This window comes from Neoarius graeffei, chromosome 11 (assembly GCF_027579695.1).
Source record: "Neoarius graeffei isolate fNeoGra1 chromosome 11, fNeoGra1.pri, whole genome shotgun sequence".
NCBI classification, from domain to species: Eukaryota; Metazoa; Chordata; class Actinopteri; order Siluriformes; family Ariidae; genus Neoarius; species Neoarius graeffei.
In genome coordinates, this window is record NC_083579.1 from 5,920,207 (window position 1) to 6,169,151 (window position 248,945).

Here is a 248,945-nt window from a genome sequence, read left to right on the forward strand (position 1 = left end):
TTGCCACCCCTGCTGCCACCCCAGTTGGCAGCGACGAATTCAAAGAAAAATTACGGCCAATTTGACATTTACGTGCGCGAATTTCCAATATCCGACTGCGGCGAATGCAGCACGAGATAACGCCAGAGATTGGTTGTTTCGGAAAATTGAGAGGCGCGAAGCGAGGGATCCAGGAGTCGCGAGGAAAGGAGACACGGGAGGAAAGGGGTAAAAGCTGATTAACTATCTATCAAGAAATGAAATTATAATGAACGAACAGTGCTAGCATAGACTATGACAGAAAAGAGACTATCAAGTTTGGCTGTACTCAGCATTGAATCAAAGCGCACAAAAACATTAGATCTTAATTTGTGAAGCGTTTTGCTGAGCAACATGGAAATCGCCGCATTCAGCTGTTGTAGGCATGACAAGTTCATGTTATGCTCACTGGTGAGCCTTTACAAAGCGTGAGGAAAAAAAACTATAAAATGTGACACTGGTGTAAATGGTTTAAATCATGCTGAACTTGAAGCAGTGTTGTTATTGTTGTTGTTTTTTAGTGTCTGTTCTTTTGCATATACAGTATAAAACTGTCCAGAAACGGTGTAGACCTCATCTGAGAATGTGTGTTCTTCGTGAACAATAAAAGCATGAGATTAAGTTTGTCTGTATGAGTTTGTAAATGGCAGCCCGTGCCCTTTTGTAGTGTGTACATACTATTTGTCATCAAACTGTGATAACTGTGATTAAATTCAGTATATATATATATATATATATATACACACGTCTGTAATACGTTGCCACCCCTCAAAAATTCCTGCCCCCCTCTTGCCACCCCATAAATATTTTTCTAGATCCGCCCCTGCCACAAAACCATGCATCCGTGAAGTTAACACAAACAAATCTCATTTCTTCAAATCTTAAAGGCAAAATTCAGACCTTTACTTGTTAATGCATCATAATACATCTTTTTAAACACATATTGGTACAAGTCTTATTTTGGTAGCAAAAACGACAAGCTTTCGTCTTATAGGCATCCGGTCGCAGAGGAGAAGGCGGAAAATCCTGCGAGGAGAGTTTCACAAGCTGTAATTACAAAGAAGTTGTTCTTTATTATCGTTATTTTACGCACTTCAGGGAACAACTCGTTCAAATACGTTACGCAAAATCCAACCTTGCTCCAGACAGTTTGGAAAAAATTAAAAATAAAATAAATCAGGGTCTCTGAATAGAAGTTTAAATATGCTTTTCATGTCGTTGGTGTCAGTAAGTCAAAGTTAATCCGAGAAGAGATTAGTGTGTGAGTGAAAATCTGTTAAAAAAAAACAAACAAAAAAAAACATAAGACCTCAGTTCCATCAGACTGACATGGAGAATATGGAAACCAAACCACGTGTTAGTGATATAACGTCACATTCCCCTTTCTTTGGTTTAATAGAACCCTAGAACCCTAATAGAAAAGGTCTTAATTCACTTCAAGCGCCTCGGAACCATGTAAAGCACCGACCCGACGTTCACACTAGCAAGCGACAAAGCGGCAGTTCGTTTTCCGTGCATGTTTGCGGCACCGTTGGATTTCAGCCACGTTTGAATCGACGACTTTTTGAGCGATATGACGATACAATACTGCTACTGCGATCTGCTTTACACTACCGTTCAAAAGTTTGGGGTCACTTTGAAATGTCCTTATTTTTGAAAGAAAAGCACTGTTCTTTTCAATGAAGATCACTTTAAACTAATCAGAAATCCACTCTATACATTGCTAATGTGCTAAATGACTATTCTAGCTGCAAATGTGTGGTTTTTGGTGCAATATCTCCATAGGTGTATAGAGGCCCATTTCCAGCAACTCTCACTCCAGTGTTCTAATGGTACAATGTGTTTGCTCATTGCCTCAGAAGGCTAATGGATGATTAGAAAACCCTTGTACAATCATGTTAGCACAGCTGAAAACAGTTGAGCTCTTTAGAGAAGCTATAAAACTGACCTTCCTTTGAGCAGATTGAGTTTCTGGAGCATCACATTTGTGGGGTCGATTAAATGCTCAAAATGGCCAGAAAAATGTCTTGACTAGATTTTCTATTCATTTTACAACTTATGGTGGGAAATAAAAGTGTGACTTTTCATGGAAAACACAAAATTGTCTGGGTGACCCCAAACTTTTGAACGGTAGTGTACGTCTATTTAAATTTTATTTAAAATATATTTAACTGCGAATGGAAAGCATCTGATTTGATGCTGAACTTTTGTACGCAGTCTTTTAAATTTGTACATTTTTACAGAAAATAAATTAAATGCATTTTGTCGATGATGTATAACTGACCAAAGAGTTAAAAAAAAATTGCGAGACTACTGTATTACTGGCAGTTTCCTACCAAATATCGAGTATCGTATCGTCGAAAATTGTGCCACCGTTGTCGTCATCAAGTGTATAGAAAAAAAGAAAAATAAAGCTTGGAAGACGAAGGAAGCTCGCAGGTAGTACAGTCAGCTTGCTAGCTCGTATGAAGTTGCGTACGTCACATACAAATCAACCGATTTTCACGCTGATTAGCATGTTATTAATTTGCGCTAGCGCAAATAGTCACTCTCAGTCAGAATCTTTCTACTTTCTTCTTGTTATTATCATTCTATCATTTTTAGTCATCCCTCAGTTTTCAACCAAATCATCACCAAATTTCACATGAAGAATACCTTACGTTGCTATGACTTTTGGTGCTGATCTGGATCACCGACAAATGGGCTTTTTTCCCCCCATTTTGTAAGAGCTAGCGCAAATCACTGTGACTTTATTAACAGTCTCTATCTAGTTTAATTTCTGTTTAACTAGTTAGCTTAAGCTTCTTATCAGAAATGTATATATTTAAAAAAAAAGTTGTACAGGCCACGCCCATGAGCGACAAGTTACTTGTGCCGCTTCATAGTGTGAACGTAACATAACAGCCGTTCGTTTTTCCATTTTCGACGAGTCATCCATGTGTATTATGGTGTGCAGAAATAAAAATAAACCAAACGAGTTACGATTTTTAGGTAAGAAACGTAGGATTATTACATGTTAGAAAAATGTGACAGTTATTAAGATTTATTTAAAAATCAACAAGAGATACTGACTTATTATAAAGCTTTCTTTTCTTCCCCAACATATTAAATACCCATATGTGGCTCAATTAATTTAATTATATGTATATGAAACATCCGCTAGTGTCGAATAAAACTGTCCATGTTTATTATGGAGTCGGAAATCTGGCCTGCCAGAAATTCCAAGCATTTTTCCTAAATAAAACAAAAAACAACCCACGACTATCAGTTAGCTGTTGGTGGTTTGATCACCATGTGAGGTCAGATCACGCGCTCTCTTTTTGTCTTTTTGGCAAATTGTCATATTTAAAAACGGGGTTGTTCATGGATTCATGGTTTATGAGGGAAAAAAAAGTGAAGAAATATAAATTTCCCTAAATATTTTTGGTAAGAAGGCACATTTCAAGGTCTTCCCAACACCTTGAAATTTTTTTTGGTGATGTCGTGGCAATACAGAAATGACAATGATGGCAAAACACGCAGGTTTTCTTCGCATGGCGTACGATCATACCGTCTCGGTCATCAATTAACGCCACTTTACACGTGAAAGATAAATATGTTGAGTTCCGTCTCTCTTTTGGTTACACCCAAATTATAATCCGGAACTTTAGAACAGAAGTAAGAGCCGAAATATGTGAAGATTTGTCAAATGAAATGTAAAAGATTTCAAGGCGTATAAACTGGAATGAAGAATTTTAAACGGACGGCAGCTAAAGAGGAAAAGAAACCTTTGCGTTAGCGGTGTTACTTCAATTAGCACAGGGTTCACAATATTAAAAAAAGGAAAACAACAACAAGAAGGACTAGACAAGAAAGTTCAGTGGCATTGCAGTGACTTAAATTCCCATGAATAGCCATTTCAAGTAAGTCGTCCATTAAAAGTCCATTTTTGCAGATCCCACACCCACACTGGGAATCAATCGAGCTGCAGTGATCAGATCGTCCAACTCGTCCTTCCATCCCCATTTCCCTTTCTTTCAACGCCATGGTGAGTCTGTAGATCCCGCACGAGGAGAGAAATGCCTCAAACGCACAGGGAAGGACACGGATTGCATCAGCCCATCAAATATCATCATCATCATCGTCTTCGCCATCATCATCCTGAGGAAAAAAAATGAGAAAAGAAGAACAGAGGTGAACAGTGCAGGTCCCTCCTCTAAAGTACAACTCCAAACTCCGGTTTATTTCCAGCTCATAATCATGTACCATGACACTGTTCAGTTCTCATCTGTGATTGGTCAGAAGCTCAACAGTTTCCATAGTAACAGCTCGTTCACAGCGGACGCTCCACATAAACCTTGCTGATGTGGTGAAGTTTTCCCGAAGGAGACGTTTCTTTAGCGTTTACGGAAGGAGTCTCCAGTGTCAGCGCGCTGTAACTAAGTTTTCCGACATCTTCAGGATGGAGGCGTTTACGCTTTGGTGTTTCTCGGGAGCTGTGTAGTTTTTTTTTTTGTCTTATCCGTCTTTAGCTGCTGACACTTTAGCTATAAAAGCATTTATAGCCGCTGCAACGCGAGTAAGAACAGGAACTAACCAGCTTCATGGACGTTCAATACTTTGTTTTGAAATCGATAAAATAAATCACAATCCCACCTTACCTTTGAATAGCTTTCGACCAAAACTTCTTCGTAGCATCTTTAGCTCTTTTAGGAACAGCATTTTCTTTCATCATTTGTAATTCTTCCTCCCTTACAGTGACGAAGCCGTCGGACGCCATTTTGCCAACTCGCTTATCGAGAAATGGTCAGAATCTCTCGACCAATCAGTGTGCGATTTTCTATAACTCACTTGTGAATTTATACTAAAGGAAATTATGACACAGCTTTGTTGAATACTCAGTTCTGATTGGTCAACTAGGTCATTCTACAGTCTGCTATTTCTGTATAACAGGCTGCTGCTAGGAATAACAGACCGTTGCTATGGACCACGTCACATGAAATAATTTTTAAATCAGTATTGTGTGTCAAATTATTGATTTGTTTAGTAAGTAGCCGTGAAACATACAGGATAATATACAGCGAGTCGTAGTAAAGTAGTAGTAGAATTACAAGTAGTCATTGCAGTCTAAGTAGTAGAAGTAAAAGTAGAAGTGTTCGCAGTAACAGTAGAAGTGGTAGAAGTAGTTGTAGACATAGTAGAAGTAATAGTAAAATCAAAAGTAGCGGTCGTAACAGAAGTAGTAAAAGTAGTTGAAGTAGTCGTTATAGTGTAAGTAGCAATAGTAGAAGTAGCAGGAGAAGTATTAGTAGTAGTCGTCGTAATAGTAGAAAAAGTGGTAGTAGTAGTAGAATTCAAAGTAGCTGCTGTAATAAAGTAGTAAAAGTGTTCTTAGTGGTAATAAAAGTAGAAGTAGTAAACAGAAGTATTCGCAGTAACAGTAGAAGTGGTACAAGTAATTGTAGAATTAAAAGTAGTTGCAGACATAGTAGTAGAAGTAATAGTAGAATCAGAAGTAGCAGTTGCAATAGAAGTAGTTAGTCATAAGTAGTAAAAGTAGAAGTATTAGTCGCAGTAGTAGAATTAATAGAAGTTGTAATAGTAGAAAAAGTGGTAGAAGTAGTAGTAGAATTAGAAGTAGTCGTAATAGTAAAAAGTATTTATTGCAGTAGAAGTAGAATTAGAAGTAGCGGTTGTAATAGAAGTAGTAAAAGTAGAATTAGAAGCAGAAGTTATTATTAGTAGTAGTCGTAATAACAGTAGTAGAATTAGAAGTAGCCGCTGTAATAGAAGTAGTAAAAGTAGTCGTTATAGTACAAGTAGTAAAAGTAGAAGTATTTCTAGCAATAGTAGAAGTAGAATTAGAAATAGCAGAAGTATTACTAGTCATAATAGTAGAAAAAGTGGTAGAAGTAGTAGAATTCGAAGTGGTCATTGTAATAGAAATAGTAAAAGTATTCACTGCAGTAGAAGTAGAATTAGAAGTAGTTGTAGACATAGTAGTAGAAGTAATAGGAGAATCAGAAGTAGCAGTTGCAACAGAAGTAGTAAAAGTAGTCGTTATAGTACAAGTAGTAAAAGTATTAGTAGTAGTCGTCGTAATAGTAGAAGTGGTAGAAGTAGCAGTAGAATTAGAAGTAGTCATTGTAATAGAAAAAGTATTCATTGCAGTAGAAGTAGAATTAGAAGTAGCGGTTGTAATAGAAGTAGTAAAAGTAGAAGCAGAAATAGAATTAGAAGTGGTAGCAGTAGTCGTCGTAATAGTAGAAAAACTGGTAGAAGTAGTAGCCGCTGTAATAGAAGTAGTAAAAGTAGAAATGTTCTTAGAAATAATAAAAGTAGAAGTAGTAGTAGAAGCAGTGAAAGTAGAAGTATTAGCAGTAACAGTAGAAGTATTCGTAGACATAGTCGTAGAAATAATAGAATCAGAAGTCGCGGTTGCAATAGAAGTAGTAAAAGTAGAAGTACAGTAGACGACCCCCGCCTATTCACGGTTCAGTATTCGCGAATTCACATATTCGCGGGATTTTATATAGAACATATCTCCTATACATCTGCAGAAATTTCAGCGATTCGCGGTCATTTGCGGCGAACATATCAAACGTTTACGCACTGCTACATTCTCGGAGCCGAATGCTCGCTCGCTATTGGCTGAAGTTTGAATGGCGGGCTGCTGCTCATTGGCTGATACGAATGAGCACATTGTACAGTACAGTCTCGCGGTTCCCGTAGTTCAGACTTGTTCACGTGTTGTGCGTTCTTGGTATTTTTGAATAATTTTTACGCCCTACACTGGCTCCTAAACGCTCTGCATCTTCTAAGGCTCCTGCCAAGGAACCTAAGCGCCAGAAGAAGGTAATGACGCTGCAGGAGAAGGTAGGACTTCTCGATATGCTAAAGGAAGGGAAGAGTTTTGCGGCATCGGCTCGTCACTACGGCATCAACGAGAGTACCGTGTGCTACATAAAGAGCAGTTTTATGGGGGGGGGTGTGGTTACAAGTATTCGCGATTTTGGCTTGTTCGCGGCCATGTTCGGTCCCTAACCCCTGCGAATACTGAGGGCTTACTGTATTAGCAGTAACAGTAGAAGTGGTAGAATTAATCGTAGAATTAGAAGTAGTTATAGACATAGGAGAATCAGAAGTAGCGGTTGCAATAGAAGTAGTAAAAGTAGTCGTTATAGTATAAGTAGTAGAAGTAGAATTAGAAGTAGCAGGAGAAGTATTAGTAGTAGTAGTCGTAATAGTATAAAAAGTGGTAGAAGTAGTAGTAGAATTCGAAGTAGCGGTTGTAATAGAAATAGTAGAAGTATTCGTAGCAGAATAACAACTGCAGCTGATTCTTCACAGTAAACATAAATTGACAAAAACAATCAAGTGCCCCCACTGCTTGAAGGTCCCCTTTCCCCCTCTTTACCTGCATCACACGTCCGACACGGGGATCTGCCACACCATGACTGTGGGCACGTTTTCTTCATGCCGTGCCGCTTTGCTCTTCCGGTTGATTTTTCGGTGACCCGAGCCACCAGACAGCACCAGCACCGAGCTCACGTTCTCCCGCTGCGCCCGCTTGGTGTTCTGGGAGTGCGCCGGGTCACTGAGGAGGTCATAGATGGCGCCGTCCTCTGGGCCGTGCTCCAGGGAGCTGCGGGAGGACGAGAGCGAGTCCTGGCGGATGGGGACGGGCTGGATGCCGTCTCCCTCAGCGAGAAGGGAAGCAGTAGAACCGGGAGCTTCGTCATCTTCTGGAGGAGGAACACGCTGACCGGGCGAGGTGGTGATGGTGGGAAGAGCGTTCCGTACAGGTGACGCCATGATGAGGAACTTCACAGGGCTGTGATGGGCGTGGAAGGACACCATGCCTCGTCCTGAGAGTTAAACACAGCGTTAGTCATGGTGTTCTGGAGCTCTGAAAGCTTTTTCATCAACATAACAGGGATATTTATGATAACACGACAACTCATCTTCATGTCTTTATAGTTTCTTTATTACCAGCTAATGATTGGTTCTTTTTTTAAACAGTTTTTATTTCCCCCTCCCCTGTACATTTTAAACAATGTGTACAATTTACCAGTACGGTTCATCGTTGACGTTAACCTCGAAAATGAGCATCTACACAAGCATTGGATGAAGTTTAGAGATTGGCAAAGAAGCTAATTTAGCTAGAGGTAGCTATTGGCCTTGTGGTTAGCGTGTCTGCCTCTTGATCAGGAGATCGTGAGTTCTACTCGTGGTCGGGTCGTACCAAAGACCATCATAAAAATGACTCCCATCTGGCAAGGCACGCTGCAATACAGATGCAAGTAGGGAAGTCAAACTCTCGCGGTTACCAGAGGACCCGCCCCCGACTGTAACCCTAGCTGTATAGACAAGACACAGAGGGCTTTGGACATCGGCACCGCCCAATGCGCCTTGAGGGCCTGGTTAGTACTGGGACAAGAGACTGCCTGGGAAGACCAGGTCCTGGCGCGGGAAGGACTGTAGACTTTTTAGCTATTAAATAGAACGCTAGTTTGCAAAGTATTTCACAATAGCTAGCTGTAGCTAGCCAACTGTTTGCACAAAGCACAAATCTTGGTATATTAATTTACCTTTTCAATTAAGGGACATTTGTAAACGCTGATATCACTTCCTGGATTTAGGGATTGAGCTAGCCTAACAGGATGTAACGAACAGTTACATAAATGTACGATCTGCCGCTCAGCTAGTAACGTATGCTGTAACATGCGACAAACTTGGAGATTTTCTGATAGTAAAATAATGAACAATGGGGTGTTGTGATGCAAAGCAGATATACCGTTACACCCCCCCCAAAAAAAAAAAAAAAAAAATTGATTATTTTCCAGTAACAGCATGTCTTGAAGGTGTTTTATTCCTCTTACGCCACGGCAATTTTCCAACCTTCATCCATTTATAGCTACATTTAATAACGCGCAAACAAGTTCCTGTTCTCTTACGTTACAGCAGCTATAAAGAGTCGTTCCCTCACCAGCCTCTCTTTACGTGTCTCAAAGTTAATTAAAATAAAAAAAAAAAAAACGCAAACAAATGCAGCTTATCATGTGACAGTGAAACCTTAAAGCGTAAATCATCTGAAGATGATGGAAAACTTGGCTATAAATATTAAATAAACCTCGACTCAATTTATGCAGAGCGTGAACGAGCTTTAATAGGAACTTCTTGTTGTTGTTGATTCCAAGATTCCTGTTCTTGCACTGCAAAAAATGGCCTTTCAAAAATAAGAAATAAAAGATTAAAACAAAGCATATTTGCTTGAATCAGGTGAAAAAAAATCTGCCAACGGAACTAGTCAAATTTGACTTGGTAAGATTTCTTAAAGTAAGATGAAAAATCTAACCTGTTTTTAGATTCCAAAATAAGATTGGGGAACTTATTATGCGAGATCTGATTAACTCAAAATAATCAAAATAGTTCTTATAACAAGATCGTATTTCTTACATTTAGCCATTCAAGTCATTTTTATTTATTTCATTTTAAGGGTGTTTCACTTAAATTCATGACAAAGTCTTAGCAGTAAAAACTGAATTTAAGATAAATATACTAATATTAGGATTGTTAAATTCTACAACTAAGCATTGCTAGCTTAAAATATTCTCCTTTTGTGACCTGTAATTAGTAAAATACTCTAGATATGAGACCAGAGACCATCTTGAATCAAGTTGACGACACGTGTAGCATTGCAACAAGTTTATTTTTTTTCCCATTTCAACATTCAAACATTAAAACATCTCTTAAAGGAACAGTCCACCGTCCTTCCATAATGAAATATGCTCTTCTCTGAATTGAGACGAGCTGCTCCGTACCTCTCCGAGCTTTGCGTGACCTCCCAGTCAGTCAGACGCAGTCAGACGCGCTGTCACTCCTGTTAGCAATGTAGCTAGGCTCAGTATGGTCAATGGTATTTTTTGGGGCTGTAGTTAGATGCGACCAAACTCTTCCACGTTTTTCCTGTTTACATAGGTTTATATGACCAGTGACATGAAACAAGTTCAGTTACACAAATTGAAACGTGGCGATTTTCTATGCTATGGAAAGTCCGCACTATAATGACAGGCGTACTAACACCTTCTGCGCGCTTCGGCAGCACATTGATATCTGAGCTCCGTATCAATGCGCTGCCGAAGCGCGCAGAAGGTGTTAGTACGCCTGTCATTATAGTGAGGACTTTCCATAGCATAGAAAATCGCCACGTTTCAATTTGTGTAACTGAACTTGTTTCATGTCACTGGTCATATAAACCTATGTAAACAGGAAAAACGTGGAAGAGTTTGGTCGCATCTAACTACAGCCCCAAAAAATACCATTGGCCATGCTGAGCCTAGCTACATTGCTAACAGGAGTGACAGCGCGTCTGACTGACTGGGAGGTCGCGCAAAGCTCGGAGAGGTACGGATCAGCTCGTCTCAATTCAGATAAGAGCATATTTCATTATGGAAGTACGGTGGACTGTTCCTTTAAGATTCCACTTCCCCAGGACCTCAGGCACCAAAAAAAAAAAGTCTATGCATTTTGACTTACAGTGCTTACACAACGCCAAAGCAACAGTGCATTTTGGGGGCACTGACTATTCATGTGTACGAGGGGTTTACAAGATCAGGCACAAAAAAAAAAAAAAAAAACCCAACCAACCAACCAAAAAAAAAAAAAAAAAAAAAAACCACTGAACTTAACTCCCAGCATTCCAAAAAGCCGTCACTAAAACGCCCTCCACTCACTCATAGCCTTTTTGAAGGCACTTGTCTGGTCTAGAGTCTGTAGAGCATCTAGAAGGAGCTCACTCTGAATGACTGAGGAAACAGTCGCAGTAAACTTAGGATCTGTAAGGTGGAGTTGAATTGGAATGAAAGAGTCAAAGATTTCAGTAAAGTTCATTTATTCCCAAAACAAGCATACTTTGTTTTTTCTTGAAACAAGATGAACCGCATTTGACAAATGTCCAAAATGTACTTACTTGTTTTAAAAAAAACTTGTTTTATTTTCAAAGGTGCTCCAAATAAGACTTTAAGACATTTTGTCTATACAAGATTTTCAAGATGGACTGTCTAAAAACTAGCCTTTCTAGCTAAATGAGGTTTTGCTTGTTGGGCAATTATGTCTTATAATAAGGGTGGCTAGATGTTTTGACTTGAAAATGGACAAATAAACTTCCTAAGATTTTTATTTTTTGCAGTGTGGCTGCTGAGATGCTTTTCTGCTCACCACGGTTGTAAAGAGTGATTATACTGTAGGAGTTACTATAATCTGTCCTCTGACCTCTCTTATCAACAAGGCGTCCGTTTCCACCCACAGAACTGTCGCTCACTCAACTCACTTGATGTTTTTTGTTTTTCGCACCATTCTATCCATCTGTGTAAACTCGACGGACTGGAGTGTGTGAAAACCCCAGGAGACCCGCAGTTCCTGAAATACTCAAACCAGCACCCAGTGAAAGAAAGAAAGTCACACTTCACTGTGAGATCACAATGTTTCCCATTCTGACGTTAATTAACTTGATTTTGTATCCGTGTGATTTGATGCATCGAGGGATCGGCGGATTAGAGAACCGCATCAAACAGCAGGTGGTTTGCGTGGGTGTTCCGAATAAAGTGGCCAGTGAGTTAGCGAGATAACGATTCATTTAAAATATTCATAGTATTCATCAGTGAATGCGAACAGGAGGCAGGATTTTGTCTCGCTGATCGAAGGGAAATAAAAATGCTTTAAAAAAAAAAATCAGCTCTATAATAAGAACATGATTCAACAACAACAAAAGACTGAGCTGAAGGAACGGCGTGTATTGTGTTTTCATAATAGCATGTTCAGCCTTTTATGAAACACAAATCTCTGGTTCTGCTTCTTCAGTGGTGTCTAGGCAAACACACACACACACACACACACACCAGTATCTGCAACAGCATAATTATACCCATATGACTCAAAAGAACAAGGTCTGGACTGGGGAAGGGAACGGAAGGAAGTTCATCTCTCTTCTCAGAAACTATTTTTACCACCTATTAGATCTCGTTTCGAGATCTCTCCTTAACGTATACATGTACTGCCTCACATTCTTTAGAGAGCAGACATCCTGACAGACAAAACCCGAGTCTAACTCCAGGGTGTGCTCCATTTCTGTCTCATCATCCGGAGTCCTAATTAGAGTGTGTGAAATTACTCCGTTTCAGCAGAAAGTACACAGAAGTAGCCGTAAGCTTTCGGCCACCCCGACGCACCCTGAAGCGTTTAGCGCTATTAACACAGAGTCTCTCAGTGAGAGCAGGAGAGAGGGGGCTGCGTTCAAAAATAACCGAGCTGGAGAGGGCTGAATAATTACAGGATGTGCGCCAGAGACACATTAACCCCCTCAGTGCTGAAGGTCAATGACGTGTTCAGTTAAAAGCTGCAAGATGGAAATTATAACGGAACCCAGCGTCGACCTGTGAGGACGGGAGGTACGGGGTTCAAATGGAAACGTGATCGTTTTGTCGCGCTTTCTGTCCCGAGAAGACGCTTGACGACGATTAGACGAGGCTAGATGACACCATCTGTATTTATTGAAGCGAAACTCATTTTTAAAAGTAGGCGTATCAGGTGAAAATTCAAACGGAGTCCAAATTGCTTGAAACTGCTCTTGTTGAATTCAGAATTGAATGCAGAACAACATACTTTTTTTTTTTACAGAATTAAAATGTTTATCTGTTCTTGAGATATTACAAATCAAAGATTGAAGAAACGGTGTAATTTTTAGAAAACGGACGTAATATTCCGCATGAGGATCGCATGGGCCAAAACGGGCCTCGTTAACCAATGAGATCAAAGGGTTTTTCTTAATAACGTTTCTAGTTTTCAAGATATTTACATGGAAATTGGTAGGAACATAGATCGTTGGATGCTGAACACAAAGTTTGAAACATTAGTGAAAACTAATTATGCAAATTAATATTTAATTAGTATTATGCTACTTGGGCGGCACGGTGGTGTAGTGGTTAGCGCTGTTGCCTCACAGCAAGAAGGTCCTGGGTTCGAGCCCCGGGGCCGGCGAGGGCCTTTCTGTGTGGAGTTTGCATGTTCTCCCCGTGTCCGTGTGGGTTTCCTCCGGGTGCTCCGGTTTCCCCCACAGTCCAAAGACATGCAGGTTAGGTTAACTGGTGACTCTAAATTGAGCGTAGGTGTGAATGTGAGTGTGAATGGTTGTCTGTGTCTATGTGTCAGCCCTGTGATGACCTGGCGACTTGTCCAGGGTGAACCCCGCCTTTCGCCCGTAGTCAGCTGGGATAGGCTCCAGCTTGCCTGCGACCCTGTAGAAGGATAAAGCGGCTAGAGATAATGAGATGAGATTATGCTACTTAGGTAAAAACGTTAAATTGGTACTCTCAATAAAAAAGTAATAAGATTATTTCTAATCCCCTCTTTGTGCTCTGTAGGACTTTGTATTTCTCAAAAGTAGGGTCTACTAGTGTTGATATGAAAGAATATATATATATATATATATATATATATATATACATATACACACACACATACACACACACACACGTTATTTACCAGCTGGGAGGTCCGTATGGTGAAATACCGTGACCGAGGTCTTGAAAGTACTGAGCGAGCCCCTCTGGGTCGAGGTCAGTACTCAAGGCCGAGGTCACAGTATTTCACCATACGGACCGACCTTAAGCTGGTAAATAATATATTTATTTTTTTCTTTACCAAATTCTAACAGAAAACGAGAGCGCCCGAAAGGGAAAACCGAGCCGAGCCGCCATTTTGAATCCTCATTCACGGCTGTAATGCAAATTGCTTCCTCCTCGGTATACAAGTGCACTTCCATGGCAGGAAAAAAACTACATTTTGCCACCTATGTAGTCCCCTATTTATACAAATAGGAGTCATTCAGGATTCAGCCATGTTGTTGCTCGGCGTTAGCAACAGTTACAGGTTTTTAGCTTTCTCCTGAAATGTTTTCTTTTATATCGTCTTCCTCATGGGAGTAAAACTTGCTTTCACTGTGAACACTGTCATTATCGCTATCCATGCTGTAAAATTAACGCTATTCTCCTGAGAAATGCTGGCAAACATTTATAAGATTTTTGATCATCTTATAAATAAATCTTATGAAAAAAAAAATGTGTTGACAAAAATTGCTACTATGTTTGTTGTTCTTGTGAACGAGTGACTCACCAGAGGTCCATAACCGGGGTCCGTACCGTAGGATACGGACCTGCTCGCCAGCCAATCAGAGCGCAGGATTTGGACCGCGAAAAAAATAAAAATGATTATTTCGATTAATATTCACAGCTTTCAAGGCGAACCTCGAAAAAACTGTCTGATCCACATCCAATAAACAATTCACATTAACTCCACTGAAATTGACGCTCACGTTTCTGACTTCCGTTTTTTAAAATCTCATCCCGACCACTAAGATCTCAATATTTTTCATCAAAACAACTCCAGTTATATTCTAAACTAAAATAGTTATTTATTTACATGAATCGGTTTGATTTGAAAAAAATAAGTAGGTAAAGCTACGAAAACTCACTTCAAAGTCTCCCGTGAATCATAACATCAAAACTAGCAGACGGAAAATTTCACCGAATCCTTCATCAGAAACAGTGAGAGCGAGAGAACATCCCTATAAATAAAAGTAATCTGATTGATATTGACGAGTAATCCAGTGGGAAACTGATCAGAAAAGAGAGAGAGAGAGAGAGAGAGAGAGAGAGAGAGAGAGAGCTTTCCCATGACTCAAAAAGAAAAGCACCGGCAGTTTCCTGACGTCCCGCGAGCAGAGTCGCTTACTCTGTTGTACTGACTTCAACCTGCCGTTACTCCCAAAGTACTGAACAGATCTTAAGGAGATACATTTCTTTGGAAAACAGAGATTATAAACTTTTTAATGACCATATTCACGATAGAAAATATTCAAGAGTTAAGCAATGACAGATTTGGAAACTTAGATGAGCATCTGCATGGATAGTTTTCACAGCACCGCCAGCAGTCTGTCTATTAAAAGGGCTTGTGTTGGAGGAATAAGATCAGAAATACCCACCTGTGACCTTGGGGATGCCCTGTAGTCGGGGGACACTCAGAGCTACCGTCACGCCAAGATTCGTCCCCACTAGCAGCAAACCGTGACATACTAGCAGACTGCTCACAGAGACCCTCTGATGACCTGGACAGAGAATTCAACCAGTTTTGGTTCATCTTTGGTAAGATAAAATATGAATTTATAGAAGACTTTCTAAGACTATTTTTTAGCGCATACTGTAGTACAATAGAACAATAACCATTCAAATCAATCACAGTCCGGTTCCTGTCAAGGTTTCTTCTTTATGTCTTCTCAGGGAGCGTTTCCTCACCACCGTGACCTCTGGGTTCTTTATGAGGGATCTGAATCTAAATCCTGATTTCTGTACAGTTGGATATACATTCATTATCTCATTACAATGGCACCTGTCAAGGGGTGGGATACATCAGGCAGCAAGAGTACAGTCAGTTCTTGAAGTTGATGTGTTGGAAGCAGGAAAAATGGGCAAGCGTAAGGATGTGAGCGACTTTCACAAGGGCCAAATTGTGATGGCGAGATGGCTGGGTCTGAGCATCTCCAAAATGGCACATCTTGTGTGTGGGGTGTTCCCGGTATGCAGTGGTTAGTACCGAACAAAAGTGGTCCAAAGATCCAAAGGACAACCGGCAAACGGGTCTCGAAGGCAAGCCTATGGTCCAATCCAGAAGAACAGAAGAGCTACTGTACTGCTGAAAAAGTTAATGCTGGCTAAAACAGCATTCGACGCCCATGACCCTGCCGCTGGTTCACCGGTTGTCCTTTGGATCCTTGGACCACTTTTGTTCGGTACTAACCACTGCATACCGGGAACACCCCGCACACAAGATGTGCCATTTTGGAGATGCTCAGACCCAGTCATCTAGCCATCACAATTTGTCAAAGTCGCTCAGATCCTTACACTTGCCCATTTTTCCTGCTTCCAACACAACTTCAAGAACTGGCCTCTTCTCTTGCTGCCTGATAGATCCCACCCTTTATAATCAGTGTTTTTAATTGTATTACTGATTGGTGTGTGTACATAAAACTGAATCAGACTTCTGGCCAAGATCTCCGAGGGCAGGTTTTCCAAACAGTGTCCCTGGCCTCGAAATGATTTTTGACCTAGACCGTAAAGCAGGTCTTGGAAAGAATGAAGGAAATTAACATTTCTCGAAATGGTATCAGGGATGAAGTTTTAGCTGTGCTGAATAGCGATGATCACTCGAGCCAGGCCGTGTAGGAGGAACTTGGCTCTTGGAGCGTGTGTGGGGAAGTAACTATGGCGATAGATGGTTGGTTTCCAGGGAAACTGTACCCGAGTCTCTCTCGCTCTCTCAGAGAGAAATGAGCAGAGGACTTCTCATTCCTGGCTTTAGTTTAAAAAAAAAAAAAAAAAGAGAACAGTAAATGCAAAACGCTCCCAACTCTCACCCAGATACGTTTATTGAAGTGAATTAAAGTTTCATTATGATGCATGAGGCAACTTTTTGTAACGACAACATTTGCAGTAATGTAGGAAACATTGCAAAGACATCTCCAAGGTTCAGTTTTATAACAAACACGGATGCTTGTTTATTATGGATTTCAATCAGAAGGGTTTCTGAAAAGTCAGAAACTGACAGGAATACGTTGAGCAAATATGCAGATCCGAAACATGTTGAGAAAAATCTGCAAAACTATAATAAAATTACGCAAACGTAGTTCGACTCTCATTGCTTCCTGACTTTTCAGACTCCCAGATTCTGTACATCCAGATTCCTATAAAGTGATCAATTTCCCCCCAGTGTCAAACCAGTAAGAAAAGAATTTGGCTAAAAGTCCAGTGTGACTGCTACCTAATGATAAGAAGCTGAAGTGACCATAGTGCCACCTTCTTATTTTCCATTCAAAGGTCAAAGTTCACTTGGTGAGAATCAAGTAGGAAGCAAATGCATTTTTCACATCCTGTGTCCTTTCCCCTTCTGTGAAATTTTCTCATGTTTGTTCTGAACGCTGCTTTAGCTGCAAAAAGCAGGAAAAGCACAGGTTTCTGGTGTCTCCTGTAGCTTAACGAACTTCATCATATCCATAAGCTTTCTTTGCACAAGGAAATTCTTAGTTTGCAAATTATTAGCTCATCCAGCCGACAGGCGAGGAGTTTATACCATCATGTATTGTTCGTCGTCCGTCCAGCATCGTCCACATTTCATAACAATCGCTTCTTCTCTTGAATTTTCACTGATTTTTATATTCTTTTTGGCAGGAAGGTTGGTCTGCTTGGGGTGCATATGACTTCTACCCAAATTTGCATAACTGCAGTTAATAATGAAGATAAGGAATAATCAATCCCTAACGAGCAGTTTCCGCACAAATCACTTCTTCTCCCTCAATTCTTCACCAATTTTGATTCTTTCTGGCATAAAGGTAGGGGTACCTAGGGTGCATATAACTTCTACCCAGATTTGCTTACTTAGAATTATTAATGAAGTTATGGACTAATTAAGCGTTAATGAGCAGTTCAACAAAAATAATTTCTTCTCGGTGAATTCCTCACCGTTTTGGATTCTTTCTGGCAAATAGGTCGGTATTTCTAGGGTGTATATAGCTTGTATATAGCTTGCAACATTTATTGTGCAAGGTGGCCCACTTTAGATCGTTCCTTCTGGACTAGACAGGGCCGGAGTGAGCTACGCTGTCATTGACGGTCTCGTTACCTTTGCCATCTTTGTTGGCGGAAGTTATGTTTTCACCTCTGTTTGTTCCCAACATAACTCAAAAAGTAGTGAACGGATTTGGATGAAATTTGGTGGAAAGGTGAGCCATGGGCCACGGAACAATTGATTAGATTTTGATGAAAATCTGGACATGTATATATGTGGATCCAGGATTTGTTTGTTTGTTCCCCATGTAACGCAAAAATTTTTGAATGGATTTGGATGAAATTTGGTGTACGGCTTTAGTGTTACGGTATCTGAGGTTCAAGTGGTTTGCTTGATATGTAGCTTGGCTTAGGTATGCACTCTACCGAGTGCCCTTCTAGTTAGGTTATGGAATCTGAAGGAGAAAATACATGGTAAATAATAACTAAAATAACCATGTTTATAAAACCAAGTCATCATAAATTACAAAAAAAAAAATTTTATATATATATATATATATATATATATATATATATATATATATATATATATATATATATATATATATATATGCAGTGAACATAATCTTGGGGCAGCACGGTGGTGTAGTGGTTAGCACTGTCACCTCACAGCAAGAAGGTCCGGGTTCGAGCCCCGTGGCCGGCGAGGGCCTTTCTGTGTGGAGTTTGCATGTTCTCCCCGTGTCCGCGTGGGTTTCCTCCGGGTGCTCCGGTTTCCCCCACAGTCCAAAGGCATGCGGTTCGGATAATTGGTAGCTCGAAATTGAGCGTAGGTGTGAATGTGAATGGTTGTCTCTGTGTGTCAGCCCTGTGATGACCTGTCGACTTGTCCAGGGTGTACCCCGCCTTTCGCCCGTAGTCAGCTGGGATAGGCTCCAGCTTGCCCGCGACCCTGTACAGGATAAAGCGGCTAGAGATAATGGATGGATGGACATACTCTTGGTTATACATGAGTTAATGAGCTACCACCTTAAAATCATACATAGCAAGGGGTCAAAATTCATAAATGCTCCAGTTAAACTGGACGTTGGACTCGGCTTGCGTGATATTTAATCAACCAGACACAATTTAACATTTGGCTATGCTAGTACGCTAAAGTTATCAACATAATGTACACCTAATGAGAAGTCTTATTTTTTTCCATAATAAAACAGATGAGCTAATTGACGTATGAATCTGGAACGGTTTGCATAAATGCTTTAAACTCTTCTATATTACCCGACACATCCTGCAAGCTCCGCCTCTTCCCTTAACTCTGGCACAGTAAATTGGGAATGGTTTCCATTACTGTGAAATAAAATCTGCCAATATATATATATATATATATATATATATATATATCTAACTTGAACAAGATTAACCAACTCCAGTTACTGTAATTTATTACGGTTGAAATCCAAAAAAGGAAAAAAAAAAAAAAGGTTCTTTTGACCAAAATGCTGACCTAAGACGCTTACTACAAATAACGTGAATGGTGATTATAATTAAGGTGATTGATTACATATAATATTTTTCGGCCATGTTGGCATTAGATAACCGATTTATCAAATCAAGAGCAGGGAAAAATCAAATCAAAACCAACATCACACAAGCCTACGTTGGCGACGTTGAACCTCTGTACAAAGAAAAATCATTTGAATTGATGTGGAAGAATCTGGGGGGGGTGTCGTCATGCTATGCTTTCATAACCATCCAGCCCATTGTTGCTTCTGAAACAAACTCCGTAGACCAAACTGGTGTCCACTGGCTAATTTATTCCACGGCTGCTCTGTAGAACACAAAGTCCTCAAAGTGCAAAGCTTAGATGTAACTGTCCACCCACTCCACCCTTCCTTAACCACAAATCAGTCACCAAAGTGCCAGCTGGTTGTGCAACACGGGGACTGTTGGTGGTCAGGATCACAGGACAAACACTTCCACTGTGCTGGCTGGCTCGCTCATTAAAGGAAACTCGGCTTGTGTTTTTCACCATCACACATCACTGGCTTGACCATGGGAACGAAACGACGCTCAAGCCAAAAGAAAATCAGACAATGACGAATGTGATGGCTGATGAAACTTTCTCTATGGAAACATAGAGGGGCTTGAGGCTGTTCTGTATCATTAGCTGTACATTGTATGTTTAAGAAAACCCTGGGACTTTAAATTAAAGTAGCATTGTTCATTCACGTGGAACATGGAGACTGTAGAAAGCAGCTGGCAAGAGAAAGAGATGCCATTCAAGAGAGTGTGCAGTGAAAGGGAAAAGCTAAAAGGACTCTTTCACACACGATATACGTCAAGGCTCACACTTGCAATGCCTTTCACACACACACACACACACACACACAAAAAAAAAAAAAAAAAACACTACGTGACTTGTTCAGATGGTCGAGACCAGGAGTATTCACTTACAACATGGAAAATAAATAAATAAAGTTCCAGTTGCATAAAATTCTCGATTAACATTGGTCTGGAAACTCGATTTAAAAAGTGCAGTGAATAAAAGAAGTCATCTTTATTTGTCACATGTACACTCACTGGCCGCTTTAGTATTATGCTGCTTCGTTTGATGCAGTTCTCTAATCAGCCGATCCCTTGACAGAAGCACGATGTATCAAATCATGCAGATATCAAATCAAGAGCTTCAGTTAAATGTTCAAACATCAGAATGGGAAAACTTGTGATCTCAAAGGTGGACTGGTTTGAGTATTTCAGAAACTTCTGATCTCCTGGGGTTTTCACACACAGTCTCGAGAGTTTACACAGACAGAATGGTGCGAAAAACAAAACAAAAAACAACACTGATACCCCTTTTCCACCAAATCAGTTCCAGTGCTGGCGCTGGTTCACAACTCGTTCAACTTGCGAGCCAGCTGAGAACCAGTTTGCTTTTCCATAGCTCACGGTGCTAAGGGAAGCCACGTCATTACGTCGCTGTATACGTCAGTTACGTCGTTGTACACGTCATTACGTCGCTGTATACAGAGCTGGCCCGTAGCATAGGCAATATAGGCAAATGCTAAGGGCGCTGCGTCCATCCAGGGGCGCAGAAACCGGGGGAGAAAAATTATGACTTCCACTATTCTGAAAACGAGTCAGCATTATAATGTCTTAGCCTAATTTAATTGTACAGCAAAGCATGTAGTCAGGGTGCGATTTGTCAAAAAAGGTGAGGTGGGGTGGGGTGTGGTGGTGGTTGTTAATCATGAAACAATAAGCGCTCAACAGTAGTTCGCCCTGTCTATAGTGTGTCTTCGGGCACGCAAGTCCGCATCCGCGGCTATTCTCTGTTTTGGCCAATTGCCTAGAGCGCAAAGTGTGCCCAGGGGCGCCAAGGGCGACCAAAACCCCACCAAAAAGGAGGGATGGAGTTATTGAATGGAGATGTTACCAAGTGCATCAGTGGTGTACAGTGTTTTCAACCACTGTGCTGCCGAACTCTAGTACCGCGGAACACTAGTGTGCCGTGAGAGATCACCAAGTGTACCGTGGAAAATTATAGAATGACTGTATATTGTAAATATTGGCAACAGCGTTTTAGTTTCAGTCAACATTTTCTATTGGTGATGTGCCTTGAGATTTTTTCATTGAAAAAAGTGCGCCCTGGCTCAAAAAGGTTGAAAAACAAGTGTAGCCTACGCAGTAGTGGTCGGTGATTTCCTGTATACGTCAGTTACGTCGCTACGTTTGCATAAACCTTGGCACGAATATCGAAGCAAAAACAACACGGAAGAAGCAGCAGCAGCAACAACAATAATAATAATAATGGATGACTTCGCGTTTGTACAGCTGCTGCTTCTCGTCGCTTAAAAATGGCGATCTTTCGCGGTCTTGTTATTGTTGTTGGGCTTAACAACTCTGCCCCCCCCCCGCTGATGTAAGCGGTTCTTTCCTCTGGCCCAGCAGAGAGTTGGTGCTAGCCTGGAACCGGTTTTTCTGGCCCCAGAGCCAGTTCTTTGTCAGTGGAAACAGAAAACCCGGTTCCAAACTAAGCACTGGCCCCGAACCAGCCCTGGAACTGCTTTGGTGGAAAAGGGGCATGTGTGAGACATTCGACAGTTCTGTGGATGGAAACAAACGCCTTGCTGATAAAAGAGGTCAGAGGAAAATGGCCAGATTGGTTCGAGCTTTTTTTTTTTTTTTTTGCCAGGAAGGATACAGTAACTCATAGAATCACTCTTTACAACCGTGGTGAGCAGAAAAGCATCTCGGCATGCAACAGGAGAAAGAACAACACATTGGGTTCCAGTCCTGCAGCCAAGAACAGGAATGTTATAAATCAACAACAAGTTCCTATTAAAGTGGCCGGAAAGTGTAAATTACAACACATGGAAATTCTTCACATGCTTGGAAATTTGAGTCAGAGCAGGGTTAAGGGCCTCACAGTGGCAGCTTGGCAGTGCTGGGGCTTGAACCCATGACCTTCTGATCAGTAACCTAAAGCCTTAACCACTAAGCCACATTCTGTTTTTGGGCTTTGCTTTCTTTTTTAAAACAAGCCATATTTTGATCAAAACCAGCAAATAAAACACAACTGTGTGAAAATTCTCCTTTTCTGAGCTAATGTCTAGCCCTGTATTTCGTCTCTGGTCCAAGGAATGCATGTGATTGGATAAAACACAATAGCAGATCTGCTCCAGAAGCCACGCTGATTCATCTTTATAAAACTAGAAATGGCTGAACCATGGCTAGTTTTTCATGTTTTCAAGTTCTCATTTCAGCTCCTTTAAAATATTTTACTGGTCTGGATCCGGACCATACGGTAATTCTCAAGTTGACAAGCCTTGTTTATTTATATTCGGTTGATGCTTTTCCCCAAAGTGACTTACAACTGAGACAGGAAATGTGAAGACAAGCCTTGCTCAAGGGCCCAATGGTGGCAGTTTGGTGGTAGATTGGGGGAACCATGGCCTACTGGCTCGAGAAGCAGCTTTGGGACCAAAAGGTCACTGGTTTGATTCCCTGGACCAGCAGAAAATGGCTGAACAAGGCACCTAACCCCCAACTGCTCCCTAGGTTGCTCTGGGTATGTTGTACGTCGCTCTGGATAAGAGTATCTGCTAAATGCCATTAAATGTAATGCAATGATGCTGGGACTAAACCCCACAACCTTCTGATCAGTAGCCCCAAGTCTTAACCACTGAGACATGACTGGTCTCGTGCTGAATGTAAATTATCTGAATGCAAATTACATACAAGTTTACAAACTATAAAATGTAACATTGCACCAAATAGCACTGTTCTCGCACCGACTCGAACTGCATTTGCTCTTTTTCATGGCAACTGTTTAAACTGGGGAGCAAAACCATACGTTCCATGATGTCCCTGTTTGAGTAGTGTGAAGGTATTAGTAATATACTGCAACCCCACGATAAACTCGTTTTACTACAAACTTTCGCATAAAACAAACTAAGTTTTTGTCCCCGCCTTTTGTGGCAATGAGTCGGAGTCTTCAAAAATAACATCACTGTGTCCCGTCCATGCATGTTGGCACTCGGAACGTGCAGTGCCAGTCGGACTAATTACTATGCACCTGTTCCGGATTAGAGCGCAATCACAGCGCACGCTTATAAACACTCTAAACAAACAGACTTGAAGTAAACGCGCTGTACCGAGTGTCTCACATTACCAAGCCTTGTGTCTGTGTGTTGCCTTTCTGGTCTTGACTTCGTTTTGTGGATTTGGACTCTGTCCTTCTCTTTGTGCCTCGCTTGACCATCGCCCGTTTCACGACCCTGCCTTTGTCTTACGTTTTTTGAACTGTTTACCTGCCGGTTTGTAAACAAACACTCTTCCTGCAATTACATCCATCATTCATCTGCTTACACGACACACTGAGCCATGTGCCAACAGGTTTTTTTTGTTTCTGTTTCCGGTTGAGAGTACGTCGTGCGCATTCTGGCTGCCGCTTCTCACCAGAGCTTTTGTATTTTATTTTCTTTCTTTTTTAAATTTTTTTAAATTTATTTTTTCTGTGTGTTTGTGTAGTTTGATGTTTGAGTGTTTTGTCCGCCGGTTGTGGTGTAGCTCCGGACCCAGTTTTGGGCGTCGGTTCCCTCCAGGCCTTGGTTCGCTGTGGGCGATGCCTGTGCTCCCAGCTATGGACTGCAATGAGCTCGCTGCTCATTTAACATTCGTGGTTGTCCAGCGCTCTGAGCTTTAACGCTTGGCGTGATGTTCCGAGCGATGTTGCTCGGTGGCGTCGCGGCAGCTGTGCAGGCGGTTTGGGACACACCAGCGCTCTGCGTGGCGGAGCTTCTCTGCTCGCTTTGTGGATCCACGGCATGGTGTTCGAGCGATGTGGCTGGCGGCGTCGCGGCGGCTGTGCTGGAGATGTGGGACTCGTTTTCATGTGCCTTTTGGTGGGACTGTGGCTGCTACACCATGGGAATTACATCCTGACCCCTACTTGGTGGACTTTTTATTCATTTATTTTTTATTTTTTTCCCTTTATTTTTTATTTATTTATTTGTCTATTATTGCAAAGCGTCCTTGGGTTTCTTGAAAGGCGCTATATAAATTAAACTTATTATTATTATTATTATTATTATTATGTGATCCTCTTTCCCCGGAGACAAACAATAAGTAATCAAGTCTGCAGTTGAGTTAACAATACATGTTAACACCACAAAACAAAGGCTCAGGCCACGCTTAGGTGTCGATCACTAACAATTATCGAGAACGGTGATCAAAGGATTGATAAAAGGATGAAATGAGGGCTGATACCGCTAAACAACACCTACAGTTGTGGTCAGAAGTTTACATATAGTGACATGAATGTCATCTTGGATATGAATGTCATGGCAATATTTGGGCTTTCAGTCATTTCTTTGAACTGTTCTTTTTCTGTGGGAGAATGACTGTACAGCATACAGCTTTAATTAAAAAAAAAACCCACTAGAATTTGGTGCAAGAGTTTGAATTTTCTTTGGATTTTCTGAAATCAACACAGGGTCAAAATTATACATACAAGGTCAAAAATTTACATACGCTCACTTAGATTATTAATTCAGAGGTGCTGAAACTTCCAAAATGTCTCTTATCTTGCCAAGGTCGAGGTCTGTTAACTTCCTGTTACTGATCATGATTGACTACAGCTAGTAGCTTCTCTGTGCCTTCATGAAAAGGGTTTGTTTACAGCACTCATTGGCTTGATCAACACACAGTAAAATGGGAAAGTCCAAGGAGCTCAGTGCAGATCTGAGAAAGAGGATCGCAGATATACACAACTCTGGAATGTCTCTTGGCGCCATTTCTAAACAACTGCAAATTCCAAGATCAGTTCAAACAACTGTATCCAAGCAACTTTGCTTCAAGAAAACCCAAACCGTCACACTCAGCTGAAAGGAAATTGGTTTGGATGGTCAGGAACAACCTGGGAACCACCATGGCACAGCCCTGCCATGAACTGGAAGCTGATGGATCACTGTCTACAGTTCAGATCACCATGGACTAAGAGGCTGCTATCCAAGAAATAACCCCCTGCTTCAAAACTGACGCCTTCAAGCTTAACTAAAAGTTTGAAGCTGACCACATGGATAAAGAAAAAGCCTTCTGAAGAAGAAACCTTTATTATTCGTCACATGCACACTTCAAGCACAGTGAAATTCATCCTCTGCATTTAACCCATCTGAAGCAGTGAACACACGCACACACCCAGAGCAGTGGACAGCCACATCAGAGTGCCTGGGGAGCAGTCAGGGGTTCGGTACCTTGCTCAAGGGCACCTCAGCCCAAGGACGCCTCACGTCAACCTAACTGCATGTCTTTGTCTTTCTGGAGGAAAGCTGTATGATCAGATGAGACAAAGATTGAGTTGTTTGGCCACAATGACCACCATATACAGAGGGACACTGTACCCACTGGTGGTGGTGGAAGGATCATCATGCTCTGGGGCTGTTTTGCTGCCAGTGGAACTGGCTCATTGCACAAAGTGGATGGAATAATGAAGGAGGACGACTACCTCAGAATTCTTCAGCATAAACCATCAGAAACTTGAACATGACTTGAGAGTTACAACAGGACAATGAACCCAAACACGCATCAGAGCTGGTTGTGGAGGATAAAGCAGGCTAACATTAACCTTAAAACAAGTCCTGACTTCAACCCTATTGAAAATATATGGACCGTGCTTATACACTACCGTTCAAAAGTTTGGGGTCACTTTGAAATGTCCTTATTTTTGAAAGAAAAGCACTGTTCTTTTCAATGAAGATCACTTTAAACTAATCAGAAATCCACTCTATACATTGCTAATGTGGTAAACGACTATTCTAGCTGCAAATGTCTGGTTTTTGGTGCAATATCTCCATAGGTGTATAGAGGCCCATTTCCAGCAACTCTCACTCCAGTGTTCTAATGGTACAATGTGTTTGCTCATTGCCTCAGAAGGCTAATGGATGATTAGAAAACCCTTGTACAATCATGTTAGCACAGCTGAAAACAGTCGAGCTCTTTAGAGAAGCTATAAAACTGACCTTCCTTTGAGCAGATTGAGTTTCTGGAGCATCACATTTGTGTGGTCGATTAAATGCTCAAAATGGCCAGAAAAATGTCTCGACTAGATTTTCTATTCGTTTTACAACTTATGGTGGGAAATAAAAGTGTGACTTTTCATGGAAAACACAAAATTGTCTGGGTGACCCCAAACTTTTGAACAGTAGTGCAAGTCGAATCCATACCAAGAAAAAAAAAAAAATTAATTGAACTCTACCAATTCTACCATGAAGAGTCGTGAAATATCCAACCAGATTTCTGTCAGAAGCTCGTTCATGGTAAACAAAAACGTTTGGTCAAGGTGAGCCTTGCGAAGAGACATTTTACCCAAATATTAGGTGTGCTGTATGTATTTTTGAGCCTGCATGTATAATTTTGACCCTGTGTTAATTTCAGAAAATCCAAAGAAAATTAACTTGTGCACCAAATTCTAGTGTTTTTTTTTTATTCAAAGATGTACATTCTGCCACAGAAAAAGAACAGTTAAAATAAATTACCGAAAGCCCAAATAACGCCATGACATTCATGTCACTGTATGTAAACTTCTGACCACAACTGTAGTTAAAGCGCACTGGTGGTGGTTTTATACCTCGTGACATAAATGACATCATTGGTGAATGAACTGAACGGTGAAGATTTAGAAAATGTAGCAAGTCAGCAGGTGGACGTTGACCAACGATACACCGGTAACCACCGTCATTTCCAGAACAGACGAAGAAATCATGGCCTCAGCTACCGTGATCTTTTAACTCGGTCAGTGAACTGCGACAGTGACTCGGAAGGAGAAATTCGTGATGATGAATTTTAAATGTGACTAAAATTTCGCATACGACGTGAGCGTTTGGTGTAACAAGTGGGTCCGTTTCAGTATCACGAACCATATGGACACCCAAGGAGTTTGTTATTGCGACGTTGCTATGTACTAATACTTGGTTCCTCATTTCACTATCAGTATGGACAGCCTGAAAAAAATGTACATCAACGCATCCTTAATTATTAAATCAAGAACCAGGAACTGTGGGAAAGTGGGAAAATTCCTCACAAGTGGAACCGAATACACAGCTCGGCTTTTCAGCTTTCAGGTTGCAGATACAGTAAATATTTATAACGTCTCTGGCCCGTGCTCCATGCTGGTCCGTTTCCGAGTTGTGACATCCTCTGAAGGCAAAAATAGATTCAGCTTTCGCTTGTGTGTTCATTTTGGGAAGCCACAGAAATACACAGTCTGGTGTGTATCGCATGGAAAGACGGCGCGTAAACGTCCAAGAGTAGACAAGTAGACAACGCTCTTCCTTCATTTCGTGCCTCAAAACGCAACATATAATTGTCGTAAAATAATTATAGTCAGTACTGAAACTACAATCAGGTGCTTCTACGCAGGGTTGCTGTTCATAACATAGTGGATACACATGAAGAATTGAGTTGTTTTGGGATTAAAAGTTCTCCAAGAACAGCTTAGCATGGGGAGTGTGTTCTGTATCTGTACAGTAGCATTTCCAAGCCTTGACACTTTCACACCTCATCAGTTAAAGTCCGATGATTCAACGTAATGTCGTGTGCAAAGGCAGCAGGTATTAAAGCGCCATTTTTTTGGTCCATGACTGGAGAAATATTTGGCTTCTCCTGAGTCAGCAAAAAATCTCCAGAACAACACAAAGAATCTCTGTATCCTGGTCCGTCTTTTTCTCCGCTCCATAATATTTGGATTTCCCGAAGTCTAAAGTAAACTCTGACCAATATCAACATGCCCGGAGTCCGTCTCCAACCCGGCACTCAAAGCTTTGATCTTGCTCATGCTTGGAGTTGGATCAGCGCTGGGTCACGCCATAGGGAGCGGCAGAGTAGAAACAGACCTACATTCTTTATTACAAAAAAAAAAAAAAGAGCCAGAAAGGAATCAGAGATGGGGAACATATTGGGCAAAGATCTAGTCCGGGGTATTCAACTCAAACTTGCGAAGGTGCAATGATCATCAAGTCCATAAACATTCTTCTCACAGATAAGAAAGCAACATGACTGAAGGGTGATAAGACTTATCTTTTAAATACTTAAACATTAACTATTAGATTGATATATATATGGTAGTCCATTGTGTCCGATGATGACTAGGAGGTATTTAGCATTTAGGACCATCACATCACAGCTGCCTAAGTGCGAACCTCCAGCTAGGAACGTCCAGCTTCTCAGGCCCATCACAATCACTGTTGGTTCATCGCCTTAGGTCTTCCTGCACCTCCAATAAATGCCTCTCTGGACTTAAGAATTTGTATTCAGATGGCACAAAAAGATTGTGACGATCGGGAAACTCCAAATCTGCCCCGCAGCGTCCTCTAACTGGACGGTTCTGTTGCTCGTTGACTTTGTAAAACTCAGTTCATCCAAGCACCAAGATGCCTTACTCAACCACTGGACTGCAAGTGTCTCTTTTGCTTGAGTAAGACAGCGCCTCCCTGCTGCCGGAGGTGCTCTATTGTCCGTACCCTGGACAGGGACCCTAGCCCACAGTTGCCACATGCCCCAATACACAATCCTCCTCGGTCTTCTTTTCCTACAGGTTATGACATGGAACAATCCCCAAAGCTCAAAGCATGAATGTACCAATCCATTGGTGTCCGTTTGATCACAAAACAATAAAGGTTCCCCGAATCAACACGTCAGCAACTTCAAATCAATATTAGTGTCTCCTGCTGCCGATTTCCTGAATCAAGCCAAAAAGTTCATCTACTCCACCGGCGTCGCTATGATTGAAAATCACGTGATTGCATTCCTGCGTGCTGACTGGCCAAAGCTTCGTGAAGCTTACTTGCAGTATTGTTTTATCTATAGAATTTGTGTCCTAACTATTTAATTTCCAACCCTTCCATACCGTGATACGGTCTCATTTGGACAATAAGCTTGTACGCATGCGCGGCTTTTCTAGGTCAACTATTTCGGCTATCAAACGAACTACCGAGGCACTGAAGTTACTATAGGAAGACAGGTAGCGGACCGTGAACTTTAAAGCTTTATAGCGATTGGCTTAAAGACCTTAAGAGAATTGTAAAACTATGACAGGTGCACACTGTACTTTTTACCAATGTACTAACGGAAGTTATAAACTTAAGCGGTGGAAGAAAACACACAATTGTACTGGGCCTACCTGTTTGGTATAGTGGAAAAAATTGTCGAACTGTCACAAAACTAGGCCTAACTGTTAGGCCCTAGCTAAATCTTGATCAGATTTGACAGCTCTGTTATTGTTAGGCATCTATATGTAGGCCTATAGGCCTAATGTCAACTTGTGATCAATTATTAAATTTACACGAGTAAATCTACGTGTGTAACGTTACGTCAGCATAGTTGTTATGCTAATTAAGGACATTATAAGGCAGAAATATGCACTTTTATCTCATACATGTTGGGTCCCCATTACCTAGCCTCATAGGCCCTAACGTTATACGCGTTATATATCAAAATATCAAAACAACTCACCTTCCTTACAGTCATTTCGAAGCCGATGGAGTAGCGCTTTTTCGTCCCTGTCAAGTAAATATTTGGCAATATCGACTGACATGCATGGTGGCCACAGCTTAAGCCCCTGGGCTTCGTCCAACCACCTGTCGGTTGTCTGCAGAGGGTCGGGAATTTGTTTGCCTTCAACTGTCAACAAGGACTTGTAGTCGTTTTTGACAGCTTGTCTCTCCTCATCCTTCGTTAAAACGCATGGTAAGTTCTGGACTGATGCTGCATAGGCAAGGGCAACCAGTTCTTCTTTACGTTTTGCCCTAGTGCCAGTCGTGGTCTTGGTTGTCACAGGCAGTCCACGACGACTGCAAAACCGTTTCAAATCGTCAACTTTCCAAAGTTTAAACTGATCTAAATCGTAGTTGTCAATACTGCTTTCCGCCATTTTGAAGTGCTGTTTGGTAGCCAAAAAAATTAGCGATCCCATAATGCACTGCGCGGGCCGAGATTCGCAATTCGCTTATTCACATTCAAAACATTGGTGCATGGTGGTTTCTTGCAGACGAATTCAGTGACGCTCACCTTTCAACCAATCAGCACGCAGCAACACATCATGTGATTTCCAAAATGGCAGTGCCAGTGGAGTAGACTGGAAGTTTTCTTCTTAGTTGAAAAAATTTACCTTTTGGATCAATATTATCGACTTGAATTGAATAACGTTGGGCTGAGTAATCTTTACTGACTCATGATCAAAATAAGGTTGGTAGACTGGCTGTGGAGCGACAGTTTATGAAATACATGACTTCTAACACGGGAACCCCCACCTTTGGGATTTTTCCATGTCAGAACTTGTAGGAAAAGAAAACCGAGGAGGATTATACACTGGGACATGTGGTGACTGTCAGCCAGAGCCGCTGAGAACTTGAACCTTGCTCAAGGCACCTAACTTCAGCCATTCCTGCTGGTCCAGGGAATCAAACCGGCAACCTTTTGGTCCCAAAGCTTCTTCTCTAACCATTAGGCCATGGCTTCTCCCACATGATCATACTGATCATTTCTGACTTAGTCTCTTACATCAAGAGCAATTTCGAAAGCTAAATAGCTTACGATTATGGAATCAATTTTGTGCCAAAATGTTCATACAATACTTTTGAAATATCAAACAAAAACGACAAATCAAAATACAAAAAAACAAAAAAAGTCAATTTTTTTTAGACTGGCAAACAAATTATTCGTGTAATCGTGCAAAATATCAGTCTATTACTCTTCAGAAACCTTTTATTTTTGTTCCGCGTCTTTCTCAGTTTTGTCTGACGTAATTTATTTTGGTTGCGATTCCAGCTTTCTCGTTTGCGCTCCCTGACTTTTTGCTTGCAGTTTTGGCACAAACTTCACGTGTGGGTGGGCTGTCCAGGAACGCATTCCCATTGGCTAACTTGTGTTTGACTGACAGCTACGCTCAGCCATTCCCTACTCGGATTCTGGCGGACTGTTTGATGAGTGACCGATCCATTGACGGTAAACGAGGATCGAGTGGACTTCAGTGGTGGCTATGATATTGAATTTACACTTTGTTGAATTAATTCAATATCATAGTCGCCACTGAAGTCCACTCCATCCTCGTTTACCGTCAATGGATCGGTCACTCGTCAAACAGTCCGCCAGAATCCGAGTATGGAATGGCTGAGCGTAGCTGTCAGTCAAACACAAGTTAGCCAATGGGAATGCATTCCTGGACAGCCCACCCACACGTGAAGTTTGTGCCAAAACTGCAAGCAAAAAGCCAGGGAGCGCAAACGAGAAAGCTGGAATCGCAACCAAAATAAATTACGTCAGACAAAACCGAGAAAGACGCGGAACAAAAATAAAAGGTTTCTGAAGAGTAATAGACTGATATTTTGCACGATTACACGAATAATTTGTTTGCCAGTCTAAAAAATTGACTTTTTTTTGTTTTTTTGTATTTTGATTTGTCGTTTTTGTTTGATATTTCAAAAGTATTGTATGAACATTTTGGCACAAAATTGATTCCATATACGATTACCTTTACATTCGCAAAAATCGCACGGTACGCTTGTGATAAGCGATTATCTCAACATTAGCTTACGACAAAGGCAGTCGACTCTGGACTGGAATCAGGAGTAGGGGATGAAGTTACGCATCATCAGTAGGCCGCTATTTGTTTGCTTCATGGCTGCACACATGGGCGAGCATTTAGGCCAACGGTGACAAAGACAGTCACTGACAAAAGCCTACACTCGCATTGATTATGGCTGAGTCAAAGCACGAGGACTGCTGAGTCATTCAGAGCATTGCGAATCCACTGTATGAGAGGAATTTTTGCAAAACCCAAATGTTAACAAAGCCAGAGGTCATTGATACATTTATTCTGGTTCTTTCCAGAATCCTTTTGGGAAACTTCGCATCCAAGCAGCACGGCGTCGCATTCGACCCGAGATATCAAGCTGCGTTGCTTTTGAAACCGGAACCCTGATTCTTTCTCAAAGCTCAGATGACCATAACGTCTTTATTACCTGGGTCAGACCATGAGTTAAAGGTTGGCAAAGAAAATGTCTAAAAGCCTTTTAGCCTTTTAAAGCAGAACATTCATAAAAGGAGCAATTAGAGGCTTAAAAAGGAACATCGTGTTGCATTCGAAGACATTTTAATGGATGTCAGATCCTTTCCAATGAATGGATGGCGTTTGAGGTCATTTTGGATAGCTTCAGGTGGAACAGAACATTGGCCACACAGAGTTGGCAAAAAGCAAGTCGTATTGGGTTTAACTCTGGACGTTAGTCAGATATTTTTCAATAATGTCTTCATTTCTCATCCCAAACCCTGCAGATATATGTCTACATGGACTGGAATAGAAACCATGGCACGCACAAGGTGCTCAAATTAGGACCATAAACCTTCTGACGTGGTTTCTTCTCAGAAATCAGGCCAAGAAATGCAGTTTGGTTAAACTTGCGTAACGTTTTCTCAAGATAACAACAGATCCAGAACATTCAGTGAAAAGTGCCAGCTTTTTCATGATAACTTCAGAATTGTTTGGATATAAAAATGTTTAAGTATGCAAGTTTTTTTTTTTTTAAAAAAAGATGCCTGGAAAACATTAACAAAAATTTCTTTTTTCAAAGCCACAGCGAAGATGAAAATTTCTCTTTTCTCATCATTTATTAGCATCAACATTCGAAAGGTCAAATTTATTCGCTAGTTCACTCATACCCCTTTTCCACCAAATCAGTTCCAGGGCTGGTTCAGGGCCAGTGCTGGTGCTGGTTCACAACTCGTTCAACTTGCGAGCCAGCTGAGAACCAGTTTGCTTTTCCATAGCTCACGGTGCTAAGGGAAGCCACGTCATTACGTCGCTGTATACGTCAGTTATGTCGCTACGTTTGCATAAACCTTGGCGCGAATATCGAAGCAAAAACAACGCGGAAGAAGCAGCAGCAACAACAACAATAATAATAATGGATGACTTCGCGTTTGTACAGCTGCTGCCTCTCGTCGCTTAAAAATGGCGATCTTTCGCGGTCTTATTATTGTTGTTGGTCTTAACAACTCCGCCCCCCGCTGACGTAAGCGGTTCTTTCCACTGGCCCAGCAGAGAGTTGGTGCTAGCCTGGAACCGGTTTTTCTAGCCCCAGAGCCAGTTCTTTGTCAGTGGAAACAGAAAACCCGGTTCCAAACTAAGCACTGGCCCCGAACCAGCCCTGGAACTGATTTGGTGGAAAAGGGGCATCAGCAAACAAAAACTCCGATGAGTGGTTCTGTCCGAAGTTTTGTTTGGCCGGAAAACTAATTAACAAGTCTAAAAAGTGGTGGCGAGCATCAGCTAACATATGACGATTTGGTTAGCGAATTAAAGGGGCCGGCTCTCCCTTCCCAGAATCCTCTGTGCCAAATAAGTCGCCATTTTCGCATCCATGGATATCCCACTGTTTGAAAAATCCAGCAAGATCCTAAGCCACAGATCATAAATTTAAACATGAGATTGAAGATATTTGGTCATTGTAGTTATATTGTATATTATTTTGACCAAGCTATTCTGGTTTCTTATGGATATTCCGTTGTAATGGACCAGAACCGGTCTCGGCTGTTTCGTGGGTGGATGCGAAGGAAAGAAACTCAGGTGTATTCTATTCCAAAAAGTGTATAAAATTTAAGGCCCATTCTATAATTGCGGGTACATTTGAAGTGCCGACTCTGTTAGTCATTGTCAACTCTGTTATGGTGAAACTGGCAATCCATTAACAGAATCGATGATAACAGAGTTGACATTTCCCACCATTTTGTGTCTTAACCCCACATGCTAAATCTCAAAGAAGTGACCACATAGCATGTATAAAAACAGAATTGTATGGATTTTAATCCTATTATGGTTTTTAAACAATAAGTGAGAGAGTCGCTCCAATACCACAATAACAGAGTTGACAATCAACCTCCTGTTGGTGTAAAATCCTCAACATTTTGTTCAAATTAATGAGAGAAGAAACAGAACACACCTCACTGCCTTTCTGAAGTTTCCCGTCAGAGGAAGTGACATCACTCGGTGCAGGTGTCATGCGTATTATTCAAAAGTCTTTGTGGATTTTATGCGGTTTAATAAGAGTCAACAGAGTTGACGAGAGCATTGGGACGGAAAAATATCATGACGGAAATTTCACATAATATGTATGAATTAGGAGTCGAACATAGCCAATTGTGTCGGGGGAGGGGTGGGAGTCATTTAGTGAATGTTTTATGGATAAATCGGGTCTAAAATGGACATCAAGCATCGCTATTGGTGAAAGTTTGTCATAATTTGCATTATTGTTCAAAACTGATTCAATAAAGATTTCTTTTGTGGAAAATAACAAAAGGTTTATCTCGGAGACGCAAAATGGACCCCGAATTCTAGAATGACCCATAAAACACAACCACATACCCAATGGAAAGATTTGTTCTGTTAAAGTCAGGAGTGGGTAGATGATTGATTTTTTTTTTAAAAGAATGTATATATTTATTCAGCACTGAAAAGCGGAGCTCCTGATGAATTTATGAGCAAAATATTTGCAAGAGCACAAAATCACCCTGAATAGAACAATAACATTACAGCACCATGAATGAACCATCCAATATCACACTCGATATGTCAAACAGTTGTCTGGTTACATCTGACACGTCCATGTACGGGCGGCACAGTGGTGTAGTGGTTAGCGCTGTCGCCTCACAGCAAGAAGGTCCGGGTTCGAGCCCCGTGGCCGGCGAGGGCCTTTCTGTGTGGAGTTTGCATGTTCTCCCCGTGTCCGCGTGGGTTTCCTCCGGGTGCTCCGGTTTCCCCCACAGTCCAAAGACATGCAGGTTAGGTTAACTGGTGACTCTAAATTGAGCGTAGGTGTGAATGTGAGTGTGAATGGTTGTCTGTGTCTATGTGTCAGCCCTGTGATGACCTGGCGACTTGTCCAGGGTGTACCCCGCCTTTCACCCGTAGTCAGCTGGGATAGGCTCCAGCTTGCCTGCGACCCTGTAGAACAGGATAAAGTGGCTACAGATAATGAGATGAGACGTCCATGTACGCGCAGCACCATTAGGACTAATTACCATGCACCTGTTCCTGATTAGAGTGCCATCACAGCGCAGATATTTATATAAGGACTGAGTAACACACAGACTTTGTGAAAACCTTGTAGTCGGTGTTGCTTTTCTGGTTTTGACCCCGTTTGTGTTTTTGGACTGCGAGTATTGTATTCCCTCTGATATCCTGTCTGTGCCTCACTCCACCACTGCCTGGTTTTCAGCACTGCCTTTGTCTCTGTTTGCTGTGTTTTTTCAATAAAATTCTTCCTGCACTTGCATCTATCTATTGCCCTTACACGACACAAACTGTCACCTGTCCAACAAGCGAGTGGACTAATAAAGCTGTTTTAACCATTTTTCTATGAAACTGTTGTGAATATTTTCCGGAAAACGTGTTCGTAAATAATTCCACGTTATTTTAAAAAAAAAAAAAAAAAGGAAATTATAAATAAGCGCTGGATAAAAACCCATCTAATCTTATGGAAATCAAGATACACATTTCATTGTCCGGTGGGCAAGTGTTTATGAGATACGTTGCCTTGCACTTGCGGTCGGGTTCCAATTGGTGGTGTTGGATGTTGTTCGTATGTACGGTCGTTGTACGGTCACAAAAGCCATCAAAAATCAGGTCAATGCATTACCATTACCATATTCTCTCAGTTTTGGAGCTCTGCTACAATGTCATTGTATTTCCGTGCACAAGACAATAGCGACAGAATGATGGAACTGTCAGTGCACGCTCAAAGGGAAACCTGCGCATGCGCACACGGACTTCCTCTGTCTGCTTGACTGCACGGAGCGAGAGATTTCATGCGCATTATTTGCTTTAATCCCCTCAAATTAAATAACTTCCCAGCCACAGAACGGCCTGATATTTTGTGAGATGTTACAGAAATAAACATACATCACAATGACTACATTTCAGACGGAACTAAATTTCACCGATTTTATGAAATCGAAAGGCCGTCTCGGTTTAATTTTGAGCCAAAACCTGGTAGCCTTCATTATGTTTTCTTTTTTAATCTGAAAAGTGCTCTCTTATGGAATATGCTGCTCAGAGCTCAGATACAAACTTTTTTTTTCCCTGTAACATTTAATTTTGCGCTGGAAAACGAACGTTTGGACTCTAAAATGTTTCTGTAAATGTTTTGACTCGATAATGTAGAAGTCATAAAATAGAAATCTACAACAAAGTTTGTATGAAGAAATAAAAATAGCGGGCTGAAGACTTTTGCACAGTACTGTAGCGTACATAAATGGACCATAATAATTTTTTTTTTTAAAGCTACACATATCTTGAAGCCTTCCTTACTGATAGAACACAGCAAGTAAAGATAAACTCCACACTTTCAGACTCACTGACCATTAATATAGGAGTTCCACAGGGTTGCGTGAGCTCTCCATTACTGTTCACACTATATACCAACGAATGTAGAAACTATTATACAAATAATCATATTATTAAGTTTTCAGATGACACAGTAATTCTTAGTCTGTTAATGCAGGACTCAGATGCCTCTGTCTATCAGTCAGAAATAGACAGGGTGGTGAGGTGGTGTGAATCAAACAAACTGGTTTTAAATGTGAGTAAAACAAAAGAGATGATTTTTGACCCCAGATCCATAGGCAACCATGCTTTGGTGACGTTAAATGGGGAGGCAGTGGAACAGGTAGCAATGTACAAATACCTTGGTGCTGTATTCGACTTTGAACTTGAATGGGGACCGCATGTTGAGTTTTTATGCTCAAGGATTAGCCAGAGGCTGCATTTTTTGAGAAGGCTGAGAGTTTTTGGCATTGACAAAGACATAATGATGGCATTTTACAGGGCCTCCATTGAGTCTATCATCAGATACGGCATCACAGTTTGGTTAGGGAACCTGTCTGTGAAACTGAAAGCCCAATTACAAACCCTTATTAAGAGAGCGGGGAAGATAATGGGCATGCCCCCTCCCACATCGCTTCAGGTTTTATTGGATGAGGCAGTGAGGAGGCAGGGACTGAAAATCGTAGAGGATGATGAACATATTTTGCATGGAGAATATGAACTCTTACCATCAGGAAGACGATATAGGCTGCCAAACTGCAGGACAAATAGGTTTAAACTGTCAATGGTTCCTTGGTCTATTAAATTACTCAATAGTAGGTAGTGTGGGGGTGTTGGGGTGGGGGTGTTAGGTTAGGTTTTTTAGGCTTTGCCACCCGTGGTATTATGTTAAGTGCAATTTTATTCCCTGGTCTTTTAATTTTCTTAGAAAGGGAGGGTGGGGGGGGGGTGGGGGGGATGGGGATGTGTGTGTGTGTGTGGTAATATTTATTATGAATGCTGTTGTGTGGATGTTAAACGTTAAATGTATTTTGTGTTGTCCATTGTGTGTATAAGTCGATGTGAATTGCCAGACTTTGTGCCCAAGACAAATTTCTCTCTTGAAGAGACAATAAAGGCTCTTACTACTACTATTACTACTACTACTACTACTACTATCTTTCTAGGTAAAAGCTACATATTAAAAAGGTGCCAAAAGGTACCCATTTACAGTACCACCCCAATAATAAAGAACGGTCCAGTTTAATACTAATTCTTTCCGAAAGTGTCTGCGACGTAGCTGCATGAACACTGGAAAGCTTTGAATTTGTGACGATTCTTCACATTCGACTCAAATCTGTGCTCAGGAAGTACAGTAACTTCGTTACTTCCTGTCCTTTGAGCTCTGATACTGTTCTGGAGGTGTTCAAAGACAAGCAGGAACACAGCTCAGGGAAGAACACACATACCTTACTGTGTTTAATAAAGGGGATCTGAACCTGTCCTGACAAATCACTATGCGTTTTCAGCAAACACAAGCCACGATTCAGGATTTTAAAAAGAGATTTGATTCGCAGTCAAAACAGAATGAGTGTGTGTATTCGGTATGGGGCTGAGTTCTAATCTACAGGACGCTCGCTGTGATCTCCTCCATACAGAAAGCCGGTACTGTGGCTGGAAACACCTCAGCGACCTAAACTTTAGCTGACCTCAACACTCCCTTTTTTATTTCTTTGTATGAACTCGACCTTATTGACCTCCCTGAACTGACTTACAGAAGATAAGCGCCTTCATATTGCACAATCATCAGTGTAGTCAGTGTGCTTAGTCTAATATTTAACTTCCTTTCCACCAAACAAACCGTCGAAGTCTCGAATCCGATTGGTCGGACGCCGCCGATTAATTTTTCCAGTCCCGGGTTTCATTCGAACGTGTGTGTTCTAGTACATTATCGTTACTATAGTAACAGCTCACTCACAGGGACACAACTTGCACGTGTGCACGCCCACACTAACTTTAAACCGTGCACACGTCTCCCACACAGGCAGCTGTCACAAACCCTTGAGCTTCAGCTTATAGAAATCATAACACACACGCACACAGATGACTAACTGTTCATTTAATAACCTGTATTATTATTCATGCTTACTGTTCAGACATTACTCACACACACACAGTGCTGAGTACCCAAGTTCTGCTGCTAGTTCAGTCTGAATCACGCTGCATGTCAGGAAAGAAGACTTGTAACAAAGCCCAGACATGCTAGCTTGCTTATTTTCATTTCAATACAAGCAGCAACTAATCAGCATGTCGTGCGATGATAACCTGCGATACAAATTTACCATGATTCGAATTGGTGGGAAAAAAAAGAACTGTGATTATTATCAGTCTGCGTCTTACTTTTTCCGAGGTGTATATGCGGCGTTTAATAACGTAAAATGGCAGGAATACACGTGGCTTCGTCGTAGGCGGAAGTAACGCAGCTCTAATGCTACAAAAACAGATCTAAAATGTAAAAGCGCTGTTGTGCGATTGTGTACAAACAGATTTAACAAGAAATCAGAGCTCTCCAGCTCTCTCTTTTTACAGACTGCTGAAAGATAAAGAAATGAGACGCAAACAGAGGCGGTAGAATATGGAATCAATTTTGTGCCAAAATGTTCATACAATACTTTTGAAATATCAAACAAAAATGACAAATCAAAATACAAAAAAACAAAGTCAATATTTTTAGACTGGCAAACAAATTATTCGTGTAATCGTGCAAAATATCAGTCTATTACTCTTCAGAAACCTTTTATTTTTGTTCCGTGTCTTTCTCAGTTTTGTTTGACGTAATTTATTTTGGTTGCGATTCCAGCGTTCTCGTTTGCGCTCCCTGACTTTTTGCTTGCAGTTTTGGCACAAACTCCACATGTGGGCGGGCTGTCCAGGAATGCATTCCCATTGGCTAACTTGTGTTTGACTGACAGTTACGCTCAGCCATTCCCCCGGAGGCTGTTGCGGCCATTTCCTACTCGGATTCTGGCGGACTGTTTGACGAGTGACCGATCCATTGACGGTAAACAAGGATGGAGTGGACTTCAGTGGCGACTATGATATTGAATTAATTCAACAAAGTGTAAATTCAATATCATAGCTGCCACTGAAGTCCACTCGATCCTTGTTTACCGTCAATGGCTCGGTCACTCGTCAAACAGTCCGCCAGAATCCGAGTAGGGAATGGCTGAGCGTAGCTGTCAGTCAAACACAAGTTAGCCAATGGGAATGTACTCCTGGACAGCCCGCCCACATGGGAAGTTTGTGCCAAAACTGCAAGCAAAAAGTCAGGGAGCGCAAACGAGAAAGCTGGAATCGCAACCGAAATAAATTACGTCAAACAAAACCGAGAAAGACGCGGGACAAAAATAAAAGGTTTCTGAAGAGCAATAGACTGATATTTTGCACGATTACACGAATAATTTGTTTGCCAGTCTAAAAAAATTGACTTTTTTTTTGTTTTTTTGTATTTTGATTTGTCGTTTTTGTTTGATATTTCAAAAGTATTGTATGAACATTTTGGCACAAAATTGATTCCATAGCAGAAACGTTCATAAAAGTTTATTAAGAAAACGAATATTTGTCTCATTTCATTATCTGTAGCCGCTTTATCCTGTTCTACAGGGTCGCAGGCAAGCTGGAGCCTATCCCAGCTGACTAGGGGCGAAAGGCGGGGTACACCCTGGACAAGTCGCCAGGTCATCACAGGGCTGACACATAGACACAGACAACCATTCACACTCACATTCACACCTACGCTCAATTTAGAGTCACCAGTTAACCTAACCTGCATGTCTTTGGACTGTGGGGGAAACCAGAGCACCCGGAGGAAACCCACGCGGACACGGGGAGAACATGCAAACTCCGCACAGAAAGGCCCTCGCCGGCCACGGGGCTCGAACCCGGACCTTCTTGCTGTGAGGCGACAGCGCTAACCACTACACCACCGTGCCGCCCACGAATATTTGTGATGAAATTTTTCATTTTTAATTAAAGGAATATTTTAGTTGATCATGAAGAAAATGAAACAAAAGTTTTTTTTTTTTTAATTTAACAAAAAGAATACTTAAGTTGATTTAGAGGAAAAATAAAATGTTACTGTTAATTTTTGGTACGAATGTGTGTCACTTTTTTTTTTCCCCAGAAATATTGTAGAAAAATTGAATCATCTTTCAGTCCCATTGCCCCCAAACTCTGAAATTCTCTTCCTCGATCTCTCTGTGACTGCTCTTCTTTCTCTACTTTCAAATGTCATTTGAAGGCTCATCTCTGAACATTTCTCTTCCTCTCTTACCGACCAGCCTTTTTTCCCCCCTGTAAAGTGACCTTGGGATAGTGAAAGGTGCTACAGAAATAACAACTTCTTCTTAATATTATCATCATGTACCATGACGATCAATGCTGATTTCGTACAAGCAACACCGAATATCAAAGCTTAGTTCAGATTTTAGTCAGGAGGATGCTCCGGTTAGTGAGGTTCACTCGCTAGCAAGAACTTCCTGTATTAACTTGTGCTGCATGTCGAACATTCTTACACCCGTCTTCTCTGATCTCGTATCATTTGAGGCTGCAGTCACACTACAGGTCCATCGTGACGCTTTGCGATGAGTTAGATGGAAATGAGGCGTTTGGTGGCGATACTTCCTGAAGCATTCTCAAACCCATCCGCGAGGATTCGCCGCTTAGTTTGCCGATGAAAACATCACCACCGAATTTCAATGCATGCATTGAAATTTCTCACGACGTTTTTGGCCAATCACGAGGCGGAGACACACCAAGAAACAACTCGTGAAGCTTGGAGAACATTCGCCGTGTACGACACGATCGGTAGTGATGCTACAAACTTTTCATTGCTGAGTATTCGTAAATTAAACCCATCGCGAGCTGGAGTGTGCGCAGGGCCTTACAGCGACCCTCCCCCCAAACATTCTAGAAACTCTGTCATATGCCCCTTTTCCACCAAAGCAGTTCCAGGGCTGGTTCGGGGCCAGTGCTTAGTTTGGAACCGGGTTTTCTGTTTCCGCTGACAAAGAACTGGCTCTGGGGCCAGAAAAACCGGTTCCAGGCTAGCACCAACTCTCTGCTGGGCCAGAGGAAAGAACCGCTTACGTCAGCGGTGGGGTGGAGTTGTTAAGACCAACAACAATAACAAGACCGCGAAAGATCGCCATTTTTAAGCAACGAGAAGCAGCAGCTGTACAAACGTGAAGTCATCCATTATTGTTGTTGTTGCTGCTGCTTCTTCCGCGTTGTTTTTGCTTCGATATTCGCGCCAAGGTTTATGCAAACGTAGCGACGTAACTGACGTATACAGCGACGTAACTGACGTGGCTTCCCTTAGCGCCGCGAGCTATGGAAAAGCAAACTGGTTCTCAGCTGGCTCGCAAGTTGAACGAGTTGTGAACCAGCACCAGCCCTGGAACTGATTTGGTGGAAAAGGGGTATTAGATTATCTGTGATCCAGACCAAAATTTCAAGCTGTGCACAAAAATCCTTCGCTCTCTTTTGATGCAATCTCTTTATTCATCTTATGAATATTCAAGATATTATTATTCCTACTACTACCAGTATTTAATGGTTTATTCATATTATTACAGTACACGTGGTTTTATGTTCCAAGATGCATCGATAGTTGTTGTTTATGGAAAAAATGATTTAAGAAACTGCTTTCAAACTGGAGAAACGTTTGGGTAGAAACGTTCAGAGATCAGAGAAACGAATTAAAGACCAGAACTATTGCTTACTCAAACACCACACCCAAACACACACACGCCTATGATGTAATCTCAAACTCTCTTCAACACACACACACACACCATAACTATTAAATTATTCCAAAGTATTCTTCATGATCAAGAACAGTTCATGAGTTCAATCCCACACACTGTTTATAATGTTATACAGTTATAATGTTGATGTTTTTACAATCAAATTATTTCGCTCATTGTGATTCCGGAATTAAATCTAAATATGAAAATTTTGCAACAAAACATGAAAGAATTGCATCACCTTAAAGCCCTGTAGTGACTCAGGAACAAATAAGAGGTTTCAACCAAATATACACCTTAAAAACGCAACATCTCAGCTCTCAACCAAAGACAAATAACACACTGATGAAGTCATCAGGATAAAACCCTGGAGGATAAATTCTACACGTGTGTGTGTGTGTATATATTATTACATGACTGCAGTGTGTAATTTGTGTATTCTGGATTAAAGTGCATACATGTCAACCTATACGGATTTGATTCAATAAACGTAGTATACGGGCATACAAATAAAGTTATACAGATTCTTTTAAAAAAAAAAACTTCAATATTTATTTAGAGCTATAATCAATTCCCACGATGATAAAAGAGCGCATAACATTTACAAACGTACTGTACACCACAGACAGCCAGTAAAGAGTCTTATGAAATCGCGCGTTATCTTGTGGTAGCGAAACTTCGTTCCACTTTTGATCATGCGCACACCACATTGCGAGAATCCCGCCAACCGGGAAGTAACATTTTGTTTGAAACACGTATTTCCACCTGAGCGACTTTCACTAGCGACTGAAAAGATTCTGAATGGGCACTCCGGCAAGATCAACACAGACACTTGCTGTGACATGCAGCCTCGTGAGGTATTGGTGCAGAGCGCTAAAGCTGTCATGGAGTACAATTCAGAACATTAGAGTGACACTTTGTGTTTTTGTCGAACATTGGAGCTTTGTATTCATTCTGAAGGTTTATTGTTATTAATATTGAATAAAAAGTAACTGGGATATATCATTGTTAATTATCATTCAAATTTTAGATAAATTATTTTAATTTGCATCTTATACAGATTTTATAAGGGAAATACGGATTTTGGAGGTTGGTTATACAGGTTTGATTGACCAAAGGTTGACATGTATGAAAGTGTGGACTGATTTGGTGGTGTTTAGCCGAGTGTGTGTTACCTGGATTAAAGGTGAGCGGGTGTGTTTCAGGTGTGTGTTCAGGCAGTTATTACAGATAAAAAAACTAAGATTAAAACAGATATGTTGCCTCTGAAACTAAAATGTAAACTGATCTGTAAATCACATTCAGTGTTGTTCAATTTTAACGACATTATTGAAGATATTCGCTAATTTTACGGGCTGGTTTTTTTTTTTTAATAAGTGTCACAATTAATGACAAAACGCACGTGTTTTTCAGCTTATGCCACGGCGCTGTTTGATTCTCGATTCTGATTGGTCATTCAATGCGTTCATTCTAATACGTTATCGTTTCTGTAGTAACAGTTCATTCACTGGTAGTTGTACTGCAGATGTACTTAAAAATACCACAATTCCTCCTTCTCACTGTTTGTTAGATTCAGTGGTGGACGGGTGGACCAGGCTGAATGTTGTGTGTGTGTGTGTGTGTGTACCTGAGAGAATGTTGTGAACAGGAGTAGCGATGTTGATGTCCTGCAGGTGCTCCAGTGTCTCAGTGTGGAACAGGCGGAGTGTGGAACCCGAGCTGAAGGCGATCCAGATGCCCACTCCTGCTACCACCATTTGGGACACGACCATTCCCTCCTCCTGATGCGCCTCCAGCTGGTGCTGTACAACACCCAGGACAGACACGGTGTACTCTGTTAATCCTTATTACTGAGCAATAACATATTTAAAACTTACAGACTGATAGAGGCCACGCCTCCTTCATTCAGACTGACAGGGACAGAGGCCACGCCTCCTTGATTAGAAGTAACAAGAACAGAGATCACGTCTACTTCACTGTGACTGACACAGGCCACGCCTCCTTCACTATGATGGACATGGAGGCCGTGCCTGCTTCAACTGAGGCGGACAGTCATAGAGGCCACACCTCCTTCCTTAGGTCTGAAGAGTACAGAGGCCACGCCTTCACTATTTACAGAGGCTACGCCTCCATTCACTATTACTGAGATACAAAGGCCACACCTCCTTCATTGGGACTGATGGGCACATAGGCCACACCTCCATTATGACTAACCAGTACAGAGGCCACACCTCCTTTCAGACTGACAGGGACAGAGGCCACGCCTCCTTGATTAGAAGTAACAAGAACAGAGATCACGTCTACTTCACTGTGACTGACAGAGGCCACGCCTCCTTCACTATGATGGACATGGAGGCCGTGCCTGCTTCAACTGAGGCAGACAGTCATAGAGGCCACACCTCCTTCCTTAGGTCTGAAGAGTACAGAGGCTACGCCTCCTTCACTATTACTGAGATACAAAAGCCACACCTCCTTCATTAAGACTGACAGCACCTCGGTCACACCTCCTTTCAGACTGACAGGGACAGAGGCCACGCCTCCTTGATTAGAAGTAACAAGAACAGAGATCACGTCTACTTCACTGTGACTGACAGAGGCCACGCCTCCTTCACTATGATGGACATGGAGGCCGTGCCTGCTTCAGCTGAGGCGGACAGTCATAGAGGCCACACCTCCTTCCTTAGGTCTGAAGAGTACAGAGGCCACGCCTTCACTATGTACAGAGGCTACGCCTCCTTCACTATTACTGAGATACAAAAGCCACACCTCCTTCATTGGGACTGATGGGCATATAGGCCACACCTACATCATTATGTCTGACGGGCACACCTCCATTACGACTGGCCAGTACAGACGCCACACCTCCTTCATTAAGACTGACAGGCACCTTGGTCACAACTAGTTCATTATGTCTGACCAGTACAGAGGCCACACCTTCACTATGACTGATACACACAGGCCACACCACCTTCATTATGTCTGACCTGTACCAAGGCCATGCCTACTTCCCTATGAATGAGAAAGGCCACACCTCCATTAGGACTGACAGGCACATAGGCCATGCCTCCTTCACTGTGATGGAGATACAAAGACCACACCTTCATTAGAACTGACACCTTGATCACACCTTCATTACATCTAACCAGTACAGACGCCACGCCTCCTTCACTATGACGGACCTGTACAGAGGCCACACCTCCTTCATTAGGTCTGACTGTTACAGAAGCCACACCTTCTCTATGACTCAGTGTTATTCTGTCAGTTATGCTGATTTGATTGACAATAAGACAGCAGCGCCTTATAATCAGTTTACCCACAATTACACACTTCTACCACTAGGGGCTCTATCCACCTGGTCAGGAGATCAAGAAAACCTCGATAGATCACTTTCTCTGCGCAGAAACCTCCGTGCCAACACGGCTAATAAACGAGAGCCCGGGTCTGATTCATCACCCGAGCTCTGATTAGTGCCGCTTCAGCGTTTGGTCAGTCTGGAACTCTTTTAGGGAGGACACCAAGTTTGAGAAATGCCTCAGGGAAATCAGAGCCTGTCTTAAAACCTGCTGAGTGCTTTAAAGAAAAAAAAAAAAAGAAAAGAAGAGATGTGCATGTCTGATCTCGTCAGCAGCTGAACCAAGTCAGAGAATGCTTTTGGGAAACCGAATCCTTAAGAGTCACAGGAGAACACGGACGGCAGTCTGCTTGGTCCACACCAATAAATGTTCCACTGCGTCGGCCGTACGAGGGGTTAATCGACGTTGCAACGCTGCGTTCATGCCCAGAATGTTCTCTGTGCTGTCGGATAAACCGATTGATGGAAATTTAGCTTGCTGTCTTGCAATGTAAGCAGTTTCTCACAAATCGATTTCTTACAGTCACACAAACTGATTTGTCTGTATTAAAAGTGTGTGTGTGTGTTAAACAACAGCATAATCAGCAAAATGGCACCAAACCAAGAACATTTTATTACCAAAACCAAGGTTGGCCATGCTGTGCGAGATTTCCAAACTGCCCTATCATGACCGAGAGGAAGAAGAAAAATGCTGGAAAGAGATCACCACATTGTTTTTATAACCCGAGTTTGAACAATATTTCACTGAGCCGCCAGAGCGGACAGAAAAAAGGCTTTCCAACGCGAGAAAAATATTTCTAAAAGTAGGACAGACTCATGTACGACTCTGTGCTCTTTCATAAACACTGTACATCCCTGTATAGTTATCCGTAAATCATCGTTACCGCGAGCTACCACAGTGATGTTGAATTTGGATAATCCTTTACACTTTAGCTTTAGTGTGTATCGAACTGGAGTAAAGTGGTGTACACTGCTGCGTACACGTCATTCAAAAGTCAGTCGTCACCAGGACGTTTTGTACCAGAGCTACGAGGCCACGTGAAAATGCACAGGCTCCAGTTTAGCACTGTTCAAGCTACGTGTGAAAATAAGCGAGGATTGCGACAGGCCGTAAAAATCAGTTGCGTTACGTATATGAAGATTTGACACTTAGATTTACAAAACTAGCGGCATCGTATCACGCTACAAACTTTTCCTCGAGCTTATCTTCTAATCAGGCATGTAGCGATATATCGTGCGATGATAAATCGCGATACAAATCGACAAAATTTAAAATGAATCGTGTGTTATCTGTTGCTTTTTCCTCACTGTAATTGTGATGTTTAGACAGCAGAGGGCACAATAACGTACAATAGCAACAGGGAATGCATTTGACTTCAGTGTAGGTGGGAGTAACACAGCTCTAATGTTGCGAAAATGCACACACAAAAAAAAAAGATCTAAAATGTGAGAGAGCTGTTGTGCGATTGTGTACAAATAGATTTAACAAGAAATCAGAGCTCTGTTTTTACAGACTGTTTATTAAAAGGTTTGTTATTAATGTTTTCATTTTATGAAGAAAATGAGACCGCGAGTTGGCCTTATGGTTGGCGTGTACGCCTCTCAATTGGGAGATCATGAGTTCTACTCAGGGTTGGGTCATTTTTTTCCCCCTCCATTTGTTTATTTTGTGCTTAATTATAGCATGGCTAATCCTGGTCTAGCGGGATAATAAATAAATAAATAAATAAATAAATAAATAAAATTTACCAGCAGAATGTTAACAGTACGAAAGAGTAATGAAATATAATTAAAGTCAGACTAATATTTTTACAACATATCCTGTCCAGTTGCAAGATAGCCCTGGCTCAGGGTAGGTACAGGTGGCGGCACGATCTGGTCCTGCGGAAGCTCGCGGAAGTCCTTGAGGTGCGGAGGATGGAAGCAGCCAAAGACCCTCCTTCCAAGACACGGACGCTGATCTGCTTCATTGGACAAGGGGCTGGAGCTCCGAACATCAGTCAGAGGGAGAGATCACCACTGTTAACACCTGGATGCGACTGGAACTTAAGGGTGGACCTTGATCAGCAGCTCAAGTTCCCACCAGAGATAACCACCACCTCTCTGAGACCAGACGTCGTCCTGTGGTCCCCTGCAGTCAAGACAGTAATCCTGCCAGAGCTAACCATCCCTTGGGAAGGAGGAATGGAGGCTGCTTTTGAAAGGAAGAGGGACAAATACACCGAGCCGGTAGCCGAGTGCCGAGAAGCTGGATGGTCAACCACTATCTACCCTGTGGAGGTTGGCTGCAGGGGGTTCATTGGAACATCCATCCAGCATCTCCTCAGGAAGATTGGAGTGACCGGAACAAAGCTCAAGAGGGCATCCAGGGAATTGGCAGAAGAGGCGGAAAGAGCCAGTTTCTGGCTGTGGCTGAGAAGGAAGGACATGTCATGGGGGAAAGAGGGGTCCTGGGGTGGCTGCAGGGGGCGGCAGGGAGACGTCCCTGTCGTTGCTCCACCACCATGAGATGTTCTGGGAATAATGGAGTGAAACATCAATGAAGGGTGGCTTCCGGCTGATGACCCTGCAGTTACCCCATTGGCACCGTCGGAGGTGCGTCAGGCAGTAACGCCATGCAGGTAGTCCTTACCTGTGCTTCTATCTCCCATCTAGCATGGGTGATCCTGGTCTAGCGGGATAATAAATAAATAAATCATATAAAATTTACCAGCAGAATGTTAACAGTACGAAAGAGTAATGAAATATAATTAAAGTCAGACTATGTCTTCTGATTACAGGATAGGCATCTGATCAAAGATGTAGCCTGCTCTTTAAATCTTGAAACATGTGCATTCACATCGCAGGCTCGCAATGGATTCCATAGTGGAATAGTCTGAATTTAAAAAAAAAAAAAAAAGTGTGTGTGTTTTTCTTCGAGCAGACATTTGTCGATAATTAAACTGGCGGTGTAATCGTCCTGTTCTATACGTAATATGGTTCAAGTTCTGCTGGGAAATCGATATTTATTTATTAATTAGTGTTGAATCTTGGAGAAAAAGACAAGACGTTATTTATAAGTCTCTGTTTTTCCAGTAAAATTGTTGGAGCATCGCAGTGACGCTGCTGGAAGGAACGGTGGGAGTCATTCAGCACAAATCTTATCAAAGTACGGTACGTCATACCAAAAGACCATCATAAAAATGGTACCTACTGCCACCTGGCGAGGCGCTGCAATACAGATGTGAGAAGGGAGTCAAGTTCTCGCGGTTACCAGAGGACACGCTCCCTACTGTAACCCTAGCTGTGCAATAAGCGAGAGGCCGAGGGCTATAGAAACGGAGATTGGCTCCACCCAGTGTGTCTTAAGGGCCTGGTTAGTACTGGGATGGGAAGCTGCCTGGGAAGACCAGATCCTGGAACAATCCTGGCAAATTTGACCGGACACGACACGAACACACAAGCCAAATACACGCTATGTGAGTGGTAAGATGGCGGCCAGATGGCTTCACTCTGACGGGCCAATGAGCTCCCCAGATTTCATATAGAGCTCAGTGGAAAACACACACACACACCTAAAATGTGAAAGTGTTGTTGTGTGATTGTGTACAAATAAATTCAACAAAAAAAATCAGAGCTCTGCTGAAAGATAAAGAAAAGAGAAGCAAACGGAGGACGTACAAATGTTCAGAAAAGCTTATTGAGAAAAGGCCAATTTATTATTAACGTTTTTGTTTTTTATAAAAATAATATTTTCGTTAATAGGTTATGAGAGTTTACGCAACCTTTACAAACGTGGGAAAATAATTGTTGGTTATTAAGAAAATGAAACAAAAAGTTGTTTTATTTTTATTTAACAAAAGGAATATTTCATTTGATAAAGAATAGGAACATAAATCCTGCTTTTTTGGTAAGAAAAGTTTCTTCATTTAATTTTTTTCTTTTAAATATCGTGGGAAAATACCGGGATGGGAAGCTGCCTGGGAAGACCAGGTCCTGGAACAGGAGGGACTTTGACTTTTTGATTCAGAAAATGAAACAAAAATTATTTTTATTGAACAAAAGGAATATTAAAGCTGATAAAGTATAGAAATTTGGGGGTAATAAAATTTTCTTCATGTAAATTTTTTTTCCCCAAAAAATATCATCGGGAACTCGAATCATGAATCGACTCGTTACATGTCGACTTCTAAAGCAGTTCTTTTTTTAAACGACAGACTACGAACCACATGTTCTGCTGTAGCATTAGAGTTACTGTTTATTGACTCTGGTTGCCCGAATAAGTCAACTGCAACATCCAAACCTGGGCGTGGAGAAGGTTATGACGGGCGTTACCTCCACAGTGTGTGTACGAGCACTGATGATGAAGACGTGTCCACCAGATGATGCCCACACACACTCCCCGACGGCCAGCAGCGCCTTCACCGGCAGCACACCGAGCTTCAGTAACTGCACGCTGGAGGAATCCCATGAACCGTCTGCAGGAAAGAAAAAGAAAAAAAAAATATGCGTCCAAATCATACAGTAACAAAGGATGGAAAACTGCATTTAAAAAAACAAACAAAAAAAACCCTGATGTGCAGATTTGAGCACAAGAGCATTCTTAAAACTTTCATACTATCTGTGATTAGAGACAGACAAGTCCCCGCCCACTCATTCTATTTACATGTCATGTGCATACCGGTACGTCACGCCCCCCCGCCCCAGGTCGCTCTAATTTACCTAAACCACACCCTAATTTATGTAGGTGTTCCAGCCAATACGGGGACAGCGTCCAGCAGGATACCGTTCTCCAGGATCCCAGGAAAGAATTCATTTCCTGAATCTGATGTAACGCTGGGGTAGCACAGTGGTGTAGTGGTTAGCGCTGTCGCCTCACAGCAAGAAGGTCCGGGTTCGAGCCCCGTGGACGGCGAGGGCCTTTCTGTGCGGAGTTTGCATGTTCTCCCCGTGTCCGCGTGGGTTTCCTCCGGGTGCTCCGGTTTCCCCCACAGTCCAAAGACATGCAGGTTAGGTTAACTGGTGACTCTAAATTGAGCGTAGGTGTGAATGTGAGTGTGAATGGTTGTCTGTGTCTATGTGTCAGCTCTGTGATGACCTGGCGACTTGTCCAGGGTGAACCCCGCCTTTCACCCGTAGTCAGCTGGGATAGGCTCCAGCTCGCCTGCGACCCTGTAGAACAGGATAAAGCGGCTAGAGATAATGAGATGAGATTTATAACTAGGTTTTTATTTATTTTAGCACTTAAATAGTGAAGTCGGGAGTAAATAAAGCTTCATTTAGAAATGTATGCGAGCAGAGTTTTCATTCTAAACAACTGAATTTCATTTATACACAACACTTGAGGGAAAAAAAAAACTGATCGAGCTAATAGGGTGTCTGACTTTTGATATGAATTAATAAAACAGACATAAACAGAGTTCAATAAAATGTTCCTTAATTCCCTACGTTTCTCATTTCTTGAAGAGTACAAAAATAAACAACTTCGTGTACTTGGTCTCATGAAATCTTACCACTGTAATCCTAATAATTAGGCACGTAGTGATGTATCGTGCGATGATAATTTGCAATACAAATTTATAACAATTTGAATCAACGAAACAAGCGTTGCCAGGCAAAACAGACCTCGCCCGGCCGCACTTATTTTATACATATATGTTGAGAATGCTAATATTTCTCAATCATCAGCTGTCAGGTTTATAGTCCTATGAAAATCCATGACCTTGAGTTTGACATTTCAGAGTCATTCAAGGTCAAAGATCATGGTGCCAAATGAAAGCCCATATGGCACTTCCTACAAGTTGATAACGGTAAATATCTGTCTACCATCAACCGTTTTCAAGTTACAGCCCTCTGAAAATCCGTGACCTTGAGTATGACCTTTCAAGGTCACAGATTATGGTGCCAAATGAAAGGCCATATGGGAGTTCCTATATGCTCATAATAGTAAACATTTGCCTATAAGCAACCGTTTTTCAGCTATAATGGAAAATGCGTTATTTTGACCGAAAGGTTGACCTTGACCTTCACCTTGACCCAATTACCTCCAAAATTTAAAATCAGGTAATCTACGGACCATTACCCACCTAACCTGAAAATGTGAAGTCAATCGGTGCAACCGTCTAGACGCTAGATTGTTAACAGACACAAAAACACAAACCACACTGATTACAAGACCTTGCCCAGCTTACTATGTCATGAGCAAGTAATAAAAAAAATTAATGGTGATCATTATCAGGCTGCGTAATCTTAGTTTTTCCTTGCTGTAATTAGCAGAGTGCGCAATAACATATGTGACTTCACTGTATACAGAAGTAACACAGCTCTAATGTTGCGAAAACACACAGAAAACAGATCTAAAATGTGAAAGAGCTGTTTTGTGATTGTGTACAAATAGATTTAACAAGAAATGAGAGCTCTTTTTTTTTTTTACAGACTGCTGACAGATAACAGGGTTTCCCCACCATAAATTTAAGACTTTTTTAAGACCTTTTTAAGACCACTTAAATGAGAATTAAGACCTACATCGCACCCATTATGCGGTCGTAGAACACCAGATCAAACTCACAATAATGACAAATGTTTCAAGTAAAAATACTTTTATAAAAGTTATATACTTAAGTCATTATGTGCATTGCTTGTCGAATCTTCACATTCAAGACAAAAAACCAAGTCTAAACCTGGAAGAAAGGAGCACAACGTAGGGTCCACGTCATGGCCTTAAAGGTACACAAAAATGCAATAGGCATACCAACACATTCATGCCAAAGGTGTGCACTCACCAGTCAGAAAGCCAAACTGAGGGCCCAACTCGAGGCCTAAAGAACTGTCTCTGAACTAATTATGACCGTGCACCCAGAGATGATACTTAAAATAAAAAAGTGATGCGAGTGTATTTTTTTTAAAAATAAAATATCAAAACATTCACAACACTCTAAACAGACAAACTCTTTGTCTTCGTTTCCCAGCACTTGCTTCAACCATTTTACATTTTGTACCCTTGTAAACGAGAGAGGGAGAGAGATACAGAGGGGCATAGATAGATAAGAGACGAGGGGGATAGATGGGAAGAGAGAGATAGAGATAGATGGATAGAAAAGAGGTAAGCCGAAAGTCTCTTAAAGGTGCACAAAAATGCAATTGGCGTACCAATACATTGGTACAATGGTGTGCACTCACCAGCCAAAAAGCCAAACCGTGGGCCCAACTCAAGCCTAAAGAACTGTCTCTAAACTAATTATGACCAGAGATGATAAACAGACAAACTCTTTGTCTTAGTTTCCCAACATTCAACTTGCTTCAACCATTTTACATTTTGAATAACAAGAAATGTAAATACTCCTAGTAAACAAGGGAGGGAGGGAAGACAGATGTGGAGGTGGATAGATAAGAGACACAATGAGAGAAATCCACCACTTGCCTCGTTAACGTCTTTGACCAACTCCTTCGTTATATAAGGAACAAGACCGAATTTTGTTCTGTAAGACGTTTTGGTTTTTCCACAGGAGAATGTTGTAGCGACTTCCGAGTCTGGGAACACAGCCTTAAAGAGTTCGCTTATGCCCTCATTCGAGCTGTACGAGTGGTGTTCCGTAATTGTTTTTAAAATCCAGAGCACCTCTGCCCGAAGTGTCGGGGTTCCACCGACACCCATCATGCCACTGCTCGGCCCTTGCGTTGTTGCTAGCCTTGCCGATGATGTCTGGCTTGGCTGACGCTGCTGACGTTTGACAGTGGTGCTAGTGCCAACTCCAGGTGCATTCGGAGATTGAACCGTGCAGAACTGAGCGATGGGCTGGTGGCGGTGGAGGGCAGATACAATGTGCTTTGAGCTCTTCATGTGAGACTCTAAAGTGAAATGACCTATAGTGGACAACTTGAAGGTCTTTCGACAAACACAGCATCTTGCTTCAACGTCGCTTCCATGAACCTCCCTCACCCAATCACGACATCTTTCATCTGCTATCACTGCTGATTAAAATGACACTTCCCCATGCTGCGATTCGCGGAGTCTCCTCTCCACCACGGACTCCGACGATTGCGCCGGCGCGAAAATGTATCAATATTGTTCCTTTCTTTGCACATACTCCAAGAAATTCACTGATGTTATGCAAAACCCACGTTTTCACATCGTAAAATAGTATGAGTAAATTTAAGACCTTTGTTTAAAAAAATTAAGACTTGAGCAAAGAAATTTAAGACTTTTTAAGACCTTAATTTTGGAATATTAAATTTAAGACTTTAAGACTTTTAAGACCCCTCGGCTACCACGGATAAAAGAGAAGAGAAGCAAATGGAGGAAGTACAATGTTCAGAAAAGTTTATTAAGAAAAGACCTACTTGTTACGAACTTTTTAAACTTTTAATAAAAGGAATATTTTAGTTAATAGGCTATTATATTTTACTCCAACTTTTACAAATGAGGGTAAATTACTATTGGTTATTAAGAAAATGAAACAAAAGGTTTTTTTTTAATTGAACAAAAGGAACAATAGGAAAATACATTCTGCTTTTTTGGTAAGAATTTTTTTTTATTTCATTTTTTCTTTTAAATATCGTGGGAAAATCAAATCGTGACTTGGATGAATCATTACGTCTTCTTCTACTACTACTACTAATAATAATAATAATAATATACAGTGGGGCAAAAAAGTATTTAGTCAGCCACCAATTGTGCAAGTTCTCCCACTTAAAAAGATGAGAGGCGCCTGTAATTTTCATCATAGGTACACTTCAACTATGAGAGACAGAATGGGGGGAAAGAATCCAGGAAATCACATTGTAGGATTTTTAATGAATTAATTGGTAAATTCCTCGGTTAAATAAGTATTTGGTCACCTACAAACAAGCAAGATTTCTGGCTCTCACAGACCTGTAACAACTTCTTTAAGAGGCTCCTCTGTCCTCCACTCGTTACCTGTATTAATGGCACCTGTTTGAACTCGTTATCAGTATAAAAGACACCTGTCCACAACCTCAAACAGTCACACTCCAAACTCCACTATGGCCAAGACCAAAGAGCTGTCAAAGGACACCAGAAACAAAATTGTAGACCTGCACCAGGCTGGGAAGACTGAATCTGCAATAGGTAAGCAGCTTGGTGTGAAGAAATCAACTGTGGGAGCAATTATTAGAAAATGGAAGACATACAAGACCACTGATAATCTCCCTCGATCTGGGGCTCCACGCAAGATCTCACCCCGTGGGGTCAAAATGATCACAAGAACGGTGAGCAAAAATCCCAGAACCACACGGGGGACCTAGTGAATGACCTGCAGAGAGCTGGGACCAAAGTAACAAAGGCTACCATCAGTAACACACTACGCCGCCAGGGACTCAAATCCTGCAGTGCCAGATGTGTCCCCCTGCTTAAGCCAGTACATGTCCAGGCCCGTCTGAAGTTTGCTAGAGAGCATTTGGATGATCCAGAAGAGGATTGGGAGAATGTTATATGGTCAGATGAAACCAAAATAGAACTTTTTGGTAAAAACTCAACTTGTAGTGTTTGGAGGAGAAAGAATGCTGAGTTGCATCCAAAGAACACCATACCTACTGTGAAGCATGGGGGTGGAAACATCACGCTTTGGGGCTGTTTTTCTGCAAAGGGACCAGGACGACTGATCCGTGTAAAGGAAAGAATGAATGGGGCCATGTATCGTGAGATTTTGAGTGAAAACCTCCTTCCATCAGCAAGGGCATTGAAGATGAAACATGGCTGGGTCTTTCAGCATGACAATGATCCCAAACACACCGCCCGGGCAACGAAGGAGTGGCTTCGTAAGAAGCATTTCAAGGTCCTGGAGTGGCCTAGCCAGTCTCCAGATCTCAACCCCATAGAAAATCTTTGGAGGGAGCTGAAAGTCCGTGTTGCCCGGCGACAGCCCCAAACCATCACTGCTCTAGAGGAGATCTGCATGGAGGAATGGGCCAAAATACCAGCAACAGTGTGTGAAAACCTTGTGAAGACTTACAGAAAACGTTTGACCTCTGTCATTGCCAACAAAGGGTATATAACAAAGTATTGAGATGAACTTTTGTTATTGACCAAATACTTATTTTCCACCATAATTTGCAAATAAATTCTTTAAAAATCAGACAATGTGATTTTCTGGATTTTTTTTCTCATTCTGTCTCTCATAGTTGAAGTGTACCGATGATGAAAATTACAGGCCTCTCTCATCTTTTTAAGTGGGAGAACTTGCACAATTGGTGACTGACTAAATACTTTTTTGCCCCACTGTACATTAGTAAAAATATGCAGGTGATTAGAGGAAATTGTGCACTGATTGGTCGAAAGATTCGGACTCTTTCTCGATAATCACCTCGAGCGACTCGGCAAACTGGCGGCCGATCACTTCGTCACTGTAAGTGAGGAAGAATTACAAATGATGAAAGAAAATGCTGTTCCAAAAATAAAAGCACTAACGATGCTCCGAAGTTTGGTCTAAAACTATTCAAAGGGAAGGTGGAGTTGTGATTTATTTTATCGATTTCAAAACAAAGTATTCTATGCGACTCGGCGTAGATCAGTGATGCAAGTCTGCGCTGCAAAGTTATTATTATATACATACAATATACAATTATTGTGTGTATATATATATATAAAATATATATGTATACACAATTATCCACCTCAGGCTCAGTGAATATCGGTGAATAATAACCTCGACCTCAACTTCATCTGTCATTATTCGCCGATATCCCCTTCACCTTTGGAGAATAATTGTTAAATAATCTCACAAAACATGTAACGATATCCAAGCGTCTTTGAACAGCCCGCCTGCCCAAGATACTGGAACCTGTAACAAGTCACATGCACTTGTTCGTCAATTATGTTCTAAAGATCCACGTCTCTTCAAAATTACATTTTGAACCTAAACCTCATCAGTGATACTTTAATACGAGTTTCCGACATAGTACTGAGCGTAAGTGAAGGCCACTCTACATTAGACGAATTAACATGAAATGCTAAATTTCACTGTATTTACTTACAGTGAGAATAAAAAGTATTTGATCCCTTGCTGATTTTGTTGGTTTGCCCACTAATAAAGACATGATCATTCTATACTTTTAATGGTAGATGTATTCCAACATGGAGAGACAGAATATCAAAACGAAAATCCAGAAAATAACTTTAAAGAAATATATTAATTGATTTGTATTTCATTGAGGGAAATAAGTATTTGATCCCCTAGTATGCATTAGGAGTTCTGGCTTTCACAGACCAGTTAGACACTCCCAATCAACTTGTTACCTGAATTGAAGACGCCTGTTCTAACTAATCACCTGTATGAAAGACACCTGTTCACAGAATCAGACAATCAGACAGATTCCAAACTCTCCAACATGGGTAAGACCAAAGAACTCTCTCAGGACCTCAGAGACAGGATTGTTGACCTGCACAAATCTGGAATGGGCTACAAAAACATTAGCAAGATGCTGGGTATTAAAGTAACAACCATTGGTGCAATTGTGAGAAAATTTAAGAAGTATAACGTGACCATCAGTAGACCTCGGTCTGGTGCTCCACAGAAGATTTCACCTCATGTGGTGGCAATGATCATGAGAACTGTGAGAAATCGGCCTGCAACCACACAGCGGGAGTTAGTGAATGACCTCAAGGCAGCTGGGACCACAGTCACCAGGAAAACAATTGGCAACACTTTGCGCCGCAATGGATTAAAATCCTGCAGTGCCCGAAAGGTACCCCTGCTTAAGAAGGCACATGTGGAGGCCCGCCTAAAGTATGCCAATGATCACCTCAATGATGTACAAAGTGATTGGGAGAAGGTTCTGTGGTCAGACGAGACCAAAATTGAACTATTTGGCCTAAACTCTACTCGTCATGTGTGGAGGAAGAAAAATGCTGCCTATGACCCCAGGAACACTGTGCTCACCGTCAAGCATGGAGGTGGAAGCATTATGTTTTGGGGGTGTTTCTCTGCCAAGGGCACAGGGCTACTTCACCACATCAGTGGGAAGATGGATGGAGCCATGTACCGTGCAGTCCTGAGGGACAACCTCCTCCCCTCTGCCAGGAAGTTGAAAATGGGCCGTGGTTGGGTCTTCCAACATGACAACGACCCGAAGCATACAGCAAAGGCAACAAAGGAATGGCTCAAGAAGAACCACATTAAGGTCATGGAGTGGCCCAGCCAGTCTCCGGACCTCAATCCAATCGAAAATCTATGGAGGGAGCTGAAGGTCCGAGTTGCCAAGCGACAGCCCACCAACCTTAATGATTTAGAGAGGATCTGCAAAGAAGAGTGGGCCAAAATTCCCCCTGATATATGCGTGCTAACCTTGTGGTTAACTACAGTACAACAAACGTCTGTCCGCTGTGCTTGCAAACAAAGGCTTTGCCACCAAGTATTAAGTGCTTTTGGCTAGAGGGATCAAATACTTATTTCCCTCAATGAAATACAAATCAATTAAAATATATTCTTTAAAGTTATTTTCTGGATTTTCGTTTTGATATTCTGTCTCTCCATGTTGGAATACATCTACCATTAAAAGTATAGAATGATCATGTCTTTATTAGTGGGCAAACCAACAAAATCAGCAAGGGATCAAATACTTTTTACTCTCACTGTATAACGTTAAGATTTCTTATAGTATAACGTTAAGTGACTTTCCATGATGTCTTAAAGAGAACGAAGTGCTTTTACAAAGAACGTTTAACATGCCACTTTGTTAAAATGACTACATTTAAAAAGTCACTACTATTTTTAAGAATACCAATAAAGTAAGTAGTATATGAAATGAATTTGTAAAATTACGACTAAATTTAAGGGCTGGTCTTAAAGGTCATTTAAATGCGCGACTAGATTCAAGGTTCCTTTAAGGTTTCAATGAAAACGCAATTAAATTCACATTCTCACCTAGGGACACCCTGCTATACTTGTTGATGAGATCAACATATCGTTAATCAATACGTTACTGTTTCTATAGCAACAGCTCATACACAGGGACCTGGATTATATGGCACATCCGCCATATCAGCTCAGACTAATAATAAACAGAATTTTAAAAAATTTGCTGTTTCACGAAGTAAAATATAAATCACGGATGTGTAGGAGACGTTTACTGAACGTTTATGTTCGGATTCTCGCGTGTCGGCACTTTGTAACAGTCGTGATGCTTTGTAAAGTTTCCCAGCAATGGAACGTCATCAGGGCAGAGGAGTTTACGCTTTCTTGGTAAAATACCAAGGAGTGTTTTTTTGAGAGAAAAAAGAGGCTGCTGAGAGACCGACTGGTTATCAGTTGACTGGTTAACTATAAACCATTAAAAAATGCGTCACATGACGTTCGTTAAAGAAAATATCTCGCAAATAAACAAACTGAGCTAAAAGTCAGTCTTCATGTCTGTCCTTTATATATATAAAAAAAAAAAATCTGCACGTTGAATTTGTTCTTAATGATATGACCAGTAAAGTAATGAAAACGGACGGGACTGTTTTTTGCCAGCGAGGCGGCCATAACTCCATCGTGCATGATGTCATTTTCCGCGAGCACAGCGGAGGTGTACAAGTGCATGCTGTACTAGACTATAGTATAATATTATGGTCTAGCGTATTAATGTCTCGGCCAATTTGTTTGCATTTCTCTACAAAAATTATGCCAATGCAGGACTAGAAAAGGAATCAAAATAAAGTAGTGGCTAGTTTATTACCTGCTTATTTAAAAATATATATATTTACCTGCTTATCTTCCATCCATTTGATGCGTGACACGGTACGTACGCTGTCGTGCAGAATCCTACATCACACAGCGCCACCCTCGTTTTCGTCTCCTGGCTAATCCAGTATGGCCACGCCCAGGGAAACGGCTCAACGGACTGATGTTCCAACTTTAACATGTTTTTTTAAGCTAAAATCCTCTTAATTTTTTTTCGTCTACATCATCTTGTATTAATATACTGTACAATGATGACATTTCATAACCCAGTAATTAAAAAACGTCCTGGTTAATCGCTTTAAGAAAGTAAACTTTGTAATTGTTCGCAAATTGCTGTTGTATAAACAGAATAAAAAACAAAGACACTCCAAACTTACGCGGTAATATGCATCGCATCACTCCAGTGTGTATTATTTTCAGATAACTACATGAGCTGTTGTGTGATATTCCTGATTTATTATAATTGATCATCTTGATCTAACTGCGAATCAAGATTTTCTTTCAGGTCGTTGCTCAAATTTACACTTGCAGGAAAAGATGAAAATGATGAAGAAGGAAACTGATGGAGAAATTTACATATGCTTGTTTTATGATCAGAGCCAATATTGACTAATGAATAAAGCCAGTATCTCGCTGGGCTGCGACGGCTTGCGACACACTGCAAACGTCATGCGCGAGAGAGTTTCAAAAGTGTCTTGAAACATCCGCGGGGCTTCTCGATTTCCTCGCATGAGTCGCAAAGTGTCGCTCCTTCGTCGCTGAAATTTTGAACATGTTCAAAAAATTCGTGCGACAAAATTTCGCTCAAAATCGCTGCAAATACGTCGCTGGTGTCGCAAAGCCGTTGCGAACCCTTCTCGAGTCAGTTTCCGTGAAGCTTCCTCTACTTCCCTGCCTGTCGAAGGAAAGCCGGGCTGCGACAGCCTGCGACTAGTTGGAGACACAATAACTGCGGTAAAATATACAAATATCAATTCAGTGCGATTCCAAGTGAAAATTGTCGCTAATTCGTATAATATGCATTCCGTGGCACTTCACGGAATCCAGGGACACATGTCGGCCGAAACGAATCTGAGAAAATCGCAAAAGAAGCTTTTTTTTTTTTTTTTTATTTGTGATTTTCGTTTTTTTCCATAATGTGCAAGTTGAGATCTTGAAGAATGCAATCAGTATTTCAGATAATAGATTGTTTTGTTGGAAAAGCATACATTTTTTGTTGCAAATTGTCTCGTTTTTGTCAGGACTGTAGCCTGCTGGGGGGTGTGGGTAAATTACCATATGGGCCATTCACGTGACGATTTAAGTCTTTTGGGTTTTTTTTTTTCGCCAATCAGCTGTATGATACGAGCTGAGCTCGTGGCTACTTAAGCTGCATACAGGCGTGTAATTTCACTATGGAATGAATATGGAGCAGCTAAACAGATCGCAGAGGAGCCGAAACACCGCAAAGCAAACAGACGCATGGTAGTTACATCGGAGATAACCATTTCTAGCAAAAAAAAAACCACAACCAAAAGGAAGTGTTCTAGAACTACATATTCCATCGGAGGCATTGATGTGTGCAAGGCGACGTTTCTCTTTCTGATGGGGTAAGTTTATTAATCTAAGGCGGTGTGGTTATTTTTGCATGTAACGGAGAGTGTTGTGGTTTGGTTACATGAAACTAGCGTTGTGTTAGTTGTGTCATCATCGTGCTATCTTTCTTTCTTACGGTGTGAGTAATTTTTCAACCACAAAACGTTAAAGTATACTTTAGGACTTATTTTTGTACTTCATAATTGTTTTGGGCATACTTTGCATGGAAGGAAAATTGACGTCGTGATCTTTGTTTACATGAAAGTAGCATCATGCTAGCTCGTAGGGGGTAGGGCTTTCCTTAATGTCATGCAAATGAGCACCATTATGTGCCCGCCCTACACCCAGAGTAGCTGAGATGGAAAACTTTGAGGGCGATTTTCTCCCTTTCCTGTTTTAAGAAGTATACACTTTCAAAAGGCCACACATTCTTCAAATATTGTCAGATCTCCACATGGAAGGCATCATTGGAAAGCTTAGAAACTGTACTTTCTGAATCTGTCAATAACTCAAAATGCCCCCGGGCAGACATGTGTCCCTGGATTCTGTGATCTGACACTAATCGCAATAATTGTGTCGCGGGCTGTCGCAGCCCAGTGAGATACTACCCTAAGGACTGTGTGTGTGTGTGTGTCCCAAAACTGCATATCTTGTATCTGGGTCTGTCTCAGAAACTGGGTACTGTGGGGTACCCCAATAAATATACTCTCATTCAATAAACTATACAGTTTTGAATGGTGATGTTGGTTTTAATTTGAAATAAAATGATGAAAGAAATAATACAGATAAAACTAAATCTTTGATGTGAATATTCAGAATTTGGCAAAAATTCCGCAAATTTGTGGAAAAATGGCGGCTTGATCTGGGACATGATAAATGGTCGACTACATCACATTCCCTTAAAAAGGTTGTAGTCCACTGAAAAGTCTACAGTTATCACTAATTGTATTTTAAGTTGTAACTTTATACACCTAAGGATTGGTGCGCTCACAGAATAATCATAACCGTAATAAAACATCATGCAAAATATTTGATCACCATTGTAACTCCGTTTTCTGCAAACCCAAAAACAATACGATCACTACGCCGTATAAAAATTTAGTTATAAATCTGCGATTTTGTTTTTTAAAACGAAAGCTGAAAAAGTTCGGTATAGAATATGTTTCTTACAGAATATGTTACGATGGTAGCTGGTCTTGTATGAATTTCTGAGCTATAAAATGAGTCGTGGTCTATTTTTTACCGTAGCGTGTTATTTGTGTGCGGGGAAGGACACACATTAACAATCTGCATGTGTAGAATGGAATTTTCCACTCCAACAGTTAGAAGTTGATCGTGCTTCCATTTGCGGTCTTTCTGTTATGCGAGTGATCTGTTCGGACGTTATCGCTGAAAAGGTGAGTTTTGGCAGTTTTATTTTGTTTTAGTCTTGCAGTATAAGGCAACAGAATGTTTCTTTTTCATCTTGCTTTCATATTTCGTAGTGTTTGCGTATTTTTGGCCAATATTTTGCAACCATCGTCAATTTCGATCGAACTTTTGATAGAATCTACGGCCAGTCATTTTGCCCCGCCCCCGCCTCGCGCTCCGTCCGGTGCGGTAGTGATGTCCCGTTGCTCGCGCGCCACAGCAGAGACCCGCGCGACCTTCAGCCGGTACAGTCGCTGTTCTTTTACCACCGCCGTTATTCTCATCTTTCCGGTGTGTTCTTGATTTTTCCATCGTGTCCTATGTCGCCATATCAAATACCCAAACTGTATCATATTATTCATATTTAAGTGAAAAATCAATTCAGTCATCATAACTTGGCATTTTTAACCCAAGCAATCAAAAAGAGGAAATTTATTCAATATTTTCACTCATCTGTGAAGGAGGGGCTTTAATTCTTCATGATGTCGTTATTTTATATGGAAATCAATTTTACAAAAGCATTTGAATTGTAATCAAAAAAATGTTCCACAGTGGAGGCCAGATAAAGCAAGATACTATCTTTATTCTTATTAAACATGACAAAAGAAACATTGAGTGTTGGGTAAATGCAAAAAAAAAAAAAGTAAAATTAGAAAATTTATTTTTTGACCATAATGTCCCAAACGAGAGAGCAGTTTCTGAGACGGACCCGTATACACTTGCTCTGGTTATGGTTTCATGCAGGATTCTACATTTACAGTGTATGTGTGTGTGAATAGATTGACATGATGGAAATGTAAAGCAGAAAAGCGAATAATGCAACACGTCACAATATTCATCACACACCATCGCCGTCACAAACACAGTCCACACAAGCAATAATTGCAAGACTGATGAGTGTGTGTGTGTGTGTGTGTGTGTAGGCGGGACGTGTGTGTGGACAGTTCAGAGAGGGGCGCAGGAATGACCAACATGCATGGCCAACTTCACGCTATTTATCAGGAACAGATTGAGGGTGCTGTGAAGTGTTGTTTAATACTGCTATTGAGGGCAGTGCACTGTTGAATAGAACTAAACTGGAGTGTAGAAACAGAGAAGGTGTGTGTGTGTGTGTGTGTGTGTGTGTGTGTGTGTGTGTGTGTGTGTGTGTGTGTGTATATACACATACATAACACACTTCAGAGACACGTACAGGAATGAATAAATCATTCATGACTAACTCCATTCTATTAAGAATGAGGGTGCTGTAGAGTGTGTGTTGTTCAAGCGCGCGCGCACACACACTTCTCTTCAACATGGCACTGTCCTCAATAGTGTGTGTGTGTCCTTGTTTCTTTCTAGCCTTAGGCTGCTTCTAACTGATCTACATTCCGTTTGTGCAGCTCTAGGCATACTGCTTACATAACCACCACCTACACACACACTTTAAAAAAACAACACAGACTTGCACAACATGACTCTAACCCTGATATTACAGAATATTTGTGTGTTTTTTCTTCTTCTTCTCAATTTAATCTCTACCACATCTGTAATGTCTGTACATTTGTGTATGCATGTGTCTTGATGGGGACCCAAGTATCTTACCACAGGTAAGATATATATTCCTGTCCCCAGAAGGATGTTACCAATATCTGACCCTTTTGACCTTGGAGGAATATTTGTGTGGTGAGGAAAACTACTTTCATCTACATTCTGAAGAGCATTTAATGAGATGAACACGAGATTCGGACAGGGCGAGTCATCGAAATAATTTCATCTTTCCTAGGAAGTGATTAACTATGCAGATAAAATGAGATCAAAACTATTTTTAACAACATCCAAATCATATTAGTGTCCATAAGGCCATTATTAAAAAATGTTCTGTTTCCGGTCCACCGGCCGGGTGAGTGCCGTTTGTGCGGTTGAAATTTTTTTTTTAACGCCGGTTTTTCGACATTTTTTTCAGGTTCGTAAATCTAAAATCGAACTTGACATTTCCGCATTCCCAGGGCTTTCCACTAAGGCTCATACTAGCCAGCCATGACAAATAAGTAGCCAGCCGGGCGGAGTAAACACAAAAACTCCTGTGCATGCAGTTCCCAGGATTAACTGTATTTTCCACAGACCATTTATTTATTCACTTTACTCAAATACAAAGTAAAATGGCAGTAAATCTTCTTTCTTTTCTTGCGTATTGCATCATGAGGCGTTCCTGGCTTGTAAATCTCTTATTTTCGGTGCATGACACATTCACGCAGCTAAGCACGCTATGAATTAACAACGACAACGGTCTGCAGTGGCGGCTACACAATTAAACACTCAGCGAACATTTCTCCATTTGTGTATGAAAATACACTCCAACCACTCAGTTTGGGTTCATTTACAACCAACGGTGTCTTTTGATGGCAGCACATAATTGAACGAGAGAAGACTGGTTTACCGGAGACAAAATAAGCGTCATCTCTGCTTCTGTTCCCTCCGACACACTACTGCCTCCGCCGAGTGCGCGCGCACTCTGAACTGAATCAGCTCTGCGCATGCGCCGTGCGGCACAAAAAATGGCAGCCACCATGAAGGAAGGAGATCCGGAGTTTTCAAACATTTGCTTAAGTGTGAAATCGCAAAATGGTATTCTAGCGAACAACAAAATAGTAAAGATTCAGAAAAACAAATCATTCAGTGATCATTTTAATAGTGTAATTTCATCCGAACTAGGCCTAACGCTCGATTCAGAACTACAAAAAGTCCGTGTGTCGGACATTTTAAGTACCTTTGTAAAAGTTTTGCAAATGTTGCGGTCAGCATTTAAAATGCTAACTTAAAGTTTTTGTACAAGTTTCAGTTGATTTAACCGTCATATTTTATTAAATGTGTCTGCTTTTGTAATAAAAAAGTACTGAAAGAAAAAGCAAACACAGCATTGCGATTTCTTATCCATCCATCCATCTATATATATGAGTGATTCCACGCTTATGGGTACTGAAATGGGGACATGAACTTATTTTTAAAAATTCACCTAAAACCATTTCTTTTTTTTACCATCAGGTCACAAAACATGTAATCTTTAATGAATGATATGTTAAAAGATAACTTTAATTTTCTGAGATGTAATAAAAACATATTTATATGCCAAAGTCAGAACGTAACAGAAGTGTTGTGGACATATAGATTCTCAATTTTAACAATGTAGAATTACTTTTTGAAACATAGGAAGGTGATGTTTTAGCAAATATAATTAATAAACATGTGTAGTAGAATAAACATACACATTCTTTCAATAAGATTAACATGGTATAGAGCTAGATTGTAATTAATTTGTAACAGACGCGAGATGGACAATCGTAACAGAAGTAATGGAACAGACATCATTTTGGAACTCATAGGCTTGACTTTGGCATATAAATATGTTTTTATTACATCTCAGAAAATTAAAGTTATCTTTTAACATATCATTCATTAAAGATTACATGTTTTGTGACCTGATGGTAAAAAAAGAAATGGTTTTAGGTGAATAAGTTCATGTCCCCATTTCAGTACCCATAAGCGTGGAATCACTCATATAAAAAAAAATTCCTCCCTCCCGACCGAAAATTTTTTTTGCTCACCCGGTGGACAGGAACGGATTTTTTTTTAAGGATGGCGTAACAGCCCTGAAACACCGTTTTTAATTGTTAGTCCAAAAATGGACATCTTTTGACCCTTTTTGCTTTCCAATCCAAGCTGCATCCATAAAACAAGCTCTTGCTCTTTAACAGACACCAAATAAACGTCAAAAATGTCATGTATTTTTTATGAACATTTTTCCCTACAAGGTGCTAAATCCATGCAGACACACGCAGGCCATAGTTTCTATTAAACTTCTCATGAATTATGTCCTGTGTACCCCCTCTTCGTTCTCTCTCTCTCTCTCTCTCTCTCTCTCTCTCTCTCACTTCTAATCCTGGCTGAGCGAGTTCTGTCAGGCTTTAAAAAGTCAGGAGTTATGACTCAGAGCAGCCGTTACATCATCTCTCTGCGGGGCTCCCCTGACACTGCTTGAGCGCTTTATACACAGATTTTAACGTGTTATATAATATATTCCATTCCCTGCATTTTCCAGTGATTTAACATCAAGACCCAGGTCTGCTGACCGACACATCACACTCTCATAATCCCCAAAATACACACCAGTCCCAAAATCCATCTGAATCTACACACACCAAAGACCAAAGTTCACCCAAGTTTAATAACGATTTGAGAATTAATTAAATGTTATTAGGTGGCCAAACACTATTTCTGCAAAATTTGTTGGTTTGCTCTTCAGGATTGCAAGCCAATTAATAAACCAAAAGCTAAAGCTAGCTGAGCTTTTAAAATCATATAAAAAAAAAATCTGTTCTTGCTAGCTATCAAATGTAGCAAAACCCTTTTTTTTCGCATCTCTAAAGCCAGTATCTCGCTGGGCTGCGACGGCTTGCGACAAATTGCGAACGTCATTCGCGAGAGAGTTTCAAAAGTGTCTTGAAGCATTCGCGGGGCTTCTCGATTTCCTCGCATGAGTCGCAAACTGTCGCTCCTTCGTCGCTGAAATTTTGAACATGTTCAAAAAATTCGTGCGACAAAATTTCAGTCGTTGGTGTCGCAAAGCCGTCGCGAACCCTTCTCAAGTCAGTTTCCGTGACGCTTCCTCTACTTCCCTGCCTGCCAAGGGAAAGCCGGGCTGCGACAGCCTGCGACTAGTTGGAGACGCAACAATTGCGGTAAAATATGCGAATATCAATTCAGTGTGATTCCAAGTGAAAATTGTCGCCAATTCGCATATTTTATCGCAATTGTTATGTCTCCAACTAGTTACGGGCTGTCGCAGCCCAGTGAGATACTACCCAAACTCATTGCTAGCTCTGTTTGCCATTTGCTGTGTTTTGTAAGCTAGTTACTGTAGCTATAATGCAAAGTCAGTCAACTCTGAGAGCGTGTTCATGACGTTACACTACGTCATTTCATTACTAACAAATCTGGTTCACCAAACCCTGAGCTAGCAACTGTATTTAACTTGTGTTTTTATTCACAGGCTATGCTAAACCCTGCTTAACTAAACTTCAAGCCCTGGCTCTGAGCCTAACTCCACCCACTGCAAGAGGCTGGGGGCGTGGTGGGGCGTGGCTGAGAAGAGGGATGTTTGCGTGTGAAGCAGAAGATGCTCAGGTGAGTCTCGATCAGCGTATATGAGCGCAGTTTCACAGACAGCCACTCAAGGGCGGGCCTGGGGGAACCGGCCCACCCACCTCTGATTAAAGGGCGTAAACATGAATACCAAATTGTCGACTCAACGTCACCATCAGCCTTGCAAGGATCAGGATGATATTAACCAGCAGATGAGTTTTGAGTCATTTTCAACCCGTGAAAAGCAGAAAATGTGTCAATATCAACACCAGCATTGATGCGTTTTATCACACTACAGTCACATGATTTATTTTACAGCTCAAAAAAAACATATTTAAGTGTGCAGTACCTCATTATGATTTACTAGCATGCTAGCAAATCTGCTTACCTAAACCTTGACTTTGTTGTTTACTAAAATACTAGCAAATCTGCTTAACCCCAAGCTTAATCTTTAGAAAAATGCGAGCAAACCTGCTTAACTAAACCCTGAATTTAGGTTTTACTGGCCTGCTAGAAAACCTGTTTAATGTAACCAAGACCTGACATTTTATTCGCATGCGAGCAAATTTTCTCGATGTAATGCCGAGCTTATAAGCATGCTAGCAAATCTGCTTAATTAAACCATGAGTTTGATGTTTACTAGCATGCTAGCAAATCTGCTAAATGAAACCCTGAGTTTAGGTTTTACTAGCATGCTAAAAATCCTGTTTAATGTAACCAAGACCTGACATTTTACTAGCATGCTAGTAAATCTGCTTGACATAACATTGAGCCCACGGTTTACTAGCATGCTAGCAAATCAGCTTAACTAAACCCCAAGTTTGACGTTTACTAGCATGCTAGCAAATCTGCTAAAATGAAACCCTAAATTTAGGTTTTACTGGCCTGCTAGAAAACCTGTTTAATGTAACCAAGACTTGACATTTTATTAGCATGCTAGAACATTTTCTTGATGTAATGCTGAGCTTATAAGCACGCTAGCAAATCAGCTTAACTAAACCCTGAGGTAGATATTTACTAGCATGCTAGCGAATCTGCTAAAATGAAACCCTAAATTTAGGTTTTACTATCATGCTAGAAAATCTGTTTAATATAACCAAGACCTGACATTTTATTAGCATGCGAGCAAATTTTCTTGATGTAACGCCAAGCTTACAAGCACGCTAGCGAATCAGCTTAACTAAACCCTGAGGTCGATGTTTACTAGCATGCTAGCAAATCTGATAAACAAAACCCTGAGTTTAGGTTTTACAACATGCTAAAAATCCTGTTTAATGTAACCAAGACCTGGCATTTTACTAGCATGCTAGTAAATCTGCTTGATGTAACATTGAGCTCACGGTTTACAAGCATGCTAGCAAATCTGCTAAAATGAAACCCCTGGGGGCGTCGTGGCTCAGGTGGATAAGGTGCCATACTATGAATCCGGGGACCCGGGTTCAATTCCGACCCGAGGTCATTTCCCGATCCCTCCCCGTCTCTCTCTCCCGCTCATTTCCTGTCTCTACACTGTCCTATCCAATAAAGGTGAAAAAAGCCCAAAAAATATCTTTAAAAAAAAAATAAAATGAAACCCTAAATTTAGGTTTTACTGGCCTGCTAGAAAACCTGTTTAATGTAACCAAGACTTGACATTTTATTAGCATGCTAGCAAATTTTCTTGATGTAATGCTAAGCTTATAAGCACGCTAGCAAATCAGCTTAACTAAACCCTGAGGTTGATATTTACTAGCATGCTAGCGAATCTGCTAAAATGAAACCCTAAATTTAGGTTTTACTGGCCTGCTAGAAAACCTGTTTAATGTAACCAAGACCTGACATTTTACTAGCATGCGAGCAAATTTTCTCGCTGTAACGCCGAGCTTACAAGCACGCTAGTGAATCAGCTTAACTAAACCCTGAGGTCGATGTTTACTAGCATGCTAGCAAATCTGCTAAACAAAACCCTGAGTTTAGGTTTTACTAGCATGCTAAAAATCCTGTTTAATGTAACCAAGACCTGACATTTTACTAGCATGCTAGTAAATCTGCTTGACGTAACATTGAGCTCACGGTTTACAAGCATGCTAGCAAATCAGCTTAACTAAACCCCGAGTTTGACGTTTACTAGCATGCTAGCAAATCTGCTTAACTAAACCCCGAGTTCGACGTTTACTAGCATGCTAGCAAATCTGCTAAAAGGAAACCTTAAATTTAGGTTTTACTGGCCTGCTAGAAAACCTTTTTAATGCAAGCAAGACCTGACATTTTATTAGCATGCTAGCAAATTTTCTTGATGTAATGCCAAGCTTATAAGCACGCTAGCGAATCAGCTTAACTAAACCGAGTTTAGGTTTTACTAGCATGCTAAAAAACCTGTTTAATGTAACCGAGACCTGATATTTTACTAGCATGCTAGCAAGTCTGCATGAGAAAACCCCAAGTGTGTGCGCTGCTAGCAAATCTGCTTAACCCCAAACTTGATGTTTACTAAACCATGAGTTTAGGTTTTACGAGCATGCTAGCAAATCTGCTTGATGTAACGTTGAGCTTGTGTTTGACTAGCGCTCTAGCAAATCTGATCATTATAGCTGTGGTTTTAAGTTTTATCATCATCATGCTAGTAAATCTTAATATCTTTCTCAGGACTAAAATGCCTCATAACCGAGCCATCAAGCTCCAAAATTCCCCGTCATACAGGGAAATGGAATGTTCCAGTCTGTTCCAGAAAGAAGAGGATAATGGAAAGAGTGAGATAATGAGGAAAACGGAAAACATTCCCTCATTGTCGGTCATTCTCCGAAACTGCTAAACATGACAGACTTTCAGCTCAGGACATAGCAGGTTCATCCAAGATATTTTTTGAGAGACTGTATTTTTAAATACACCCCCATCTCTCGCTCCATCTCTCTCTCATGTTTTTCCAGTCAGAAAATTAGGTCACAGGGAGAAGATTCCTCTTAGCAAGTCACAATTACGTCCTCATAGCAATGACAGAAATAGCAAGAGAGAGAGAGAAAAAAACATGATGAAGGAAGAAAAATAGTGCTGGACAAAATTTGTAAGAGAATGAGAAGGAAAATATAATGCACAAAGAATAACAGGCTAATCAAATTAGCATGGTTGTACCTGTATTATTGTGTGTTTTATGCTACAACAGTGTTTTCCCCAGAAAAAAATTAAAGCCCTAAATTCTGGCATGATAATACACAGACAATTGAAGTATTTCACCTAACGTCACAGGGTCACGTGACGCCCCGGTGTCCGCCATTTTGAACGTCAAGCTAGCTAATGTCAACAACAGTAGCTGGTATGTTACTGTAGCAATGTTTACGTTCAGTCATTTGGATGACTGTTAAAACCTTTCAGTCTCAAGTTTTTCCTTTACTGGATTTACTAGTTTACTGAGCTAGCGCGCGCCGGCCGCCGGCAGGCTAGCGCGCGCTAGCTCCCAGCTTGCCCGAGCGCGCGCTAGCTCAGTAAACTAGTAAATCCAGTAAAGGAAAAACTTGAGACTGAAAGGTTTTAACAGTCACCCAAATGACTGAACGTAAACATTGCTACAGTAACATACCAGCTATGATGTTGTTGACATTAGCTAGTGCTAACAGCTAGTTGCTAATACACTGCTACAACACAGACACCGACCCTAATAATACAGTTCTTGGTCATTGCCTGGTAACAGCAAATTTATAACGGGCCATGTCTCAACAGACTAAGAAGTTATTTCAATGACATTTAATAACATTTTGTTTATCCTGAGGACCGAAAGTAAATGAAAATGTGAACAAACCTTAGCTGTAATAAGATGGCGACCACCGGCTCCAGGGACGACCCGCTGATGTAGGCATGTTACCCAGCCTGACACAAAATATTTGTAGGCATCCAAACTCTTATACGCTTTCAGATCAATACCTGTGTATGGCGATGGGTTTTTAACGACATAGGTATACAGATCATGTGGGCCGAAGTCAGGTAAAGACGAGGGCTTGGTGTACTTCCGTACGTCAGTGAACAATCCTGGTGGAAGCAGGTAAACGTCGTTCTCTAAGCCTGCTAACCTCAATTTTTGCAAATACCTCTCCCTCTGCTCGCCCTGTAAATGCCCTACGTCGCTGGATAGTGAAGGTGTTTTCTGCATCTCGCTCCTTTTTCTTTTATGTTTTTCGTTTGTCGCCTTCCTCGCATTCAAACTGATTCGAGCCGTGCCGTCCAAAATGGCAGCATCACATGACTTGGTCACGTGGGTGAAATACCTCAATTGAGTGCCAACGGCACGAAATGAAGCTAGGGGGGTGCGGGGCGTGGCCCTCCCGGAAAATTTTTTTTGAAAATGTATGCTCTCAGGTGCATTTTCAGGGTCTCAGAGGTTTTAGATCCATGATGATTATAGGATCGATTTTACCAGTGTTTCAATGATTTCTGACCTAAACACATTTGAAATTTCACCTTAAAGTTCAACATGCAAGTTAAACTGTTGTGTTATAGATTACTGAGGTCTATGATCGATTGAAGATCTACGGGGATCCCTTAATTACCTATGATCAAGTCGTGCTGTCACAAAAATGTGCATGAACAGTGGTTTGCTCCGTCTTATGCAATCCAATGAAGAGACTCGATCATCATGACCTCCTGTTGATCACAAAGGGATCTGAACCGAAGACCTGCCACCTTAAAATAAGTTGCTGTGTTACTATAACTGTAATGATTTAGAATGTTTCAGATGCAATTACCGTAATATATGTATAACTAAGATGCACTGAAAAGAAAAGTAAGGCAACTGCATATTATCAAGTTTAAATTTTTACACTTTATTAAATGGACTAGATTAAGATTAAAACATATATTTAAAGGAAAAGAAAACTTAATTCATACATTTAAGTTTGCAGAAAGATTACGTATTTATAAACACGTTCATGAATGATAATAGACTCGGTCAAACTTTTGTGATTAAAATCAGTCGGCTTTGTCCATCTGGTCGGGGACGACATCGGCAGCCAATGAGATCGCTTATAATGAATCGGAAAATTCCGGGATGTCTGACGTTTTCTTTCGATGTTTCTATTGGACGGTTTGAACACGTGATCTTGACACAGCCGACAGATTAGTTTGCTTACATCATACCACGCGGACATATTACTTTGACAGAATCGACACAAACATTGGAAAAAAAGACGGCTTGTTTAACACAAATATCAATCAATATGTAAATGAGTCTGTTATTTGCTCTCCTATGTGTCTAGTTACTTGTGGGTAGGAAATTTAACGTATCGGTATAAATCTAAGCGTATCGGATTTTAACTAAAGCGACTGAGTGTATCGGCAGGCAGAGCAAGCGTATCGGGCCCGACACGCTAAAACGCTTTGGGGAAAACCATGTACAGCCCTCTTAAGGACTTCGCATTGGCTAATTAGCCAAAAGTGCTTTTCTCAACAGTAAACAATATTTGTCTTAAATATAAATAGGTAGCATTATTGATGTTAACCAAGCAACATGCTAAGCCAACTTTGCTAGCAAGCTAAGCTATTGAGTCTGTAAAAAGTATAGTGATAAAATGTGTAAGTATTAATTCAAGGATTAGCTTTGCCAGTTAGCAAAGAAGCTAGTCACATGAAAATATTTTACAAGCTAATTTATCCTTAAAGTGTTATTACATCACACATCATTAGCATGACTGAAGCTAAGCTAAGAAAATGGAGCCTGTAAAAGGTTTGTTTATTAGCTATGGATTAGCTACGCTAGTCAGTAGAGAAGTCTGTTTCATGAGTAGCTGTGAAGGAGATGGAGACCAATTTATCCACAAACTGGAATAAACCTACAATAACAAACATCACACCAGATAGCATTAGCATGACGACTGATGCTAAGCAAACTATGAAAGTGATCTTTGCTAGCAAGCGAGTTAAATTACCTCTGCTAATTAGCAGAAATGCAGTTTTGCAGGAAATATATAAGCTAAATTTACCTGAAAATATAATAAAAGCTTGACTGTGATAAACCCTGGGCTGCCAACTCTCACGCAATGAGCGTGAGACACACGCATTTGATTGTCTTCACACACTCACACGCAATACCTCCGATTTCTCACGCTAGAAAAAAATCTAGTTTATCTATCTAATCTAGGCTACCCATTGCGTCGCGCCAACCACTCGCGATTGATCAATTACGCCTTACGCACGGCTAAACAGGCAGAGAGGTGTTCCCTCTGTACACACTCCCCTATGGTAGGTGGCGCATCTAATGATGCTGCACTCGCCGGAAGTTGGATAATTGCCTACCGTCAATTTAGAGGAAGAGGAGAGAGAAGAAGGTGTCTGAGTTGAAGACGGGTGCCTCAGACAGGTTTGTACATATGCACGCCAATGTGTGGCGTTACTGGCGTAATTATGAACTTATATAAAGTTTCTTAATCGTTTTAGCCTATAAGTGTTGTGAGAATATTTAATGCCATATCGAGAGCTGTGTACTAGGCATGCTAAATCATTATAGGCCTCGTGCCGTGCCACAGCCTCTATCTTCCCCAACAAGCAGCACGGGAGAGCACCTCCTTAGCACACGTTTATTAAGGCGCATTTTTAGTTTGTTTACTGTATGTTATCATACTTTATGACTTTATTTGAAGCCATACTGGAAATGTTGTAAAATAAAGCAAGTAAGAGATAATATTACAAATGCAAGAAGAGCCATTAGCCACCATACCTATTGTTTATTTACAGGGTATTTATTTTTAATTATTTATGATGTATGTAATTGCTCAGTTAAAGTAAATAAAGCATGGTCACCTGTAATATCAAAGAACTTGAACTTGTGAATAATAATAATAAAAAAAAAAAGACAGAACAATATACTGAGGACACGGTTTCAAAGAGGGCAAGACAGGTAGAGAATATTTGTCAGATAACAGGCCCTGACGAATGCTCTATTACTAATAAGAAACATAGATAAGAAATAAATTAATAAGAAATATATTAATATAGCTTATTTAAGTATGACCAAAATTTTTAAGCCCAACTTTGTGTGCACATTCCCACCTATGGCCAAGGTTCAGCTTTTTGTGTTTCAATACTGTTCAAACTTAATCATTTTAATGTTTCTTGTAGCACATGCACATTTTGCTTACTGTTTAAGCATTTTATTTGTTCTTTTGCTGTTGATATTTTTCCCCCATGCCAATCTTCTGCTGAGCCCAGTGGTGGGGAAAGCCCTTAAATGCATAATGAATAGTCAGTGAGGGACAATCTTATTTTTTGCAACAGTTATTAAAAACTTAACATTTAGCTTCAATTCAGAAGGTGTTTAGGCTTAGCTGATGAAATATTTATTTTATTTATTTTTTATTTTAATGGTTTATTTAATAGGGACCATGCATATTGATGAACATTGTTGTATAAGAATACAGCATGTAAATATGCCAGAATTAGTAAAATAACTACTTTTCATCTGCAGTCCCCAGGCGGGTGACAAACATGAACTTGCCTTTAAATCTGAAACACAGGTCTATAGAGATCTTGCAGTCACGTGACCGGAAAGTACACAGCCGCCATCTTGTCGGTAAAAAACACCGCTGAATACTGCTGCACTCGTGTACAAAATGGATAAATTCCAACCGACGGACTACACGGCTCATTTTTCTAATGAACAGATAACTAGATATATGTCTAAAATAAACGACCTACAGATTAGTGACCCTTATGGCTTACCGGATGTAGTTTTCACGACCGTGTCAGTGGATATGGAACTGCCAGAGGTGGAATACCCAGATGTTTATAATTACCTCATAAACTTTCCCTCGCTGTTCAGTGGTGAAGCACTGCGTGCTTATAAATCTCTGCACAGTTATCTTTACAGAAATTCAGGATTTGTCAGCCCCCCTCAGATGTGGCATCTTGTAAACAAGAAAATAACAATCCTCATTGGACGGGTAAGTCACTTAAGTATTACTAGTACTGATATCAATAGTATCTAGTATAGCACTGACCAGCCGATTATAGAATAGAATAGAATAGAATAGAATAGAATAGAATAAGGTAATTCCAGCTGTAATTCCAAATCGTCCGTCTTGTTTACCATGGATCTGGCGTTGGAGAGATAGAGGCTTGGCAGTGGAGATGTGAGTAGCTGTTTTCTGAGCTTAGTCAACAGGCCGGCTCTGCCTGCAGCCTCGCTTTTGCTTCCTCTCCCGACGCTGCCTCCTTCGCCTGCCAGACCCGATAACAATCCACGGAGACCCCGCTGGTCTCGCTATCTCGTCCGGAATGTTGTGCATGCGATGGAAATCGCTACAAACAGTCATTTTCTGCTGGAAACCAATGTCCAGTAAGTCCATACGGTTGTAGTGGATATTGAAGTCCGGTACAGACGAACAACACGCAAAAATACACACAAAAACCATAAAAAACGTGCACAGGTAGGGAGAGCTTGTAGCCGCAGCCGTTGTAGTAGAATTGTATATAGTAGGGTTTTCCAGAAGAAAAGCTAGAAGTAGAAGCAGAAGTAGAAGGCGGAAATACGGCGTTTGACCGACAAGATGGCGTCTGTTACAATCTGGATCGGCTGTGACGTCACATGCAAGATCTCTATAGGGCTACAGGAACATTGGCAGTCATCTGTAGTTTTCTAGTGTGGGGGCTTTTAAGCCAAAACTTGGTGCTTTTGTTGGCCATAAGCTGAAGGCCTGGCAAGTCAGGGTGTGTAAGAATGTAGGTATGGCACAGCAGGCCACTCCAAAAATCCACGAGAATGCAGGAACATCTACTAAATCCAAAATCTCAACACCCCCCCCGTCCATCTCCAGCTGGACGACCCACAAACAAAACACCAGAATGCAGGGGGACAAGTGAATATCAAACTGAATACAAAATTCCCACTTACTGCATGGTGTGCGGAAAAATTTTGCCGTCAACCCTCCCCCCAAAAAAAATCTCACTCCAAGGAATTTCGAAAAGTTGGCAGCCCTGATAAACCTACAACGTTACACAAGAAAACATTAGCATGATCGACACTAACCAAACCATGCATTAAGCCAATTTTGCTAGCAAGCAAAGCAAAGACAATGAAGTTTCTTGCGAAAGTTTATAAGCTATGCTCGTCAGGAAAGGAGTATGTTACAAAAGTATGGGAAACATTTTGGCTAAATTTCTCTTAAATTGTAATACCAAAATAGAATTTCCTAAGCTAGTTAACTAGTGGCTACCGCTAACTTGATGCTAACTTTGCTCAGCTAGAATCATCTGCGTGTCGTAGACTAGTTACTGTTCGCTAAAGCAAAAAAAAAAAAAAAGTGAAATTTTACTCAAAATCCTCCGTCATGGGGGGCGTCGTGGCTCAGGTGGTTAAGGCGCCATACCATGAATGCGGGCGACCCGGGTTCGATTCCGGCCCGAGGTCATTTCCCGATCCCTTCCCGTCTCTCTCCCGCTCATTTCCTGTCTCTACACTGTCCTATCCAATAAAGGTGCAAAAAGCCCAAAAAAATATCTTTTAAAAAAAAAAAAAAAAAAAAAAAAAAAAATCCTCCGTCATGACAACTTTCTCTTTCAAAATGTTTTAAATAACAAAGTTATTCAGTTTCAGAATGACCCGAAAGCAAATCCTCTTGAATTAACCCTCAGTTAAGTTTTCTTACAATGCTAGCTGAAATTAAGGAATTCTATCAAAATCCATATCTTAAATGAAATTAGCAAGCTCAGTTTTAACCGTATGGAGACCAGGTGGAAGATCTCACCCGCTCTAGTCTGAAATTGAAATCAGAGCACTTACCCGGAGTTCGTGAGTAGATGGCGAGGCAGCCGCTGACCAGCCCGGCATACAGAAACGGACCCTTATATGCTAAACACGTCACGGCGGCTTTATCTGGCATGAAGAAGTGCTGCAGTCGGACCTTCTTGGATCGCTGACTGCTTTTATAGACAGAGATGCTGCGAAACAGAGACAAGTCTGAGAACTAACTACTTTTATCGCAAATGTAGTCGTATATGATGTTTATTTAGTAATGTAATAACATAAAAACTAAGGTATTAGCTAGGATTCTAGTCAACATGGCTCCTTGTCTTGATTTGACCAAGCGATCAGCTAACATTAGAAAACTTAGCTAGCTACGCAATGTCAGATAGCTACCATGTTCTTTAACACAGCTAAAGAAGCTGGATATCGTAGACAATTTTGCCAGAGACAGACGTCATTCTAACCGCTACGCAGTCTAGAAACGAAAAAGAAAGGGCTAGTGGTGAAAATTTGGGATTGGTTAATCAAATGCAACTTAAGCTCCGCCCCTTATAGACCCAGCGACATCAGGATGTACTACTTACTCAATCTGATACTACAGGAATTAAATTGCGTACCTGCCCTCCTCCATCCCCACACACACAGTGGGTGTGTTGGAGCGCCGTGGCTCGGAGTTTCCCTCTCCGTCCTCCAGGGGCTCGTCTACCGGTACGTAGGTCATACAGAGGATCCGCGACTCTACGTTGAAACACTCGGTCACCTTCGGGCTGGAGTTCTGCATGGCCACGACGGCGATCTGAGCCATTTGATTGGTGCAGCTGGCCACCTAAACACAAACAAAAACCAAATTACAGTATAGCGTTTCGTCTTTGGCAGATAAAGCCGCTGTAAAGTCGGCGTGAAATTAATAAAATGCGTTTATTATTTAGTTACTTACAGGAAATGGTGCCTAGGTAAAGAAAACTAAAAAGTGTGGGTTTTTTTTTACTCTTGTATAACAAATAAATAATTGTCTACACACAGGCAATTACAAAATTGTTACTGGAAAAGAACCAAGGCGGCCCGGACAAACCCATCGTCTGTAAAATAGAATAAAGTGTTCATCGTGAAACTTCTACTGAATATACACTCGCCGGCCACTGTATTAGGAACACCCATCCATCCACCCACTGTTTTGAGCAGTTAAGATCAGAATGGGAAAAACTGCGATCTCAAAGTGTGACTTTTGTTCACTGTGGCATGGGTGTTGGTTTGAGCCAGATGGACTGGTTTGAGTATTTCAGAAGCTGCTGATCTCCTGGGGTTTTCACACACAACAGTGGTGCGAAAAACAAAAAACATCATCGACTGAGTGAGCGACAGTTCTGTGGGTGGAAACAAACACCTTGTTGATAAGAGAGGTCAAAGGAAAATGGACAGATTCAAGGTGGTTTGAGCTTTTTGGCCAGGAAGGATATAGTAACTCATATAAATCACTCTTTACAACCGTGGTGAGCAGAAAAGCAACAGCAGAAAAAAAAAAAAGACCACATTTGGTTCCACTCCTGCAGCCAAGAACAGGGATCTTAGAATCAAGAACAAGTTCCTATTAAAGTGGCCGGTGAGGGTATAGAAAATTAGTCTGGCTAACGCGACTTCAAAGCTCGGCGAGCATTTGGTCTGGCAAAGATATTAAGCCCAACCGTTTCCCAAAGTGCGTGGTTGACCCGCCTCCCTGAAATGCCTCAGTTTGCTACTGGTCGCGGCCAGAAAGGGCTGTGACGAAGCTTAAACCAATCACATCACTCTTTCCTCTGACGTATGTGACGCGACGGGGCTAACTGGTAGATTAAACTCTTACCGAAGCCGGTCGGGAGCAAGGCGAAAACGTCCTTCCTTTCAATAAATACCTCCAGGGCTGCTCTTTGCTCCGTTTTCAATGAGAACTTGCTCCATGTTCGTAATGTTTCTAGTGAATGAAGCGCTTCCGGCATACATTCTGTAAACAATCTATGGCTTCCGGTCGCAGTTCTACTACGTCACTGCCTTGAACACGCCTCTACCCAGGGCCGTTGGAGATGCTCAAAGTTGATTGGCTCCCGATTTTTCGGGAGCTTGGAAGAGCTGTAGATAGCTTGCCTTGCCAGACTAAGCTCGCAACAGGCCCTCGTGTTGCGTCACACTTAGGATGGGCGGGCCCAGGCTAATAGAAAATAGAACTGCATGTGTGTGCTTGTACCTTACCCAAACACAGCCATGTCCCACCGCCGGCACGTCCGCTGTGCTCTCACTGTTCACGTGGGGCTCTGGGTTATGGACAGCACACTCCACCTGAAAAAAAAAACAAAAACACAAATTCATGAGTGATTTAGCAGCTCAAGTTAGAGTTAATTGCTAAGAACGCCATGTTTCAATTCATGTAAGGAATAAAACACCATGCTGTAATTACTGGAAAATAATCAACAGCAGGGCTGGTGTGATAAAGCCTAGGTCACAACCGGCCGTACGTGCTCCTACGGCCGGTCTACGTGCAAAGAACGCAAGAAACGCACGGAGGGCGTGCGTGTGACGTGCTGATTTTCGAGCCGTAGACTGGCCGCAGAGGTTCTTTGTCATGTCAAACAAACTCTACGGGCGCTTACGGTTTTTTCAGGTTGCAAGACAAACTTACGGCCAACGTGCGTCTTTCTCCACGAACAAAAAAAAAACGCAGCGATTTGGGAACCGCCAAAAATCGCACGGCCAAAAAAATCGTACGTCCGGTTGTGACCTAGGCTTAAAGCAACATTACTGTTACCACCCTTGATTAAGTTGATTATTTTCCTACAACAGCATATCCTGTAGCATTTTATCCCTCTTACACCACAGCAACCAGCCAACAATTAGAATTTTACATTTTTTACAAAAATATTGAATGACATGATACGTTTTTTATCCGTTTATAGATACATTTTCATGCAGCAGAACATCTATGAGACAAGTTAGTTCCTTTTCTCACTTATGTTCCAGCAGCTATAAACAGTAGTTCCCTCACCAGCCTCTCTTAAAAGTTAATAAGCAGCTTGTCATGTTAACGGGGGGGGGGGGGGGGGGGGGGGGGGACACCTCTGACATTGGAGACTCCTTCCAGAAATGTTACAAATAAACATCTGCATCCAAATCCCCGTGAATGAGCTGTTGTTATAGAAACAATAAGGTGTGCATGGATATAAACGAGTGCATTACTGTAATATAAACCTGCACTGCTGTCTATGCTGCTGTTCTAGAAAATGAATCATCACCTTCTGACCAATCAGAATCCAGAATTCAGCAGCACAGGGGGATAAAAATCCTGATTACTCACCTTAAACTCCTGCAGTCTGGACATGACCACAGGCATGTGCTTGAGCAACAGCGGATGCTTCTGCTTCTTAATCTGATTCCCATCATCGTCAGCGATGAACCAGCCCTGTACGTTATACTCCTCTGTCACACACACACACGCAGTAGATAAAGATGATCATGGCACTTCTTTGACCTTTTCAAGCAGGGCTGTAGTGAAATGTAGTGCTATGAGGTAACATCTGAAACAGTTCGACCATTAAAAATATTGGTTAAATAGACAATGGCAGCAAAAATCTGTTGTTTCCGCGTTCATCGCATCCCTTAAAACGTTTCATTTTGAAAATCAGGATTCCTTTCTCAAGGAATTTCATTTACTGGATTTACTCGACTGCCAAAATTCACATATATTTAGACAGGAAAAGCATTCTGATCCTCCTGAGAATATGGTGATTTTCTGGATGGAATATATAACCCAAACAAATATGTATGTTAAAGCCTAGAAGGGCACTTGGAGAGCGCAGACCTCCACCAAGGAAAACAGTTCTACGATATGCAAATTTGGAACCGCAACCACTTTATTACATTACATTAATGGCATTTAGCGGACGCTCTGATCCAGAATGATGTACAATGTACCCAGAGCAGCCTGGGGAGCAGTTGGGGGTTAGGTGACTTGCTCAAGGGCACTTCAGCCATTCCTGCTGGTTCAGGGAATCAAACCGGTGACCTTCTGGTCCCAAAGCTGCTTCTCTAGCCATTAAGCCATGGCTTCCCCATGGATGTGTGGCTTTATATGTCTGGATATACAGTATTTCCAAAGCTTATTTTGAATTAAGTAGTTACCTGTGAATGTAGAATGCAATACAGTGGGGCAAAAAAGTATTTAGTCAGTCACCAATTGTGCAAGTTCTCCCACTTAAAAAGATGAGAGAGGCCTGTAATTTTCATCATAGGTACGCTTCAACTATGAGAGACAGAATGAGAAAAAAAAATCCAGAAAATCATATTGTCTGATTTTTAAAGAATTTATTTGCAAATTATGGTGGAAAATAAGTATTTAGTCAATAACAAAAGTTCACCTCAATACTTTGTTATATACCCTTTGTTGGCAATGACAGAGGTCAAACGTTTTCTGCAAGTCTTCACAAGGTTTTCACACACCTTTGCTGGTATTTTGGCCCATTCCTCCATGCAGATCTCCTCTAGAGCAGTGATGTTTTGGGGCTGTCGCTGGGCAACACGGACTTTCAACTCCCTCCAAAGATTTTCTATGGGGTTGAGATCTGGAGACTGGCTAGGCCACTCCAGGACCTTGAAATGCTTCTTACGAAGCCGCTCCTTCGTTGCCCGGGCGGTGTGTTTGGGATCACTGTCATGCTGAAAGACCCAGCCACGTTTCATCTTCAATGCCCTTGCTGATGGAAGGAGGTTTTCACTCAAAATCTCATGATACATGGCCCCATTCATTCTTTCCTTTACACGGATCAGTCGTCCTGGTCCCTTTGCAGAAAAATAGCCCCAAAGCATGATGTTTCCACCCCCATGCTTCACAGTAGGTATGGTGTTCTTTGGATGCAACTCAGCATTCTTTCTCCTCCAAACATGACAAGTTGAGTTTTTACCAAAAAGTTCTATTTTGGTTTCATCTGACCATATGACATTCTCCCAGTCCTCTTCTGGATCATCCAAACGCTCTCTAGCAAACTTCAGACGGGCCTGGACATGTACTGGCTTAAGCAGGGGGACACGTCTGGCACTGCAGGATTTGAGTCCCTGGCAGCGTAGTGTGTTACTGATGGTAGCCTTTGTTACTTTGGTCCCAGCTCTCTGCAGGTCATTCACTAGGTCCCCCTGTGTGGTTCTGGGATTTTTGCTCACCGTTCTTGTGATCATTTTGACCCCACGGGGTGAGATCTTGCATGGAGCCCCAGATCGAGGGAGATTATCAGTGGTCTTGTATGTTTTCCATTTTCTAATAATTGCTCCCACAGTTGATTTCTTCACACCAAGCTGCTTACCTATTGCAGATTCAGTCTTCCCAGGCTGGTGCAGGTCTACAATTTTGTTTCTGGTGTCCTTTGACAGCTCTTTGGTCTTGGCCATAGTGGAGTTTGGAGTGTGACTGTTTGAGGTTGTGGACAGGTGTCTTTTATACTGATAACGAGTTCAAACAGGTGCCATTAATACAGGTAACGAGTGGAGGACAGAGGAGCCTCTTAAAGAAGTTGTTACAGGTCTGTGAGAGCCAGAAATCTTGCTTGTTTGTAGGTGACCAAATACTTATTTTACCGAGGAATTTACCAATTAATTTATTACAAATCCTACAATGGGATTTCCTGGATTCTTTCCCCCCATTCTGTCTCTCATAGTTGAAGTGTACCTATGATGAAAATTACAGGCCTCTCTCATCTTTTTAAGTGGGAGAACTTGCACAATTGGTGGCTGACTAAATACTTTTTTGCCCCACTGTATGAACTCATTATATGCCTATACTGGCTATGTTTCATCACTATTGAACTTCACATTTGGTATTGTTGAGCACAGACTTCCATCAAGGCCAAACACCATATCTCACAATGTTACCAAAAATTAATATAAATTGCCTAATGGTTAGAGAAGCAGTTTTGGGACCAAAAGGTCACTGGTTTGATTCCCTGGACCAGTAGGAATAGCTGAAGTGCCCTTGACCAAGGCAACTGACCCCCAACTGCTCCGGGTTTGTTGTATATTGCTCTGGAGAAAAGTGTCTGCTAAAATGTCATTAATGTAATGTAATGCAAATTCGTGGAGCCACCCTGTGATTCCAATCTGCCCCAAAATATAATGGGTTCTTCCTTGGCCCAAGCTACACCCTTCCACCAAGTTTCATGGAAATTGGATTAGCAGGTTTTGCACAATCCTGCTTACAGGCAGACAAACGGACCACACTGGAAATAGAACTTCCTTGGCGGAAGTATAAAAAGTGGTGCGTGTAAACCATATCGTGAGCAAAACTGTTGAACAGGATGCATATCCAAAAACACCACCAGGAACAATCTGTAAAGCTAGCCTGTTATACGATAGGAAAGAAATAACTAAATTGGGATGATTGTCGAATTTTATTTAATGGAGTCATCTTACCATAAGTGTTTGTAGATTACCAGAAGTCATTCACATAGTGAACAACAACAACGTTAGTTTTAGTTCAGTAGCGATCTCTTTGAACCTTGAAAGTTTTACATATATCATGGCTGCAGTTTCTTGTTTTTAAATTTATCTCGCTATGGCCTGGACCAGAAAGCCACCGTGGCAGGTGGTTTTATGGTAAAGCAAAAACAAAAAAATAACCCATCATTACATCACCACTGTGTGACTAGAACACCATCCTATTGTCTTTCGACCCAGTAACATCCACAAGGATTTGAATGCTGCAGCTGTGTGAAAATCATAATGCTTTTGAAGGAAAACAAAGACAGGAAGTTAAGGAAGGGAAGCAGGAGACTCGTACCGAGAGCCAGCTTGGCCATCTGCAGTTTGCTGATCCAGGCCTGCTTGATAGATGGGGTCATGGTGTTGAAGACGGCTGTGAAGAGCGTGGGTCGGCCAGATCTGCAGCAAGAACACGAAGGACATGCTCGAGTCAGGAGCGAAACCAAAGCTTTCACTTTACATCATTTCTGTATAGCTACCATCCAGTATTATCATCGGACATAAGAACTAATGAGCAATTCCAGCGTTATGGACGTGACACTTGAACTCAAAATGGCAACAAATGACCCAGTGCATGTTTTATTGTCTCCCAGTATTTAAACAGGTGTTGCATATTTTAAGGCTGTACCATACTGGAGAAGTGATAGAACAAGAACAATTCCCATAGTACATCTAGGGCATGCCAGAAAATGCCAATAAAAGATGCGTTATGGATGTGACAGAAAAAGTATCACTTTTCTTGGGTGACTGTACATTTTTATCAAACTCTGTGAAATCGTAAACCTAATGTCGAAATGGAGATATCCGTTTGATAGAGGGGTCCAAGGTGAATATTAAAAAATCTTTGTTTAAAATATTTTGTATTTCATGCAGAATTTCGGAAGGAAAAGTCAGCGTTACGGATGTGACGAAATTCCGTTATGGATGTGACGCGTCTGAAATAGACATGGGATATGTTTAGAAAATCAGCAATTTAACCACCATAACCCTTTGAAAAACTCTCTAAATATCAGCTAAAACTATCAAAGTTCTTAAATAATATTTAGGATGGCTATTGTTTTGCTGTTTTGTGGATTTTAGCATACATTTCTGTGGCTTGTGGCAATAATATAGAATTGTACATGATCAAAGTTGATTTTAGCTTGGGGTTTACATTATAAGAAAGAAAGACTGACAGTGACATATTAGGTTGGTTACAAATTGGTTCAACTTATTCACATCTGTAAAATACAGGCCTAGGTGATATCTCTGGGAGTGGTTTTGATGTATTACATGTTGCTTTATTTTTGCATGGTGAGGTTGACATTTACATGGAATTGCCCACATCGAGATCAATCCGCGGGGCAGGTTTAGATTATCTACACCTAAGGAAAGATGCTCATAATTGCTAGTGAACTATACAGTAATAATGTTTACATAAGTGAGCAGAGTAAGAAATTGTTTTGGTAAAAAAGGAAAAAAACCCTACTGGAAAACATCCTCCTCGACCGAATGCAGTGTATGAGCTCTGAGGGTTTGAGCTGCGACCTTGACACACTGTCAACTGTCCAACAAGTGTCCAATATCTTTAATAATAAAAACTAGCAATATTATAAACTGAGGGGGGCGTTGTGGCTCGGGTGGCTGGGGCGCCGTGCCGTGGATCCGGGAACCCGGGTTCGGTTCCGACCCGGGGTTGTTTCCCGGTCCCTCCCCGTCTCTCTCTCCCGCTCATTTCCTGTCCTGTCTCTACACTGTCCTATCCAATAAAGGTGAAAAAAAAAGCTCCAAAAAAATCTTTAAATAAAAAAAAAAAATAATTATATATATATATATATATATATATATATATATATATATATATATATATTATAAACTGAGGCGGCACAGTGGTGTAGTGGTTAGCGCTGTCGCCTCACAGCAAGAAGGTCCGGGTTTGAGCCCCGTGGCCGGCGAGGGCCCTTCTGTGCGGAGTTTGCATGTTCTCCCCGGATCCGTGTGGGTTTCCTCCGGGTGCTCCGGTTTCCCCCACAGTCCAAAGACATGCAGGTTAGGTTAACTGGTGACTCTAAATTGAGCGTAGGTGTGAATGTGAGTGTGAATGGTTGTCTGTGTCTATGTGTCAGCCCTGTGATGACCTGGCGACTTGTCCAGGGTGTACCCCGCCTTTCGCCCGTAGTCAGCTGGGATAGGCTCCAGCTTGCCTGCGACCCTGTAGAACAGGATAAAGCAGCTAGAGATAATGAGATGAGATTATAAACTGACGTTTCGACACCACAGACATCATCAGAGTAAAATAAACAGTGTTTGAGTACATGATTAGTAAGGGCTCTTGCTGTATTATTAAAGCCATGTGGATCACAGGTATAAGAGATCCTTATTATTAAAAACTATGCTTCATCGTGCCCATTGTCTGTTGTCAACAAAGGACTACTTCGATGAAGAATGAGCTCGTCTGAGAGAGTCTTTTCCAAGTTCTAAAATACCTGGAGAAGCTCATTAATTCAACCATCAGTCGGTTCTACTCCAAGACGGCACAGGAGTCGGCGTTATCACCTGCCGCCAATCAAGCTTCTAATGACATAAAAACAAATGGTTTTTCCTTGCCTTTTAAAGACCAGAAGTCGTCTGACATGGTGAGAAGACAGCTTGGTGCTAGACTTAACACTTCCTGTTTACACGAGTCGTAAAATCCAAGAGGAAGTTACATGAAACCAAACCACTGCTGGTTAGCCAACAGAACGTTGTTTGTTTGTTTATTTATTTAAATGTGGTCTGTGTGATGCAGACTATATTGGCTATACGGTACCTGTAGGCATCTGTACCAATGAACTGAAGAACATCACCACTCAACTACTGGTAAACACCTTAAGACTAAGCATGGCTTCCTAGCCATTCCTGATTTGTTTACTCTTCTACAAAAATGCATTGCGAAGCCGGACTGTCTGATTTACGAGATGCTGCTCATCGGAGCGGAAAAGCCAAAACTAAACATCCAATCTGATTCCGTATGCACTCCCTCGGGACCTTATGAAAACTTGAACTGACACTTAGTCAAACACTGTTTACGCTGATGATGAAGTCAGTGACGTTGAAACATCAGTTCATGATATCGCTAGTTTTTATTATTAAAAGTTGTTTTAATCAAGAAATTAAAAATAAGCGCTAGATAAAAATCCATCTGTCTTACGGAAATAAAGATACAAATTTCGTTGTCCAGTGATCAAGTGTTTATGAGATACAGTACACTGTTGCCTTGCACTTGTGATCAGACTCCCTGTGGTGGTGCAGTACACAGGCGTAGTTCGTATGTACGGCCGTCGTACGGTCTCAGAAACCATCAAAAATCAGGTCAATGCTTTACCATATTCTCTTAAGCATGGAGCGTCGAGCCACTAATATATCAATCCATTTAAGCTGATTGATTTTTGATTAATTCATAAAAACACGACTCTTAAGAGTGGTGTGAGGAAACAAAACCTGGCAAATACAAAAGTCAGCCAGTGGATCAGACTTTTCCTGTTTTTCTTTTGCCATACAGCAGGACAGGATGATACCTTAGAGGGAATATAGGACACCTGATCTATATCCTGTTTAGCCAACAATAGGATTTAGAAAGAGAGAGAGCGAGAGAGCGAAAGGACGGAGATAAAGACACCTGAAATCTGATAGGAGTTTGTGTTTTAATTTGGAAAGAAAAAAGGATTTAATTAGGGCACTGAATAGATTCCAGTATAATCCCAAAACACAAATCACTTCCAAAATAAGCAGTGTGGGAGATGAGCGAGTGTATGACAGGGACAGCTGCAAACCCTACACACACACACTGCACTGATAAATGGATGAAGTGTAGCATATAAAAACATATTACAACCCGACATGAACTACAAAGTGTGCACTATTGAGGTTACCACTCCTGTAGCACTTATAGGTGTGTGTGTGTGTGTGTGTGTGTGTACTTGTCCTGTTTTCCAGGTAGCTGCAATTGGATGCGACAGCGATCAGCAGCTCGAATCTCCTCCTCTTTCTTCAGGATAAGACGCTGAAGACCCGAGATCCAGTCCTGAGCTACTGTCCCATTCACATTCTACACACACACACACACACAAATGTAAAACAGGAACTAACTTGTTACTTTCATGTAACTATAACTGGATAAAAAGTATTGCGTTTCATTTTCTCCACAACTAAAAACACTAATCGTTGGCTAATTGCTCCGATACAAGAGCAATAACACACTTCAGCACATGCTTACAGAACAACCAGTATGACAGTAACTGATTATTTTCCTACACAAGCATGTCCCCAGATGTTTTATTCCTTACTGAAAGGATATAAGCGCACAGTGTGCTGGATCTCTGACCTGGTAGTTGCCCTTGAGGCTGCTGATCATGATGGAGATTTGACTGACGAGGCCGAGGTCATGGATCAGGTTCTGCAGGTCCTGATAAAGCTGGCCCGGACCCATGTACAACTTATCTGTCAATGAGACACACACGCACTCAATTAAAGGAGCAGTCCGCGATGTAACAAACAAGAGAAACGCTTCTAAAGATACAATCTGTATTAAAGGATCAGTCTGTAACTTCAGCGTGTGGACTAAAGGTGATGTGGGATTTTAGAGCAAGACTACTACCAAGTTAAAAAAAAAAAAAAAGGCATCACAAATTATGATGGATTAAAGGCACTATATGTAATCATAGATACACATTAACCTTTAATGTGGATTAAAGGTTCAGGATGTGACTTATGGAATGTTTTTGAAAGACCCAATTCGTTAATCTCCACTAAGAATATATTAATAATGTGGATTAACATCTCACTACTTAATTTAAATCAGAGTAAAAGAAGTGCGGTCTCTGTGCCGGCCAGTTCCCTGAAGGAAAGCGTGGTCTTTGCAGCAGCCAGTCCCCCGAAAGGAGGTGTGGCCTCTGTGCCGGCCAGTCCCCCTGAAAAGAAGCGCGGCCTCTGTGCCGGCCAGTCCCCCCGAAAAGAAGCGCGGCCTCCGTGCCGGCCAGTCCGCCTGAAAAGAAGCGCGGCCTCCGTGCCGGCCAGTCCCCCTGAAAAGAAGCAAGGCCTCCGTGCCGGCCAGTCCCACTGAAAAGAAGCGTGGCCTCCGTGCCGGCCAGTCCCCCTGAAAAGAAGCGTGGCCTCCGTGCCGGCCAGTCCCCCTGAAAAGAAGCGTGGCCTCCGTGCCGGCCAGTCCCCCTGAAAAGAAGCTCGGCCTCCGTGCCGGCCAGTCCCCCCGAAAAGAAGCGCGGCCTCTGTGCCGGCCAGTCCCCCCGAAAAGAAGCGCGGCCTCCGTGCCGGCCAGTCCCCCTGAAAAGAAGCAAGGCCTCCGTGCCGGCCAGTCCCCCTGAAAAGAAGCAAGGCCTCCGTGCCGGCCAGTCCCACTGAAAAGAAGCGTGGCCTCCGTGCCGGCCAGTCCCCCTGAAAAGAAGCGTGGCCTCCGTGCCGGCCAGTCCCCCTGAAAAGAAGCTCGGCCTCCGTGCCGGCCAGTCCCCCTGAAAAGAAGCTCGGCCTCCGTGCCGGCCAGTACCCCTGAAAAGAAGCGCGGCCTCTGTGCCAGCCAGTCCCCCTGAAAAGAAGCGCGGCCTCTGTGCCGGCCAGTCCCCCTGAAAAGAAGCGCGGCCTCTGTGCCGGCCAGTCCCCCTGAAAAGAAGCGCGGCCTCTGTGCCAGCCAGTCCCCCTGAAAAGAAGCGCGGCCTCTGTGCCAGCCAGTCCCCCTGAAAAGAAGTGTGGCCTCTGTGCCAGCCAGTGCCCCTGAAAAGAAGCATGACCTCTGTGCCGGCCAGTCCCCCTGAAAAGAAGCGCGGCCTCTGTGCCAGCCAGTCCCCCTGAAAAGAAGCGTGGCCTCTGTGCCAGCCAGTCCCCCTGAAAAGAAGCGTGGCCTCTGTGCCAGCCAGTCCCCCTGAAAAGAAGTGTGGCCTCTGTGCCAGCCAGTGCCCCTGAAAAGAAGCATGACCTCTGTGCCGGCCAGTCCCCCTGAAAAGAAGCGCGGCCTCTGTGCCATCCAGTGCCCCTGAAAAGAAGCGTGACCTCTGTGTCGGCCAGTCCCCCTGAAAAGAAGCGTGACCTCTGTGCCGGCCAGTCCCCCTGAAAAGAAGCGTGACCTCTGTGCCAGCCAGTCCCCCTGAAAAGAAGCGTGGCCTCTGTGCCGGCCAGTCCCCCCGAAAAGAAGCGTGACCTCTGTGCCAGCCAGTCCCCCTGAAAAGTAGCACGGCCTCTGTGCCGGCCAGTCCCCCTGAAAGGAGGCGCAGCCTCTGTGCCCACCAGTCCCCCCGAAAAGAAGCGTGACCTCTGTGCCAGCCAGTCCCCCTGAAAAGTAGCACGGCCTCTGTGCCGGCCAGTCCCCCTGAAAGGAGGCGCAGCCTCTGTGCCCACCAGTCCCCCCGAAAAGAAGCGTGACCTCTGTGCCAGCCAGTCCCCCTGAAAAGAAGCGTGGCCTCTGTGCCAGCCAGTGCCCCTGAAAAGAAGCATGACCTCTGTGCCGGCCAGTCCCCCTGAAAAGAAGCGCGGCCTCTGTGCCGGCCAGTCCCCCCGAAAAGAAGCGTGACCTCTGTGCCAGCCAGTCCCCCTGAAAAGTAGCACGGCCTCTGTGCCGGCCAGTCCCCCTGAAAGGAGGCGCAGCCTCTGTGCCCACCAGTCCCCCCGAAAAGAAGCGTGACCTCTGTGCCAGCCAGTCCCCCTGAAAAGTAGCACAGCCTCTGTGCCAGCCAGTCCCCCTGAAAGGAGGCGCGGCCTCTGTGCCCACCAGTCCCCCTGAAAGGAAGCGCGGCCTCTGTGCCCGCCAGTCCCCCTAAAAGGAAATGCAGGTTCTGTACCTGCCAGTCCACCAGAAGGGAGGTGTGGCTTCTGTGCCGGCCAGTCCCCCTGAAAGGAAGCGCGGCCTCTGTGCCCGTCAGTTGTATAATATATGGTATTATTACGAGTGCTGTGCAATAAGGACAGACCGTTTAAATGACAGGATTTTTTGGAAGAAAGCATGATGGGTTAAAATCAAACTGAGTTGTTTGGAGATAAAGAACAGCTGTGTGAGCGATGTGGGTGTGTCTTCAACAGAAGGACCAAGTGAAAGAAACTGTAATATCTTTTGTTTCTGCGTGAATAATGGTAAATATTCTCTCACTCAGTTTTCCCATGTGCACATGTGTGGGGCCATTCTAGAGACAAATGAACAGAACACCCACACTGCTTGGACACGTCTCACTGCACATTAGCGTAAATCTGCCAGTGTGTGTGTGTGTTTATAAAGGTGTCAACACAGCATTTGTCCTTGTTTACTAAATCAATAGCTCTCCGTTGCACAGGGACAGAGGCGCTGGGTGCAGTGCTAGCTCTGTGTGTGTGAGAGAAAGCTTTTTCAACTGAATTTTTCCTGTAATTTTCCACTGCGCTTTAGGTTGCTTTAATACGTTTTTCTGCTTTAATTTCCACGTGTTTAGTTCATCGTTGTCGGGGGTTTTTTGTTTTCTTTATACCACAGTGTAGTCAAACTCTCCGATTGGTCAGATGTTGATTAATTTTCTATAACACCAGCTCTGACAGTCGTGTAGCTGCAAATGACGTTTTTAAAATGGATTAAAATACGTTAATTTTGGTATGGTGAAGTTTATCGGGGATTTATGGGAGGAGTGTCCAGCGTCAGTGTTTTTTTTACCATCGGGAACGTGACCTTGTACATTTTCTGACGTCTTCAGGACAGAGATTATATTTTACTTTCTTTTGTCGGTCTCTCTCATGCACACAGCTCTGTTCTCTGACTTTAATAAGGTGGAGAGAGAGAGAGAGCGAGAGAGAGAGGGGGACAGAAGGAGGAATTTGGCAGAGGGATGAAGACAGATCTCCTTCCAGACCTGCTCCAGTTTTAGACTCTGTTCACAAAGCCTGTGTGTTGGATCAGAACCCTGGTGACAGCTCAGTGTTCAGCTTCCTCTAAAACGCTGACGTCTCTGTGCCAGAGGTGAACGTGGTCTCGGTATTAATAACACTGCAGCATTGATTCGCTCCGTCACCCTGAAACCACAGGCTGAGATTCCTCACAACGCCATGGCGGCTCAGACGGAGTTACTGACTCCCAGCCAAAGCTGATTCACTGAACTCGAGACGGTTTTTAAAAACAATGACCCAAATTTCCAGCTAAAGTGAAATGAAGACATCTTACAGACATTTCTCCCTCTCATTCGCTCTCCCTCCATCGCTCGTTTTCCCCACCATCTCTCTCCCTCCTTCGCTCCTTTCCCCCCCACTCTCCCTCTCCCTCCCTCACTCTTTCCCCCCACTCTCCCCCTCTCACTCCTTTTTCCTCCCACCATCCCTCTCCCTCGCTCCTTTCCCCCACCATCTCTCTCCCTACTTCGCTCCTTTCCCCCACCGTCTGTCTCCCTCCCTCACTCCTCCCCCCAGCCGTCCCTCTTCATCCCCCCCTCGCTCCTTTTCCTTCTCCCTCGCTACTTCCTCCCACTCCGTCCCTCCCCCTCCCCCTTCCTCCCACTCCTTCCTCCCCGGGCCGTCCCTCTCCCTCCTCCTCGCTCCTTCCTCCCCTCACCCTGTCTTTTTCCTTGTCTTCCTGTCTCTCTCCATCCCTCTCCTTCTTGCTCTCCCTCCGTCTGTTCTGGTCACTCACTCCCCATGACTTTCTCACCGTTTATCTTTCTCTCTCTTTCCTCTTTGTCTCCCTCCTTGTCTCCTCTTCTCTCCTTCCCTTTTTCTTTTCTGGCTCCAACACAGTCCTGATACAAATCTCTAACATTTATAGCCTCAAGTAAATTCTCTCATTCTTCTTGGAAGTTCTTGAATTTGGGGTTTGGATGAATTACGTATTTTATAATTAAAACCTGGCTCTAATACTAAATTAAGAAGAACAGCCTGCAGATGTTAACGGTTAATACGTCACTCAATTACGCTGCCAGTCACTCGTTCCTCATGAACCGGTGTAACGTTAAGGCCTCTGCATGCTCTTGCGACAAGGCTTTCGCAGATAGCTTTTCGCAGACAGTTGTAATTTATCGTTGAGCGGGGAGTAATAGGCGTGCGCGATGTTATTCACCGGCACAACGCAAGGGGGCGTGAAGTCGCTAGGAGTAGTTGGTGGGTGTGGTTAGTGGAGTGTTTATCCTCCGGTTACTTATAATGACTAGAACTTTTTTTTTTTTTTTATAATGACTAGAACTGGAGTCGTATAGATGTACGTACTTCCTCGATCAACCGCTCTTCGTGCTGCTCCATCTTCGCTCGTGTTTTTAAAAATGCCGGTCGTGAAAACAAAACAAACCGGGAAAGTAGGGAAGCGGAAGTGCGTGTACAGCGGATGTAGAGTGGACCAATCAGAGCCCTCTTGTCTGCGACGCTGTCTGCGAAGCTTCTGCAGTGGTCACAATTTTTGGGAGGTGCGCACAGAGCGTCTGCAAAGGTGGGGGGGCTACGCAGACACTGTCTGCGACGCTATCTGCGAGGACTGGGTTGTCAGCATAAATTGGCCTTTATGCCACAGTTACTGATCTTGTACAGCCTGTAAGTCACTGCTGAAACGGTCAGCATAAGTACAAGCAGGATTCCTTTCACTGTGTCGGCAGAATCCAGACAGGGTCATGTGATTAAGCTCAAGAGACTCGGATCAGATGATTAACTTCCTCAGTGAACCTCTAGTCAGCGAGACAAGACCAGCAGACAGTCGAGGAAACACTGAGAGGAAGGAGGATGAAGGAGTTTAGAGAATGCAGACACCGGGAACAATGATTTCAGTGAAGAAAGTCCTGAGAGAAAACATCAGGACAGATGTGCTGGACTCCTACATGAAAGGCTGTGCTGTCCGTCTCGCCTGGTCACTCTGTTCCTACGATTTTCTCTCTCTCTCCATCTCCGTCTCTTCTTTCACACAGAGTAGCTAACCCGGGTTATACCCATGCTGATTTGTGTCTGAAAGGGTTAACCCGTGTTGTCTGGCACGGCTTTGCTCAAGTCGGACGTGGATCAATTTCAATGTGAATTGCGCCACCTGAGTCGCTGACAGTTGGGGCGGGACTAACGAATCTCATGCAAACTGTAGCAACTTTATTTGAGTGCATTAAACAATACAAGCTGCATCTGGCATTTTTTTCTCCAGTAAAGCTCGTCAGCGTGTGTACGAGTTCTGGGGAAATGAAACACTGCAACTGAAATTAAGCACGCTCCTGTTCTCACACAGCTCCTTATTATTATTATTATTATTAGGTCCGGGCGGCATGGTGGTGTAGTGGTTAGCGCTGTCGCCTCACAGCAAGAAGGTCCGGGTTCGAGCCCCGGGGCCGGCGAGGGCCTTTCTGTGTGGAGTTTGCATGTTCTCCCCGTGTCCGCGTGGGTTTCCTCCGGGTGCTCCGGTTTCCCCCACAGTCCAAAGACATGCAGGTTAGGTTAACTGGTGACTCTAAATTGAGCGTAGGTGTGAATGTGAGTGTGAATGGTTGTCTGTGTCTATGTGTCAGCCCTGTGATGACCTGGCGACTTGTCCAGGGTGTACCCCGCCTTTCGCCCGTAGTCAGCTGGGATAGGCTCCAGCTCGCCTGCGACCCTGTAGAACAGGATAAAGCGGCTAGAGATAATGAGATGAGATTATTAGGTCCAGTACGAGGCTCCTCTCTGTGCACTGAGCTATGAAACTAACATGTCCGAGCGAGTGGTGAACCTCTGACGTCGGGACCCCATACGATGAGAACGTGAAAAGTATTTGATTTGTTTGTGCATCATTTGCGTTTGCAAAAAAGAAAGAACGAAGCACGCGTTTCAGTTATTAATGTTAACGCAGTGCTGGGTCACTGAAGTCGGACGCAGAGACGACGCAGTGAGCGGTAAAAAGAGTGCATGAGACCCAGACCCGGACTGAACCGTCATCACCAGAGATTAGCCAGTGCTGAATCGACAGATAACCCTGGTCTTTGGGAGAGAAGAGGCATTTGTCTTACTCCCCCTCTCTCACGCCTTCATTCTTCCGTCTCTCCCCATCACCCTTTCGCATTCTCTCCATCTCTCTCTGCCCCTTTCTTTCCTCCATCTCTCTCCAATTCTTCCCATTTCACTCCAACTCCCTCATTCCCTCCATCTCTCACACTCTACCATCCTTTTCTCTCTCGCCCTCATTCCCTCTGCCCCTTTCTGTCTTCCCATCTCTCTCTTTCTCTGCCCCTTTCTCTTTCTCCCCATCTCTGCCCATTTCACTCACTATCACTTCCTCATTCCCTCCATCCCTCACTCTCTGCCCATCTCTCGCACTCCATCTCTGTCTGCCCCTCTCTTTTCCCATCTCTCACTTCAATTCTTCCCATTTCACTCCCTCATTCCTGCTCTCCTTCTCTCTGCCCCCTTCTCGCTCACACTGCCATTTCACTCTCTCTCATCCCTCTTTCTCACTCCCTCATTCTCTCCATCGCTCTCTGCCCCTTTGTCTTCCCATCTCTCTCTCTACCCATTTCACTTCCTCATTCCCTCCATCCCTCACTCTCTGCCCTTCTCCCCATCTCTCTCTTCCCATCTCACTTTCTTTCTCTCCATCTCTCACACTCTGCCCATTTCAATCTCTCTCTGCCCATCACTCTCTCACTCCCTCATTTTCTCAACCTCTCTCTGCCCCTTCCTCTCCTCCCATCTTTCTTTGCCCCTTAATCTCTTCCTATCGCTCCCTCATTCTCTCCATCTCCCTCTCTACCCCTTTCTTTCTTCCCATCTCTCTCTCTTTCTCACTCCCTCATTCTCCCCTTCTCTCTCTCTCCCCAGTCTCCCTCTCCATCTCTCCCCCAACTCCTTCTCTCTTCCCATCTCTCACAGATTAAATAAAATCACTGTTCGAGGTGTATATTTACTCTGATGAGTGTGGCCTGCTCTTGTATTCTGTGTGGAAGCCAAATAATAGGAGAAAATTTAGCTGATTAAATTTGTGATTTAATTAATATTTAAGGCACTTCTTTTCACCACCAACCCATATTTCCATATTAATATTTATTGCTGTAAAATGCCTCGAGGGCAGTTCCAGTCAAAGTGATTAAAATAAACAGGAGTATCTCATCTCATTTTCTTCCGCTTATCCAGTGCCGGGTCGCGGAGGCAGCAGTCTGAGCATGGAAGCCCAAACTTCCCTCTCCCCAGACACCTCGGTCAGCTCCTCGGGAAGAACACTGAGGCGTTCCCAGGCCAGCCGAGAGACATAGTCCCTCCAGCGTGTCCTGGGTCTTCCCCGGGGCCTCCTCCCGGAGGGACATGCCTGGAACACCTCCCCAGGGAGGCGTCCAGGAGGCATCCGAAAGAGATGCCTGAGCCACCTCAGCTGATTCCTCTCGATGTGGAGGAGCAGCGGCTCTACTCCGAGCTCCTCCCGAGTGACTGTGCTTTTCACTCTAAGGGAGCACCCAGCCACCCTGCGAAGGAAACTCATTTCGGCCGCTTGTATCCGCGATCTTGTTCTTTCGGTCATTACCCAAAGCTCATGATCATAGGTGAGAGTCGGAACGTAGATCGACCGGTAACTCGAGACCTTCATCTTTTGGCTCAGCTCCTTCTTCACCACGACGGACCGGTAAAGCAACCGCATCACTGCGGAGGCTGCACCAATCCGCCTGTCAATCTCAAGCTCCAACAAGATCCCGAGATACTTAAACTCCTCCACTTGAGGCAGGACTTCTCCACCAACCTGAAGAGGGCAAGCCACCCTTTTCCGGTCGAGAACCATGGCCTCAGACTTGGAGGTGCTGATTCTCATCCCAGCCGCTTCACACTCGACTGCAAACCGCCCCAGTGCATACTGAAGGTCTTGGTTTGAAGAAGCCAACAGGACATCATCATCCGCAAAAAGCAGAGATGAAATCCTGTGGTTCCCAAACAGGATTCCCTCTGGCCCCTGGCTGCACCTAGAAATTCTGTCCATAAAAATTATGAACAGAACCGGTGACAAAGGGCAGCCCTGCCAGAGTCCAACATGCACTGGGAACAGGTCTGACTTACTGCCAGCAATGCGAACCAGACTCCTGCTCCGTTCGTACAGTGACCGGACAGCCCTTAGCAAAGAGCCCCGAACCCCATACTCCCGAAGCACCCCCCACAGGATACCACGAGGGACATGGTCGAATGCCTTCTCCAGATCCACAAAACACATGTGGACTGACTGGGCAAACTCACATGAACCCTCGAGCACCCTATGAAGGGTATAGAGCTGGTCCAGTGTTCCACGACCAGGACGAAAACTGCATTGTTCCTCCTGGATCCGAGGTTTGACTATTGGCCGAATTCTCCTCTCCAGAACCCTGGAGTAAACCTTCCCGGGGAGGCTGAGAAGTGTGATTCCCCTATAACTGGAGCACACTCTCTGGTCCCCTTTCTTAAAAAGAGGGACCACCACCCCGGTCTGCCAGTCCAGAGGCACTGTCCCCGACCGCCATGCGATGTTGCAGAGGCGTGTTAGCCAAGACAGCCCCACAACATCCAGAGACTTGAGATACTCAGGGCGGATCTTATCCACCCCCAGTACCTTGCCACCGAGGAGCTTGCAAACCACCTCAGTGACTTCGGCTTGTGTAATGGACGAGTCCACCTCTGAGTCATCAGCCTCCGCTTCCTCAATGGAAGACGTGACGGTGGGATTGAGGAGATCCTCGAAGTATTCCTTCCACCGCCTGACAATATCCCCAGTCGAGGTCAACAGCTCTCCACCCGCACTGTAAACAGTGTTGGCAGAGTACTGCTTCCCCATCCTGAGGCACCGGACGGTTTGCCAGAATTTCCTCGAGGCCGACCGATAGTCCTCCTCCATGGCCTCACTGAACTCCTCCCAGTTCCGAGTTTTTGCCTCTGCAACTGCCCGAGCTGCGGCACGCCTGGCCTGCCAATACCCATCAGCTGCCTCAGGAGTCCCGGAGGCCAACATGGCCTGATAGGACTCCTTCTTCAGCTTGACGGCATCTCTTACTTCCGGTGTCCACTGCCGGGTTCGGGGATTGCCGCCCTGACAGGCACCGGAGACCTTGCGGCCACAGCTCCAAACAGCCGCGTCTACAATGGAGGCAGAGAACATGGTCCACTCAGACTCAATGTCCCCTGCCTCCCTCGGAAGCTGGGAGAAGCTCTCCCGGAGGTGGGAGTTAAAGACCTCCCTGACAGAGTGCTCGGCCAGACGTTCCCAACAGACCCTCACCATACATTTGGGCCTGCCAGGTCTGTCCGGCTTCCTCCTCCGCCAGCGGATCCAACACACCACCAGGTGGTGATCAGTTGACAGCTCAGTGCCTTGCTTCACCTGAATGTCCAAGACATAGGGCCGGAGATCAGATGAAACGACAACAAAGTCGATCATCGACCTCTGACCTAAGGTGTCCTGGTGCCACGTGCACTTATGGACACCCCTCTGCTCGAACATGGTGTTCGTTATGGACAAACCGTGACTAGCACAGAAGTCCAATAACAAAGCACCACTCTGGTTCGGGAGTGTATAAAAACCACCATCGTTTTATCCAACCAGGTCGACTCTCCTCCCTCCTTCTGAAAGAAAACCTCCTGCACTCCATCACCTCGAGATCCCTGCGCTCACAGCGTAGCCAGGAGCTTTTCAAACACAAACAGGAAAAAAAAACAAATGTACAATCCCGATGGGTTAGGTCTGTTTCTCAGCATGGAAGCTGGCAGCAAATAATCAGTTCATATCTGTGGCAGTTAAACAGGACTTCTTTAACTTTTTCTGAACGTTATTTGTGTAATTACTGTGCATAACAATGTGATCTGACACGTACAAAACGCTACGTTAACCTGCACCAGGGCTGGTGATAAGACGAGCTTAATTACGTCGCAAATATACTTTTATGATCCATCACGGATATTTAATTATTTAACTATGTTTTATAAACTGACTGGAAGTGGCTGATCGGATGTTAAAAATTTCTCCGTTCAGTATTAAATATATTTTTAAATATTTTGTTCGCAAGCCTTTAAATCACAACACTCGTGCATCGTAGAAACGTCCTCAAGAATCGTGATATGATATTTCTATTTTATCACTCCACCATTAAAGAGGCGCTACATGAGTAAATCTTTTCTTAGGCTGTAAAATAAATGATACGAGGGTACTGTGATGAAACACATCAATGCTGGTGTTTATACTGACGGAAAAAAAGACCATTTTTAGAAAAATCTGCATTTTATGGGTCGAAAAATGACTCAAAACTCCATCTAGTGGTTAACATCATCCTGAACCTTGCACAGCCGATGCTGATGTAAAATAATTAAAAATAAAAGTTAACGCCCTTTAAATCAGAGGTGGGTGGGCCACCTCATCCAGCCCCGCCTTTGAGTGTCTCCAGTCCTTTTTTTTTGTTTTTTAATAAATTGTTGACTCGACATCAGGATCAGCCTTGCAAGGTTCAGGATGATTTTATCCACTAGATTGTGTTTTGAGTCGTTTTCATCCCATAAAATGCAGTTTAAAAAAAAAAAAGTAATCAACACTCATCATTCACATGAGTTTATGCCCCGCCCCTCTGTCAGTGGGTGGAGTTAAGCTCAGAACTGGGCTTAAAGTTACACTTTAACCTGAAATGAATCATACAGAGCATGGATTAGTACAGCAACTTGGATTTTTAACGAAGCTGACACTGGTCTGAAGAATGAGGCTGAAGAACGGGTTAGTGGGTCAGAACCCGAGAACGCTGGAGGAGAGATCGGATCTCATTTCCTGTTGGAGGCTCAGAGTGAACACTTTGAAACATATGCATCAAATGCTGAGGAACAGGAATCACGTACACCACACACACGTACACACACACCCCGGCGCTTCGGACTGCATTTCTCAGAATCTCACTCTGGAGAAAACCGCGAGAGAGATCAAATATTTTATAAAATATTTCATCTTTTCCTTTAGAGCGTCTCTTACTATCACCTGCCTTTGCAGTCACCTCGATGATGCTAGTTAAACATTTCTGATACGTATTAATGACGTACTTGGCTTGGCGTTGATGACCACCTTCTCTCCGGAGTGAGGGGCGGGGAAAGGGGCGGAGTCTCCCATCTCCTCGGAGGAGCCGAACTCCACCAGCTCCACCAGGCTGAGAGGAACGCTCCACTTTAACAGGAAACGCTGGCCTGAAGGAACAACGGCACCTCCGCCATCCTGAGGAGAGCTGGAGGAGGCGGCCAGGGACGGGGATGAAAGAAAAACAAACAAACAAAGCCTTGTATAGAGCAGACAGTAGATACAAAATCTCAGTAGGGAACGTTTATTACACAGAGACGCTTTAAAATAATTTCCTGGGAACTGAGATGTGTAGGTTTTTTTAAAGGAACAGTCCACCGTACTTCCATAATGAAATATGCTCTTATCTGAATTGAGACGAGCTGCTCCGTACCTCTCCGAGCTTTGCACGACCTCCCAGTCAGTCAGACGCGCTGTCACTCCTGTTAGCAATGTAGCTAGGCTCAGCATGGCCAATGGTATTTTTTGCGGCTGTAGTTAGATGCGACCAAACTCTTCCACGTTTTTCCTGTTTACATAGGTTTATATGACCAGTGACATGAAACAAAGTTCAGTTACACAAATTGAAACGTGGCGATTTTCTATGCTATGGAAAGTGCGCACTATAATGACAGGCGTACTAACACCTTCTGCGCGCTTCGGCAGTGCACTGATATCTGAGCTCCGTATCAATGCGCTGCCGAAGCGCGCAGAAGGTGTTAGTACGCCTGTCATTATAGTGCGCACTTTCCATAGCATAGAAAATCGCCACGTTTCAATTTGTGTAACTGAACTTTGTTTCATGTCACTGGTCATATAAACCTATGTAAACAGGAAAAACGTGGAAGAGTTTGGTCGCATCTAACTACAGCCCCAAAAAATACCATTGGCCATGCTGAGCGTAGCTACATTGCTAACAGGAGTGACAGCGCGTCTGACTGACTGGGAGGTCGCGCAAAGCTCGGAGAGGTACGGAGCAGCTCGTCTCAATTCAGATAAGAGCATATTTCATTATGGAAGTACGGTGGACTGTTGCTTTAAAGGGTCTGTTTAGTTTGTGTTTGAATATTGTAATAAATTGCTGACTTAATTATGGCTAATGACTTTAATCCTAAAGTGGAAAATATTTTATTATTATTATTTATTAGAACAGGATAAAGCAGCTAGAGATAATGAGATGAGATGAGATTTATTTTTTTTCTATCAGTAGTAGTCATAGTCGTGTGTGTGTACCGAAGGTTGGGCGTGGCACACATGAGCACGTCGTTCAGCAGGAAAAGCCGTCGCTCTTTGGTCTTGATCATCTCCCCTCGTTCATTGTACACCGTCTCCACCACATCGTCCGAGCGGATCAGATACCTGCTCCCCACACTCAGGAGCTGAAGAAAGAAAAAATATATATATTATATATAAAACAGGGCGGCACGGTGGTGTAGTGGTTAGCGCTGTCGCCTCACAGCAAGAAGGTCCGGGTTCGAGCCCCGTAGCCGGCGAGGGCCTTTCTGTGTGGAGTTTGCATGTTCTCCCCGTGTCCGCGTGGGTTTCCTCCGGGTGCTCCGGTTTCCCCCACAGTCCAAAGACATGCAGGTTAGGTTAACTGGTGACTCTAAATTGAGCGTAGGTGTGAATGTGAGTGTGAATGGTTGTCTGTGTCTATGTGTCAGCCCTGTGATGACCTGGCGACTTGTCCAGGGTGTACCCCGCCTTTCGCCCGTAGTCAGCTGGGATAGGCTCCAGCTTGCCTGCGACCCTGTAGGACAGGATAAAGCGGCTAGAGATAATGAGATATAAAACATCACTTATTACGTTCAGGCTTACGTCCTTAACGCTAGAAATGAATCACGGTAATTTCAATCAGTGAAAAAGATAATGTATTTCTGTAGCACATTAGACAGGAAGTTGGATTTGGTTTCGAGTGTAAGCAGGAAATACAGTGAGAAACAGTGACAGGAAATTTGGGGGGGAAAAACCACACACGGAACAAAAAAAAAAAAAAGGGGAAAAAAACGTGCTACAGTAAAATAAAAAAATTAAATTTTAATCTTGATTGAAAACCGAAACAGAAATAAGATTTTTTTAAAAAAAGTTTGTTTTTCTGATTATTGCCAACATGAATTTGATTGTTTGACTAATTAACTAATCAAGTAATTATTTAATTAATTTTCTTAACATAATCACAAACTGAATTAAGCTGTATAATTACTAAACTAATTAATATAACAGAAATTTAAATGTATTCATGATGATTTTTTTTTTATAACCCATTTTTTTTTTTTTAAATCAAGTTACTGAGTTCTGGACAAATCTATTTCCTGTCGGATTCAGATGATATAATTCTTATCTGAGATTATTTATTGCCTCGGTCACAACTGGCCGTACGCGCTCCTACGGCCGGTCTACGTGCAAAAAACGCAAGAAATGCACGGAGGGCGCGCGTGAAACGCACAGAGGGTGCGCGTGTGACGTGCTGATTTTCGAGCCGCAGACCGGCCGCAGAGGTTCTTTGTCATGTCAAACAAACTCTACGGGCGCTTACGGTTTTTTCAGGTTGCAAGACAAACTTACGGCCAACGTGCGTCTTTCTCCACGAGCAAAAAAAAAAAAAAAACGCAGCAATTTGGGAAACGCCAAAAATCGCACGGCCAAAAAAATCGTACGTCCGGTTGTGACCTAGGCTTAAGATTGTTGAATTTTCCCACAATGCAGTGCAGTTGTGTGTGTGTGTGTGTGTACTTTGTTGAGGTAGCGCTCGTTCATGGCCTTGGCAATGTGTCGGATCTCACAGCGCTGATCTGCTTCTCTCTTCCTCTCATTCAGCTTCTCAGACAGAGTCTCCAACTCCGTCAGGGCCATCTGTAGGGGCAAGCGGTCAGCGTGGCCCACCGGCGTGTTCTTCAGCATGTCCTACACACACAGTCCAAGATAAACATCAAATCAGGGTCATCGTGCAAGTTTTATTGAATAGTAACTAAAGGTTGTGTTCCCGTGTGTGTGTGTGTGTGTGTGTGTGTGTGTGTACATAACAGACACTTCAGAGACAGGTAGGGGAATCAATAACTCATTCATGACGAACGCCGTTCCATTCGCAGGTAGAGGAGGAGGGTGTGTGTAAAGTAAGGAATGTGCGCCACCTGCTGGATGAAACTAAACTGCACACCAGGAAGAGAACTTTAACACGGGTCGAAACGGAACCGCAGCGAAAAATATTAACATCAGCTAGAAATATTACACATTTTACACAAATGCATTTTGACTCCCCTGCACTGACAACTCTGTGGAGCATAAAGCAGTTCTATAAAATTCTTTTGTACTCCTGCTCTCTCAGCATGATGTCGTAGCGTTAATACTGTAGGTTTCCTGTATGGTGATTGGCTCGCTGCTCTTGACACTGTTGCAAAACGGCCGCGTGCAAAGCCTGTGGTTGCAAAAATAATAAACGTGATAAGGGAAAACATTTTTTCTGTGTGCCATCGCTGACAACTGAGTGACATAACGACTTGCGAAACATCTTGGGAACAGGTCACACGATACAAACACTCTCCTCTGGTCGAAATTCTGTTGTTTGCGAGGAGAGTTTTGAGCTCAGATGCTCTGAAAGGAATCTCCAGGCCGAACTCTTGGGCTACGCAGGTGGGGTTAGACTCAAATCCCACGCTGTGCCAACAATATTCCAACACTGTCCACAGAAAAGGGGTTCAGACCACGCAAGCTGATTAACTAGAATAGGAAACATATTCAAAGCTTTATATACGAGGAGGACGACGACATCCTTAAATTATATCTATCAGTTTTTTTATTTAATTTGGAAGAGGAAGTGACTATAAACAGACTGTCAGAAAACAGAAACAGACAGATGGACAGATTTAGAGATAGACACAAAGTAGACATGCAAGAAGACAGACAGAAACAAAGAAGATATACATGAAAATTATACAGATACTACAGACAGACAGGTATTAGACACTAGGCAGACAGACACTGTATCGAGACAGGCAGATACTACAGACAGACAGACACTGCAGGCAGGCAGACAGAAAGGCAGGCAGATACTTGAGTGACAGACACTGTAGAGAGACAGGCAGATACTACAGACAGACAGAAATACTAGACAGACACTGCAGGCAGACAGACAGACAGGCAGACACTGTAGAGAGACAGACAGATAGATACTACAGACAGACAGGCAGGCAGGCAGGCAAATACTAGACAGACAGATACTTGACAGACAGACACTAGAGAGACAGGCAGATACAGTAGACAGACAGACAGACACTGCAGGCAGGCAGGCAGACAGATACTTGACAGACACTAGAGAGACAGGCAGATACTGCAGACAGACAAATACTAGACAGACACTGCAGGCAGACGGATACTTGACAGACAGACACTGTAGAGAGACAGGCAGATACTTGACAGACAGGCAGACAAATACTACACAGACTTTGCAGGCAGGCAGGCAGACAGATACTTGACAGACACTGTAGAGAGACAGGGAGATACTGCAGACAGACAAATACTAGACAGACACTGCAGGCAGACAGATACTTGACAGACAGACACTGTAGAGAGACAGGGAGATACTACAGACAGACAAATACTAGACAGACACTGCAGGCAGACAGATACTTGACAGACAGACACTAGAGAGACAGGGAGATACTACAGACAGACAAATACTAGACAGACACTGCAGGCAGACAGATACTTGACAGACAGACACTAGAGAGACAGGGAGATACTACAGACAGACAAATACTAGACAGACACTGCAGGCAGACAGATACTTGACAGACAGACACTGTAGAGAGACAGGGAGATACTACAGACAGACAAATACTAGACAGACACTGCAGGCAGACAGATACTTGACAGACAGACACTGTAGAGAGACAGGGAGATACTACAGACAGACAAATACTAGACAGACAGACACTGTAGAGAGACAGGGAGATACTACAGACAGACAAATACTAGACAGACACTGCAGGCAGGCACAGAAAGCAGATATACATGAAGATTAGACAGACAGAAAAAAACTGACACAGAAAGACAGATATATCCAAACAGATGGATAAATATATAATGACAGACAGACAGACCTAATATAAAGATAACTGGTCTGTGTTTGTGAGTTTCCTCTGGTTTCCACGGTGAGTGCTGATGGTCAGAATCCAGCGAGACGTTTAGAGACGACTGCAGGGTCAAATCAAAGTATTTCTTTATCAGCGAGTAGAACTCGACACTAACAGTGTGAATGCGGACACGTCTGCTCTGCCACCAACAAACCTATTCCCTCCTGGTGCTAATCTGTACACCATAAAACTGCTGAAGAAAAACTCTTTGACCTTGCTGTGACCTCGAACCCGTTTGGATCGATTCCAAAATCCAATTAGTTCATGTGGTTACAAAGAAAACTGAAGGTGTGTGTGTGTGTGTGTGTGTGTGTGTGTGTGTTACCTGCAGGAGCAGAATGAACTGTGGGAATCTCTGGATGGGTTTCATCATGAGGCCGTAGAGTGTGACGTGATCTCGACTGCACTCCTGACGTTGCTGAAACACACACACACACACACGTCGTTACAAAAACCATTGTTATTTGCGCACAATTGTTCATAATGACTTTAATGACACTTTTTCTGTAATATGAAATACGTTTGCTTTATGAAATATATTCTACACCATATTACAGCGAGTACACACTGATCAGTGTTTATTATACCGTAGGATGAATCCACACACGCAGTAGTGTTAATAAAAGTGTGTAACTGACCTTCAAGAAATCGAGGAAGCAGGGTTTGGACGCGCAGGCCTTCCTCACCACCGCCATGGCTGTACTGAAGTTATTCACGTACTCGCTGTACGCATCCAGAACCATGGATTTGGAGAACTGAGGGACAGAGAGATGATGCGGATGAGACACTTTAATAATCTGAGCAATAATCTGTTCTTCCTCATCACTGCATGTGTTCACTGTGTGTAACTGTTGATGTGGTGAAGTTTTCTGGGAGGAGATGTTTATTTAACGTTTCTGGAAGGAGTCTCCAGTGCCAGCGCTTTGTACCAGTCAGAGTTAAAGCTGAAACTTTAACAGGAGTTTATGGTGACAGTTAAGGAACGACTGTTTATTGCTGCTATAAAACAAGCGAGAACAGAAACTAATGTGTTCTTACAGTAATGACTGTATAACTGGATAAAAAAAGGCCACGCCTCCTCCTTCAACAAGATTGACACACACAGGCCACGCCTCCTCCTTCACAAAGCCTGACACACACACACACACAGGCCACGCCTCCTCCTTCACCAAGACTGACACACACAAAGGCCACGCCTCCTCCTTCACCAAGATTGACACACACAAAGGCCACGCCTCCTCCTTCACCAAGATTGACACACACAAAGGCCACGCCTTCTTCACCAAGACTGACACACACAAAGGCCACACCTTCTTCACCAAGACTGACACACACACACACACACACACACACAGGCCACGCCTCCTCCTTCACCAAGACTGACACACACACACACACACACAGGCCACGCCTCCTCCTTCACCAAGACTGACACACACAGGCCACGCCTCCTCCTTCACCAAGACTGACAGACACACACACAAGGCCACGCCTCCCTCACTAAGGAGCTGTGGAGTGGTTACATTTCATCACACCACCAGATCATTATTTTCCTGTAACAGCACACCTCTTCACATCTTTATTCCTCATGTAACAACAGTTGACAAAAAAAGACAGTAAAACATTTCAATAAAATAAAAAATAATTCTATCTTCATTTTTAATTCCAACATGATGACCACTCTGTTCCGCCCAGCTGCTGGGATCTTTATCAGGATTTGTTTCAGTTGAAACGCAACACGTTGTGGACTGAAACTCCACTCATGATCGTTTCCTGAACTCACGGAGGCGACGAACACGTCCCCGATGGTCTGGTGCTGGTCCCAGTCCGTCACACGGCTGGCCAGGGCGATCTGGAACATGGCGTGGCACTGCAGGATCTCCCTCACTCGGTAAAACACCGCCTTGCACTTCCTCTCACTCAGCAGCCGAGGCTCCGTGTCCTGCAGCGGCTTCTCATAGTGCTGCAAACAGGAAACAGTCACAACGCGTCAGAGTCGAAGAATAACTTCATTTAATTCATCATCAAAACTAATTCAAGTGTTCCAGAATACACTGAGATTAGAAATGAGAAATTAATGAGCACTTCTGAAACATAATGGTCTTGGTGAAGGAGGTGTGGCCTTTGTATGTGTGTGTCAGTCTTAGTGAGGAGGCGTGTCCTCGTGTATGTGTGTCAGTCTTAGTGAAAGGGGAGTGTCCTCGTGTATGTGTCAGTCTTAGTGAAGGAGGTGTGTCCTCGTGTGTGTGTGTGTGTCAGTCAGTCTTGGTGAAAGGGGAGTGTCCTTGTGTGTGTGTGTGTGTGTGTGTGTGTGTGTGTGTCAGTATTAGTGAAAGGGGAGTGTCCTCGTGTGTGTGTGTGTCAGTCTTAGTGAAAGGGGAGTGTCCTCGTGTGTGTCAGTCTTAGTGAAAGGGGAGTGTCCTCGTGTGTATGTGTGTGTGTGTGTGTGTGTGTGTGTGCGCGCGCGCGTGTGTCAGTCTTAGTGAAAGGGGAGTGTCCTCGTGTGTGTGTGTGTGTGTGTGTGTGTGCGCGCGTGTGTGTCAGTCTTAGTGAAAGGGGAGTGTCCTCGTGTCTGTGTGTGTCAGTCTTAGTGAAAGGGGAGTGTCCTCGTGTGTGTGTGTGTGTATGTCAGTCTTCGTGAAAGGGGAGTGTCCTCGTGCGCGCATGTGTGTGTGTGTCAGTCTTAGTGAAAGGGGAGTGTCCTCGTGTGTATGTGTGTGTGTGTGTGTGTGTGTGTGCGCGCGTGTGTGTCAGTCTTAGTGAAAGGGGAGTGTCCTCGTGTGTGTGTGTGTCAGTCTTAGTGAAAGGGGAGTGTCCTCGTGTGTGTGTGTGTGTATGTCAGTCTTCGTGAAAGGGGAGTGTCCTCGTGCGCGCATGTGTGTGTGTGTCAGTCTTAGTGAAAGGGGAGTGTCCTCGTGTGTATGTGTGTGTGTGTGTGTGTGTGTGTGTGTGCGCGCGTGTGTGTCAGTCTTAGTGAAAGGGGAGTGTCCTCGTGTGTGTGTGTGTGTGTGTGTGTGTGTGTGTGTGCGCGCGCGTGTGTCAGTCTTAGTGAAAGGGGAGTGTCCTCGTGTCTGTGTGTGTCAGTCTTAGTGAAAGGGGAGTGTCCTCGTGTGTGTGTGTGTGTATGTCAGTCTTCGTGAAAGGGGAGTGTCCTCGTGCGCGCATGTGTGTGTGTGTCAGTCTTAGTGAAGGAGGCGTGTGTCAATCCAGAACTCATGCCACTATTTTATACAATTTGTTGGAAAATAATACTAAAGATTCAACAGCTAATATTCACACATACCTCTAATATCCTCTTCAGCGAGTCTAAATAGTTCTTCTCGCTCTCTAATATTGACTCCAGAATACATCTCCTCACCACCTGTTCTCACACACACACACACACACACACTTACTTAAATACCTAAAACAGGGTTTAGACTGTACAATTTTGGTTAGATTTAAAACAGTTGTTTAGCTGCGGTACACTTTAAATTACTTTTTAAAAATCACCATCTTGGACTTTTCCCCCTCACTAGCCGTACTCACCTGCTGTAGGTGGTGATAAAACTCTTACGGGGTTTTAACTGAAAAATACCCTTTATCCTGGGTAATACAGGAAGAACGTACGGATTCTCACATTGCTCTTGAATCAAATTTGTTTAATGAGGAGCCCAAGTGAACTTAATTCATATTACAAATCAGACATCATTCCATACTGAGCACGTTCCCTTTACTTTGGATTATCGCCGTATGCAGCTGTTTCTGATCATTATTAAATGTTGATAACGCGAGTAATACTGTATAAAGCTCTGTTTAACTTGGTGCTGATTTTATTTTCAGCTTTGTGTGTGTTCCGATATTGGAATTTTCAACATCTTGAAATTGTTATTTTAACATTTATATACAAGTTATAGATGAGTGACGTTTCATTTCTGTAGAACCAAAACTCAAAATCATCTTAGGAAGCATAAAATAGTAAATTAAAATGTTAGTTGTGGCTATATAGAAAGTGTGTGTGTGTACCTGTTGTTGAGAGAGGCCCTCAGGGGCGGGGCCTAGTACAGGCTCCACGTTTAAACACTCCACCTCGATGAAGAGCTCGGACGGCTCTTCCTCAAAACATGATGCCTTTCTCTCTAAATCACACGAACAGAAGGTTAAAACAAACATTAAAAAAGGGACGACAGAGATCAGCTTTAACAGCAACTTTCGGATTTTCTGTCTTAACGTGACGTCTTGAATTTGAGAATCAGAAATGAGTTATCATTATCAAGTCCTTAAAGTTCATCTAGATGGAACTAAAACAGGAACAGAGTTAAAGGAGAACTGAAGGCAAATTTTTTATCATCAAAATTCTATTTATCTCGTTTTATTAAATATCGGAATGCATTTTTGATCGCTATTTTGTCGCTGCAATAGCAAGTTATGAGTGTTTTGAAATATGCTCTGAAAAGCCTAGGTCACAACCGGCCGTACGTGCTCCTACGGCCGGTCTACGTGCAAAAAACGCAAGAAACGCACGGAGGGCGCGCGTGTGACGTGCTGATTTTCGAGCCGTAGACCGGCCGCAGAGGTTCTTTGTCATGTCAAACAAACTCTACGGACGCTTACGGTTTTTTCAGGTTGCAAGACAAACTTATGGCCAACGTGCGTCTTTCTCCACGAAAAAAAAAAAACGCAGCGATTTGGGAAACGCCAAAAATCGCACGTCCGGTTGTGACCTAGGCTTAATATATCAGTCCAAATGTCAAAACAACAGCCGTAAACGAGATTCGTTGAGACCTGTGCGAGACATCGTAGGACGGAAGTAAAACGTACAGCGGAAATCAAAGTGACCGACATCTGCCAACATTGTCAAAAGACACGTGCGCCCTCTTTCGAATGCTGGTGTAATCAAGCTGGAAGTTTTATTTGTTTTGATAGCAATCAGGAAAGCTTGAAAAAACTAGGCAGTAATCGTCATTTAAACTCATTTTTGTGCAATACTTCGTTTGGAAAACAGTTTTCAAAATGGCGGCACTGACACCTGGCTGACGCTTCGTGTTTCGAAGTCTCGCACAAGTCTCGTGAAGATCGTGCGGATAAGCGACGCCTGCCGTGGACCAAACGAACTAAATTCAACACGGCTAAAAACCGAATAGGCCGAAAAGTGTAATATTTAATTGCAATTAGTTGCCAATACGAGTCACGATATAAGGTTACTAAAACCGAAAACGTAATTGAATAACACGTTAATTAAGAAATAAAGCAAGTTTAAAAATGAATTCAGTTCTCCTTTAGGTAAGAAATAAAAAGGCCTACGGATGAACTGTGATAGAAAACTAATCAGTGACGAACAACAGTATGACTCCGCCCCTTGGTAACATGAAAAGAAACAGCTCATCTTGTGATGAAGAAAGCGCAAGTGTACGTGCAGAATTCCTTCCTACCATGGCCAAAAGATTTAGTTCGAATGAAGGACTTTCCCTTCTTCACCGCCGCTTTAGTCTTCTCCAGGCCGTCTTTGGTGCCGTGCTTCGCCGCCCTCACAAGCTTTTGCATCTGTTTCCATAACAACAAACATCAAATCACGCAAACTCGTGCAAAAGCAAACGATTTATTCTTCATTCAGGGAGCCGTTACTTTTTACGACCGGAACGGTATTAATCCAGACTGTTGGGCCACAGCACACTTCAGCCTACTCCTGCCACTCAGTAATGGTGCTAACCACCATGCCGCTTGATTTTAGTACATTAATAAATTGATTATACGTTATTACTTCCCACCTCTGGTGCGAACTAAACAATAGTTTTCAATATGGTATTTCCAACTCAACACCTATCCTATTTACAGTGGTGCTTGAAAGTTTGTGAACCCTTTAGAATTTTCCATATTTCTGCATAAATATGACCTAAAACATCATCAGATTTTCACACAAGTCCTAAAAGTAGATAAAGAGAACCCAGTTAAACAAATGAGACAAAAATATTATACTTGGTCATTTATTTATTGAAGAAAATGGTCCAATATTACATATCTGTGAGTGGCAAAAGTATGTGAACCTTTGCTTTCAGTATCTGGTGTGACCCCCTTGTGCAGCAATAACTGCAACTAAACGTTTGCGGTAACTGTTGATCAGTCCTGCACACCGGCTTGGAGGAATTTTAGCCCATTCCTCCATACAGAACAGCTTCAACTCTGGGATGTTGGTGGGTTTCCTCACATGAACTGCTCGCTTCAGGTCCTTCCACAACATTTCGATTGGATTAAGGTCAGGACTTTGACTTGGCCATTCCAAAACATTAACTTTATTCTTCTTTATCCATTCTTTGGTAGAACAACTTGTGTGCTTCGGGTCGTTGTCTTGCTGCATGACCCACCTTCTCTTGAGATTCAGTTCATGGACAGATGTCCTGACATTTTCCTTTTGAATTCACTGGTATAATCCAGAATTCATTGTTCCATCAATGATGGCAAGCCGTCCTGGCCCAGATGCAGCAAAACAGGCCCAAACCATGATACTACCACCACCATGTTTCATAGATGGGATAAGGTTCTTATGCTGGAATGCAGTGTTTTCCTTTCTCCAAACATAATGCTTCTCATTTAAACCAAAAAGTTCTATTTTGGTCTCATCCGCCCACAAAGCATTTTTCCAATAGCCTTCTGGCTTGTCCACATGATCTTTAGCAATTTGCAGACGAGCAGCAATGTTCTTTTTGGAGAGCAGTGGCTTTCTCCTTGCAACCCTGCCATGCACACCATTGTTGTTCAGTGTTCTCCTGATGATGGACTCATGAACATTAACATTAGCCAATGTGAGAGAGGCCTTCAGTTGCTTAGAAGTTACCCTGGGGTCTTTTGTGACCTCGCCGACTATTACACGCCTTGCTCTTGGAGTGATCTTTGTTGGTCACCCACTCCTGGGGAGGGGAACAGTGGTCTTGAATTTCCTCCATTTGTACACAATCTGTCTGACTGTGGATTGCTGGAGTCCAAACTCTTTAGAGATGATTTTGTAACCTTTTCCAGCCTGATGAGCATCAACAACGCTTTTTCTGAGGCCCTCAGAAATCTCCTTTGTTCGTGCCATGATACACTTCCACAAACATGTGTCGTGAAGATCAGACTTTGATAGATCCCTGTTCTTTAAATACAACAGGGTGCCCACTCACACCTGATTGTCATCCCATTGATTGAAAACACCTGACTCTGATTTCACCTTCAAATTAACTGCTAATGCTAGTGGTTCACATACTTTTGCCACTCACAGATATGTAATATTGGATCATTTTCCTCAATAAATAAATGACCAAGTATAATATTTTTGTCTCATTTGTTTAACTGGGTTCTCTTTATCTACTTTTAGGACTTGTGTGAAAATCTGATGATGTTTTCGGTCATATTTATGCAGAAATATAGACAATTCTAAAGGGTTCACAAACTTTCAAGCACCACTGTATATGCATGAATTTTTTTAACCTTCACAAAGTCGTCCAAAACCTGAAACTGCTGGAGCAGTCACTACACAACGTGCATTTATCGTGAACAGGAACACTTTAAATGACATGCAAAGCAACACGGAAGACCACGCCCACAAAACAGACACCCACAAACATGAAGTTTCCATCCGTCTGTTTTTAGTTTTCCCCGTATAAATTCTCCTCCACAAACAAATTAAATGATGTGGTAAATAAATGCTCCAGTTTCTCTGGCTTTTCCCACACCACCCTTCAAAACATACGCTAGGTTGTCTTGCCAGCTAGTTAGCACACGGACTCGCACATTCAACAGTCTTTCTGTTTTGTACAGATAATATGGTTGGTTTAAAAATAAATAAATCCTAAAACTCTTGATTTCAACTCCATTTTATTGATAAAAAGCTTTTAAACAAAGGACAGGGTCACGAATCAGCTTTCCTGATGTCTACAGAAAGAAAACCTGTGCTAGAATCCTGATTTGCTAGCCAGCTTGCACACTTGCTAGCATGTTTATTAGCGAGTTATCTTGCAAATAAAGTTTAGTTCCCATGTACAGATAATGTATTTGGCTAAATAAAATCCCTGCTAACTATCAGATTGAATACCTAGCTTCTACACTCGCTAATGTGTTAACGAGTTAGCTTTCATGAATATCTAGAAGCTAAGTTTCATCTGCTGTCCTAGACAAACTGAGAAACACAAGAGTCATGCTAACTAGCTGATTAGCAAAACAGTTTTCTGCAAGCTAACTTAAATGTACTTCATGGTTCGTACTTAAAACTAACAGTAATTAGCTAACTGGCTCGCAAAACAGCAATCAAATCAGATAGTTAGCATGGACTTTAGGCAGCCAAATGTAATTTGCTAATAAATCCAGTTTGCTAAATACTGAACGAACTTGTGTGTCATGTCCAGATGCAACAGTGAGCTAATTATTTGTTTGACTGAAGGATATTTTATGGATATTTTCATTTCTAAACTGTTACACTTAGTTTAGCTACTGAAGTCTGCGCTAAGGCTAGTATCTCACTGGGCTGCGACAGCTTGCGAACGTCATTTTCAAAAGCGTCTTGAAACATTCGCGGGCCTTGTCAATTTCCTCGCAAAGTGTCGCTCCTTCGTCGCTGAAATTTTGAACGTGTTCAAAAAATTCGTGCGACAAAATTTCTCTCAAAATAGCCGCAAATATGTCACTGGTGTCGCAAAGCCGTCGTGAACCCTTCTCGAGTCAGTTTCCGTGAGGCTTCCTCTACTTCCCTGCCTGCCGAGGGAAAGCCGGGCTGCGACAGCCTGCGACTAGTTGGAGACACAACAATTGCGGTAAAATATATCTCATCTCATTATCTGTAGCCGCTTTATCCTGTCCTACAGGGTCGCAGGCAAGCTGGAGCCTATCCCAGATGACTATGGGCGAAAGGCGGGGTACACCCTGGACAAGTCGCCAGGTCATCACAGGGCTGACACATAGACACAGACAACCATTCACACTCACATTCACACCTACGCTCAATTTAGAGTCACCAGTTAACCTAACCTGCATGTCTTTGGACTGTGGGGGAAACCGGAGCACCCGGAGGAAACCCACGCGGACATGTGGAGAACATGCAAACTCCACACAGAAAGGCCCTCGCCGGCCATGGGGCTCGAACCCGGACCTTCTTGCTGTGAGGCGACAGCGCTAACCACTACACCACCGTGCCGCCCGCGGTAAAATATGCGAATATCAATTCAGTGTGATTCCAAGTGAAAATTGTCGCTAATTTGCATTTGCAATTGTTGTGTCTCCAACTAGTCGCAGGCTGTCGCAGCCCAGTGAGATACTGGCTTAAGACTCATCTTGCCACTTGAGCTAAACAGTTTTTTTAAATTGCAATTCTTTGTAAAAATTTAGCAAAAAACATTTGGATGGAAACGTAGCTACAGAGATGCTAATGCTAGCATACTACCATAGTGACGATGGAAGGATGACAGACATGAGACCCACCACCAGCAGGGTGTTAAACAGCGGAAGGAATAGGATGGATAGAGATATATGGATGGATGGATGGATGGACGGACGGACGGACAGAAGGATGGACGGACTTTTTTGTTTGTTTGTTACCTTCTGCTCATGTTTGTGTTTTAGCTGCTGCAGCTCAACCGCACCCACTGCATTGGCCATGAGATCTTTCACCTTGCGCTCATAGTGCTCTTTCAAGCGTGTCAGATCTTGAGAGAGCTGCGTAAAGAGCAGCAGAGAGGAGCATTACACACACACACACACACACACACCATCACTGCCATTCAAAGACCGTTTCAGTGCAACTTTCCTGAAAAGTCGCTGCAGTTGAATTGAAAGGCTTCATTACTAAAACTCCAGCTTTTTGTACAGACGACACAACATAAATATTATTTTACACACCAGTCAGTGTGTGTACGCCATTTCCTCAGTAATAATTCACCCAAGACTGTCCTGCAGCGTCTAAAAGCAGTCACCGTGTTTAAGAGACGAGTCCACACTGAAATTTGGTTTGTAAGTGAAATTAACATAACTACAATTTTTTTTTTTTTAGTAAATTTACCATCATATTTGTGGAGAATGTTAATATTCCTGGCAGTTTTGTCTCATTTTCATAATCGTTGTCTCTTTACGTTACTTGTAGATCTTGATTTCACGTGCATGTTTTTCTCAAAATTCGACAATCCAAATCTACCGGTCAAATTTTCTTAGCGTTCCGAGACGCAACATTTATAAACGTTCCTGCAGTGCTCTGCATCGTAGACGCACGAACACAAATATTTCTTTAATCGCGTTCTTGAAAATTGTATTCGGGAACGTTATTTGTGTTCCGATGTGTACGTTAGCCTACTATTTTTCACAACACTGCAGTGACGTGTTGACACGCTAACATTCAGGCAACCTTAACAAAACGTTCAACTTCATTAGTTATGCCGACATACTCGATTGCTAAATTGTTAACCCATCACCTATAGTTAACAGCTAGCTTATACTCGGGCTACATCCACACGACAACGGCAACGAGATTTTTTTTTTTTAAATATCGCGTCCACATGGGCAACGGATCAGTAAAATATCAGGTACTTATGGCAACGCAACGCTTGCTGAAAACGATGCAATACACATGCCACACCTCTACGTGTGCTGTAAGACGGTCCCATCGGAGACACTAGAACAATAGAAGAAGTAGACGCATGCACATAAACCCCTTCTTCTGTAGCATCAGCCACATAAAGTTTTGATTATTAATCAGTAGCGTAAAACGAAAGACACGGAAAGAGGAATGAACGGGGGTAGATGGAAGCCGGTACACCAACATTCTGATATCCTCCAGAATTCTTTAATGGTCCGGAATAAATTGAATGCTACACATTGATGGATTACTTTGTTCTTCTACGCCCTTTTTGAGGAATGTATTGTTGGACTTAAACCAACATCTGAAGAGGTGAGATCGCTCCTTTTTTTTTTTTCCTATGTTTGCTGGCGGGATTGTTTTTGTTTTTGGAAAGCGCACGGGCGGTGCGCGGTTTGGTACTGCTTCCGCAGTGTTTGGACTAAAGACTCTGCCCTAAGGGCTATTCTCTCTCTCTCTCTCTCTCTCTCTCTCTGCACCATTACACAATAAATATTCACAGTGAAAATATTTTGTAAGCGCGTTTCATGAACCAAGTTATAGGATTTGTTGACAACTCGCATCGAGTTCGTTACACTTCTACCCGGCGTGAAGCACTGACAGTCATGTGGTTGTGACGTCATCGTAAACAAATCCGTTCTACTTATCCAGACGACTTCGCAACGGCGCCGTTGCCAGATCTTTCCACTCTGGAACCCGTTCTCAAAAGATTTCGTTTTGGGGCACCCAAAACGCCGGTGCCGTGTGGACGCCAGGCCGAAACGATAAACAATTTTATCAGATTCACCTGAATCCGTTGCCGTGTGGACAGGGCCTCAGTGTTCGCGTTTCCTAGTTGCCTAGCAACAGTGCTTTTACGACTTGAATATCAAAAGCATGAATTTTCAGTTTGATTTGAACACGCTGTTCGATATGATCTTAAATTCTGTCTCTTTAAAGAAAGAACTGATGCAGATACCCGTTTATGTAAATGACAGTGTTTATGATTCCGTACTCTGTTAATCCATCCCCTAAAACAGCGCTTTCGAGTAATATAAATAAACAAACAAACATCCTAGTCTAGGTTAATTTTTCCATATCGGTCTCCATATGCAAGGAAAAATATGTACATATATTTGATCATATACAAAATATGCAATGTCTAATGTTCAGGTTTCTCAGTTAAATAAATATAGAAATAAATAAAAAGATAGATAAATAAACAAAACACACCACTTTCCCTCGTTCCTATTGGCACTTGTGGCCTCATGTTCTTTATATTTTGCCCCGCCCACTTTCACGCAACTATTTTGTCTCGTTGCGTTGCTCCCAATGTTAGCATTTAAAAAAAATATATATATATATATATATATATATATATATATTTATTATATACACATCTCACACACACACAATACTGTGCAAAAGTCTTCGGCACCCTATTTTTTTTTCATACAAACTTTATTCTAGATTTCTATTTTATGACTTCTACATCAGGGCTTTTCAAAGTGTGGGGCGTGCCTCCCCTAGGGGGCGCCAGACTTCTTCAGGAGGGGCGCAATGTGAGGAAAAATAAACCAGAATAAGTTACTATTGCGGACATTTAGCGAACTTCAGCTAGCCTTTGCCAGAGACAAAATGGACCGATTTTTAGTACCTAAAGCTACAGTGAGTGAGGAGACAGAGTCTGGGCCAAGCAAAAAAAACCCAGACCCTCCAGGATTTCACGATGTTGCGATTTGCATCTTCAACACAAATTCAACCAATCCCCGCGAATTCAGGGCGGTGCTGCAATTATATCCAATCACCGCAACCTTCCCGCAAATTTGACCAATCGTTGGCGTCGTCTTGAGGTGACGTCGACAAACTACCTTCCGCCTTACTTCCGTGTATACGTTCAAGAGAAGCAGCATGCACGCAGTGTTGCCAGATTGGGTGGTTTCAAGTGCATTTTGGCGGGTTTTGAACATATTTTGGGCTGGAAAACGTCAGCAGTATCTGGCAACACTGCATGTGCGAGTCAGTGTTTATGTAGGCTTAAATTCTGTTACTGAAAGTGTGTGATGTTTACAGTGAAGGACTGTGTGCACTTTACATTATTTTATTACTTAATACAAGAAATTAATGGATGCCAACATTTTTGCCAAAATGGTATTTTATTTTCCATTGTTTAGGCAGTTTCAGCATCATACTGTGAGATTCTGTTCAAATTGTTTTTTTTTCTTCTATGAAGTCTGAGCCATTTATTTTATTAGTTTATAATTATTGTTTAATTTAGTCTTCAGGAGAGACTGCCTGCACACAGCACTAGTATTAATAGTTTTTTTTTTCTTTACATGAAAGCTGAGGCATTTATATTATATTTTAAGGAAACTTCATGTTGTGCTGTGAGGTTCTCTGCACTTTAACTTTTGAACCAACAGGTGCATTTGGATAAGTAAAGCCTATTTTTCTGCATTTTTGTAGTCCTGGTAATCTTTTATATTGGTAAAGTTGTTTACAGGACCATTTCTCAGTGTCTTTGTTTTTTTAATCAATAGTTTTTCAGTAATAACTTAATATTTAACATATCACTCAATTTTAATCACAAAAAGAGAAAATCGCAACAATTTCTCGCAACTTTCACTTCCTCCCGCAATGTAATCGCAACAAAAACCTAAAAAACACCGCAACTTTCAGCGCAATTTTTTGGAAACCCCCGCAACATCAGACATTTTAGCCCGCAACAATCACAAAAAAGGCCCACGGAATCCTGGGGGGACTGAAAAAAGAAGGAAGTCTGACCACGATTATTTAAAGTTTGGATTTTCATGGACTGGATCTGAAGACGCTGCACTGCCACAGTGTGTTGTCTGCCAAGAGGTGCTAGCTAACGCTGCTATGAGATGTTTAAAATGTGTAAAACAAGATGTTTTAAAAAGAAAAGCACAGATGTTTAAAACGTGTAAAAGAAAAAAATAAAAATGTGTACAACAACCATTTTTTTAAATACGAATGGAACATTAAGTATAGCAACAACAAAAATTGTAAGGGGGGGGCGCTGTTGTTTATTTGCTCTCTGAGGGGGGGCTCACTCTCCCACACTTTGAAAACCCCTGGTCTACATTATCGAGTCAAAACATTACAAAAACAATTTAGAGTTCCAAACATTTGTTTTCCAGCGCAAAATTAAATGTTACAGGGAAAAAAAAAAGTTTGTATCTGAGTGGCATATTTCATAAGAGAGCACTTTTCAGATTAAAAAAGAAAACATAACGAAGGCTACTTTTTTCTCTGCAAAATGAAGAAGCGAGTGTGACAATCAAAGTGTCCAGAAGAACCGTGGCTGGTTCTGTAAGACGCTCAGTAAAACCTACAGATCATTTCCGCATAAAACTGACCTCACTGGACCGGAGACTAAAGCAAAGGGTCGTCTCACTCCAAATTACATCGCGAGTTGGCCTCATGGTTAGCGTGTCCTTCTCTCAACCGGGAGATCGCGAGTTCTTCTCAGTCGGGTCATACCAAAGACCATCATCAAAATGGTACCTACTGCCGTCTGGCAAGGCACGCTGCAATACAGATGCGAGTAGGGAAGTCAAACTCTCGCGGTTACCAGAGGACCCGCCCCCCACCGTAACCCTAGCTGTATAGGTGAGAGACCGAGGGCTATGGAAAAGGAGATCGGCGCTGCACCCATACGCCTCAAAAGAGCTGATTAGTACTGGGACAGGACACTGCCTGGGAAAACCAGATTCTGGCGTGGAAGGGACTTTTTTTTTTTTTTGCGCTTACTGTTTATAGTATTTTTTTTTTTTAATATTGAAACATTTCATTATTTTTGGCTGACAGCATTTCTTTACATGTGTCTCAGACTTTTGCACAGGACTGCGTATTTACAGTGCATCAACATATCTAAGATATATGGAATGACTACTTTTTATATCTGTCAAAAATACATACATATAACATTTTATCAACATATTTTGAGATCCTTGCAAATAGTGTAGTGTCATGCTGGGACCAGAAGATCCAGGCTGCATCCAGATACTCATGATGTTCAAGTGCCTGCTGTAGGACGTTCTGCAAGAATGTGAGCGAGTACTAACACAACTCGGATGCACTAATCCGCCATATTACCTGTCCTCTGACCTGGATGTTCACGGATGACGTATACACACACGCAGAGAAATTAAAAAAAAAAAAAAAAAAGCAGAAATATTTCAACAATTCCACGCCACTCCAACAACTGGCTTTGCTCCAGTCCACACTGTTTTTTGGGGGTTTTTTTTTGGTTGGTTGGTTGGTTTTCTTTTTGTTTCCCCCACATTAATTATTCTTCTTTGGATAATTGGAGTCTCCAGTTGAATTATGGGATATAATAGTGTGGTACGTTTGTTTAGTCTGGATGTAGAAGATCATCCAGGTGCTGTTTAATGACTAGTAAATGCCTACTGAATATCTGGACATCTTACGTACTGCTTTTTGCGTAACCAGATGCAGCCCAAAACACAATATTATACAACCCCGATTCCAAAAAAGTTGGGACAAAGTACAAATTGTAAATAAAAACGGAATGCAATAATTTACAAATCTCAAAAACTGATATTGTATTCACAATAGAACATAGACAACATATCAAATGTCGAAAGTGAGACATTTTGAAATTTCATGCTAAATATTAGCTCATTTGAAATTTCATGACAGCAACACATCTCAAAAAAGTTGGGACAGGGGCAATAAGAGGCTGGAAAAGTTAAAGGTATAAAAAAGGAACAGCTGGAGGACCAAATTGCAACTCATTAGGTCAACTGGCAATAGGTCATTAACATGACTGGGTATAAAAAGAGCATCTTGGAGTGGCAGCGGCTCTCAGAAGTAAAGATGGGAAGAGGATCACCAATCCCCCTAATTCTGCACCGACAAATAGTGGAGCAATATCAGAAAGGAGTTCGACAGTGTAAAATTGCAAAGAGTTTGAACATATCATCATCTACAGTGCATAATATCATCAAAAGATTCAGAGAATCTGGAAGAATCTCTGTGCGTAAGGGTCAAGGCCGGAAAACCATACTGGGTGCCCGTGATCTTCGGGCCCTTAGACGGCACTGCATCACATACAGGCATGCTTCTGTATTGGAAATCACAAAATGGGCTCAGGAATATTTCCAGAGAACATTATCTGTGAACACAATTCACCGTGCCATCTGCCGTTGCCAGCTAAAACTCTATAGTTCAAAGAAGAAGCCGTATCTAAACATGATCCAGAAGCGCAGACGTCTTCTCTGGGCCAAGGCTCATTTAAAATGGACTGTGGCAAAGTGGAAAACTGTTCTGTGGTCAGACGAATCAAAATTTGAAGTTCTTTATGGAAATCAGGGACGCCGTGTCATTCGGACTAAAGAGGAGAAGGACGACCCAAGTTGTTATCAGCGCTCAGTTCAGAAGCCTGCATCTCTGATGGTATGGGGTTGCATTAGTGCGTGTGGCATGGGCAGCTTACACATCTGGAAAGACCCCATCAATGCTGAAAGGTATATCCAGGTTCTAGAGCAACATATGCTCCCATCCAGACGACGTCTCTTTCAGGGAAGACCTTGCATTTTCCAACATGACAATGCCAAACCACATACTGCATCAATTACAGCATCATGGCTGCGTAGAAGAAGGGTCTGGGTACTGAACTGGCCAGCCTGCAGTCCAGATCTTTCACCCATAGAAAACATTTGGCGCATCATAAAACGGAAGATACGACAAAAAAGACCTAAGACAGTTGAGCAACTAGAATCCTACATTAGACAAGAATGGATTAACATTCCTATCCCTAAACTTGAGCAGCTTGTCTCCTCAGTCCCCAGACGTTTACAGACTGTTGTAAAGAGAAAAGGGGATGTCTCACAGTGGGAAACATGGCCTTGTCCCAACTTTTTTGAGATGTGTTGTTGTCATGAAATTTAAAATCACCCAATTTTTCTCTTTAAATGATACATTTTCTCAGTTTAAACATTTGATATGTCATCTATGTTCTATTCTGAATAAAATATGAAATTTTGAAACTTCATCATTGCATTCCGTTTTTATTTACAATTTGTACTTTGTCCCAACTTTTTTGGAATCGGGGTTGTACACTGTACACGAGTGTAGCTGTGGGATTTTATAACAAACGTATACATGAAGTGCTCCTGGTCTTGTGACTCTGGTACTTTGGTACCTCTTATGGACTTATCTGAACTTTTGGTAATACAAAACGTATTCCAGAAACCAAAACCAAAAGGAAATTTTTGGAACTTCTGAAGGATGTTGGTGATCTAGAGGGCTGTTCACACGGCACATATTTGCATCGATGCTGCACCGATGTATTTTGTTGCGATATATCTTACACCGGTGTAAATTTTGTGGAGCGTTCACACGTCACAAACCTGCTTACTAGAGAGAAGCGTGTTAGCACCAGTGCAGCCCCATTTGCGTTCACACGGCAGTTTTTGCGACCGTGCTATACGATAGTAATAATGTGGAAATGAAATATGCGCATGCGTGAAAATGTACTTCCTTTTCCCGGTTGTCATGGCATCACCAAGCGCCGGGAAAACAACGTGGATGAAGACACCAGTGTTGCCAGATACTGCTGACGTTTTCCAGCCCAAAATATGTTCAAATCCGCCAAAATGCACTTAAAACCGCCCAATCTGGCAACACTGGAAGACACGCAGTTCTGTTGTTGTTGATATTCGCCATTTTGAAAGCGCAAAATACCAGGATGCAAATTACGCAATGCCCGTATGTAATCAACTCTCCTCACGCATAGCGAGTCTACCCCTGTAGCGTTCAGACGTCCCATTTTATATCGGTGCTGCCCCGCAAACTAGCATTTACTCCGGAGTAAATTTCTTAAACCACCTCCCGAGCAGGGTTAGATTTGCACCAGTTTAAGCAGCTTTCAGGGGCTACACCGGTATAACTTTGTACCGTGTGAACGCTCTACCGGGGCAGCCCCGGTGCTACACCGGAGTAAAAGTTGCCGTGTGAACACCCCTTAGGAGTGTTTGAGGATTTGTGCTGCAGGATTCTTGTAGAATTATTACAAACGTTCTGTAGTTTCGTCAAAGAATTGAAAGATGGTTGGTGGAGTTTTGCATCACTGACTGTTGAGGATTGGTAGAAAGTTGTTTGGAGGATGATTCGTGTTTTGGAGATTGTTGCCAGATTGTTGGGTTCTTCCAGGACGTGCATCATGCATTGCATGCGTGGAGGACTTTGGGAGATTATTGCGAGCTTGCAGCAGCATGTTGGAAACTTAGAACATTGTTGAAGAAGCACTACAAGATTGTGGAATTGTTATATTTCTGGATTTTTTAAGGATTGATGGAGGCTTGATTGGAGAGTTGTTGGAGACTCTTGCTGAGGTTCTGCAGAATTGTGAGATGTTCTCCAAGAACTGTTGTAGGATTAGTGCGGAATTATGACAAGGATTGTTGAATGTGAAGATTTTGTGCTTTGGGATAAAATTAAGAATTGTTACAAGATTCAGATATTTGGATTAACACAAGCTCGTTGTTACACTTGGAATATTGCTGGAAAACCTTTGACGGACTTTCAAGTGAAACAGGTCGATGTGCTGGACTGGTTCAGGAATCATCGGAATTGTTTAAGCTGATACCCATCATCTTGTTTCAATACATTTTACTTCCTAGTGCATGTGGGGCATCCTAACCACGTGTTAGTCTGTTTACAACCCGCTCGCTCAGCAGCCAGTTTGGAAAAGTCACCCGAGGTCATGCGCAGGTCCGAGGTCACAACCGCGGAGCCACAGCAAACATGGCGGATCACGGATTGACATGAACACTCACCGTCCCTGACTCGATCACTCAAACGTGTCAAAATCAGGTGCATCTAGACTGCCCACACAAACGTCACCTTTTACCGTTTCCAGGCAACAAACGCTTACAAAATAACGCCAATTGGTATCTTTACTTATTACATCAACTTTTATACAGGTTAGAATTGAAACAATCCAAATCTAAACGCACCTGCGAGCTTGAAGGCTCTCAAACGCTCGCTTCTGTGTCGGAGGCCGCCAGTTCCGCCATGTTCGTCGCAACCTCGCTCGTTAATGACGACAAACTTCTTTGGCCGTTTCTGTACCCGAGTGTAGACATTAGCACGCGGGGTTTTTCCAAATCGTTCTCCTTCACAGGCATGAGGCAGCGGCATGCAATACAGCATGTGATTCAAGTACCGAGGGGTTATTCGAGCTCCACAGGGTACTCTGTTCATCTTTTTAATACATCATATTAAAAAGCGTCACTTTAAGGACCAGTGATTGTGTAAGGATTATTAGATTTTTGGAATTTTTTTGGCGAGACTGGCTGAGGCTTGTTTGCCAGATTGTTGGAGAATAGTTGAGGATTTGTTTGAGGATTGAAGAGGAATTGTTGGAGACTTTAAGGATGGTTTGGGGATTACTCAACGATTTTGGGGATTGGTTGAGGATTGTAGTTGAATTCTTGCAGATTGTTGGAGGATGATGGATTTTGTAGAATGATAGACGCTCGGTTGAAGGTTGCTGCAGGATCTTTGGTGGGTTGATGGAGAATTGGTGAATTATTCTAGGATTATTGTTGGATTTTGGTGAAATTGTCGGCACCTTGTCGTGCGATGGTTACTGTACTCTTAAAAAAATGCAAGGATCGCCGATGTGTGTGGAATTAAATTGTGCCAGAATTATTACTAAGCTGTATTAGGTTATAAAACTAAGACCTTTTATGGAAATATCTGGTTTTGGTGTGTGTGTGTGTGTGTGTGTGTGTGTGTACTAGTGCATCTCAAAAAATTAGAATATTGTGAAAAAGTTCAATATTTCCCATCAGCTATTTAAGAAAGTGAAAATGTTATATATTATCGACTCGTTACACAAACTAAAATGTTTCAAGCATTTTTCTATTTTAATTTTAATCAGTATGGCATACAGTACAAAAACATAAAAAAACCCATCTCAAAATATTAGAATATTTCATTTCGAGTTTGAGTAAAACAGTATGAACACAGTGTATCTCTCAGTCTAGTTCAGTACACACAACCACAATCATGGGGAAGACTGCTGACTTGACTGTTGTCCAGAAGATGATCACTGATGCCCTCCACAAGGAGAGTAAGCCACAAAAGGTCACTGCTGAAAAGGGTGGCTGGAAAAGGTGCACAAGCAACAGGGATGGCTGCAGTCTTGAGAGGATTGTCAAGAAAAGTTGATTCAAGAACTTGGGAGAGCTTCACAAGGAGTGGACTGAGGCTGGTGTCAGTGTATCAAGACCCATCACGAACAGACATCTTCAAGAAAGGGGATACAACTTTCGCATTCCTAATATCAAGCTACTCCTGAGCCAGAGACAATGTCAGAAGTGTCTTATCTGGGCTAAGGAGAGAAAGAAATGGACTGTTGCTCAGTGGTCCAAAGTCCTCTTTTCTGATGAAAGTACATTTTACATTTAATTTGGAAATCACGGTTCTAGAGTCTGGAGGAAGAGTGGAGAGGCACAGAATCCAAGGTGTTTGAAGCCCAGTGTGAAGTTTCCACAGTCTGTGATGATTTGGGGTGCCATGTCACCTGCTGGTGTTGGTCCACTGTATTTTATCAAGTCCAAAGTCAACACAGCCATCTACCAGGAGATTTTAGAGCACTTCATGCTTCCATCTGCTGACGAGCTTTTTGGAGATGCTGATTTCCTTTTCCAGCAGGACTTAGCACCTACCCACAGTGCCAAAACTACTACCAAATGGTTTGCTGACCATGATATTACTGTGTTTGTTTGGCCAGCCAACTTGCCTGACCTGAACCCCTTAGAGAATCTATGGGGTATTGTCAAGAGGAAGATGAGAAACACCCGACCCAAAAATACAGATACGCTGAAGGCCACTATCAAAGCAACCTGGGCTTCAATAACACCTCAGCAGTGCCACAGACCGATCACCTCCATGCCACACCGCATTCATGGTAAAGGAGCCCCAACCAAGTACTGAGTGTATAAATGAATATACTTTTCAGAAGTTGGACATTTCTGTATTGTAAATCCGTTTTTTTTTATTGATCTTAGGGAATATTCTAATAATTTGAGATACTGGATTTCTGATTTTCATGAGCTATAAGCCATAATCATCAAAATTAAAACAAAAAAGGCTTTAAATATTTCACTTTACATGTAATGAAAATAGAATATATGAAAGTTTACCTTTTTGAATTAAATTATGAAAAAAAAGGAACTTTTTCATGGTATTCTAATTTTTTGAGATGCACTAGTAGATATACACATACGTGTGTTTTGGTGCTGGGTGTGTGTCGGCGGATGAAGGCGTTGGGGAGGAGGCCGTTCTCTCCGTGCCTGCTCTCTCCATCGCTCTCCTCGTCGTAGCTCTCGAACTCGCTAGAGCTCCAGCCGTTCTCCACGGAGCTGCTGCCTCCCTCCTCACCAAGCTCCACATCATCATAGATCATCTCATCCACGTCTGCTCTCACACACACACACACACACACACACACACGATTAGCATCACCATTACTGTCCATCACACTCTTCACTGATGTTTCTGAGGAATTGAAAGTGAATATAAAAGTATTTACTGTAATATTATTTTTAGAATATTAGCCACTGTGAGAGCCTCACACACACACACACACACACACACACACCACTTCCATAGTTTGACATGCTGACTGGACAGATTTCAACACAGATTTTACACCGTAAGCTAAACGTAGGGATGTTATTAATGATCTCAGCACAAAGTTCAGCATTTTGAGACGAGCAGTTTTAGCTCGAGTAAGTTTTCGTTTAGTATTCTGAGTAGAAATGTTGGTGTTTAGTTGTTGAGATGATTGTGTGTAGGACAGTAGGTTGTTTTTCGCCACTTATTAATCCGAGTTTCAGTTTAGAAGCGGAGTACACCGCAACCCGACTATAATGAACTCTTTTACTACAAACTTTCGTGTATAACGAACGTCATAGAACAAAGGCTTAACGGGTCTCGCTTACGTATCGATTACTAATAATTATCGAGAACAGTGATCGCTGAATTCAATAAAATCCCTTAAAAGGATTTTATTTTACGAGCTAAAAGCAGTTTTACTCGAGTCTTTACTCCGTAAGCACTGTTGCCATGGTTACTCATAAACGCCAGATCCGCTCCGTCTGTCAGAAAACGCAGGCGAATGGTCAGGATGGAAGAGTTTTATTAAAAAAAAAAAAAAAAAAACACGCCAGCAAACTAGGGCTGTAACGATACACCCAACTCACGATTCGATTCGTATCGCGATTTTTGACCCACGATTCGATACGCCCACGATTTTTTTAAAATGTTTTTTTTAAAGTAGTGAATTTGACTTATTAACATTTACTTACTTACATTAACTATTTAATAACAAATAATTCAGACCACTGCAGAGAATGAGTAATATGTATGCAAAAATGAACAAATGTATATCCAAAGATTGTTTTATTTCTCAAAATAATACTGTTGAGCCGGAAGCTCTGTTTTTTTCGGTTCTGAAAAAGTCATTTTTCCAAATCGTGTAAATCCGTTAAGATTTTTTTTTGGGGGGGTGGCTCTCTCACTGTCTCACTCTCATAGGGCCAATGATTTTCTGTGATCGCGGAAAACAAGATGGAAATTACGGAATTTTTATGGTGAAACATTGCTCGCGTGTCAAAATGTAACTGCCGCAGAAGGCTTCCGCCTAAGCAGACATGCCTTCAGTGTTGCCAGATATTGCTAACGTTTTCCACCCCAAAATATGTTCAAAACCAGCCAAAAAGCACCTAAACCCGCCCAATCTGGCAACACTGTATGCCTTTCCGGTCAAGTGATTGTGATTGGCTTGTGGCACACCTAGCCAGCCAATGAGCTGCTTGTTTACAGATTCGCTCCCCGCGTCGCAACCAGAATGGCGACCGCTTAAAAGAAATGAATGCTCTGCCAGTGGCGAGTGTGGGCGTTGCGTGACTCGCAGAAGATTGTCGCAGGTCGGCGAAAAAACGACTTACTAATAGATATAAAAAATAAAAGTAATTTAAGTAAGTTTAAAATGTAATTTAAATAAAAAGTAAAGTATTCATAAATTGAAGCTTGGAAGCGCCTCTGTTTTTGGGCTGAGGAGAAGTTTGAAAGGGTGTACCGCGATTCTGCCTTCTTGTATCGCGATACGGATCGTGGCTCTGCGTATCGCGATTTCGATACGCATATCGTTACAGCCCTACAGCAAACAGATCCAATCTGATCAGTGACCAAAAATCAGAGTCGAGAAACAGGCGATGGTCAGGCGAGACACAGACAGGAGATCAACGGAGGAGACAAAGGGCAAAATAAAAACCAGAATATCAACACAGGGCTACAAATAGGCCTGGTAATGTGAGACACTTGGTACAGTGGGTAAACTTCACAAAATCTGTGTGTAGTGAGAGTCGTTATGAGTGCATGCTATGATTGCACTCTAATCCAGAACAGGTGCATGGTAATTAGTCCTAATGGTGCTGCGTGTGAATGTGGCACTGTCAAAGACAAACTTCATATCCTGGCGCGTTTAAAGCGTCATGAGAAAGGAACCGATTTGTCTAAAGGATACAGTGTCCTGAAAAATTTCAACTTTTAAAGCAAAAGAGCTCCGAGACTTCGTCCATTTTTACATTCCGTCCATGTAAATATGTAAGTGAATGAAGTGTAAATACAACCCTGATTCCAAAAAAGTTGGGACAAAGTACAAATTGTAAATAATAAAAACAGAATAGAATGATGTGAAAGTTTCAAAATTCCATATTTTATTCAGAATAGAACACAGATGACATATCAAATGTTTAAACTGAGAAAATGTATCATTTAAAGAGAAAAATTAGGTGATTTTTAAATTTCATGACAACAACACATCTCAAAAAAGTTGGGACAAGGCCATGTTTCCCACTGTGAGACATCCCCTTTTCTCTTTACAACAGTCTGTAAACGTCTGGGGACTGAGGAGACAAGTTGCTCAAGTTTAGGGATAGGAATGTTAACCCATTCTTGTCTAATGTAGGATTCTAGTTGCTCAACTGTCTTAGGTCTTTTTTGTCGTATCTTCCGTTTTATGATGCGCCAAATGTTTTCTATGGGTGAAAGATCTGGACTGCAGGCTGGCCAGTTCAGTACCCGGACCCTTCTTCTACGCAGCCATGATGCTGTAATTGATGCAGTATGTGGTTTGGCATTGTCATGTTGGAAAATGCAAGGTCTTCCCTGAAAGAGACGTCGTCCGGATGGGAGCATATGTTGCTCTAGAACCTGGATATACCTTTCAGCATTGATGGCGTCTTTCCAGATGTGTAAGCTGCCCATGCCACACGCACTAATGCAACCCATCAGAGATGCAGGCTTCTGAACTGAGCGCTGATAACAACTCGGGTCGTCCTTCTCCTCTTTAGTCCGAATGACACGGCGTCCCTGATTTCCATAAAGAACTTCAAATTTTGATTCGTCTGACCACAGAACAGTTTTCCACTTTGCCACAGTCCATTTTAAATGAGCCTTGGCCCAGAGAAGACGTCCGCGCTTCTGGATCGTGTTTAGATACGGCTTCTTCTTTGAACTATAGAGTTTTAGCTGGCAACGGCGGATGGCACGGTGAATTGTGTTCACAGATAATGTTCTCTGGAAATATTCCTGAGCCCATTTTGTGATTTCCAATACAGAAGCATGCCTGTATGTGATGCAGTGCCGTCTAAGGGCCCGAAGATCACGGGCACCCAGTATGGTTTTCCGGCCTTGACCCTTACGCACAGAGATTCTTCCAGATTCTCTGAATCTTTTGATGATATTATGCACTGTAGATGATGATATGTTCAAACTCTCTGCAATTTTACACTGTCGAACTCCTTTCTGATATTGCTCCACTATTTGTCGGCGCAGAATTAGGGGGATTGGTGATCCTCTTCCCATCTTTACTTCTGAGAGCCGCTGCCACTCCAAGATGCTCTTTTTATACCCAGTCATGTTAATGACCTATTGCCAATTGACCTAATGAGTTGCAATTTGGTCCTCCAGCTGTTCCTTTTTTGTACCTTTAACTTTTCCAGCCTCTTATTGCCCCTGTCCCAACTTTTTTGAGATGTGTTGCTGTCATGAAATTTCAAATGAGCCAATATTTGGCATGAAATTTCAAAATGACTCACTTTCGACATTTGATATGTTGTCTATGTTCTATTGTGAATACAATATCAGTTTTTGAGATTTGTAAATTATTGCATTCCGTTTTTATTTACAATTTGTAGTTTGTCCCAACTTTTTTGGAATCGGGGTTGTGTAAATTAAACACAGCTGGTCTTGTTTTACGTCAGAGTGAGTGGTGCGACGAGTGGCTCCATTTCGGTATAACAAACTGTTTGGACGCCCAACAAGGAGCTTGGTATAGTGGCGTTACAGCGTAGTTCGGTTTGATCATTACAGTAGTTTGTGTTTACTAGTTTGAAATTATTAGCAGTTCAGTAGTTTGAGATTGGCATCTTACGAGTTTGTGTTTTGCAGTTTGACTCGGGCAGCTCAGCAGCTCGTGAGAGTTTCAGATGGACAGTTTATTAGTATGTTATATATTAAAAAAAAAAAAACTACTGTAGATTTTACTGTAGGTTGCCCATCAGGTTTTGTATAATTTAAACAGTAACGAGACCGTCAGTGACGGCGTAGCTCACTCCAGCCCTGTCTAGTCCAGAGGAACTCTCGAAAGCGGGCCACCTTGCGCAATAAATGTTGCAAGCTATATCCAAGCTATATATAGAAGCGATATCCACCGTAGGAATATCAACCTATTTACCAGAAAGAAACCAAAATGGCGAGGAACTGACTGGGAAGAAGCGAATTTTGTTTAATTAAGGCTTAATTAGTCCATAACTTCATTAATAATTGTAATGAAGCAAATCTGGGTAGAAGTTATATGCACCCTCGGTACCTTCATACCAGAAAGAATCAAAACCGGTGAAGAATTGAGGGAGAAGTGTAGAAACTGCTCGTTAGGAATTGATTAATTACTCCATATCTTCATTATTAATTGCAATTATGCAAATTTGGGTTGAAGCTACCCCATGGCATGCACCCCAGGCAGACCGACCTTCCTGCCAAAAAGAATAAAAATCGGTGAAGAACTGAGAGAGAAGCAGCGATTTTTGTGAAACGTGGACGACGCCGGACAACACATGATGGCGTAAACTCATCACCTGTCGGATGGATGAGCTAAAAGTAAACAGACAAACAGTAAAGAGCGGCGTAGTTGTGTCAACTCAGTAGTTAAGGCTTTGAGTCACAGATCAGAAGGTCGTGTGTTCAAATCCCAGCACAAGTCCTTTAACCTTCAGCTCAGTTGTTTCTTGCAACCAGCCAAATGAGCACGTGTACTGGGATACGTCTCATTTTATACACGATTCAGATATTACAATTTTTTTTTTTTTTACAAAGCAACACAAAATGCCAATAAATTACAGTAAAATATACGAGAATTTTTTTTTACAGCGTACTGAGTTTAACAGTTCGGTATTTGAGCATTTTGAATTTCTTTATCATCTCTTTCTGTGGAACAGATCTGCACTCGGAGTTTAGTTTTAGGGTAAGTTAAGTAGTTTGAAGTTCGTAGCTTTGGTTTAGTAGTTTATCAGTTCAAGCTGAGCCCTTTTCGTTGCGCATATCGTCCTAAAGCATCGTAGGAAACTAATACGCCTTTTCTAATTTGATCGATGATGGAATGAATCGATTTGGACGTTCAGTTTGATTCAAAATGGGTAAAGTGTCAGAAAACAGGCAGCAGAATTGCAGAAGTAAGAGAACGACAGAAGGACAGAGAGACAGAAGGAGCAGGAACACGGACACGCTGACCTGTAGTGGATCCCGAATTCTCTCTCGGAACGTCGTCATAAATAACTTCATCTGGATCTGAAATGCAGACGTAAACACACACACACACACTAAATCCTCATATCTTTACCGGGCAGGATAGAGACAGCCTCTGTGTGTGTGTGTGTGTGTGTGTGTGTGTAAAATCTCATGCAGCAGTCAGACTTGAGCGGATGCCGCTGCTTTGAAGGAAAGTCCTGACACAGGACAACTTCCTCTGTAGAAGAGGAAGGAAATCTTCTGGGTCTGGGAATCTACTTCAGAAAAACTGTTTACATTTCATCAGTCAGGACAAACTTGTGCAATTCAGCCTTAAACAAAAGGTTCCTACCGTTTTTACAATTTACGAGTTAAAAAAAAAAATCTCTTCTTGACGAAAGGAGGCACGCAAACACACAACGACGAGAGATTCTTTTTAAATTAATGTATTTACAAAATAGTCTTTTCCCCATTTCAGCCTTAAAGTGAATCAAACGAAGCCTTACTCTCCATCCAGGCCGTGTTCGCAGGGTCCGACGCCCACTTCGCCAGAGCGTCTTCCTCCGCTATAACTGGACATTCTTCAGTGAAGACGCTGTGGGTGAGATGAGTCAACTTGTAATACGCTAGTATGAGATGCTCATAAGATCTGGGCTGAAACCTATAACAGACCGTGAAGGCTCGTGTTCTCCGTGTCGGATTATACACTAAAGTTTAGCATTAGGTTTAAGAGACAGATTTCCAAAGCCACAGCACAAAATCTTAGAGCTGTTCGAGTTGCAAAGTTGTTCCTGTTCTCACTTACGTTATAGCAGCTGTAAATGCACTTTCCCCTCACCAGCCTCTATTTATTCTCTCTCAAGTTAATCAGATTTAAAAAAAAATTGTCATGGTACAGCTGACTGTTAAAGTGCCAACACTTTCCTTAAAGGTCCCATGGCATGAAATTTTCACTTTCTGAGGTTTTTTAACGTTAAAATGAGTTCCTCTGACCTTCTTAAGTCACCCCAGTGGCTAGAAATTTCATAATGTGTAAACCAAACTATGCCCAACATTTGAGAATGGCGCGTCAAAACGGCGCGTTGATAAGCTCTTCCCTTTACTACGTCAGCAAGGGAGATGATCCCCACGCCCCCCCCTCTGGATTCCCACCCACTGTATGGATTGCCCCGCCCAGTTGTAGTGAGGAGACCATAGAGGACACAACAACATGGCATCACCTAAGCGAGCGAAACATGGAAATTGCGCTGTACATGGATGTGACAACACAGAAAAGAGTCTGTTTTTCCTGCCGACGGGAGAGCCCCTGAAGACGCAGTGGCTTAATTTTATTTACGTCAATAATACGCCGTCGAGTCTACCTAAGACGGTGTATGTTTGTCGGAAGCATTTTCCTGAGGAATGTTTCCACAACTTGGGACAGTACAGGGCAGGTTTTGCACATCAACTGTCACTGAAGCCTGGGTCCGTACCAAGCATCCCTGCCGCATCAGCCACAAACACCGAACAAGTAAGTGTATAACTGTTAAGTCGTTTTGCCGTGTTTTAAAATCGGTGCGTTAGCCTAGCAATGGCTACATTAGCTGTGCAGCTAACCGCTTCCTGCAGTTAGCCAGGTACTCTGCGCTACAAAACTAAAGCGCATGCAGCATGCTCTGTTAAACTGAGTTTAGTCTGGAAATTGACTGTAACTTATGAGCTTATGTTTGACTATTGCGCCGCAACGCATGTCTTCTGTTGGATAAGCGATATGTTGCTGTAGTTGCTGCTTCTATCCTCTTTGGTTATGGAGTGCGTGTTCAAGCCTAGGGTATTATACGTTCGTAAACTACCACTCTGAACACTCTCACTCTCTGTTCTCTGTGTCACGTTGAGTTTACGAAAGGAGTCCGAGGGAGAACGGGGTTTTGTCTTAGCAGCGTGGCTACAGGCGCTGATAGCAGCGAGTATGTGTGCGCGCAGCTTGGTCAAGCCCCTCCCCCTCCCTCCATGACCCACCCCCACCCTCTACCCTTCCCCGCCTCCTGCTTCTCATTAGCAAAACGACGCACTGGGAAAAGCGCTGAAATGGGGCTTTCTCCCAGGAGGCTATATCTACGTGCCGAGGGTTCATTTCGAGAAAGGCTGCGGATATAACATCCGGAAACCTCCACGAGCCCGTTTAAAGCATCAACAAACCACCATGCCATGGGACCTTTAAAGAAACAGAAAACTTTTTAAATCGTACACAAGCGTCGACCACTATCAGAGCTGCTGTTATAGAAAATGAATAAATCAACACCTTCTGACCAATCAGGATCCAGATTGCTTTTCAATCAAACACTAGTGATTTAGACAGAACCCAGGGAACGCTGTCTTAAGCCAGTATCTCACTGGGCCGCGACAGCTTGCGACAAATTGCGGATGTCATTCGCGACAGTTTCAAAAGTGTCTTGAAACATTCGCACGAGTCGCAAAGTATCACTCCTTCGTCGCTGAGGTTTTGAACATGTTCAAAAAAATTCGTGCGACAAAATTTCTCTCAAAATAGCCGCAAATGCGTCGCTGGTGTCGCAAAGTCGTCGCGAACCCTTCTCGAGTCAGTTTCCGTCAGGCTTCCTCTACTTCCCTGCCTGCCGAGGGAAAGCCGGGCTGCGACAGCCTGCGACGAGTTGGAGACACGACAATTGCGGTAAAATATGCGAATATCAATTCAGTGCGATTCCAAGTGTCGCTAATTCGCATATTTTATCGCAATTGTCATGTCTCCAACTAGTCGCAGCCCAGTGAGATACTACACTTACAAAACATCCGGATTCTGATATATGATCGTTATCATGAAGAGAAGGAAAAAAAAAGAAGAAAAAATTCTAAGTCAGTGCAGATGAAACACCGTGTTAACAATTAATTAAAACAGAGACCTATTTCTAATAGCAATATAACAAAATTAATTTAAAAAAACCCCAAACAAACAAAAAAACTCACCCGTCAGTCAGAGGATGCCCCGCCCCCACAACGGTCACTACAGAGGAGAAAAAAAAAGAAAGAAAAACATGATACATACAAAACTTTTGTCGTGTGTGTTGTGTGTGTACGTACACAAATATGTTATGTAAAATATGACTGGAAAAATTAATAAAGGAAAACACAGGGATTATTATTATTATTATTATTATTATTATTATTATACAAGTCAAACAACTTGAAAAACCAACCCTCTCTTTCCACTGAAGCTGAACAAACCAAAGTCGCTCAGCATCTGTCCAACCGCGGTACGATATTTCCACCAGCAGGGGGCGGTATCATACTTGCACTAAGATACAGTGAAGAAACTCTCCATCTTTTAGGAGACCCGAGTGTTCCTGCGACCTGATTAGATACATCACGTGACCTGTCCATGGGTCTGGACTATAATCTGCAGAAAAGCTTTTTGCTTATCGAGTTCATACTCGGCAGAACTCGCTGCTTTCCTCCCCAGACGTTATTCCTGTTCTCCAAATCTGAAACGCAGACGCAGATTGTAATTCATATTCCAAAAGGAAGTCACAAAGGCTTCGCGTCAAACCACGGCAGACGTTTTTAGACCGAAGAAGCATCCAAACCTAACCACGAGGATCTGATGACGAGGAACATGAGACTTGAAGCAAAACCCAGACGACTTTACTTTCCTGTGACGGAGGCGTGGCCTCTGCGGCAGTCCATCCCATTAATGTCGCCACGGCTTCTTATTTCTTAAGCTATAAAATTTTTTTTTTTTTAAATCAGTCGTATTTTAGAGTAAACGTCGTCTGTAGTCCGGATTTACGCCACAGCTGTGCTTATTATTACGGTATGATCAGACGTGGCCACTTCAGCAAACATCATGAGGACAAATCCTTCATTTTAATATTTTTTTTTAAAACAAATCTTATATACGAGTCCTAATTAGCAAGGCCAATCCTATTTCAAAACAATGGCTTTGGGGAAAAAAAAAAAAAAAAAAATTAGCAATGAGTAGATTGTAAAATTGTTTACCTTCATACATACAAACTAAAAAGCAGTGAGCTGCATATATTAATGCACTCATACCAGCTTTTTAGAAGCTGAATGAAGAATAAGTGTGTGAGGAATAGAGCTGCAGCACCACTGAGAAAACAGGAAACCGTGATCACAGGCAACGTTCTGCTAAATAAAGACTCGTGGCAAAAACACACACACACACACACACACACACACACACACACACACACACACACACACACACAGAGAGAGAATCGAGTTTCCATCTGGATGTTGGCAGAAGAACGAGGGTATCCCCCAGAGGGCGCCATTATTTACTCTTTTCATTCGAAACTATTTGATGCCTGCAACAACAAATTAAACGTGAACATAATCAAAGAAGGAACCTGTTTCTCTTTACCTTCTTCATCCACGGAGAAGTGTCTGATGATGACGGGCGTGGTGTAGGTGGGGGTGATGATCGGGACGCTGGAGGGCGTGGCGTAGCCGCAAGGCACAGGCACAGAGTATCCAGAGGGCACAACGGGACTGCTGGGTACTTCCTGGACATCAGCTTCATTCCCATTGGCTGGGGAAGACAATGGAGACGGGCTCTCCGGGGAAATGTCAATCACCGAGTACGGGTTGGCTTTGGGTTGGGACCCGGGAGTCCCTATTGGTCCTAAAAAGATAAATCACATACAATTCCCAGCCAGTAGTAGTAGTAGTAGTAGTAGTAGTAAATCCACAATCCTACCTTGTGTATCGGCGCCCCCTGGAGGTGGTGGGAGCTCCTTATCTGCTCCATCCTGAATTTGTCCCTGTTCAGGAGGTGGCGGGAAGTCCCCGTGTGGAGCAGCAGGACAGGTCTGCAGTAGTGATGGTGGCGGCGGCGGTGGCAGAGGGAGATCTGCCTCAGCATTCTCCAAAACCAGGTAGACTGAAGAGTCGTTCTCCAGAGCAGGAGGGAACAAAGGAGGACGCTCAGCCTCGGGGGCTTCATCATCAAACTCAAAACTTTCACCTTCTTCCTCCTCATCGAGCACTGAAGACAGGAACAAGGACAGAGAGAGAGAGAGAAATGACAAAGGAACTAGGGCTGGGTATCACCAGATACCTCACGATACGATACTATGGCGATATTTTGCCCACGATAACGATAATATCACGGTACAGCAATTCTGCGATAATCGATATATTGCAAGAAATTTCAACCACATCACGGTATCTGTGTCACTGAAGAAAATCAGAATTTATTGACCACTGTAAAATTACATTTCACATACATAACTACACACTCTTGCCAGACATATATTTGTCTCTATTCCACTGCTGGCAAAACCAAGAGTTGCTTCACTACAACATACAGAAAATTCCCATTTCTGTGCTAGTATTCTCAACTTTTCTGTAAGCATGGACACATCAGTGCTGCTTAACAAGCAGAATCAAATTGTTTTATGAAAACTTAAAACTTGCACTGCAGACTGCACATACATTTCAGTGCTAACACTAATATCAATTTGTTCTTTGTAAACTTGAGAACATGTACCGGAGAACATTTAACTTGTGCTTATTTTCAGGGATGCAAACAGCGCGCCTTTTGGCGGATGGCGCCTTTTTCACGGCTGAATCGCGCAGATCCGGTTTTTTTTTTTTGGGGGGGGGGGGGGGGGGGGGGGTGTTGGAGTGTCTGATTATAATTTCAAAGTAAATTCTGTATTAAAATGACTAAATAAGCAAATCCGTTACAGTCCATGAAACAGGAAGTATAAGGATGAGAAAAAAACAGTTTAAATCAGAAAGCTGCGCACATTTGTGCAGCCTGAGCGGCAGGACTGCGCAAATGTGCGCAGCTTCCCGATTTAAACTGTTTTTTTCTCATCCTTATACTTCCTGTTTCATGGACTGTAACGGATTTGCTTATTTAGTCATTTTAATACAGAATTTACTTTGAAATTATAATCAGACACTCCAACGCCCCCCCCCCAAAAAAATTCGGATCTGCGCGATTCAGCCGTGAAAAAGGCGCCATCCGCCAAAAGGCGCGCTGTTTGCATCCCTGTATTTTGCAGGAACAACACACTGTCTGAAACGCATTGAAAAGTGCAGTGGGCATCTTAATTGGAGCATCTTAATTTAATTGGAGCGAAACAGGTTTTGCAAAGTGCATTCTCTTTGTCCGGCTCACTGTTTTTTTTTTCTCCTTTCCTTTGGAATCCAAAGTGGCTCCAAACATCTGCCTTAAAGTTCGGCGGCGTCTCTAGGTTTACGTTAACAGCCATGCTTGCCTGTTTTTTTTCCTCACTGCAACCGCCGGGGAAAAAAAGAGAAGACGAAGAGTGCCTTGCAGTGAGGTAGCGGCACAGCGACACCTCGCGGAGCGGAGGTGCGGAAGTCGTACTGGATTTACAACCCGTCTGAAACATGATTTTATTATTTGAAAAAATATCGATATTCAAATTTTGAGTATCGATATTGAATCGGAAGCCAAAGTATCGCGATATATCGCCGTATCGATATTTTTGCACACCCCTAAAAGGAACTGAAGGGCAATTCCATGTAAATGTCAACCTCACCATGCAAAAATAAAGCAACATGTAATACATCAAAACCACTCCCAGAGATCTCACCTAGGCCTGTATTTTACAGATGTGAATAAGTTGAACCAATTTGTAACCAACCTAATGTGTCACTGTCAGTCTTTCTTTCTTATAATGTAAAACCCAAGCTAAAATCAACTTTGATCATGTACAATTCTATATTATTGCCACAAGCCACAGAAATGTATGCTAAAATCCACAAAACAGCAAAACAATAGCCATCCTAAATATTATTTAAGAACTTTGATAGTTTTAGCTGATATTTACAGAGTTTTTCAAAGGGTTATGGTGGTTAAATTGCTGATTTTCTAAACATATGCCATGTCTATTTCAGACGCGTCACATCCATAACGGAATTTCGTCACATCCGTAACGCTGACTTTTCCTTCCGAAACTCTGCATGAAATACAAAATATTTTAAACAAAGATTTTTTAATATTCACCTTGGACCCCTCTATCAAACGGATATCTCCATTTCGACATTAGGTTTACAATTTCACAGAGTTTGATAAAAATGTACAGTCACCCAAGAAAAGTGATACTTTTTCTGTCACATCCATAACGCATCTTTTATTGGCGTTTTCTGGCATGCCCTAGATGTACTATGGGAATTGTTCTTGTTCTATCACTTCTCCAGTATGGTACAGCCTTAAAATATGCAACACCTGTTTAAATACTGGGAGACAATAAAACATGCACTGGGTCATTTGTTGCCATTTTGAGTTCAAGTGTCACGTCCATAACGCTGGAATTGCTCTGAAGGGGTTCAGGCTTACAGGATCAGTTTTAACCACTCGACTGTATGAAATAACCACCAGCGGTGCATGACTTTAAATAGGACTTCGTGAAATAGGAGGAGATTTTGGAGATACACACAGCTCCCAGTTAGCACGAGCGATAACACACACACACACACACAGTGAGGAATGAAACCAGTCCAGGGAAATGAGCCAAAAACTGCGGCAAATACACCTCTGTTCTCCAAAAACTAAACTCCCCGTGAATCAGTCAGGAAAGTTCAGGAACGTCTCGAATATCACGGTCACAAGGAAGCCAAAATCGCAAGCTCTACAGCAGAAGCATAAATGTTGGTACCTCTAGGTAAGAAAATAGTCATGATGTATAAAATCTTTTCACGTAACCTTATTATTAAACTGTGATTATTTGCGAGCTAAATGAATATTAATGAGGTGGCTGGGTGGCCTGTAATTTCACAAGAGACAGGTCGGATTTTGTTGGAGCAAAAACGAGTTTCCTAAACAAACAGCAGGAATACAAATGAAAGACATCCATTATCGTGTTAATAAATAAATGTTTATTCTAACACAACCTTTTTAAAAAGAGAATAATTTGGCTAATAATTATAATAATCCAGATAAAAAGCTGAACATCTCCTTGCTAATCTGGCTAAACCTGAACGCCTCCTGGCCAAATCTAAACTCCTCCGAGATCACTGGGCTAAACCTGAACGACTCTTAGCTTAGCCGACTAAAATCTGAACATCCCAAAGCTAAATCTAAACAATCCTTGCTAATCTAGCTAAATCTAAACATCACCAGGCTAATCTAGCTAATTCTGAACAATCCTTGCTAAACTAGTTAAATCTAAACGCCACCGAGCTAATCTAGCTAAATCTGAGCAATCCTTGCTAATCTAGTTAAATCTAAAGACCTCTTAATCTAGTTCATCTGTGCAATCCTTGCTAATCTAGCTAAATCTAAACACATTTTAGCTAATTTAGCTAAATCTGAGCAATCCTTGCTAATCTAGCTAAATCCAAATACCTCTTAGCTGATCTAAGCAATCCTTGCTAATCTAGCTAAATATAAACACATTTTAGCTAATCTAGCTAATTCTAAACAATCCTTGCTAAGCTAGTTAAATCTAAACACCACCTAGCTAATCTAGCTAAATCTGAGCAATCCTTGCTAATCTAGTTAAATCTAAAGACCTCTTAATCTTGTTCATCTGTGCAATCCTTGCTAATCTAGCTAAATCTAAACACATTTTAGTTAATTTAGCTAAATCTGAGCAATCCTTGCTAATCTAGCTAAATCCAAATACCTCTTAGCTGATCTAAGCAATCCTTGCTAATCTAGCTAAATCTAAACACATTTTAGCTAATCTAGCTAATTCTAAACAATCCTTGCTAAGCTAGTTAAATCTGAATACCACCTAGCTAATCTAGCTAAATCTGAGCAATCCTTGCTAATCTAGTTAAATCTCAAGACCTCTTAATCTAGTTCATCTGTGCAATCCTTGCTAATCTAGCTAAATCTAAACACATTTTAGCTAATCTAGCTAATTCTGAGCAATCCTTGCTAAGCTAGCTAAATCTAAACACCTCTTAGCTGATCTAAGCAATCCTTGCTAATCTAGCTAAATCTAAACACATTTTAGCTAATCTGGCTAATTCTGAACAATCCTTGCTAAGCTAATTAAATCTAAATGCCACCTAGCTAATCTAGCTAAATCTGAGCAATCCTTGCTAATCTAGTTAAATCTAAAGACCTCTTAATCTAGTTAATCTGAGCAATCCTTGCTAATCTAGCTAAATCTAAAGACCTCTTAATCTAGTTAATCTGAGCAATCCTTGCTAATCTAGCTAAATCTAAACACATTTTAGCTAATCTGGCTAATTCTGAACAATCCTTGCTAAACTAGTTAAATCTAAAACACCACCTAGCTAATCTAGCTAAATCTGAGCGATCCTTGCTAATCTAGTTAAATCTAAACACCACCTAGCTAATCTAGCTAAATCTGAGCAATCCTTGCTAATCTAGTTAAATATAAGACCTCTTAATCTAGTTAATCTGTGAAATCTTTGCTAATCTAGCTAAATCTAAACACATTTTAGCTAATCTAGCTAATTCTGAGCAATCCTTGCTAAACTAGCTAAATCTAAACACCTCTTAGCTGATCTAAGCAATCCTTGCTAATCTAGCTAAATATAAACACAATTCTAAACATTCCTTGCTAAACTACTTAAATCTGAACACCACCTAGCTAATCGGTGCAATCCTTGCTAATCTAGTTAAATCTAAAACACCACAAGGCTAATCTAGCTAATTGTGAACAATCCTTGCTAATCTAGCTAAATCTAAGCACCATTTAATTAATCTGAGCTATCCTTGCTAATCTAACTGAATCGAAACACTATCTAGCTAATCTGAGCTTTCCTTGCTAATCTAGCTAAATCTAAACACATCTTAGCTAATGTGAGCAATCCTTGCTAATCTTAGCCAAATCTATTAGCTAATCCAGCTAAATCTGAGCAATCCTAGTTAAAATTACTTTCTAGCTTCTCAGATTACCTAAAACAATTTAAATCGGGATACGTTTTCTCACACAGATTAGCTAGGTGGAAGAAAATATTTTGCATCTATTTTGTAAGCGGTTGCTTGCTTAAGTTTTAAATCAGCTTTCTCACATTCTTCTTAAAAGAGACACTGCATAAGAAAAACTCTGAAAGTGGAGTTTTCACTCGAAGTGCAGTGAAGAATGCACACATCAACACATTCCTTATTCTTAGAAACACTTGGCGTGACGTTGGGGTTAAGGCTCACTGCCTCCTCCATCACTCCCGGGCCTGCAGCTATTTTTAAAACCAGTTCCCCACGCCAGTGGTTTGAGGAGGTGGATCGTCCTTGTAGAAGCGTGGAAAGACCCGGAACATGTATAATTTACAGGGTGGATCCAAGTTTCTGAAGAAAATGTGCTCAGAATTTAATGGGATGTGGAATCTGGATAGCACATTGCGGTACAGTAGCACTGTTAACTGGAGTTGCTGAGGAGCTCATGAGCAAAATGTGGTGCAAATATCTCAGGACACCTCAGATCACATCACATCACAGCATCTCAAGACACCTTACATCACATCATCTCAGGACACCTCACATCACACATCCTAGCATCTCAGGACACCTCACATCACATCACATCACTTCATAGCACCTCAAGACACCTCACCTCACATCACATCACAGCATCTCAAGACACCTCACATCACACATCCTAGCATCTCAGGACACCTCACATCACATCACATCACTTCATAGCATCTCAGAACACCTCCCATCACACATCCTAGCATCTCGGGACACCTCACATCACAGCATCTCAGGACACCTCACATCACATCACTTCATAGCATCTCAGGACACCTCACATCACACATCCTAGCATCTCGGGACACCTCACATCACACATCATAGCATCTCGGGACACCTCACGTCACACATCATAGCATCTCAGGACACCTCACATCACATCACTTCATAGCATCTCAGGACACCTCACATCACACATCCTAGCATCTCAGGACACTTCACATCACATCACAGCATCTCAGGACACCTCACGACGCATCTCAGGACACCTCACGACGCATCTCCGGACACTTCACATCACACATCATAGCATCTCAGGACACCTCACATCACATCACTGCATAGCATCTCAGGACACCTCACATCACATCACTGCATAGCATCTCAGGACACCTCACATCACACATCCTAGCATCTCAGGACATTTCACATCACACATCCTAGCATCTCAGGACACCTCACATCACAGCATCTCAGGACACCTCACATCACACATCATAGCATCTCAGGACACATCACTGCATAGCATCTCAGGACACCTCACATCACAGCATCTCAGGACACCTCACATCACATCACTGCATAGCATCTCAGGACACTTCACATCACACATCCTAGCATCTCAGGACACCTCACGACACATCTCGGGACACCTCACGACACATCTCCGGACACTTCACATCACTTCATAGCATCTCAGGACACCTCACATCACACATCCTTGCATCTCAGGACATTTCACATCACACATCCTAGCATGGGCGGCACGGTGGTGCAGTGGGTAGCGCTGTCGCCTCACAGCAAGAAGGTCCTGGGTTCGAGCCCCGTGGCCGGCGAGGGCCTTTCTGTGTGGAGTTTGCATGTTCTCCCCGTGTCCGCGTGGGTTTCCTCCGGGTGCTCCGGTTTCCCCCACAGTCCAAAGACATGCAGGTTAGGTTAACTGGTGACTCTAAATTGAGCGTAGGTGTGAATGTGAGTGTGAATGGTTGTCTGTGTCTATGTGTCAGCCCTGTGATGACCTGGCGACTTGTCCAGGGTGTACCCCGCCTTTCGCCCATAGTCAGCTGGGATAGGCTCCAGCTTGCCTGTGACCCTGTAGAAGGATGAAGCGGCTAGAGATAATGAGATGAGACATCCTAGCATCTCAGGACACCTCACATCACACATCCTAGCATCTCAGGACACCTCACATCACACATCCTTGCATCTCAGGACATTTCACATCACACATCACAGCATCTCAGGACACCTCACATCACATCACTGCATAGCATCTCAGGACACTTCACATCACATCACAGCATCTCAGGACACCTCACATCACACATCCTAGCATCTCAGGACACCTCACATCACACATCCTTGCATCTCAGGACATTTCACATCACACATCATAGCATCTCAGGACACCTCACATCACATCACTGCATAGCATCTCAGGACACCTCACATCACACATCCTAGCATCTCAGGACACCTCACATCACATCACTGCACAGCATCTCAGGACACCTCACATCACACATCCTAGCATCTCAGGACACCTCACATCACACATCATAGCATCTCAGGACACCTCACATCACACATCCTAGCATCTCAGGACACTTCACAACACATCACAGCATCTCAGGACACCTCACATCACACATCCTAGCATCTCAGGACACCTCACATCACACATCATAGCATCTCAGGACACCTCACATCACACATCCTAGCATCTCAGGACACCTCACATCACACATCCTAGCATCTCAGGACACTTCACATCACATCCTAGCATCTCAGGACACCTCACATCACACATCCTAGCATCTCAGGACACTTCACATCACATCACAGCATCTCAGGACACCTCACATCACACATCCTAGCATCTCAGGACACCTCACATCACACATCATAGCATCTCAGGACACCTCACATCACACATCATAGCATCTCAGGACACCTCACATCACATCACTGCATAGCATCTCAGGACACCTCACATCACATCACTGCATAGCATCTCAGGACACCTCACATCACACATCCTAGCATCTCAGGACATTTCACATCACACATCCTAGCATCTCAGGACACCTCACATCACACATCCTAGCATCTCAGGACACTTCACATCACATCACTGCATAGCATCTCAGGACACCTCACATCACATCACTGCATAGCATCTCAGGACACCTCACATCACACATCCTAGCATCTCAGGACATTTCACATCACACATCCTAGCATCTCAGGACATTTCACATCACACATCCTAGCATCTCAGGACACCTCACATCACACATCCTAGCATCTCAGGACACCTCACATCACACATCCTAGCATCTCAGGACACTTCACATCACATCACTGCATAGCATCTCAGGACACCTCACATCACACATCATAGCATCTCAGGACACCTCACATCACAGCATCTCAGGACACCTCACATCACACATCATAGCATCTCAGGACACCTCACATCACACATCCTAGCATCTCAGGACACTTCACATCACATCACTGCATAGCATCTCAGGACATTTCACATCACACATCCTAGCATCTCAGGACACCTCACATCACACATCCTAGCATCTCAGGACACTTCACATCACATCACTGCATAGCATCTCAGGACACCTCACGACGCATCTCAGGACACCTCACGACACATCTCAGGACACTTCACATCACTTCATAGCATCTCAGGACACCTCACATCACACATCCTAGCATCTCGGGACACTTCACATCACATCACAGCATCTCAGGACACCTCACAACACATCTCTGGACACTTCACATCACACATCATAGCATCTCAGGACACCTCACATCACACATCATAGAATCTCAGGACACCTCATGACGCATCTCAGGACACCTCACGACATCCCAATCTCTAAACGCCTCTTTCCTTCAAATCTGGAGAAAGTTGTGTTCATATAACTGCAATCTTTCTCACACATACACAGCATTCTTGAGCTGTTCCAGTCTGGCTTTAAAGCCTTTCCAACCAGACCATACCATCATCTCTTGCCTGGAGCATCATGTCGGCATTAAAGGTACTGCTCTGGTGTGGTTCTGGTCTTACTTGTCTGTAAGCAGCCTTTCGTTCATCCTTGGTGAATCGCTATCCTCTTCAGCACCCTTCCCTCCCTGGAGTCCCCCAGGGTTCTATTCTCGGGCCAATCCCATTTTCACCCATATGCTCCTCGAGGTTCCGTTCTTAAAAAGTATGGTATCTCTTTCCGCTGTTATGCACTCAGTGACACTCAAATGTACCTGCCTTTGAACAGACATGAGACTGACACTTTATAAAACCATTGTTGGACTGTCGCAAGGACGCCAAAGCTTGGATGGCCTTTAAATTTTTTAAACTTTAATGAGAACAAAACAGAAGTACAGATATTTGGACCCAGAGGTGCCCATGGCGCCCTTCATATGGACTTGTGTTCCCTGGAACCTTTTGTAAAACCAAACGTAAAAAAACTGGGTTTGATGAAGGAAAATGGTTTTAAATCAGACGAACAGATAAACTCTGATCAAATCTGATCAAATTTTTTCCAACTGAGACCCTTATCAAACTCAATTTTTTTTTAAATAGTATGATTTCAGAAGGGTTACACATGCTTTTATCTCTTTCTGACTGGACAACTGTTGTGAACTGCACTACACATTAGGAGTGTGAAAGACAATACATAAATGTAACATTATTAATTATTATTATTATTAGCCCAATACATTGGTGGTAACCAAGCCTTGCTTGCAGTGGGTCCAAAATGCTGCGGCTCGAAACACGCAAATGAGAGCACATTTCCCCCATACTGACCTCCCTGTATGTTTAAGGACTGATTTTAAAGGGGACATCCCATGGAAACCTTTTCTCTTATTAACATATCTGTATAACAACAACTTGGGGACATACTGCGCCTTTCAAAGTGGACCGTTACCTTCGCAGTCTAAGGGTAGTATCTCACTGGGCTGCGACAGCCCACGACTAGTTGGAGACACCACAATTGCGATAAAATATGCGAATTAGCGACAATTTTCACTTGAAATCACACTGAATTGATATTCGCATATTTTACCGCAATTGTTGTCTCTCCAACTAGTCGCAGGCTGTCGCAGCCCGGCTTTCCCTCGGCAGGCAGGGAAGTAGAGGAAGCCTGACGGAAACTGACTCGAGAAGGGTTCGCGACGACTTTGCGACACCAGCAACGCACTTGCGGCTATTTTGAGAGAAATTGTGTCGCACTAATTTTTTGAACATGTTCAAAATTTCAGCGATGAAGGAGCGACACTTTGTGACTCATACGAGGAAATAGGGAAGCCCCGCGAATGTTTCAAGACACTTTTGAAACTCTCGCGAATGACGTTCGCAATTTGTCGCAGCCCAGTGAGATACTGGCTTAACAACCACAGAAAGAAAATGGGTGGTGAGAACAGGTCAGTTACAAAAGACAATTGGCTCTTATTGTTTATGGTACCACCCTCTCATTAACATATGACCACCCCGAGCAATCTGAATCAAGAAGACAGAGATGTGCCAGCTCTGCTGGAGTCGATCGCCAGTATACACATTTCAGAGCAATATGCTGCCATCCAGACTAAATCTTTTTCAGGGAAGGCCTTCCTTCTTTCAGCAAGACAACAGCAAACTGCTTTCTGTGCATATTAAAACTGCATGGCTCTGTAGTCAGAGTGCAGGTGCTAAACTGGCCTGCCTGCAGTCTAGACCTGTCTCCCATTTAAAACATTTGGCGCATTATGAAGCGCAAAATATGACAAAGGAGATCCTGAACTGTTGAGCAACTGAAATTGTCTATCAGGCAAGAATGGGACGACATTTCTCTTTCAAAACTACAGCAATTGGTCTCCTCAGTTCCCAAACATTTACAGTGTGTTGTTAAAAGTAGAGGTGATGCAACACAGTGGTAAACACGCCCCTGTCCCGACTTTTCTGAAATGTGTCGCTGACATCAAATTCAAAACGAGCATATATTTCTCAAAAAACAAGAAAATTTCTCAGTTTCAACATTTGATATATTGTCTTTGTACTGTTTTCAGTGAAATACACAATGATTTTCAAATTATCACATTCTGTTTTTATTTACAGTTTACACAGCGTTCCAACTTTTCTGGAATTGGGGTTGTAGTTTTGGAAACACAAGCACCCGGAGGCCATCATAAAAACAGCACAATGAAGACCGTCGCAAAAAGAAAATTCCGTGGGTATAAATAACCGAGTTCTTGGTTCAAGATGCTAGCCAATCAGAACAAAACTATTTATATATTTAATATTTAAAGGCACAGCTACGAAAATCGGGCGGCACGGTGGTGTAGTGGTTAGCGCTGTCGCCTCACAGCAAGAAGGTCTGGGTTCGAGCCCCGGGGCCGGCGAGGGCCTTTCTGTGCGGAGTTTGCATGTTCTCCCCGTGTCCGCGTGGGTTTCCTCCGGGTGCTCCGGTTTCCCCCACAGTCCAAAGACATGCAGGTTAGGTTAACTGGTGACTCTAAATTGAGTGTAGGTGTGAATGTGAGTGTGAATGGTTGTCTGTGTCTATGTGTCAGCCCTGTGATGACCTGGCGACTTGTCCAGGGTGTACCCCGCCTTTCGCCCGTAGTCAGCTGGGATAGGCTCCAGCTTGCCTGCGACCCTGTAGAACAGGATAAAGCGGCTACAGATAATGAGATGAGCTACGAAAATCAGCCCGTCTTATCTTGTAGGGTCTTGACACCATAATAAAAAAAGAATCGAGGCCTTTTTTTAACAAAACAATTGGAAACTTTACAAAAGTATCTTATGGAATAACACAAAATAATCGAAAGAGTGTAGGACATGTCCCCTTTAAAATTATCATCGTTTACCTACAAATCAGTACATGGATGGACTCGCTCCAACCCGGCTCTCTGACCTTTTACAACCACACGTCCCATCAAGGTCACTCAGGTCCATGGACCAGTTGCTTCTGGTTGCTCGAAAATCAAAGCTGAAGCCCAGAGGAAATGTATAGCCTCCAAAACTGTGGAACGATTTGCCCTACACGTTAACCTGGTTTACTTTATTGTCTTTTTTGTCATTCAAACCGTCCTTTGATGGTTTCTGCTTTCCTGATCGTACAGCACTTCAACACTTCCTGTCCAATCAGAATCCAGAACCCAGCAGCGCTGAGATATGACTGGAATTCCTCAGGATACTGGATGGAGAACACAGCAGGTAGTAAATGATGGTTTATATGGTTGTTTTTGTGGAATTTAATGAGGGAAATGTTGGCAAAACTGAGGCGTGCGAAGACAGGAAACAGGATTGTACTAACAGGAAACGGATTTGTACCAGGAACAGGGACGGGTTTCCCTGGAGTCCTTCTGCTAAAAGGGGATTCCCAAACTAGAACATGCACAATCAGACATTTGGAGATTTTCATATTGGTTTGGAAATCCAAACTGGACAGGCTTCCAATCAAAGCAGTGTACGGTACATCCAGATAACACTTTCATCGTGTTGCTGTTTTTATTGAGATTGCCAGGATTTGAGGGCACCATCATGACTTTTGGTGTAGATGTTACTCAGACAGCTCAGACTCCAACCGCCTCTCCAACCTGTACATTGACACAAGTCCTTTTGCGGTTCAGGTTCATTACGAATCCTGGATTCTGATTGGTCAGGAGGTTTTTGAGTGATTTTTGCACAGCTCCTATCATGCCCCTTTTCCACCAAAGCAGTTCCAGGGCTGGTTCGGGGCCAGTGCTTAGTTTGGAACCGGGTTTTCTGTTTCCACTGACAAAGAACTGGCTCTGGGGCCAGAAAAACCGGTTCCAGGCTAGCACCAACTCTTTGCTTGGCCAGAGGAAAGAACCGCTTACGTCAGCGGGGGGGCGGAGTTGTTAAGACCAACAACAATAACAAGATCGCGAAAGATCGCCATTTTTAAGCGACGAGAAGCAGCAGCTGTACAAACGTGAAGTCATCCATTATTATTATTATTATTGTTGTTGTTGTTGCTGCTGCTGCTTCTTCCGCGTTGTTTTTGCTTCGATATTTGCGCCAAGGTTTATGCAAACGTAGCGACGTAACTGACGTATACAGCAACGTAATGGCGTGGCTCCCCTTAGCACTGCGAGCTATGGAAAAGCAAACTGGTTCTCAGCTGGCTCGCAAGTTGAACGAGTTGTGAACCAGCACCAGCACTGGCCCCGAACCAGCCCTGGAACTGATTTGGTGGAAAAGGGGCATCAATCACAGGTTTATATTAATACGCTTGTTCTGATACATTATCCTTTCTTATCCAGTGAACTCTCTTCTTCAGTCTTCACCCAAGCTAAGGAGGAGGCTTTTATTCAACATTTAGGGAAGGAGTCTCCAGTGTCAGCGCTTTGTAACAGTCAGAGGCAAAGATGTAACTTTTCTGAGCTGTTTACACTTTTGCGCTGTGCCACCAACAAGACAAGCCGTGTATTAATTTCGAGACAGAGAGGAAGGAAAAAAAAAAACAAGAGGGTGTTGAGGGAACTGATGTTTATAGCTGCTATAATGCAAGTGAAAACTTGTTTCGTGGATGTTCTACAACATTTATTCTATCCGCATTCACTGGGTATGAGCAATCGTGCACTCTGATTGGCTACTCTACTACTAGGATATCAGCTCATATACCGTGAGTAGAGAAAAACAAAATGGCGGAGCATGTTGCTGAACCAACCGAGGACGAAATAAAATCTCTACTCGAAAACCACAAAAAATAATTAAAGAAAAAAAAAGCAACAAAATATTTCACTGTAAGAACGTAATTTTTGAAAAATAAAAAGATATCATCGCATTTTTCACAGACTGTTCCGGTCATTTCGCCGGTTTGTTTACATTCTCAGCGGAAATTATTTTGTCGGATGTTTTGTATAAAGTTTTTATTTATCAAATTTGCAAAAAATAAAAATGCTCCGTTTCTTAAAATCCAATGAATGTGGACAGAATAAAACAGTTATTCCACTCAACCTTGGTGCTACGCGCCTCGTCAGCAATCAGCTCGTGTACGACTTGATTTCGTGGAATAACTTAAGTATACCTATCGAACAGTTAAAAAGTACACTCTCGTTCTTTAATAAATAAATAGCTGTAATTGTTGGCAAATTGATGCTGAATAATAGGAATAAAACACTCCAGGACGTGCTGTTTGAGAAATTTCTTCAGGATGCCAGCAACAACTCCACCTCAGAGCCTAATCTAGGAATTTGAAAATAGGGGACAGATCCCTCACTAGTTGTAGAAACAGGGGACAGAAAATATTAACATGGGTAAAAATATCCCTCATTTGTTCCAGTTAGCGAGGACAGAAAAATAAGTAATACATTAGTAGATATTTTCAAGAGTACATCTACACGGAGTGCAGAATTATTAGGCAAGTTGTATTTTTGAGGATTAGTTTTATTATTGAACAACAACTATGTTCTCAATCAAACAAAAAGACTCATAAATATCAAAGCTGAATATGTATGGAAGTTAGAGTGGGGTGTTTTTAGTTTTGGCCATTTTAGGAGAATATGTATGTGTTCAGGTAACTTTCACTGTGCAGAATTATTAGGCAACTTAATAAAAACCAAATATGTAGCCATTTCACTTATTTATTTTCACCAGGTTCACTGATATGACAACTCCAGATTTGCAAATAAACATATCTGACGTTCAAACACAAAACAAAAACAAATCAGTGACCAATATAGCCACCCTTCTTCATGAGGACGCTCAAAAGCCTTCCATCCATAGATTCGGTCAATTTCTTTATCTGTTCACGACCAACATTGTGTGCAGCAGCAACCACGGCCTCCCAGACGCTGTTCAGAGAGGTGTACTGTTTTCCCTCTTTGTAGACCTCACGTTTTATAATGGACCACAGGTTCTCTATGGGGTTTAGGTCAGGTGAACAAGGGGGGCATGTCATTATTTTTTCACCTTTCAGACCTTTACTGGCTAGCCACGCAGTGGAGTTAGTGGACGCATGAGATGGAGCGTTATCCTGCATGAAAATCATGTTCTTCTTGAAAGATGCTGACTTTTTCCTATACCACTGCTTGAAGAAGGTTTCTTCCAGAAACTGGCAGTAGGTCTGGGAGTTGAGTTTGAGTCCATCCTCAACTCGAAAAGGTTCAACAAGCTCGTCTTTGATGATACCAGCCCATAGCAGTACTCCACCTCCACCTTGCTGGCGTCTGAGTCAGAGTGGAGCTCTGTGCCCATTACTGATCCAGCCACAGGCCCATCCATCTGGCCCATCAAGAGTCACTCTCATCTCATCAGACCACAGCACCTTAGAAAAATCAGTCTTAAGATATTTCTTGGCCCAGTCTTGATGTTTTATCTTGTGTGCCTTACTCAGTGGTGGTCGTTTTTCAGCCTTCCTTACCTTGGCCATGTCCCTCAGTATTGCACACCTTGTACTCTTTGACACTCCAGGAATGTTGCAACTCTGGAATATGGCAGAACTGGATGCTAATGGCTGCTTGTTAGCTTCACGCTTGATTTTCCGCAGATCATGTGCAGTTATTTTGCGCCTTTTTTTCCCCCACACGCTTCTTTCGACCCTGTTGACTATTTGCAATGAAACGCTTGATTGTTCGGTGATCATGTTTCAACATCTTCGCAATTTCAAGAGTGCTGCATCCGTCTGCAAGACATCTCACAATTTTAGACTTTTCAAAGTCTGTCAGATCTCTCTTCTGACCCATTTTGCCAGAGGAAAAGAGGTTGCCTAATAATTATGCACACCTGATATAGGGTGTTGATGTCATTAGACCACACCCCCTCTCATTACACAGATGCACAGCACCTGATATACTTAATTGGTAGTAGGCTTTCAAGCCTAAACAGCTTGGAGTGGGACAACATGCATTAAAAGGATGTTGTGGTCAAAATACTCACTTGCCTAATAATTCTGCACTCAGTGTATAAACAGAACAGTTTTATTAATAAAACTAAATACATGTAACAAACATTCATATCAGATGTTAATCTATAGAATATAATTATGGCACGATACATATCCTTTAATACAGTGATATGAAAACCATATCAGCAAACACTTAGCCACAGTTTATAGTATTGCACAAACATTATGATCAGATCTGAACTTTAAAAATGTAAAGATTTTACATCAAAAACTAGATGAAGAATTATATACTGCAAAACCTTACAAATATGACTAGTTTTCTGTGATATGACCAGTGTTGGGCACGTTACTTTCAAAAAGTAATTAGTTATAGTTACTAGTTACTTTTCCCAAAAGGTAACTGAGTTAGTAACAGAGTTACTTTGTCATAAAAGTAACTAATTACCAGGGAAAGTAATTATTCCGTTACATTTTGTTCCCCCTCAAAAAAATCTAATTCAATTAGTGTAATCATAATAAAAGTGAATGTTAAATGTGTTTAATGACTGAAATGGACACTTAACAGAACCAATTAGTAACGTTATCTACACTATATTAATATTTTTGTGGGACAATGTGAGATAAGACATCTATCAAATGCAATATATTTTGTAGTTATTAAAATTATGTTACTAATTACTGGCCACTGACGAGGACAAACGCTTTGTTCCTCGACATAATGTGCATTGCATGTAAACACTCTTGCCTTTTATTTCAAGTAATGAAAAGTAATGGCTGTATTTCCAGTGTGAAAGCGCAGTGCTGGGCTGACCGCTCGCCATCGCTGGGTCTTCCGATTGAAAGAGCGCGCAGTAGTGCAGTAGGCGTGGCCTACCTACGTATGTTGTCCAAATCTACTCTGATTGGCTTACTGTGCCGTTGTCTCGTGTCTCCCCGCCCCACACGAAGGCAGAGTAAAGAAAGGCTGAACGAGCAGCGTGCCAGATGAAAACAGCTTTAATAAAGTAACGCATAGTATTTTATTGTAACGGGAACGGCGTTATAACGATGTAAAAAGTAATTAGCTAGATTACTCGTTACTAAAAAAAGTAACGCCGTTTATTTCTAACGCCGTTATTCCCATCACTGTATATGACTAGGTTACTGTTTTACTATAAATCATGTGACTAGCCTATTTTTACCAATTTGACCACCAGTAGTATAATGTTGCATATCAAATATGACTAGGTTAATATTACATCATTTGATATAGTTAAGTCTAAAATCCATGTAGTCTTGCCACTATTAATTAATAATAAGATGAAAAATCTGACTTTCTGAATAAAATAAAATCACTATCAAATATTTAAAAATGCTATCATATTGGTTTTGTTCAGACCACCTTTCATGAAAGTGAAAAACACTAAACAGTCTACCCGTGTTTAAACTAGATTTTGACATAAATGACTGGAGATAATCTCAAAATTCAGACTTCCTAAAAAGTCTATAATCTCTATCATTTACAATCTTACAGTACCTACAATTACACAAGAACAGATTAAATATATTTCATAATATTTTTAAATAAAACTTACATAATACCAAACATTATCAAACTAATTGTACAGTGGTGCTTGAAAGTTTGTGAACCCTTTAGAATTTTCTATATTTCTGCATAAATATGACCTAAAACATCATCAGATTTTCACACAAGTCCTAAAAGTAGATAAAGAGAACCCAGTTAAACAAATGAGACAAAAATATTATACTTGGTCATTTATTTATTGAGGAAAATGATCCAATATTACATATCTGTGAGTGGCAAAAGTATGTGAACCTCTAGGATTAGCAGTTAATTTGAAGGTGAAATTAGAGTCAGGTGTTTTCAATCAATGGGATGACAATCAGGTGTGAGTGGGCACCCTGTTTTATTTAAAGAACAGGGATCTATCAATCAAAGTCTGATCTTCACAACACATGTTTGTGGAAGTGTATCATGGCATGAACAAAGGAGATTTCTGAGGACCTCAGAAAAAGCGTCGTTGATGCTCATCAGGCTGGAAAAGGTTACAAAACCATCTCTAAAGAGTTTGGACTCCACCAATCCACAGTCAGACAGATTGTGTACAAATGGAGGAAATTCAAGACCATTGTTCCCCTCCCCAGGAGTGGTTGACCAACAAAGATCACTCCAAGAGCAAGGCGTGTAATAGTCGGCGAGGTCACAAAGAACCCCAGGGTAACTTCTAAACAACTGAAGGCCTCTCTCACATTGGCTAATGTTAATGTTCCTGAGTCCACCATCAGGAGAACACTGAACAACAATGGTGTGCATGGCAGGGTTGCAAGGAGAAAGCCACTGCTCTCCAAAAAGAACATTGCTGTTCATCTGCAGTTTGCTAAAGATCACGTGGACAAGCCAGAAGGCTATTGGAAAAATGTTTTGTGGATGGATGAGACCAAAATAGAACTTTTTGGTTTAAATGAGAAGCGTTATGTTTGGAGAAAGGAAAACACTGCATTCCAGCATAAGAACCTTATCCCATCTGTGAAACATGGTGGTGGTAGTATCATGGTTTGGGCCTGTTTTGCTGCATCTGGGCCAGGACGGCTTGCCATCATTGATGGAACAATAAATTCTGAATTATACCAGCGAATTCTAAAGGAAAATGTCAGGACATCTGTCCATGAACTGAATCTCAAGAGAAGGTGGGTCATGCAGCAAGACAACGACCCTAAGCACACAAGTTGTTCTACCAAAGAATGGTTAAAGAAGAATAAAGTGAATGTTTTGGAATGGCCAAGTCAAAGTCCTGACCTTAATCCAATGGAAATGTTGTGGAAGGACCTGAAGCGAGCAGTTCATGTGAGGAAACCCACCAACATCCCAGAGTTGAAGCTGTTCTGTACGGAGGAACGGGCTAAAATTCCTCCAAGCTGGTGTGCAGGACTGATCAACAGTTACCGCAAACGTTTAGTTTCAGTTATTGCTGCACAAGGGGGTCACACCAGATACTGAAAGCAAAGGTTCGCATACATTTGCCATTCACAGATATGTAATATTGGATCATTTTCCTCAATAAATAAATGACCAAGTATAATATTTTTGTCTCATTTGTTTAACTGGGTTCTCTTTATCTACTTTTAGGACTTGTGTGAAAATCTGATGATGTTTTAGGTCATATTTATGCAGACATATAGAAAATTCTAAAGGGTTCACAAACTTTCAAGCACCACTGTATATTGGCATTAGGAAAATATCAAATTCAAACTACAAAAACCATTATCAATCAGAATCAAATGACTTAGTATGTCTTCACACTGTCATATAATTACTCTAAGATCATATTTGTACTTATTGTTATGTTTGGATGAGACAGAACGATATGCCATGTGCTTTTGGGTATTTTTAAAACACTTCACACGATTGGTTGAGATACACTGTCTTCCGGTTCAGTGACCAATGATATAATAGTTCACAAAACTGTTTTACCCGCTAAATAAACCATTCGGAATACTTCGGTCCTTTCCGATATTTTCCGATTGGTGTGTAAACAACGCTATATTTACCGCAGTGCTTGCTAGCTGGTGCTGACAAATTGATACGCACAAGATTCAGTAAAACGTGACTACACGCTCTCTACTTATAAATGCACGACAAAATGAATAGATACGCGATATCACTCTCGCGCCCAAAAAGTGGATGTGCGACAGACAGATAAAAAACGCGTATTACGCGCCCTAGATTAGGCTCTGCACCTGACGCTGTTGATTATGTTCCTGTAACAGCACAGCCCCAAGGTGGTTTATTTATGACCCAGGCTCTAACAAGCATAGCAGAAGTAAGCCTTTGTGAAGGAACAAATGTAACGTTGGAAAGAATACTTCTAAAGTCCAAAAAACCTCCAACACTCTTCCAAGCTGCCATGTTCAGTCACGCTATCGGCACGCGTACGAGCGTGTAGCTACAGCGGCTGGAAAACGCTGCTCTTCTTCCGCTGAAAGACGGAGTGACAACATGACAGTGAACCGTGAAGGAAGGACGGCACGGGGGATGAAATTCCACAGACGCGTGTTCGAGACAGGTGATCCATTCTTCAATTCTCAAATGTTTTCCTTCCCGTAAAATAACAGCTTTAATAAACAACCGTTATTAAACTGATGATCTTATCGGCTGTAAAACCAGTGACGACCGGTTGGGACGTTAGATACTATGACTATTATACTGTTAGTGACGATTAGCACAGAGTGACAGATTATATCAAGGTGACTTCACGCGAGTGAGCTCATTTCCTATGCAAGCGTGCAACACGGAGCCACGGTTTATGCAAATGTATGCAAATTAGGCACGATGTGGTCAAGCAACAAATCAGAACGACTGACTCAAATGATTCCTCGGATCAATCATATGGCTGCGGAAAGCTCGACTCTAACAAACAAACTAAATAAAAACCTTATTCGCTGGCCACTTTATTAGGAACAGCCATCCACCCACCTGCCGTTCTGTTTGATGCCGTTCTGTGATCAGCCGATCCTCCGACAGCAGAACAAAATCACACAGATACACATCAAGAGCTTCAGCTAATGAAATGTTCACAATGTCCAAACATCAGAACGGGAAAAATTGTGATCTCACAGTGAAGTGCGACTTTCTTTCACTGTAGCACGGGTGCTGGTTTGAGTACTTCAGAAACTACTGATCTCCTGGGGTTTTCACACGCAACAGTCTTTGCACAGAATGGTGCGAAAAACAAAAAACATCGAGTGAGTGAGCGAGCGAGCAAGCGACAGTTCTGCGGGTGATGAGAGGGCAGAGGAAAATGGACAAATTCAAGGTGGTTCGATCTTTTTTTTGGCCAGGAAGGATAACTCGTATAAATCACTCTTTACAACCGTGCTGAGCAGAAAAGCATCTCAGTACGCAACAGGAGAAAGAACACCACATTGGGTTCCACTCCTGCAGCCAAGAACAGGGAACTTAAAATCAACAACAACAAGTTCCTGTTAAAGTGGCCGGCGAGTGTATAACCGTGGTTTCATCTTATCCTGGCAAATATACAGGTCCTTCTCAAAAAATTAGAATATTGTGAAAAAGTTCAATATTTTCCATCAGTTATTTAAGAAAGTGAAAATGTTATATATTATCGACTCATTACACATAAACTAAAATGTTTCAAGCATTTTTCTATTTTAATTTTAATCAGTATGGCATACAGTACAAAAACATAAAAAAAAACCACATCTCAAAATATTAGAATATTTCATTTCGAGTTTGAGTAAAACAGTATGAACACAGTGCATCTCTCGGTCTAGTTCAGTACACACAACCACAATCATGGGGAAGACTGCTGACTTGACTGTTGTCCAGAAGATGATCACTGATGCCCTCCACAAGGAGGGTAAGCCACAAAAGGTCATTGCTGAAAAGGGTGGCTGGAAAAGGTGCACAAGCAACAGGGATGGCCGCAGTCTTGAGAGGATTGTCAAGAAAAGTTGATTCAAGAACTTGGGAGAGCTTCACAAGGAGTGGACTGAGGCTGGTGTCAGTGTATCAAGACCCATCACGAACAGACATCTTCAAGAAAGGGGATACAACTTTCGCATTCCTGATATCAAGCTACTCCTGAGCCAGAGACAATGTCAGAAGTGTCTTATCTGGGCTAAGGAGAGAAAGAAATGGACTGTTGCTCAGTGGTCCAAAGTCCTCTTTTCAGATGAAAGTACATTTTGCATTTAATTTGGAAATCACGGTTCTAGAGTCTGGAGGAAGAGTGGAGAGGCACAGAATCCAAGGTGTTTGAAGCCCAGTGTGAAGTTTCCACAGTCTGTGATGATTTGGGGTGCCATGTCAGCTGCTGGTGTTGGTCCACTGTGTTTTATCAAAGGCAGGGTCAATGCAGCTAGCTATCAGGAGATTTTGGAGCACTTCATGCTTCCATCTGCTGAAAAGCTTTATGGAGATGAAGATTTCATTTTTCAGCACGACCTGGCACTTGCTCACAGTGCCAAAACCACTGGTAAATGGTTTACTGACCATGGTATTACTGTGCTCAATTGGCCTGCCAACTCTCCTGACCTCAACCCCATAGAGAATCTGTGGGGTTTTGTGAAGAGGAAGTTGAGAGACACCAGACCCAACACTGTGGATGAGCTTAAGGCTGCTATCGAAGCATCCTGGGCCTCCATAACACCTCAGCAGTGCCACAGGCTGATCGCCTCCATGCCACGTCGCATTGAAGCAGTCATTTCTGCCAAAGGATTCCCGACCAAGTATTGAGTGCATAACTGAACATAATTATTTGAAGGTTGACTTTTTTTGTATTAAAAACACTTTTTTTATTGGTCAGATGAAATATGCTAATTTTTTGAGATAGGGATTTTTGGTTTTCCTTTACTTTTTTGCCAAAATCATCAATATTAAAACAATAAAAGGCTTGAACTACTTCAGTTGTGTGTAATGAATCTAAAATATATTAAAGTCTAATGTTTATGAGTCCATTACAGAAAATAATGAACTTTATCACAATATGCTAATTTTTTGAGAAGGACCTGTATAAAAGTCTCCTCATTATGTCTATCAAGACATTACGGAGAAAGAAAAAAAAAGTTTGCAAAGCGAGTACCTCTGGAGGATGTTTATATCCAAGTACAGTTAACATGTGCTGCTAATCTACGAACTCAAAACTACTCATTTTCACACTGATGAATGCGTCATTAATTTGATGTTTAAGCAGTTAGACAAAGACGTGTTGATGTTTAGGGACATCGTGCATCCTGGGCGGCACGGTGGTGTAGTGGTTAGCGCTGTCGCCTCACAGCAAGAAGGTCTGGGTTCGAGCCCCGTGGCCGGCGAGGGCCTTTCTGTGTGGAGTTTGCATGTTCTCCCCGTGTCCGCGTGGGTTTCCTCCGGGTGCTCCGGTTTCCCCCACAGTCCACAGACATGCAGGTTAGGTTAACTGGTGACTCTAAATTGAGCGTAGGTGTGAATGTGAGTGTGAATGGTTGTGTGTGTCTATGTGTCAGCCCTGTGATGACCTGGCGACTTGTCCAGGGTGTACCCCGCCTTTCGCCCGTAGTCAGCTGGGATAGGCTCCAGCTTGCCTGCGACCCTGTAGAACAGGATAAAGCGGCTACAGATAATGAGATGAGATGATAAAATTACACACAATTTATTTGTATCTGGTAATTATTGCATCAACGAATGTGCCAAACCCTGCTACCTCATTCTAAATAGAAGACCGTTTTTTACGAGTTCCAATTTACAAAACAACCATTTGTGCTTTGTCTCATTGGTACCATAGTGTACGTTTTTATATAATTTTTTTTTTAAATGATTTTTTTAGTTGGTGTCTCACAACTCTTTTTGAGTGGTCCCCAACACTTCTTATTTCTGTCAAAGGGAGGGGGGTAATCTGACTGAATTTTGTATTTATATACCTCTGTATGGTATTTTTATTGTGTATTGTGGAGTGACACCGAAATAAAGTTTATCTATCTATCTATCTATCTATCTATCTATCTATCTATCTATCTATCTATCTATCTACATGTAGCAAACAAACACCTTTGTTTCCCACTTCATTAAAATCGTATGCATTAGTTCATTTTAAGTAGATTTTAATTACAAATAAATGCTATTCTGTAGTAAAGCCTGTGCAGTAAGCTATGCTTCTCTCTCATCAGCGCTAAAAACGCCGGACGGACGCTACACACCAGGCAGGAGATTAACTACAAGTTCGAACGCTCTCACGGGTTCTTCGGCTGAGCAATATGACAACGTGATCCTGATATTGTGATAAATTAGGTCATGATATAGCTTTGGTTTTTTGTTTTTTTAGAAAATCACAGGTGTCCTGATATTTTTTCTCGTGATATCATTTTTGTTGAAATATAACTGCATACCTTAGAACCAGTTTATCTGATGGTAAATATATTTTTTTTATTATTATGAGAATTTTTATGATGTTTTAATAGTTTTTTTTTAATAAATTTTAGTTTATGGAATATTGTGGACATATAACACTTGCTAATCATCGTCGTCGTCTATATATATCACACTTTAGACTTCTCAAAGAGGTCCGAGTGGTAACGAAGGTACTAACTACAGTTAAATCTGATCCAAATGTGCTGTGTGTGAAGTTTCCCGTGACCTCTGACCTCAGGTTTCCCTCCTGTTGGTCTTTCAGTAATTATAGGGCAGTAATGCAGTGGAGTAAACTGAATCCACTGATAAACTCCAGGATAAAACCGGCGAGACTGAACACGCAGCCTGAGGACTGCCGGAGAGGTTAGAGGTCAAGAGGAAGTAGTTAGGAATGATCGACAGGCAAAACATCAAATTTAGGCAATAAACGTGAAGGTAAACTGAATAAATAATAAGACTGCAAAATAATTATTAATAACAACACACTCCAGGTTTACAACACAATTACTGACAGAGAGAAGGGGGAGGGGGACAGACACGAGGAGAAAAAAAAAAAAAAAGAGTGGGGGAACAGACAGAGAGAGACACGAGAAAAAAGAGGGGGGACAGACAGACAAAGAAAGACAGAGACACACACACACGACAGACAGACATGGACAGAAAGAGAGAGATAGAGAAAGAGAGAGAGAGAAAGGGGGGACAGACAGAGAGCGGGGGACAGACAGACAAAGACAGAGAGAGAGACATGAGAAGAGAGACAGACACGAAAAAAAAGAGGGGGGACAGACAGACAAAGAAAGACAGAGACACACACACACACACACACACACGACAGACTGACATGGACAGAAAGAGAGAGAGAGAAAGAGAGAAAGGGGGGGACAGACAGACAGAGAGAGCAAGAGAGATGAGAAAAAAGAGAGAGAGGGGGACAGACAGACAAAGACAGAGAGAGAGAGACATGAGAAGAGAGACAGACACGAGAAAAAAAGGGGGGGACAGAGAAAGAAAGACAGACACACACACACACACGACAGACAGACATGGACAGAGAGAGAGAGAGAGAGAGAGAAAGGGGGACAGACAGAGGGAGCAAGAGAGATGAGAAAAAAGAGAGAGGGGGACAGACAGACAGACAGAGAGAGAGAGAGAGAGAGACATGAGAAGAGAAAGACAGACAGACAGACATGGAGAGAGAGGGGGCGGGCAGACAGACAGACAGAGAGCAAGGGGGGACAGACAGAGAAAGACAGACACAAGAAAAGAGAGAGACAGAGACAGAAGGGAGGGACAGACAGAGAAAGACAGAGTAAGACACGAGAAGAGAAAGAGACAAAAGAAAGAAAGAAAGAAAGAAAGAAAGAAAGAAAGAAAGAAAGAAAGAAAGAAAGAAAGAAAGAGGGAGGGATGGAGAGCGCAAGTGTGTGTGTACTGTCAGTGTTCAGTGTGTCGGTTTGTTCAGTGAGAAAGTTTCCTTTTTACAGTCCGTGCTGCAAAAAACAAAAGAAAGGAAAAAATAATCATCTTTCTTTCTTTCAGTCATTCTCTCAATCACACACACACACACACACACACACACACACACACACACACACACACACAAAATAAACTGCATCACACCAGCCTGGTGGTTCCAGTGAAACCATGGCAACAGTCAGTAAATTAAATAGAAACACTGGAAACGAATGCATCAGAAGTTAAAGGTCAGAGGTCACATCCTAAACCGTGTAGGAGAGAATGAGTAAAGTGTGAGATGCACATCAGTGCTGGAAATTTCCCTTAATGAATATTCAGAGTCAGACCTCTAACTTAACACCGTGTGTGTGTGTGTGTGTGTGTGTTTTATCTCTCTCCTGCACTCTCATTACCAAAGATGGAAACCTGTTAAACCCCTTAAACGCTGTTTACAATCTCTTGCCCCATCTCTCCCCCCTCCCCCTCCAATCTGTCTCACTCCGCAGGTCTCTCAGGAGGGATACAACACAACCGGGCCCTGTGGGGAATCACATCATCACCACCGGCAACGTTACGTTAATCCACTGGTTCTGATTCCCAACGAGGCCGTGGCAGAAGGTTAGCGTTAAAGTTACTACGTCACCAAGGACTGATTAACGTTTCGACTTTACCGTTTTGCTCCCAGTCCCACCGTTACAGCGCATAATAAACGGTGTTCAGTGCGAGTGTCAATGCAGTACAAGACCGTTCGAAAGCACCGACACTGGAGACTCCTTACACAATACTTTGCCGGATGTGGAGCGCTCACTGTACAAGTCCCTGCGAACGGATGGTTACTATAGAAACCATAACGTCCTCGAACAAGCACTTTAACATAAACTAAATAAAGCCTTCTGACCAATCAGAATCCAGAGCTCCGTGCTGTAAGGTAAAATCCAACTCCACTTTTTATAAATTTGAATGAATTTGTCTCGGCTGTGGTTCTCACCGTCAGGAGGAGGAGGAGGAGGGGGGAAGTCGTCCTGCTCCATGCTGGAGTATTTCTTCACACACTCGGCTGGATCCACAGGCGTCTCACACACACACCTGGAAGACAGGGAACGGAAATAAGATACAGGTGAACACACACACACACACAAAGCAGGATTCGATCCTGAATCCTTGAGTATCCGCTGAACGGATGGTGACCTCCATTTTTAACTGAAGCACTTCACGTTTCAGCTCTTTCACACGAAACACACTTACGCTGTAAATATAATAAATTATAAACATAATTAAATACTGTACGTCAAATCCCTTTAGACAAACATTTCCACTTCCAAAAATGCACTTCTTTTCCTAACCTAATCACGGATTTGTGTGTGTGTGTGTGTGTGTGTGTGCGCGTGTGTGTGTGTGTGGTGGTGGTGGGGTTCCCCTCCAATATCTAATCCATCGTTTTATTGCTGGTATCAGATCGAATCTGATGCTGGGAATCGGAATAGTGCAACCTTCTAGCCTGGTCACACCGCCCGAACTTTGCTGGAGCGTTCCTGGAGCGGTGAAAAAAATTCATCACCACTCGTAACCGTCACCACCGTTTAACAAAAGTTGGCCCCGTACTAACACCTTCTGCGCGCTTCAGCAGCGCATTGATACCTTCACTCCTGTTTTTTTTCTCTCCCCCGCCCCCCCTAACTTCCGTCAATACAACCAACGTGACCACCAAGACAAATAGCCTGCACTCCTTGGAACACAGTCTAGTCAGAGGGGCGGGGGAGAGGGGGGAGAGGGGGAAAACAGGAGTGAAGGTATCAATGCGCTGCCGAAGCGCGCAGAAGGTGTTAGTACGCCTGCCATTATAGTGCGGACTTTCCATAGCATAGAAAATCGCCACGTTTCAATCTGTGTAACTGAACTTGTTTCATGTCACTGGTCATATAAACCTATGTAAACAGGAAAAACGCGGAAGAGTTTGGTCGCATCTAACTACAGCCCCAAAAAATACCACTGGCCATGCTGAGCCTAGCTACATTGCTAACAGGAGTGACAGCGCGTCTGACTGACTGGGAGAACGCACAAAGCTCGGAGAGGTACGGAGCAGCTCGTCTCAATTCAGAGAAGAACATATTTCATTATGGAAGGACGGTGGACTGTTCCTTTAACAAGCATAAATACATCATCAGGACAAAATTATAGGAAATAAGAATGAAAAGTTTTATCATGTTTTAACTTTTTTTTTTTTAAGATCATCAGCCCTAAACTCTGGAACAGCTTAATCCAGTTTAAAAAAAAATGTGATTGCGCTAAACTTTTAATGAGTGAGTTTTTTAAAAAAAAAAAAAAAAACACCTTGTGTTACTAATTATGGATTTTTTTTTTTTTGTTCTAGTATCAGTTTTTACCGTTTATCCTCACTGAGTCTTTGCTTTATATTTTTAGTCGGCATGTAACGATTCACCAGATTCACGATTCAATTTTCCTACAATGATGCAAAAACGAAACACTGATTTTCTTTATCAACTTAAATATTCCTTTTGTTAAATTTAAAAAAAAAAACCTTGTTTAATTTCCTTATTAACCGACCATGATTATTTACGTTTTGTAAAGATTGGAGTAAAATAGAATAGACTATTAGCTAAAACATTCCTTTTATTAAAAATGAAAACGTTAATAAATAGACCTTTTCTTAAACTTTTATAAACAGTTGTACTTCCTCTATTTGCTTCTCTTTTCTTTATCTTTCAGCAGTCTGTAAAGAGAGAGAGCTCTGATTTTAAAATCAAGCTGCATTTATTTTGCCACATGTACACTCAAGCACAGTGAAATTCCTCCTCTGCATTTAACCCATCTGAAGCAGTGAACATACAAGCGAGCAGTAAGCGCGCGCGCACACACACACACACACACACACCGAGCAGTGGGCAGCGATGCTACAGCGCCCAGGAGCAGTTGGGGGTTCGGTGCTTTGCTCAAGGGCACTTCAGCCACGATACAGAGGGAGGAGAAAGTGCCGTTCTGTGCTCACTCTAGGACCCAAATTGTTTTAGCGAAAAGTGCTCAAAGACTCAAATTTTTCTTTAGCAATTTGCAATTTCGCTTAGCAAGAAATGCTAAAAGAATAATTTTCTTTTTAGCAAAGTAATTTTTTTTAGCAAGATATGTTATACTTCTAAATGTTTCTTGCACTGACATAATATTGAAAAATGAATTGTTATCGTAGTTTGGATTATTAAATCCTGGTTCACCTCCAACTTCCTGAAACTGAACAGTGACAAAACTGAAGACAAAACTGGGTCATGTATAAATTTGAACTGGCCAAGCTGGCCTGGCCAACATCAGTGTCTGACTTGACCAATATCAGTGGCGGCCTTGCTAATGTATTAATTTTATTTTTTTCAAAATTCTATTTTAACATCTCACCCACTGGTATTGCCTCGTGTGTGTGTGTGTTTTCATTATTGAGATGTGTGTGGTTGGGATTGTGTGTGTGTGTGTGTGTGTGTGTGTATAATTGGGATTCGTGTGTGTGTTTTCATTATTGAGATGTGTGTGTGTGTGTGTGGTTTGGATTGTGTGTGTGTGTTTTCATTATTGAGATGTGTGTGGTTTGGATTGTGTGTGTGTGTGTGTGTGTGTGTGTGTTTTCATTATTGAGATGTGTGTGTGTGTGTGTGTGTGGGGTTTGGATTGCGTGTATGTATGTGTGTGTGTGTGTGTATATAATTGGGATCCGTCCGTGTGTGTGTGTTTTCATTATTGAGATGTGTGTGGTTTGGATTGTGTGTGTGTGTGTGTGTGTGTGTGTGTGTGTGTGTGTGTGTATAATTGGGATCCGTGTGTGTGTTTTCATTATTGAGATGTGTGTGTGTGTGGGGTTTGGATTGCGTGTATGTATGTGTGTGTGTGTATATAATTGGGATCCGTCCGTGTGTGTGTTTTCATTATTGAGATGTGTGTGGTTTGGATTGTGTGTGTGTGTTTTCATTATTGAGATGTGTGTGGTTTGGATTGTGTGTGTGTGTTTTCATTATTGAGATGTGTGTGGTTTGGATTGTGTGTGTGTGTTTTCATTATTGAGATGTGTGTGGTTTGGATTGTGTGTGTGTGTGTGTGTGTGTGTGTGTATATAATTGGGATCCGTGTGTGTTTTTTCATTATTGAGGTGTGTGTGTGTGTGTGTGGGGTTTGGATTGCGTGTGTGTGTGTGTGTGTGTGTGTGTATATAATTGGGATCCGTCCGTGTGTGTGTTTTCATTATTGAGATGTGTGTGGTTTGGATTGTGTGTGTGTGTGTGTGTGTGTTTTCATTATTGAGATGCGTGTATGTGTGGGGTTGGGATTGTGTGTATGTGTGTGTGTGTGTGTGTGTGTGTGTGTATAATTGGGATCCGTGTGTGTGTGTGTGTGTTTTCATTATTGAGATGCGTGTATGTGTGGGGTTGGGATTGTGTGTATGTATGTGTGTGTGTGTGTGTGTGTGTGTGTGTGTGTGTGTGTTTTCATTATTGAAATGCGTGTATGTGTGGGGTTGGGATTGTGTGTATGTATGTGTGTATAATTGGGATCCGTGTGTGTGTGTGTGTGTGTGTGTGTGTGTGTGTTTTCATTATTGAGATGCGTGTATGTGTGGGGTTGGGATTGTGTGTATGTATGTGTGTGTGTATAATTGGGATCCGTGTGTGTGTGTGTGTGTGTGTGTGTGTGTGTTTTCATTATTGAGATGTGTGTGTGTATGTGTGGGGTTGGGATTGTGTGTATGTATGTGTGTGTGTGTGTGTGTGTGTGTGTGTGTGTGTGTGTTTATAATTGGGATCCGTGTGTGTGTGTGTGTGTGTGTGTGTGTTTTCTCATTATTGAGATGCGTGTATGTGTGGGGTTGGGATTGTGTGTATGTACGTGTGTGTGTGTATAATTGGGATCCGTGTGTGTGTGTGTGTGTGTTTTCATTATTGAGATGCGTGTATGTGTGGGGTTGGGATTGTGTGTATGTATGTGTGTGTGTGTATAATTGGGATCCGTGTGTGTGTGTTTTCATTATTGAGATGCGTGTATGTGTGGGGTTGGGATTGTGTGTATGTATGTGTGTGTGTGTGTGTGTGTGTGTGTGTATAATTGGGATCCGTGTGTGTGTGTGTGTTTTCATTATTGAGATGCGTGTATGTGTGGGGTTGGGATTGTGTGTATGTATGTGTGTGTGTGTATAATTGGGATCCGTGTGTGTGTGTTTTCATTATTGAGATGCGTGTATGTGTGGGGTTGGGATTGTGTGTATGTATGTGTGTGTGTGTGTGTGTGTGTGTGTGTGTGTGTATAATTGGGATCCGTGTGTGTGTGTTTTCATTATTGAGATGCGTGTATGTGTGGGGTTGGGATTGTGTGTATGTATGTGTGTGTGTGTGTGTGTATAATTGGGATCCGTGTGTGTGTGTGTGTTTTCATTATTGAGATGCGTGTATGTGTGGGGTTGGGATTGTGTGTATGTATGTGTGTGTGTATAATTGGGATCCGTGTGTGTGTGTGTGTGTGTGTGTTTTCATTATTGAGATGTGTGTATGTGTGGGGTTGGGATTGTGTGTATGTATGTGTGTGTGTGTGTGTGTGTATAATTGGGATCCGTGTGTGTGTGTGTGTGTGTGTTTTCATTATTGAGATGCGTGTATGTGTGGGGTTGGGATTGTGTGTATGTATGTGTGTGTGTGTATAATTGGGATCCGTGTGTGTGTGTGTGTGTTTTCATTATTGAGATGTGTGTATGTGTGGGGTTGGGATTGTGTGTATGTGTGTGTGTGTGTGTGTGTGTGTGTATAATTGGGATCCGTGTGTGTGTGTGTGTGTTTTCATTATTGAGATGTGTGTATGTGTGGGGTTGGGATTGTGTGTATGTATGTGTGTGTGTGTATAATTGGGATCCGTGTGTGTGTGTTTTCATTATTGAGATGTGTGTATGTGTGGGGTTGGGATTGTGTGTATGTATGTGTGTGTGTGTGTGTGTGTGTGTGTGTGTGTGTGTGTGTGTGTATAATTGGGATCCGTGTGTGTGTGTGTTTTCATTATTGAGATGCGTGTATGTGTGGGGTTGGGATTGTGTGTATGTATGTGTGTGTGTATAATTGGGATCCGTGTGTGTGTGTGTGTGTGTATAATTGGGATCCGTGTGTGTGTGTGTGTGTGTGTGTGTGTGTGTGTGTGTGTGTGTGTATAATTGGGATCCGTGTGTGTGTGTGTGTGTGTGTTTTCATTATTGAGATGCGTGTATGTGTGGGGTTGGGATTGTGTGTATGTATGTGTGTGTGTGTGTGTGTGTGTGTGTGTGTGTGTGTATAATTGGGATCCGTGTGTGTGTGTGTGTGTGTGTGTGTGTTTTCATTATTGAGATGCGTGTATGTGTGGGGTTGGGATTGCGTGTATGTATGTGTGTGTGTGTATAATTGGGATCCGTGTGTGTTTGTGTGTGTGTGTGTGTGTTTTCATTATTGAGATGTGTGTATGTGTGGGGTTGGGATTGTGTGTATGTGTGTGGTTGGGATTGTATGTGTGTGTGTGTGTGTGTGTGTGTGTGTGTGTGTGTGTGTGTGTGTGTGTGTTTAGGGGGAGGGGGGTGTCTTTATGGGTAGGATGAAGGGAGCTCAGGGAGTTAAAATCAATGGTTGTTTCTTATAAATTAATCTCATAACCCAAATATAATGATATTCACCATTAATTTCTCAAATGAAACACTTGCAGTCAAAACTTTGAACCATGTGCGGCAAAACGCTCTGAAAACAAGGTGCACTTGGTCGATATATCCTGGTTCATCTGTGAGTTCTTCCAAAGTTCTGTCAGGGTTGATATGTAGAAAATACGTCTTTAGAATGGTTATATCATGTTTTTATCCCTAACTGAGAAAGCTAACAGAATATTCTAATATGTTATCTCACTTTTTAGATAAGTTTTTGTCATACGTAAAGTCAGATAATTTATTTTAAACAAACCTCGCTATAATCTTGTTCACTAATGAGCGAGAATTGCCGACATTATCAGCGCAACTCGGAAATTGATCATTTCATATGTAAGGTCCAATGCTATTGGAAGACGTAATTTGCGGTCAACCAATAAGACGCTTCGAAACTCGGGGGCGTTGGTTATAAATCAAAACATCGAAGATAGACACGAAAGGTACTGTTTATCTTGAGAAATCGCAATTGTTTGATGGATTTTGCTTAAACTTGAAATGACTTTCGCATAAAATGCGAAAACATGATTTTCTTTTCGTAAATTGGAATAAAACTTCGCAATTTGCGGATGTACAAGCGGCTAGCGTGAGCTCAGCTGTTCATTCACTCAACTACCCTCACATTTTTCCCGCCGGTCCCAGGAATCAAACCAGTGACCGTTTGGGCCCAAGGCTGCTTCTCTAACCATAAGCATAAATACATCATCCACATAAAATTATAGTGAATAAGAATGAAGAGTTTTATAGTACAAAGATTTTATAGTTTTACAGCTATGACTACCCCCATTTCTTGTTAAGTCTATTTGTACACAATCACACAACAGCTTTCACATTTTACATCCGTTTGTGTTTCCGCAGCATTAGAGCTGTGTTACTTCCACATATGGTGAAGTCACGTGTATTCCTGTGCTCTTTAGCATGCCGTCTAAACAACACAATTACAGCTAGGAAAAACCAAGAGATTATACAGCATAATAATAATAATAATAATAATAATAATAATAATAATAATAATTCATTTTTTAATTCAGCGATTCAAATCATCATACATTTATATCATCGCACAATACATTACATATTTTTTAAAATTTGCACATCGTCATTTTTAATTTATGAAACTCGATCCGTATACACATCGTTTTATATACATGAGAGAGACACACACACAGACGACACACACAGAGTATTAAACTTTTATAAATTAATAAAAGCTCCCCCCTCCCCCCAAAAAAAAAAAAATTGGAGGGAAAAACAAATTATGTATTACTGTAGTTTATATCATGTAAATCATTCAATTTAAACAAATGCATATTTTAATTAATGAACTTCAGATGTAGCTAAGCTTTAAACTCTTGCATGTAAATGGGCCGAGCTTTTTCTCCCTGTGGGAAAGCTGGGCACCGATCAACAGAGCAGAGGGTTATGGGTAACGGAGAGGGTCAGTGATATCACCTTGACTGATCTCATTGATCTCCTGCAAACAGAAACGGCCGAAATAAAAGTTCATGTTTTTCAGTAAAAATAAGTAAGAGGTCCTTGTCCAGGGATGTTCCACTCTCCACGACTCTCCTTTTCTTTTTTCTATACGGCAAAATGGAGACATGAGAACATCCAGAGATCCCGTCATATCCTCCCTTGACTGATCCACTTCGAATCGTATCATAACTGCTGCTGATTTACTGTGGTTTTATAAACGGAGAACACCGTCAGCTTTAAATCACTTGTTTATTTCAATTACACGTCAATTTAATGAACATTTCTCAACTAGCCATTCTATTAGGACAAAAGTATTGGCATCCTGTGTGGCTATGATAGCTGATGCACTGCAGTGGCTGAGCTGCATTGCTGGAATATTTACACCAAGGACGCAATCTTTCACCCTTTAGTCACCATTTTGTCATTTTCAGCTCTACGTTTTCACGGGTGTGGCTAAATGTAAATGTACTGTGAAAGCACTTCGTAAGGAGAACTGATTGGCGTTTATATACATACACACGCGAGTACAAAGAAAATCAGTGACACTTTTATAAAATGTAGTGAGATTTCTTAGTTCAGTTTGAACCACGGAAAACATTTACACACTTGTTTACTAAAAGAGTGATAAATGAGGTGTATTGTTCGGTAAAGGACTCAGACTTTTGGGCCGTACTGTATATCAGAGAGGGAAAAAGTGTGTGTGTGTGTGTGTGTGTGTGTGTGTGGGGGGGGGGGGGGGGGGGGGGGGGTCAGGAATAATGCTCTCCACTAATTCGGCCCTCACCCCTTTCGAGACATTCAGACAGACAGAAAGGCATTCACACACTCGCACAGTATTAGGTGAGAGAAACTGTGATGTCATTCTCCAGAACAGAAGCCTCCTTGTTGGACTGACTCCACAACACAAGGCCATAGGATCAATAGGAGCAGAGACAGGGTCACACTCATCCCCGCAGTCCTCACACGAGTCAATACACTTCTAATACATGTAAAAATCCCCCCCACACACACACACAAAACCACAAGCCAAGACTGTAATAAATAAATTAATTACACACAGAATAATTTGTCTGTGTGTAATTTATTCCTCTTATACAACTGCACTTTGAGTGAGCCTACGCCACTGTAAGCATTTACACTTGTGCGCTGGCGTGCCTGCATCGCTCTGTACAATGCTAGTTGGTGGGGGGGTTTCTATACCACTGTGTTGAGTTGCTTCATGTACTTCAAACAATGCCAGCTGAAACTGAGCACGTTATGCTGGAGTTGGATCTAATAAATGTTGAACAACAGTTACTTTTTTATAGAAAACATAAAAAAATAAAGCAAAAGTAATATGCGGGCACTTTCTCCCGTCTAATGAGTCTTTATCAGAGCCGAACGCACTTGTCCTGCTACCAAGCGGACCAATCACAGCTGTTTTGGTCTGTGTCACCACGATGTGTAATTATATTTCTGAGGTGGTACGTGCCAGGCTACAGCAGAGATTCTACACAGAAGTATAAACTGACCTTTACTGTAACACAGTATCGACTCAATGCCAGTTATTCCAGATTATTTAGTGATACAGTGAGGGGAAACAGGATGCCAGAGGCAAGTGAGGAGAGAGCAACTTGCTCTTTGCAAATGATCCCCCCCCCCCTCCAAGATACAGTGCCTTATAGGCTTTCCTGCTTGCAGCAAATTTGAGATGCAGTGCCTTATAGGCTCCCCTACTTACAGTAAACTTGAAATGCAGTGCCCTATAGACTCCCCTATGGAGCACTTGCATGTGACGTCACAGCCGATCCAGATTGTGACAGACGCCATCTTGTCGGTCAAACGCCATATTCCGCCTTCTACTTCTGGTTCTACTTCTGTTTTTACTTCTACCTTTTCTTCTGGAAAACCCTACTATATACAATTCTACTACAACGGCTGCGGCTACAAGCTCTCCCTACCTGTGCACGGTTTTTATGTTTTTTGTGTGTATTTTTGCGTGTTGTTCGTCTGTACCGGACTTCAATATCCACTACAACCGTATGGACTTACTGGACATTGGTTTCCAGCAGAAAATGACGGTTTGTAGCGATTTCCATCACATGCACAACATTCCGGACGAGATAGCGAGACCAGCGGGGTCTCCGTGGATTGTTATCGGAGGCAAAGCGAAGGAGGCGGCGCCGGGAGCAGAAGCAAAAGCGAGGCTGCAGAGCCTGCCTGTTGACTAAGCTCAGAAAACAGCCACTCAAATCTCCACTGCCAAGCCTCTACCTCTCCAACGCCAGATCCATGTAAACAAGACGGACGATTTGGAATTACCTTATTCTATTTTATAATCGGCTGGTCAGTGCTATACTCAATACTTCAGTGACTTACCCATCCAATGAGGATTCTTGTTTACAAGATGCCACATCTGAGTCGCTGACAAATCCTGAATTTCTGTAAAGATAACTGTGCAGAGATTTATAAGCACGCAGTGCTTCACCACTGAACAGCGAGGGAAACTTAATGAGGTAATTATACACGTCCGGGTATTCCGCTGGCAGTTCAAAATCCGGTCGTGAAAACTCCGTCCAGTAAGCCATAAGGGTCACTAATCTGTAGATCGTTTATTTTAGACATATATCTAGTTATCTGTTCATTAGAAAAATGAGCCGTGTAGTCCGTCGGTTGAAATTGATCCATTCTGTACACGAGTGCAGCAGTATTCAGCGGTGTTTTTGACCGACAAGATGGCGGTTGTGTACTTTCCGGTTACGTGACTGCAAGATCTCTATATGCATATGTATGAAAAATGAGAGGCAGTGCTCTATAGGCTCCCCTGCTTGCAGTATATTCGAGTTGCAGTGCCCTATAGGCTCCCCATATGCAGGAAAAACAAGATGCAGTGCCCTACAGGCTCCCCTACTTCCAGTATATTCAAAATGCAGTGCCCTATAGGTTCCCTCATATGCAGAAAAAATAAGATACAGTGCCCTATAAGTGTTCCTGTTTGCAGTAAACTTGCGATGCCGTGCCCTATAGGCACCCTGATATGCACAAGTAGGAAAAATGAGATGCAATGCCCTATAGGCTCTCCTGCTTGCAATAAAATCAAGATGCAGTGCCTTGTAGGCACCCTTATATGCATAAGTAGGAAAAATGAGATGCAGTGCCTTATGAGCTTCCCGACTTACAGCAACTTCGAGATGCAGTGCCCTATAGGATTCCCTACTTCCAGTATATTCGAGATGCAGTGCCCTATAGACTCCCTATATGCAGGAAAAACAAGATGCAGTGCCCTATAGGCTCCTCTACTTACAGTAAATTCGAGATGCAGTGCCCTACAAGCTCCCCTACTTGCAATAAAATCAAGATGCAGTGCTCTATAGGCACCCTTATATGCACAAGTAGGAAAAATGAGATGCAGTGCCCTATAGGCTTGCCTGAGTGCAGTAAAATTGAGATGCAGTGCCTTATGAGCTTCCCAACTTACAGTAACTTCGAGATGCAGTGCCCTATATGCTCCCCTACTTACAGTAAATTCGAAATACAATGCCCTATAAGCTCCCCTATATGCATATATAAGCAAAACAAGATGCAGCACCCTACAGGCTCCCCTGCTTGCAGTAAAATCGAGATGCAGTGCCCTACAAGCTCCCCCACTTGCAATAAAATCAAGCTGCAATGCCCTATAGGCTCCCCTATATGCATATGTAGGAAAAATGAGATGCAGCACCCTACAGGCTCACCTACTTGCAGTAAAAATTGAGATGCAGTGCCTTATGAGCTCTCCAACTAACATTAACTTCGAGATGCAGTGCTCTATAAGCTCCCATGCTTGCAGTAAAATCAAAATGCATTGCCCTATAGGCCCCCCTACTTACAGTAAATTCAAGAGGCAGTGCCCTATAGGCTCCCCTGTGTGCATGTACAGAAAAAAAAATGTAATGCAGTGCCTTATAGCCCCTCACACAAGCAGTAAAAACAAGATGCAGCACCCTACAGGCTCCTCTACTTGGAGTACTGTAAATTCAAGATGCAGTGCCCTATAGGCTCCTATGCTTGCAGTAAAATCAAGATGCAGTACCCTGTAGGCTACCCTATATGCAAGAAAATGAGATATAGTGCCCTATAAGCTCCCCAACATGCAGGAAAAAGGACATGCAATGCCCTATAGGCTTCTCTACATGACAGAAAATGAGATGAATTGCCCTTTTTTTTGGGGGGGGGGGGGGGGGGGTGTTTACGTTCAAGAAAATATTCCCTTTAGGGTAGAAATAACGTTAGCTAATACCATTCAGGTGCTCATACAGTATTTTCCCACCCACTGCATGTAGTAGACGTAGTTTATTTTTTCCACCCGCTGCACCTGAGACAGCCCGTGTCCTCCAATTCCCTTCGTTCTTCCCCATGCACAGGTGTAACCGTTCCTTACTCTCTGCAGCTCCTCACTTTCATTCTCAGCTACGCTTGAGCACGCACTTCACTGCCACAACTTCATACCACACACGGGAGCAGAGGAGCGAGCGAGCGAGCGTCTCGTCGCAAGATTTCTACACACGAGTGCTAGTTTAGTCCGAAAATCCAGATTTAACGCGTGCAGTGTGGAATGAACAGATGGTTGCGATGCAACTCTCAGGGGTGACATGGCTCTCGTGTGAAAATACACCACATACTCCAAAGAATTTATTATTTCCTTTTCTTTCACGCAAGCTTGCAAGGGCAGGATGAAAACGTGGTAGGTCTCGAGTTGATCTACACCTGTGATGTAGAACATTCCTAAACAGTTATATTTGCTCGCAGACCATCGAGTCCGTTAAGGGTAAACAAAAACCCCCAAACAAACGACCTGAGAAGTAAACCAACAGGAAAGGAGGAATAAGAGAATGAAATGGGAGGGAGAGAGAGAGATTTTTGTTTAGTCTACAAGCTCTTTGAAGCCTCTTCACGCTACTATGGTGAATCTGAACCACACTGAACGCTAGAGTGATTCGGGACATGACCGATGGCACAAAGCCCGAAATGTGGCTGAGAAAAGAAATAAAAATAAGAACGATGCAAGATTTAAAGTGCAGCACAAAGTGAGCGTGAGGATAATGCGAATAAATATAGCATGTACCGTAAATATCCCTTATAGTACCAGCTCAAATAATTACACACTGATGTAACGTGTGCACACGCACCCCTGTGCATGATGGTGTAGGATTCAGGATGTTATTCTTAGCACAGCGCTATGTTTTTAGCAGTGTCTCTCACTCCAACAACCCTCATTTTAACCTCATCAGTTCCTGACCAGGATTTTAACCAATCGCTTAGGGGCCGTTCACAATTATCAACATTTTCATGAGTGTACAAAACGTACGCTGGGGGGGGAGGGGGTTAATCAGCCGTGTACGCTTTTAAAATAGTTATAAAAATGTCGATCCCTCTTTGTATCAACGGCTATTGAGGTATTTCAGCTGACGTCACAGGGTCACGTGACGCCCCGGTGTCCGCCATTTTGAACATCAAGCTAGCTAATGTCAACAACAGTAGCTGGTATGTTACTGTAGCAATGTTTACGTTCAGTCATTTGGATGACTGTTAAAACCTTTCAGTCTCAAGTTTTTCCTTTACTGGAATTACTAGTTTACTGAGCTAGCGCGCGCGCTGCCCGGCTGGCCGGCAGGCTAGCGCGCGCGCTAGCTCCCAGCTTGCCCAAGCGCGCTAGCTCAGTAAATCTAGTAAAGGAAAAACTTGAGACTGAAAGGTTTTAACAGTCATCCAAATGACTGAACGTAAACATTGCTACAGTAACATACTAGCTATGATGTTGTTGACATTAGCTAGTGCTAACAGCTAGCTGCTAGTGCACTGCTACAACACAGACACCGACCCTAATAATACAGTTCTTGGTCATTGCCTGGTAACAGCAAATTTATAACGGGCCATGTCTCAACAGACTAAGAAGTTATTTCAATGACATTTAATAACATTTTGTTTATCCTGAGGACCGAAAGTAAATGAAAATGTGAACAAACCTTAGCTGTAATCAGATGGCGACCACCGGCTCCAGGGACGACCCGCTGACGTAGGCATGTTACCCAGCCTGACACAAAATATTTGTAGGCATCCAAACTCATATACGCTTTCAGATCAATACCTGTGTATGGCGATGGGTTTTTAACGACATAGGTATACAGATCATGTGGGCCGAAGTCAGGTAAAGACGAGGGCTTCGTGTACTTCCGTACGTCAGTGAACAATCCTGGTGGAAGCAGGTAAACGTCGTTCTCTAAGCCTGCTAACCTCAATTTTTGCAAATACCTCTCCCTCTGCTCGCCCTGTAAATGCCCTACGTCGCTGGATAGTGAAGGTGTTTTCTGCATCTCGCTCCTTTTTCTTTTATGTTTTTTGTTTGTCGCCTTCCTCGCATTCAAACCGATTCGAGCCGTGCCGTTCAAAATGGCAGCATCACATGACTTGGTCACGTGAGTGAAATACCTCAATACCTCCTTGTATTGACGGCTCTTGATCCGTGGTTATCTCAAGAGAAGATCGTCAATACAGCCCTATCTCACTCCAATGGCTCTAATTGCCGTGTTGGTACACAGCATGAATGCACAATACAGACGTTCCCTGGGCGTCCGACGGTGGCGCTGGCTGATACACACGTTCTGACGTTGCAGAACAATGGCGTCCCAGTGTGAGCGGTTCAATGAGCTGGAGATTTATGTGAAAAATAGGCCAGACACAATACATCGGTCCCCGAACAATGAATACTGCCACTTCATCAATGTGTTCCATTTCGTCAACCACAATTTAAAACGGTCTGAGGCAGTCAGCGCTGGACAAAACCTTTGGAAAAGGTTGAAAACTGATGGTCTGAATGCTGGCCGATGTGCGCTGTATCAACAAGGTCGTGAAAGGTTGGAAAAACTCAAAGTGCGGCCAAAGAAAACTATTGTGGACCTATTTCAAAAGGTTAGTTTGACTTTTCTTTGCTTCTGAGGGTAATTTTGGAAGGCTGGCCACGTCAGTGTGGAAAGCTACTGCGTGTAGCTAGGCCGTAGCTAGTAGAGATGCGTGGATGGCGGTTGCAGCCGCGGAGTCCGCAGATAATCCGTGGATCGGGCGGGTGAACTAGCGAAAGTTCCTGTGGTTTCTATTTTTTTGTGAATAAACAAGATCTTTTTTTAATACAGAAAAATCAACATTTTATTTCGTACACTTTGGGGAGGGGGGTGGTTAAAAAGTGTACGTTTTAGGGGGCGTCGTGGCTCAGGTGGATAAGGCGCCATACCATACATCCGGGGACCCGGGTTCGATTCCGACCCAAGGTCATTTCCCGATCCCTCCCCGTCTCTCCCGCTCATTTCCTGTCTCTACACTGTCCTATCCAATAAAGGTGCAAAAAGCCCAAAAAAATATCTTAAAAAAAAAAAAAGTGTACGTTTTGTACACTCATGAAAATGTTGACAATTGTGAACGGCCCCTTAACAAATCTTATTCGCCAATGATGACTTCTTTTAGAGTTCCATTACAGTTACAGAAAATCTACAATACGATACAACTTCTTGTCTACGGAAGCCGAGAGAGGCCCTTCATATAATCCTTTTTTTTTTTTATTCGCCTTGTTATTCCGAGATAACGACGATTAATTCAGGATCTCGAGAAAACAAAACCGTTATTCCGAGATCTCGAGAAAACAAAAAAATTATTTCATGATCTCGAGTAAACAGCTGAGAAATGGTTCATTCAGGTGCGCCAAGAGACTTGTGATATGCTGACTTTGGGGCTATTTCTCATTCTGTATAGACGCAACTTTGGTCATTAGAATGTCTGGCCCCCCTCTCTCTCTCAAGGCATCGTACAAAACCATTTCTGCTCTGTTACATGTCCGCCAATTTTTAAGTCTTCGTTGTCTGACCCACAGGGGGCGCAGCTCTGCTAGAAATCTCAGCTGTTTTTTCGAGATCACGGAATAATTGTCTTGCTTTCTCGAGATCACGGAATAATTTTGTTTTCTCGAGATCTCGAATTAGTTGTGTTGTTTTCTCGACATCCTGAATTAATTATGTCGTTATCTCAGGATAACAAGGTGAATAAAAAAAATAAAGATTATATGAAGGGCCTCTCGTGGCTTCCGTACTTGTCATCACTTACATTACAGCAACTCTAAACGGTCACGCCTTCCCTTTCTCTGTCTGTAGTAAACACAGCTTGTTACAAAAAGCGTAAAATCCATCCGTCCTAAAAATGTCGGAAAAAAAGGAGCTACAGCTTCACCTCTGAGACCGGAGACTCCTTCCATTAAAACTGTGCACTGTAGTATACAACCCCAATTCCAAAAAAGTTGGGACGCTGTGTAAAACATAAATAATAACAGAACGTGAAGATTTGAAAGACATGGAAAACCTGCATTTCACTGAAAATAGTATAAAGACAATATATCAAATGTTGAAACTGAGAAATGTTGTTTCTTGAAAAATATATGCTCATTTTGAATTTGATGTCAGCAACATATTTAAAAAAAAGTTGGGACGGGGCAACAAAAGACTGACAAAATTGTGTAATGCTAAAAAAAAAACCTAATTTGGTTAACTGGCAACAGGTCAGTAACATGATTGGGTATAAAAAAAAGTGCATCTCAGAAAGGATTTCCATGACTTGCAAATGATCACATTCTGTTTTTATTTACAGCTTACACAACGTCCCAACTTTTTTGGAATTGGGGTTGTAATATACATTGTGTCTTTGTTTAATAAATAATTTAAAATCAATGGCAAATTTGCTGTGGTGTAAGAGGAATAAAACACATCAGGACATGCTGTTATAGAAAAATAAATCAACTTCAGAGTGATCTGTGGGTGGTAAAAAGAGCAACTGGACTTGCTTGAAGATTCTTGAAGACGTTTCACCTCTCATCCGAAAGGCTTCTTCAGTTCTGTCTGACTAATAGGGAGTATCAGGTATTTATCCTCTCATGGATGTAAAGCAATCCTAAGGTGTCGTTGAGTCATCCTGTTGGTGTGGGTCACTGGGGGCTGGGTGTGAACGGCCTCGAGAGTCGTTGGGGTGATCAATGGATTGTTGATTCTCTCTGTCCTCCTGTGAGTCACTGAACACTGCTGGGTTTTGGTGTGCATTCAGTTGTCTGGGAAGTGTGCCAAGGACTGCATTGTAGGTGGCTGATAAATGATGTCTTAGACCACCACCTCTGTTCAGTGATGGCCGTTCCAGGTTGACAAAAATGGCTTCTTTACCTCCTCGCTCATACCAACGATCCTCTCTGGCTAAAATGCGTACGTTGCAATCCTGAAATGAGTGTCCTTTGTTGTTAAGATGAAGGTAGACAGCAGAGTCCTGGCCTGAGGAACTGGCTCTCCTGTGTTGAGCCATGCGCCTGTGAAGCAGTTGTTTTGTTTCCCCAATATACGAGTCCGTGCATTCCTCACTGCACTGAATTGCATACACTACGTTGTCCTGTTTGTGTCTGGCTATTCTGTCCTTAGGGTGGACCAGTTTCTGCTTCAGGGTGTTACTGGGTCTGAAATGTACCGGAATGTTGTGTTTGTAGAAGATCCTCCTGAGTTTCTCAGATAGACCAGAAATGTAGGGAATGACAATGTTCTTGCGTTTGTTCCTGTTATCCTCCTTGTCCGTTATGTTCCTTTTTCATTAAACTGGAAATAAGTGGTAGTCAGGCAGAGGTCAAGCAGGGTGCAAATCTGGTCCATGGTGAGGTTCGTTCTACCCAGTAAGGTGCTGTCTTGAAGGACAGTAATGAAAGTTTCTACAGACAGAAGCATGGATGCGCCATGGGCTCACCGGTGTCCCCTATTGTGGCCAATCTATACATGGAGGAAGTGGAACATAAAGCTTTGACCACTTTTTCAGGAGTTGCTCCCAGCCACTGGTTCAGATATGTGGTTGACACCTGGGTTGAAATAAAAACCCATGAGGTGGAAGCCTTCTCTAAGCACATCAATGCAGTGGATATCAACATCAATTTCACTCGGGAGGACGTCAGTGGGAATAATCTAGCCTTCTTGGATTGGGATGTACACATTAGACAAGACAGAAGCCTTAGCATCGAGGTCTACCGGAAACCCACACACACAAACCAGTACCTACTCTTCGACTCGCACCACCCACTGGAACACAAATTGGGGGTCATTAGGACCTTGCAACACAGGGCTCAGAACATCCCTACAATGGTAGAGGGAAAAGAGAAGGAGCAGAATCACATCAAGAAAACACTTCAGAATTGCAGTTATCCCAACTGGGCTTTTTTCAAGAGCAGAAAAAGGAACATAACGGACAAGGAGGATAACAGGAACAAACGCAAGAACATTATCATTCCCTACATTTCTGGTCTATCTGAGAAACTCAGGAGGATCTTCTACAAACACAACCTTCCGGTACATTTCAGACCCAGTAACACTCTGAAGCAGAAACTGGTCCACCCTAAGGACAGAATAGCCAGACACAAACAGGACAACGTAGTGTATGGAATTCAGTGCAGTGAGGAATGCACGGACTCGTATATTGGGGAAACAAAACAACTGCTTCACAGGCGCATGGCTCAACACAGGAGAGCCAGTTCCTCAGGCCAGGACTCTGCTGTCTACCTTCATCTTAACAACAAAAGGACACTCATTTCAGGATTGCAACGTACACATTTTAGCCAGAGAGGATCGCTGGTATGAGTGAGGAGTTAAAGAAGCCATTTTTGTCATCCTGGAACGGCCATCACTGAACAGAGGTGGTGGTCTCAGCATCATTTATCAGCCACCTACAATGCAGTCCTTGGCACACTTCCCAGACAACTGAATGCACACCAAAACCCAGCTGTGTTCAGTGACTCATAGGAGAACAGAGAGAACCAACAATCCATTGATCACCCCAACGACTCTCGAGGCCGTTCACACCCAGCCCCCAGTGACCCACACCAACAGGATGACTCAACGACACCTTAGGATTGCTTTACATCCATGAGAGGATAAATACCTGATACTCCCTATTAGTCAGACAGAACTGAAGAAGACTTTCGGATGAGAGGCGAAACGTCTTCAAGAATCTTCAAGCAAGTCCGGTTGCTCTTTTTACCACCCACAGTTTACTATGACCTGGATGACTGAGAATCTTCACTGACATCTTCAGAGTGACGACAGGAATTCCACTTCATTACATCACTCCATTGTTTATTTATTTTCCTATAACTGCATGACATGAGCATTTTATTCCTTATTAAGCTCAGCTTCCAAATTATCATAGGAACTGATTCTTCAACACGTTAAATTAAACACCACAGGCTTGCTAGCTCATGATAGACAGACAGATACATACAGAGCTAGACACAGACAGAGCTAGACGGCCAGACAGAGCTAGACAGACGGTCAGACAGACACAGAGCTGGACAGCCAGATGGCCAGACAGAAACGGACAGCCAGACAGAGCTGGACAGAGACAAAGCTAGACAGATGGCCAGACAGAGCTAGACAGACAGAAACAGAGCTGGACAGCCAGACAGAATCAAAGCTAGACAGACAGACAGAGCTGGACAGAAACAAAGCTAGACAGCCAGACAGAGACAGAGCTGGACAGCCAGACAGGGACAGAGCTGGACAGCCAGACAGGGACGGAGCTGGACAGAGACAAAGCCAGACAGACAGCCAGACAGAGACAGAGCTGAACAGCCAGATAGAGTCAAAGCTAGACAGAGACAGAGCTGGACAGCCAGACAAAGCTAGACGGCCAGACAGAGCTGGACAGAGACAAAGCTAGACAGACAAACAGAGACAGAGCTGGACAGAGACAAAGCTAGACAGACGGCCAGACAGAGCTAGACAGATGGCCAGACAGAGCTAGACAGACGGACAGACAGACACAGAGCTGGACAGCCAGATGGCCAGACAGAAACGGACAGCCAGACAGAGCTGGACAGAGACAAAGCTAGACAGATGGCCAGACAGAGCTAGACAGACAGAAACAGAGCTGGACAGCCAGACAGAATCAAAGCTAGACAGACAGACAGAGCTGGACAGAAACAAAGCTAGACAGCCAGACAGAGACAGAGCTGGACAGCCAGACAGGGACGGAGCTGGACAGAGACAAAGCCAGACAGACGGCCAGACAGAGACAGAGCTGAACAGCCAGACAGAGTCAAAGCTAGACAGAGACAGAGCTGGACAGCCAGACAAAGCTAGACGGCCAGACAGAGCTGGACAGAGACAAAGCTAGACAGACAAACAGAGACAGAGCTGGACAGAGACAAAGCTAGACAGACGGCCAGACAGAGCTAGACAGACAGACAGACAGACAGCGCCAGATGGCCAGACAGGGACAGAGCGAGACAGACAGACAGCCTGACAGACAAAGACAGATCTATAGAGACAGACAGACAAGATAAACCAAAAACAAACCCTAGCACAGAGTTAGCAGTCGTTTCTACATGTAGTTTAAAGTAGTGACCTATACTCTCCGCATTCCTTGGCGTGTCCCTCAAATTTCTCTCCATCTCTCTTGCACACCCTTGCGCACGCACAAACTTTGAGCAGAGCTTTAAATAATATTCATTATCCTCAGGATTAAATTTCCTGTTCCATCATTTTCACTTCCTGTTTTTCACACTAACACCACCCAGAGCACCTATCAAACATGGCCGACTTCTTTCACACCACTTCAGATGTTCCTCAGACCGTGCTGTTTTGTCTCCTGCTTTACAGATCCCCAGAGACAGGGAGGAGGAGAACAACCACAATCTCTCTCTCTCGCTCACACACACACACACACACACACACAGAGCAAAAGCAAACTCGGTGATGACAGAGCTGCATGGCGTGTCATAACAAGTCTGAAGGAGACGGCAGGAGCTGAACAGCAGCGAGAAGGAAACACTTATTTACGGATCAGCTCTAATGCCCACAATTTGTTTTGTTTTGGTTCAAAACGCCGAGCAATTCAACGACACGTGAATAAACACTACTTTGAGTTTTCGACACCATCCGCCATGTTTTTAAACTTTCACAGAACTGCAAGGAACAGAATTATGGGATGTAAGACAGCTGCCTCCCTGTTTGAGTTGTATCTCTCTCTGATGAAAAGTCTGCCTTGCTTAAGCCGTCTCCTGTCTCTCCCTCTCTTTCTGTGCTCATAATATATATATATATATGTGTGTGTGTGTGTGTGTGTGTGTGAGCTGTCTCTTTGCTTATGCCCATCTGTCTGCTAAACCTGTCCCGTCTCTCTGCTTATGCCCGTCTCCTGTCTCTCTGCTAAAGCTTTCTCCACTGTCTTGATTCATGGCCAAGGTCTTTCTGTACAGTCCGATCTCTCTACTGAAGCTCTTTCTCCTGTCTCTTTGTCTTTGTTTCTCTACAGCTGTCTGTCTCTCTGCTGAGCGGGTCTCGCATCTCCCTCTCTCTGCTGAGCGGGTCTCCCACCTCTCTCTCTCCCGTCTCTCCCTCTCTCTCCGCCGAGCGGGTCTCTCCCTCTCTCTCCGCCGAGCGGGTCTCTCCCTCTCTCTCCGCCGAGCGGGTCTCTCCCTCTCTCTCCTCCGAGCGGGTCTCTCCCTCTCTCTCCGCCGAGCGGGTCTCTCCCTCTCTCTCCGCCGAGCGGGTCTCTCCCTCTCTCTCCGCCGAGCGGGTCTCTCCCTCTCTCTCCGCCGAGCGGGTCTCTCCCTCTCTCTCCGCCGAGCGGGTCTCTCCCTCTCTCTCCGCCGAGCGGGTCTCTCCCTCTCTCTCCGCCGAGCGGGTCTCTCCCTCTCTCTCCGCCGAGCGGGTCTCTCCCTCTCTCCCTCTCTCTCCGCCGAGCGGGTCTCTCCCTCTCTCCCTCTCTCTCCGCCGAGCGGGTCTCCCGTCTCTCCCTCTCTCTCCGCCGAGCGGGTCTCCCGTCTCTCCCTCTCTCTCCGCCGAGCGGGTCTCCCGTCTCTCTCTCTCTCCGCCGAGCGGGTCTCCCGTCTCTCTCTCTCTCCGCCGAACGGGTCTCCCGTCTCTCTCTCTCCGCCGAACGGGTCTCCCGTCTCTCTCTCTCCGCCGAACGGGTCTCCCGTCTCTCTCTCTCCGCCGAACGGGTCTCCCGTCTCTCTCTCTCCGCCGAACGGGTCTCCCGTCTCTCTCTCTCCGCCGAACGGGTCTCCCGTCTCTCTCTCTCCGCCGAACGGGTCTCCCGTCTCTCTCTCTCCGCCGAACGGGTCTCCCGTCTCTCTCTCTCTGCCGAACGGGTCTCCCGTCTCTCTCTCTCTGCCGAACGGGTCTCCCGTCTCTCTCTCTCTGCCGAACGGGTCTCCCGTCTCTCTCTCTCTGCCGAACGGGTCTCCCGTCTCTCTCTCTGCCGAACGGGTCTCCCGTCTCTCTCTCTGCCGAACGGGTCTCCCGTCTCTCTCTCTGCCGAACGGGTCTCCCATCTCTCTCTCTGCCGAACGGGTCTCCCATCTCTCTCTCTCTCTCTCTCCACCGAACGGGTCTCCCATCTCTCTCTCTCTCCCCCTCCCCCCCAGCCGGTCTCCTGTCTCACTCCCCTCCCCCTATACTGTACTTACTGTGCCATGACCCCAGAGTCAATAAGAGCTCAGAGCGAGTGAATAGGATGACAAAGTGCTTTAGAAGAGAGACAGTGAACTCATGCATACTAATCTCGCTCTCAAACTTTTTCCTCCCTCCCCGTGTCTTTCACCCAACACTGCACAGAGATTATGAGCTTCACATTTCTTCTGTATTCTCCAGGCCATCTCTACTGTGAGACTCCTGTCTCCTGTCCTCTCCCTCGCTCGTTTTTTCCTCTCTCCTCAGAGAGATCAGTTTTCCAGGACACTGGACTACAGTAATTAACGGTCTATCAGCTCATCAGTGGAAATCAGTAATCAGTCATGTCTCTAAACAGTCCAGACCAGGGTTCTCCAAAAGAGCTCAAGTAGCCAGCTTAAAAAAAAAAAAAAAAAAAGGAGGTGGCTGTGGAATTTGCGGCGGCAAGCCAAAGGCACGCCCCCAGACAAGTTTGAAATTTGCATGCCTTCTGGTGCTTTCTCAGCTTATAAATGACCATTTCCCTGTAAAATACTTATAAAATCTGTATGAAATTTCCCTCCAGATGTTTGTATGTGGGCTTGGCTTTCTCAGTGACCCTCTGTAGTACGCTGCCCGGCTCTGTAACATAACTACATACGCTACGGCATGGTCACATGATCCGGCTCAGCGACTCAGAGCACGAGAATCGATCAACAAATATGGCGTCGCTTCCGGTCATGTCAGACCCAAATCGAAGAAATTTCACGGTGGAATAATTGGATTTGCAGCAAATTATGGGCAGCGGAGACGATCTAAATTGCTTGAACATTGAAAGGCAAGTCGTTGTTTTTTTCTGGGATCGAGTAGCCGGTGCAGACCGTCTGTGTGGGCGGAGAAAACCGCCGGTCGCTGGCGCTTGTGGACGTCTCGGACAGACGTAAACAGCGTTTGTGAATGTGATGCTGCGTTTAACTTTACAAAAACACTCCGTACAGACAGACACACAGACAGATCTTAATCTCCAACACACAGACTGAGGCCATTATTAAAAAACGTTCTGTTTCCGGTCCACCGGCCGGGTGAGTGCCGTTTGTGCGGTTGAAATTTTTTTTTTTAACGCCGGTTTTTCGACATTTTTTTCAGGTTCGTAAATCTAAAATCGAACTTGACATTTCCGCATTCCCAGGGCTTTCCACTAAGGCTCATACTAGCCAGCCATGACAAATAAGTAGCCAGCCGGGGGCGGAGTAAACACAAAATAAACTCCTGTGCACACAGTTCCCAGGATTAACTGTATTTTCCACAGACCATTTATTTATTCACTTTACTCAAATACAAAGTAAAATGGCAGTAAATCTTCTTTCTTTTCTTGCGTATTGCATCATGAGGCGTTCCTGGCTTGTAAATCTCTTATTTTCGGTGCATGACACATTCACGCAGCTGAGCATGCTATGAATTAACAACGACAACGGTCTGCAGTGGGGCGACACAATTACACACTCAGCCAACATTTCTCCATTTGTGTATGAAAATACACTCCAACCACTCAGTTTGGGTTCATTTACAACCAACGGTGTCTTTTGATGCCAGCACGTAATTGAACAAGAGAAGACTGGTTTACCAGAGACAAAATAAGCGTTATCTCTGCTTCTGTTCCCTCCGACACACTACTGCCTCCACCGCGTGCGCGCGCACACACACACCGCATGTCGGGGCCGCGGATGAGTTAGGCTACGTTCACACTGCAGGCTGAAGTGACTCAAATCCGATCTTTTCGCCCATATGTGACCTGTATCCGATCTTTTATTGACAATATGAACGACACAGATCCGATTTTTTCAAATCCGACCCAGGCCGTTTGGATATGTGGTCCTAATTCCGATTCCTATCCGCTCTTTTCATATGCGACTTCAGTCTGAACCGCCAGGTCGCATTCATCCGACTTACACGTCATCAACAAGCCACAAACGTCACTATTCTGCGCTGAAGTAGGCGGCGGGTCTCTCAAAAAAGTTACAACAACATGGCGCATAATCACGGGCGCAGATAGAGGGTGGGACTCGTCCCACCCAGATTTAAATTCACCTCGTTCGGTCCCCCCCACTTATAGGGAGGAAAAAACGTCTATGCTGTCTTTCTTTGCATAAGGCAAACCTCACGGAAAAATCAAAAGACTAATTACCATTCGGTTTATTGAGGTGCACGGCAGTGTATACATAGTTGCAACAACTCACATAAAACAAAACAAAGACTGATATTCGGCTGGTTGAGCTGCGCAGACTGCACAGGTTGCGAGCTCGAGCTTGGTTGCTATGGTTACTAACAACAAGTTTGACAGGCATATCAGGGTTGGGGTTGGTTTGCTGGCAGCTTTGTCCCCCCCCAGTTTTTTGTCCCTCCCAGTTCAAAAAACGTATCTGCGCCCCTGCGCATGACATCAATGCGAGGGACGCTTCGGGCTGTGAAGGTTCTGAATCTTCTCAATGGAAGGACGCAGAGGTTAGGGAGCTGATTTCCATTTGGGGGGATGCAGCTATTCAAGCTAGATTGGATGGGTCATACCGCAACCGGGCGGTTTTACTTCCGTAAACACTGGCCATGCTCACTGCGTGTGACGTCGTCGTATCCTGCAATGCGTATGCGGAACACTTTTAGGTCGCTTTTCGTTCATACTGAGGATCACATACAAGTCGCATATATTTGTTAATGTGAACGACCTCACAAAAAAATCGGATTTCACAAAAAAAATCGGAATTGAGCATTAAGCCTTGCAGTGTGAACGTAGCGTTACTCTCCCTTGATCAACGAAGTCGGCGGGGAATTTGTGGTTATTATCGGTACAAACAGCGCAAATCGCAACTTAAATGAGTGCGGTTCAGTTTGACATTATTGTCAGTCCGTTAGATAAACATTTAATTTTATTAAAATCGAAAATTAATATTTAGAGCCTGTGGGCTACAAAAATAATAGTCATTAAAGTAGCCGGCTGGACTTAATTGTGTAGTCGGCTGTATGGCGGCAGCCGGCGTTTGTGGAAAGCCCTGCATTCCGCGCAGAATATAGAATTGAATCAGCTCTGCGCATGCGGCACAAAAATGGCAGCCGGAAGCAGATCCGGAGTTTTCAAACATTTGCTTAAGTGTGAAATTGCAAAATGGTATTCGAGCGAACAACAAAATAGTAAAGATTCAGAAAAACAAATCATTCAGTAATCATTTTAATAGTGTAATTTCATCCGAACTAGGCCTAACGCTCGATTCAGAACTACAAAAAGTCCGTGTGTTGGACATTTTAAGTACCTTTGTAAAAGTTTTGCAAATGTTGCAGTCAGCATTTAAAATGCTAACTTAAAGTTTTTGTACAAGTTTCGGTTGATTAAACTGTCATTTTATTAAATGTGTCTGCTTTTGTAATAAAAAAGTACTGAAAGAAAAAGCAAACACAGCATTGCGATTTCTTATCCATCTATATATATATATAATAATAAAAAAAAAATCTCTCCCTCCCGACTGAAAATTTTTTTGCTCACCCGGTGGACAGGAAACGGATTTTTTTTAAGGATGGCCTGATATACTGGAGCATCAGACAGACGGACAGGGTGACAGAGCCACAGACAGGTAGACCAACAGACAGAGATGAAGACAGCAGGGACAGACAGACAACTCTCTGCTTGTAAAAAATAATCAGATGGAGTTCATGAAAACTGGTATTACTGACAAAATTTCCAGCTGATCCTGTCCTGTGCTCGTTCTCTCTCTCTCTCTCTCTCTCTCTCTCTCACACACACCATCATGACTGTCTCAGAGATAAACCCTGGCGCTGATTTAGAGACGATAATAAGAAGGAACACTGCTTTTAACTACGATTCATTTATTTACCGAGATGTTTCAAATCCCTCCATCATGTCATCGTGCGTGTGGGGATTAGTCAGCACTCACAGAGAAAGATTTTTCCAGAACAATCGATGTCGGTCTGGGCCTGGCAGTAATAACTGTAATTACACAGGGTGTGGAAAATAAAATAAAAGCATTCTCTTTAAAAAGTGAAGCCCTGAGGCACAAGAGAGTATACGAGTGTCCGGACATCATTAAATCAACATGGACTGCACACTCGGTGTGTATGTGTGTGTGAGAAAGAGAAAAACCTGACCAGTCCTTGTTTTTGGACGTTCAGGACATTAAATGTAACTATAAATGGATAAACCCGTGCCCTGTTCACTACACGGCCTGCATAAACACCGCAATCAGTCCACAGTGGGCGCGTCCCAAATCACACACCCTGTTCACCACGTAGGCCGCTTAAGTATCAAACAGCAGTCTGTCATCATGTCATGGTGGACGTGTCCCAAATCACACGCTTTCACTACAAAAGCTGAATAAACTCCATCATCAGGTCACAGTGGGCGTGTCCCAAATCACACACCTTGTTCACCATTGCCCCTTTTCCACCAAAGCAGTTCCAGGGCTGGTTCGGGGCCGGCGCTTAGTTTGGAACCGGGTTTTCTGTTTCCACTGACAAAGAACTGGCTCTGGGGCCAGAAAAACCGGTTCCAGGGTAGCACCAACTCTCTGCTGGGCCAGAGGAAAGAACCGCTTACAGTACGCCAGCGGGGGGGCGGAGTTGTTAAGACCGACAACAATAACAAGACCACGAAAGATCGCCATTTTTAAGCGACGAGAAGCAGCAGCTGTACAAACGCGAAGTCATCCATTATTATTATTATTATTGTTGTTGTTGTTGCTGCTGCTTCTTCCGTGTTGTTTTTGCTTCAATATTCGCGCCAAGGTTTATGCAAACGTAGCGACGTAACTGACATATACAACGACGTAACTGACGTGGCTTCCCTTAGCACCGCGAGCTATGGAAAAGCAAACTGGTTCTCAGCTGGCTCGCAAGTTGAACGAGTTGTGAACCAGCACCAGCACTGGAACTGATTTGGTGGAAAAGGGGTACAACAAACATCATCATGTCACTGTGGACGCGTCCAAAATCACCCTATTCACTACGTAGGCCGTTTAAACACCATCAAACAGCAGCTCATCTTCAGGACATCATGGACGTGTCCCAAATCGCACACAAACACGAACTGATCCTGTTAATGGCTTAAAAATAGCAGTTTGGGGAAAAAAAAAAAAAATACTGCACTGGACTTTAGTCTTGAGCTCAGTGTGGTTGAGGACGCAGCCCTCCACGGCGAGCTGCTTGGATTCAGATCACACTCCGCTGAGAAGTGTGTGAGAGAACATGTACGGTAAGGAGTGCGTATGCAGCTGAGGGTTGTGGGCGGAGTCACTCCAGTTCAGTCGGATATTTGTAAAACAAATAAGCAGCAGTGAGAGCCGAGATCTCACCCTGTACTGATGCAAACACACACACACACACACCTTTTCTCCCTCATCTTCAGCGTCTAACCGAGTTCCTGGCTTGATTCCTGACAGCACCAGAGAGCGAACGCTGGACAGTGGAGTCATGTAGGAAGTCTGAGGGTTGAGATGAGCATTCCTGAAATTCCTCACGGCGCTCCATGACTGAGGAATTTTATTTGGGACTGAAAAACTTTCTAAAGAAAGAAAAGCAAACGAGGAGCAGCTCCTGTTTCTCCTGAAGTACCCGAACAACGTCCGATTTCAGTTTTTACATCATGACAGTTGTTCATTCGGCTGCTGGGGTTTTTTCCCCCCAGGAAAAAAAAGTGAGTCATGTGGCACTGTAACCATAGCAACACTCTTAATAGTCTAATAGTATCATCTATCTAACCCCCCCCCCGAGTCACGAAAATGCATCACACCCAGTTCACTTCACTTCACCTCACCTCCTGGCCCGTTTCTAAGGAAGTTGGAGGAAACCTGAGAACGTAGACGAAACCCACATGGACGCCGAGACAATGTGACATTCCGCACAGACGGAAACCCTAGCGAGCTCGGGATCAACCCAGGAACGGTTGGTGACGAGGTCGTTTCCCTTCGCTGCAGCTTTACAGACTTTTCAATCAGGACAAAAGAGATTCCTGAGGACCTCAGAAAGAGTTCTTGATGCTCATCAAGCTGGAAAAGGTGACAAAACTTAGCACTCGAAAAAGAGTTTTGGATTCCACAGGTCCACAGTCAGGCAGACGGAGGAAGCGCAAGATCATGGTTACCCTCCCCAGGAGTGCCAACAAGGATCAGTCCAAGAGCAAGGTGTGTCTCTATCTACTGTCCACGAGGTCACAAAGGAACCCAGGGTGACTTCTAAACAACTAAAGACCTCTCTGACACTGGCCAAAGTTCATGAGTCCATCATCAGGAGAACACTGAACAACAACAATGGTACTCTCCATAGAGAACACTGCTCACATCTATAGCTTGCTAAAGATCACGTGGACAAACCCGAAGGTTACTGGAAAAATTCTATGGATGGATGAAACCAAAATATGCAATAAATGAGAAGAAGTGGTGTTATGTTTAGAGAAAGGAAAACGCTGCATTCCTGTGAAGCATGGTGGTGGTAGTATCATGGTTTGGGCCTGCTTTGGTGCATCTGGACCAGGACAGCTTGCTGGAACAATGACTTCTGAATGATTCCAGATAATTCCATTGGAAAGTATCTTGAGATTTGTCCATCGTTCTACCAAAGATGGTTAAAAAATAAAAGTTAACGTTTGGAATGTCCAAGTCAAAGTCCTGACCTTACGCCAGGAGAAATGTCGTGTGATGCAGTTCACATGAGGAAACACATCATCATCATCCCGGAGATGAAGTCGTTCTGTACAGAAGAACGGGATAAAAAACTCCTCCGAGCTGATGTTCTTGATCTGATCAACAGTTACGCCAAATGTTCAGCTGCAGTTATTATTGCACAAGGGGTCAAGATCAGATACTGAAAGCAAGGGTTCACATACTTTTGCCACTCACTGATCCGTAACACTGGAGCATTTTCCTCAATAAATAAATGACCACGTCTTATTTGTTTTAATTGGATTCTCTTGGTCGACTGCATCGCTGTACGGCTTAAATCTGCTCACGTTCACTCAACTAATTTTCTTTCGCATCCCATCTCGCGGGGGCGGCACGGTGGTGTAGTGGTTAGCGCTGTCGCCTCGCAGCAAGAAGGTCCGGGTTCGAGCCCCGTGGCCGGCGAGGGCCTTTCTGTGTGGAGTTTGCATGTTCTCCCCGTGTCCACGTGGGTTTCTCCCCGTCTCTCTCTCCCACTCATTTCCTGTCTCTATCCAATAAAGGTGAAAAAAAAGCCCCAAAAAAATCTTTAAAAAAAAAAAAAGTGGGGGAAAATGACTCGTCAATGAAAAAAAAAGCATGATAAACACTAAAAAAAAAAAAAAAAGTGAAAAGGAAACAGAAGTGATAAAATCACAGTGATAATGAGTTCATAATTTTAGCAGATTGTTTTAATACTTAATTACGCCGTCACATGAACTGGATTATTATCAGCAGGTTGAAATGTTTGAAGTTCCTGCTTGATTTATACTACTACTACTAATAATAATAATAATGATGATGGGCGGCACGGTGGTGTAGTGGTTAGCGCTGTCGCCTCACAGCAAGAAGGTCCGGGTTCGAGCCCCGTGGCCGGCGAGGGCCTTTCTGTGTGGAGTTTGCATGTTCTCCCCGTGTCCGCGTGGGTTTCCTCCGGGTGCTCCGGTTTCCCCCACAGTCCAAAGACATGCAGGTTAGGTTAACTGGTGACTCTAAATTGAGCATAGGTGTGAATGTGAGTGTGAATGGTTGTCTGTGTCTATGTGTCAGCCCTGTGATGACCTGGCGACTTGTCCAGGGTGTACCCCGCCTTTCGCCCGTAGTCAGCTGGGATAGGCTCCAGCTTGCCTGCGACCCTGTAGAAGGATAAAGCGGCTACAGATAATGAGATGATGAAATGGTATGATGGAGTTGTACGAACAGCTTTTACCAACTAAGGTGGATTATTCACAGAAGACCCAGACAGCATCGACTGGGAACGTTAGCTGCAGGCTTTGTCGTAAGGTCCCAGAAAGTGTCTCTCATCTGCTCGCTGGATGACCTGCACTGGCACGTGGAAGCATATTGGGACATTCCAACTTTTGGTGAACATTGGGAGTCACCAGCGAACAGAACAGATGGTGAATCATGCAACGAAGTCAGTCATCACCCTGGAGATGAGCTGCCCATGGATTGAGAACAGGAGAAGGAAATATGAAGAAAAGACCCTGAAGGATGGACCGTTGCGCTGGGAGTTAAAGGAAAGGGATCCAGGATATGATGTCCAACATCGTTTGGAGGAGGGTCAACAGACATGGAGGACTTTCTACGAGAGCTTCTGGGAGTGAAGATTAGATTAGATTGAACTTTATTGATCCCTTTGGGCGGGTTCCCTCAGAGAAATTAAAATTCCAGCAGCATCATTACAGGATAAACAGAGAATAGAAAATAGAGAAAACTTCTAGATAAATTAAGTGTTTACATACAAATATAAAAAAGATGTGAAAAAGTCCATCAGGAGAGGTATTGCACATTGTCCAGTATTGCTGTTTGTCAGGCTAGGCTACTGCTCCTGCCCGTCCTCTGTCCTCCTGTTACCCCTCCTCCCCCCCAGAGAGGAGTTGTTCAGTCTGATGGCGTGAGGGACAAAGGAGTTTTTGAGTCTGTTCGTCCTGCACTTGGGAAGGAGCATTCTGTCACTGAACAGGCTCCTCTGGTTGCTGATGACGGTGTGCAGAGGGTGACTGGCATCGTCCATGATGTTCAGTAGTTTGTCCATGGTCCTCTTCTCTACCACCATCACCAGAGAGTCCAGCTTCATGCCGACCATGAAGCTGGACTCCAGTTTGTCCAGCCTGGATGTGTCCTTCTTGGATGTGCTGCCCCCCCAGCACACCACGGTGTAAAACAGGACACTGGTGACCACAGACTGATAGAACATCCACAGGAGTTTCCTGCAGATGTTAAAGGACCTCAGCCTCCTCAGGAAGTATAGCCTGCTCTGTCCCTTCCTGTACAAGTGGTTGGTGTTGCAAGTCCAGTCCAGCTTGCTGTCCAGCCACAGCCCGAGGTACTTGTAGGAATCCACAGCCTCCACCTCGACTCCCTCGATCAGAACTGGTCGTGACCTTGGTCTGCACCTCCCAAAGTCAATGACCAGCTCTTTGGTCTTCGAGGTGTTGAGCTGCAGACGGTTCCTGTTGCGCCAAATAGCAAAGTCCCTCACAGGCTCCTATACTCCTCCTCTCTGTCGTCCCTGACACAGCCATCGTAGGGTGTATCATCGGTGAACTTCTGAATGTCACACAGCTCCGAGTTGTAGCAGAAGTCCGTGGTGTACAGGGTGAAGAGAAGAGGTGAAAGGTGGTTCTAAGGAATATGCAGAAGTCTATAATATCTAGCACACTGAACATTGCTAGGATGTTTAAGATCATGTCATAATCCATTCAACTGAGATTAGCATGAATTCGCAAATCACAAGCATAAGGAGTCAAAGATGATGGTTTGGATTATTTTATCAAGCTTTTTTTTTCTTCTTGAGATACAATTTGGCCTTTTTTTTTTTTTTTTGAAGATTCATTATAAGTATCATCAGTTAAGTTTTAGATTCCGACATTTTGGATTGTAAATCTGATACGGGCGGCACGGTGGTGTAGTGGTTAGCGCTGTCGCCTCACAGCAAGAAGGTCCGGGTTCGAGCCCCGGGGCCGGCGAGGGCCTTTCTGTGCGGAGTTTGCATGTTCTCCCCGTGTCCGCGTGGGTTTCCTCCGGGTGCTCCGGTTTCCCCCACAGTCCAAAGACATGCAGGTTAGGTTAACTGGTGACTCTAAATTGAGCGTAGGTGTGAATGTGAATGGTTGTGTGTGTCTATGTGTCAGCCCTGTGATGACCTGGCGACTTGTCCAGGGTGTACCCCGCCTTTCGCCCGTAGTCAGCTGGGATAGGCTCCAGCTTGCCTGCGACCCTGTAGAACAGGATAAAGCGGCTAGAGATAATGAGATGAGAATGAGATAAGAAATCTGATACAGTCCAATAGGTTACGCTGGTCGCCCTGTTGGAGAGTTTTTGTCTGCATTCTGAAGTTGAATAAACTCATCTCATCTCATTATCTGTAGCCGCTTTATCTTTCTACAGGGTCGCAGGCGAGCTGGAGCCTATCCCAGCTGACTACGGGTGAAAGGCGGGGTACACCCTGGACAAGTCGCCAGGTCATCACAGGGCTGACACATAGACACAGACAACCATTCACACTCACATTCACACCTACGGTCAATTTAGAGTCACCAGTTAACCTAACCTGCATGTCTTTGGACTGTGGGGGAAACCGGAGCACCCGGAGGAAACCCACGCGGACACGGGGAGAACATGCAAACTCCGCACAGAAAGGCCCTCGCCGGCCACGGGGCTCGAACCCGGACCTTCTTGCTGTGAGACGACAGCGCTAACCACTACACCGCTGTGCTGCCTGTTGAATAAACTGCAGAATACAATTGTAACAATTCACAAATTTATCTGTATTGTTCGTTATTTTTTTCGCGGTCTGGTTTCCATCAAATCGTGCACGACGATTGGCTCGCGAGCGGTCCGGAATCCAACGATCCGGACGCCGGTTACAGACCTTTGGTGACTCGTTTGTTCACAACAACAAACATGGTAGCAATTTTGTGTCAATATTTATTTTCGCATTTCTCAGTATAATAGCATTAATTTTACAGCATGGATAGCGATAACGACCGTGTCCACAGCGAAAGAGAGTTTTACTACCCTGAGGAAGACGAAATAAAAGAAAACATTTCAGGAGAAAGCCGAAAACAAGCTTGTAGCAGGTTTGTTCTAAATATGATTTCCCTTTCCCCTGCGCTCTCATTTCATGTTAGAATTTGGTAAAGAAAAAAATATATTATTGACCAGCTTAAGGTCGGTCCGTATCGTGAAATACCGTGACCTCGGCCTTGAAAATACTGACCGAGGCCCATTTCACGATACGGACCTCCCAGCTGGTAAATAATATACATTTCCTACACTACCGTTCAAAAGTTTGGGGTCACTTTGAAATGTCCTTATTTTTGAAAGAAAAGCACTGTTCTTTTCAATGAAGATCACTTTAAACTAATCAGAAATACACTCTATACATTGCTAATGTGGTAAATGACTATTCTAGCTGCAAATGTCTGGTTTTTGGTGCAATATCTCCATAGGTGTATAGAGGCCCATTTCCAGCAACTCTCACTCCAGTGTTCTAATGGTACAATGTGTTTGCTCATTGCCTCAGAAGGCTAATGGATGATTAGAAAACCCTTGTACAATCATGTTAGCACAGCTGAAAACAGTTGAGCTCTTTAGAGAAGCTATAAAACTGACCTTCCTTTGAGCAGATTGAGTTTCTGGAGCATCACATTTGTGGGGTCGATTAAATGCTCAAAATGGCCAGAAAAATGTCTTGACTATATTTTCTATTCATTTTACAACTTATGGTGGGAAATAAAAGTGTGACTTTTCATGGAAAACACAAAATTGTCTGGGTGACCCCAAACTTTTGAACAGTAGTGTACGTGAAATTTTTCTAGACTTGGGAGGGAAAAAAAGTTGGTAATTAAATAACTAAACGGAAGGTTTTCACTTATTAGGATAACTGCTAAAATTGATGAAATCATTAGAATAATTAATAATTAGAGGGTTTTTCATTAATTCATGAATCCGTAAGTAAAATACATTGAATAATTGCTGTAGTTTTGCTTTTTCTTTTAAATAAAAAGGCACAAACACTACACAATCTGTGGAATTAAAAATTACAAAAAAAAAAAAAATTGGAAAGCAAACAGTTTTTCTTTTAAATCAGCGATATAAAATGTCCAGGCAGTTCATTTATAGTCTGCTGAAATGAGAAACACTAACACAGTGTTTTCACCAGAAAAAAAATTTAAAGCCCTAAATTCTGGCATGATAAAACAGACAATTGAGCGCCAACGGCACGAAGCGAAACTAGGGGGTGCGGGGGCATAGCCCTCCCGGAAAATGTTTTGAAAATGGATGCTCTCAGGTGCATTTTCAGGGTCTCTGAGAGGTTTTAGATCCATGATGATTATAGGATCGATTTTACCAGTGTTTCAATGATTTCTGACCTAAATAGTATTAATGTACACACATTTGAAATTTCACCTTAAAGTTCAACATGCAAGTTAAACTGTTGTGTTATAGATTACTGAGGTCTATGATCGATTGAAGATCTACGGGGATCCCTTAATTATCTATGATCAAGTCGTGTTGTAGCAAAAATGCGCATGAAAACATGAACAGTGGTTTGCTCCGTCTTATGCAACCCAATGAAGAGACTCGATCATCATGACCTCCTGTTGATCACAAAGGGATCTGAACCGAAGACCTGCCACCTTAAAATAAGCTGCTGTATTACTATAACTGTAATGATTTAGAATGTTTCAGATGCAATTACCGTAATATACAGTGCTGAGCGTAAATGAGTGCACCCCCTTTGAAAAGTAACATTTTAAACAATATCTCGATGAACACAAATAATTTCCAAAATGTTGAAAAGACAAAGTTTAATATAACATCTGTTTAACTTGTAACGTGAAAGTAAGGTTAATAATATAAACTTAGATTACACATTTTTCAGTTTTACTCAAATTAGGGTGTGTGCAAAAATGAGTACACCCCACAACAAAAGCTACTACATCTAGTACTTTGTATGGCCTCCATGATTTTTAATGACAGCACCAAGTCTTCTAGGCATGGAATGAACAAGTTGGCGACATTTTGCAACATCAATCTTTTTCCATTCTTCAACAACGACCTCTTTTAGTGACTGGATGCTGGATGGAGAGTGATGCTCAACTGGTCTCTTCAGAATTCCCCAAAGAAAATAATTTCTTTACGACACAAAGGTGAAGGCTACAAGAAGATCAGCAAAGCTTTACTTATCAGTCAGAATACTGTAGCAAAAGTGGTACAAAAATTTAAGAAAGATGGAACCGCAACCATCTCACAGAGACGTCCAGGTCGTCCACAGAAGTTAACACCTCGACAGGAGCGTCTTCTGATGAGAAGGTTGAAGAAAATCGGCATGCAAGTTCACTGCAGTTATCTAAAGAAGTAGAAAGCCAAACTGGGGTGACTATTTCCCGTGACAATACGGCGTACACTGCAGAGGAATGGCATGCATGGATGCTGTCCACGAAAGAAGCCTCTCCTAAAGCCCAGGCACAAAAAAGCCCACCTAGAGTTTGCCAGGGCCCATGCTGACAAAGATGAAGACTACTGGGACTCTATACTCTGGAGTGATGAGACCAAGATAAATGTTTTTGGAACTGATGGCGTCGCAAAGGTGAGGAATACAAAGAAAAATGCCTGGTGCCTACAGTGAAACATGGTGGTGGCAGTGTCCTTATGTGGGGCTGCATGAGTGCTGCTGGTGTCGGGGAGCTGCATTTCATTGATGGCATCATGAAGTCACAGACGTATTGCTCTATACTGAAAGAGAAGATGCTACCATCACTCGGTGCCCTTGGCCGTTGTGCAACATGACTAAACACACATCTAAGGCCACTGTTGGATTTCTGAAGAAGAACAGGGTGAAAGTGATTCAGTGGCCAAGTACGTCTCCTGATCTGAACCCAATCGAACACCTATGGGGAATTCTGAAGAGACAAGTTGAGCATCACTCTCCATCCAGCATCCAGTCACTAAAAGAGGTCGTTGTTGAAGAATGGAAAAAGATTGATGTTGCAAAATGTCGCCAACTTGTTCATTCCATGCCTAGAAGACTTGGTGCTGTCATTAAAAATCATGGAGGCCGTACAAAAGTACTAGATGTAGTAGTTTTTGTTGTGGGGTGTACTCATTTTTGCACCACCCTAATTTGAGTAAAACTGAAAAATGTGTAATCTAAGTTTATATTATTAACCTTACTTTCACGTTATAAGTTAAACAGATGTTATATTAAACTTTGTCTTGCCAACATTTTGGAAATTGTTTAAAATGTTACTTTTCAAAGGGGGTGCACTTATTTACGCTCAGCACTGTATGTATTACTAAGATGCACTGAAAAGAAAAGTAAGGCAGCTGCAAATTATAAAAAGTTTAAATTTTGGCACTTTATTAAATGGACTTGATTGAGATTAAAACATTTTTAAAAAGAAAAGAAAAAACTTAATTCATACATTTAAGTTTGCAGAAAGATTATGTATTTATAAACACATTCATGAAGGGAATTTGTTAATAAGTGTCAAATGTAGCATAATTTTGAATAATAACGATAAGCGTATTCGGCAGTGTGATGTCACGGTGAGCCTTGAACAAAAGAATAATCCGGAGCCGCCTTTTGTTAAACGGATCCCAGTGACATCACACTGCCAAAACTGCTCATGATTATTATTTGAAATTATGCTATATTTGGACAACTTCACTTTGTGAGAGTGTTTATAAGCACGTAATATTTCTGCAAACCCAAACTAATGAAAGTTTTCTGCGCCTTTAAAGCAGATTAATTCTCCTTGGACACAGGAAGGACGTATCCTGTCAGTCAGCTCGACTCCAGCACAGAGCAGAGAGGCGGTGAGAAGGAAGATCACAGGCCGGATCAATTCTGGCACTGAGAGAACGCTGGTGGAGACACCGTAGTGCCAGTTGTCATCGTCGTGGCGGTGGACAGAGTAGTTGTGCTTTTTGAGCCAGTTGCTGTGATCAGTTGTCTGGTTTTGTGCGCCATCGCTCAATCTTTGATCGAAGTCATAATGGTAATAGACTCGGTCAAACTTTTGTGATTAAAATCAGTCGGCTGTGTCCGTCTGGTGCGGGACGACATCAGCAGCCAATGAGATCGCTTATGATGACACGGAAAATTCCGGGATGTCTGACGTTTTCTTTCAATATTTTTATTGGATGGTTTGAACACGTGATCTTGACGCAGCCAACAGATTAGTTTGTTTACATCATACCACGCGGACATATATTAGTTTGACAGAATCGACACAAACATTGGAAAAAAAAAAAAAAGAGCGCTTGTTTAACAAAAATATCAATCAATATGTAAATGAGTCTGTTATTTGCTCTCCTATGTATCTAGTTACTTGTGGGTAGGAAATTTTAACGTATCGGTATAAATCTAAGCGTATCGGATTTTAACTAAAGCGACTAAGCGTATCGGCAGGCGATTGATATTATAGTTTATCTCCTACCCAAGCTGAAATGATTGAACCAGCAGCATGATTCTTTTAATATATTTAACCTCCTAGGGCTTAGCGGTTACATACGTGGACAGCACTTTTTAGAAATTCAGAACAAGAATCCACATATGTGGACATACTTTTTCTCAAAAAGTACATCTTATCAAAGATGATGCTTAGTTTTTATTCTAATCAGGTTCTAATAAGCCCAAATAGCAAAAAGAAATAAAAAATGCATGTAAAAAAAAAACAGCTTGGGTCTTAGGAGGTTAAATATCACTGCATACATTCCTTTTGATGGCCAAAAATAAAGTCCAACAACTATTACAACACCAAACATTAATCCCAGGGTTAATATTAATAATCCACTTTGCTGCCACGTCTAAAAGTTTCCCAGTATCGCCAAAGAGCAGGATCTTTATATCGGATCATATCGCATCACCGGTGTTTATTTCTCAGCGATATATCGCACAAACCTCTTACATACAGATTCCTCAACATGAAAAAAAAAAAAAACATTAAAACTCATGAAATAGTGAGAAAAATCATCAGGATTTGGATCAGCACCAGTTTACACCCACTCCACATCCCCAAATCCTGCACCGCCTTTAGGGAAAAACTTTTCTTTAAAGGAATTTCAGGAACTCATGCCCTCCTGTGCAGTTCACTCACCATCACCTGAGGGTTTGGAGGTGAATGCAGGGTCTCAGGAGCTCCTCGGGACGCCTGAAGAAGCGGAAACGCGCTCACTGCGGCGGCCGATCAGCTGGAAGAGGAATTCCCACTTTTCCACATTTTCCTAAAACGCTGCCACTTTTTTCCGCCCACATTCCAGATCCCGCCCCCCTGCCGCACGCTCATTGGTGGAGACGCCAGAGCGCGCGGCTTGTGATTGGTCAGAGCGCGTGTCCGTCACGTGCCTCTGGGCGGATGAACGGCGCGCGGGCCAGCGAGGAACCACGTGACCGTGTGAGCTGGCGCTCCCAAAAGTGAGTTCAATCCCAGAGCAGTGGCTTCCTGCACACTACTGAGGGCCCTAGATAGCAGAGTGGGTGTGTGTGTGTGTGTGTAGTGCACTTCATTTCCACCAGCTGATAAAACTTTTAATCCAAATCTGAACCTGAAAAAATAAAACATGAAGCAGCAACTCACTCACTCACTCACTCACACTTATTCAAGTGCACTAGTGTAGCACTTCTGCACACTACAGACACTTTCACTAGTGCACTTATCAGACCCCTGGGCTTATTTCTTATCCATGTGCACTACATAGGGAATGAAATTAATCATTTATTAAACCTAAAATCAATAAATTAATACCTGAATGTCAAGTATCGCACTGTCCCTTAGACTATTTAGGTGCACTATCTAGGGCACAACTGAAGCCCCTTCCACAAAATATCACTAACGAGAAAATAAATGTTGAGAAATTTACTTTAAATATAGGAAAGCAAGCAACATGTTTCATGTTTACCTGCTATACCTCAAGTGCCCTTGTCTGTTTGGTTATTTGAACCAACTGATGCGTGTGTGTATATATATATATATGAGTGTTTAGTCTACATCTAGTTCATATCTAGAGTGTTTATACTGTTTATATTGTCTGAGTGTTTAGTCTATGTCTAGTTCTTATCTAGTGTTTATACTGTTTATATTGTCTGAGTGTTTAGTCTGTGTGTAGTTCTTATCTAGTGTTTACTGTTTATATTGTCTGAGTGTTTAGTCTACGTCTAGTTCTTATCTAGTGTTTATACTGTTTATATTGTCTGAGTGTTTAGTCTATGTCTAGTTCTTATCTAGTGTTTATACTGTTTATATTGTCTGAGTGTTTAGTCTATGTCTAGTTCTTATCTAGTGTTTACTGTTTATATTGTCTGAGTGTTTAGTCTATGTCTAGTTCCTATCTAGTGTTTATACTGTTTATATTGTCTGAGTGTTTAGTCTACGTCTAGTTCTTATCTAGTGTTTATACTGTTTATATTGTCTGAGTGTTTAGTCTACGTCTAGTTCTTATCTAGTGTTTATACTGTTTATATTGTCTGAGTGTTTAGTCTATGTCTAGTTCCTATCTAGTGTTTACTGTTTATATTGTCTGAGTGTTTAGTCTATGTCTAGTTCTTATCTAGTGTTTATACTGTTTATTTATACTGTTTATATTGTTTGAGTGTTTAGTCTACGTCTAGTTCCTATCTAGAGAGTGTTTATACTGTTTATATTGTTTGTTTGTTTGTTTTTTTCAATTATTCTATTTTTTTTTATTTATTGCATTGCCTGTTTGCACCGTGGGTCAGAAAGGACTGAAATTTCATCTGTGCTGTATGTCGAGCATGTAGAGCATATTTGACAATAAAGTTGACTTGACAATTAATGCAGTAACGGCAAGGCAAGGCAAGTTTATTTATATAGCGCGTTTCATACAGCGTGGCAGTTCAATGTGCTTTACAGAAGTAAAGGCAAAACAGTACACAATAGAAAATAAAATTACATAAAATAAAGGGGGAAAAGAGAAAAATATAAATATGAGAATTAAGCAATAGTAGAAATAAAGTAATAAAATGAAGTAAAAGTTCAGTAAAAAACAGCAGAATAAAATAGAATAAAAGTTAAGTAAAGTTTAAAATGTAAAGATGATGATATTTATCAGTTAGCAGAAAGCATCTGAGAACAGCTTGGTCTTTAGTCTAGATTTGAAGCTGCCAACAGCAGGAGCATTTTTGATGTCCTCTGGCAGTTGGTTCCATAGCTGCACTGCATAGTAGCTAAAAGCTGCTTCACCACACTTTGTTTTAACAACAGGTTTACCAGTACATTTTGCTGCTGCGATCTGGTAGATCTGATTGGGTTCGGCCACTGCAACATATCAGAGAGGTAATTGGGCCCTGTACCATTTAGAGATTTGTACACCAGCAGCAATACTTTAAAGTCAGTTCTGTAGCTTACTGGAAGCCAGTGAAGGGACCTTAGAACTGGAGTAATGTGCTCTGTTCTTTTTGTTCGTGTGAGAACCCTCGCCGCTGCATTTTGAATCACCTGAAGTCGTTTGATGGTCTTTTTTGGCAGGCCTGTGAAAAGGCCATTGCAGTAATCAACCCTACTAGAGATGAAGGCATGTATACGTTTTTCCAGATCATTTTTTGACACAAGTCCTCTTAGTTTGGAAATGTTTTTTAGGTGATAAAATGCCGATTTAGTGATTGCTTTCATGTGACTAAGTTAAAAACACATGATAATTTAAGAACATAGAAAAGAGTTTAGAACATAGAAAAGAGTTCCATGTTCTAAATCTTATAATGTGACGTCACTATAGTGGCAACTATGGTAACTGACCGTGTATACCTTAAAAGGAACAGTCCACCGTACTTCCATAATGAAATATGTTCTTCTCTGAATTGAGACGAGCTGCTCCGTACCTCTCCGAGCTTTGCGCGACCTCCCAGTCAGTCAGACGCGCTGTCACTCCTGTTAGCAATGTAGCTAGGCTCAGCATGGCCAATGGTATTTTTTGGGGCTGTAGTTAGATGCGACCAAACTCTTCCACGTTTTTTCTGTTTACATAGGTCTATATGACCAGTGACATGAAACAAAGTTCAGTTACACAAATTGAAACGTAGCGATTTTCTCTGCTATGGAAAGTCCGCACTATAATGACAGGCGTACTAACACCTTCTGCGCGCTTCGGCAGCGCATTGATACCTTCACTCGGAGTTGTACCATTATTTTTTTTTAAGACAGGGCGGACGGACCAGGGCATTCACCCGCCTGGCCGTGCCTGAAGAGGAGTGAAGGTATCAATGCGCTGCCGAAGCGCGCAGAAGGTGTTAGTACGCCTGTCATTATAGTGCGGACTTTCCATAGCAGAGAAAATCGCCACGTTTCAATTTGTGTAACTGAACTTGTTTCACATCACTGGTCATATAAACCTATGTAAACAGGAAAAACGTGGAAGAGTTTGGTCGCATCTAACTACAGCCCCAAAAAATACCATTGGCCATGCTGAGCCTAGCTACATTGCTAACAGGAGTGACAGCGCGTCTGACTGACTGGGAGGTTGCACAAAGCTCGGAGAGGTACGGATCAGCTCGTCTCAATTCAGAGAAGAGCATATTTCATTATGGAAGTACGGTGGACTGTTCCTTTAAGTTTCGAGTCAGAACATGGTGGAAGCAACACAGTCTTTTGACCGCGCATCAGACCATGTGATTTACCTTGTTGTTTTTAAGTAAACATTTTAGAAAGACAAGGGAAGTTGTCATGTCTCGTCGCTCGCGTGGAAAAAGAGTGGTTTTTCGACTGACTCCAGAAGTGGTACAGTAACCAAGGAAGGGCTAACAGAGTGCCATTACATTTAGTCAAAAGACTCGCTTAACGAGCGGAGCTGGAGTTGCACTGTGTATGTGTGAGAGAGCGGGGCCCGTTGCATGAAAGGAAAGAAGGAGAGCTCACCCAAGGATGCTGAAGCAGAAACGGACTATTGTTTGAAATATTCTCCAAGACAAGGTACTGATAGGTCCTCGTAATCTCCAAGTGCGGTAAGACGAGCAGACGTGAAGTGGAGGATTACGGAGCTCGAGCTGAAATTAAAGGACGATTGCAAATAAAATGCAAGTTACGGATTTCCCCTGTGAATTGTAATGCAAGTCTTGAGTCAGACAACGTGGAGTTTGGCATTATTTTGAAAGGTTGTATTGCACTCGTTTTATGAAGAAAAGTGCTTTTAAACTTTTGCATACTACTTGAGCCTCATCTCATTATCTCTAGCCGCTTTATCCTGTTCTACAGGGTCGCAGGCGAGCTGGAGCCTATCCCAGCTGACTACGGGTGAAAGGCGGGGTACACCCTGGACAAGTCGCCAGGTCATCACAGGGCTGACACATAGACACAGACAACCATTCACACTCACATTCACACCTACGCTCAATTTAGAGTCACCAGTTAACCTAACCTGCATGTCTTTGGACTGTGGGGGAAACCGGAGCACCCGGAGGAAACCCACGCGGACACGGGGAGAACATGCAAACTCCACACAGAAAGGCCCTCGCCGGCCACGGGGCTCGAACCCGGACCTTCTTGCTGCGAGGCGACAGCGCTAACCACTACACCACCGTGCCGCCCCAAGGAATTGTAGCTCAACAAAATTAAATCAATAATTGCCCATGTCAAATAATACCATAATATAAAACTAGCCAAAGCTGAAGTACAGTAAAAAGCTTCCTTTAAATATTTTTCCTACTTATTAAAAAAAAAAAAATCCCCCCAACTCTGTAGTTTACTTTTCTTAATTAATTTATTTGTAATGCTGTGTAACTGGACTGTATAAATGAAATAAACATTTCTAAACCCTCTGTAGTGCACTCGCTTATTTAAAAGTAAATAAAACAACTTATTTGAAATTCAGATCCAGATAAAACCTCTCCATCAGACTTTCATTCACATCCACACTGCGAAAAATGGCCTTTCAAAAATAAGAAATAAAAGATTAAAACAAAGCATATTTGCTTGAATCAGGTGAAAAAAATCTGCCAACGGAACTAGTCAAATTTGACTTGGTAAGATTTCTTAAAGTAAGATGAAAAATCTAACCTGTTTTTAGATACAAAATAAGATTAGGGAACTTATTATGCGAGATCTGATTAACTCAAAATAATCAAAATAGTTCTTATAACAAGATCGTACTTCTTACATTTAGCCATTCAATCATTTTTATTGATTTCATTTTAAGGGTATTTCACTTAAATTCATGACAAAGTCTTAGCAGTAAAAACTGAATTTAAGATAAATATACTAATATTAGGATTGTTAAATTCTACAGCTAAGCATTGCTAGCTTAAAAGATTCTCCTTTTGTGACCTGTAATTAGTAAAATACTCTAGATATGAGACCAGAGACTATCTTGAATCAAGTTGACGACACGTGTAGCATTGCAACAAGTTTATTTTTTTTCCCATTTCAACATTCAAACATTAAAACATCTCTTAAGATTCCACTTCCCCAGGACCTCAGGCACAAAAAAAAAAAAAAGTCTATGCATTTTGACTTACAGTGCTTACACAACGCCAAAGCAACAGTGCATTTTGGGGGCACTGACTATTCATGTGTACGAGGGGTTTACAAGATCAGGCACAAAAAACAAACAAAAACACTGAACTTAACTCCCAGCATTCCAAAAAGCCGTCACTAAAACGCCTCCACTCACTCATAGGCTTTTTGAAGGCACTTGTCTGGTCTAGAGTCTGTAGAGCATCTAGAAGGAGCTCACTCTGAATGACTGAGAAAACACTCGCAGTAAACTTAGGATCTGTAAGGTGGAGTTGAATTGTAATGAAAGATTCAAAGATTTCAGTAAAGTTCATTTATTCCCAAAACAAGCATACTTTGTTTTTTTTTTCTTGAAACAAGATGAACCGCATTTGACAAATGTCCAAAATGTACTTACTTGTTTTAAAAAAAAACTTGTTTTATTTTCAAAGGTGCTCCAAATAAGACTTTTTCAAGACATTTTGTCTAGACAAGATTTTCAAGATGGACTGTCTAAAAACTAGCCTTTCTAGCTAAATGAGGTTTTGCTTGTTGGGCAATTATGTCTTATAATAAGGGTGGCGAGATGTTTTGACTTGAAAATAGACAAAAACTTCCTAAGATTTTTATTTTTTGCAGCGCAGGACTGAACTGGAGGATTTGGGATCTTGAATTTTCATAAAACAAACAAACATCTCTACCCCTTCAGTAAGTGTCCTAGAGAGAGAGATTTGGGGGACAGCCCTGCAGCACTTCTTTAGTTTGAGCATTAAAAAAAAAGTCACATACAGACATAAGGATGTCTTGTGTGGGGAACTCCGAATCTTTTCCGTGAGTCGACTCAGCTCAGCAAAAAGAATCGACTCTTTAGAATTTTGAACGGTTCACTGCCATTTCTCCAAATAATCAAATTTTTTTAAATTATAAATTACTTTTTTTTTTTACTGAATCCATGATCCACTGCATTGTGTTTATTATAAAAAGCAATTTAAATAAAATTTATAGAAATAATACATTTATTATTATCCAGCCAAAAAGTGTCAGACGGAGTGCATTTAAAATAAATAAAGATATATTTAAACACTATTTGTCCTTTAATGCACCACAAAACTGAACTTAGGTTTTTATTAAGTGATTTATTCCCATAATTCTATTGTCTTGAGTTCACACACCTCACTGTAATTCAGTTCAGGCCTCTTCTGCCCTCTAGTGGACAAACGAAATAAAACACAGCCTTGACGTTTGATTTGTGAGTAGAGGTGATTGTTCTTTTCTCTAGTGCACTACATGTCCATGCACCCTACTTAGTGACCTAAATACCCATGTGTAAAATATAAAACAGACTGAAATCCATATCTATTTCCTTTTTATGTGCATTTCACAAACTGTGACATAATTAAACATCATACCTCATTGTGCGTCACACAAAACATCAACGCAACCATTTAGGCTGCAGCGCCTTGTTTCTGCTAAGTGCACTACTGAGGGGATGTAATAACCCCTCTGGAGTGCAAAGCGCTGGCAGAGGATCAGATATTTCGACACACTTCCTGAAACAAAAGCTACATACAGAATGAAATGCACATACACACACCTCAGGGGTCTCAGGTTTCCTCCCACCTTCCAAAAATATATGTGGTGTGCGTCTGATGGATCGCATTCCTGCCTCACACCAGATCCACCGTGACCCTGACCAGAATAAAGAGCTTTTTTTAATAAAATAAATACTTTGAGTTGTCCAGAAGGCAATCAATCAATCATCGACACCCTCCACAAGGAGGGTAAGCTACAGGAGGTCATTGCTGAAAAGGCTGGCTGGAAAAGGTGCACAAGCACCAGGGATGAGTGCAGCGCTGAGAGGACCGTCAAGAAAAGAAAAGTCGATTCAAGAACTTGAGAAAGTTGGCATCAAGAGCCGCCACCACCACCACACACAGACGTCTTCAGGAAAGGGGATACACCCGTTGTGTTCCTAATATCAAACCACTCCTGAGAACGCCTGAAAGGAATGTGTATGTATAATAATTATATTGGCTGGCTTTTGTTCGTGGTCTATCAGATATATTCCATTCAGCTACTCACCTTCGACTCGTTCAGTATCATGCGCGCTGAATGGAATATATCTGATAGACCACGAACAAAAGCCAGACAATATTATTTAAAACAAGTCACTCAGATCCGTGATGTATTTCATAGGTGATGTATTTCTCAGTAAAACACTCATGTCTATCAAAAAAATTCAATACTCAAGTCCGTTCAAACACCCACAATGATTAACGTGCTAAAACAAACACTTTACAGTCTGGGATTAAACTTAGAATTGCTATAAGCAAGGAAGACGGCATTTACTAATTCAAATTTAACAGAATTAATAAAGTGTACGATACTTAAAATATATTCAGAGCTACACAACAGGCTGCAGACTAACTCTTAATATAATTACATGAACAAAAATGGAGAAATTAAGGCTCTGGAGTCTTTTCCCCCCCAAATTGCTTGATTAATGTATTTACTAATCAAACTATAAACTACTTCATTATGAATACACTGAGTGCAGAATTATTAGGCAAGTGAGTATTTTGACCACAACATCCTTTTAATGCATGTTGTCCCACTCCAAGCTGTTTAGGCTTGAAAGCCTACTACCAATTAAGTATATCAGGTGCTGTGCATCTGTGTAATGAGAGGGGGTGTGGTCTAATGACATCAACACCCTATATCAGGTGTGCATAATTATTAGGCAACCTCTTTTCCTCTGGCAAAATGGGTCAGAAGAGAGATCTGACAGACTTTGAAAAGTCTAAAATTGTGAGATGTCTTGCAGACGGATGCAGCACTCTTGAAATTGCGAAGATGTTGAAACGCGATCACCGAACAATCAAGCGTTTCATTGCAAATAGTCAACAGGGTCGAAAGAAGCGTGTGGGGGAAAAAAAGGCGCAAAATAACTGCACATGATCTGCGGAAAATCAAGCGTGAAGCTAACAAGCGGCCATTAGCATCCAGTTCTGCCATATTCCAGAGTTGCAACATTCCTGGAGTGTCAAAGAGTACAAGGTGTGCAATACTGAGGGACATGGCCAAGGTAAGGAAGGCTGAAAAACGACCACCACTGAGTAAGGCACACAAGATAAAACGTCAAGACTGGGCCAAGAAATATCTTAAGACTGATTTTTCTAAGGTGCTGTGGTCTGATGAGATGAGAGTGACTCTTGATGGGCCAGATGGATGGGCCTGTGGCTGGATCAGTAATGGGCACAGAGCTCCACTCAGACGCCAGCAAGGTGGAGGTGGAGTACTGCTATGGGCTGGTATCATCAAAGACGAGCTTGTTGGACCTTTTCGAGTTGAGGATGGACTCAAACTCAACTCCCAGACCTACTGCCAGTTCCTGGAAGAAACCTTCTTCAAGCAGTGGTATAGGAAAAAGTCAGCATCTTTCAAGAAGAACATGATTTTCATGCAGGATAACGCTCCATCTCATGCGTCCAAATACTCCACTGCATGGCTAGCCAGTAAAGGCCTGAAAGGTGAAAAAATAATGACATGGCCCCCTTGTTCACCTGACCTAAACCCCATAGAGAACCTGTGGTCCATTATAAAACGTGAGGTCTACAAAGAGGGAAAACAGTACACCTCTCTGAACAGCGTCTGGGAGGCCGTGGTTGCTGCTGCACACAATGTTGGTCGTGAACAGATAAAGAAATTGACAGAATCTATGGATGGAAGGCTTTTGAGTGTCCTCATGAAGAAGGGTGGCTATATTGGTCACTGATTTGTTTTTGTTTTGTGTTTGAACGTCAGATATGTTTATTTGCAAATCTGGAGTTGTCATATCAGTGTACCTGGTGAAAATAAATAAGTGAAATGGCTACATATTTGGTTTTTATTAAGTTGCCTAATAATTCTGCACAGTGAAAGTTACCTGAACACATACATATTCTCCTAAAATGGCCAAAACTAAAAACGCCCCACTCTAACTTCCATACATATTCAGCTTTGATATTTATGAGTCTTTTTGGTTGATTGAGAACATAGTTGTTGTTCAATAATAAAACTAATCCTCAAAAATACAACTTGCCTAATAATTCTGCACTCCGTGTAATTTAGAATTTGGCAATAAAGTAACACTTTACAAAGCTTAAAATAAATAAAATAAAAAAAAGTGATGTTTTCTGTTAACGCTGCTGTTTTTCACTGCAAGTACGAGTTCTCAGAAATGTTTTCTTGATCACTGTAAATATTTGACGCGATAGTGCTCATCCTGAGACTGGCTTCATCACAAATATCTGATCCTCAAAAGGACTGAAGAAAAGCTTCATCACTCAAATCAGGAGGAAAAAAAAAAAATTCAAAACATAAAAATGTTAGATTTGAGCTTTGCGCGCATAAAGACACAGGTTTCATTGTAGATTTTTGTTTTAGAGCCGAGTTACAAAATTTATTACATCACAAAACTTCAAATGGCACAAATACAGTTGTGTTCAAAATAATAGCAGTCCAACACGACTAACCAGATCAGTCACTGCTTTTGGTAGAAATTATATTACTACATGGCAAATAATTTACCAGTAGGTGTAGTAAAGTCGTAGAAAACCAACAGACCCAACATTCATGATGTGCATGCTCCTGAGTCTGTGTAATCAAATAATTAAGTGAAAGGGGCGTGTTCAAAATAATAGCAGTGTGGAGTTTAATTAGTGAGATCATTCATTCTGTGAAAAAAAAAAAACAGATGTCAGTCAGGTGGCCCTAATTTAAGGATGAAGCCGGCACATGTTGTACATCCATTTCTCTCTGAAAACCTGAGAAACATGGGTCGTTCCAGACATTGTTCAGAAGAACAGCGTGCTTTGATTAAAACGTTGATTGGAGAGGGGAAAACGCATAAAGTAGTGCAGAAAATGATGGGCTGCTCGGCTAAAATGATCTCCAGTGCTTTAAAATGGACAGCAAAGCCAGAGAGACGTGGAAGAAAACAGAAGACTACTGTACCATTCGAATGGATCGAAGAATAGCCAGAATGGCAAAGATTCAGCCAGTGATCAGCTCCAGGGTGATCAAAGACGGTCTGAAGTTACCTGTGACAATTAGAAGACGCCTGTGTGAAGCTAATCTATCGGCAAGAAGCTCCCGCAAAGTTCCACTGTTAAAAAAGAAGAGGATACAATTTGCCAAAGAACACATCGACCGGCCTAAAGAGAAATGGAAAAACATTTTGTGGACTGACGAAAGTAAAATTGTTCTTTTTGGGTCCAAGAGCCGCAGACAGTTTTTCAGACGACCCCCAAACACTGAATTCAAGCCACAGTCCACTCTGAAGACAGTGAAGCATGGTGGTGCAAGCATCATGATATGGGGATGTTTCTCTTACTGTGGTGTCGGGCCCATTTATCGCATACCAGGGACCATGGATCAGTTTGCATATATCAAAATACTTGAGGAGGTCATGTTGCCTTATGCTGAAGAGGAAATGCCCTTGAAATGGGTGTTTCAACAAGACAACGACCCCAAACACACCAGTAAGCGAGCAGCATCAGGGTTCAAGACCAACAAAATGAAAGTTATGGAGTGGCCAGCCCAATCCCCGGACCTTAATCCGATAGAAAACTTGTGGGGTGACATCAAAAATGCTGTTTCTGAGGCAAAACCAAGAAATGCAGAGGAATTGTGGAATGTTGTCAAATCATCCTGGGCTGGAATACCTGTCCACAGGTGCCAGAAGTTCTCAGAAACCGTGGTTATACAACTAAATATTAGTTTAGTGATCCACAGGAATACTAAATCCTTAAGATTTTTTCAGTTTATACAGTAAATATTTGAGTTTGTAATGAAAAATGCAGACACTGCTATTTTTTTGAACAGCCCAATGTTCATTTTTCTTCATTTTCTGTAAAGTAATTAAAATATTCATACATTTTTCTTCATGTTTTGATGTAGAATATAATGTGCAGTGTTCCCAATGCATGGAAATCAAAACTATAAGGATTTTGAGCTTTACTCACGTTTTTAAACACTTATTTTGAACATGGCTGTACAACTCTGCATGAACGGTTACAAAAATAGTTTAAAAAAATCCATTCATGATTATTTGGTTGCATTATTAAAAGAAAAAAATTCCACAATATTCCAGATACACAATATTAATATTGTTACTTGAACACATCAGAAACATGACTCCGCCTCTCAAGATCAAACCTGTCCTTTACAAAAGAACCGAAAATACCTTTTAAAAAAAGGCCCTTTTTTTTTTACCTTCAAAACTTCACACTCCTGTCATGTGAAGGGTAAATACAGCACTTCCACTTTGTCCAGAAGAAACAGGAAGTGTTTATTAAAAAAAACAAACCCGTGACAGCAGGAATGAGATGAACAGCTGGGTCAGTTTCAGCTCGAAACCTCCACAGGAACAAAACAGCGAATCGCTGAGAGGTAAAAACATGACCTGGAGCTCACCAGCTAACAGAACACAACCTCACACACACACACACACACCGCATGCATGTGTTAGTGTTAACTGGAGAACCACAGGGGTTTTATTTACTTAAAAAAAAAAAAATAAAATAATAATAATAATAATAATAATAATAAAAAAAAAGGGGGGGGGATGAGAATTAGGGCTGAGCGATATTATATAAAATCAATATTGTGATAAATTGTCATGGTACACACAACTTGGTTGCGATCTCTCTGGGATTATGATCTTTAAAAAAAAATTTTTTTAATAATTTTACATATTAAAAAAAAAAATAATAATAATTAACACTTTGTTTAGCAGCTGATTTGGTGTTCGTTGTAAAATATTTGACAATTTTAAATCCCAAAATCAATTTTAAATTTATTCTCCCTTCTTTTTCCAGTGTTAATTTATTTATATTTATAATATTTATTTATAAAAGTAAATCGCCAAGCTAATTTTTTAAATGTTTATACATAATACTCATTGTTTATTGTGATACATCTGTCTCATATAGCTCCACCCCTTTATGGAAATATAGGTTACACTTTGACCTAAAACATGTAAATAAATCAGGACTTTATAGAACGCTTCCTCTTCAGGTCACACATGCCCCTTTTCCACCAAAGCGGTTCCAGGGCTGGTTCGGGGCCAGTGCTTAGTTTGGAACCGGGTTTTCTGTTTCCACTGACAAAAAACTGGCTCTGGGGCCAGAAAAACCGGTTCCAGGCTAGCACCAACTCTCTGCTGGGCCAGAGGAAAGAACCGCTTACGTCAGCAGGGGGCGGAGTTGTTAAGACCAGCAACAATAACAAGACCGCGAAAGATCGCCATTTTTAAGCGACGAGAAGCAGCAGCTGTACAAACGTGAAGTCATCCATTATTATTATTATTGTTGCTGCTGCTTCTGCGTTGTTTTTGCTTCGATATTCGCGCCAAGGTTTATGCAAACGTAGCGACGTAATGATGTGGCTTCCCTTAGCACCGTGAGCTATGGAAAAGCAAACTGGTTCTCAGCTGGCTCGCAAGTTGAACGAGTTGTGAACCAGCACCAGCACCGGCCCCGAACCAGCCCTGGAACTGATTTGGTGGAAAAGGGGCATCACAGAACCAATGAGGACCGGACTGTCCGTTTGGAAAAACCGGATCCTAAAGGGGAGAAACACTGAGCTGACCACATCTGTAAAACCAAACCCAGCTGTTTTTCCAGCAGACACACTTTCGAACAAATGTTTAATAAATACTCGCGCTGAGTCACTCTCACCCTGGAAAAGCCAAACCCGATAAAAACGACGAGCGCTGTGGAATTCTGCTCAGCAGCACCACCAGGTTTGTGCTTCAGTATCGCCCAGCTCAGCTCTCGTGGGCTTTGCCCCTCGCCAGGCCGTTGTCGGGCGTCGGCTTGCTGCTGAAGTTCCAGTCGACGGGGTTGAGGAGCTGCATGGTCTTCTTGTGCATCCACAGGGGGTTGATGATGAGCGTGAGGAGCGCCAGGCCGATGAGGAAGAGCAGGAGCTGAGGGAGAGGAACGTGCGCCAGCAGCTCGGCCCAGTGACACCAACACACCCACCACATGTAGTACATCAGCACCATGCGGCAGTGGAACATGTGGATCATCAGCCACTGATTCGCTCTCCACAACACGGTACGAGACCAACCGGCCTGGAACACACACACAAAGAGCGAGAGAAAGAAACAGAGCAACAGAGAGAAGGAGGGAGGGGGAGAGAGAGGAAGAAACAAAAAGCAAGAGAGAGAAGGAGACAGGAAGTCAGAGAGAGAGAGAGAGAGAGAGAGAGAGAGAAAGAAAGAGTAACAGAAAAGGAAGATGGAGAAGATAGAGACAGAGGGAAGAGTAGATAGATATGAAGGAGAAAAGCAAGAGAAAAGATAGGATAGAGAGAAAGACATGAGAAGAGAGAGAGGAGGAGAGACAAGAAGAGAAGATAGACAAAGACAAAAAGAGAAGAGAAGAGACAGTGAGAAAGATAGATAAATGGAGAGGAGAGAAAGACAGAAGATAGATAGAAAGACAAAGATGGAGAGAGAGAGAGAGAGAGAGAGAGAGAGAGAGAGAGAGAGAGAGAGAGAGTTTATCACAGTTGCAAAATATTACAAACCAAAAAGATTATCTACACACAAACAAAAATACCATGAAACAAATAAGTGAGAGAGAGACTGGAAAAAGAAACAGGACTCTCGTCCCAACTGACAACCCTTCCCACAAACGGGGGAGAAAAGTATATACACACACGAATTTAAAGAAATAAAAAAAAATTGTACTTTAAAAGGAGTTAATTTAGGCTAAAAAAAGGTCGATCTTAATTTGGGTGTCTAAATAAATAATAATGAAATATATAAAACGTCTAAACAATCTACATATTAGGGCTGTGCCCATAGACGATGCCATCGTGGTCATCCATCACGCTGGAGAGCCACCATCGTGATACCACGCCCCCTCCTGTCATAAACATGCATATATCATCTGGGCCTATTTAACCTAAAAAGTTAGTTTTTGGTTAGTTTAGTTAGTTAGTTATGTTTAATATATAACATTATATATAAATACATAAAGTAATATCCTATTACCGCTTGCTCACGTAGGCTATGGTGCAGGGACGTGCTAGTGAACATAACATGTGGTTACACAAATACAGTATGCTACTAATAATAAACTGACTTCATTTTTTAGCCTACACTATACTTTTAATGTAAAATTTGTCATGTTGTTCAAACAAATTTAACGACTTCAGTCGGGAAATATCGCACCTTTTCAAAAACGGCAGTGAAGCGCAGACTTCGGCAGAAGTCAAATACCTTTAATCTGGTAAATAGGCCTACTTTCAGACACAAAATGGTCCACTCTAAAGGCCAATTTATGCTGACAACACAGTCCTCGCAGACGGTGTCGCAGATTGCGTCTGTGTAACCCCCCCCTTCGCAGACGCTCTGCGCGCACCTCCCAAAAATTGTGACCACCGCAGAAGCCTCGCAGACAGCGTCGCAGACAAGAGGGCTCTGATTGGTCCACTCTACATCCGCTGTACACGCACTTCCGCTTCCCTACTTTCCCGGTTTGGTTTGTTTTCACGACCGGCATTTTTAAAAACACGAGCGAAGATGGAGCAGCACGAAGAGCGGTTGATTGAGGAAGTGAGGAAGTACGGACATCTATACGACTCCAGTTCTAGTCATTATAAGTAACTGGAGGATAAACACTCCACTAACCACACCCACCAACTACTCCTAGCGATTTCGCGACTTTGCGCCCCCTTGCGTTGTGCTGGTGAATAACATCGCGCACGCCTATTACTCCCCGCTCAACGATAAATTACAACTGTCTGCGAAAAGCTATCTACGAAAGCCTTGTCGCAAGAGCATGCAGAGGCCTGTAAGCCATAATGTCACACCAAACGGAAGAATGAAGGTGATTCTGACAAATGTAAAGACAGTAAAAACAAAACAAAAAACACAATATTAAATCATGATTTTAAAAGCGGGTGCAATAATTCAAACACTAACAAATTGGAAAAATTAGCGCGTCCAAGTGCGCACTAAAGGCCGAAACGCATCTTCAATTGATATGGTGTAAATAAACAATGAGTAATAGCTTAAGTGTAGTTTCTTCTCATAGTTAGAATACTAGTCTTTCATCGTTAGAGCCGATTAATATCTTACCGTGATCAGTGAGTGCTCGGGGAGGTTCATTTCCACCTGCGCTTTGCGCAGCTCATTTCTCCGAAGCCAGCTGTGCGCAAACGCAGTGTTGACTGCTCGGCAAACTCCAAACGCTCGGTCTGTACTGGCTCTCTGTTGCGCAAGCGAGTTTGTTATGGCCAGGTTCAAATTGTGCCCAAAACAACTTAAAGGAACAGTCCACCGTACTTCCATAATGAAATATGTTCTTCTCTGAATTGAGACGAGCTGATCCGTACCTCTCCGAGCTTTGCGCGACCTCCCAGTCAGTCAGACGCGCTGTCACTCCTGTTAGCAATGTAGCTAGGCTCAGCATGGCCAATGGTATTTTTTGGGGCTGTAGTTAGATGCGACCAAACTCTTCCGCGTTTTTCCTGTTTACATAGGTTTATATGACCAGTGACATGAAACAAAGTTCAGTTACACAAATTGAAACGTGGCGATTTTCTATGCTATGGAAAGTCCGCACTATAATGACAGGCGTACTAACACCTTCTGCGTGCTTCGACAGCGCATTGATACCTTCACTCGGAGTTGTACCATTTTTTTTTTTTTTTTTAGACAGGGCGGATGGACCAGGGCATTCGCCCGCCTGGCCGTGCCCAACGAGGAGCGCTCTCGGCCGGCTTGGGAGGCAGACGGCAGCCCCTCCTGGAAGTGTGGTTTTACCATGGGCCTCATGCGGAAAAATGACAAAGTCCCAATTTTACCATGGGGCTCGAGTTGTACCATTTTTTTTTTAAACAGGGCGGACGGACCAGGGCATTCACCCGCCTGGCCGTGCCCGAAGAGGAGTGAAGGTATCAATGCGCTGTCGAAGCGCGCAGAAGGTGTTAGTACGCCTGTCATTATAGTGCGGACTTTCCATAGCATAGAAAATCGCCACGTTTCAATTTGTGTAACTGAACTTGTTTCATATCACTGGTCATATAAACCTATGTAAACAGGAAAAACACGGAAGAGTTTGGTCGCATCTAACTACAGCCCCAAAAAATACCATTGGCCATGCTGAGCCTAGCTACATTGCTAACAGGAGTGACAGCGCGTCTGACTGACTGGGAGGTCGCGCAAAGCTCAGAGAGGTACGGAGCAGCTCGTCTCAATTCAGAGAAGAACATATTTCATTATGGAAGTACGGTGGACTGTTCCTTTAACCACGGCCATTTCAATTGCCTGATGGCTGCGACAACATTCGCCCCGTTGTCCGTTGTTATGCAGGCGATCTTTTTCTCCTCCATTTTCCATTCACCAAGTGTCTCGCGCAATGCGTCTTCTAAATTGTCCGCTAAATGCATCTCTGGCATGAAACTCATCTGCAGGCATTTGGACTGCATTGCCCACTCTCGGTCCACATAATGTACGGTAACTGACATATAGGGCATCATGTTGCAGCTGGACCACATATCCGTTGTCAAGGCCAAATATTCCACATCACCTAGCGCTTTTTTTCTTTACGTGCCAAAGCCTCGGATGAGTATCTAATACTTTTAATAATAATAATAAAATATTTAATAATGTGGTATTAAAATCCCCCCCCCCTCCTCCACGATATGATCGTCCATCATGATGTTTGCACTGTAAACATCGTCGATGCCTATTAAGGGGACATCGCACAGCCCTACTACATATAATAACAGTTTATGGAGCTTGATAAAACGCTCGTTTCACATAGCAGAAAGAGTTAATGCAGGTTCTGAATTTGGACAGAGACCGTTGACATTTCATTTCGCTTGGGAGGCTGTTCCACAGATCGATCGATCTTGGAAAGAATGAAGACCTGGAGTCATTCTGCTTGAACTTCACCATTGGAGCAAGATTGTTCTGGTCAAAATTTCTTGTTTGGTACCTTGCTTCATTAGGAACCAGGAGATGATTTCATTCTTCCGTGATCACTTGTACAGTTGGACCAAGTCAAATATCTGACGTCTGTGTTCCAGTGGTTGGAGTTCTGGTATGAACAGCCTTTCATTGTATGGCAAGTCCTTGGGATGGTTAAGAACGTACAGCGACGAGCCACCAAGTTCGCTCTCAATGAGTCGCTGATGTTTGACAGTGTATGGAGACCAAAACACAGGAAGCATATTCAAGCTATTCAAGATGCTTCCTGGTTCTTATATCAGTGATGCGTCTTCCACATGTACGCTTCACCAGGCCGAGGGTCTTGTTTGCCTTGGCACACATATTTTCAGTATGTTTGGACCATGACAGATCACAGGAGACTGGAACCCCGAGGTCCTTGGTGTGGTCAGCCTTTTCGAGAATTTCACTGCCCAGATGATACTGTACGTCAGGTGAGCGTTCAAATCTCTTCTTGGTCATGTGTAAGACTTTGCATTTGCTCGTGTTAAAGAGCATGTTGGAGTCGATGCTCCATTGATGTCATTTTGAAGTGATGGCTTGGGCGATTCAGTCTGGATGATCTTGTAAAGCTTGGAGTCATCAGCAAATAGTGCAAGACTGGAGTCGCCTTGAATATACTGGGGAATATCATTGATGTACACAAGAAACAGCAGAGGACCAAGAATGGAGCCCTGTGGAACACCAGATGTTACAGGTAGCCAGTCAGAAAATGCACCATCCAAGACAACACGTTGCTGCCTGTTGGACAAGTAACTTTTGAACCATTCAGGCAGAAGTCCTGATACGCCAAAGGTATGCAGTTTGTTAAGGAGGATATGATGGGAGACTTTGTCAAATGCTTTAGATAGATCAAGGTAGACAGCATCAACCTCTTTACCGTCTGCAAGATTCTCTAGGAGGTCATGATAAACAATAATTGTGTAACAGTTGATTTTCCTCTAAGAAAGCCATGTTGAAGGTGGTACAAATGTGGTGACATAAGGATAACGGTGTTCAAATATACAACGTTCAAAGGTTTGAGAGACAATCCACAACAAGAAGATGGGTCTGTAGTTTTTCGCTAGAGATGGGTCATCATTCTTGTGGACAGAAATAACATTTGCACGTTTCCAGCTTATAGGGACGGAACCCAAAGAGGCGACAAAGGGATGGAGCAATCACTTGAGCAGGGTTCTTTAAAACTAGTCCAGGGATATCATCTGTCCCACACGCTTTCTTTGGGTCGAGGGACTCCAAGGCTGTAGTCACTTCAGCAACAGATAACTTGATTTCAGACAAAGATGGAGTAGTTGAAGGTGGTGAATCGGCAACTTGAGTTGGAGAAGTGGAGTCATCGTTGGTAGTAAATACGGACTGGAAGTAAAAATTCAGTAGGTTGGCTTTGTCGACGCTGTTGGTTAAGAAGGACTGGCCATCATGAAGAAAGTTGGGTCTGGATCGCCGAGTCGTAGAAGCTTTGACGAGTGACCAGAACCGTTTTGGATTCGAAATCAATTAATCCCTGAGAGTGTTGGCAAGATCTTTCTTCTTCTTTGCCATTAGATGCTTAAGGGCCCCATACACGTTCAAAAAAGTCGTCAAAATTTTGTATCAAAATTTTGATACAAAGTTTGATCGTGTGTAGGGTGTTTTGATGTCAAAAATTTGATGTCAAAATTCTGAACCCAAATTTTGACATATCAAATCACTTTGATATTTTTTGAAGAGTCGTCAAATTATTGATGCGTGTGTGGGGGGCTTTATGGACAAGCGTTCACTTGGTGGTATAGATGAACGCATCACAGTGTCTTCTTTCAATATCAATGGCTTGACAAGGTCCAATAATTCATCGAAGGATGGGGCATCCATCCTAAGGAAATTACGGAAGTCCTCTGGTTCTTTGAGACGAAGTTCTCTGAGGAGGTTGACATGACCGTACATTCGCCGTTTCAAAAACCAGTCTTTCGACCATTTCCGTCGATGCCGAGGCGGTTCATTGTCCAAAGCGAACACAAGTGCTACGGCCACTGCTGCGTCCATGTCAAAGTTTTTGACAATACTGAATTTTTGATAGAAAAAACATTGAATCGTGTGTGAACATTTTACATCAAAATTTTGATACAAAATTTTGACGACTTTTTTGAACGTGTATGGGGCCCTTTAGTCTGCCATCTAAGCTCTTTAAATTTTGTCCAGTCAGTTGGGTTACTGGTCTTTAATGCTTTGTATCTTTGCGCGTTTTTCTTTGTCAAGGTCAGCATTTCTTTGTCCAGGCAACGCGCGTACCAATACTTTTGGAATGTGATTGTTTACAGCAAAGACGAAAACATCACACCAGTTGGATAACGTTGTATCGATATCATCATCGATGAATGCCATGTCCCAAGGAGTACGAGAAAGTGTGTCAAGCTTTTTTGAAGTTGAAGACAAAGCATTTGAGTTTCTTCAGGATATTAAAATCTAGCACAAAGTTAATTATCTTACGGTCGGTTGGAAAGATGTCATCAAAACCATGAAGATCACGAAATTTGTCAGGAATGTTGGTGAGAAGAAGATCCAGGATATTACCATTTCTTGTGGGGAAATCTACCATCTGACATAGCAAGTTGTCTCTCAAAAGTTTGATGACGTAGTTATAGTTGGTCATTAGATGTTTCAGTTCCAGTATTCCAATTTATATTGGGTAAATTAAAGTCAACACAGATAATTATTTGGTCAAATTTATTGCGGGAAATAAGACTCAAAGACTTCTTAATTTCCTTGAAGTAGCCGATCTTGGAATCCGGCGGTCTGTAACATACCATAATCAGCTTACGCCTCGAGTTGGGTCGAAGCTCACAAACCAATGTCTCCGTGTTACATTCAAGGTCTTGTCGACGGAGACTACGAAGATAATTTTTAAACGGCAAGCATGACACCTCCGCCTGTTTTAGAAAAAGTCTGTGGATGGTAAGATCAAGGCCGGGAAAGAGTTCACAATCCAGGATATGAGGCTTTAACCAGGTTTCGGTGACCGCAATTAAGTCCATATCAACAGCAAGTGTTTGAAGTTCGTCTCTCTTATTTACAAAGCTGCGAGCGTTGAGGTACAAACAATTCACCAAACGTTCTTGAGGAGCCATGCTCAGCGACACTATAAACTCGAAAACGCGACAAAATTAAAACAAAAAACGCAAATCTCATCAATTTCCTGTTACTATAGAAACGATAATGTATTAGGACGAGTGCATTATTATAAAGCTGTGATTTGTCGCTGCACGAATGTCAGAGAAAATTAGATTAATATCCTGACCAATCAGAATCCAGAACTCAGATCTCAGTGTAGAATAAAACTAAAATAAAGCATCCATTTACTTGACATTCACCAAGACAATTAAGAAATGTAGTGAAATATTTAACTTGGAGGAAAAAAAGTTTATATAATATAAATAATTGATTTATATTAGCTTCTGAATAGTTAATTACACTATGTACAATAACGTATTTAATAAATTTTTTCCTGATTATTAGTGATATTACTTGATCATATGTTGACGAGCAACAACACAATTGGTGAGGTAATTAAAATAAGAATATTGTTTATTGCTGTTTAATTTGCACCATGATTCATCTGCAGCTCAATCATCAGCTCACATCACATGATGCGTGTCGTGTTTAAAATTAAAAGAAAATGCAAAACCTTTCACACCCTTCGTTCCTCTTTTTCTAAACGCTGATGTTGTGGTGGAACCTCTTTATGGTCGTTCCTCTTTCTAAAGAAGCGCACGCCTTTCTACACCTCTCTCTCGCTTTTACACTAAACACTGTAGGACACCAAGGGTGCTGGGGTGGAAGGGAACTTACCATAAGACAACAAAAACACCATTATCCTTCAATTAAGGGTGTGTCCCAAACCAAGCAACAAACCCTACTCACCACATAGACCACATGAAACGCCATCAATTGGAAATGGGCGTGTCCCAAACCAAGCAACAAACCCTACTCACCACAAAGACCACATGAAACGCCATCAATTGGAAATGGGCGTGACCCAAACCAAGCCACAAACCCTACTCACCACAAAGACCACATGAAACGCCATCAACTGGAAATGGGCGTGACCCAAACCAAGCCACAAACCCTACTCACCACATAGACCACATGAAACGCCATCAATTAGAAATGGGCGTGTCCAAAACCAAGCAGCAAACCCTACTCACCACAAAGACCACATGAAACGCCATCAATTGGAAATGGGCGTGTCCCAAACCAAGCCACAAACCCTACTCACCACATAGACCACATGAAACGCCATCAATTGGAAATGGGCGTGTCCCAAACCAAGCCACAAACCCTACTCACCACATAGACCACATGAAACGCCATCAATTGGAAATGGGCGTGTCCAAAACCAAGCAACAAACCCTACTCACCACAGACCACATGAAACTCCAATTAGAAATGGGCGTGTCCCAAACCAAGCAACAAACCCCACTCACCACAGACCACATGAAACTCCAATTAGAAATGGGCGTGTCCCAAACCAAGCCACAAACCCTACTCACCACACAGACCACATGAAACGCCATCAATTAGAAATGGGCGTGTCCCAAACCAAGCAACAAACCCTACTCACCACACAGACCACATGAAACGGCATCAATTGGAAATGGGCGTGTCCCAAACCAAGCCACAAACCCTACTCACCACATAGACCACATGAAACGGCATCAATTACAAATGGGCGTGTCCCAAACCAAGCCACAAACCCTACTCACCACATAGACCACATGAAACGCTATCAATTGGAAATGGGCGTGTCCCAAACCAAGCCACAAACCCTACTCACCACATAGACCACATGAAACGCTATCAATTGGAAATGGGCGTGTCCCAAACCAAGCAACAAACCCTACTCACCACATAGACCACATGAAACACTATCAATTGGAAATGGGCGTGTCCCAAACCAAGCCACAAACCCTACTCACCACATAGACCACATGAACCGCATTCAATTAGAAATGGGCGTGTCCCAAACCAAGCAACAAACCCTACTCACCACATAGACCACATGAAACGCTATCAATTGGAAATGGGCGTGTCCCAAACCAAGCAACAAACCCTACTCACCACAGACCATATGAACCGCATTCAATTACAAATGGGCGTGTCCCAAACCAAGCAACAAACCCTACTCACCGCATAGACCACATGAAACGCCATCAATTGGAAATGGGCGTGTCCCAAACCAAGCCACAAACCCTACTCACCACATAGACCACATGAAACGCTATCAATTGGAAATGGGCGTGTCCCAAACCAAGCAACAAACCCTACTCACCACATAGACCACATGAAACGCCATCAATTAGATACGGGTGTGTCCCAAATCAAACCACAACCCTTGCTCACTGTATGGACCATCATACGCATCAGATCACATGTCCCAATGTACAAACCCTAATCAGTATAGACCCCTTTCACTGATGTCACCCGAAACCGGAAGTAAACAGACCCTGCGCCATTTTGGAAGACCAACAAACTCCTGATAACGGCAGCCGTATGTGAACCCACGAGAATAAAGTGGAGTGGCAAATGCCTTAAACAAACAAATCTGAGCTGTTTTATTTATGATTTATTGGCCCAACAGTAGACTTGAAAGAAACCTGTGTGAGACTTGGCAAAAAACTGTGGATATAATGGATAAGTCTGTGCATGATCTGCGGACACTCTGAGGTGAGCAAACGCAAGAAATTCAGATTTAAGACATGCTAAATTGGCCTCAAGTTGATAACTGAATGAGGAGCAAGCCTTCCAGACTTCTACAATTTAATAATAATAACTATGTGTAGGTTATTCTTAATAACAGCTGTAATATCACAAACCAAGCCACTAACAACATAATTGTAAGCCTGTAGCCCTTTGTAGGCTTTCAAGTCATCAGCAGTGTAGGCACTGGGTGTAAACAACAAATAGTTTACAATGTCTGGGTAGCAAACAGATGGCAGAATTGGTGTCCGATCCTCCTTATGTATCTGACACGGAGAAATAATATAAATCGTGCTGTCTACCAGATTATAGCCGTCTGTTTTATTGTATCAGTACTAGTATCACTTACTATACTCATCAGTCATAGATTAGTCCAGTACAACATGACCAGCTTGCTTTTTTCCATTTGACTGTCGCAAGTTTTTTCAGGCTGGTACAGTCAAAAATTGAAAAAAGTTTTGGCCTACTAAACTAGTCATCGATTCTACTAGTGTATTAATTGGAGTCGACATGAAAACGTTAGGTAAAAACTTTAAACCAGTACAATCTCTTCTTCAAAGTTTCACCAAATGGTTTTATTTATGCAATTTAAAGCTCATAATACTGTATAACTTTGGTCGAGTAAAAGCACGGAGCAAAAACATGGCTGAATCCTGAATGACTCCTATTTGTTTAAATAGGGGACTACATAGGCGGCAAAATGTAGTTTCTTTTTCCCTTCCATGGAAGCGCACTTGTATACCAAGGAGGAAAGCAATTTGCATTACAGCCATGAGGCGGCTTGGCTCGGTTTTCCCTTTCGGGCACTCTCGTTTTGTGTTAGAATTTGGTAAAGAAAAAAAAAAAAATTATTTACCAGCTTACCGGGTCCATTAACATAAATCTGACAGCTGACAAGGTCAGGATGTAAACAAACTTTTGCGTTAAACTGTGTGCTTGGATTCACATAATTTTTTCTGAGTCTTATCATATGGGTCAAACCCATCAATCACAGCCAGTTTCTCCACATACCGTGCCCTTTCTGCAACTGGTAATGTACTCACATAACCCGAATTATCATCCATCGTGTCACTTTACTCTCGCTCGTACTTTGTTTTATACTGAGAGTGCATGTACTTGGTCTTCCAATATGGTGCCTAACAAAATCTCGCGGCGCGGTGACGTCATGTGAAAGGGGTCTATATAGGCCACAAACATCAGGGCACTGTGGACGTGTCCCAAACTACACCATATTTGCTACAAAGGTCACATAAGACATCTTATCGCCCATCTCTGTCATTCAACCCTGATCAAACCACCAACCCTATTCCCTACATAGGAGATATAAAGAACACCATCAATTGACCAGAGGTGTGTCCCAAACCACAGTCCCTTGGTTTACTATATAGGCTAAATAAACACCAATCAGTCCACTATGGATGTGTCCCAAACCACAATTGCTATTTATTATAGACCATGAAACACCACCATACACGCCATTCTATCAGACCACAGTGGACGTGTCCCAAACCACACAGGAAATATTCACTAAGCAGAGAGCGTGACTGTGGCGGCACGGTGGTGTAGTGGTTAGCGCTGTCGCCTCACAGCAAGAAGGTCCTGGGTTCGAGCCCCGGGGCCGGCGAGGGCCTTTCTGTGTGGAGTTTGCATGTTCTCCCCGTGTCCGCGTGGGTTTCCTCCGGGTGCTCCGGTTTCCCCCACAGTCCAAAGACATGCAGGTTAGGTTAACTGGTGACTCTAAATTGACCGTAGGTGTGAATGTGAGTGTGAATGGTTGTCTGTGTCTATGTGTCGGCCCTGTGATGACCTGGCGACTTGTCCAGGGTGTACCCCGCCTTTCGCCCGTAGTCAGCTGGGATAGGCTCCAGCTTGCCTGCGACCCTGTAGAAGGATAAAGCGGCTAGAGATAATGAGATGAGATGAGATGAGAGCGTGACTATAGACGTGTCCCAAACCACAATCCCTATTTACTATAAAATACCAGTCTACTGCAGACATGTCGTCAGGTCCGGAACTACACAGGTAACGTCTTTATGGGACGTCATGGCTGCACTATGTGTTTTTAACCAACCAGTGAGGTCTCTCATTTCAGCCTGACTCCTCCCACCTTGAGCAGCATCCAGGAGACGCAGGTGAAGGGCGTGCTCATCTCCAGCAGCAGCGTGATGATGGCCAGGAAGTGTCCCATGTCCTCATACAGCACGGTCCCGCTGAAACCGGCCAGGGCAAAGGCGTGATGCACGGCGAGCGGAGCGTCGAAGGAGCGGAACACCAGATTGGAGCTGTGCAGCGTCACGTTCTCAAATATGAAGAATCCACACGCCGTCAGCACCGTGAACCACGACCAGCCCGTCTGTCCACGCACCTTATCATTGAATAAGGGACCGTCCTCCATCAGCGCCCATAATCCCGCCCCTGAGCTTTGCACACCGAAGAACGCCCGTGTCGCCGCCAAACACCAGAACACCTGTGCACACACACAACATACGGTGTTAATATTTTCTTATAAACCTCAAGAAAGAAGAAAAAAAGAATCTGGGGACAAAGTATGGAAAATAATCAACACCTTTTGCTTCATCATACCATCCTGTTGTTGATTATTTTCCCGTGACAACACGTCACGGCAGTCGTGTGTGCATCTATGTGCTTATCTCAACTCTAACCCCCCCCCCCCAAGTACCCTTTGATACAGAACCAAACGTCCACAAAATGGAGTTGGGCCTGATCTGTATCCTTCCATGTACGTGGAGTCTAATGAAGTGCTGGACATGTGTTAGGAGTTGGATCAGGATCAGGTCCAACTCCACCCATTGGATTTTTGTTTCTGCAGCAAGGACTGTTAATACCACGTACCTTCTCTTTAGCAGGTAGAGAGCGGTAGGTCTGGGACAGGAGGACAGACAGGAAGTGAGACAGAAGGAAGACGAGGGCGTAGAAGCCGAAGCCGAGGCCGACGAGCTGCAGCTGGACTGATGTGGAGGTGTAGTCCTGGTCAAAGACGCTGCTGAGAGGAAGAGGCTTCTCCTTGTTCACTGTGGCGGCCATTTTCACTGAGCTGAGGGTTTCTTTTACACGGCGTCGTGAACGCTGTTGATCCCTCACGAATCAGACGGCTGCAGGAAGTACAATCAGAGACAAATAAATCATTAAAGCCGTGAGCTATTACATTACATCCTTATTCATGACCGACCACACACACACACTCACTTAAAACCCTTTACAGCTGCTATAACAAGTGAAAACAGGAACTCTTGTTTGTCACAGAAGTTCCACAACATTCAACAGAACTATAAATGGATAAAAGCATCAAGTCTTTCTTATTTATTTATTTCTGAACTTAACTAATTATACTTGTTTTTATTACAAAACAAACCCATTTCCATCCAAACCACTGATATAACTCATTTCTCTTCTCCGTGCTCTCACGGAAGGCGGTCGCATTTCTCTGCTCTCCTCTCCTTTTTTTCCTGCTTGTGCTCTTTGTTTCATCTCGTCTGCCTATACTTTTTTTTTTTTTGAGAGCCTCTCTCTGCATTGATTTTCTAAACTAAAAAAGCATGGATTTGATAAACTGGTCTCCTAATGAAACTGACACAGTTTCTGGGTTCGGGGGAGCCCACCTGTCCTGCCGGAACGTCTGTGGAAGACATTGAAGATATCTACCTATTTGGAACCATGATTACCAGACTTTTGCTGATTGGATTAGGCATTGCCCTGGTATATCGAGGAAATCAGACAACGGTGACAGCTGTTCAAAGCCCCACAAAGCTGCCCGATATGATTAAAGCGGTGGGCAAAGCTGTCGGCACTCAGACTGTGGCTATAGAACTTGAATCACAACATGGTTGTCATCTTGGAGACGCTTTCAGCTTTGCAAGGAATAAGTATTTCGGAGACCAAATGGAATTGAATTGAACAGAAATGGACAGATATGGACGAGTGGTGTGGACGTGTAAAGACTGCGTCTGTTCAAAAGACCAAACAATCTCTATCTTATCGACATTCGGCTTCCTGAACAGCACCGGCCTCGATCAAGGCCGTTGCTGGGGTAACATTTCCCCCAGAAGGTCACTGCTGGGAGACACTCGCTCTTTGCATTCCTTCCCCAATTTTCCACGGTCGCCGTTTTTCACCCCCAGTGTGACAAGCGGGTGCGTGACCAGTGCCGCTTGCATGGCTGCAGGAGCGGACGGCTGCTTGCTTGCACTGGGTTACCTCTACCTCCTCCCCTCCTACCCCTTTCCCCCCCTCAAGTCCCATGTTTTAAAGTGTACTTGTGTTATTGTGTGCTTGTGCGGAGGTTTTTAAATGCTCCCACACTGTACTCCTGATAGGAGCATGGGGGGGGGGGGGGGGGGTGTTCTTTTTTCCTCATGTTACTACTGTTACTACTTTTTCTTTTATCCCTGTCTTCCTGTCCTGTCCCCCCTCTGTAAGGACAGATTGATGGTCAATTTCACTGGTAACAGTGACAATAAAGGATTCATTCATTCATTCATTCATTCATTCAAAAATAATCAGTAATTTATCTTTAAAATTATAAAAACAAAACAAAGGCACTGAAAGTCTCCAGGAACACCCTCACCTCCACGGGACCGTCCTGAAAATGTAAAAAGTGCACTTGTATAGGGACTAGGGAGCGATTTGAGATTCAGCCCTCATACTTATTTTTTATCATATAATAATTCAGAATGACAAATTTAAATCAATAAAGTCAGTATCAAATACATCATGCACTCTGTTACGTGTTAAACCATCGCTTTATACCCTACCTAGTGCACTAAGCAAGGGTGTAGTGAGTCATTTGTAACACAGCCGTCTTATCTGCGACGAGCTGGTGAGCCTCAGCGCCACTAGGCTGTTTTTAGCTTCCTCCATCCTCAGTGAAGCTCAAAACCAGAGCGCCACTGAGATGTTACATAAAATAAAATAAAATAAATGAAAATGTTTATCTTACGTGCGTTCAGGAGAAACTCAAACTCCATTCCGAATTTCTTCTTCCTCTCCTCCAACAGTAACGAGTGCTCATGTGACAGCTATTAGGTCACGTGTCTGGACAACACAAACCCCACCCCTGCTGACGATTGGTTCATCCGGGTGTCAGTAAACCGCTGACGACCAATAAAACGCGAAGCCGAAGACTGGATGAATTTCTGGAGTCGACTCTGATTCCTGGCTTTAGGAATCGATTCTAAAAGTCAATATTTTAAATCATTGTATTTGATTTGAATTCATCTTCTTCTGGCTGCTCCTGATTAGGGGTCACCACAGCAGATCTTTCGTCTCCATTGCTCCCCGTCTTCCACATCCTTCTCTACCACTTTCATGCTCTCTCTCACCACATCCATGGATCTCCTCTTTGGCCTTCCTCGTTTTCATTTGCCTGGCAGCTCCATCCTCAACATTCTCCTTCCAACATCTCTGCATCTCTTCTCAGGATGTGCCCATACCATCTCAGTCTCATCTCTCTTAGCTTCATTCCCAATCTCTCCACATGTGCTGTCCCTCTGATGTGCTCGTTCCTTATCCTGTCCAACCTCCCATCACAAACCTTAACATCCTCAACTCCGCCACCTCCAACTTTGCCTCCTGTCTCTTCGTTAAGGGTACGGTCTCCAATCCATACATCACAGCTGCTCTCACTACTGTCTTATACATTAGGGTGCATCAGTTGCCCCCTAAAAATGAAAAGTTCCTCCGATCATGATGCATTTTTGTTTTTATGTTCCTTTTGGTAAGAAAACACACTGGGTGAAATATTTTGACAAAATTCAAAAGTTTAATGGTGGCACCAGGAGCTCAAAGTTTTGGAAAAAGCTGCTATTTTATGACAAAATTTCGATCACTTTTCATAAAACATTATGGCACCTTATAGAGTATACCAAATATCTTAGATACACATTTTTAGTACATATTCTAAATATATTATCAAGCACAGTTTGAGTTTTAGCTGTTCATTGAATCATTGTTCAACTACTTTTAAACAATACAAATGTATTATGAATCACATTAACGCTTCTCAATCCCTCGCAAAGGTTCTTAAAGTGCCATTCCACCATTGGATGTATTCTTTGGCATAAAATACAATATATTTTATGACAACATGACTAGACAGAGAAATCTTTTAGCTTCAAAATGATATATCAAACATAATTTTTTGACAACGACAAGTATATTAATTTTGCGACCAAAGTCACCTACCCTTTTAATTTCCGTGCAGTAGTGAAACGTGATGTCATCGGCAGGTTCCCCTTCTTGTGTACCATGTGTCGGTCTATTTTTAGACCAGGAAACCCCCAAAGTGAGAGAGTCATTTCTCCTCGTATATGGGGGCCAAAAAAATTGCGAAAAATTTTGAGTTAATCTTTCAGTGAGCTAGATTTATTGGTATTAGCTAGATTTATTGGTATTATTTTTATCGTGTTCTATCCGCCATTGCTGATAATATGTGCCACATCACACGTCACGTGGTACACAAGAAGGGGAACCTGCCGATGACATCACGCGCGGAAATTAAAAGGGTAGGTGACTTTGGTCGCAAAATTAATATACTTGTTGTTGTCAAAAAATTATGTTTGATATATCATTTTGAGGGCGGCACGGTGGTGTAGTGGTTAGCGCTGTCGCCTCACAGCAAGAAGGTCCTGGGTTCGAGTCCCGGGGCCAGCGAGGGCCTTTCTGTGTGGAGTTTGCATGTTCTTCCCGTGTCCATGTGGGTTTCCTCCGGGTGCTGGGATAGGCTCCAGCTTGCCTGCGACCCTGTAGAAGGATAAAGCGGCTAGAGATAATGAGATGAGATATCATTTTGAAGCTAAAAGATTTCTCTATCTAGTGATACCATTTATATATGTTGTCAAAATATATTGTATTTTATGCCAAAGAATACATCCAATGGTGGAATGGCACTTTAACATGATCTCTGGGTCACAAGAAATCAATAAATGGAGTCCAACATTGTGATTCAAACCTTACGCGAAAACATAAGCGGTTTTTTTGGCAAAAAATGAACCTCATGGTGCCGCCATTAGACTTTTGAATATGGTCAAAAAATTTGACAGGATGTCTTTATTGGTGAAAAGGAACACCCAAACACAAATGCATCAGATTTTATGAAAGTGAGGGCAACTGATGCACCCTATTATACTGTACATCTTACCTTTCACTTTTGCTGGGACTTTCCTATCACAAGTGACTCCTGAAATCCTTCTCCACCCTGCCAGCACTCTCTTCCTCACCTCACTACCGCAGCCCCCATTTTCCTGCACAGTACTTTAATTCACCAACTCTACTCCTTGCATCTTCACGACACTCTCATTCTCATTGATGCACATGTACTCTGTTTTGCTACTGCTCACCTTCATTCCTCTTCATTCCAATGCATCTCTCCAAACCCAACTTTCTACTTTCACCACATACTGTATCACATCATCATCCGCAAACATCATGTTCCATGGTGACTCTCGCCTCACTTCGTCCGTCAAGCTACCCATCACTATGGCAAACAAGAAAGGACTCAAAGCAGATCCTTGATGGAGTCCCACCTTCACCTTGAACCATTCAGTCGTTCCAGCTGCACACCTCACTGCTGTTTCACTGTTCTCATACATGTCTTGCACCACTCTGATATACCTCTCATTCACTCCACTCTTTCTCATACAATACCATCACTCATCTCTCGGCACTCTATCGTATGCCTTCTCCAGGTCTACAAACACACAGTGTAGCTTTCTCTGGCCTTCCCTGGCCTTCTCCATTAACATTCTTAAAGCAAAAATTGCATCAGACGTGCTCTTCCTTGGCATAAACCTGTACTGCTGTTCACAGATTGCTACACCTCTTCTCAATCTCACCTCCAATACCCTTTCCCATAGCTTCATGGTGTGGCTCATCAATTTTATTCCTCTGTAATTATTGCAGCGATGTACATCTCATTTATTCTTGTATATTATTCTTGATTTTAATTAATCATTAAACAAAAAATGAGGGGCGGCACAGTGGTGTAGTGGTTAGCGCTGTCACCTCACAGCAAGAAGGTCCGGGTTCGAGCCCCGTGGCCGGCGAGGGCCTTTCTGTGCGGAGTTTGCATGTTGTCCGCGTGGGTTTCCTCCGGGTGCTCCGGTTTCCCCCACAGTCCAAAGACATGCAGGTTAGGTTAACTGGTGACTCTAAATCAGTGGCGGCTGGTAGTCTTTCAAACAGGGGAGGCTGGTCGGTTACGATATTTCCAGATTTTAAAAGAAAAAACACATCAGTTTTGCCCATACTCTTGCCTCTGATCTGGCTGATTGTTGGCAGGGTCACAAACTGTGAAATAACAGGTTCTTTTGGCCCATTAGCCTACTGTCCAATATACATGATGGTGGTGTTGGGGGGTGGGGTATATTTTAACATTTTATATTTTAAAATTGTGGCATGTTGTTTAAAAATTGACCTCGGCTGTGTTTTTGTTTAAAAATGTTTTCCAAATTGTAGCTGTGTTTAATTCATATCCAGAGAAATATATATTCCAATATAATATACTCAGCATAAACATTTTAAATAGATTCTATATTTTTGGTCCATCCATGACATATTACTAAAGTAGCCTATTTACTGTTGTTGATGTGGGTCACTTGCTGTTAGCCAATTCACTTTCTCGTACCAGGAAAGCTGAAAGGAACGAGTATTATTCCCTACCTTTTTCACCAAGTCAATTTGAGGCGTTGGTCTACCCTGCTCTTTAATTTTAATTTTTTCCTCGAAAGGAAGACTGGCAAATGGCTTCGCCAAAATTAAATCAGCAATGCTTGGCATCCGTGCGCAGCTTTCTTGCTAGCTGACTAGCCCCCTCAAGTTCAAGTTCAGTCACTCAAAAAAACGAAATTTCTGGAACTAAGATAGCAAACTTGACAACACGATATTTACACTTTATTTACAATGAAAATATATACAAACTAAAAAAGCTGGTAGAAACCGTATGTAATGAATGAAATCGAAATGTAAGCTGATCTCTTACAATACACCACAGCACTTGCGAATCCGCATGGGACTGAACTGATGTTGCCAGATACTGCTGATGTTATCCAGCCCAAAATATGTTCAAAACCCGCCAAAATGCTAGCCTGGGCCCGCCCATCCTAAGCGTGACGCAACACGAGGGCCTGTTGTGAGCTTCAGGCCAGGCAAGCTATCTACAGCTCTTCCAAGCTCCCGAAAAATCGGGAACCAATCAACTTTGAGCATCTCCAACGGCCCTGGGTAGAGGCGTGTTCAAGGCACTGACGTAGTAGAACTGTGACCGGAAGCCATAGATTGTTTATAGAATCTATGCCGGAAGCGCTTCATTCACGCTTCCGCATCTATTATGCATAGATGCTGTATTGAAAGCATTCAACGGGAAGTTCTCATTGAAAACGGAGCAAAGAGCAGCCCTGGAGGTATTTATTGAAAGGAAGGACGTTTTCGCCTTGCTCCCGACCGGCTTCGGTAAGAGTTTAATCTACCAGTTAGCCCCGTCGCGTCGCATACGTCAGAGGAAAGAGTGATGTGATTGGTTTAAGCTTCATCACAGCCTTTTCTAGCTTCGACCAGTAGCAAACTGAGGCATTTCAGGGAGGCGGGTCAACCACGGGCTCTGGGAAACGGTTGGGTTTAATATCCTGGCCAGACCAATAGCTCGGAGAGCTTTGCAGTCGCGTTAGCCAGACTACCAAAATGCACTTAAAACCGCCCAATCTGGCAACACTGTACCGCTGCCTGTCTATAGTTGAAACGAGCTGTCAATCAAAGAAAATATCCGGCCGCTTTCACCAATCACCAGTCTCCTCGCGGAAACTGCCATGTCCCTCTCATGTGAGGCTGGGAGTCCGTGGGCGGGCGTTTTCGCAGTATTTGTCCAATAACCGTCTTGCATTTTGAGATTGAAAAGCGCAGAGCTCCCAAATGCCATTGAAGTGCACTGAGGCTGGGAGTCCGTGAGACTCCGTGGGCGGGCGTTTTCGCAGTATTTGTCCAATAATCGTCTTGCATTTTGAGATCGACAAGCACATAGCTCCCAATCCACTGAGGCTGCGCTGCATCGCGCTGTCACGAGGGGGAAAAACTCACGCACACGTTAAAGTTATAACGGAATGATTTCGCACTGTAGTTGGGTTGAGCACATATATTTCTATGATTCTGGATCTAAAATAGCAATGTTATAAGGTCGGCTATAACATAAGCCTAGCGCAATTCATCCTACACGATGTTCGTCATTTTTAGAGGAGGCTGAGCCTCCCTCGTTGTCTTAGAGCAATCGCCCGTGTTCTAAATTGACCGTAGGTGTGAATGTGAGTGTGAATGGTTGTCTGTGTCTATGTGTCAGCCCTGTGATGACCTGGTGACTTGTCCAGGGTGTACCCCGCCTTTCGCCCGTAGTCAGCTGGGATAGGCTCCAGCTTGCCTGCGACCCTGTAGAACAGGATAAAGCGGCTAGAGATAATGAGATGAGTCTGAACATGCCAGAGTGTGGAATCGACTCCAAAGCTTCAGAGTCGACTCTCTGTACTCAGCAGCAGAAATGCTTAGAATCGACTCTTTTTGGAATCAGGAATAGAATCAGACGAAATGTACTCAAAAGATTATGCAAGTGGTTTCTTCCAAAAAATTTAATGGCAGAAATATTTACATTTGGTGACCAATAAATAAACAAAACATCTCATTGAAAAGATAACACAAAGATTCAAAATTGACCGTACAGGCCTCTAAACCATATTTTAAACATAAACCAAAGAGGCTGAATTAATTGATTAAAATCCATTAGTGCAATAAAATGTCAACAAATGAATCAACTTATATGACATTCGACAATGCGGTTACAAAAAGCAATGAAGCTAATAATAAATCAGACATTCAGTAATATCAGTTACCTTGCATGCCATCATAACAGTGTATCAAAAACAACCCAGGCAACAAAAGAGTAAAGAAACAAAACCATGAGGAAGAGCAGAAAATAGTTCTGCTTCAATGAAGCGTCATTTATATATTTATATATCTATATATATCTATATATATTTCTGTACAAATCGTGAATATTTGGTATTATATTCCTCCTTCGTATTGATATGATAGCCTATACAGTATAATAAATGAAAATATTCTTAGCTAAACGACTACCGCTTTTTAAATTATATCAATCAATCTTCATTTTTTTTTTCTTTTTAAATGTCTTTTCACATTTTGAGAACTTCTCTCAGCCATGACTCCACTGAAAGGTGAAGAAAACATACAGCAGTTTCAGCTGAGATGGGTTTCGGATATAAATTCGGTTAATGCATGGTACATGTGGATGATTTCAAGTAAGAGGGAGATATAAAGATGGATATCGTCGAAATAGCTTCATAACGATCACTGCGCATTCTTCTACACAAGACATCCTGAACGCTTCGATTTAAACAAAGCAGGCCTAGTGGTATGGAGTATCGCTCGATTTCGGGTAACGGGGTGATTTCTGATCATGGTAAGACTGTTTTGGGGAAGAAGTTAGTAATAATTTCTGCAAAATGTCGCTGAAAAACTCTCAGCACAGTCTCAGTACAATCTCACAACTTGTCGAATACGTTCATGTAAAAATTCACAAGACAACTTGTTTTGAAAAGTGATAACGCGTACCGTATAAACTAGCATAGGCATGACACGCAGTCGCTTTATAAGCCATTTTGATGATATGGAATCTGATGAGGTCTTTCATGCTCAGTAGATTTCTCACAATTTATGTAAGATTGAGAAGACTGAGTGTTCACACTGCGAAAAAAGATATCTCGTTCAGGGAAATATCTTTAATATGGGTGAATTTATCGAATATTTCTCATATTTAACTTATGCTTTAACTCATTTCAAGCTTGAAATGTTACGTTCTTATTCTACTGGCAGATCATATTTCTAATTTTAAGCATTTAATTCGAGAAAGAAGCAAAATTATCGGCCAACGGAAAAAGAACATAACATTGAAAACTTGAAATGAATTAAAGCGTCTAAAAGTAAGATAAATAATCTTATATTTGAGTTCTTATAATACATAGGGCCAAATTACTCAATTCTGATTGGTCAATCAAGGAGGGTTTTTTTTCCTTAACACGGGGCCGTATTTCTGAAATGCTATTGGCTAGTTCGTTGCTTGGTTACGGTTACAAAAATTTGCAAATTTTGTCAACAAAATGGCCGACTCTGCAATGCCAGGTTGCGCTATATTTGATGAAGAAATGATAAACTAATTGAAAGCTGCAAGCGAAAATGAAAATCCCCCCCAAAAAGTACGAATTTTTGCCTTTCTGTGTTTAAGTAATGAGCCGCAGAAAGACAAATAAACGACTCTCTAGTGGCGTATGAATGCTGCAAGTTAGACAAGGTGCTATCGCAGTTTTATGCAGAAGTGAGGAAAGAAAATGGGGGAAACTGCGAACCAGACTCTCTTAAAGTAATGCAGGCTTTTGTAAAGACGTTCCAATAAAATTTTGTAAACCACTTTCAAAATCCTCGTGTCGTGTCGCCGTGTCATGATGAAAGACGCTTTAGAAACGTGCAAGATAGTCTCGCGCCCTGATTGGTTCAGAAAACGTGAATGACAAATGTTGTGAACTTGAACGGCTTCCGAAGTATGAATTTGGCCCGATATATTATAAACAAGTAATCGTATGGTTCCTCGTAAAATTAAGGATCAATTTCACTCGTGATTTCAAAGTTTTGAAATTGCCCGAGTCGCGAAACTTCGAAATCAGTCGTGAAATTAATCCTTAATTTTACTCGGCCCCATACGATTACTTATACTAATAAGAAATATTACATAAATTCACCCATATTAAAGATATTTTCTCTTAAGATATTTTTTGCACCGCACTCACATCTCAGTGAAACCTATAAGTAATTGGAATTGTTTCAAATCTCCTCCGAGACATTATCTTATCTTATGTTAGAAAGAAATACGATTCAAAAACATCACCAAGTTTCCACAGTTAAGAGGGTAATGTCAGAAATTTTAATCGTAAAAGTAATTCATGACTCAGAAGAGATGTGCAGCTCTGAGCAGAATCGAACAATCATCGTCTCATAATGGACAGGAAGTAGATAGGACAAATTATTATTACTATTATTTTTACAGACACACGGACGTTGTTAGCGTCTTCGCTGAAAATGAAAGTTTTTTTGACCTCATCTTTGTAAACGCTGCCAAGACTTGAAATAAAGACTGTAAATTATTGCTGGGATTTAGGTTTGAAGCAGAAAAAGTGACAAATCCAAACCGCAAGCTTGAAAGATTCATCATAGTGTGTGGTTCGACCTTGAATAAGTTCACATTTACAGTTTAATGCGCAAAATCGGAAGAAAAACTTAACCGTGGTGTCGTATAGTTGTTTGACCTTTCATTAAAAGAAAACTAAAGCTTGGAAGGAAGTAGCAACGATCGTTAGTGCCTCTGGTGAGTGGACATAGCTAGTACGGTTAGCTTGTTTCGCTAATCCACCGATGTAGCTCGTGAATATTGTGTAACTCGTCAAACTGACCAATGTTGTTGTTGCTGTCATGGAAGTAAAGTTATAGTGCGAAGGCTACTTCTGGGAAAACCTGGAAGTGTGAAAAGGGGGTCATTACTGCAATTCCAGCATGAGGTGAACACACACACACACACACACACATGCACACACACACACGCATGCACACACAGACGTAACTTTGACAGTATTTCTGAACTGTGCAGAAGTCTTCAAACTCTGTAACTCTGATATTGAATATCTTTCTAGAAGTGTGTAGCATTCAAGATTGTAGATGTTTACTTGAATAAATATAAACATAGCAATAAATACATAAAAATAAATCACTAAATAAATAAATAAATAAATAAATAGTTTCATTCATCCATCTCCGGTAAGTGCTTTATCCAGGTCAGGGTGGCGGTGGATCCGGAGTCTATCCCAGGAATACTGAGTGTGAGATGGGAATACACCTATAGCAGGGCCCCGCTACGTTCACACCTATGGGTGATTTATCTTCGCTTACTGGTACAGTACTGTGCAAAAGTCTTGGCACCCCCATACAAACTTTGCTATAGATTTCTATTTGATGATTTCTACATTATCGAGTCAAAAGATTACAAAAACATTTTAGAGTTCCAAACGTTCATTTTTTTTTTCCAGCACAAAATTAAACGTTCCAGAAAAAAAAAAAGGTTCGTATCTGAGATCTGAGCGGCATGTTCCATAAGAGAGCACTTTTCAGATTACAAAAGAAAATATAATGAAGGCTAGGGTTTTTTTGGTGTAAAATGAAGAAGCGAGTGTGACAGGCAAAGTGTCCAGAAGAACCGTGGCTGGTTCTGTAAGACGCTCAGTAAAACCTACAGATCATTTCCGGATAAAACTGCACTCGCTGGACCTGAGACTAAAGCAAAGGGTCGTCTCGCACCAAATACTGACTTTTTTCTTTTATTATGGCTCACTGATTACTGTTTATAGTATTTTTTAATGTTGAAACATTTCATTTTCTTATTTTTTAAGCCGGCGGCACGGTGGTGTAGTGGTTAGCGCTGTCGCCTCACAGCAAGAAGGTCCTGGGTTCGAGCCCCGTGGCCGGCGAGGGCCTTTCTGTGCGGAGTTTGCATGTTCTCCCCGTGTCCGCGTGGGTTTCCTCCGGGTGCTCCGGTTTCCCCCACAGTCCAAAGACATGCAGGTTAGGTTAACTGGTGACTCTAAATTGAGCGTAGGTGTGAGTGTGAATGGTTGTCTGTGTCTATGTGTCAGCCCTGTGATGACCTGGCGACTTGTCCAGGGTGTACCCCGCCTTTCACCCGTAGTCAGCTGGGATAGGCTCCAGCTCGCCTGCGACCCTGTAGAAGGATAAAGCGGCTAGAGATAATGAGATGAATGAGATTTTTTAAGCCATTTTTGGTCGACAGCATTTCTTTACATGTGCCTAAGACTTTTGCACAATACTGTACGTTTTTGGGAGACGGAAGGAAACCGGAAAACTCGGATTAAAGCCGCATGGAGATGGACGGAAAATGTACAGAATGTAACCCAAACTGAAGATCGAACTAGGAATAAAAAATAAATAAGCAACAATAAATAATTAAATAAACATAACCCCCAAAAAATTGCAAAAGTAGCCACTGTAAATAAAACCATTTCTGGGCACAGATTAAAAATACATCTAGAATTAATTTAGCAGCCAATACTCTACTTTTTCCCGTTTCCCAGATTATGGATTATACGTACTCTGGATCGATGTATTGCTCAGAAAACATGATACCACAAATTTAGTACCAAATAATCTTGATTTGTTGTGGGCCTGGCTGCGTTTCAGAATAATGGATGAAATTATATGCATCCTTGGCATTTTTTGAAGACCTCAATGCTGTCCTGCGCCCGTGAGAACACCCGGAGGAATCGTGAGGTTTGGTCCTTTCACCCTGCATCTCGCACTTACTGAAAGAACTGTACGCTTTTTAGAGTGGAAACCAATTAAAGTGTCTGTGAGGAACTGCTGAGAGAAATCCCACAATGCATTGCACACGTATCTTCATCTTCATTAATAAACACGCCACATATCCACAACACCACACAGGCCACATCTGCAAAAGCTTCACTTAAAAAAAAAAATCCAAACTTGAACACAAAGTCCAAATGGAGCACAAAACACATTCATGAGTAGCGATGAGAGTAAATACTATTAACCCACGCTTGTGTCTGATGTTCTCCATGTTCAATAGGCAAGTACAGAAATGTCTGAAGTATTATATGCTTTGTGAATAACTATCAATTCTTAAGTTGATGAGAAATTTACTGACTAGTTTTGTGTTGCGTCGCATCACCGCTAAAGCTCATCCCAACAGGTGACACTGATGATGCTGTAATGCAACACAGTGTAAGGCATCAGGAGCAAAGATAACCAGTAATAACAAGTCTTATCCTAAAACTGTTGACGTGTAAACCACAACGGCCATGTTTCTGTTGAGGAGGCCAGGAACTTTAGTCCAAAATTTAGGCCCAGGAACAACCCAGGCCCTTTAAAAAGTGGCATTTAGCATAGAAACTTAAGTCCAGCCAGATATTCCTGGAATTTCAGTCTAAAACATTTAGCCATGAAGCTCAAGGCCAAGAACTCAAACAGAGAAATTTAAATCCAGAAATTTTCAACACAGGAGCTTAATAAGAATAACTACAAGGAAGCAACATAAGACCATATTTTTTAGTCCAGCAGCTTTAGCTCAACAATTTTCGCCTAGAAAATTAAGTCCAGCAACTTGTGTAAAGGAATTTAAGCCCGAAACTAATATGTCTTGGGTTCTATAAGTTTAGCCCAGCAAGTTTAGTGGACACCTCATTCAGAACCATAAGGTCCAGGAACTTTATTCTTGAGACCTACCTCTAACCAAAGAACTTAAGGCCAGGAAATTAAGCAGAGACATTTATTCCTAAAAATTAAACAACAGGATCCAAGCCTGTGAATGTGAGCAAACTAATTAACTGCCCTATTTTTAGCCAGGAACCAATGCCTGGGAACTATAGTCCAAGAACTTCAGTCCAGTCACTTTTGATCAGGAACCTAAGGACAGAAATGTAAGGCCCAGGAACTTTATTCTGGGAACTGAAGTCCAGGGATTTTAGCCCAGTAATGTAAGATTGGAACTTAAAGCCAGAATCATGAGTAGAGACCTTTAGTCCAGCAACTTAAGCAGAGGAATATATATCTGAGAATATGAGCAAACATCAGACAATATAGTCCAGGACCGTAAGAATTTAAGCCCAGGAACTAATGCCTGGGAACTTTAGTTTAAGAACTTTAATCTAACATTTTTAGTCTCCCACTTTAGTCCAGGAAACTTAGGGAGGAAACTTTAGTCCAGCAAATTTACGGTGGGAAATCAAGCCCATGGATTTTAGTCCAGGGACTTCCATCCAAAAACTTTACTCCAGGAATGAAAGATATTAACTTAAGGCCAGGGACACATGCAGACAACTTTAGTCCAGAAACTTGAGCAGAGAACTTTCGTCCAGCAACTTAAGCAGAGAACTTTAGCCCAGCAACATAAGTAGAGAACTTTAGTCCAGGAACTTAAGCGTAGAATTTTAGTCCAGCAACTTAAGCATAGAATTTTAGTCCAGCAACTTAAGCAGAGAATTTTAGTCCAGCAACTTAAGCGGAGAACTTTAGTCCAGCAACTTAAGCAGATAATTTTAGTCCAGCAACTTAAGCACAGAATTTTAGTCCAGCAACTTAAGCGGAGAATTTTAGTCCAGCAACTTAAGTGGAGAATTTTAGTCCAGCAACTTAAGCGTAGAATTTTAGTCCAGCAACTTAAGTGGAGAATTTTAGTCCAGCAACTTAAGCGTAGAATTTTAGTCCAGCAACTTAAGCGGAGAATTTTAGTCCAGCAACTTAAGCGTAGAACTTTAGTCCAGCAACTTAAGCGTAGACTTTTAGTCCAGCAGCTTAAGTGTAGAATTTTAGTCCAGCAACTTAAGTGTAGAATTTTAGTCCAGCAGCTTAAGTGTAGAATTTTAGTCCAGCAACTTAAGTATAAAACTTTAGTCCAGCAACTTAAGCATAGAACTTTAGTCCAGCAACTTAAGTGGAGAACTTTAGTTCTGCAGCATAAGCACAGAACTTTAGTCAAACAACTTAAGTGCAGAATTTTAGTCCAGCAACTTAAGCAGAGAATTTTAGTCCAGCAACTTAAGCATACAATTTTAGTCTTGCAACTTAAGTGGAGAATTTTAGTCCAGCAACTTAACTGGAGAACTTTAGTCCTGCAACTTAAGTGGAGAACTTTAGTCCAGCAGCTTAAGTGCAGAATTTTAGTCCAGAAACTTAAGTGTCGAACTTTAGTCCAGCAACTTTAGCAGAGAACTTTAGTCCAGTAACATAAGTGGAGAACTTTAGTCCAGCAAATTAAGTGGAGAACTTTAGTCCAGCAACTTAAGTGGAGAACTTTAGTCCAGCAAATTAAGCAGAGAATTTTAGTCCAGAAACTTAAGCGTACAATTTTAGTCCAGCAACTTAAGCAGAGAACCTTAATCCAGCAACTCAAGCAGAGAACTTTAGTCCAGCAACTTAAGCAGAGAATTTTAGTCCAGCAACTTAAGCAGAGAACTTTAGTCCAGCAACATAAGTAGAGAACTTTAGTCCAGCAACTTAAGTGGAGAACTTTAGTCCAGCAACATAAGTGGTGAACTTTAGTCCAGCAACTTAAGTGGAGAACTTTAGTCCAGCAACATAAGTGGTGAACTTTAGTCCAGCAACTTAAGCAGAGAATTTTAGTCCAGAAACTTAAGCATAAAATTTTAATCCAGAAACTTAAGCGGAGAACTTTAGTCCAGCAACTTAAGCGGAGAATTTTAGTCCAGCAACTTGAGTGGAGAACTTTAGTCCAGCAACTTAAGCAGAGAATTTTAGTCCAGCAGCTTAAGTGTAGAATTTTAGTCCAGCAGCTTAAGTGTAGAATTTCAGTCCAGCAACTTAAGTGTAGAATTTTAGTCCAGCAACTTAAGTGGAGAACTTTAGTCCAGCAACTTAAGCGTAGAACTTTATTCCTGCAAATTCAGTGTAGAACTTTAGTCCAGCAACTTAAGTGGAGAACTTTAGTCCAGCAACTTAAGCAGAGAATTTTAGTCCAGAAACTTAAGCGTAAAATTTTAGTCCAGCAACTTAAGCAGAGAACCTTAATCCAGCAACTCAAGCAGAGAACTTTAGTCCAGCAACTTAAGCGGAGAATTTTAGTCCAGCAACTTAAGCAGAGAACTTTAGTCCAGCAACATAAGTAGAGACCTTTAGTCCAGCAACTTAAGCGGAGAACTTTGGTCCAGCAACATAAGTGGTGAACTTTAGTCCAGCAACTTAAGCAGAGAATTTTAGTCCAGAAACTGAAGCGTAAAATTTTAGTCCAGCAACTTAAGCAGAGAACCTTAATCCAGCAACTTAAGCAGAGAACTTTAGTCCAGCAACTTAAGCAGATAATTTTAGTCCAGCAGCTTAAGTGTAGAATTTTAGTCCAGCAGCTTAAGTGTAGAATTTTAGTCCAGCAACTTAAGCGGAGAACTTTAGTCCAGCAACAGAAGTAGAGAACTTTAGTCCAGCAACTTAAACGGAGAACTTTAGTCCTGCAAATTAAGTTTAGAACTTTAGTCCAGCAACTTAAGCGGAGAACTTTAGTCCAGCAACTTAAGTGGATAATTTTAGTCCAGCAACTTAAGCATAAAATTTTAGTCCAGCAACTTAAGCAGAGAATTTTAGTTTAGAAACTTAAGTGAAGAACTTTAGTCCAGCAACTTAAGTGGAGAATTTTAGTCCAGCAATTTAAGTGGAAAACTTTAGTTCTGCAGCTTAAGCGTAGAACTTTAGTCCAGCAAATTAAGTGGAGAATTTTAGTGCTGCAGCTTAAGTGTAGAACTTTAGTCCTGCAGCTTAAGTGTAGAACTTTAGTCCTGCAGCTTAAGCGTAGAACTTTAGTCCTGCAAATTAAGCATAGAACTTTAGTCCAGAAACTTAAGCAGAGAACTTTAGTCCAGCAACTTAAAACCATCATTTTTTAGTCGAGGATCTTAAGTCCAACTAATTTAAGCCCAGGAACTAATGCCTGGGAACTAAAATTTCAAGATCTTAAGCAGTTTTTAGTATCGCCACTTTACCCCAGGACTCAGAGGAAGCAGAAGTATTAAGTCCAGGAACATAAGCAATGCAATAAAGGCCATATTTTCAGTCCAGCAATTTCAGCTCAAGAATCTAATAGCAGAAACGTAAGACATGGGAACTTAAGGCCAGTGTTTTGCTATTTCGTTTGTTGTTTCAGGTTACTGCACACTGTTCTAATTTCATGGTAACTTTCAGATTTACTTTATTGCAGGAGAAGCTCAGGATGTCTTGGGTTCCAGGTTAGTACCTGTGGACACGAACCAAAAACCATGGAACCACAAGGTCTGGGCAACGGTGGAAATAAGGCAACTGAGTAATAATGTAATTATGAAACAAACAAACAAACAAAAAATAAAAAAAAATGTAAAAATAAATTATTTGAATATAATTCCACTGATGTTAATGTAGCTCTGTGGTGTGTTTAGCATTTAAAATAAAGCTGTCAACTAAACAAAAGAAGAAAAAAAAACAAGAACTCGTGCGTTAAAAACATTTACAAACTAAAATATTTTCATATATGAGTCATTCTATAATTAGGGGTACATCTCAAGTCCATGTGCTGTATTTGTCAATTTCACTAACTATTAACTTCAGCCAATGATCTTTTGTACATTAGCACACATTTCTCTTTTATATAATACAAAAAGTCAACAAATTACATCATTTTACTCTGCAAAAATGCATATATAATACTGGAATTTGGTGTTTTTATGCTGTCCGATTTTCCAAATGTCAGGTTTGGTCTTCATATTTACATTTTAAAAAAAGGTTTTTGTTTAAAATTTTTACAAATATTTATTCATGGTAATTATTATAATATGACAAAAGTGTTTAAAAGCCTAAAATGCTTTATATTATAAATTAAATGAAGAATTTTGTGTGCGTCCGAGAAACTTATGTCAACTGTGTTACCCACTGAACCTCCCCCCCAATAAATCGGCAAATGGTTTGGTCCTAAGTCATGTGACCAACATCATGTGATGTCATATCCTCTTTGGTGGGAAATTTGAAGACCATGTGGTAAATTTTGAGTTCACCTCTTCAATATTTTCATCAATACTGTTGTATAGTCCTAGAGAGGGTTAATTGTCTGTCAACTGTGTTGTCAACATATTCATATAAACCTGATTTAGAAATTGTATTTACAAAGTATACAGCTAAAGATAATCAAAATATGAATTGATTAAGGTCTTGTAGTGAAAGCTCTGAGGTCTGCAGTTAGCACAACACTCTAAAAATGGCTGAAATGTCAACTGCGTTACCGTCAACTGTGTTACCCATCAGCTATGACACAGTTGAGGAGGAGGATGTTTTTGTCACTTAATCTTCATATTGACAGACAGACAAACAAACAGAATGATTTAATTTGTTCAATTTGTTAAAGGCCCGGTCCCACTGCACTTACGGATGCAAAGAGGATGTAAAACGTAAAAAAATCTTTGCCATCCGTTGGAAAACGCTATGCATCCGTTGTGTACTCATTGCATACGTGCTTCATACGCTCTATCCATCGAGCATCCGTCCACTGTGATTTCATCCGCGCAAAAAGTTTTGAGCTGCACAAAACTTTTAGAACGGATGAACTTTCCGCCGTGTACGATGTAAATCCACGACATATACGAGCAACAAACGTTCTATGTCCGTTATCATCCGTTAAACGTCTGCTGTATCCTCTCTGCATCCTCGCAACTCTCATCCGCTGCAGCTGAATGCGGAAAGAGGGAGGAAAGATAAGGTACATGAAACGTCTATTCATCGTTAGTAGCACGGAAATAGAAAGGATGTAAGCGTATGCATCTCGTATATAAAGTATTCAAAACGGACAAAGCGTTTATATCTGGGATGTATCTCGTATATTTGGGATGTCTGGAGTATGTCTAGAGTATGTAGAAGGACACCTAGCGGACAATCGATATTTTGTATAAAAAGGGGGAGAAAATCATCTAGTAGTAGAGATGTATCGATGTAGCCGCCAGCACGTCTTTCCGCTTTATGCTGACGGCGTGCGTGCTGCATCCCTTTATATCCGCGGAGCAGACGCAATTCATACCCCCCGCATGCGCAGTGAACGGTCTGCATCCGATATACATCCGCGCAACATCCCCTTTGTTTCCGTTAGGCGTACGTGATGCATCCCCTTCATCTCTTTCTGCTATGCGTCCGCTTCTCAGTTATCACCGGTAACCCCTTCGGAGCTGTCATCCACTTCCATCCGCTTTCATCCGCTAGGCTTCCTATGAACATGCGTTTAACATCCCCGCTATATACTACCCACGTCCGTTCTTTTCCGTTCTGTTTTCGCAAATTTTCGCCAATTTTGTCCATTTCTGGAGCGGATGAAAACGGATAGAGCCACCCCCGAAATTTTGCTCGTCCGCTGTGTCCTTTTTGCATACGTTTTGTGTCCATCGGCCAGTGGGACCGGGCCTTAAATAAGCTACGTTTCTCTGAAATTGTGTCTAAATGTTGTTTTAACAGTTCACCTGAATTCATCAGCTTATTTGTAGTTAAATTTAAAACAATAAAAAGCTCTTTTTATCCTAAAAAGTGTCCTCTTGTTCTTCTGCCCTGTCAACTGCGTTACTCCCGTCAATTGTGTTACATTGCCTGTCAACTGTGTTGCAAGTGTTTTTTGTGCTATAAATCTCTTATGTGTTTGATGAACTGTAAAATAAAAGATTGGGGATTATCTCTGGATAGGGAAGTCTTGTATAAGGAAGGAGAACAACTCTGAATTCGACGTAACAAGGATTTATGTTGAAAAAAGGGTCATTCTGCATCACAGTGAACCATAAAATCCTATTTATGAAGCTCAAAATTCATATTTTCCATAACAGTTGTACAGATTAATTAAAAACATCTTGTTAATGGACTTAAGCACTTTCAAACAAATGTGTTTTCAAATGTGTAGTATTTTTATATAGTTTAAGATGACATAACATTTGTCCGTAACACGGTTGACAAAATAAAACAATCAAATGTTCATTTTCATTAAAATATTTTAAAAGTAATTTAAGATTAAGCTTGGCAATTCATTTGTTTAGGAACTTGAGGGTATATACCATGGAAACGTATAGGTTATTTATTAAAAAAGAATACTGATATTTTGAGATTTTGCTTTACATGAAATGTACCCCTAATTATAGAATGACTCGTATGAAACCCTCGTTTGGATTTCAGGCCAGGCGTTTGATTAGTCGAGCAGGGTAAATCTTTGACCTTGCTTTATCATTAGTGATGCCTTGGTAGAAATCTGGGCAGAATCACATGTACTGCAGGGTCTGAGGTGGCAGCCTGATCTAAAATTACTACTAAAGGTCAAAAATAAAGGAACCTGAAACCTAGCAGCTGCCGGAAGCAAGGCTTTCATGCGAGCAGCGTTTCTGCATATCTTATTGTAATCTTGCGACAGGCCTTGCTGGGCGTGTGTGCGGAAAGATAAGACGGGCCAAATGTTATCGAAGAAAAGTGTGTGTTCCACACCAGCCTGGCATGTTAAGACTTCCTCTCTGCTTCGTGTGACCATCCGTCAAACTGACACGCGAGCAAAATAACATAACGCAAGGTCACAAGGTCATACAACAAAAACAGGAGGCTGAACTTCTTGATTTGGACCGATGTTCTGAAGTTAGCAGCACCATAAGTGTATGGATCTGTGAAATCATTTCTCAGCATGATCACATGCGCACACCCTTTTTTAGCAGGATAAATCAAAGCGCCTGGTCACTTAGGTGTACAAAACAACCAAGAAGCCAGCTGAACTATCTGCACGCGCTTTATTTCTCTATCCGCCCGTTCAAAAAGCTCCGCACCGCCTCTGTTTTCCGTAGGATCCGAATGACACATCATGTCTCATCACCATCTGGCCATGGAGGAAAGCCGGAGATAACAGAACGGCCCTCTGAAAGGTCACGGATCACTTAACAAAATCTCCACGCACTGCCTGTTCGATACAGGCGTGTTCAATTTATCACACCGAGCGCCACGGAGACGCAATATACGCACGATGTGGCTGGTGTTTTCCGTTCCACTTCTGCTCACAATACCAGAGAATTGAAGTTATTTGAGCAAATTGTCAATCCTTGTCAAGATAACGGCACGTCTAATGACGAGCCTGAGCTTCCTGAGCTGCGGGAAAGTGGACACAGCTTTGTGTGAGGACACTGATCTGATTGCAAGGTCGTAGAGGTGATGGAGATTAAAAGGAGAAAGCGAGTCCTGGGTTTAAACTCCGTGTGCATCATGCGGTGGCACAAATTATCGCTAAACGGAGATTTTGTTTTGGTGCCAGTTACATGAATAAAAATAAAACACAGATTAATTGAAGTCATTTCGGCACAACAGAAGTCATCAGATACAAAACTACAGATACAAAAAAATAAAAATTGACAAAACAACATCCAAGTTTTGTGCAGAGCGATGAGTTCTTTCAAACAAAACACTCGGAACGGAAATCTGTCGAGAACCGACGGAGGAGATACGATTTAATCGAATTGTGGATGACGGACTCTACGCCACGGCAACAGCTCAAGGCCTTACTTATTCGATGAGCTAATAATATCGTATACTGTGTCTCGGGAAAAAAACGTACGCCAATGATTCGATTTTTACGCCACGTTCAGCACAAAATCCCCAAATCGTCTTTCCGGAAATGGATTTTTTTTTCCCCGTCACAATTTTTGCGGAGAATAAACGTTTTCTCGTCACGTCTACGATCGTTTTGTTATCCGTTTCCAAATCCGTAAGCAAGAATGCCAGAGTCGTAGACGTATTCTGAACTACAGGATGCTCTGATGTTCTGATTTATAGCCTGATCACAGGTTCTGGTAAAACGAATCTGTTTTCATTTTGATTCATGACGAAGGGAAAGAAACGCAACATGCAACGTTCAACACGCTGCTGTTTTTCTTTGCTTTGGCCTGCAACAAATTCTAACACCGCGACAAATAACCGCTCATGTTTGATTTCTTTTTTTTTTTTTTTTACTGACCCGAGACCTATCCTTTGACGAAAGGTGTTGAGATGATGGTGAAAAAAATAAATAAATAAAATTGCAAAAAAACAACAACCTTGAAATCACTCAATCATTAAACGATTAATCATGAATCCCTCCGCGTACGTACACGACCTTGCAATTCAACTGCAACGATACCTCTGTGAACAGCAATAAATACATTTCCCTTGGAAATACGGGTACATACATGAATATATTTAGAAGAAGAAAGTGCAAAAATGTTTTTTTTCCCTATCGACCTTTACATCCATTCAACCGATTCAGAAGATTTCAGCAAATCCATTCAAAAGAAAAGAAAAAAAAGGGAAAAAAAGCTTTCATTTTATATAACGAGATATAAACCAGTTTGATGGAGTGGAATATGAAACTTTACGAAGATGAGATATTTCTGTGGTAAATCAGGCGCTCGAAGGTGACATGGTCATACTGTTTGCGTTTTTTCTTTTCTTTTTTTTATGGGACGATTACGGCAGAGCAATAGGGCCAGGGTTTTATATTTTATTTGGAAACTTCTGAGAAAAAAACTCAGAATTTTTGAGATTAAAGTCAAAAGTTTCGAGAAAAAAGTCGAAATTTTCGAGAAAAAAGTCGAAATTTTCGAGAAAAAAAGTCGAAATTTTCGAGAAAAAAAGTCGAAATTTTCGAGAAAAAAAGTCAAAATTTTTGAGAAAAAAAAAGTCAGAAATCTGTAGAAGGCGGGCTTCCATACGGAAGTGACACTCACTCGCGGCCGGTAGACATGAATGGCTGAGACCAGAGCCATGGAATTCAAGAGTTGTGACAACCGGGGTACAGGAAGTCGGTTGGTGATGTGATTCACGTAGATTCAAATACGTCTAGGCAGCGGCTTTCTGTTTGCTAGAGACTAACACAGAACCACTACATAACAAGCAAAACCCAATCCCGAAATAACATTTGGTTAAGTCGTCCATTTCAGCAGCACTAAACACACTAGTAGCAGACTAAGTCTCCGTCAACTCTGAATGACCTGGTACTTCCTGGTAGCCTAAATTTGTGACTTTTTTTTCGAAAATTCTGAGTTTATTTTCTCAAAACTTTTGACTCTTTTCTCAAAATTTTTGCCTTTTTTTCTCAAAACTTTTGAGATTGTTTCTCAAAATTTTTTACTTTTTTCTCGAAATTTCTGACTTTAATCTCGAAAATTCTGAGTTTCTTTCTCAGAAATTAAAAAAAAAAAAAAAAAAATATATATATATATATATATATATATATATATATATATATATATATTTCTTAGTGGCACTATCGCTCTTCCGTAGACGATAGACTTTGGTCGTCCTGAGTGACGTAATATTAGATTTAAGACTTTTGACCTTTTGAGGTATTTGAATCGTTGGCACTTTTTTAATCGTTACGAGGGTTAGAAGGATGTTCATCTGAACTGAGAGTGAGAGAAATAAATGGGGTGTTGAAAACTTTTTTTTTTTTTAAATCAAACCATTTTTGATCCCCTGACCCCGTTCCAACAACAACAACAAAAAATCTGTGAGCTCGTGCTGGTTTCAGAGCGCGGTGTCAGTAATAGCACTTGGATAATGTGAAAACTCTAAAAAGCACCAAGGCTTTTAGCCACTTCTCACACACACACACACACACACACACACACACACACACACACACACACACACACACACACACCTCTTGTGAACAGTATAGCCAAATATTTTTTTGTCAGTGTGTTTAACGATATTTGTGTAACTTACTTTACTAAATAGCACTAGTTTAGTGATACGTCATAAGGCTGATAGCATTTCAATGCCTAACGTTTGCTCTTGCGATACGACAACGGAGGTT

At 42.3% G+C, this 248,945-nt stretch overlaps 3 protein-coding genes across 10 annotated transcripts; 1 reads left to right on the forward strand and 2 right to left on the reverse strand.

Annotated features, from left to right (window-relative positions):
• Nucleotides 1-899: 899 nt before the first annotated feature.
• On the reverse strand, nt 900-199,550 carry arhgef10 (Rho guanine nucleotide exchange factor (GEF) 10). 5 transcript variants are annotated; one of them, XM_060933319.1, is made up of 30 exons: nt 199,396-199,550; nt 161,950-162,047; nt 135,774-136,061; nt 135,438-135,698; nt 134,024-134,060; nt 131,566-131,654; nt 131,063-131,119; nt 125,493-125,683; nt 114,199-114,315; nt 110,067-110,178; nt 108,661-108,773; nt 107,939-108,016; nt 106,439-106,618; nt 105,294-105,410; nt 104,981-105,073; nt 102,257-102,427; nt 100,757-100,902; nt 99,514-99,692; nt 87,926-88,041; nt 87,522-87,649; nt 83,882-83,982; nt 80,414-80,535; nt 79,315-79,401; nt 77,709-77,917; nt 77,128-77,285; nt 49,939-50,081; nt 43,900-44,074; nt 15,038-15,160; nt 7,415-7,865; nt 900-4,158 (listed from the first exon to the last, which is right to left on the reverse strand). In XM_060933319.1, exons 2-29 carry the CDS (start codon nt 161,990-161,992, stop codon nt 7,420-7,422), a joined length of 4,080 nt encoding a protein of 1,359 aa, XP_060789302.1. In that variant the 5' UTR covers nt 161,993-162,047; nt 199,396-199,550; the 3' UTR covers nt 900-4,158; nt 7,415-7,419. The 5 variants fall into 5 exon arrangements, with proteins under 5 accessions (XP_060789302.1, XP_060789303.1, XP_060789301.1 ...); XM_060933320.1 differs by having other exon boundaries at nt 135,438-135,689; nt 199,390-199,550; XM_060933318.1 differs by having other exon boundaries at nt 199,390-199,550.
• LOC132894068 (uncharacterized) lies at nt 45,679-88,165 on the forward strand. Of its 2 annotated transcripts, XR_009655609.1 has the most exons (3): nt 45,679-46,114; nt 67,297-67,430; nt 87,538-88,165. XR_009655609.1 is itself a non-coding variant. In XM_060933325.1 (2 exons), the coding sequence occupies exons 1-2, from the start codon at nt 45,918-45,920 to the stop codon at nt 48,130-48,132; spliced, it is 876 nt and encodes a 291-aa protein (XP_060789308.1). In that variant the 5' UTR covers nt 45,679-45,917; the 3' UTR covers nt 48,133-48,296. The 2 variants fall into 2 exon arrangements, 1 of the variants encoding a protein (XP_060789308.1); XM_060933325.1 differs by lacking the exons at nt 67,297-67,430; nt 87,538-88,165 and adding an exon at nt 47,454-48,296.
• Nucleotides 199,551-204,630: 5,080 nt separating the features above from the next.
• On the reverse strand, nt 204,631-227,518 carry cln8 (CLN8 transmembrane ER and ERGIC protein). 3 transcript variants are annotated; one of them, XR_009655611.1, is made up of 6 exons: nt 227,433-227,518; nt 225,329-225,588; nt 224,583-224,942; nt 211,082-212,851; nt 206,815-206,855; nt 204,631-206,731 (listed from the first exon to the last, which is right to left on the reverse strand). XR_009655611.1 is itself a non-coding variant. In XM_060933326.1 (4 exons), exons 2-4 carry the CDS (start codon nt 225,518-225,520, stop codon nt 212,543-212,545), a joined length of 861 nt encoding a protein of 286 aa, XP_060789309.1. In that variant the 5' UTR covers nt 225,521-225,588; nt 227,433-227,518; the 3' UTR covers nt 209,146-212,542. The 3 variants fall into 3 exon arrangements, 1 of the variants encoding a protein (XP_060789309.1); XR_009655610.1 differs by having other exon boundaries at nt 204,631-206,855; XM_060933326.1 differs by lacking the exons at nt 204,631-206,731; nt 206,815-206,855 and having other exon boundaries at nt 209,146-212,851.
• Nucleotides 227,519-248,945: the final 21,427 nt, after the last annotated feature.

Excerpts from the sequence above, each read along its gene's own strand:
- LOC132894068 (XM_060933325.1), top strand. The coding sequence starts at position 45,918 with ATGCTTTTGGGAAACCGAATCCTTAAGAGTCACAGGAGAACACGGACG. Across the intron at positions 46,115-47,453 it reads TTAGCTTGCTGTCTTGCAAT|TTGCAAGATAGCCCTGGCTC; the intron begins GTAAGCAGTTTC and ends TATCCTGTCCAG.
- arhgef10 (XM_060933319.1), bottom strand. The coding sequence starts at position 161,992 with ATGGAGCAGGACGACTTCCCCCCTCCTCCTCCTCCTCCTGACG. Across the intron at positions 106,619-107,938 it reads CGCTGAAGAGGATATTAGAG|CACTATGAGAAGCCGCTGCA; the intron begins GTATGTGTGAAT and ends TCCTGTTTGCAG. Across the intron at positions 105,411-106,438 it reads GGGACGTGTTCGTCGCCTCC|TTCTCCAAATCCATGGTTCT; the intron begins GTGAGTTCAGGA and ends TCTGTCCCTCAG.
- cln8 (XM_060933326.1), bottom strand. The coding sequence starts at position 225,520 with ATGGCCGCCACAGTGAACAAGGAGAAGCCTCTTCCTCTCAGCAGCGTC. Across the intron at positions 224,943-225,328 it reads CTCTACCTGCTAAAGAGAAG|GTGTTCTGGTGTTTGGCGGC; the intron begins GTACGTGGTATT and ends GTGTGTGCACAG. Across the intron at positions 212,852-224,582 it reads TCTCCTGGATGCTGCTCAAG|GCCGGTTGGTCTCGTACCGT; the intron begins GTGGGAGGAGTC and ends TGTGTGTTCCAG.